Source organism: Pogoniulus pusillus, chromosome 36, assembly GCF_015220805.1.
Source record: "Pogoniulus pusillus isolate bPogPus1 chromosome 36, bPogPus1.pri, whole genome shotgun sequence".
Lineage (NCBI taxonomy): Eukaryota > Metazoa > Chordata > Aves > Piciformes > Lybiidae > Pogoniulus > Pogoniulus pusillus.
In genome coordinates, this window is record NC_087299.1 from 10,520,335 (window position 1) to 10,804,469 (window position 284,135).

Genomic DNA, 284,135 nt, shown 5'->3' on the forward strand with positions numbered 1-284,135 from the left:
ACAGTTAACGTGAAGCTAAACAGGAAATTAAACACATTCTCCCCTGCCTCTTCTCCGATGTGATACGTGCTGGCACCTTGCACAACACTGCCAAGGACTTTAAAGCGTGTGACGCCTAGGAGATCTGTGGTAACCTGGACTGCTCAAAGGTTGACTTGTTATCTGAGAAAGCTAAATCAAAGGCAGGTGTAAAGGCATCTCACCTTTGGCTAAGTGAAATGGAGTCTCTCTATGTACTGCTGATACTGCTGGCAGCTTTTATAGCTTCATTCATAGTAGCAGTTGCAGGAGCCATTCAGTCTAAGTACTTCAACTTCAGTATCCCTCCTGGAGTGAATCAACCTGGAAAGCTTCGCCTTTTCTATGCTTTTATGAGAAGTGCGTCTGCTCTGGTGAGTTACTCTGCAGTGACTTCCGACACCAACATGCTTCAGGGGTTGTTTCTGTAAGGTTATATGTGTAAATATCAGAATCCTGCTGGCTGCATTAAGGGTGAAATGAAGGCTTTCCTTTGGTTGAGGCTGACTTCAGAGGGACATTTTGGTAAAATCACCTCTGTTGGGTCTTAGACAGCTTCAGTTTGGTCTTCTCTACTACACAAGGATGAAGCCAACTTTAAGGGTTCAAGCTTTATCCGATGAGCTTCCCTAATTAAGTTTGAATCAATTATTTATTAAAAGTTAGACCGCTTTTTCATTTTTGCTCTGCAGAGAGGTGTTTTTAGGGCATTCTTGGGGCTTTCCAGTAACACCGATGGAAAGCCAGGCATGTCTTGAGCAGGTAAACCCAGAGAATCACGGGAAGTCCCAGGAGAATGACACTGGGTTGTAAGGCTAAGTGGTGGGAGGCTGGGATAAAGCTTGGTACCTCCTTTGTCTGTATCCAAAGACATTTTGCCTGCCAGAGTGCGAGTCAGACGTGTGGGCCCTGCTGCTCAGGTGCACACTGCCATGGCGGCCACACACGCCCAGGCCTGTGGCCTTAGAGGGCACAGCCATGGCTCCACCTTCTCCCATTCCAGCTTTCTGGTGAGGGTCAGATGAGATACACGAGCAGCTCTGGGTCTGGTTGAACCCCACCAGCACGAAGCCTGGGTGTCCCTCATGCCGCACAGCAGCCGGGTGACGGCGGGCGCTGAGGCTCTCCCTCACGGCAGCCTGCCCGGGGCGGTATGTGGCGGCCCCCAGGGAGGCCACTCCCTGCTCAGCCTTCGTCCTCCCACAGGGCAAGATTCTGGAAAAGCTGGGGGTGTGCAGCCAGATCACCTTCAACCGCTACCTGCAGGCCGGGAAGAAGCTGGGGCCGGATCCGCAGCTCTGGCAGGAGGATGCCCGCTTCGCCGGGGTGCCGGTGCGGGTCTACCGACCTCGGGCGCCTGCCTCCGGCCTGCGGCCGGGCGCCATCTTCTTCCACGGCGGCGGCTGGCTGTACTGCAGCATCGGTAAGGCGGCACCGGCCCTGCGCCCCGCGGCTGCCGCTCCCATCTCCCTGGCACGAAGGAGGGCTAGGATAATTCTGCCCCGACGCCAGGCGGAGGGTCTGAATGCCAGCTGAGCTTTGCCGTCACCTCCGGCCAGTTCAGCGCTCTCGGGGAGGCGGCAGGGCTGAGGGGCGAGGGGAGGGAGGGGGCTGTGGAGGGAGCGCCTGAGGGAGCTGCTGAGGGACCTGGGATTGCTCAGCCTGCGTAGAGGAGGCTGAACCGGGACCTCACTGCTCTGTGTAACGCCCCGAAAGCAGGCTGTAGCGAGCTAGAAGCTGGCCTTCTCTCCCAGATAACAGGTGATAGGAGGAGAGGAAGTTGCGCCAGGGGAGGTTTAGAGTGGGTATTTGTAAAGATTTCCTCACCAAGAGGGTGAGCAGGCAGTGGCGCTGGCTGCCCCGGGCATGGTGCCGTCACCATCCCTGGAGGTGTTGGAGGGGCGCTTGGACGCGCAGCTTGGGACATGGTCTAACAGCTGTGTACAGGGACATGTTAGGTTATGATTGGACTTGATCTTAAGGTCTTTTCCAACCAGGCAGTTTTAGGGTCTCTGTGTGGGAGGGTCAGGAAGGGCATGGCCAGGGTGGGAAAAGGAGGCTTCCAGCTTCCACTCCAGCTGGAAGCAGAGCAGGCAGCTAACACCCGCCCACCCTTCTGCAGATTCCCATGAGAAGATATGCCGGTACATTGCCAAGGGAGGCGAGCTGGTGGTTGTGTCTGTTGGGTGAGTTATGTCAGTGCTACCCTGTGGAAGACTTTTTGCTGCTTTTCACTTCTCAACACTACAGTGTTGTGCATCTTGTGGAAACACTCCTTGGGAAACCATTTCCCCAGGATCCCAGAGGGGCAGACAGCATTTCAGTGGGACAATGTGCATTTCTTCCCCACGCAATCTGTTAATGCACAGTGGGTGCAAACAGACCCTAAAGTAAGGTTCGTGGATCTCACACCACAGAGCTGTGCTGGCACCACACACACAAAAAAAGGAGTGCTTCCCAGAAGACCTTTCTTAAGTGTTTGGAATTGACTGCTTGGAAGACACTGATTCATGTTAACTTACATGTTGTTGCTCTGTTAACTTAGAGAAGTTTTCTAATGGTCAGAACCAAACTATTTTAATATGAACAGAAAAATAGGACTGCCCAGTTATTTAAATAGAAGAGAACAAGAAATTAATTTTCAAGAACCCTTAGTAAGGTGAGGTGCAAACTGCTTAAATTACTCTGCCCACAAGACAGATGCAGTGTACACCAGAAGAGTAAAAGGAAGCATTGATCAAGTTTCTATCAGTGCTGTTCTCAGAAGATTTCAGCTATACTTTGTCCTTGCAACTTCATCCTGCTGCTTGTGGTACCTTCCTGGTTGAATACCTGTTTGGTGGATAATGACAACAGCTTTTGGTTGTTTTTTTTTTCTGAAGGAAAAAGACTCCAAACACCACAGGGAAAGCCCGAATGCTGTAGGAAATGTGTATTTGGTTATGATCTTAGAGGTCTGTTCTAAGCAAAAGACTCTTATGATTCTATGATTTCCATCTCTTACTTTTGTTGTCTCTTTTTGTGCTCTAGGTACCGTCTGGCTCCTGAACACAAGTACCCTGCTGCGTATGAAGACTGTCTTAATGCTACCATACACTTCATGAGAAATACAGAACACTATGGCGTGGATCCTGCCAATGTTGTTGTCTGTGGGGACAGTGCTGGGGGAAATCTGGCAGCTGCTGTTACCCAGACTCTTGCAGGCAGATCAGACCTCCCTAAACTACGTGCTCAGATCTTGATCTATCCAGGCCTTCAGGCAGTGGACTTCGATTTGCCATCCTATCAGCAGAACCGCGGAGTTCCTCCCTTACTCCGAGAACATGTTGTCTTCTTTGCTTTGCAGTACCTAAACGGGCATACAGAAAATATGGAAGAGGTCTTAGAGGGTTCTCATATTCCTCCAGACATGAGGCTGAAATGCAGGATGTGGGTGAATCCAGATAACATCCCCAAAAAATTTAAAGTCAGAGGCTACAAGCCACATGAGCCTGCTGAATTCAAGGCTGAAGTTTATGAGACAGTGAAAAGGTTCTGCGAGCCCAGCCTGTGCCCACTGCTGGCTGAAGATACTGTTGTCCAGCAGCTGCCCGAGTCTTTCATCTTGACCTGTGAGTATGATGTGCTGAGGGATGATGGCCTGCTTTACAAGAAGAGACTGGAGGACAACGGTGTCCAGGTGACCTGGTACCACCTTGAAGATGGATTCCATGGGATCTTAAGCCTCTATGATAATTTTGGCTTCTCATTTCCATCGGGGAAGAAGGGGTTGGACAGCATTGTTGAATTTGTAAAAGGCCTGTAAACCCACTTTGCCCTCCTCATGCTTCTTTCACTGATGTCTGCATCCGGACTCCCAAACTTCAGGTAGTACTTGTCAGAAAAAATGTGATATCCTATGATGTGTTAAATAGTAATTCTGATTCATGAACTTCAGACGCTGTCTGAACACTGCCTTTGTCCTCGGTGAGACAACTGACAGTTCAGTCTTTACAGTTGTAATGTCTTTCCCTTTGCTGTGTTTCAATCCCTTTCCTTTGAAATCAGTGTCTGAATGATTCCTTGTATCTAATTACCTCATGATTCACTTCCATTCACTTCCGGGGAGCTGGACTAGATGATCTCTAGAGGTCCCTTCCAACCACTAAAATTCTGTGATTCTACATAAATAAAATCTGTGGAATGATTTGCATTAAATAACTCCTGAGTTACAGTCAGGACCTTTGTGATGTCCCTTTGATAAGCTCCAAAGCATGAGTTTTGTTTCACTCAAAAGTGCAAGTTAGTTACAGAGTGAGCTGGAGGGAAGAAATAGAGGAAAACACTGCAGAAACAGGCAGAGATCAAGGCCTCAGTGAGGATATTTAACATCTTGCAGGGGACAGTGCAGAGCCACATCTGCAAGAGCAGCAGTTAATGGGGGACATCTTGCTGGAGGCAAGGGCTGCAGTGATTTTGAAATCACCACAGCTCTACAAACTCCTACTTCATGTTGGGAATGTCCCTGTTACAGCCACTGAAGCTCAGAGCAGAAGACGCTGGTTGAGAGGGAACATTGGGGCTTTATGCAGCAAGGATCAGTGATCTGAGCTCCTAGCTTTGTATGCTGGGAGGTTTAGCTGAGAAAATATGATCCGAAATGTCTGCACGTTCTTTCAGAGTGGTTCTCCAGGACTTAAGAATTTGTGCCGTCTCCCCACGTTTTGAGTTCTCTTTAGAGGACAAAGCAGTGTATTCCTTACATGCTGCCTCATTATACCCTGCTGATGACAGCAAGGAAAAGCAGCAGCGAGTGCACTCTAACCAGGAAGATCGAGGAAAGGAAAATCTAAAGGGAAAAATAATTGTCATGCAGTCTGCCGTTCAGATGTCGCAGCGCAGCCCTGCCCTTCAGCTTGCGGCAGGCTGCCGCTATACAAAGACTCAGCCCAAGGACACCCGCATCCTCCCGGCCCCGGCAGCAGCTGCAGTAGAGGGCGGCAGCAGCTGCAGCGCCCCAGCACCGGCTCTGCGCAACCCCCGGCGCGGGCTGCGGGCGGGACGCGGCGATGGCGCTCCGGAGCGCGCTGCGGCGGCGGGCGCGGGTCACGCCGGGCCGGCCTGCGCGCAGATTACAGCGCGCCTCAAGCCGGCAGCGCGGCCTCCCCCCCGGAGCTCGCTGGCCGCCCGCACCATGACCCCGGCGGCGGCTTTGCAGAGCTGTCACAAAGGGCCCGTGACGCCAGAGGCCCGGGCCGCGGTAACGGGGCGGGCGGCCGCTGCCGGGCCCCGCCGCGGGCCGGGGGAGCCCCGCGGGGCCGCCGGGCCATGGCACTGCTGCCCGCACTGCTGCTGCTGCTGCTGCCGCTGGCAGCGCTGGCTGCGGCGCTGGCCGCCGTCTTGCTCGGACTGCCCAGCTACGACATCCCGCCCGGGGTGAACCAGCCCGCCAAGCTGCGCCTGGTCCTGGCCGTGCTGCTGGGCACGGCGGCCCTGGTGAGTCGCGCGTATCGCTTCGGGGAGCGGGGGAGCCCTTTCGGCCCGCGGCGGGTGCGGTAACAGGACTGGGCAGGGCCAGGGGCCCGGGGGACGAGGGTGGGCAGCTGCTGCTTGCCCGCGGGTTGCACGAAACGCCGGTAAGCCCCAGCCCGCGCAGCGCGGTAAAAGCGGGATCCTGGCTGCAGCTCCGCATCCTGGGCAGAACGCTGCGGGGGAGCGCCCTCGGCCGGGACGCTGTCCCTGGTCTGGTCAAACCACTTTTCCCGTTCAGAAGCAGCATGTTTGGACTTGTAGCAGGGATTGCCAAACGGCCCTGTCAATTTCAGCCGCCGGTTCGGTGCTTTGCTTGATAACTGCCCTCAGCTTGAGGCGAAGTCACCTTGCACAAGGTGCACTCCAGCCCTTCAACCGCTCCTTCTCGGTTGACATTTATGCTACAGAATCCGGTTAGGGCTGCTTTACTTAATCCCTGGACTCCTTTACAGCATTGCATAAACGGCATTAGAGCTCCCTCCCAAACTCTTCCTCTGACACTAGCTGCATCCTTTACATTTTTTAAATCCTCCGTTTCCTCCTTCAGTCCCTGAGCCACAACATCACCGTTGCTAGCACAGACCTTGCTTTCACCCTCGGTTCTTACAGCATTTACACCCTCCTGACATGCAGTGACAGAGCCACCCAGCTCTGCTGAATCCCTGGCAGGTGACAAGAAGGGAATGGATAAAGAACCCCCTTCAATGCACATGTAAAATTGGGATTTTGATTAGTAACTGACCTGTAACAGTTAATTTGTTTGATTCCATTGATTAATTTGATTCCAAACTTCTTGTCTGCTCACTTATTACAACAGCTTTAGATTCTAGCTTACAAGAGCAGTGGGAAAGGATTCTTGATTTTGCTCAGTCAATCTGTTGTGTAAAAAGTCAGTAACTAACTTGCACAACACAACTCAGCACTTAAATCTGCAAATGCACTGAGTTTTGTGGTCTGGTTCAAGGTTATTGGTCTATGGAGTAAAGGGCTACTAAATCTTTTATTGCTCTTATTGATAATTTACACTGTTATCAAATATAAGTGAAACAAGAATGAGCACAAAGGTAAGCAAGGCAATACTGACAATTAAAATGTGTATTCCAATGGCTTGTGTAAACTTTCCAATAGGGAATTAGAATGACATTGGATTTGAGTTCTGGAAATAATTACATTACAGTCTGTAGGGTGTGAGAGCTTGGCAAAATTGATTTTCCCAAACCACAGAGCTTTACTTTAACCAGATGGCAGAGAGTGCATTACTGTATGTGAAGCCCAGATATTCCAGTCTGACTCTTCAGATCCCAGCTGGCATGATGAAAGGTAGAACTTTTCCTTTTTCATAGAATCATAGAATTGCTTTGATTGAAAAGACCTTTAAGATCATTGAGTCCATCCATTCTCTTAACTTTCACAAGTCTGATACTAAACCACATCCCTCAGTGCCGCATCTCTGCAGCTTTTAAACACCTCCAGGGATGAGGATTCAACCACCTTCTTGGGGGGCCTGTTTTAGTCTTTGAGAACCCTTTCAGGGAAGAAGTTTCTTCTGTGGTCCAACTTAAATCTCCCCTGGAGCAACTTGAGGCTGTTTCCTCTCATTTGTTCAAGCTCACCTAGGGAAACATGAAACAGATGCTGCTTTCTGACTTTATCCTGGGCACCCCTACCAAGAGAACCAGCTGTGGAGTTACTGCTCCTCACTGTTTTCCATGGGTTTATCAAGGCTAAACCCAAGGACCAACCACCCTATAGAACAACCTCTGCTGTCAGAACTGAGTGTAGAGGGAGCCACCTAAGAGTATTTGGGAAATGCTTGCCTAGTCATCATCCTCCTCTGGACACCTTCTCATAGTAGATTCATATCTTACAACAGTACCGTTGGGTTTTTTTGGTAAGCTCTGTGTTTCTTTACAATTTCCCTCAGATACAGTTCCACATGAGTATGACATAACCTTGGCTAGCTCGAGACTTTGAAAGAAGCCTTAACTTCATTTACCTTCAACAGGGAAGGATTTTGGAGAAGACTGGACTTTGCAGTCAGATCACTTTTGGCCGCTATGTGAGGCAGGGACGGAAACTTGGGGAGGACCCAAAGCTCTTCATCCAGGATCTGCAGTTTAACAAAGTACCTGTGAGGGTTTATCAGCCTAAAGCTACCTCTGATGGGCGAAGGAGAGGCATCATCTTCTTTCACGGAGGAGGCTGGGTGTTTGGAAGCCTTGGTAAGATATTTGCTGGAGGAATCATAACAATGTAGACAGAACATTCTCCTCTTCTTAGAAAATGGAAAGAAGAAGAGGTTTCAGTGCATGATTTGGGAGGAGGTCTGAAGGCAAATACAGGCCTTTCTGAAATGAACCTTCCCTAGCTGCCTCAAGGATTGGGGCAATAGCAAATTGAAGGCAAGTGAAAATACTCATTCTGGTCTGAAAATACTAATAAAAGTCTTTTTTCCCCCAGATACCTATGAGAAAGTGTGCCGCTACCTCTCCAGGGAAAGCGAATCAGTCGTTGTGTCTGTTCAGTAAGTGAAGCCTGCCCAGTTCTGTTGTGCAGATTGGTGTTCCTGTGGTGCCACAGCAGAGCTGCACTGGTTTTGGAGGCGTTCTGTTTTGCAGAGGAATTTCTGTAGAATTCAGTGAAGTCCATAAAGAGACAAATATTGATAGCAGAGATTTCACATCTCTTGACTCTTCATGCCCTGATATACCTAGAAAAGCCCCAGATGGAAATACTTGGCTCTAAGAAAGTCTGTGAAAGCCAGTCAAAAACCTAGGTAAAAAAAGTCTCCCTTACGATAAACGTAGGAACATGTAATAAGATGCTTGAAGCAACTGTGATTTACAGAAGAAGAGAGAATATTACTTTACACACACAGGAAGCAGAGGCACAAAACTGTTAAATTGTCCTGTCAAGAATACATAGATTTCTGCATGACTGAGAAACATCAAGTCTTGGTCACTCTTAACCAGGAGACAGCCCTGCTTTACTGAGTCCTTGTGACTGAATACACAATTTACAGCTTATCTGCAATCACTGACTGTGGAGTGCCTGCTGAGGAGGTAATGAATATCCTGACCTAGAGGAAGACCACCCCAAAATGGTAGGGCTGGATGGACACCATTTCCTGATAATAGTGATGGCATTGCCTTCTCTTGTCTCTTTTTGTGCTCTAGGTACCGTCTGGCTCCTGAACACAAGTACCCTGCTGCGTATGAAGACTGTCTTAATGCTACCATACACTTCATGAGGAATATAGAGCACTATGGCGTGGATCCTGCCCATGTTGTTGTCTGTGGGGACAGTGCTGGGGGCAATCTAGCAGCTGCTGTTAGCCAGACCCTTGCAGGTAGATCAGACCTCCCCAAACTACGTGCTCAGATCTTGATCTACCCAGGCCTTCAGGCACTGGACTTCAATCTGCCATCTTACCATCAAAATCGAGGAGTCCCTCTCCTCTTCCGAGAACGTGCTGCTTTCTTTGCTTTGCAGTACCTAAATGGGCATGCACTGCACATGCAAGAGGTCTTGGAGGGCTCTCATATTCCTCCAGATATGAGGCTGAAGTACAGGAAGTGGGTGAGCCCAGATAACATCCCAGAGAAATTTAAGGTGAGAGGTGTGAAGCCACTGAGGTCCACTGATTTTATAGCTGAAGTTTATGAAACAGTGAAAAGGTTCTGTGAGCCCAACCTGTGCCCACTGCTGGCTGAAGATGCTGTCGTTCACCAGCTGCCCGAGTCTTTCATCTTGACCTGTGAGTACGATGTGCTGAGGGATGATGGCCTGCTTTACAAGAAGAGACTGGAGGACAATGGTGTCCGGGTGACCTGGTTCCACCTTGAAGATGGATTCCATGGGATCATAAGCCTCTATGATTATTGTGGCTTCTCATTTCCTTCAGGGAAGAGGGGATTGGACAGCGTTGTTAACTTCCTAAAAAGCTTATAGAACATTCCTTAGATTCCACGAGTCTGTTCATGCCTCAACCTAGGAAAATATCTTTTTAGGATATTTAATATCGAGATGAGTAGTCAGTCAAGGGCAGCCATTAACAATGATAAGCAAGGGTCATCAGAACCTCATTCCAGCTGTTAGTTGGAACATGGAATGCAAACCTTACACAAGCTTGTACCATGCTGCAAGCCTTTATCTTTAGCTAAGTCAATAAAGAAGAATGTTACTTTGAACAGACATCTTGGTTTGTCCTACTTAAAGTAAAACCTGTCTGGGCATGAAGAGAGACTGTGTTGTGCAGGTGTGTGGTGTGGTGGTGCAGAGGAGTACAGAACCACAGAATTGTATTGGTTGGAAGAGACCTCTAAGGTCATCAAGTCCAAGCATAGACCTAACATCTCACAGTGTTTTGAGACATTGAGTTCTGCTTTTGAACTCTGAAGGCCAGGTGACTTCAGTGGGTTAGGAGCCACTGTTCTGGTCAGCTCTGTGATGCAGCTTGGAATGTGGTTACTGGAACAGCAGTCACCATGGGGACTGGAATGACAGCTGTCATGGGGATAGGAAACACAAAGGGTCCTATGGCCCATCGGTCCCACATGTTGTCATATCTGTACAGGCAGAAGGGGAGTTCCCTTCTGCCCCAGTTTGTCCCTGAAGAACAGTTCCAACAACCAGGGAGGGTGACAAGTAGGATGTCGTCGGAAGACTGGTGGAAAATTCAGCCCAAATACTCTCCTGAAGTTCTCATTGGAAACTGGGCAGAAGACAGGAACAGGGTAAGATTAAGAGTGGGAACAGAGCGGGTCAGAAGCGTCGTGCGGGGGTCATACACCACTGCAGCCAGAAGCCAGAGAGCAGGCTTGTCTCAAAGGGGGAGTGCCCAGCACCTACATTATTCCTTCCATTAATGGTCTTCCAGGGCAGAAGCAATGCCTCTGCACGGGGCCTGTTGGTGTTCTGCACCAGCCGATTGAAAACGCTAGAGGACTTTTGCATGGCAGTTGCTTCACTCTGCTGTACAGCTTAGAGACAGCTACACAACCAGGTGTACAACTTGGAATCACAGAATCCTTGTGGTTAGGATCCACAGGTCCGTGGCCTTTAAATAACTCCAGGTATGGGGATTCAACCACTTCCCTGAGGAGTCTTTTCCAGTGTTTGAAACCCCTTTCCGTGAAGAAGTTTCTTCTAATATCCAACCTAAACCTCCCCTGGTACAGTTTGTGGCTGTTCTTGTCCTGTCTCTTGTTCCTTGTGAGAAGAGATCAACTCCCACCTGGCTCCAGCCTTCTTTCAAGAAGTTGTAGAGAGACAGGCTTCCCCTCAGCCTCCTTTTCTCCAGGCTGAACAATTCCAGGTCTCCCAGTCTCTCCCCACAAGTCATGTGCTCTAGACCTTTCACTGGCTTCATTGCCTCTCTCTGGATCTGCTCCAGCATCTCAATGTCCTTGGAGTAAGGATCCCAAAACTGAACCTAGTACTCAAGATGTGACCTCACCAGTGCTGAGTCAATCCCTGCCTTGGGCCTGCTGGTTAGGCTCTTTGTGATACAGGCCAGCATGCTGCTGGCCTTGGCCACAGAATAACACATTCCTTAATAAATTCAATAACATATAGCAAACAGGACACAAGAGAACCTTCCTTATCCCTCCCATAAGTTAATGCTTATTATTGCTTGTACCAGAGGATCCTTAATTATTTAAATGCTGGGTTGTTTGCCTGTATAAACAAAAGCAGTTTTGCTAGCAGAGCTGTTCAGTAGGCTGCGTGTCCTGCCTAAGGAGCCGAGTTTTGTCGAAACACACCAGTGAGGTGCAATATTGGAGCTGTTAGGGCAAATCCTCCTGACTCTGCTGCAATGACTTCCTTTAGATTTCCCCCCCATGGAGCAAACTGCTAGGTGCCATTGCAGAGTTTGGTCTGCTGCAGCACAAAGGGACAGGAAAAAAAGGGTTCAATTTGTCCTTTTCAGACTCTGCTTCACACCTCTGTTGAAGTTATTTAACACCAAATGATGAATGATTTTTCAAGGGCTGTACAAATCTTTTCACAACAGAGAATCAATCTATATTTTGACAGTGGTACCAGCTGACTTCACCACCTGAGAAGCGCACAGCACAGGCTTCTTCCCCAATTAGTGCTTTTTAAGAGCAGACATGAAGAAAGCAGCCTGGGCACAGAGCTGCTGCAATTGTCAGATGGCCTCAGCTATGCTCAGTGTTGTTCATCTCTCTGGTTTATGCAAGACAGGGGAAACTGGGCAGCAGCATATACAGAGGAGACTTCATTTGCCTCCCAGATCACAAACCAGACCAAGCACCAAGGAGAACCATGAAGCAAAAATGAGGGGAAAGTAAAAGGAATTTCAGAGGTGGAGCTGCGTGTGCCACCCTTCCAAACAGCAATGGATTCCAAACAAACAGCAACTAATACTGACATTATATTTTATATCCTTAAACAACTACATGTGAAAGGGATTGGGCATTTTTTAGGTCTTGAGGGTGTCAGAACCCTGGAGCAGGCTGCCCAGAGAGGTTGTGGAGTCTCCTCTTGAGAGATTCCAAACCTGCCTATGCATTTGTGACCCTGAGCTGCCTGCTCTGGGGTGACCCTGCTTTAAGCAGAGAGGTGGGACTGGATGATCCCCAGAGGTCCCTTCCAACCCCCACCAGGCTGGCATTCTGTAATAAAAGAAGGCACTGCAGCTCCATGGCTGGTCTACAGGGTCCAGAGCTCTCCCATATGTTTGATTAAAGTGGGACACATACTTCTTGGCACTCTCTGGCTGTCTCTCAGTCCCTGCCTCAGAGGGTGACCCATGCACAGGAAGAAAACCAGTTTGTTACTACCAGCAAAGACTGGGCATTGTGCCTCTAGGACATCCCGTGAGCAACAACAAGACAATCATTTTCATCAGCGTATCTCCAACTCACAGGAACAAACTCTACCTACATGAGCCCCAGATCTTTCACAACAATACTTTTCCCACAAGTATCATTTCCAAGGTGCCTCTCCACCCCCAAATACTCTTATCATTCCCTCCTGATAGACAGTTGGAAGGTGGCATGTGTAATGCTAGTGCGCAATGAACCCCTTAAGCAGCACCAGACAATCAGCTTTACATTTGCAGGCATCTTAAACGCATCTGCAAATCCCTGATGCATGTGTTGAAATCAGACTAATCAGATCCCACAACATACATATGCAGCTGCTGATTTAACTGGACATTTGTTTTGGCTGAAATGCAAATGCCCTTATTGTCAGGGATTAAAGGATAAGTAATGTAAGAGCTGACAAAACGCTGTGGTTTCACTGGTGGTACCCTCTGACTCTCAAACATGCAGAGCCATCTGCATGCTGTGGCCAAAGAGCAGGGTTTCCTGTACATCTCATTTCAGGGCCTGCCAATGCAGCACATCTTCACCCAGCATGAGGAGCCAAGAAGCAGGAATTTCGTGTCGGAGTATGAGGATGAATACAACAGGCGCTGCCTCGACCCTGTGACACCTCCTCTCCGCACGTGGAACGGACACAAGCTTTCCTGGGTTCCTCAGAAATCAGACTGCCCCATTCTTGGTAATAATAACTGGCAATAATTCTTGCCAATAATAATTGGCATTATTATTTCGATCAGATGGAATGTGGTGCAGTGGTCAGGATATAGACTTGGAGCCAGAAACAGCCAATATGTAGGCCTAGAGCCAGGAATAGTCAGTACACAGACCTAGAGCCAGGAGTCTGTGCATTGACTTACATAGACCTAAAGCCAGATGTTTCAGTGCTGAAAATAGATCTTGTGGTGACTTTTGGCTACTTTCTTACCCAGTCAGTAGCTCATTTTTCAGTCTGCTAAAGTGGAAATGTTATCCACACAACAATACTTAAGCACCACAGGAAGAAGTAAAGGATTATGTCAATGAACAGCCTTCTTTCCCCTACACAATAATGCAAGGCACCAGCTGCAAAAAAGGAGAGCTGTGGTATGCAACTCCAATTCATGTCTCTGAATTTGACATGTGCAAGCAGATTTAATATCGACCAAACAGACCAAGAAGAATCACAGCTCCTTGCATTTACACCACTGCTGCTGTCCCATCAATGTTTAACAATGACTTTCCCTTCAGCCAGAGGGTAGGTACACATGCCCTGGGAACAAAAAGATCTGTTTTGCCCTTACTGTGCTGTGAAGAGTACAGATATTTCCTATGACTACTGTGGAGTAAACAAGGACCAAAAGTTTAATTCTATAATTTGTAACATTCCATTATTTCCTGCCTCAGAACCACCCAAAAACTATGGTCTTTATGAGTACCTGATGAAGAAACGGTATGAGAAAGACGCTGGAGTGATGAAGAGTGTCTACACCATCTCCTATGAAAAGCCACCAATTTCTGCCCTCGTTACTTGTCATCAGAGACAACCAGCTAAAACTTCTGCTCTCCTTTCCAACCAGGCACATCTTCCCCAAAATATTAGTCACACCCTCGACTATGAAGGGGCTCAGAAGCATCTACAAGCCATTGTCCAACTGATGAGAAGCCAAAATGCCAGGGACACTTCTGTGTAAACTGCTTAGGGGGATCTTAAGCACTACTTAATAAAGCTTGTTGCTCACCTACGTAAGAGTGATCTGTTCCTTGCAGAAGGAATAGCAATAAGGTTATATAGGAGAGGGCTGTCAACTAGCTACAGCAATTTGCTGGGTGACATGCAGACCTGCAGGTGGCTGGCTATTTCAGAAGATATTAAATCACTGGACTCAGAATTTTCATCTGTTGGTTTCTAGCCAATGAATAGTTGCAGCAAGATAAAAACGAGCGGAGTGGGACTGAACCCGAGAGGATATAAATCTCGCTTTGACAGCTACTGCTTCATTTTTTACACAGCTTGCTCTACATTTCTTTGAAGAGAGAGCAGAAAAGAAATTTCTGTTATTCCATAATGGGTCTGAAACACCCAAGAATAAAATAAACATGTGAAGGAGCCACATACCCAAGGACAAGGTGAGCCAAGGTTTCCCTTAATGCACTAAGCAAGTGGACCTTGATTACCCTTGGCTTTACGTACTGCACGGTGCTTAATGTAGATAAGCTGCAAAGTGAACTGCATTAGCTGACCTGACATTACCAAACAGCAAACCTAGAGGAAAGAGCTGTGGGTGGCCTTTTTACTGCTGGGTAGGCCACCTTGCCCCTTCACTCCGTTGAGAAGATATCTGAATGGACTGCGTAACACAGTGCTGGCAGAAACCCAATTTTGTATTGCACTGAAGTGCAACTTCTCCACTGAAATCACGCTCAGTCCAGAGCAGATCTTTGCAGGGCTCTGCTGCTATAGGTCTGAGGCTCAACAATAAACCTGCTCTGGTGAGACCCCACCTGCAGCACTGTGTCCAGTTCTGGTACCCCCAGTAAAAGGACACTGAACTGTTGGAGCGGGTCCGGAGGCCACAAAGATCATCGGAGGGCTGAAGCACCTACCCTGTGGGAAAAAGCTAAGAAAGTTGGGACTGTTCAGCCTGGAGAAGAGAAGGGAGACACCAGAGCAGCCTTCCAGTACCTGAAGTGGGCTACAGAAGAGCTGGGGAAGGACTTTTATACAAGGGCTTGTAGTGACAGGAAGAGGGGGAATAGATTGAAGCTCGAGGAGGGTAGATTTAGACTGGAGATTAGGAAGAAATGCTGTACAAGTGAGGGTGGTGAGACACTGAAACAGGTTGCTCAGGGAGGCTGTTGATGCGCCCTCCTCGGAGGTGTTCAAGGCCAGGCTGGATGAAACCTTGAGCAACCTTCCAGTGGAGGGTGTCCCTGTCCAAAGCAGGGGGGGTGGAACTAGAAGATATTTAAGCTGTCTTCCAACCCAACCATTCTATGATAAGCTAAAGGCTTAGACTATCTGGAATTAATTCAATGCATATTCATCTCTTTGTCAGTTTTGCTCTCCCTATTAGCAGCAGTATAGTTACTTTTAGGAGCAAGGCAAAGCAGATACCTTAGCCTTGGCATTGGGAAGTCTCTGACAGTTTCTGTACAGTTTTACCTCTGTACATTTTAGTCTCTGTGATTTAGGTTTGTCTTTTCAGGGTTGGCTTTTCAACTGGACACAGAAGGATGTGTGGAGCAAGAGTGGCACCTATTGGCAAAGTGATTCTTCAGTGAGCTGTGAGCTGTGAGAAACCAGGAGGTGCACAGAGCCTCAGCTGGCTGCAGGGCTCAGAAACCAGCGCTGTTAATAGAATCTTTTAGAGGTGCAAGAGCTCTCATTAATTAGGTGGGGAATTATCTGGGTTTGGGATATTTTCTCTCCAAAGCCCCAGGGAGATGAAAGGCAATTAGAAGTAAAAATTGGAAGCAAAATAGGTGAAAGCAGTCAATGAACTGCTGGCAGCTCTTAGCACGGTGCTGCCCAACCCACATGCGCTTGGAAAGACGGCTCCAGAATGTGCTACGGAGGTGTGCTGCACGGTGCAGTGAAACCCGAGGGCTCCAGAAACCCCTAAGCCCACAAGGAGCCCATCCAGATTAAGTTAATTGTCCAAATGACTATAAAAAGTGCTTTTTTCTGTTTGCTACCCACATGCTCATATTTAAAATGAAAACTCCAGTCAGACATACACCCTAACAGCTCACAAAGCCCATCCAATATTTACAGGGCAGCCCAGAAAATTATAGAAGGCTGTCTCCATTTCACACAGCTCTGCCACTTTGCTTAACAATCTGGTCATCAGTCAGTTACAAGTATTACATACTTACGGTAACTGAAACTTTTATGGTTATCAGCTACTCTGCTTCGAAACCCAAAGCTCATAGATGGGAAGAAACGACCAGCACAGGGAATTACTGAGGTGCAGTGGTACCAGCTATGAACTGTCTATGAAACCATTAATTCCACACCCGTAAACTGACTGGGCAGAGCTCCCCAAGCACAGGTCTGCTTTGTTCAACCCTTCAGCCATTTACAAGTCAACTCCATAACTCCAGCACTCAAAGGACCCAAGCACAGCATGCTCGCTAATGGATGAAATGCATTTTGATAGAGAGCTGCTTGAGCAGAGAAAGGCACAGCTCCACAGGACGTGTCACTTGTGATTCATAGTGCCCGGCAGCAAAGCAGCTGCTTTGAACTGCTTAACCGTTTAGCTGTCCTCGCTTCAGCAATACTCAGTCTGCCTCACAGCTAGCTAGCTAGCTTTCTGGTGACGCCAGCCTCAAGCTGAACTCATGACACACAGAGTCCAGGCTTCTCCACCTCTTCATCTGAGTTCAAACACCAGCCAGAGAAAGAACAGAGAATCACAGAACTTTAGAGGCTGGAAGGGACCTCCAGAGATGATCGAGTCCAACCTCCCTGCCAAGGCAGGATCTCCTAGGGTAGTTCACACAGGAATGCATCCAGGTGGGTTTCGAAAGGCTCCAGAGAAGGAGACTCCACAACCTCTCTGGGCGGCCTGCTCCAGGGCTCTGCCACCCTCACTGTACAGAAGTATCTCCTCATGTCGAGGTGAAACATTCTGTGTTCCAAAACACAATTCCACAAGACACAATTTCAGACAGGACTGCACTGATAATCAAACTTTTCTCCCCTTTTTGTCTAGTAAAATGTAGCTGACCTAGATTATTCCAAACAGAACACCCCCCCCACCCCACCCCCACCCCATATGGCTGAACCAAAGCTGAAAGCAGAGCTGCAACCACATGGCAACACCAAGAACACCTCATTTGGACTTTCTTGCTGGCCATTTTGCTTGGGTCACAGTTTCAGGTTCTGATCCTGTGCACAGTTTATTGCCATGCAGGGGGATTTATTGTGCAGGGGTAAGTACATACACATTTTTTCCAAGCACTGTCTTGCATTTGGCAAATATGCTGAAGTAGGAACAGCAGATAAAAATAAAGGACACCCCTAACCTATCCCTCAAGTTTACAGGCAGATTCTTCTGTTTATTCGCAGTGTCTTCCTCAGGCAAACAATGTTGGTTAATCAGTTGCAATATTGCTGTGCTAGAGATCCCTTTAATAATAAATACCCATGTTGTGTCTAACACAATTTCTCCCCATCTCCAAGTACTTTCATTGAAGATAAACTCACTTAAACAGAGGTCTTTTTGCCTGTGCGTCAAGAACAAACAGAAGCATTTAAGGTGCTGACAGCTGCCATGGAAAAGAGGTGAGAAAATCTGGAATGTCATCATTAGGATATTTGCAATAACTCACAAATCCATTTACTAGTGAAGAAAAAATGCAGCCAAGTAGTGGAAATGCACAACAGGAGTGCTGGGTTCCACTACAGAGGTGTAAACGTCTCAGGAAAAGGAGATATTCATGATGGAAACAGCATAACCTTACATATGAAAAGACACAGAGCTGTTGATATAACATCTTGAACTTGCAGACCTCAGAAATCTGGATCCAGCTTGGAACTTAAGTACATCTCTATCAGGCAAGTAAATAGGTAATGTTGATCCTGAACTTTGATGTTCTAAGGCATAATTCCTTAACGTACAATGAGTACTTTGGGACTCCTGGGAATCATTATCATATGCAAATGACCACAAAAACTTGTCAGACATCCAACTTTGGGACTTTTCTGAGGAACTTTTTGCTGGTCTCAGAGCCCTTGTGGCCACTTGAGACTGGAAAGCAGGAGCACAGCAGTCTCTTTGTGGAGCAAATAGAGGTTTTGGTACAACTCCCTGTTATGAAAACGTTCTAGACAGTTGTGACTGCATGAAATCAGCCTCAGCTGAACTTTGGTGGCACTAAAGAGACAAGGTGGTAGTTAGAATTGATGCACATCTCTCAAAGCAGGCGTATTTCTTGCCTTGAAGGAGGCCGATGTCAGCCTCAATGAGCTGTATGAAGAAGAAGGGATTCGTTGGACTGAGAATCTCAGTCAGGGTTGGGACTTGGAGAAGGAACATTGATGCTGGCTGGCAAGTTCTGCACTAGCTGGGGAGCGTGGCTGTGAGCTGTGAGGTGAGGGTGGTCACAGAGACTACATGGCAGGGTCTGAGGGAGAAAGGAAAGAGGCTGTTGACAAAAGGTTGTTGGTGTGGTCAGGAGGCCCCAGAAAGTTGGAAGGTGCTTCAAAGAGCTATCCAAGGCAGTTAACTGGCAAAGCAGCTTCGCTGCTCTGGATTCAAGCAGTGCCTAGTGGGGACACAGTGGCTGCCAAGGCCTGCTCTCCAAGCCAGCACTGACTGAACAGCACCTTGAAGCAGGTGGACTGCTGGGACTGGCACTCAGCCTCAGCCTGCCCCTGCAAGAACATAAGAAAGCTTGCTCTGATGGCTGATCCACAAGGCAGACATACCTGGCACACATTTTTGGTGCTGGTGGTGAAAACATCAGACTGCCATTAGTAACTAGCCTTTGTGTAGGGTTTGTGGAGCTGAGCTGAACTGAGCAGCTCTTAAAAGGCACCATCCTAGACCCATGCTGCTGACACTCTATTTCCCCCCACAAGCCTGCACAGTCTGTACAGATTTCATTGGCAGCACACCTATGATTCACAGATTGCATCAGGTTGGAAGGGACCCTCAGAGATCATCCTGTCCAACTACCCTGCAGTCATCAGGGACACCTCCACTACAGCAGGCTGCACACATTGAATCAGATCTTGAATGTCTCCAGGGACAGGGCCTCAACCACATCTCTGGGCAACCTGTTAGTGTTCCACCACTCTCACTGTAAAGAGCCACTCTGGCAGGGAGGAAATTTTTCCTCATATCATACCTAAACCTCCCCTGATACAATTTCAGGCCATTTCCTCTCATCCTATCACCTGACACTAGAAGTGAAGCACTGCTGTCAGACAGAATGGTATTCTTCTGTCTCTAACTGTTGGGTAGCTCCTAAGATGTTTGATGTAGAGAGGAACTCTGTCCTGACAGAGGAAACAATTTTGCAGTTGTAGTGGTGAGGACATTTGCTCAGGGTATCCATCTTCATAGATGATCTGGATGAGGGCATGGAGTCAGTCATCAGCAAGTTTGCAGATGACACCAAGCTGGGGGCAGATGTGACTGGGTTGGAGGGCAGAAGGGCTCTGCAGCGGGACCTTGACCACCTGGACAGATGGGCAGAGTCCAAGGGGATGGTGTTCAATAGCTCCAAGTGCAGGGTGCTGCACTTTGGCCACAACAACCCCATGCAGAGATACAGGCTGGGGTCGGAGTGGCTGGAGAGCAGCCAGACAGAGAGGGATCTGGGGGTGCTGATTGATACCCACCTGAACATGAGCCAGCAGTGTGCCCAGGTGGCCAAGAGAGCCAGTGGCATCCTGGCCTGCATCAGGAATGGTGTGACCAGCAGGAGCAGGGAGGTCATTCTGCCCCTGTGCTCTGCACTGGTTAGACCTCACCTTGAGTCCTGTGTTCAGTTCTGGGCCCCCCAGTTTAGGAGGGACATTGAGATGCTTGAGCGTGTCCAGAGAAGGGCGACGAGGCTGGTGAGAGGCCTTGAGCACAGCCCTACGAGGAGAGGCTGAGGGAGCTGGGATTGGTTAGCCTGGAGAAGAGGAGGCTCAGGGGAGACCTTATTGCTGTCTACAACTACCTGAGGGGTGGTTGTGGCCAGGAGGAGGTTGCTCTCTTCTCTCAGGTGGCCAGCACCAGAACGAGAGGACACAGCCTCAGGCTGCACCAGGGGAAATTTAGGCTGGAGGTGAGGAGAAAGTTCTTCACTGAGAGAGTCATTGGACACTGGAATGGGCTGCCCGGGGAGGTGGTGGAGTCGCCGTCCCTGGAGCTGTTCAAGGCAAGATTGGACGTGGCACTTGGTGCCATGGTCTGGCCTTGAGCTCTGTGGTAAAGGGTTGGACTTGATGATCTGTGAGGTCTCTTCCAACCCTGATGATACTGTGATACTGTGAATCATTTTGATTGGAAAAGATCTTTGAGAGCATCAAGTCCAACCACCAACCCAGCACTGCCAGGTCCACCACTAAACCATGTGCCTCAGGGTATGGAAGGACCCAAGCTCTGTTCAACACTGACCCATAAGGAACTAGTTATATAAATCCTATACTCATTGGTTTTGGGCAATAACATTTGGCAGGAAGGAAAAAAAAATCTCTAGGCACAGTCAGCTTATAGGAAGTTGCTCTTTGCTGTCACATTCTTCAGTTCTTTCAGCTGCAACCACCCCTAAGGACACCAACCTCACTGGTTGTAAACAGAAAATACCAAGGCAGCCCCAGGCCCTGAAAGCTCCCAAATGTGGCATTGTTTAAGTGCTCTGGAGGACTAAAGCAACAAACCCAAAGGCACTCACCAAGCCAGTTCACTTTTTAAAGCACTCGGGGCTGGCTGCATAAATCTGGATGTACCTGCTTCAGGGCTGGAAACAGGTAATTGAGGCACTGCCTCCTGACATAGCTTGTGTCTAAGGAACAGTGCATTTGCACAGGAAGGTCTGGATGCCTGTCAGCTAAACATTACAAGCTGTAAACTTTCACAGCAGATGTAACACTAAACGTAGTTAGCAATCTATATAAAGAGAGCATTGCCCTGATGGCAGGCAGCCCTCCTCCTTGGCAGTGCTTGGCCTGAGAGGTGGTTAAGGATCCCTGAGGAATGCTGCTGAAGTCTCCCTTGAATTTCAGTCAACTGCATTCTGACCCTGATATCCTTTGGAGCAGCACTGAGCAGCTTCAGCTGCCGTGGAAGCTTATGGCCTTGTCCTGCTGCTTCATCTGAAGGTGGGGAATGCTCAGACCAGAGAGAAGAGTGCTTATGGAGAAGAGGCTTAGAGCTAGGCCCTGCCTAAGCTGCTCGTGTGCCTCAGCCTAGCAGCCAGCAAAGAGAGAATCTTGACTCTTAAAAATGAAGCCATTGGGAACTCCTACAGAATTCCTATGCTTGGCATATGCTGATTGCTGAGAACTGCCCAGAGTCAGCTTTCTAATTTCAGCTCTTCACTTTGAGCTATCTAGAGGAATGCTGTAACAATCCACTGGTCTGCACAGGCCTGCACTTGTCTGCTGTTCCCTCAGCTGCCTGAGCTTTGGAAGGGCTAAGTCAGCACTCTCTGGACTGCCCAGTCTCCCTCGGCATTCCTGATATCCTGTGTTAGCAGTAATTTTGCTTTAAAATAGATAGGATCACAACCCAAGTTACTGCTTTTGCAAAGCAGGTCTGGACATTCTTCACCACGTGCATCACTGCACACTGCTTGGACACTTCTTACTGCTGGTGCTTAGAAATACTGGAAGCAAATCTCCAGCCTCCTGAGTTCTTCAGGCTTCAGTACAGCAGCCTTGTGTGTACACAACCCCAGGAGAACCTCAGCAGGTCAGCGCAGAGCGACGCTTGCTCTGTCCCGGACAAGGGCACTGTAGATGTGCCGGGAAGCAGCAGGTGGCAGAATTTGCTCTGTTTAGCTCTCCCTGAGGCTGCACCATGGTGCTTTGGGTTCTCTGACATCTAACAAGCGCTAGCGAGGAGCTGGCTCTCGGCTTCTGGCCTGTGACACCTCGACCATCTGCGGGTGTTCAGTGGGTGCTGTCAGTGCAACCACAGGACTGCTGTCAGTGAGAGCTGGACAGTCCTCGGTGGCTCAGAGCCCCTCCTTAAGAGAAAGAAGCACCTCCTCTTTATTACGGGGAAGGAATTTCCACATAGAATGCACCGGGTCAGAAAGGACCTCTAAAGGTCATATAGCCCAACCCTCCCTGCAGGGGATATCCCCTGTTAGATCAGGCTCAGATTCCCCTCAAGACTGACCTTGAATGTGTCCAGTGATAGGGCTTCTATCGCCTCCCTGGGCAACCTGTTTCAGTGTTTTGCCACCCTCAGAGAAAAGAACTTCTTCCTAATGTCCAATCTAAAGCTACTCTGCTCTAGTTTCAAACTATGTCTCTTTGTCCTAATGCTGCATGCCCTTGGAAGCAGTCCCTCCCCAGCCTTCCTGTAGCCCCCTTCAGGTACTGGAAGACCACTCTGAGGTCTCCCCAGAGCCTTCTCTCTTGCAGGCTGAACAGCCCCAACTCTCTCAGCCTGTCCTTGTAGCAGAGGTGCTCCAGCCCTGGCCTTCTCTGGACCCTCTCCACCAGGTTCATGTCCTCCTTGTGTCGAGGGTGCCAGAGCTGGATACAGTACTCCAGCTGAGGTCTCACATGTTCCTTAAAGCAGTGCCATAGCTCTGCTCAAAGGACACAGCTTCCAAATGCTCCGAACGCCCTGCAGATGAAGGATGCTAATTGTTACTGTTCTTCAGTTCTACTACAGCAGAAGCGGGGCCGAAGCAGGGTCAAAAGCAAACTGCCAACACAAAAAGCAGACCCTGGCAGAGGTTAGATGGCTGACAGACAAGGTGGCAAGAGGTCTCACTCTCCTCCATGGAAGTAACCACTACCCTCACTGGGAAGTATGTGGAAGAATTAAAACTTTGACGTGAGCCAGCCCCCGATGATCTGCTGAGCTTTAGCATGAGCAGTTTGTGCAGTCATACAGGTCCCTGTGCCTTACAGGTTGGCCACTTTCACCTTTCACACTCCATGATAACATTTTTTAATTGCTCCATCCAAGAAATGTTGCTCCCAGTTTTCCAGGGAAACCAAGCCCTTTGTCAGTGGCCGCGTTACAAGGAGGCAAAGTGATTTGCCTGCAGCCAGTCAGCAGGAGAGCTGGAGACACAGCACAGGCATTTGGTTCCTTATTTCCACATTTTAAACACTTGACTAAACTTTCTCCCCATAAAACCTTAGCAGAGGCCAAACTGTTCTGCTTGATTGTTCCGACAATGTTGTCAGCCTGTGTTTACGTGATCAGTGGCAGGCAGGGTCGTTGCTCTGTACCTGTTTCCCTGATTAATGAGTCTTCCCTAGCTGGTAATTTCACAGCAACCACTTCTTTTCTATTTATAGGGACTATTTCCAAAGCCACCTCAGTCAGCAGCATTGAAATCTCACAATCAGCAAACTGCTACAGGGGAAAATATGCTCCAATTAATATTAGATGAGAAATATGCTATTTTACCACCCCCCCCACCCCCCGAGCTGCTAACGAGGAAAATGCAAAATAGCATCTTCCAGTGAACTGGTGACAGATCTGAGGTGCTAAAAGTTTAAATGTGAACGCCAGGAGAGCACTCTCAACTCCCCAGATACCAACCCCGTGAGTGGGAAAATGTCCAAAATGCCTGTGAGGTTTCAGGTGTCCTTCTGCAAAACAGAGCACTGGCACCACCGCCCTGAAACACAGGACCAGCTTGTTACCAAGCTGCAGCAAATTCCATGCTTTGCTAAGGTGGACACAGCTTTGGCTTGTGGTGCTGGTTTGGCAGTCTGGAGATCAGAGTCATCTGCTGCTGCCTCCAGCTAAGGCAGCAGGCACAGAGGCAGGCTGAATTTATGCAGAGTGCTCTAATTTTGCTCAGATTTGTTAGAGCAGAGGAGCATAGTTAGCTGCAGACAGTGAGAAATAGCAGCTTTTAAATCATGGCTTTTACAGCCATTCCTGCCATCCAAAATGGCAGGATTTGCCAGCCTCATAGCTAAAATAACATTTCTCTTTCCTTAGAAAATACTGAGTCATAGCAAACCCCCAGACATTTCAAAGGGCTCTTTTAGAGAGACCTACTACTGCCAACTATTTTTTCTTCCCTTTTGAATTGTGAAGCAGTAATTACTGCCTTAGTTTCACATGTATGAGGGGATTCCCATGTCAGGAGTACAATAAATTGCCTATATAAACTAAATATTGACATGGAGATGTACTCTACTGTCAGCCACTGTGGGACTAAGCTGAAACACCTAAGCAAGAATTTGCTGTGAAACTTGGATTTATCATCTTCACAGTCCTCACACTCTGCGGGAAACAGCACAGTAAGATACATAACACAGCAGGGATCCAGACTGTATTTCCAGGGGGGAATCAGGAATTCTACAGCATTACCTACAATGTGGTCCAAAGCAAACTGAAAACAGTGGAAAGATTTCCAACTGTCTGTAAAATATGCATGGGCAGGCTGTTAATACTTCAAACTGCAGCTCTTGGGATTATAAATAATTCTGCTTCTAAGATGAAATGATTCAGAAGAACCTCCCCTTTTCCTGTATCCACTTGTCCACTTCCAAGGTTTTGGAGACATTCTTTTCTTTTCATGGAATCACAGAACCACAGAGCGTTAGGGGTTGGAAGGGAGCTTGGAAAGTCCTTGAGTCCAACCCTCTGCCACCCAGGAAGGCATCCGGTGGGTTTTGAATGTCTCCAGACAAAAAGGCTCCACTTTTTTCTTTATAAGGCACCCACTGCCCAGGTAGAGTCTTAACCTCACCCCAAGAACGGTTACTGTTAGATTGTGGTGGCAGGCAGCGACACAGCACCACCAAGTGTCTTTTCCTCTGGCTTCAGGGGACGAGTCACACTTTGAAAGCTGGACACGCCCTGCATCCTCTCCCCAAAACACTGGGACTTTCCAGAGCTAGTCACAAGATGCTGACTGCAGTTCATCTGTGGTTAGTTACCCAAGGAAGCCCATGCTGGCACGTGGCTGGGGCTGCAAACAAGTCACTGATGCGTGCCCAGTGCTAGGAGCACAGCAAACCCCAGCCCTGGAGGCAGCTGAGCTGCAGTGCCTGGAGCTCAACTCTTTTGGTGGGTTTGCAGCTTGTGCCACAGGCAGTGCAGCTCTGTTTAGACAATTTCTTTGCACCTAAGCTGGTCACCACTGCAGCCACAGCAGTGCTATGACAGCTCACTGCAGAGACTAACAACACTCATCACCCTCCCAGTTTGTATACAGCATTATTAGCTTCAGCATTTCTCTGCTCCAAAAACTTGTAGATGACATTCTGGCCCTGCTGGAGTCAGAGGTGACCAGGGCTTTAGCCACAGTGGATTTGATTTCAGAGCATTTCAGGCCCTACAGCAAAGTGCAAACCACACTTCTGAAGAGGTCATTTAAACTCTTGGCCTCACTATGGTACAACATGCCAGAGGGAAACAAATTCTAAGCACACCAATTTCAAACCACAACCTTTGAAGAAGACAGCTGCTGCTGATGGACGTTTGGTTGGTCAGCCCAAAAACTTGTCCCAAGTTCACCTCTGACAGGTTGTGGCAACCTGCAGAGGGAAGCCATTTTGCAGCACCAGCTAAATGCATTCATCACAAAAACCTTCCAAGCCTGCACTTAAAGGATCAATTCCCTAATTTATCTGGGAAAAATAAAGCAGACTGGAATAATTCCAGACCAGCCAGCAGACACACACGACTAAAATGTGCTAAGAAGCGGAAAATTAAATGTGTTTGGGTGCTTTTGGAGACAATTTTTCCTCCTTTGCTCTTCAGAACCTCTAATACAAACATAAGGGCCTCTACCTAAACTTCAGGGGGTCTATTTTGTATCCATACTTACAAAGACCTGAGGTTTAGGTAGTTCTTCAGCTAGGGGAGGGAGAGAGAAAGAGAGATATGATTTTGCCACTCTCCTGATTTTACTCACCAGGGAAATACATTTGCTGAGCAAAGGCAGACAAGGCTAAGGAAGTAGCTTCAGTATAACCTTGAAGTATAATGAAGTGCTTCAAACACTGCTAAAATAGCAGGGACCAATATTTTTGTGTTTCTGGGGGGCGGAACATGCTTGAACTGAAACTTAACAAGGATGCTCAGGCTTTCCAGTACTCTTACTCCAAGATAAGCTGCAAGAACATTGCTTAAGAAGATAGGAAATACAATTTACTCTTATTGTAACTGATAAAAACAAGAAAAGCAATTAGAAATTTACCAGAGTTGTTATAACTCAAAACTTCATCAACAAAGTCTAGACAAAACAGTGGAATAATCATAATAATAATCACACTAATCACAAACTCTTTAGGTTGGAAAAGACCTCCAAGATCACTAAGTCCAACTATCAAGCCAACTCCACCATGCCCACTAAGTCCTGAAGTGCCATGGCCACAGGTTTCTTGAACACCTCCAGGGATGGTGACTCCACCACCTCCCTGGGCAGCCTCTTCCAGTGCCTGACCACTCTTGCAGGACATGTGTTTTTCCTAATATCCAACCTAAACCTTTCCTGGTGCAACCTGAGGCCATTTCCTCTTTTTCTATCACTATCTATTACTTGAGAGGAGAGACCAATCCCCAGCTGGCTCCAACCTCTTTTCAAGGAATTGTAGAGCACCAGAAGGTCTCCCCTCAGCCTTTTCTTCTTGCCTAAACAACTCCCATAACCTAATGAAAACTTCTGTCACCATGAAAATACTAAGGGGAACTTCTTTACTGGAAGGGTCCCAGAGAACTGGCACAGGCTCCCCAGAGAGGTTGTGGAGTCTCCTTCTCTGGAGCCTTTCAAGGCCTGTCTGGATGTGTTGCTCTGTGATCTGTGCTAGGTTGTGTGGGCCTGCTCTGGCAGGGGGGTTGGATTGGATGAGCTCTTTGGGTCCCTTCCAACCTCTGACATCCTGTGAGCCTGTAACAATTGTGAATCATTTATTGCCTGCTCCTTTTCTATTTTGTTGTTTGTGCTAGTCCAGAAACAAGTTTCGAAGGAAGGTGTTCGAGGCAGGGACAATTCATCAGCATGTCATAAAGTATCCTAGAACAGAGACAGTAATTCAGCAGGTGGGTTGCCACTGTTTTGTGTTCTGCAGAAATGCTTCCTTCGCTAGCAACTGCCATGCTTTTGTAGCCCATACATTGCCTATTTTTCTTCTTGTCAGAATTTTTTGTTGGATTGGTCCTCCTGTTAACTCGGGCACTGTAGACACAGGAGATCCTGGCCTTTGGCTGCAGTGGGGAGCCAGTTCTGCAGAGGCAGGAGACCTGTAACCTCCTACAGTGAACAATGTCAGAGAGCAAGGACAGCCTCAGGCTGATGAGTCCTTTTGAGTGACTCTAGCAAACACATGTCATTGAGCCAACAAAGAGGGAAAAAACCCTCAAGACTTTTTGCTGATAATTTTTTCTCCTCTCATTTTAGAGGAAAATAACTGTTGGCTGGGTACACTCAGCCAAATGTGCCACAAACTGTTTTAAAAAAACAGCTTAAAACAGAATGCAAAGAGCTCTCAATACTCTTTTCCAATAAGTCAGCATTACTGCAGTAAACATGGAGCCTTTCGTAACCTTGCTTCTGAAAGTCACTCTGCAATCAGATGTACTGGCATTTCATAATAGCAATTTGCCACACTGTCAGAAATAGGCTTATCATGCTGCTGTCATTGGTGTCATGTGAACATCACTCAGTATGCCGTGCCCTTCAGACCAGAGCCAGTGCTCTGAGCCAGTAGTAGAGAGAGAAAGAGGAAAAAGCCAACAAACAAGCAAATCAGGAATCAGAGCACATTAACTCTTTAAGGTCAAGCACGGTCAAGCACAGCCTCCATCTTAAGGAGGAAGCTGTAGGGCTACTGTCTGCAACGTCTGCACCTGTTTAAAATCAGTAATTTTGACAGGGTAATAGAGTTGCTTTTTTCCCCCCAGTGCACCTCAGAGCTGAGAAAGCTCTTCTGTTGTCTTTCATTCTAATTTCCAACAGCATTCTCAACACCCACAGCTCCTTAGCAGAGCTTTATTTGTTCAGCTTTTAGAAACATGTTTCAATCTTTCTCCTTTTCTGCTTTTTTTGCAGACATTTCTGGGAGGAGTTTCCTAAGTTTCTCCTGTCAAACGTCTTAGAGTTTGGAATTCACAAAGACAGCTTTATTTAGAGAAGCAATTGGTCTTTAAAAGGAGTTCTCACCTGCACTCACTCAGCTGTAACACTGCTTCTCTCCTGTTTCTCTAACAAGTGACACCTGTGCTTTTTTCCGTGGTTGTGTCAATGAATCCGGGAAAAAAGACTCATCCTATAGCTTAGATTGACCAAACCAACTTGAATGATAGACTCTGGGGTGGATTTTTGCTCTGGCAAGTGTGACAGATGGGATTGCTCTTACAGATCATCAGGAAGCCTATTTTTATTGAGTAAATAGAGAGAAAAAAAAACATTAGTCTGGTCAGTGCCATAAATTCTAGCACCAAGCATAAACTACAGGCTTAATTCTGCAGGGTCTTTGGGCTATGGATTCGGTGCATCATGCCTGAAGAGGACATATGTTGGTGGATAAAGCTTTAACCTTCATAGCTGCTCAGGATATTTCTGAACAGCATGGGAAGGGAAAGGAAGAGGAAACAGGAGTCACTAAGCCCTAAGATTGGTAATGGTTATAGGGTCTCAGGTTACATTTGTAAAGTCCTTTCCCAACTTCTTCCCCTTCCAGAACTCATACAAACAACCTGGTGATGCTGAAGTTGTTTGGATAGCTCCAGTTCTGAGCATTTTCCAGGCAGCAGCTGCTCACCACTTCACGGGCAGCTTCCTTGGCATTTCTCAAGCTGCACACTCACAATCAGTAGCTACTTCAGAAGGGGTTTGATGAAGTCCTTTGGGTGTTTCAATAATTGATTTAACAGATTACCTGAGACACCCGCAGTGGCATTTAGGTGCTCTGGAGGGGGGACACGACTGCCCTAAGAATGACTCAACAATTCAGAACAATCAGAGCAATGTGTTTCTAGTGTCCTGGTTGTACACTCGGCTTGGATCTCTCTTCCAGTAATGCTTTTTAATTTGTTTAAATTAGCCTTAAATTAGACCACTCCAGGTTTTTATTGGGAATGTCTGCTTTTCTAAGTGGCTCTGAAAAAGAGACAGTAAGAATCTTGTGAGCTTATGACTGCATCACCTGCAGTCGCTTCAGATCACACCGAGGTGCGTTCTTTCGGACCGAACCCCTCTGCAGACTGAGGGAGCTGCGGCGGTGGCAGCGCCGAGCCTCACTGCTCTGCACTCTTTCCGGAGGCACACGGCTCTGGTGTAAGGTTCTGACACGGCACAAAGAAGGAAGCCTGTCAAAGCTGCACTTGCAGCCACTTCACATAACTGTGCACCTCCACTGCTGTGGAAATGAACGGTAATGGCAGCAGCTGTGTGGGGTTTGTGCCTGCAGAGCACAGTGCCAGGGTTGCGTAAAAACTAGGTAAGACTTGAATAGTGTAGCAGACATTAATTACATCTGAACAGGTTGACTAATTATTGGTTTCTGTTGGCTGTTTGGGCAATTACACAACTCCTGAACGACTCCAGTACTTTTGTTAGCAGAACTGAGTTTTTCACACTGTTGGAGGGCACAGAAGGTGAAGTTGCAGCATCAGGACAGGCAGCTGGTCATATTCTGTGGACAATCAGCCTGAAATGCAATGCCAGGGCCTTCTGCAGAAATTATTCATAACGCCTCCCCAGGAAGGTGTACATTGCTCCCTGTCCTCTTTCACCACCCCTGCAAGTCTGCTGTCTTCCTACACTCTGCTTTGGTTGATAGAAAAATGCCTGCAACTGTGTGGTCCAGTTCCTTCTGATCCCAGGGTTACATTAATTCAGAAGACTGCCTGCCAGGAGAGAGGCCTGAGCTTGTGTCAACATGTCTTTAGAAATGCATTAACAAGTTGCTCCACATGCATAATTAATAGGGCTGAAGGAACCCTAGACTGTGAGGAAGTCTGTCCTCTGTCCCAGCACACCTCTCATGATTCTGGATACTTTCTTTCCTTTTTGCTCTTATTGCTAGAATATTGATAGTGTTCACCACATACAAACCTTGCAAATGCAGCTCTTGTAAAAGCCAATAGTATCATTATATCACATATTGCAGAGTGGCCTCAAAGTGTTTCAGCACAGCTTGATTAAAAATTAAGCCCCTGTACAGCTGCCTCAGGCAGGTAAGTAGGATCATATCCATTTTACAGATGGTTAAATGCACAATAGAAAGGTTAACTGCCTTGCCCATGGCTGCTCATTAAGTGAGCTGTGTGGCTCGGAGTGAGAACAAAGAATCAACCCCTTGGCTTGGAGCTCATGCATTCTGCAGAGAAATGGTGGGTTTCAGTTGGAAGGACCTTGAGGAAGGGACCTCAAGGATCATCCAGTTCCAACCCCCCTGCCATGGGCAGGGACACCTCACACTAGAACAGGTTGCTCAGAGCCACATCCAGCCTGGCCTTGAAAACCTCCAGGGATGAGGCTTCCACCATCTCCCTGGGCAACCTGTTCCAGTGTCTCAGCACCCACATGGTGAAGAACTTCTTCCTAACATCCTACCTAAATCTACCCACTTCTAGCTCAGACCCATTCCCCTGGTCCTATCACTACCTGACACCCTAAAAAGTCCCTCCCCAGCTTTCTCGTAACCCACTTCAGATGCTAGAAGGCCACAGTAAGGTCTCCTTAGAGCCTTCTCTTCTCCAAACAGAGTAACCCCAACTCTCAGCCTGTCTCATAGGAGAGGAGCTCCAGCCCTCTGATTATCCCTGTGGCCCTTATCTGGACACATTCCAGCACATCCATATCTTTCATCTTCTAATGGCTCACCTAGCCAAGTGAGATACATCTAAAAATGCATTTTGTGTCAACCAAAAAAACCCAATTAGCTTCACCTCAAAGGAACTGACACTGAGCTCTTTTGCTGAACTTTATAGAAAGCTTAGATCCATGACAAAGAGAAATCTGACATTTTGGAACCACAAGTTGTTTGCTGAGATGACTCAGCTGGAGACAGTATTTCACCAGTGAGTTTTTACAGGTGAACTGGCTGGTATCTGGGACCACTGTGAATGCAATTCCACCCTCAAAACCATCATCGGCAACTTCTTTATTTTCAAAGCCACAGTGTCCATGAAATATATGTGACATAGATGATATTTATCCCATACTGAGTCCAGAAGTTCCTCCTTTCTGAAAGACTGCACTGGAAGCAGTAGGCTCAGAAGACAGGAAGGACTTCTGCCTTCAGAGGTACTTTTCCAACACAACATTCTTTACAGTGAGGGTGATGAGATGCTGGAACAGGATTGCCCAAGGAGGCTGTGGATGCCTTGAGCAACTCAGAAATGGGACTCACAGTGCTTGGGCCACACCTATGTGCCAGGAAGGAAGATTTCTAAAGAAACAGAGTGTGTGGGTGCAATGTCCTGAAGACTGGAGCACAAACTCAAGCACCTTTGGAAAGCTCATTCTCAGGTCAAAGAGAGGTCAATGATCTTGCTTATGGGGACAGCCTGCAAGCGTTGCGCTGTTCAGTCTGGAGAAGAGAAGGCTACAGGGAAGCCTTAGAGCAGCCTTCCAGTACCTGAAAGGGGCTACAAGAAAGCCATGAAGGGACTTTTTACAAGAGCTTGTAATGATAGGATGAGAGGGAATGGACTGAAGCTTGAGGAGGGCAGCTTTAGACTGGAGATGAGGAAGAAATCTTCAATGAGGGTGGTGGGACACTAAAACAGGTTGCCCAGAGAGGTCATGGATGCCATGTCTCTGGAGCCGTTCAAGGCCAGGTTGGATGAGTCCTTGAGCAACTTGGCCCAGTGGGAGGTGTCTTTGCCCATGCCAGGGGAGTTGGAACTGAATGATCTTTAAGGTCTCTTCTAACCTAAACCATTCTATGAATCTATGAACACCTACAAAACCAGGTACCCAAATGCCCTGCTCTGCAGCTGTATCCAGCAATGCACTGACCAGCACACTCCTACCTGTATCTTTCACACAGGGAAATAAAAGCATCTACAGAGGTTTAACCTGAGCTGCTCTTCCTGATTTGGGGACTTTAGAAAGCATCTTCCAGGTGAGGCAAACTCAGCTGCCTGGTCCATGCTGTGCTGACAATTTAGGAAGAGAGGTTTCTGCCTCTACGGCTGCAACAGAGCCAGCCATGAAGCCACAGGAATGCATCCCTCTGATGAGTTCCTTCTGGGGTTCTGGGGTAAGGGCAGAAGGAAGACAAATCGGGCACAGCTCTGTGGAAAGCAGATTGATCTGAGTGATTAAGTCTAGTGTCCAGCTGGCAAACACAACAGCTGTTATTGTTACAGTCCTGATAGCATTTAATTCATTTAAAACCCCTCTCTTAAGGCTTTAATATCCCATCCCTTTTAAATCACTTCATCTAAAGGTGGCAGTGGGGGGGATAATCTAGTCAAGAACATGGGGAAAAAAGACAAGTCTTACATGTTACTTTATGAGACAAAGCTCCTTATTCTTTTCCATTTAAGATTGGATGTCCCTAATTTTCTAGGGCTGCAATAGAAGACAAACGAAAATCCTGGAGGCTTGACAAAGGCTCATTTTTGCTAACAGTAGGCAAGTGGAGAGCACTTTTGTAACCCCCAGATCACTTCCAGTAATGAAGCGAGTGCCCTCACTGACACTTTCCCTTTCTGAGTCATCTTGTTAAATAGAAAAAGGGACAGCTGCCATCAAAGTTTAAGAATAAAGTCTCAGAAATCTATGGTGATACAGATATGGAACAGGCAAGGACTGAACCACAGACTCATGGGATGGGCTGGGCTGGAAGGGACCACCAACATTCATCCAGCCCAGCCTCCCTGCAGACAGCAGGGACATTCTCAACTAGACCAGGTCACCCAGAGCCCTGTTGAACCTCACCTTGAATATCTCCAGGAATGGGACCTCAACCACCTGGTTCATCAGAAACCAGAAGGCTTGGAGAGGTGGAATAAGCATTGGGTTTTCCATGTAGTCTGGGCCCGAGCCTCCATCCTGCTGCTGCAAGGTCTGCGTGATCGAGGCTTACAGGAAGAGTTTGTTTTGCTGACAGTGAAATCTTAATTCCTACATCTAAGAACTGAATTGATGGACTTCAGGATGGGCAAATGGGCAGGTAACTGAATGCCAAACTCTCCTCACAGAAATGCCCAGACCATACATCCTTGGAAGCCTCCAAAGGTGTTTTGCTTGATAAAAACCTACACAGAAAGAGGTCATCAGGGAGATTTCTTCCTTTGCTGGTTTAGATTAGGCTCTCAGTGACTCAAAGTGGTAAAACACTAAGTAAATTTGATATGTCTTATTTCCTGGTGAAACTCAGTTTTGGAGCTGATTCTCTCTGTGACCATGGGCTTTAGAGAAACTCTGCTCAGGCTGAGTTTCCATGCACACAATCTAGTGAGAGGGTATGTAAAGCGCTATCTATGCACACGGTGCCAGAGTGCACTACCCTACACGTCTGCTGCATACAAACTCCCCCCAGCGATGCTGCTGGGATGAAAATGAGGTAGCAGTAATGATCCCACATCCTAAAAATATCTTCCACATCTACCTATGAGATCAGAGGTCACCTAAACCCAAAGCAAACAGTCTGGAACTCCTAGCATCTGAGAGAGTATTTTGAGAAGCATGGCAGAGCTACTTCTCCAACAGCTTAGTCCAGACAAAGCATTTGCCACTGGTGTTTGAATCAGATCATGAATCTCGTGTGCAAGACAATCTCTCCTTATACACCACAGAAGTTAAGCATTCCACACCTAGCAAATGCCTCAGGTGCCCGTGTTCAGTAGGACAGAGCTGCTGGGTCTGCAGGAAATGGGATACAACAAAACAGGAAACGCCTTTCTGATTTCTCTGCCCTCTGCACTTTAAAAAGGCTCACTGAGAAATGCCTGCCTGTCTCTGCCTCACTATATCACCGAGCAGATTCTATTCATGACCCCTCACAAGCCTGCCTAATGCCATCATTACTCCAGCCCCCTTTTACAGCCCCTGCTGAGGACATCTTCACATCTGTGTTACTGCTCTGACAAGCCTCTGTCTGCCTCAGTGCCACGGTTATTATTCTGACTGTGGGGCTCCCTGCAACCTGGCCTTCCTACTGGGCAGTCACACTGAGCTAGCTTACTCTTGCTGTATTCTGGTGGGAGGAGATGACTCACGATTTATGCTCTAAGACTACAAGGAGACACCTTGAAGTAAAACATGGCTTTGAAGTGCCAGCTTGCTTCAGAGAGCAGATGGCTGGGCTAGGCTGAGGTTAAAGACATTCATTAGAAACCCATCATCAAACTAGGACATAGATGTACAGTGATTATCAGATCAAGAGAACGCGCTTCGAATGACAACTCCTGTGTGGCTGCCTGAGCTACTGCGCCAGGCAGCAGTCAAGTTCTGGTGAGAGGGGGCAGATCCTCCCTTCACAGAGCAGAAAGCAACAGCACTGAATCCAGAAAGGATCTGGAGAAGATGTATGCCCTCTACACACAGAATGTCTGCCATCTCCCAGCAATGCTTCCTGTAATCCTAAGTAAAACCAGCGTTCACCCTCCCAGTGCAGAACCACACACTCAGGTCATAACAGACCTAATCACCACTACGAAGTCACAGAACCACAGAGTGGTAGGGGTTGGAAGAGACCTCCAGAAATTGTGTCCAACCCCCAGGCCAAAGCAGAACTGCCCAGGAGGGTGACACGGGAACATATCCAGGTGGCTTTTGAAACTCCAGAGGAGGAGACTCCACAACCTTTCTGGGCAGCCTGCTCCAGGGCTCCAGCACCTTCACAGTAAAGAAGTTTTCCCCTCACATCAAGGCGGAACTTCCCGAGTTCCAGTTTGTGATTACTGCGTCTTGTCCTGTCACAGGACACTGCTGAAAAGAGACTGGTCCCTTCTTCTTGCCCCCTACCCTTCAAATATTTATAAGCATTAACAAGATATCCTCTCAGTCTTCTCTTTTCCAGACTAAAAAGCCCAGAGAGTTTTTTTCCTTCTTTCTGTGTGAAAATATAGAGAAGAAACCCCCTGACACACACACAACTGCAGAGTTAGCATTGTCCAAGCAGTATCTTCCTTAGCTAAACCAGCATGTTGCAGAAGTAAAGTCAATGAGTCCTACCAATCTTTACCAGGCCAGGACTGGATCCCAAATATTTTAGTAGTGAAACCAGAATTGAGGTCAACATACAGCTACAGTTGTCTCTGTCAAAACACACTGCAGGTTAAACAGAAAGCAATTACTTCCTTTGATGTACTCAGGCTCATAACCCCCAAGCTACTTAGTGGTGGAAAATCTGCTCCCTAAGAAGCCAGTGTTGAAGAACTCAGCCTCCATGAAATGCTTCCTCTGACAACAGAAACCTCTCAGCCTAAAGACTCCTGTCCCCTGGAGGAACAAATTAGGTTGTTGAATCTGCAGTCATTTTCCTGCCACACAGGAGAATGTCCACGAGTTTCTGGATAAGAGGCTTTCTGCTTCCCTTGACAATCCTACACTGCAGGGTTTAGTTTGGTTGCTATACAGAACCCAAACATTCCAGACTGAATCATCTCTAAAGCAGCTTTTCTTTTCTTCTGCTTTTTGTTTCAAAGGAGGATTTTTGTTGAAGATGGGGATGATACATCTAACTCTGCACTCCCACTCCTGGAAATGTAATTAGCAACTGGATTTTGAGGCTTTCCAGCCCCAAGTTACTCCATGATAAAGTATTTCCAGGTTGTATTTATGTAACGCTCCAGTTACTCAGCGACATTTAGGACTTGCCACAGAAGAAAGCAGTGAATCCACTTACAGATCATTTCCTTGTCCCACTGAAAAGCCAAACTAGGGGTTTCTGGTTGCTTTTTTTTTTTTTTTTTTTTTTTTTTGGTTTTATTTTGCCTTTTTAAACTACAATGCAAAGGCAACTGAACTGTTCTGGACCGAGCAAAGGCCTGCATAGTGAATCAGCACTGAAAGGCAGAGGTTTCAGGTTGTAAGTTAGGACACTACAGCTCTAAAGCTGCGACTAGTGCTGATTTGTATCAAATGCTTCATAGTCCCCTGCCAGCATGCAGAACCATAGAATTGTTTCAGTTGCGAAAGACCTCTAAGATCACTGAGCCCAACCATCAGCCCAGCACCACCGTGGCCGTGAAACCACGTCCCGGAGTGCTGTACCCACGCAGCCCTCCAACACCTCCAGGGATAGGACTCCATCACCTCCCTGGTCAGCCTGTTTCATTGCCTGACTACTCATGGAGGAAAGAAATTATTCCTAATCTCCAACCCAAACCTCCCCTGGCACAATTTCAGGCCATTTCTTCTCATTCTATCACCTGATATTAAGGAGAAGAGACTAACCCCCACCTCACTATACCTCCTTTCAGGAGGCTTTAACATCACCATGTTAAAAATAATCAAAGTAACTGAAAACTAAGGTTAGCTGTGAAAATGCTACTCAGTCTCACCATGCCGCAGTTTCCTTTTGGGAAAGTACATCTGTCATCTCTCTGGTTGGCTTTATGCTTCTAAACCCATTGAATGCTAGGTTTATCCATATCTTCTGGTGCTCACAGAAGTTTTTCCTCATCTTCAGGACACTGCTGATAAGGGCATCTCTAGGTGTTTGCCCAATTGACCCAAGTTACCTTAAGGGATTTACTCTGGTAATTTCCTCCTATGACCCAAACTTCACATTTGAAGTCAGAACTTCAAAGGATAATTTAGCCCACTGCAGCCTGTAAACCAAACCTACTCCTGAGAGCAACAGTTTCTCAATTTGAGAAAAACTGGTGGGCAAGAATAGACTCAAATTGTCCAATCCAGCCAGTCATTCCCTGTTAAACAGCATGAAGACCAAACATGATTTCTACTGCAGAGACTTCCAACACTTGCCCTAACTCATGAGCAAAACCTCCACACAATCACACCAAGGCATGCCTTGGGATGTCACCTGGGCCGGGCTGCATCACGCTTAGGTTTAATGCAAAGATCCCAATGCTGCCTTTCCTGGTCAGTTCTCAAGGCTGTTTGGCTCTTGTGTCCAGCTAAGGGGAGTTTTCAAGGTGGTCTGTAACACTTGTATCTGGTACTTTGCTCAGCTCATGAGAAGTAACAAGACCACAACATTCCTGGGAAACCTGTTCCTGTGTCTCCCCATCCTCACTGTAAAGAATTTCTTCATAATCTCCAGTGTAAATCTGCTTTCCTTAAGCTTCAATCCATTTCCTCTCATCCTATCACTCCAGGCCCTTGTCCAAAGTCCCTCCCTAGCTCCCCTGCAGCCCTCTTCAGGTACTGGAAGGCTGCTCAAAGGTCTCCCCAGAGCCTTTTATTCTCCAGGTTGAACAGCTCCAGCTCCTTCAGCCTGTCCCCACAGGAAAGTACTTCAGCCCTCTGATCATCTTCATGGCTTCCTCCACACCTGCTACAGCAGTTCATGAACCAAAGTCCAAGCATTCATATTCCAGTGATGTCAGCTTGAAAGAATGACCTCAGATGCTGAAACAACTGAAACAATGCTAGCAGCACTGTCTGCTTGAACAGTTTTTACTTTCTCAGTTCTAAGTGGCAAGAGATTTTTAAAAGCTCAGCCTACTAAGTGACATAGCAGATTTCAGGTACAAATTAAAGCTTTTAAATCAGCAAAAGGTGCTTTGGCAGGAGCAGCAAACTTTGGGAACCCAACTGACACCAATTTCTGCTTTAAATAGACCACACTTCTTTGTACTTGGGTGTCACTGCTTAGCCTTTAGTCCTTACCATTAACAGAAGAAGCATCTCTGCGATCAGAACAATGCTGCTTTGAAGCAAACTGGACTCTACAGAACAGCTCTGGCCCAAGCTGTTCCCCTCATCTGCTGCTCACCTCCCTGCAAACTTTTCACTTCCCACAAAGTTAACAGTAGAAGCCTGCTCTGAAGTGTTTACTCGTAGGGTTTTTGACAACCCCCAGAAAAGCACATTATGTGCTGCTAACACAGTGTTACACAATCTCACAGGGCTTCAAGGAGCTCTGGGTAGGGTGTAAGAGCTCATGAGAACTGGAGAGACATCCTAATTCAGACGTTCTGCTGTGCAACAGGACATCTCCTGCTGTTCTGTCAGCTTAAAATTCACTACCTTTTCTTTCTCCTGCTAGTGCTTCACAGTCGTAACTGGCTGGTTGGTCAGCATAAACAGAACTCTGTTTCTCCTTATCTGCTGCTTGGTTATTGCTGGTGGTGACTTGTATTGCTGTGCCACACAAAGATTACACCAGGTCTAGGTAACACTCAAGGTATGAAGGTGTGGAAGCCAAGACACGACAGGCAAGACGACAGCAAGGTGAGAGTAGAAATCTGATTAGAAACCCATATATTTTTATTCCAAGTCTTCAGCTATCATTAGATGATGTACTTGAGATTCTTCCTAGCTATTTGCTACAATTCTGTGACAAGGCTGTATTGCTCCAGAGGACATGAAATAAATGCCACTGGTTTAGATGTTATTTCAGGCTGTTTGAAACTCAGAGTCCATGGCAGAACTTGTTCACCAAGAAATTTAGTTTCCTAATGTGTTATGTGTAGTTCTGTTTTCGCTTTGGAAAGAGTATGCAAGGATTCAGCATTTCAACATCACCTTCACCAGCACAAATCATGACAACTTACCTCCACAGTGAAGCATCTCAGCCGCCTCCAGAGGTTGGTAAACCAGGTTACACCACAAACATGGTTCTCCGAGAGGGATGATCACATTCAGAAGCTATCAAAACCCTGCTACTCTGTTCTGAGGGTAGGAGCTGAACACGAAAAAGTGCCAGCTAGCAGCCCTAGAAGCTACAGTTAAGTTACTCACGGAGCAGGTGGGCAGCACATGCTGGATCGGTGCAAGGTCCTGCATGGAGTTGCTCCCGTGGGTTTGAAAGCCAGCACAGAGGAACCTTGGCTAGGGCTGAAGGACTGTCTCAGGCTCAGCATCCCATCAGGCTTCAGCTGTTCCACTGAGGCTATCTAGAGGGGTGATAGTTACAGCAAGCTCTAGTATTGTTACACACTCTCTCCCTGCCCTCTCCACGTGCACAGGTGATGGCACATGGTTCTCACGGCTGAGAGACCATTTGGGGCCACCTCTAATAAGCAGACCAGGATAATTTCAGCTGTCAGCATCCAGCTGTTCACTCTGCATATCCGAGGTAGGCAAGCAGTATGCTCCTCCTGAGCTTCCAGAACCATCCCTTCCCAATGCATTTCTGTGCTGCTCTAAAAACCAGTCCCTTAACATTTACATCTGAGTGAGATTCGCAGCAGGACTGCCGCTGCCTGCGGAAGATGCTGGCTGGCTGAGGAGGAAAAGCCAGCTTTGGGGGATCTTTATTTTAGTGCCCGTGGACCAGAGTTTTGAAGCCATGGCATGCCCCTCCAAACAGGCTCTGTCTCAAGTACATCATGCAGATTTGCCTTCTTGCACATTTTTTGGATCCTCAGACATACCAAGCTCTAGCACTTCATCAAGGAGACATATCTGCAGGCAGTGTGACAGCTGCTTCCTGGCTCTTTGAGCCTGCAACGTTTTATTTGGGTCATGCCTAGTATCTTTCCTTCCCCTTGCAGCAGGTAAAATGTCTGCTGGTTTCTGGCAGTCAGAGATAGCACCACTAAAACAAAATCATTTTAGAAGGAACACTGCAAATGAGGACAAACTTTCTACTGCAGATTCCTGATCACCTGCAGGCAGAGCTTCCTGAGCTAGCGAGGTATTGCACAGGGAGCAACATTCAGCTCTTGGCACCACTGTAACTTCCACAGTCTTAATGGGGGTTACCTCAGCCTGAGAAGGGAGGGCAAGCTCACTGGATCCCACCCACAGGAGCATCCACAGGAACACTTCCCACGTCCACAAAGTTGGAGATGGGCTCACCTCCATGTAGAAGCAAACTGCAGTAATAATGCATCTTTCAGTTCCCTTTCTATTCGTGATGAAATATGCTGACAAAGTTTAGCAGGGTGTCATTATGGTCAGCACTACCTCACAGATTCACAGAACGGACCAGTTTCAACCCCCCCTGCCATGGGCAGGGACACCTTCCATTAGCCCAGGTTGCTCCAAGGCCTCACCCACCCTGGCCTGGAACACCTACAAGGAGGGGGTATCCACAACTTCCCTGGGCAGCCTGTTCCAGTGTCTCGCCACCCTCACTAAAGAATTTCTTGCTAGTATCCAGTCTAAATCTGCCCTCCTTAAGCTTCAATCCATTCTCTTTCATCCCGTCACTGCAAGCCCTTGACAAAAATCACTCCCCAGCTCTCCTGTAGCCCCTTCAGGTACTGGCAGGCTGCTCTAAGGTCTCCCTGGAGCCTTCTCTTCTCCAGGCTGAGCAGTCCCAGCTCTCTCAGCTTCTCCTCATAGGGGAATTTCTCCAACCCTCTGGCAACATTCCCACAGGAAAATGTTTTGCTCTGAAATGTACATAAAATAAATCCCAGCAAGAACCAAATCCAAGTTCTGTCCCATTTAGTAGCAACTGCAATTATGCAACAATCAGTATCCGTAATAGGTAACTGCTGATGTTTATAATGAACAAATGTCACTAACAGGATGAGTTCAATGTCTCTGAACTACACACCCCTTAGTAGGGCAAAACAGCCTTGAAGTTTCTTATCTGGAAAATCCATACATTGCAAACCCACTGCTGGGATGGAGTATCCAGCATGGCTGCTTCATAGACAAAGCTTTACTAAGCCTTTCTTTTCACCTTGCTCTGTTCCTTGCTGTTCTGAGGGCTGCTAGGTTCCAAACATAATCACTGCTTTCGGGACTTTACGTAGATCAGAAAGCTATAAACAACAAACAAGTCTAGGTCTTCTTTTTGAGGCACCAGAGTAGGATGAACCTGCAAGTAAGAGCAGAACTCAGTCAAAATAGTTGAGTTTGAGATGTGACCTCTGCAGAATTACTGAGCCTTACGGGAGCATGAAGCAAACCCATCAATTGTTACCAAAGGAAGAGTACTTGTTGCAATATTCACTGAGAAGTGTGGTATGACAAATCATTTTGCTGACTGCTTGCAAGTTTTGAGTCCTCACTAAAACTCACAGACCAGAAAGTGTGACCCAGTTTCTCATTCCACGACTGAACAATTTGCACAGCTCTAAATATAAAAGTGTTGATAACATATCCCTATTTGCTGCAAATCAGCTGCACCAGGCAGCATGCTGTGTACTCCCAACCACGCTGCACACCCCCACGAACGATGGGCAGATCAGGCATGGGGTTTCTCTTTCTTCCCCTCCTGTGGAAATAACCATGAAAGCCCAGAGTGCAATTACAAATATATTTGTGTTCCTTATAATCATGGCACTACACAGTGAACAGAAGGTCATTTTGTTGTCAGGATAGAGTAAGACAGCACTGATACAGAAAATCCTCTCACTGTCCTCCTTGATTCTGTTCCAGTGTGCTCTCAGAAACAATAACCTCAACAACAGTAGCATGAAGTCGTGTTGGACAAGCTGTAGAGCTCACAGAAAGAAACACTCCTGTCCCAGTTCTGACCTCAGCATGGTGCAAGCTCCATTGCAAAGTGTCAGACGATGGAGTGACTCCACTGGGGTCAATGAGGCCAGACTGCTGTGAGATCAGATTAGACCTACTGCATAGCATCTGCTTCAGCCTAACATATATAATCATTATACATAGCCCCAAATATAGTGCTGCCCCACCCCTTGCATATCTCAAAGCACTTGAAATAGATAGATAGTTCTGATGATCTTCATTTTCCAGGTAGTGAAGCTGAGGCACAGACAGACAGTGACTGGCTAAGGGTCTCCTTGCTGATGGTTGTTAGATGGGGACAACACTCAGGAGTTGGCTCCTAGTCTTGTACCCTGCCTGCTGGGCAGTATCACCCTTTGTAGCACACCCAGTGCCATTCAGTCCTGTCTGCCTCAACAATTAGCATAAGAGTCTTGGAATTGACTATAAAAGATCATTCCTATCAAGTGAGCAAGGCAATATTTGTAACCAAAGAGTGTTCTTTAAGAAATGACAGCAGTGACAGGAGTTAAATAGGTGCTACCTTTCCTCAGGTCTAATGCTTTTGCAGCAGCACACAGGCTTTGGGTCACTCATGCCCATGGTATTCTAAGCCCCTGCAGCTACTCTAGACAACAAATACACAGAGCTTTAAAAAAATATTTCCATTACAAATATTTTAAAAATAGACTTATCCTAAAAAGCTGTCCAGCACTATTCCAAAAACCTCTTGTAATAAATGTATTGGGTTTTTTTCTCTTTTTTTTATGTTGATTTTAACAAAAATATCTACTGGAAAAAGAGCTCAAGTTTTGTCAAATCTATAATACAGTCAGACACATCCCGGACCAGATTCCACTCTTGTCTACACAATTGCCAGTTTGGATCCTTGTGTTCACTTCAGTTGTGTCACTCCAGTATAATTAGGAGCAGGACATAGCCCTTAGTGTTTTCAGGTAACTAAATGGACTGCATGCTGCATCAGTTACTTGGGCCTAGCACTACAGGGAAGGGAGATCCTTTACTTCATGGCATCTAAAAATGCAAAAGAATGCTTAATTTAGTATTTGTGCCAGGACAACTTGGTGCCAGGCAGCTGCAGTGGGTGACTCAGCCCTAGAATCATATCGAGCTTATAGAAGGGACTTTTGGGGGGGGCTGAAGGATGCCTGCAACTGCTGTGATTAAATGTGGATTAATATTTCTAGAGAATGTTTGTAGAGAACAGAAATGCCAACTTCCCTATAGTGCTTTCTACAATTCTAGGAACTCTGTTCATTGCATTTTGGTACTTAGAAAATTGAGTGAGCTTAGTAGAATCTCCCATGACTTGGATCTAGGAAGGACACTGTAATAGCTTCTGTATTGTCCAGCTGAAATGCCTCCATCTAGCCAGTTCTTCTCACAGTGCATTGGGAACCAGATGTTAAGCACAGACTGGAATCTGCATCTCACCAGAGGACAATCTGGAAGCTCCGAGCTAAAGCTTTTAAGGTGCTGGAACTCTTTCTTTATGCCTTTTGCCCTTTTTCCTCCAATCTTCAATTTTAAATGCAGTGTTTGATTAAGAACAATAGGAATTAATAGGCCTGGTTGCATCAGGTTGTGTGTGTGTGCTGCAAGCTGCAGGTCCTTCCTGTGCCCATCATCAGATTAGAAGAGATCCTTACACATTGTGATTTCATTTAATTCATCTTTAAAGCTTTTTACTCTGCTTGCTTTCTGCCTAGACTTTGGCTGATGACTTAGTAATTTATGAATCAAAAAAACTTAAGTACACAGACTAAGTTCAGTCCTCACTGTCGTCTTCATCATCATCGTCATCTTTACTGGGAGCACATCTTTGGAAGCAGTGCACAAGAGTTGCTAAGAAGAAGCTTGACAGAATAGCAGCAATGGAGACTGCTACTCCAGAGAAGATGATGATAAAAAGGTCCATCAACGACAAACTAAATTTGCATTCACTAAAGCTGACCTCAGATAATTCATTCAGAAAGATTCTTCTGTTTTCCACAGGCAGGGAACACTGGATTTCATGGAGACCTGCAGAGGAGAGGAAAGGGACATAAATCAGAGGAGCACTAAGGAATTCAGACACTGAAAGGCTGAAGAGAAGCTTCAGGATTAATTGTGGGGGGTTGCACATGTTTCAGAAATAGAACAGAATCAGTCTGTAGCCAAAAGCCACTGCATGACCCCCTCAAGTGGCTCCTGGAAATTAAGAGATCTCACTTTTAGGCTTCCAGGTCAGGTATGGCTGGGACTGTGAGCTTGAGAAGTGAAAGTGGGTGTGGAACCCTGGATGCTTCTGAATCTGGAGATGTGGAAGCACTGCCCAGCTACCCCGTCTGAACAAATTCTGACTGCAGAAGAGAGTACCAGGGACACTGAAATTCCTTCCACACCTTGGTGCTTTCTACTTTTCCCCATATAGTTCCAAACCTGCAGCTGTCTTTTTCTTATGGTCAAAATGACAATGGAGGGTTAATGGATGCCTGTTTGCCTGTGACCTGCTCTCACCTTTTCCCTCTGTGTAAGGACACAAAGACCAGCAGATAGAGTCCATTATTCCCTGTGCATTACTGAATAATGCCCAGAGCTGGGTTCTTCATGGTGAAAGCAGAAGGTGAAAAGAAAATCTAAATTTCAAAACTTGTGAGAGTATGCAGTAAAAAACACAGAGCTCACTGCACCTGCCCAACTCCTCCTTCGCTCACCACAGGGGAAACCCATGTAGAAACAGCAAGATAACGAATGCAGCATCAGCAATTAGTATGGAAAGGAAGTCCTGTGCTTACAGAAAAACACTTTTACAGTGCTTTGGCAGAAAGCCTGGTCCAAGTGAATAAATACAGCACCTAAGGAGATTTTACTTCACCTGTAGCAAGCCCAAGAAAAAACAAGTCTCCACAGCAGTGTGTTTCTGTAAAACAAGCCACGAGAACAGCTGCTGTGACCTCCTGAGTCAGGATTCATGGTAAGGGGTGAGAATTTCCCCCGGGGTCATTCTGTTCTTATAGACTGGCTCAGTCACCTGTTCTCACACACAAGACATGCAGAGGACAGGGGAATGCCATTTAACTTTCAATGCTTTACCTTCACACACTTTAGCCACGTGATTAGTAATAGTTGTTATGGCTTGCTTGGTTGGGCTGGGGTTTTGCATTACTTTTGTTTGTATTCTGTAAGGCCTGTTGGATGCACTCTCTTAAAATCAAATCATCATCCAGGCTTCTTGTAAAGGGTTATCTCAAAGTCTGGTGTTTAGTGCTTGGCTGCAGCAAGAAAACCTTTGATGATAGTTATATATATATATCTCATTGCTTCCACAACACGATCAAGGAGTTGCTTCTTCATACCAAACCAAAGTGTTAATGAAGTAACAAGTGTGTTATAAATATGTAGCTTAAGTTATTTTGGTCCAGGCCAGCACAGTATCTCCAATAACTCCAGCTGTCTCAAGGACAATGTCACACACTCTGTATCCTTCTGCCACCTCCTCTGAAGCAGCAGATATACCACACAGGCAAGCTGAAATCATAAAGTCATAGAATCATAGAACGTCAGGGGCTGGAAGGGACCTCAAAAGATCATCTGATCCAGCCCCCCTGCCAGAGCAGGATCACCCAGAGCAGATCACACTGAAACACATCCAGATGGTTCTTGAGCAGTGTGCACTTGCAGCCCAGAGAGCAACCAGCGCCTGGGCTGCAGCAAGAGCAGTGTGGAGAGCAGGGAGAGGGAAGTGATCCTGCCTCTCTCTTCTGCACTGCTGAGACCCTGCCTGGAGTATTGCATCCAGTTCTGGAGCCCCTGGGACAAGAGGGATGTGGAGGTGCTGGAAGGGGTCCAGAGAAGGGCCATGAGGATAAGCAGAAGGCTGGAGCTGCTCTGAGGAGACTGAGGGAGTTGGGGCTGTTCAGTCTGGAGAGAAGGCTCCCAGGTGACCTTATCGTGGCCTTGCAGTATCTTAAGGGGGCTACAAGAAAGCTGTGGAGGGACTTTTTAGGCTGTCAGATAGTGATAGGACTGGGGGGAATGGAACAAAGCTGGAAATGGGGAGATTCAGACTGGATATTAGGGAGAAGTTCTTCGGCATGAGGGTGGTGAGACTATGGAACAGGTTGCCCAGGGAGGTGGCCAAAGCCCCACGCCTGTAGGTGTAAGGCCAGGCTGGATGAGGCCCTGAACAGCCTGATCTAGTGTGAGGTGTCCCTGCTCATGGCAGGGGGGTTGGATCTAGATGATCCTTGTGGTTCCTTCCCACCCTGCCTGAATCTATGATTCCATGATTCTATTCTATAATGAAAATGCCCACCCAGATATACACATCCAGAAAAACACCTGAAGCAATAAATGTTAGTGAGTTCCGTGCACATGTGTTCATGGCTGCCTATAGAATACAGAGGAGAGCACTCTAATGTGCTATTTCAGTTTGCTTTTATTAAGTAAAATGGATATTTGCCCTTTTGGGTGGAATTCAGCTGTTCTTTCATGTTGCAAATAGACTTGAAATGTTGAAATGTGGCATTTTATTCCTTGTATGGTATTTTGCCTCCAGCTGTAGTTCTTTTTACTCTCTTTAAACACTGCCGTGGATGTATTAGATGTATTAATAAGCAGTGAGAGAGGCATTGCCTCTGAAGAGATGTGAAATTTCATTGGAAGTAGCCTCAAGCTATTGGAACAGTAAGGCTTAAAAAAAACTGAAGCCTAGATTTAGGTCTCTAAACAAAACATTTTATGGCCAAGTGCCCTAAAGCCTCACAGACCAACATTAGAGGGTACTTAAGTTTGTCCTCGATGCCTAAATACAAAGTTTAACACTAGGTGTTCACATCTGCAAATGCTGTCCTCACATTTTCAAAGCTGTGAATGATGGAAGTACTCAAAAAAACCCTTAAGATGGAGGAAATAGAGTGAAAAGCCAGTGGCAGTCAGATAATTTACTGAGAAGGACTAGGCTATCAAATTCTGTATGTGTATGTGTGTGCATATATAGGAATAGATTTGATGCGCTCATTCCTGTGAGGAGTTTCTGCTTGAACAGAATAAAAGCTGCTGAAGTCTTAAGGCTTTTAATTCCCTTCTGAAAAAAAGGGATATTATGTTCTGTACTGGTGATGTGCCATCCTGTGCCTGATACTTAGGGAAGAACTGAAAGGCTGGGATGGACAGAACAGCCTGTCCTGTTCAGCTGAAGCTTCCTCCGCTTCGGTATTAGTACATGAAGTTAAGGCAGCCTTCTCTACACAGCAGATGAATAAATAGATTCTGATAAAGAATAAGTCAAGAGGCCTTAGAAAATGTTCAGTTAGGTCAGGAGGTCTAGAAAGCCCTTTAGTTAGGTTAGGAGGTCAAACCTGCAGGTCGGAACCTGCACCCTCCTATTGCGATGCTTTGTTTGGAAGACAATGTTCAGCATTTCCAGTGAGCCCAGGGCTGCCATAAAGGCCTGGACTACTGAAGACAGAGATTAGTTCATTTACAGACTCAGTTTACTAATAGATCTTGGGTAATGGGCACAAACTTGGACTCCAGAGGTTCCACCTAATTGTGAGGAGGAACTCCTTTAAGAGTGGTGGAGCACTGGAGCAGGCTGCCAGAGCAATGGTGGAGTCTCCATCTCTGGAGACATTTGAGACCCACCTGGACGTTTTCTTGTGTGACCTCCTCTAGCTGAGCCTGTCTTGGCAGGGGGGATAGACTGGATGATCTCCAGATGTCCTCTCCAACCCCTACCATTATGTGATTTTTCAAGTTAGGCCGGCTACCCATGCACATGCTCAGTTTAGACCTTAGCATCCAATTGCTAGAAGTCCTTCTGCTTTAACAGAGGGCAGCAGCTACTTTTCATTTTTGCAGTGGACAGTGTGGAACTTAAAGCATGCACTAAACAAAAAAGGGTGAGAAAACTCCGCTGCACCCAGGGCAGAAAGTTTAGCACCAACTATCTCTTGCAATCTCAGAAACTCAACACAGCTTTCCAACAAGGGTTTTCCAAAGATGAGTAGACAAAAAGTACAATGCAGAAGGAGGGCAAGATGACAGGAAGGAGACACTACAGTCACACTCCAAGGAATACTGAAGCTCTAATTAAAAGTAATGTTAAAAATGCATTAGTCATCAGCAAACAAGGTCACAGGCACAGCTGCCCAAAGCGTGCTCCGAGAAAGTACAAACCAGCGTCAGAGACCTCTGCAAAGCTCTCCAGTCCAGCAAGCTCGTATTGCTTTCTTATATAGATTTGATCTGAATCTAATCTCTTCAGTGAGATGAGATCCTCAGAGAGCTTCAAGAAATGGCTTTTGCAGTGCTGTGCATGACCTTACAACAGCAGCTTTCACCAAGAGATCACTCCAAAGCCACTTGTATTCAAACGCTGAAATGGAAGCGTGCACAAACCTTAGGTCTGTAGGTGATAGGCACCAGTGACAGACTTTTGCTGGATAAGCCCTGAGTTTCAAATGCTGTTTTGTTTTGCTCTGAGAGTTTTCAGGCCTTCTCCCAACCCTGAGTATAACTTCCCGTGGAAGTTTTTATTCCTGTCTTTGGAGGGAGTGAGACCAACAGAAGTCTTAACACAACTTTTCTATTTCAAATAAAAACAATCCAACACTCTCCACCTCATCATGAGAAGCCTGTGACATGAATCACTGAGCACCAGTGATTCAGGTGATTCAGGTGATTCAGGTGTAATAAGTGGTTCTTAAAAAAACACAATAAAATCCAACTTCCTTCTACAGGAGATCTTTATAAATTCTATAACTTAGCCATTTTGGCCCACAGTGAACACTCTGTCTTCCTTATAAAAAAGAACTGATATCAGTTTCCAGCTCAGCACCATTCTGCTGATCTCCACAGTTCCTTTGTCTGCTTTGCACTAATTGCTTTTTAATAAGCTAATAACCAAAAGGGGAGAAATGTGGTTTGGCTTTAGAAGTATGGTGAAAATGCTGTTGTCCAGATATCTTCACGATGAATACTGTTTGCTGTTAAAGTGCTATGTTTGACTGCAGGTAAAGGACTGAGTGCAACTGCAAAACTTTGAGTGCAGCTTCTTTAGTAAGTCTGCCTGCAAACGTGGCACACAAGAGCTTTCACTTACTGCCCCCTGAACCTTGATGTGGAAATGTAGGTTATTCGAGGAAATGCTGGGATCTGTAGAATCGTTCAAACCCCAGCTGTTTGTGGAGTGACAAGTTTGATGTGCAAAGGCAGTTCAGCTGCAAAGAGGCTTTACAGGCAGACAGGTCGGCGTGAGTTAGAACTTTACAAGCTATTTCTGGGAGTCTGCCAGAAAGAAAATGGACCTGGCTTTTGTAAAACTAATGAGTTGAAGCATGGCTTTTGTTCAGATCACCGAGTTCTCCAGAGACCTTAATTACAGAGGTAAAGAGCTTCAGGATCTGTTATTGAGATTTCAGTCCACATGGACAAAACTCTAATTTTTAAATCTCCTTAGTATTTCTGTTGCAAAAAGCAAGGACAGCTTTCACTAACATGGCATTCTGCTGGAGTGCTAAAATTAAGAGAGCAGTGGCTGGGCTTAGTAAACAGTTACCAGTTTGAGTGATTACTCTCAGACGTGCAGACAGTGCACATTGAAGTATTTTAAGTGTCATTCAAAGTGAGGAATCAAAATGAATGCCCAGAAGCTAAATCTGTTAATGTATTTCTCCCAGCCATTAATCTCCCGATTCTTGCTAATGGCTCTGAATCTTGGACTGCTATGCTTCAGTGACACTTACAAATGGCAGCCCTGGATCCTAGTCCAGCCACAGACTGGCTGGAGTGTGCTGCTTTGCCATATCCTCTCTGTCTAATCCATCCTGAAACATCCCAGGACAGTGAACAGTGTCTTCAGTCTCTCTGCAGTGCCTTTTACTGGAGATGACTGATGGAAGTTTAAGTCATTCACCCTTCCACAGTTTCCCTTCTCAGTAAATCCAGGTTACAAAGTCTGCCACCTAAAAGCTGGGGAGCTTCAATCTGTCATGAAACCCTCCTGTACTGCTAATCACAGTTTAGAAAAACAAGAGAAGGAAAACACTGTCCAACAACTTGCCTCTTCCTGCCATTTCCCATTTGAAGAGGCCAACCACTGCAAATGCTTGAGCTGCTGCAGAACTGGAAAGCAGAAGCATGTGGCCAAGACAACCAAGCTCTTTTCATGGCCCTGAAAATGGATCCCTCTCTTGTTCTTTTTCTGGATGTCCAGACACAATGCCTGCTGCCCTACTTATCTTGATGTGTTTGCTGCAAGCAGATTTCTGTCTGCTGCCTTACAGCAGCAGCCTTCGGGAGCCAAGGAGTCTGACTGCTGAATCTTCCCTGTGAGTTGCTCATCACACCCCTTCTAGGAGAAGCCAAGTGAGCATGGCTGTGGATAGTATAATCAGACAAGCGATGCTGATGTGATGAACTCCCAGTGACTATAATGCTGCAACACAACTGAAGCATTTTGTATCTATAAAATGCAATCCAAAATGACTCTAAGAATTCATTTCACACTGGCCTCCCAAAAGTTGTTTTGCAGGGCAGGTAATCATGGCCAAAAGAAAGTGTCACTGGGACAGTCTTTCCTTTTTGGCTTTTCATCACCCTCAGATCGCTCCACTTTTTCATCACCCTCAGATCAAGGTTTTGGCAGTTTATTGAAGGGGACAGGCAGTGTTTTTGTTTCAGCAGCTCAGAAGCAGCAATGAAATGCTGACCTGGCACACTTTTCTGCATACATGCATCAGATCTCACTGATAGCAATGGCTGCAAAGATAGCAGGGGACTTGCTTCTAGGAACAAATGGCAGTCATTTGCTTTGGCCATGCTGCAGGGACAGCTCTGCTTAAATCAACCATTTGAATATTTGCTCCCCTATCCTGGTCTTCCCAAATCAAATCTAACTGCAAGGTTGGAAGATCCAGATGAGTTAGTAATTTAACATCTGTTTGGGTGAAACAACTGCAGATGAGAGAAAATGCTGTGAGAAAGCATCTCTAAGCTTTTAAGGCACTGCCAATAGCCAGGGAAAACTTCAGCACCTGACATTTCCAGACAAAGTTTAGATGTGCTTTAAAATGCTGACAGGCTGGAGGAGAGAGATCATAGAATCCTAGAATGGTTTGTGTTGGAAGGGACTTTAAAAACACCTACTCCAATCCCCTGCCATGAGCAGGGACACCTTCCACTAGCTCAGGCTGCTCAAATCCCCATCCAATCTGGCTTTGAACACTTTCAAGGCATCTGCCACTTCTCTGGGCAACCTGACCCAGTGCCTCACCACCCTCATAGTGGAGATGGGCTGGGACAGACTCTCAAACTGAACAGACTCAGCCTGCATAAAGGAAAGGAGCTGGTTCATCAATAGAGATGAAAAGCATGTGGAGAGTGAGAGAATGGGCAAACACTGGGTTCAAACAGAGCAAACTTTAGTTAAAGCATGAGGCAAGGTGGGAGAAGGAGCCCATGTTTAGTTTAGAAAGAACCAAGATGAAACTTTCACTGAGGCAGGTAGGAAAATAAACCTTTTTCCTAAAATGACTTCTCCCTTAAAACAGCTCTCTTACAGCTAAGAGTATTTAGGGCAACCTAGATGAGTACATAAAGAAAAATGCTACCCAAGGTCACAAGCATAGGAAGACCTTGAGTAACTGAGTACAGACTCTGGTGATCAAGAAAGGAGGGAGAAGACTTCTGAAATGTGCAGGCTCGCTGCCAATATCTTCCTTTCCGTCTGAGTTCAAACAAACAGCTACTGGACCTCCACCTGTTCTCCAGAGCTGCTCTCCACTAGCCTCTTTTAGCTCTCTTGAGAGAGCTGTGCAGACATCTCCCCTCAGACATGGCCCAGACAGTGATTTCACAACAGGTAATACTTGCATACCCTCTGCAGCCCTTGCAAAGTGTTTGTGCTTTCTGCTAGCAGCCAGGCAGCTCAGTGGCACCAGTTAATGTCTCAGTGCTCATTGGGAGGCATGAACTGCGAGATGATCTCCTGCTAAAGCTGGATTAAGAGAGGCTTTGGGGTTGGGTGGAAATGTGGAGCAAGAAGCTGGATTCCCTATACAAGGCAGTATTAATATTTATTTCCCCCCTCCATGCTTTTCTGAAAATGACTGGCCTAGATAGCAGAATTATATCTCCTCATTTGGGAGTATTCCAGAGTAATTCTTGTTTATTACTAATACTGAAGTGGTGCTGTTTTAATGGCAAGGGCCAAAGCCAAGCTACTGAAGAGAGCTTCAAGCAGAGTACCACAACTAAATACTTCTAGAAAAGGGCTGACAACCCTAGTTGCATGAAATGGGGAGTTAACTCTCCTGTAGCAGCTTTACAGATGATCAGTGAAAGGAGAGAAAAAGCAGTTTTCCTGAGGAGCTGGCACAGAGTATTCAGCTGCTCAAAGGGCTTCTTGTAGAAAACATATTTACCCAAGAAAAAATGAAGTCTGGAATAGAACCAGCCCTGGGCTGAATGATTTTGAAAAGGCTCTTTCATGCCTGTGTAAGTTTAGCCTATAAATCAAAATTATTAGGGCTTAATTTGTAAATTTTATTTCTTAACTGGGAGGAGGGCCTGCTGCTAAGAAAAGAAAAGAAGAAAAGGCAGCCTAATTTTAATGAACTCATTTGTTGAAAGCATGCAGTTACAGTCTGACCAATATGCAGTTTGGGTCACTGCAGGCAGCACACAGACAATCTGACCAAGAACCTTCCTTCTCTCCAGGACATACAGACAAAGAAATGCATGTACTGCACTGTCAACCCCCCCAGCTTTACCTTTCTGGAGCTTAGATGCATTGTCCTGTATCCAGCTGAAAAGATTGGCAAAGTCACAGTCACAGACCCAAGGGTTGCCCTCTAAGCGTATAGTCCGCAGGGAGGGCAGCGCTTCTAGGGCTGCCACATTGAGGCTCTGTAAGTTATTGTCATTCAATTCTAACACTTGGAGCTGTTCCAGGTTCTCAAAAGCAGCCTCGTCCACATCCACCAGGTTATTGTTTCCAAGGCTCAATTTGATCAGTTTTTCTGCTGATTTGAATATCCCAGCATCAAGCTGTGTTAAATTATTGTAGCTTAAGTCTAGATACACCAGTTTGGTAGAACTGCTAAAAGTGCCCTCTTCTAAAGAGGTGAGCGAGTTGTTCCTGAAGTCCAAATAGACTAGATCTCCATAAAAGATAAAGAAATCGGCTGGGATCGCCTGAATGTTGTTATCAGCTATAAGCAGTTTCCGTACATCCAGCGGAAATGGATTAGGAACACTTGGGAGTCCTTGATCCCGGCAATCTATGGTGTGGTAGTCCATACAGCTACAGACAGCAGGGCAAAAATGACCCCCGGGTAAGAAAAGCAGGCAGACAAAGAGAGCAAGAGGCAGAAGGCAGAAAGGAAAGCATGGCAACATCGTCAAGGATTCGAGAGCTGAGAAGAGCACCACTTCTAAGAGAGAGGCATTTTGCTGAGCTGAGCAGCGGAGCCTGGTACTTGTGTGTGTGTGGTTGTATCCAGGAGATCACATATCATCACAGATCCGATAGCAGCAGCCCTGGCAGGGGGAGGGACGGGGGAGGGAGACTGAAGGGAAGAGGGAGGGAGGCAAAAGTGAGGATTTACGCTGTCGGAATATGGTAATGCTGAGCAGCAGCGGGGAAAGCAGTGATTGGGCAGGCAGGATCTTTCTGAGGGCTCCTCTGCTTTTGGGAGCTACAAGCAGCTGGGAGCCTAGGTGCACATTTGCTGTACATTCCAGCGACCGGGAAATCACACCTGGTCCTGGGATTCTGACAGCGACAGTTTATGCTTAAACTGCTCTTCAGGTACTGATGAAATCACTTACTTTCTTCACAAGATGCCCAATGCCCCGTAGGCATGAGGAGGGTCAGGGAAGTATGCTGAAGGCTCCCCAGAGAGGTTGTGGAGTCTCCTTCTCAGGAGACTTTCGAGCCCTGTCTGGATGCTTTCCTGTGTGACCTGCACTAGATAATGGTCCTGCTCTGGCAGGGGAGGTGGACTCAATGATCTCTGGAGGTCCCTTCCAACCCCTAACATCCTGTGATCCTGGCTGCCTGCTAAGTACTCTCTTCCTTTTCATTTATAAAGCAAGGAGAGAAGCAAGAAGCATAACCTACTGCAGCAACAAGGAACATGGCCCTAAAAGTGAGGGATTTGTCCCTCCTGTTCTAATAACCAAACCAGCTACTTCCTAACACAGCAACGTCTGTTGGATCCCATCAAAGTGTAAATTGTGGATCAAATCTTCAGCTCGTTAAAAGTGAACAGATTTCCTTCACTTTCACTGGGCTTCAACATTTGAAACTCAATCTGCCTGTCTCTCCCGGGACAGCAGAGATGATTTTGCAAGAAGGGTTCTGTGCTTTTCTGATATCCCCAAATCCACACCCAGAAAGGCAAGCCCTCTGCCAGCTGCAAGCTTAACTGTGACCTCCGTGCCTCCCTCTCCATGCCAGTTGTGTAAGCAGGCAGAAATGGGACTCACAGTGCTCGGGCCACACCCATGTGCCATGAGGGAAGCTTTCTGAAGAGACAAGATAGTGTTTGGGTGCAATGTGCTGAAGACTGGAGCACAAACTCAAGCACCTTTGGAAAGCTCATTCTCAGGTCAAAGAGAGGTCAATGATCTTCCTTATGAGCGTTGCACTGTTGGATCTGGGGAAGAAAGTGCTCTGGAGAGAATTTAGAGCAGACTTCCAGTGCCTGAAGGGGGCTACAGGAAAGCTGTGAAGGGACTTGCTACAAAAGCTTGTAGTCATAGGACAAGAGGGAATGGATTGAAGCTTGAGGAGGGCAGATTTAGACTGGAGATGAGGAAGAAATTCTTCACAGTGAGGGTGATGAGACACTGGCACAGGTTGCCTGGGGAGGCTGTGGATCTTCCCTCCGTGGAGGTGTTCAAGGCCAGGCTGGATGAGGACCTAGGCTAGTGGGTGGTGTCCCTGTCCATGGCAGGGCAGTTGGAAGCAGATGATCTTTAAGGTCCCTTCCAACCCAAACCATTCTATGACTCTGAATTTAAGATGCTATTTCACAACTGACTTTGGAGTATCTTTCATCCAGGATATTTTATCTATTGTCACAAGATACCTGCTTTTAAACTCAAAACCCCCCAGTTTTATCAATTCTCCTTCAGTAGACCTTCAGAAATATTGACCTGCTGAGAGGCGTCAGAGGGAGACCCAGACTGTTCTCAACAGTTTTTGCTGACAGAAAAAAAAGAGGCTATAAGCACACAAAACTCATCTGAACACAAGAAAACACTATTTTTGCTTTTTCCTTTCGTTACCATGAAGTCAGACACCAAAACAGGTTGCCCAGAACCAGTGGGTATATTCCAAACCTAACTGGAGAAAGCGCTGAGCACCTTGCTCTGACTGCTTGAGCAGTGAAACTTGAGCAGGAGAACTGGTCTAGATGCTTTCCAGAGGTCCCTTCCAAAACCAACAGCTCTGAGCTGCTGTTAGGAAGTAACACACCAGGAAGGGTTATATCTTTGAGCACCTTTCATTCTGCAGCACACTTTGTTTCTAATTCATAGGTCCTTTAGCTAAATCACCTTGAGCCAGCCTCTAGACATCTCCTAAAAGCACAAACCCTCCTCCTGCTTTCATGTCTTGAATTGCTTTTAAAACATCACCCAGAAAGAAATGGGCACTGCCACCTCTATAAATGCCCAGGGCAAAATCCAATTAACCTCCTGATTGTTTTAAATATTTCTCTCTAAATTACAGAGGAAGTGGAAGTTGGACAGGTACCTCTGAACAAACCCCCCAAACATGCACAGTAACTCTTATGGTCAGGATTTAATGAATCAGCATCCATGAGTAACTGCAACTGGCATTTCTTGTGCAGGTTTGATGCTTTTTGAGCTACTAAAGCTACCTTGCAAACATTTGCTGCTTCTCTGTTTTCCTGCCCCTATTTCAGTTAAGGTTTTAGGCCAGGGATAAAGCAGAACCGAGATGGTATCTTGTAGTAATGATAACTCAACATAGGGATATCTAACCCTCTCTTCAGTGAAAGAATCACCACACAGGACTTAGAGGTCCCTACAGCTCTTCCTACTCAGACCTTCCCCTTTTCTAGCAAATTACAGACTCAGACTCTTGACATTTTCTTTGCAGAGATGCCTCAGCATTGTTATGCCTGTTTCACAGATGGGAGACTACAGACAATAAGGCAGGATTTGTGAGAGATCCAAGAACATGTTAGTGGCAGGGGAAGGAACAGGACTCGGCTTCCCTAAAAATGCCACCAGCCCTTGCTGAAACAACCACTCTGTTCCGTAAGAAACAGTCCTTCCCTGGGCCCAGCTGCTCACCCCTGCTCCTACAGACACTGCCAGCACAGAGGAAGCAACGGTATCTTCCTGGCTCCTTCTACAGCCACATGCAGTTTGCAGCTTCTCCACAGAATCTATGGAGCTTTCCTTTTGTTAGTGAAAGGGTTGGCAGGAGATGAGGGACTGCTCCAGGCTCTGGGTATTTTGGGATAGGTGTCCTGTAGGTTTGTCGAACATCAGCTCTGCTCCTACAGCACTCAGGCAAATGGAGTTCCACTGCCAACACATAACAGCACTGAACTTCAGCTAAAAGAGCAGCTGTAGTGTCTACAATCACAGGACATCTGTCATGGTCTGACACCTTTCTCTTGCTGTCTTTGCTTTCAGAGAGTTCCTTCCTGACCTGTCTTCCCTGTTTCATTTTGTCTGTTAAGCTTTACTCGTTCCTGAGCCACTGCCTATTTCTGCAGCTCCTCTGTTTCCCTCACAGCACAGAAACTCCCTTGATTCTTTTTGAAGCTTCATTCCCTCAGCAGACATTTCAGGCAATTTTGGATAGCAGGAAGGAGATGCTGCAAAGCTTTCTGTCTTATAAGATATTAAAGCTTTACTTTAATGTTTTTATTTGCATCAGTCAGTTCACGGTAACTCCTACCACTGAATAAAGGGTTTCTCCTGCTATCTGCTAGGTGCACAGCACCCTCTTGTGCCATGCATGACAGCAGTTAGTCCACCACCACTGGGCTCTCTTCCCTCATTAGCCAGTTTTACCTCACTCCTACAGTTTACCTAGACTCTGACTTTCCCTTCTTCCACTTCCAGTGGCCTGTTAAAGAAAGCTCAGTCATTCTGTACAAGACAATAAAAGCTGTAACCCAGCTGGTGTTCTCCTGTGCTATTTTTAGAGGCATACAGTAAGCACAAGAGTAGGCAGGCTTGGGATTAAAACAAAGATCTGGCTTGCAATTCCTTTAGCTTTCTATTCAAAACACTATCATTTGAAACTTAAAACAGGGAGTGACAAGCCACATGGGTCCTAGAGTCACAGAATGGTTTGGGTTGGAAATGACCTTAAAGATCATCTAGTGCCAACCCCCCCTGCCTTGGGCAGGGACATCTTCTGCTAGATCAGGTTGTTCAAGGCCCCATCCAACCTGGCCTTGAACTTTGGTGTGCTTGCAGATGTAGTTACAGCAAGCAATAGGAAACTATATAGAGAAACCTTGCTACAAACAGCTCTGTGGCAAAATGACAGAGGTTTCATCTCCCCCTTCAAAACTTCCAGCCCTTAGAAATAATAATTTCAGTAATGGAAGACAAAAGAGCAGTCAGAGCACAGCCACATGTGAGGGACTCAGGTCCCAGCCAGTCAATCCTTAGGTACAAGAGAGCAAAACTGAGAGCTGTCCCTCCTCACTGAACGGCTAGTTGGGCATACTTTTCCACCAAGAAGTCATTCTTGCAGGCTTATGCTTCACTGAATTAAGGTCCATGCCTTGTGGGAAGCTGCTGTACCAGCTGCACACAACTGCAAAGGCTTTTCCTCTTCAGTAACATACATTAGCAGTGTGCCACGGGAGCAGTGTTCAGACCTGAGTGACTAACAGTATGTTAATTAACCAAACACTGAAACCAAGAGCTAACCTTCTCTGAACCAAAGTCCCATTTTAATTCAGAGAGTTTGGCTTTTGATATTTTTCTTTTTTTCTTTTGAGAGAAATCTTCCCCTGCTCTGCCCAGGAGTGTTCTGAGGAATGCAGCCAAGGGGCACCTGTGAACAGCTTTCCCTCTGATCTTACATCTAAGAAGGACTGAAAAGGCAAAAGAGAAAGAGGATCTGTGCCTTTGCCTTACAGCCTACGAGAGGCTAGAAACTGTGAACTGAAGCCTGCTATACACCTGCCCAGTCCCTTGCTGCTGCTGTCACTGTTGCTGTCATGCATTGCAAGGGAAATGACATCAAAATTAATCAATCTGGCAGCAGTAATGATTGAATTTGAAAACTTCAGACACTGCAGTTCAACAGCCAAATGAGACCAGCCTAAACCCATCAAAAGGCTTCCATCATCTGCCCTGGACAATGTAGCTTACACAGACATGTGGTCATTAAGTCACTGTAGACCATCTGCAGTCACTAAAAGCACTCACAAAAGACAGAACAGAATCACAGAACGTTATGGGTGGGAAGGGACCTTGAAAGATCCAGTCTAACTCCCCTGCCAGAGCAGGATCACCCAGATAGTGACAATTGTACTTACTTTTCCCCCTCAGGAATGAGCTTGTACCCAGCCACCACAGTGCAGTCAGCCTCCGTCCCTCTGCTGTTTTCAAACTGGTCCAGAACTACCACAGCTTTAAAACAAATTAAAAGCAACTGGATGTGAGAGTCCCAAGTTGCTGAACAGAGGTGTGCTCATGCATGCCCACTGCTATTCCTGCATGTAAAGCCACAAGTGAAGCTGGTCCCAGGTTTCTTCTCAAACCCTGTTTATCTGCTCAGATTCACCAAGGGGGCTGTTGAGATCTGATGACTGGGGAGACCAGAGATCTGAGATGCTTTAGAAGCCCTAAGCTTCTAAATAAATAAACAAACAAACAAATGAACAATCCAGGATTTGTAGAGGAAAATTTATGAGGCAGTGACTTCCAAGTAGCAGTTGGAGCTGAATGTAACTTTCACATCTGAAACTTGCTTCAACCTGCATTAGTTTCAAGCACTGAAGCAAAGCAGAGAATTCAAAGCCCCAGGATACCACAAAATGGAATGCAGCTCTGATGTAGAGCTAAGTACATTGGCATTTTTAACCTGTAACTGTCATTATAAATATGGCATATCTGTTTCAAAAGGCAGCAATTCACTAACTCTTGGGAGCTGATTTCCTCTGCATCACACACTCCACACTTGTTCCTTCTAGATCATCTATAGTGAACAACTCCAGAATTGTTTTGGTGGAAAAGACCCCTAAGATCATCGAGTCCAACTGCCAACCTAAGACCCCTGTGGCCATTAAACCATGTTCCAATCCCAAAGGTTTCTTGAACACCTCTGGGGATGGTGACTCCAGAAATTTTTCCTAAGCTGCAAGCTAAAGATCCCCTGGCACAATGTCAGGCCATTTCCTCTTGTCCTATCACCTGATACTAGAGAGAAGACACCAACTCCCACCTCTCTCCAACCTCCTTTCAGGGAGGTGTAGACAGCAATGAGGTCTTCCCTCAGCCTCCTCCTCTCCAGACAAAACAATCCCAGTTCCCTCAGCTACCGAACACTTCATCGAAGCACTCCCAGGCTGAACACACCACCGTGCAATCTGTCTGAGCAGAGGGTAAAGCATGACAAATGGTGAATGTTCTGGTGGGAAGGAGGCGAGTTTGTTTTTCCTATATGGAAGGAAACCCAGAAATTATCCTATCTGGGAAGCAAATCTGCATTCTCTCCATAGGAAGCAGATAGCTTTTACTTTGTGCTAATTTACTTGCCACCTTGGAAACCCTTTGGAGAGTTCTCTTTGTTCTAGTGAACTGCAAACTGCTGGACAGCAAATAAACCTGTTGACAGCTAATGTTTATCATCCCACCACATATATACTGAGTATAAACCCCCTCCAGATCGTTAGGTCTGCATGATACAGCAAAGTAAACAAAAAAAGCACACACGAAAAGCCCCAGTCCAAACCCAACCAAACCCAAAACACTCCAAGTGAAAAAATCCCAAACCAATGGCACCTCAGAGCTCCTTCCAATACCAGAAGGAATCCTCCAGGAAGGCTGCAGAGGGACTTTCCATGAGGGTGTCTAGCAATAGGACAAGGGGGAATGGTTTGAAGCTGAGGGACAGCAGAGTTAGACTGGGTCTTAGGTGTAAGTTCTTCAGTGTGAGGGTGGTGAGACTCTGGAACAGGTTGCACAGGGAGGCTGTGGATGCCTCCACCCTGGAGGTGTTCAAGACCGGCCTGGATGAGGCTTTGAGTAACCTGGGTTAGTGGGAGGTGTCCCTGCCTGTAGGTAGGGGGGCTGGAACTGGGTGATCTTTAAGGTCCCTTCCAACCCAACCCATTTTTTGAATCTGTGAAAAAGAAAGGACTTGAATTCTTTTGTGCTATTAATGGACTGAATGTCTTTTCCAGACCAGAGAAGATGGTGCACTTGTGAAGGTTTAATGCAAATTCCTATCAAATATACACCCAGCAAAACAGTTCCATTTACAGAAGCACAGCAACTTAATGGAGGGTTAAGGGCTTTTAAGGACTCCTCAGTTTGCTTTGATATGGGGATTTCACAAAGGCATTACAAGGTACCTCCCTTGGCTGTGTTACTCATTTGCTTAGTACAAGTTAGCCACAACAGCGGAAAAAATCCAATTAGATTTTCCAGATCTTTCTCCTGTTGCAGAGAAAAAACCCACCCAAGGCAGCTATTTGTGCTTGCTTCCCTTCTCCCATCTACCACACTCACCAGCGCTGCCTGCACACTCCGTGGACATAAACACGCAGGAAGCAGGCTGTGTCAGTGGGAATGCCACGCATCAGGGGAGGGACAGAAATAACAGAAGTATTCCACCCCTCTCTGTTGTGCTTTACCATAAAAACATCTCATGAAAAAGATAACTAAGTGCTTAAGAGATCAGATCATCTCAAAAGCAGGCTGGAAGCTGCTCTTTGAAGCACATCACACACATTAAATGACCTGCACCATCCCCACAGGTGTGCAGTTCTGTATTTAAGAGGTTAATTCTGAACAGATGGGCTTCTGCAAAATAATTATTCCCCAGAAAGTTATCCATCTCTGCAGTTCCACTGTAGAGCACCCTAGGATGTACAAAGGGACAATGAACAATAGATCGGGACCTGAGGCAAGACAAGGAAGGCTAAAATCTTGCACTATGGTCACATGGAAGCAGACTGACAGAATATGGGTATGCAAATGTATGGCTGTGTCCATGTCTTAATGAATGAATGCACCTGCAGTTCCTTGGTTTTGTAAAATATATCAAAGAAAGAAGTTTTAAAAAACAATCAAACCCCAAAATCTAGTGGAAATAACTGCAAGTTTGGCCCTTGCACTTGACCTGTAAAGCCCTTTCTGTAGACAGCTCTATTGTCCTTCTTAATTCTATGTTAAATCAAAATCCCATTTTAAAAGTCAAGAAGTGAGGTAGGGGTTGGTCTCTCCTCTCTAGCATCAGGTCACAGGATGAGAGGAAATGGCCTGAAGTTGTGCCAGGGGAGGTTTAGATTGAGTATTAGGATAAATTTCTTTACAGGAAGAGTGGTCAGGCATTGGAACAGGCTGCCCAGGGAGGTGGTGGAGCCTCCGTCCCTGGAGGTGATCAAGAAATGCATGAACATGGCACTTCAGGACATGGTTTAGTGGCCACAGTGTTGTTTGGCTGCTGGTTGGACTCAGTGGTCTTAGAGGTCTTTACCAACCAAATCACCTCTGTGATTCTAAATACCTAGCTCTTTTATACTCACATGAGGAACAAAGCCAAATGAAATGGTGACAAAGACCCTGAACCAAGGGGATGAAAGAACTTGCTTCTACCTTTGAAGTAGATGTTGAAATGCCTGCACGCCTTACGGTGCAGAAACGCTTGCACGATGACAAACCCCCATTGCTCTTAGCAAGCTCTTCATGCAACTGCAGCACCCACAGCGCTGTTCGCGGTAGATGGTCCTGGTCATTCACCTATCTCTCTAAAGTGATCTTTCCACCCTCTCACATTTCTCCAGCTATGCAGAAGCAGAGTGTCCCTTAGGGAAGGCAGCCTGTTCTGACTAGATGCCTTCTGACATCTCGCTTGCCTTATTAACAAGATGGGTAAAATGTCAGGTGGAGTAGTATCAGCAAGTGCAGCAGTCCCCACAAGGAGATGTCTGCAGCCTTGTGCTGCCTCTGGAGCTGCTTTCCAGAAGCTTGTTGGTAACCAGCAGGAATTGTCCCAACGCCTAGCTTTCAGAATTGCTTTAGAGTTTACCTACTGATAATGAACTGGGGGGCTTCTCTGGCTGTCAGTGATAGCAGAATGGTAGGTGTTGGAAGGGACCTCTGGAGATCATCTAGTCCAACCCCCTACCAGAGCAGGGTCACCCCAAGCAGGTTGACTTTGAATGACTCCACCACCAATCTGGGCAGCCTGATCCAGTGCTCCACCACCCTTAAATTAAAGAAGTTTTCCCTCATGTTTAGATGGAACTTCCTATGTTCATGTTTGCGCCCATTACCCCTTGTCCCGTCACTGGGCACCACTGACAAAAGATTGTCCCCATCTTCCTGACACCCTCCCCCTAAGCGTTTATGCGTATAGAGATGATCCCTGTCTTCTTTCCAGGCTAAAAAACCCCACGTCCCTCAGTCTTCCTTCACAAGAGAGATATTCCAGCCCCCTAATCATCTTTGTAGCCTTTGCTGTACCCTCTCAGGCACAATTCTCTTTACTTCTTGACCTGGAAAGCCAGCAGGAGCAGGATCTCTCCATAGCCTGCTCCCCATCTCTAGAACAGAGTTAAATCCCCCTCCCCATCACAGAGCCGGCAGGCAGACAACCTCCAGAAGGTTATTCCAGTCACACCTGGGATGGTGCACTGGCAACCAGGAGCACAGCTGCTCTTCAATGCGTCTCAGCCTACATGCTGATTCTGCGCTGCTACGTAGTTTGAAGTACTAAAACTTCAGCAGGACCCTTAGTATTTGGAGGTGGAGGTGTCTAAACACTTCTTTGCACAGTCCTAGCACCCAGGAGTTGTCCCATAGCTACCACATAGTGCTGTTGCACAAAGGTAACTCACTGCCCTTTGTCAGGAGGCCTATCTGGTTTGTGTACATAATTAATGTTTGGATGAACTTCTTAACACATCTACTTATGTGGTCTTCTATAATTTGGGGCAGCCTCATTTCAGAGATATTAAAGCTGAGAAGCATCACCAACAGAAAATACAATGCAGACTTTCTTCCCTGAGGAATGCTGGTGGAGTCCATGGCCATTAGCACTGGCAGCAGGCAGAGTGCAGTCCTCAGACACCACAAGCCCCAGGATGGCTCTACATATTTAGTTTTTTCTTTAGTAATATAAAAAGCCCCAAACCTCTCTCACAAAAAACAGAGTAAGTGAAGTCTATGAAGCCTCAGATTTGAAGAGAACTCAGAAGAAAAAGTAAGTTTGCTTCAGGCTCTTGTAAATGTTTCAGAAGTTAATGGCACAGGAGCTGAATAAGGTAAAACCATGGTTCACATCTAACACGTGGAATGTGCTCTACTCTCCATTTGCTCAGGCTATGCTGTGAGCAAAAAGATACTTTAGGGATCATGAAGTGGCTACAGATTAAAAATAGAGAAGCAAAAACATCCAACAAAATGCTGAACTAAAAACCAACACTGAAAAGGTAATTTTTACTACTAATTTTGAGGTTGGTTTTCTTTTTTGGAAGTGTTTCATTTTTTAACCAGGGATTTAATTTGTTCCTTTTTACAAGGTCTCTGATATTTCTCAGTAGGATATCACCCTCTGAACTTTCAAAAAAGTCATCTCTTTCTGGTCAGAAATGTCTTATGTAAGCATATAACAAAAAGACTTCAATTTATTCCTTGACACAGACACTTAGACACATTATTTAGTTCCTCCTGCTGAAGCCAGGCAAACGCTCGCTAAAATTATACATGTAAGACTTTATTTGTTCTTCCTGCAAATGAAGGAAAAGCAGGAAGCTAGAATTGACCAAGAAAGTTTTACCTAAGGAAGATGGCTTTAAGTTAGTAGGTGCATCAGTAATCCAATTAATTCAAAGCTACCCCAGACAGTACTAGACTAGTGACAAAGCATTTATGCAATTGTCATTGGTACGGGAATGGAATAGCTGTCAGGGCATCAACATGGCATCTGGGAAGTCCTCCTTAAAAGCTACCCACCAAGAAACAACTTGGAAGTGTTTGGAGTTACTAATAAGGACTGACTTTGATGGTGGTGGGAGAGGCACTTAGTTTAGAATTACTTTGTTATATTGCTATTGTTGGGTCCATCTAACAGGCCACACTCAAGCTGGGGACAAGCTTTAATGGCCATGGTGGTGTTAGGTCGTAGAATCATAGACTGGTTTAGGTTGGAAGGGACCTTACAGATTATCTGCTTCAACCTCCCCACCATGGGCAGGGACTCCTTTCAATTAGACTTGGTTGCTCAAGGCCTCATCCAAGGAGGAGGCATCCACAGCCTCCCTGGGCAACCTGCTCCAGTGTCCCACCACCTTCAAACTGAAGAACTTCTTCCTAAGATCCAGTCTAACCCTGCTCTCCCTCAGCTTCAAACCTTGTCCTACTGCTAGACACCGTCATGGAAAGTCTCTCTGCAGCCTTCCTGCAGGTTCACTTCAGGTTTTGGAACTCAAGGTCCCTACCTGAGTCTCCTGTTCTCCAGGATGAACGCCCCCAGCTCCCTCAGCCTATCATCATAGCAGAAGTGCTCCAGCCCTTGGATCATCTTTGTGGCCTCCTCTGGACTCACTCCAACAGGTCATGGTTGTGCTCAATGATGTTAGAGGTCTTTGCCACCCAAAACTCCCCTATGATGAATCCCAGCATTTTACTCTTATTCACACAGCATAAGGCTGCAGTGCATCAGTTTCGCTTTTCTGAAGAGGGAAGGCTGAAATTGCTGTAAGGCTTACAGGCTGTACAAGGTGTGAGACACATGGGCAAATCTCTGCTGTGCAGGATGCTGCCTTACCGGTAGTGCCTGCAGGCGATGCCACTCATTCGTATTCTTTGTATTGGACTCAGTGTACAGCTGCCTGTGCCCACAAATTCATGAATCATTGGCCTCTAACTCAGCTTCCTGCAGGGAAACCAAGAAGATATTAACATTCCAATAAAGGAAACCCCCTCTTAATTCACTACACATACTTCAAGAAATAATTTACAGAACAGAGACAGTGCTGGCACTGGAGAGGCAACTTGCAATATCTATTTCTGCTCCTGATCCAGTGTGTCACCTTGGGAAAGTCACTGCAGAGCTGGGTGCCTCAGTTTCCCCACTGCTTCATATGGAAATGACTAGAGGAAGCAAGAGGAAGGAGCGTTAAAGTTAGATGATATTCACCTCAAAAGCTTTTAGCGTTTCCATTTGAAAAGGCATGAGCTTTTAAATATTTATGTTAACAATACAATAGTGCCTTGATGTGAAGACAGATGTAGATAGCTTGGGGCTATTAAAGTGGTGAGCAGGCCTCCAGGAGAGCAGCTATCTCGTGCTTCATGACGTAGCTGATGCAAGACAGGTCTTGCAATACAAAGCAGAGCATAAAACATGTATTTCCTCATTTAAAGCATGAACTAACTTACCCCTTAGATAGGTATGCATTGCTGCATTGAAGTGCCTTCCTTTCTCTCCCTTGAGCCATGACTGACAAGCTATGGCTCACAAAAAATGATCTCCTGCAATGCTTTGAGTGATAGAAAGATAAACCTCCTCTTTATGAATTCCAGTTTCATCTCCTTCCTCTAGGTTCACCTTTTACAGACTGGGACTCTACCTCTCGACACATTCTCAAGTCATCATTTCATTTTACCCAGACACAAATGATTCACAGTTTAGTTCAGAGAATACTCAAGCCCTGAACCCTTTTTAACTATGATGAACTTTAATTGCCTCCAGAAACTTCCATGATCCCTGCCCTTGAGTTCATTTTTATTTACGGTGTGCTTTGCCCCTCAGTAGAATTCTCCGGATGGCTGCTAGGTGTTGAAGCTGGTTGCACATCAGAAGATGAGCTGTAGCTCACCACACTTCAACACGAGCCTGGGTGTCTGCTGCCCAAAGATCACTATGCCTTTTCAAGGTCACCAAACCCTTCACTGGTGCATGTATTTTCATATCCATTTGGATATGTAGCCTGGGTGAAAAAAGACATCCTGCTGCTTGACGATGCGGCCGAAGAAATGCAGCTCCAAAAGCTGACTTGTCTGGAGCACAATTTTCTGCTCGGTTTTCTCGCTGTGAGTAGCAAGGAGGCGGTGGAAGCCTGCCCTACAGGGAGCTCATTTCGAGCACTACACCTGTGAACATCTCACTCCCTCTGCTGGCTGCAGCCTCCTCTGTAGACGCTCCCTGCTCGCGTATTTCCCCATCAATCTGTCGTGTGAAATGTGTCACAGAGTCAGAAAAAGCCACTGGAGAACATCGCTCTGCACTTACTTCTTCCCCACATTCCTAAGTTTCCATCCCCGCCACCGGCCTGCTTTTCTGTCCCTATCTGTCCTCCTTCCATTTCAAACAACTATTTTGTCCCCTAGCTTTTGTTCCTCTTCGCAGCTCCTTCATGACACTGCTCATTTGCTCTTGGGAACATGCTTCGTGTACAGAGAGAAGAAACCATGCTCTTTTAGATGTGATTCCTCCCAAAAACTGGAGTTGAAATGGAACCTACCAGGGGTAGCATCTCGAATTCGTTCATGCACATGCATTTCATTCCTTCTACAAGACATACAGGCTTGCCCAAAGAGACAATTACTCATCTGCAGGCAATCTGGCTGCACCCAAACTGTGTGTGTGTGCCCTGCTCTGGCCACCTCCTTGTGAACCCAGACAGCTCCTGTCCCATGCTGACAGGCCAGAGAGCTGCTGGGGCACAGCAGGGCTGCAAACAGCACTGGCACTCTGCCGGGCTCTGCTCAGAAGGATTCCAGCATTTCCTGATGTGTTTTCAGCACCAACATGTCTCTAAAAGATGAGGACATGTAGATTCCTAATGACAGGCATTTGTGTTAGCTGTATCAAGTCACTGGAAAAGCAGTGCAAGTGTTTAAAAGTATTAAGAAACTCCTAGAACCATCCTGTAACAAATGGGACTGAGCACACAGTGAGGCTGTTTCTCCCCGCTTCTGGCTCCATTGCTGTTGCTTTCCTTATATAGCTGTTCCAGTCAAAAGAACACTTCTGACCTAAGAAAACCTACATCAACCTTATAATTTTTTGTTAAATACATGGTGGTCATCCACAGGTTTAAAAGTAGTATAGAGTGGGCATGCCATATTTAACTCTTGAGTCACTCCACTGTGTGTCACGTAGAGACAACTGCTGGCAGACGCTGGAAAGGCTTTTCTGGATCAAATATTTACTGCCAGGCATCCCAGCTCCAGTGTGTCCTCAGGAGCATGCCCACCTTCACTTCCCCTAGAGAATATCAGAGGGCTGAAGCACTTCTACAGGGACAGGCTGAAAGGGTTGGGGTTGTTCAACCTGGAGAAGAGAAGACTCTGAGCAGACCTTAGAGCAGCATTTTAGTATCTGAAAGGGACCTAAAGGAAGGCTGGGGAGGGACTGTTTAGAAGGGCCTGGGGGGATAGGATGAGGGGCAATGGTTTGAAACTGGAGCAGGGCAGAGTTAGGTTGGACATTAGAAGGAAGTTCTTTACAACAAGAGTGGTGAGATGCTGGAACAGGTTGCCCAGGGATGTGGTTAAGGCCTCACTCCTGGAGACACTCAAGATCAGACTAGATGTGGTCCTGGGCAGCCTGATCTAGCTGGAGATGTCCCTGTTGACTGCAGAGGGGTTGGGCAAGATGAGCTTTGAGCATGCCTTCCAAATCTGTGAATCTGTGAATTACTCTCCTGGGAGGAAGCTTTGAGCTTGCTCTGTTCCAGGAGTCCTTATAAATAACCAACACACACCTGCCTTTGAGAACGGCAACCTAGATTGTCCCTTCACACCAGTACTGTGCTTCAGGCAGGCAATTAAAAAAGATTATAATTCATGCTTTTGTGTTAAATAGCTCAAATCTGTTTCTAATAAGGAGCCTTAAAGTATGGCCAAACAATTTCAATTTTGAAATTACAAAAGTAGTAAATAAAGTCTCTTCAACCAACCCCAGCCTTTGAAACACCATAGAGCAATCCTGACATCTGGCAGTAACCCCACTGTGTACCCTCTCTGTCTTTCCCTCTCCCAGCCCATCTTAATGAAGTCTTTTCAGGACTGACTGGAACGACATTGTGGAGCAAAGCAGCTTGTGCAAAGAACAAACCACTTCAGATGCAACTATTCCAAGTGCAGATGCTTACTTCTTTTCCCTTAAATACACATTTATTTAGAGAATTCAGTACCTCTGGATTTCCTGGCTAGGATGGGACCTGGCTGCTTCAAGACTGTTCTCTTCATCAAGCTATTTTATAGCTGAGAGGCACCGGCTCAGAGTGCCCATTTATCAGATGAATACTTTAGGTTGCCTTCATGTAACATAGACTGGGGCACTGGTTTGTGAACCACCTGAGTTTTATATTGCCCCATCTCCAAAACCAGCTGATAATTGTTACTGTTGTTCTAGCTCAAGATCCACAGTTTCAAGCACTGGTGCAATTTTCTGATTCAATAATCTCTCCCCATCTGACAGTCAGGCTTGCTCATGCATCTGTGCATATATTTTATAGCCAGGAGCACAGATGGTCAAGGAACAGGATTTGATTTATAGCTGCTTATCTTAAAAACAGCTGCATAATGTGAAGGTTTTACTTGGTCAATACTAATACCAAACTCTTTCTGGAGGAAACATCTTACTTTTCAGACAATTAATTCTTCCTCTCTTACATCAGCTGCAAGTCTGACTTCACATCAGAAGTGGTGCCCCTGCCAGTAGAATCAAGGATAACCTTGAATGTCTTCAGGGACAAGGCCTCAACCACATCCCTGGACAACCTGTTTCAGCATGTTTCACCACTCTCACTGCGAAGAACTTCCTCCTGATGTCCAACCTAAATCTGCCTTGTTCTGGTTTCATCATTGCCCTTCATCCTATCACCAGAGGTCCTTCTAAAGAGTGCCTCCCCAGCTGCCGTGTAGGTGCCCTTCAGATATCAGAAATGCTGACTGCACTGCTTTTGACGCACCCCAGGAGGTGATCTGCAAGTGCCTGCTGAAGTGCTCAATGAAGAGGTATGATGGACCTAAACAATTGGTGAATAAAGGAAGGTAAAAGCCATTTCTTGTATTTCTGAAAAAACTTGCTAAGAACCTTTCACTTCCATGTAAATAACCCCAGAAGATGGGAGACAGTCATCCACACCCTCAATCTGAAGTGCACTATGCAGACCTGAGCACATGTTTGCACACACACACACACACACACACAGAGACAGCTTCTCTCTATTATGCACACCCATTAAAAGGCCACATAAATGTCTCATTTCTCCAGAGATGATTATCCAGAGCACCCCTCTACTGACCCACAGAGTCACACAAGTTGTCAGAGACTGTAGCACGGTGGCAGATTTCAATTTCTTGGCTTCTGCCTGACTTATTACAGAGGTCTCCAGGAATGTGCATCCTTGTGCTGCTAGAACCCCTCTTTCCCCAGAAACATCTCCAGTACAAGTGAAACCTTAGCTTACACTCCCAGCACACAGAAAGTAAACCTGTATTATCCCTTCCTACTCTTTCTCTAAAGATACATTCAGAAAATTAAAATGAAGCCTCCAATTTGACGATGCATTTTGCAAATCTGTAACTCTTTCTGTTGCCAGATTTCCTGTTTCTGTACTCTGGAGGCAGCTGTGGGCCCTGCAATATTTGGTCAGAAGCATGAAAACTGTTTTCTGCAAGCTTTATTAACTTTCAAGCCACTTCCTGTTTTCCCTTTGCAGCCATCCCCACCCATTTGGGTACTGCAGCACAGAAACCCTCGGTTCGGTCTGAGGAAATGTTCTACTACTTGCTGGAGGAGGAAACCCAGCCTGACAGCTACCATTTTTCATTACCTGCTTTCAACAAGTTAACTTTGCTTCCCTGTGAGGTAATCTGTCAGTGAATCATGCTGCACAGAATTGCCCACCTCCAGTTCTGAACCCCTCACATAAAAGATTCAGTCTTAGAAAACATAGTGTAAGTCGTAAGCAGAGAGTGGCCACAAAAGTGCTGCTGGAAGTGGAAATAGAAAGCAAATCCTATTCCTGGCTGCATTTCTCAGAACGGATGTTTAGGCAGCTTCCTTTGATATGCAACTCAAAAGTGTGCAAAGCTTCTGTGCAGTATGAGACACTGGAGCCTTGGTTTGCAGAAGGGACAGGCACGCATGGATCAGACACAGGAGCTCTGCATGCTTGGCACTCCTGGACAGCATACTGCCACCAAAAGGGCATCTAAAACAACAACAAAAAACCCAAACAAAACTCCCCAAACAAACAAAACAACAACAAAACTAACTATCAGTCCTAGTAATACATCCCCAAAAGGTTTGGACTTTATGTAATAATCCCTTGTGGATCTGAGATAGCTGGAATGAAAAGGAAAACCATCATTTTGTTGCCATCTGGGATTAAATACTAGCACACCTGGAGCTCTGCAACAGGAGTCCCTTCTCTCCAGCCTATTTACCCCAGGAGCTTTATCATTTTTGTCCTGAGTTCATTTTCTCTGTCATAGTCACACTCTGCCCTACACAGTATTCCTTACTTTCTGGACCATAGGAATGTTGACTTGCAGGGAAGGCAAATCCAGAGCTAGGTTTCTGCAGTGCAAATGTATACATATAAATGGTTTCATTCAGCAACGAAATGCAATCAATTCCAGGACAAACTGCTGAACAAATTGCCAATTCTAAAGCCACAGCAACAGCAGAGAAGAGCTATCACACAGCACTACCCTTCAGCAGACTGACCAACCCTGCCACTGCAAGCAATCACAGTCATGCCTGGACACAGAAATCAAGCTGCCCACGCTAGCTCCCCACACAACATCCACCCTAACAGCAGAGCTGGACAGAAGCAGTGGCGAAGCTGCTCCTGCTCATATTGGAGTTTCTCTCTAAAGGCCTGGTTCTAAGCCCCTTAATGACAATGGGGAGTCTTCCATTGTGCTGCTCCTGGGTTCACACTGCAGCACTGACTGCTTTGAGGGAAAGCACCATCCCACACAACTGCTGCCACTCAGGCGTAACACTTGGCAGGACAGAGTCACTGCTTTCTGCTTCCCCAGCTACATTTCATCCTTTGCTCTTGCTGAACTGAAGACAGCCTAAGCATCTTGCAAGGCTCTGCAAACAACTGGTACAGTCATACAGAGAGAACAAATGATGAAATGAAAACAGAGGGGCCTCTTGCACTCCAGACCCTTTCCACCTCCTCCCTTAAGCCACTGATTAAAACCACAGAGCTGTCTGGCAAAAGAAAAAAACCCAACTAAAAAGAGGATGACCCGTGCATTCATATCCTGGCAACCTGTGGCAACTGTCACAACATGCCCAGAACAACAAAGACCAAATTACAATGTCTCTGCCTAGACCTAAATCTCATTTTATTGCAGCATCTGGGCACACATGCAAGACCCCCATCAAGCAAAGACACACACTTACATACAGCTTTGTGCTTACCTTCTACTTTGAAAGAAACAGAGCAGATCATTAAGTGCTGCTTTAAATGCAGATGGATTGTCAAATCAGAATCATGGAACAACTCCTTTCTTTCCACAAACCCCACTGGTTTAACAGAATTATGATACAATGAACAGCAGTTTCAATCAAACTCCCTTAATTTGGTGCAGCTCAGAGGAAAAGAGCTCCCTCATATCTCTCTCTGGCTCCATAGCCTCTCCCAAAGGGTATATTGGCTTTTCTGAAAGAATGTTGTTGTTGATGTTTGAAATCACAGGGCTCAGCAATGGCTCCCAGCCTTAATCTCCTTCCTCAGCAACAAGCTGTCTCCACTAGAAGGCAAGTTCCTGTCACGGTTGTCCTGGAGGAACAATTTCATCCCAAGATGACAATTAGTAAGACAATCCTGGTTTTCTCACTAACGTGTTTTGCATCTCTTTGTTGTGCTTTGAAGGCATGACAGGAGCTGATTTTATGAAACACCTCATAGCTTATTAACTAGAGGCATTCCTCTTTGAGGAACAGGCTGCTGCAGGAGACGCTTCTCCTTACTGGGAAGAATAATCAAAATGTTAAACAGTGTTGAAGTTGCCACTGGAACTTAGACATCTCCAGATCCTAAAAGCTCAAGAACTTCAGTTCTATACCTGGGACACAGAAGTCCTTAAAAGGAAGAAGTTGAGTGAGTGGATTTTCCTTCTTTAGAGAGACTTTTGCCTAAGCCTGGGATGAGTTTGCTCATCTAAACAATCATAAAAATGAAAGGTGCTCAGAGCATCTTTGAAGAAAATGCAATGAAATCCTAAATATACCTTCCTTTTGCTCCTGAGGAGAATTTAGTAACATTAAAAAGTAATTATTTGTGCCAGTTTGTCTTTCATGGTGTGCTACTTTTTTTTTCCTTCTGAAAATACACACAAAAATCCAAGTGTTCCACTCTGATTTCTGATTTTTGTGTGTTTTGATTTTCAGAGTAAGCTTTACTAAACCTGACATAGTGCCCTAGCGAATCTCAGTGTCTTAAAAGTGGCATTTCCTAATAAGCAAGTATTTATTTACATGAATTTGGAGCAACATTTTCAAGGCAGAATGAATCCCAGATTTAGGGTGTTGAGCCTGAAGAAAAGAAGGTTCCAGAGAGATCTAATAGTAGCCTTCCAGCACTACAAAAAGGCTGCAGAGGGACTGTTTCCAAAGGCCATAGGATGAGGTTTCAAATCAGAGGAGAACAGATTTAGATTGGATGCTAGTACAAGTTCTGCACCCTGAGGGTGGTAGAACACTGCAACAGGTTGCCCAGGGAGGTGGTTGAGGCCCCATCTCTGGAGGTATTCAAGGTGAGGCTCAGCATGGCTCTCAGCAACTTGATCTAGTGGAGGATGTCCCTGATGACTGCAGGGAGTAGGTCCAGATGACCTTTGGAGGTCCCTTCTGACACAAACTGTTCTATGATTCAATGATTTGAAGATCCAAGACATGCTGAAAGTTAGTACAGGAAATGTTTCTTTCACTGTTCTTCTGCAGACAATAAGCCAATACTGCCTGCTGCTTCTTTGCACTGGCATTGAATGCTTTTACTCTTCTCTTACTGAGCTTCAATACAAAGACCACAGTTCTAGCACCACAATTTACATCTATAGCTAACAAATCCCTTTGGCATCTATCACTTATGAAAGTAAAGAGCACCCTATGGAGGGTGCTGCATTTCCCACCTTCCTCTTTACAGCACTGTATCTCTCTTATGTTCCACCTTGCTTAGCTCCTTATAGCACAAAGTGTTGTGGGATCCTTGATGATATCTCTGCCTCATTTCACTGAACAAAACAACCTAGTCAGGCTTCAGGGTTTTTTTTTGTTTGGTTCTTTGTTGTTTTACCTCCCTCAAGTCTGCCTCACGTTTCTGCAGAGGTTACCTCCTCCACAACTGTCATCAGAAAGGAATCTGTTTTATGCTGCTACGCTTCAGAGCCTGACATCCTAGCCCTGCAGGGCTTCAAGGTACAGGCACTGGGGCAGAAGCGCACCTACATCCTCCACTCAGCTCTGTGGCACACTGGTTTAGTTCATCCACATGTAAGCACTCATTGAAACTCACCATGTTCCTAAAGAGATGCAAATCAGTAGATTATTATTTGACCAAGAAAAAGATTCAGAAGAGCATTAATATAAATCATTGAACAAGTTCTGTTTCAGCCCCAGTTCCTAGCAACCGTTATTTAGTGAGAAAAAGTTTTATCTGTTACAGATGTTTTTAGAGTGTTAATCTAGACCTGCATACACACCATGCAATGCTGATGCACATTCCATAGAATTATGGAGTGGCTTAGGCTGGAAGGGACCTCAGAGATCACAGAATCATTAAAGGGACCTTGAAAGATCATCCAGAGCAGCATCACCTATACCAGATCACACAGGAACACATCCAGGTCAATGCTGAATACCTCTAGAGACTCAACAACTGCCCTGGGCAGCCTCTTCCAGTGTCCAGTCACCCTCACAGGGAAACTTTTCTTCCTTGAAAGATCATCTACTCCAAACTCCCTGCCATGGGGATCATCTACTCCAATCCCCATGCCTCTCAACTAGACTTGGCTGCTCAAGGCCTCATCCAGCCTGGCCTGGAACACCCCCAGAGGAGGCATCCACAGCCTCCTTGAGCAGCCTATACCAGAGTCTCACTACCCTCGTACTGAAAAGCTTCCTCCTAAGATCCAGTCTAACCCTGCTCTCCCTCAGCTTCAAACCATTTCCCCTTGCCCTGTCTCTACACACCCTCATGAAAAGTCTCTCTGCAGCCTTCCTGTAGGATCCCTTCAGGTACTGGAAGACAGCTCTAAGGTCCCCCCAGAGTCTTCTTGAGGCGGAACACCCCCAGCTCCCTCAGCCTGTCCACATAGAGGAGTTGTTCCAGCTCTTGGATCATCTTTGTGGGCCACAAGACTAAAGTAGCTGCTTGTACAGCACATTGTCCAGCTGAACTACTAATGTTTAGGTCTGAGAAGGAAAAATCCTCTATCCCTGCAGGGTGACGTTAGCACAACGAGGCCAGCAAGCCTGTGGGTAGCCGTGAATACTGGAACACAGCTAGGATGTCACATGAGGACACAAGAGAGAGACAGACACACAGAGAAACTCAGGCAGTATTTACTGCAGAACTAAATAACCTGCCCTAAAACTATTTCAGTATCCCTAAATGCACACTCACCACCACCACACTTAGGCAGATAAACACGGGGGCTCACTTGGGAATCAAAACCACATTAGTTCACTGCTGTAAATAACAGGAAAAATGTCCTTAGTTGTTCCTTAAATATTTTTAAAGGACAGTCTGAAGTAGGGAGAGAACTCCCTAAACACCTCACTGCCTAAACTCCCTTTCCCCCTTTGCTAACTAGAAGTCTGCTGAAAGCCACAGCAGCTCTTGTAACTTTAAACCTGGGCTGAGATGGTAACTCGGGCTCTGACCAAACAGCGCGCAGAGGGCGGGCCGGGCTCCTCTTCGAGGACCACCTTAGGCGTGTTCCCACCCCCGGCTACAGAAAGCAACGCCACTCCACTCAGCTTGCTTTAGCTGGATAGTTATCAGCTGGGAAACCTTTCCCACTGTAGGCTGCAGCAGTTAAAGGACTATTTGGAATATCAAAGTTGGGTTTTTTTTGCAGTGATTTCTTTTTGTGATCCTCAGTGTTTGCTGCCTCCCAAAAAAATTCATCAGAACTCAGTTCCATCTGGGCTCAGGACTGGAAAGCTCTTCTCTAAGCTGATCAAAGATGTTTATTAAAGTTCAATTCTTCATCTTCATCCTAGGGATCATGCCTTTCATAGCACTTGCTGAAGAAGGTAAGGAGAAACTTTGGTTAAAAATGATTTCCAGTAGTGTAGCAGTTTGTGTGCTTACTCATAGGCAATACAGTTGCTCTGTCCTGTTTGTGAAACTCTCTTGCATTCTCGAGCTACTGCTGGGCATTTACTATGGCTGTAAGCAGGAAGGAAATGCATCCAAAATTTTCAGAAGGGCTGAGTTGTGCTCCATTAGAAAAGAATGTTCTGTGTCCGTGGGGGGAAGGAGAAGGGTACAAGCAGTTAGGGAAGGCAATAATCCATCAGCAGCCCTTGGAAACACCTTCCCTTTCATTGCAATACAGGCAAAGGCGACTGCAAGCAATCATTTAGTTGTAGCTGGTGTTTAGGTGTCAAAACTCTTTATGAAAGCAACTTCTAATTTGATCTTCCCAGTCACAACTTCAGCTTTTATCCTTGGAGGCTTTACAACAGCTTGGAAGTTGAGCCCTGTGTAAGGCTTTGCTAATGCTGACTTAGCTGTAAGTGGACAGACAAGTGAGGGGACACAAACCAGGAAGAATTATGACCTAAGGCAGATTTGTGAAGTCCTATGTGAGTGCTCAGAGAAAGTTTATTTGTCAGGCTCTTTCTTTTGCGTTTTCTAAGAAAGAGACAACAGGTAAGCCAGATGTCTGCAGTCTGTTTACAGCTAAAGGAGAAGAGTCTAACCTATGAGCAGCAAATCAGGGCTAGTCTGAGCAGTACTTGATTCCACGAACATCCTGAATTCAGTCTGTGTAGTATTCGACTCGTGATGAATGAGCTGGCTGTCAGGCAGGGTGCCTGATGTATGTGCAAACAGAAAGCATGCCTGCAGAGGTGAAATACAGCTACCCTTGCTATGGAACACGTTCCAAGCACTAATGCTCTGCAAACAACCTGGAACTCAAGCCAGCAGTCTTCCAAAGCATAAATCTACTTGACTAACTTGGATCTGGGGACTGTAACTGCAACACATACTTTGATTTCAAACTGGTGACAGTCAGTGTTGCTCTGCTGGGTGTAATTGAGTTGTATCAATATGAGTGAGTATGTTGGCTTGAAGCTTCTAATGGGACTTCCTGGTGTCCTCTGTCAGAATGAGGCTGGAAGTTTGGAGTTACACTTCAAAACTGTATAGAAAGTCAAAGATGAAATGTTAGGCAAATCCCAAACGTTGCTGTCCAGGGTCACCCAGCTAGCTCACCCTTAAAAAAACCCACCAATATTAGATGTACCAAGGTTCAAAGGCATCGAGGCAAATTCACCATTTTATAGAATCAGCTTCAGCAGTTTCTAGAACACCACAACTGCAGGGGGAAGAAAAGGTCTTATCTCCTGGCTTTTGGGGAATATCTAAGCATATTCTTGCTCAAATCTGAGAGGACTCCAGCAACCATCAGGTTGAAACTCTCCTAGCCAGGAAAATGTTTAAATATTACCTACTTGCAAATTCTGTTTTCACCAGCATAGTCTGATAGCTGTATCTAGAACACAGTATGGAGTACTCCAGGCTTTCTTTGAGTTCAGCTTTTACAACTTTCTCCACACTTAGGATAACTATCAAAGGATACACCAGCAAAATATGCTCCCGATCTATAATGACCATCTCCCAAACATTTAGCATGTACAACACCACTATTTACTGATAACCATCAGCAACTACAAGTTAGAACAGACTTGAGATGACAACTTCCAGATCTAAAATAACCAAGTTCCAGGTATTTAGTATGCATATCACTGCTGTTTACTGATAACCATCAGCAATTACAAGTCAGAAGAGACTTGAAATGACAATTGCCTGTGGCAGTCTCTGCCTCCACCCGCAGCGAGGGTGGGAGAATTTTTTGCCTTCTAGGTGCAGTAGACATTTTCAGATACCTGAACCTCTGCGGTAAACAGTTTGGCCTGATGGCTTTCAAAGGGAAAAAAGTCTCCTTTTCAGATTCCAATACCTTTGATTAGGCCACAAAGAAATCTGAAGCTGCTCTTTTGTTATATTTGGGCACTCCATTTTATGGGATGAGACTGAACCAAGAAAAACAGCTTTGTTTTGATCAGGAAGAGTATTCCCAGAAAAATTATTATTGGTTCCAAATGCCTCCTTCGATTGCCAAGTAAGCTTAATTCAGATGCTGATCCTAGCTTTAAGCACAGTACTCCTTCCCTTCACAAGTTGAGCAGTTTCATTAGCATCTGCTGTCTTTAAGCCGCTGCAACCTCACAAAAGGGCCGGAGGCACAGAAACCATTTCAGGACAACTGTGAACCAGAAGCATGATTGAAAAATCGCAGTCACTAGTGACAGAAGCACAGGACTGCCAACCAACCCATGAGCAATAATTCACTGAGAGCCTACCAATCTTAAGGCACGAGTCCGAAATGCTCAAACATTCTTTGCTCAGAACAGGGAAATTACATCTAACAGCAGGAAGTTAAACATGAAGGAAGAGTTCTGCTACAATTTCTGGGGTTTTACTGCTACTCAACAGGGATATCTGGTCCCAAAGGCAGCAGCGTGGTTCCCGAAAGAAAGGATAAAGGCTCTTCTTCTTGGGAGGATTGTAAAGCAAGGCATTATACTGAGGGAAGAGAAGGGAATTAAGTTATTAATTCACTCTTTATGTGAGCTTGCAAATAAAATTAATGGCAGAAATTAGCAAAAATACAGAAAGAAGAGTTAGTAGCAAAGTGTGCATCAGCCTGTGTGGAACACATGCACATGTGCACAGCACACATTTAGGACTGAAACCCCAATTATCCTGCTTTAAAAGCAAGGGCAGCCCTCTGCGCAAACTGAGCAATGTTCAGGCTACAGCACTTCCTACCGAGTGACTGGCAGATGGCATTTTGTCTTTCTGTGGCCCTGCTCAGTGTACAAAAGCCCAGGCAAATCTTCATGCAGAGGATCAGATCCAACGAGTTGAAACAGAAGTTAGTCTTACTGTTTTCTAGGCACAGCATTAATCAATTAAAAGAAGTTTCCACACGGGTGCTTTACAGAGGCAACACATTTCCTAATCTGAAACCTTTCCCGTGGTGCCAGGATCACTGCAGAGAAGAAGAATCACCTTATTTGCTGTCACATAGCATGAACAAAATGTACCATGATTGTTTAACAAGTTGCCACACAGCACCTGAGCTCCATCAGCTGTCCCGGTGCCTCATCTCACCTGGAGGTAAATGCTAGAATAAATCTCCTTGTGCAAGTCTCAAAATGAAACAGGTTTGTGCCAGGTTGTGTTATTTCACATTTGTTTTGGAGTCAGAGTAAGCACATGGATGGGATGACTGAGATGAAAAAATGTTTATATGGCAAGAATGGAAATTGAAGCTTGCAGTCAACCATGAGGCTAAAATGTTCTGGGTTTCAGAATTAAAAAGAAAAAAGAGGACAAAAATCACAAGAAAATATTTTTTCAAAATTCTCTCCATAGAATCCTAGAATGCATCATAGGCTGGAGGGGACCTTAGAGATCATCTACTCCAACTCCCCTGCATGGACAGGGACACCTCTCAGCTAGACTCAGCTGCTTGAGGCCTCATCCAACCTTGCCTTGAAAAGCCCCAGAGCAGAGGCATCCACAATCTCCCTGTTCCAGAGTGTCACCACCCTCATACTGCAGAACTTCTTCCTGAGATCCAGTCTAATCCTGATCTCCCTCAGCTTCAAGACACCCCTCTCTGTCCTGTTTCTAGACACCCTTACAAAATATCCCTCTCCAGCCTTCCTGTAGGATCCCTTCAGGTTCTGGAAAGCAATTTGAAGGTCCCCCCAGAGTCTTCTTGAGGCTCCCTCAGCCTATCCTCATAGCAGAGGTGCTCCATGCCTTGATTTCCCCAAACTGCTGTTGCCACTTCCATGTCAAAACTAGACAGTAAGTCAGGCAACTCTAAACCCTTTTGGAAATCAAATTCTGTGACTGCTGGTAGCAAGTAAATTAAGCAACCACAGTGAACTGTCATTGTGACTCAAAAGGGAGTTGGTTTTCTACTAAAGCATGACAAAACCTTTCACCCTGCATCTGGCTGCACCATGAATGATAAATACTGCTGTGCATTGTCCCCATATACGCCTCTTGTAAACTGCTTTACTGAGGTATCAGTCTAGCTCTACATGCCCAACACTCAAAGCTTGGTTATCACCAAAAGGAGACAAACATCTCAAAACACTGAGTCTGGATTTTGCAGTGTCTTGGTAAAAGACTGGCAGAGGACAGAGAAAAAATGCTTCCTTCAGAGGAAACAGAAACTTGGCCATTTGTCTCTCAAAAGTTAGTTTTTGGATCTGTGTAACTTTACAAGCAAAGCAAATGGTCACATTTAACAGCACACAAGTGGAGCTTTCAGTAACTCAGGCTGCACAGTGACAACTGGACAGAGAGGCCAGACTCCCAGCTCCTGTAGTTCAGCAGTGTCCATTGAACCCATGCACTTACTCCTGATCTAGGACTTGCAAATGCCCTGCAAAACAAAGCAGCTGAGAACTTAGAGTGCTTTTTAACAGAGGACTAAAAAAACAGCAAAGGCAGGCTAGCCCCCAGCATGCAGGCTGCTGGGCTCCAACAGAGGCACACAGTGTTTCCTCCTTGTGCCATCTGAGGCAAGCCATACATACATGTGCACCACAGAAATTACTACTGTTTGCCCAGCTCCAGCACATGGTCTGTCTCAGTTGCACGTTTGTTTTGTTTGCTTTTTGTCTGGATGTGGTCAGGGACTACAGGATGGAACCCAAATGCTGCCAGGTTCTACTATTCATTGCAGCCCAGATCCATGCTGCAGGGAGGCAGCCTCTAAAAGGGCTTCCTCTGATTTGTGTGCACACAAACCATAGCCTTGGGTTGGATTCCTGCCACAGCAAAGCTGCCAAAGCTGTGTGGTGCACAACGTGCTGCACAGCACTTCAGAAAAAGATGCAGGACTGAGAGTGTAGGATTAGGAGCATAGGCATGCTGGGATATAGGACTGGGAGTATAGAAATGCTGGGATGTACTGAACAGACCCAGAGAGAAAAATGAGACAAATTCTCTGCTGATTTCCAACTCACTGTCTCGGAAGCCTGGCCAAAGAATTGCAAAGGAAAGAGAAACTGCTGCTGAGCACATTCTCCCATTGCTTTATGACTTCCTCATGTCCTTCCATCATTGCATTTGTTGATGACAAACACTACAACATCCAGCACAAATGCCATTAAAACGATCGATCCTTTGTGAGGGCACAGTTCAGCTGTGCACACCACTTCAGGCAGACATACACTCTTAGGAGAGCTTGAGTAGTGTGTGAGATGCTGCTATAGTTGTAAAGGGGACACACTTAATTCCAAGTGCATATTAAAATGTTTTTTTCAATGGCTATGAAACCCATCCAAGTATTAGCCAGTAATTAGTTAGTATGACAGTCAGACACGTTTGAGTGGACCTTGTGTGCTGCATTAAGGCCCTGCCAGTTTCTAGTTACAGGGTTTATCATGAATACTGCAAACAAATGAGAGAAGAAATGATCATGCAAACACTTCTGCTGGCAGATAGATGGGCTGCTAACCTTTGAAGCAGCTGTCAAAGGGCATGTGGCTACAGCCTCAGTTTTGAGAAGAGATTCATTAATTACTCTATCAGAGGTTATTCCTTAATTCCTGTCACCGGCATTGATGTATCCCAGTATTTGTACACTAATTGTCTACTTTCTGCTTCACATCCCATAAAATTTGTACTTTTCTCCTTGTCTCACCACCAATGCCAATTCTTCATCAACCGTGGAAGAACAAACAGCACTCCGATGGTGCAGCTTTAAGTGCCACTTACAGAACAATGCAAAAGATAAAGTTGCATCTTGATCACAACTCCAATCTTGCTGCCCCAAGCAAATCCTTACTGCTCAGGGAAAACGATGCAATTGCTAGTAAGACTGAGAAGAGTTGTACAGGGGCATGGGGCAGCAAATACCAATAAGAAAGGGGCTTCATCCCACGTTCATGAGGCAGCAACTCAGGTCACTGCATTTACCAGACAAGAAATCAGAGACTGACACAGCAACATTATAAAAAGCATAAATCTTAGAAGAATCTTGCAAGGAATAGTCCATAACGGAGCTTAAAGGGTTTCTTTCTTCTCAATGCCCACAGCCTTGTGGCAGATTTTATTGTGCATAAGAGAAAGCTTAGTAAGTTTCCACCTTTTCCTCTTGTGGCTTTGTTTCATAGCTGGGGTTGTGGGTCACAGCCATCTAGCAAGCATTTGATGAGCAGTTATTTTCCTCTCTACCTGCCCAGCTGAAATGATGTTCTGTTTTGCTCTTTCTGGGACTGTCCTATATATGGGCAAAGTAGAATATGGTAATATTCAGAAGGGATGTGATGTACTTCAGAAGCAGCCAAGTGGCTCTTGGCCAGTTGGCACTGTAGCTTTCAGCTCTGGCTTTGTTCCTTTGGCTAGGCCAGGCACAGCCATAAAACCATCTGTAGTGGGGTGTGGTGACCAAAGGAAATGTTTCTGAGGATTCAGCGAAACACTGTCAGCAGCAGCTCCATGGAATACCTCAGCAAAGTCACTCACACTCCAAATAAGGCTGAGCTAAAGCCTTCCTTCTGCACCATGACCAGTTTCCCACTGGCAGATACTTTCCAAAGTTCATGGCATTTTGGCATCCAGCTTCCTTCATTCCACAAAGCAAAGCTGCCAGTCTGGGTGTAAGGCAACTGCAGTGAGCCCTCAGGATTTACACAGCACATACTTGCTCCTGAACACCGTGGCAGGGCACTTCTCTGCAACCTGTGACTCCAGCAGAAGAAAATGCCAATGCTGTGGCCTCAGGCAAGCTAAGGACACAAAGAACACTGCAGGAATTTTGCAGCAGCCACAGGTACACGAATGGGAATTTCAGATCTCGTTAAGAACCTTCCACAATTTCCCCTTTCCAAGTCTGAAAGTTTTAACTGTGTGAAGAAGGTGAAAGTCCACAAAGTCTGCTATTTGTCAAAACTCAAACCATTTTGTAGCCTGGACTTGGCAGTGCTGAGCCATTTCACAACCTCAGCAACCCACACCTCTATGTCTTGTAAAACAGCATGGACTCACAGAACGGTTTGGGTCAGAAGGGACCTCCAAAGGTCATCTGGACCTACCCCCTGCAGTCAGCAGGGGCATCGTCCACTAGATCAAGTTGCTGAGCGCCATGCTGAGCCTCACCTTGAATACTTCCAGAGACGGGGCCTCAACCACCTCCCTGGGCAACCTATTGCAGCGTTCCACCACCCTCAGGGTGCAGAACTTGCTCCTACTCTACTCTAATTTCAACCATCAGTGCAGGCCTTTAGAGACAGTCTCTCTCAGCCTTCTTGTAGGCCCTCCTAGGTACCAGAAGGGTGCTTTTAGGTCTCTCTGGAGCCTAATGACCCCAAATTCTGAAACAATTATAGAAAAATAATGGAAAATTACTTCTGGAAAAAAATAAGATGAGGTAAGTTTTGGAGATGACTGTGGAGTGCATCTAAATGGAGGATGGAAGCAAATAACAGACAAATTGATACTTGAAAACTCCAGAGGTGCTGATGAGATACCTTACTGAATCCCACACTTTTGTTCCACCACCACAAATAAGAGTTTCCACTGAACCACAACCAATTCCAGTGATGAGATACTGAATTCAAATACTCCTTTTGCTCATGATCAAAGTAAGGTCCAAGTAAAGAATGTTTCCTCAGAAAGAGAGTTTTTGTATCAGGACATGGCCAAAACAGGATGGCTCACACATGGACATTCGCAGTCCTTCAAACACCACCACTTGGTCTGTAACAATTCAGGAAACACACACTGGCAAAGTCATCTCCAGACAGCTCGGAAATTCCAAGCAGAAGGGTGAATCTCCCCAGTGACCTGTCATGCTAAATTCTTTCTCTTGCTTTTCTAGAGAAGCATTCCACCAAGCAGCTATCCAGTGCAGCTGGACAGGATAAAATATTGTCTTGATATTTTGGAGAAAAATAAACTCCCATGTTGAGATCAAAGCAGCTGTTACCCTGCTGGTTAACTTTTTTAGCTGTTACTTGTAACTGAAGCTCTTTTTTTCAAGAACATGAGCAGAGTGGCAACATGCACTAGAAGTTATTTCAGCTCTTGCTGGGGGGAAATCTTTAAGCTTAGCCTTAAGCTACCTAAGGTTAGCTTAACACAACTTGAGGACTGGGTTGAGTTCTGGTTACCACAGTATAGGAAAGGCATTGATGTCCTGGAGTGTGTCCAGACAAGAGCTATGAGGCTGGGAGGCTGGCGAGGGGTTTGGAGGGTGTCATATGAGGAGCAGTGGAGGGAGCTGTTGCTGTTTAGTCTGGAGAAGAGAAAGCTAAGACAAGATCTTATTGCTCTCTACGGCTACCTGAAAGGAGGTTGAAGTGAGGCTGGTGTTGGTCTCTTCTCCCAGGTAACTAGCAATAGGATGACAAGAAATGGGCTTAAGTTGTGCCAGGGGAGGTTTAGGTTGGATATTAAGAAAAACTTCTTTACAGAAAGAGCGGTCAGACATTGGAACAGGCTGCCCAGGGAGGTGGTGGAGTCACCATGCATGGAGGTGTTCAAGAAGTGCACAGACGTGGTGCTTCAGGATGTAGGTTTGTGGTCATGGTAGCTGGGTTATGGTTGGGTTCAACTTTTGCATTTTACCTGCCAGTCTCTTATCACAGAGATGGAAACTCATTTTCTGTGAGGGCTTCCCATTTCAAAGGCTACATAAAACACAGGCTCACAACTGGTGTCTGGGCTTATTCAGACTGCTGGGAAAGAAACAAGATCTTACATAATTTTTCATCTTGAAAAATATATTTGGTTTGGAGATACCTGAAAGAAATCCTAATGAACAACAGTTTTACAACTCCCTCTCCTTTCCAACACAACCACTGTGCTTTGAATGCAACCAGAAGTTCTTCTAGTAAACTGTTACTCCATGCATAACAATGAGTCGTGAGCTCATCTTCCCCTGAGTGGGTCATGGGATGCTTAACCATGGGCTGTCTTCTAAGCAGTATTAAATTTTTAAAGACATCAGATTTAATTTTTTTTTTCTCTTCTCCTGGTGTGAGAAGGTGCAGCCTGATAGCAGCTGGGCACTTCGAACTGAAAGGCAGCCAGCTGGAACTCCGGCAGGGAGAGCTGCAGCCATTAACTCACATCTGCAGCTACGTATAGCTGCGAAGAGAAGAAGCCATCGTGCCAGCTGGAGACAGCCACAGCACCGTGAAGCAATGTTTTTATTTACAGCCTCCTCTAAGATAATATTAAGAACATATGGAGAAGCACTACTTAAGCCTGTAGCTGTTGCTACACTTGGCTCACATCAGATGAGAGCACCACACACTACAGCCACCCCCCTTACATCCCGCTTGCACTCTTTCATGGCAGCTTCTCCATTTCGGTTAAGTGTTTTTGACCTCACGATGCCCTCCTCTGACAGAGTTGTGCAGTATCAAAGCTTTCTTCCTCCAACCCCCCCCCCCCTCCAGTTTTTCTTTTAGTAGTAGTAGAGTCTGCTTAGCTACCTCCCAAGCCACCTCCAGTGCCTGTCCAGAAAAACAAACCAAGACATGCAATGCAGGGACTGCTCTCCAGCAAATACAGGACGCCAGCTCAAACACGGCGTTATGCAGAGGTAGGGCTGGGACAAGACAGAGGGACAGAAATCAGTTCAGCCTGTGTGTGTTAGGAAGGTAATAGGGGAGCCATATTATTCTAGTTTGCCTTTCCCGTTAAGGCAGCGCTGCCAAGGGTGACCCAAATCTCAGGTGAGCTGAATTACCTCCTAGGAGTATTTATCTTTCTCCATAGACTATAAAAGAAGATAAGGGCAGACATCTTATTTAGGCACCTCTACTAAGAGCCTAAAATTAGGCATGATTTATCTGGGCCACCTCCTTTTGTCACTCACTGTACAGAGGGCAAATGCACTGAAATAGATTCTTGGCACTAAGTGACGCACAGGAAATCTGCAATAGCTATCCCACAAAGAACGACTTTTATGTCTCTTTGTGACATCCACCAATTCCCTGCACCTCTGTTCTATGGCACTGTTTCCTTTCCTGCCCTCACTATCAGGTGATTCCTCAGGGCTGAAAGCTGCAGCCGTGCCACAAGCAGCTTCCCTCAATAAGCTGCTTGCTGATAGCACACAAAAGGCATTTCACTTTCTGCCTGGATTTTTTCCCTCTGGTAATTGGTGTTCTCCATCTGTGCTGATTTTGCAACTAGTGAAAGAAAGAGAGGAACTGTGTTCAGTTTCAGCTGGGATTACAAGGTAAACTGATCCATACACAACTCTCATTGTCGAGCTCTATTTATATTTCTCTCTTTACATTTAACATTTACACAGCATAATCCCAATATTGGACTTTAAAAACATTACTTTATAAGCAAAAAACAAGTATTATTATAAAGTAGTGCCTTAAAATACCCTGATATTTAGAAGGTGGCTAAGTCAACACCCCTAAAAGTCAAGCTCCATTTATTCTACCTCAGCAGGAGGTAGAATAAATGCTGCTAACCTGGGGCATTTCAGTCAAAAATGACCAAACTCTTTATTTTTACCACCTAACTTAGAAATCTGCCCTGGATTTTTCTAGACTTACCACGGATTATAAGGTGATGCTGGGGAGAGTGGCTGGTTTAATTAGCCACTATTTTAGGCCTCGTGTTGGCATGACATGAATATACTTTCTTCGTCTGTTAGTGCCTAAAGTACCACTCTCACACCCTTTTGGCACTTGAATAGAAAGCCTATCTGTGTTCAGGCTTATAACAGCATCAAATGGTAAAATCCTGTTTACCTGAGTAAACATGGAATTAGAAACCTAAGTTTAGATCACTGCTTAGCCTGTTGGCAATGGGAGAAAGGTCTCAGGCTCACAGTGTGAGGAGGGCTGAAAAATGCTTAGTTTGCTTCAAAAGTTAGTTTAATTTTCATTTGAAATCATCTTTTTGTTTTAAAAGAGGCATTTACAAAAGGAATAGAAGTTAAATGGAAATCACAGCTAACAAAAAACTACTTCCAAGTGATATATGCAGATCTGATCCAGTGATTCTATCCTGCTTCAAATTCTGACTGACACTGAGCCAAACAACCATTCCTTCTAACTTCAGTCACAGAACAAAATCCTATTTCCATGTCCCTGTATCACACAGATATTAGGAAACTGTTAGATGCTAGGAAGAAATTCTTTCCAGTGAGGGTGTTGAGACACTGGCACAGGTTGCCCAGGGAGGTTGTGGCTACTCCCTCCCTGGAGGTGTTCAAGGCCAGGTTGAATGAGGCCTTGAGCAACCTGGGCTAGTGGGAGGTGTCCCTGCCTATGGCAGAGGGCTGGAACTGGATGAGCTTTAGGGTCCCTTCCAACCCAAACCACTCCATGAATCCATGAGCATACAACCCAAGTAGGGTGAATTTAGGCATATCAAAGTCTTGCATGAGAAATGGTCTATTTGGAACTAGTCTAACAACCCAAAAACTAACTTCAAAGGCAGAGGAGATGACAATGTTTTTAGGTCACTAAATAAAAACAGGTGAAGCGAGTAGAAACAGTTAAGATTTAATAAATCCCAACAGGTCATGAAGGTTTCTTTTACATAAAGTATTCAAAGGTCTTTAAATAATTCCTGTGAGTAGTGTTTCTCTCTAAAGAGATCACTACACAGTGCTAGCCTTCTGCTGCTTACTAGTTACCACATTACAGAGGAGTCAAACTACTTGGCAGATGTTAGGATTTTAGGAAGATATTCTGGATATTAGGAAGAAATTATTTCCAGTGAGGGTAGGGAGACACTGGCACAGGTTGCCCAGGGAGGTCACGGATGCCCCCTCCCTGAAGATGTTCAAGTCCAGGCTGGAAGAGGCCCTGAGCAACCTGGGCTAGTGGGAGGTGTCCTTACCATGGCATAAGAGTTGGAACTTTAAGGCCCCTTCCAACATGAACCATTCTATGAAATTAAAAAAAGGATTAATTATTTTGTTCATAATTAACCTGTCAGCAGCTGACAGCTGTCAGCATTGGGGGCTTCCTCCAGCTCCCCTAAACATCCTCTGCTTTTTGAAGAGAACAACCGTGGCTCATCCACGTAGCCTTCAGCTGTCACTGCAGTGCTCCCAGGCAGTAACTCAGTGTCATGCTGAAAAGTATTATCTGGGTTTGAAGACATCTGGAGAAACTTTTGCCCTGGTTGCTGCAGTGCACAGAAGTTAAATGTAGTACTTGAACCGAGGAAAGAATTTTTCAGATGTTTTAGGTTTTTTTTTTGCTCAGGACAATGCTTATCATTATCTCTTTGCTTAAATTGAAACACTGCTACCTGGAATTAGCAGAACCCTCGTGCCACAGGGGACAGTATTAACAAGCAGCCTCACCTAGCTTTATAATCACGGTGATTAGAAACTCCCAAGAGATAGCACAGTGCAACACATTGTGCACAGCCACAGCTTTGTGACCCAGCAAGAAAATGAATCAAATTTATGTAAGTTTTCAACATGTTCTTAATACTGCCACTTGTCTTCACCTATCCATGGCCTTTGTGTTCTACCTTGTTCCACCTCACTTTTCATATTGATGAATTGTTTGTAAGGAACCAGCTGAAATTTCAGGGCCTGTACCAAGAGCACAGGTGACATATAAGTCTAGAATAAAAAGAGAGACCTTACTTCGTTACCTAAAGAACTTAAATTCTGGCAAGTGAGGTTTGCAGCCTTAGAGGAAGCTCTGAATAGATTTGTTTAGGAAGATTTTATGAAGTGTAGCTGCACTCAAACATTAATTGCACTTCTAAAAATAAAGGTTGCAGCTGGGAGTGAGTTGAAAGATGGGAGAAAGCTCCTGCTGATTTAGAAAATGGGAGATGCCTGAAGTGATTTATCCAAGTACATGAGCTGAGGGAGCTGGAGTTGCTCAGGATTCCGGGGCACCTTAGAGCTGTCTTCCACTACTTGAAGGGATCCTACAGGAATGCTGCAGAGGGACTTTTCGTAAGGGTGGTGTCTAGTGGTAGGACAAGAGAGAATGGTTTGAAGCTGGTTTAGACTGGATCTTAGAAAGAAGTTCTTCAGTATGAGGGTGGTGAGACACTGGAACAGGTTTCCCAGGGAGGTTGTGGATGCCCCCTCCCTGGAGGTGCTTAAGGCCAGGTTGAATGAGGTCTTGAGCAGCTGAGTCTAGTTGAGATGTGTCCCTGCCTGTGGTGAGGAGGCTGGAGTAGGTGACGTCTAAGGTCTCTTCCAGTTTAAGCCATTCTGTGATTCTGGTGCTTTAGTAGAACTCTGAAACCTGGAGGGGAATCTTATTATTAACAGAGAAATCTCTTCTTGGACAAAGAATTTAGTAGCGAACATGCTTCAAGGTTGCTCCAGGGTTAAGTGATGTGTACTTAAGCTCCTTGTGTCACAGCTTTGCACAGAAATACAGCAGAATTCAAAGTTATTCCAAAGAATTTTGCAAACCTAAGTGCACAGAGGCAGGGAGACACAGCATCAGAGAGATCTCACATTAAAATTTACATGCAAGAGCCAGGATGTGTGACAACCAGGTACAATCCCAACTCCTCTTCTAATATTTTATTCAGCAAGCTCAGCTCTAGAAGAAGAAAGTGCAACAATTGACTTCAGAGACAGAAATGACACAGAATATGAAGAATTGCCAACTGGGGTGAGTATCATTCTAAGTAAAGGTTCCTTTAGCTTATCCTGACTTCATATTTCTGCTACTGTCTTAAGGCTTAGAGTTTGAGATTTCATTGTAAGTGATAAAGAATAACCTTGAGTTGCAGCGTAAGTGATCTAACACTAATGCTTCTGATTTGCAAGCAATCAAGTTGAAAGTGACAGAGCTGAAAACATTTGTGGCAGTTGTTCTGTGCTGCACAAATGCTTCACAGCCTGCACATTCACTGCCATTCACCTCTACTGTGTCAGGAGCTCTCCATCAACTTCAGGGAAACCAAACTGACAAACTAGTGTCAAAAACTACCAAAAAGGGCAGGTCTGCAACATTCTGCAGTTCTCTCCTGCCCCTTTGTAGTCCTGTTGAGGTCATACAACATAGAGAGCCTCCAGCTGGGAAGACAAATCAGCTCAGATTGGGTTGCTTTTGGTTTTTTTGGGGTCCTTGTACACAAGTCAAAGATGACAGGTGAGCCACAGGGCACCTGCCAGGCCAAGAAATGTAAGTGCTCATTTCATACACGCTGACTGCATGTACTGAGGTTTTCTTTTTCCTCTTCCACCCCGCCCCCTAATTCTTTTAGTTGCCCACAAGACTACACACTGTAACAAATCTCTTGCAGTTTGGACAACTGATGACCACAGAAAGTGCTTTGGCACCAGCTGAAGACAGTGGTAATTCTACTGGTTATGAAGCCAACACAGAAAACGCTGATGGTAAAACCCCCCAAGTTTTCATTTCTATTTTTACATCAAAGTTTTACTGCCAGATGCTAAACAATACCTGCAAAATTTAAGTACCCAGTTTAAGGTGCTCTCAAAGGTCTCGTTGCTGATTACTGAAAGGGGAAAGTAAGACTTCTAAAATCATAGAATCATAGAATTGTTTTGGTTGGAAAAGACCTCTTAGATCATTGAGTCCAACCATCAGCCCAACACCACCATGGCCATTAAACCATGTCCCAAAATGCCATGTCCAACTGAGACATTAATCCACGGATAAATTCAGATCAAATATTTCAGTGGGGGCAGAACTTAAAGTACAGGTTGAGGAACCTGAAGGATGGGTCTTCAGAAATACTTCTTACCTTTTTTAGTTGATGGCACAATCACGGAGGAGTTTGGGTTGGAAGTGACCTTTAAAGGTCATCCAGTCCAACCCCTCTGCTAATGCAGGGGCACCCACAGCAGCTTGCCCAGGATCACAGTGGCCAGCTGGGTTTGGAATTTCTCCTGACATTCCTCCACATCCTGACTTCATAACAGATGGCCACTGACAAAAGGGATGAGTAGCTAACACCATTTCATTTGCTATGCTCTGCCAGTTCTGCCTCAAGGCTGGCAGCTATTCTCTGAAGCCTTCACTTTGTTTTCAGATGATTAGTATGAAAATCAAACAGCTCTCCAGAAAGGATCTCAAGGAACTTTTAAACTGCCAAAGAACTTTTATTGATCACAAAGGATAGTTCAGCACATACACTGAGAGCACAGCAAAATCAGTCTCAGACAATTAAACCCTGATTTCTGTCTTAATTATTATTCTTTTATACCAGGTATGTCCTTATTAATCTTAAATGTGATCACACTTAAATTTCACTAGTATATATTAGATCACAATGAGTTCCTTAATTTCTATTACTTCAGAGAAGTCTCTGCACACATTTTCTCAAACCTTTCATTTGCTCACTTGCTGTAAAGAGAAAACTGACTGCACAGCCCTCAAACCACTGTGATGCAGTTGAGAAGATTCTTCTGTGGTCCTAGCATTATTAACTAGGTTGAAAAACTCTGTACAAAGTCTAGTGAATGAAATCATTCTTCCCTTTCTGGCTTTACAGGTGGACTGAGTCAGGGACCAGAGAAACCTGAAAAAGGTAATAACCAGAAAAGACAAGGGAGAACTTAACTGCCAGGCAGTAGCCTTCTGGAAGCCACTAGCTATGCCCGTGCTATTCTCTGGGAGGAGACATGACCTGCCCCTGATCCTCCTCCTCTGATTCATTTGGTTGCTGTCTCCACAGCCACATCTTACTTGAAGCCAGTCTCTTCTCAGTGATAGCCAGCAATAGGATGAGGAGCAATAGATGTAAATTTAATCACAGGGAAATCCACCTCAACATGTGATTTATATGTTTTTTTACTGTGAGGGTGCTGGAGCCCTGGAATAGGATGCCCAGAAAGGTTGTGGAGTCTTCTTCTCCAGAGATCTTGAAAACCTGTCTGGATGCATTCCTGTGTGACCTGCCCCAAGTGGTCCTGCTTTACAGGGGTTTGGACTTGACCTCTGGAGGTCCCTTCCAACCCCTAGCATTCTATGATTCCATATCTATATACACAGAACCCTCCAGCCCAGACACATTAGCAGGCCTGCAGGCTACAAGTAAGCCTGAACTTATCAAACCTGCTTCAGAGCTCACAAGATAAAAACTTTTTTCCCCAAGAAGTGGAATGCAGCAGAGTATTGTCAGTTCTATCAGTAGCATCTTATCGATGGTCTCCATGAGGAACACACTAACATTCCTGATTTCCTCTTTCAGGTGGTCTGGAAACAATTGCACTGGTTGGAATAATTATTGGAATCATAGTTGCAGTTGGAATCCTTGCAGGAATAATAATTGCTGTTGTAAGGAAGATGTCAGGCAGGTACTCGTAAGTAAATTGCTCATCAGGCTTTTCAAACAAGCATCATCCTCTGAGCAAGGTCACAGGAATGGCTTTGGAAATGTCTAATGCTTCTCTTCTGACAAAATAACCTATTTCCATGTTAGAGAGTGCCTGCTGATTCAGCAAGAGCTGCCAGTGTGATGGGGGTGATCCAAACCCTCTGCTGTGATCCAGAAGAAACTGCCAGCTGCTTCAGTCTTGCTGTTATAATAGTAATGAGGCTTTGGTTACTTTCTCTGTGAAGCACTACAAGGGCAACTTCTGCAGAGCATAAACACTGATCTTATTACTCTGAGCATCTTTGGAAGCTGTTCTGCCACCAGTAAGATTCATTGGTGCCATGCAAATCTCAAGGGCTTTACACAGAATGGTTTAGGTTGGAAATGACCTCGGAGATCATCTACCCCAACCTCCCCACCATGGGCAGGGTTGCCTCTCAACTAGACCTTGTTCAAGGCCTCATCCAGTCCAACCCAACCTTGAACACCTACAAGGAGGAGAGATCCACAACCACTCTGGGCAATCTATACCAGAGTCTCACCACCCTTGTACTGAATAATTGCTTCCTAAGGTCCAGTCTAACCTTGCTCTCCCTCAGCTTCAAACCATTCCCCCTTGTCCTGTCTCTAGACACCCTCATGAAGAGTCTCTCTGCAGCCTTCCTGCAGGATCCATTCAGGTATTGGAAGGCAGCTCTGAGCTTCCCCTGGAGTCTTCTCTTCTCCAGGCTGAACACCCCCAGCTCCCTCAACCTATAGTCATGGCAAAGGTGCTCCAGCCCTTGGATCATTCTTGTGGCTGTCCTCTGGACTCACTCTAATAGTTCAGTTAGCAAGAAAACCACACAGTATTTAACAAATACTTTTCACCCAGCGCTAGGAGAAAGCAAACTATGAACTGGGAAGCGAAATAAAGTGGTGACTGGAAAGGCATGAAGAGGGAGGGGGAAAAATGATCACTTAACTAACATTTAACTATGAACACCAATAAAATGAGGTTTTTGTTTCACAGGCCCTGAGAATAGATGAAACAAGCAACCATGCCATTATACACCAGAAAATACAAGTGCTTCTTATTTCATACAAACTAAAGACTGTTCCTGTGCTGGTGTGAGGAAATGATCCATGGAAAATATGGTCAAAGACTTCCAGTTCTATGGGGATCTCACAGCTCTAAGGACTTCCCCCTTGCCCCAGACTACACAGTATGGAACCTTTCATAGGATTTGTTACTAACCAGGTATTTGCTAAAGGAAACAAAAAGATTATGCAGTAAGAAAAAGCCCAGCAGCAATGAGCCTTACATCTGAAATGTGATTTGCAGGTCATAGATATATACTAGCTTGATTTTTTTAAATGCTAGCAAAGATTATTTCACATGGCATTTTATGCATCCCTTCAAAACCACCTCCAGAATGTCAGTGGTTTTTTGGTTGGTTAAGTGCTTATGGCATGTTTATCTACTAGATGATGTATCAAAGGGAAGAGTTAGCTCCAGAGAGAACCAATTATTTACAAAGTCATAAAAAGTAGGATACTGGAAGCTAAACTCTCTCCACTGTTGAGACAGATTTTCTGCTCTTGATATTTATATGGCAAAATATGGTAGGCCCAGCTGGACCTGACCTACCAACCGAAGGCTTGCTCATCCAACTGCTGCACCAGGAATTTCCTGTCTATCCTGTCTGCAGGGACACACAGGGATTGAATTACACATCCTGAATTCAAGGGTGCTTGGAAAATACCCAGTTTTGATGGGTCACTTTAAGCAGTTACTCAGCACGCTCTAGAGCTGACATGTAGAAGCTTTTGAGTTGGTCTGTACCAGTTTTTTCCTTGATAAAACTGTTTTGTTTCCTGACTGTAGTTGGCTTGTTTAATGCCACGAGTTCAACACTAGACCAGAACGAGGTATAAAAGTACCTTTGGAGTCTGCAGCTTTTCTGTGGCATATTTAGTGCAGCAGCACCTGAATGCACATAGCTCAGAGCAAAGGCTTTGTATGTCAGGTGGCTGCTGTCCTCGTGCTTTCTAAACTAAGGCACTCCAGTGTTTAGTGTAGAAAAGATAATATGGTCAATAATTGCTAAGCATGTCAACTTCTCTAGATCTGCATTTCTGTTTCCTTCATGTGCCATGAATTATCCTGTCATCATGGGTTTTGGAAATAAAGATTAGTGTCAATTGTCTTATTTTACAATAGTTGCTCCTTGTTTTCTTTTACAACCTTTTAAAATGTTTTCAACTTTCCTCAAATTTCCTAAGTTTTCCTAACTTTTCTTGTCAGTGCAGCATCCACAACCAACTCATTTGACACTGATAAACCATAGAATATTAGGGGTTGGAAGGGGGCCTCCAGAGATCACCCAGTCCAACCCTTCTGCCAGAGCAGGATCACCCAGGGCAGGTCACACAGGAACATATCCAGGTGATTTTTGGAAGTCTCCAGAGAAGGAGACTCCACAGCCTCTCTGGGCAGCTTGCTCCAGCACCCTCACAGTAAAGAAATTTCTCATCACAATGAGAAGGCTTACTCTGATGTTAGGGTAAAACTTCATTCTGATCATTCAGGTACATAAACAGTTATCTTTCAAGAAAGCAAGTTTGCAGTCCTTTAGAGATGAGCACATGAGGTCCCATCCCTGAAACACAACTCACACAGACCTTAATACACTTTCCAGGTCCTGTGACTCAGGTCAGTTGAAGCCTTTTGGCTAGAAGGAGTTTAACTTCTCCCTCTAGCACCCTTCACCCCTGTACTTCTAGGTTATAGTAAAGGTGGCTAATTTACTTCAGGTATTTTCTTTCCCACTCACCCCACTGTTTTTTGACAGAGAATTAAGAGCAGGCTTCATGCATGCCTGTTCTGTTTGCTTGTGTGATGTGTATGACTTTGCATGTTAACTCATATGAAGACAGGGAGATGACAGCTTTTTCTTGCTGTGGCAAGCTAAAAGAACAGGAATTTCTGGTAGTCCAGATTTAGCAACTTCTTCTCCGCACTGGAAACTACCCTGTAAGATACACTTGCTGTCTGGCCAAATGCATGCCATATGGAACCATGAATTATTCAGCCACTGGAGGGAATAGCACAGATGTCACCAGTTTCTTCTACATCAGCTCAGTGGCTGCTAATTTGCAAATACCATGGAATGAGAAAACCATTCCTGTGCCTGTTGTTCTTCTGTGTCAGAAGTAACCAGAGCCCATTTGAAAAATGCAGAGCATTAGAGCAGACAACCCTTTTGGAGAGTTCTGAGCTTTCCTGGATCGCATGTAGAACACCAGTTGAACAGCTTGAATTCTGCTGAAGTAAACTGTTTTTCTCCTACTCCAGATCTCTCACCAAGAGTCACACATCAGCTAAGTTTTCTCGTCTTAATTGTACCTGTACATTCCACGCTCTAGTTGAAAGACAGTGTTATTAATCTCAGGTGAAATCAACCCCTAACCAAATGGTCTGTGCTCCACTGAAACATCATTTGGAGGACTTCTAGAATTGGAGGCTCAGCATTAAATATTGTGCTGTACTAAATCTGAACCTGTGAAAGCATGAAGACATTAACTTCCTTCTGATTATCACCTGGAGTGCAGGATACTCAGTGTATGGCTAAAGAAAGCAAAGGCTCAGAAAAATCAGAAGACCTCCACTGTTCTGTTAACATGAAGAAACAGCAACTGCTGCTAGTGATACATTTAATAATCTGATGATTCATGTCCCTTTGCTGCCTAGAAATCTCAACTGTAGAACATTCTATTCAGCTTCCAGCAAACCTCTAACAACAATGGCTTCTTCATGGAAAGTTGCCATATTTGTCTGTATTTATATGCTACTGAAGAATTTTTCTAACTTCAGGATATAAATGCTCTAGAAATACAGGCTAAAAACCCCTGCAGGGGCCTTTATTCCATATGCAAGCCACTGCAGAGTTCCAGGACTGAGCTTTCAACTCATTTGTATTACCCAGCTTCCCATCACTAGTTTAGGACCTCAAAGGTAGGTTGAGCACCAGCTACATGGGGGTTTTTGGTAGAATTTCTGTGGAAGCTGGGATCTTTTCTGCTTCACAAGAAGTCAAACACCACATTGTCCAAGGGCAAATAGTTCTGTAAGCTGCAGTGAAGGACCAGCACACATGCTTGCAGAATCAAAGCCCAAGGTCAGAAGGCTTCCTATGAATGAGAACACATCAGGAAACAAGAGCTCCATGCTCTCACCAGTTGGCCAGGTTTGACTTTTACTCAAAGGGAACAACATTCAATATATCAACACTTGCTTGTGACTTAAAGTCCTTACTTCTGATCACATTCATTCCTTTCTAGTTAGTAACAGTAACCTTCCCTTTTGCAGCCTGGCTTTGAGTCACCGATGTGGCTCTCTCTAACAGACAAGCAGGCACCAGGCTTCCTGTGAGAATACCAGATGTCACTGAAAAATAGCATAAACAGAGTTGTCCTGTTGTACATGTCTGTGAGGAAGATATACAGCAGGAGTGTACTATGAAAACAATGACTTGATGCATCAAATATTTATAATACTTCTAGGCATCAGTACAGCAGCCCCTACAGGAGTTCATCCAGGGCATGTCTGCCAGAAGAATGAATACAAATGGAAGCAGCAACAGGTCAGTATGAACCAGAAGAATTACGGAGCTTGAGTCACCCCCAGAGGTTTACAAAGCATACCTTTGTGGGTAAATGCCAATTAAAACATGCAGCAATTGCTTTTAAAGCTAATCACTCACTATTTTAAGAGCACTTGCACGAGCATACTGCAGGTATTTAACCACTTTTCATTAAGAAGCAAGCATGACCTGCACATGAGCACTTTCTCAAACTCAAAAGCACTGATGTGTCATCCACATCAGGACGCCAAGTGTCATCTCCAGTTCAGGAGAGCACAATACACAGATTAGGTCCCTTGCCAAGGATTACAACCGCAGGAAAGGGAAAAGCCACCAGCCCAGGAACCACTGCTCCTGTCACAACTTCATATTGTAGAATCTTGCAATTGTTTCAGTTCGAAAAGACCTAACATCAACCTAACATCACTGTGGCCATTACAACACGTCCTGTAGTGCCATGTCCACACAGTTCTTGAACACCTTCAGGCACAGTGATTTCAACTCCATGGGCAACCTATTCCAGTGCCTGACCACTCTTTCAGGAAAGAAATGTAAAGACACAGTAGTTCAAGTAAAGGGATGTTCCATTATGTTTTATGGTAACAGTATCTTTAGTATTCTTTAATAATGCAACAAAGGGCACAGTGGGGAAGAAAGCAACTTACAGAATCCACCAAGAACCCTCAGGTCTAAAGAATGCTCTCACTGGTTTTGATGAAAAACCTTCTATCCAAACCTGAAGTTTTGCGGTGTAGATGCTACCGAACCACTGCACTGGAAAGTTAAGGTCGTAACTGGCCTACACCATGCCTGAAAACAGTTACACCTCTTCACAGTCATCTGCTTAGATGAAGTATGAGATTAGTCCATCCCTTTCCAGACAGATTTTTTTAACCTGAAGTATTAACTATACTGAAGTTCTCAGCATCTAGTTTTGTTAGACACCTACTGATGGACACAGAAGCTAACAGTGGATATGTAACTCAACACTGGGTGCCATAAAGGGAACTTTGAATTACTGCTTTGTACATTTTTCACAGCTGCAGCACACAGGCATATAGGTATAAATAAACCCAGCACCACACTAGCCATGTGTCTTTGTCCAGGCCTTGTGGATTTAGGCATCAGACCAAACTCACAGCTCCCCTCACTCTGCAACAAACAGTTGGACTGCAATACAAAGGTCCACATTCAATCATGTAGCTCGTTGGGCTCTTCCAGGCTGAAGAAGTCAGCTTTTCAGACTCTGGCAAATGCTAAATTGGCAAGTGTCTTGCAGGCAAGGAGTGCTGCACGTTCCACGCATTTTCAAGGTTGTGCTTTGTTTTTCAAAGCACTGTTGGCAAGGATGATTGATTCTGAGAGTTCAAAATCAAACAGTGCCGTCCACAAGAAAAAAACTCAAATAGCCAAACAAACAAAAGAAGTGGAAAATGCAATAAGTAGGGAAAATAGAACTGCGAAACATTGCCTTCACTGAAATGTAACTTTCATTCACATTTCTGCGTTGAGCTGAAATGGCCTTGCCCCACTGTGGGGGCTGGTTGAGACGTTAAACTACAGCAGTACTCACATAAACTTGCCTCCAGGGAAAAACTTCAATACGTTTTCTTCTGACAGACCAGAAGGGTCCACAGTCAGGTACCCAGGGGCTCTGTGTCATTAGTCTGACCTTTTCCTGGTCTACTCTTCGGGTTCCCATAGAATGCTGACTCTAGAGTGTTCTCTGGGGTCTCACAGCACAAATATGTTAAGGAATCACTCAACTTGTCTCAGGCTGCTCTTGTAAAATTAGAGCATGGAACCAAGCCCGAGATGCACTCCTCCACAAACGAAATACTGCTTTAGGCAAAGATTGAGCTCACAGCAGATTTTTGCACCTCTCTTCTCATTGTTTAATCTACCTTAGCAAAATCAAAAGGGAAAGAAGGATTTCCCCCCCCCCCCCCGGTTCATCCTTCTGAAAGCATCACTGATTATAATGCATTTCTATCAAGCAAGCAAGCTTGAACCTTCTGTGCTTTATACCTACTTTAGATCTGAACTATTTTTCTTCCAAAATGGTACAGCAGCAATTGTATAAGCCAGGTTTAGCTCTCCTACCAGAAGATAATCTAGGAAGATGATGCAGCAGCAAAAGTAATTGCAACCTTATCTGCCAACAGAAGAGGAAGCACAGCAAAGAGTGATACTGACGCAATGCAACAACAATTCCAATAAAATCTGGGTAAAAATAGAAGCTCCCTCTGGTTTTTGAGGGGGAAAATGATTAAAATAATTTGTCTTATTCTTCAGAGAACCTTTTTCCTTCTCCTACACAGAACAGGAAGCTACTGATGGTTTAAGAAAATGGATTTCTCTGTACTACATAAGCCCTTTAACTTAAGAGTGTCCTCTGGTAACAACTTCAAGGCAACACTCACCAGTATGTCAGCTAAATAATTGATTAGAAGCAGATGAACTTAAATCCTTATTAAAATACTTCCTCCTTCCCTCTGGAATGACTAACCATTTTCTAACATGGCAATTTAAAATGTACTGATGTTTGTCCTAGGAAATCAGTCCTGTATGTCACATTTGAGGTGGGAAGCAACTCAATTTCCTGCTTTTATCAACCGTGGTATCCTTGAATAACACATTCCTTTAGAGTCCTGGGGATATTTTGACATTTGATTCATCCTATGTGGGAAACAGGGAAGGAATTAGCAGGTTCAGCAGGTGTACTCAAGGGAAAAGAGACGGGAATGTCAGCTCTTCCTCGTCTCCTATCTAGCATTTGGCTAAAAACCACTGGAGTTGAATAAGCAGAAATAACTGAGCATAGCATGGCACATGCTGGTTTCCTTCGTGATGGATTGTCCTCTCCTGGGCACTCAGCACTGATGCTATTTGCTGAGAAATAAGGGACAGCCATTTGCAGCACAACTGTCAATGTTTTCCTGCCTCCTACACCCAAATAAATACGCTCATACAAAGAGAATTAAGAAAGTCCACTTCTCATAACTTAGCTCTAGAAATCAGTGCTACAATAGATTTTGACTCCCAAAGCAGCCCTTAAAGATAAGTTGTATAATAAAACACAGCTTGCATTTTTAACAGGCAGACTTTAGTCTATCACTGAAGTAGTGGAACCCTCTTACAGACTGTAAGCTGCTGTATGAAGTCACCTCTGATCCAGAGCTAAACTACTGGCACTAAGATCTGTCTCTTCACAAGAGACAAAATATCAATGAGATTATGAAAACGCACACTGCTGCTAACCACAGCTCCCAGGAAGGAAAGCTCTGCCAGCAGTTTATTTAAACCTAGAAGTGCTGAGATCAAGAAACGTCCAGCTCATAATTCTGAAGTCATCCCATGAGAACAGTTTTCCTGATGGAATTTTCTAGCTCATCTTGTCACAACTAATAATTAGCTAAAATTCCACAATAAGCACACTCGATAGAATGGAAAGTAACAGAAGTATCTGAGAAGGTAAAGCAGGCTTGCATTTCCTGCAGGCAACTGAGCATGAACCATGAGAATGGCTTAAAATTTGATACACCTGGCAAGAAGCATCAGAAAGAAATGTTACAAGCAGGATACTAAAACTAAAGACTGCTCACTGCAGGCCAGTGATGCAGATGCACCCCGGCTGCACACTCCGTACGCTGTATCCTAGCACCAGCTAGTGGTGAGAATTAAAGGATTCTGACAAGGCAAATAAACCTGTCCAGAAAAGAAAAGCTTCAGGTTATCATATTGCTTCATAGCCATCAAGTCTGGTTTGGGTGGGTTTTTTAACGCTTCCAACAAAAGCAAAGTTACAGGCCAATTCCAGAGTAAGCCCGCACCATCTACACAGCACCTCAAGCAGTTTTGATTGAGCCAGATGCTAGAAGTTGGAAGAAGCAGTAGAAGAGACACCACCTTCTCCATACTCAGTGCCACTGCATCCTCAGAGACAGCTTGTCACTTCACAAGTAGCAAGTAGCCTAAAACATCACTCTTACTATCACAGAGCTTGTAGGGCTCATAATTTACCTAATGGACTGAAGACCTCTGCTGTTGTCAAATTGTGGAGAGCAGGGTTCACCTGGAGCATGTCTGTTCAGTCTTGAACTGAAGTAATCTGTCCTATAAAGTGGAGAAAAGGTCTTAGATTCCATGAGAAAAACAACAACAAAACCAGACTCGACAAAAGCTTCTTCATGAAGAATTCTTCCTGCCATGGCCCACTATGACTAGCAGACACCAGAAGTTCTGTCTCTAAGTGCCCAAGAGTCACTTTTGCAGTCACCCTGATTTTATTCACTCAGACATCCAGGTGTATAAAGAAATAGTTTGCTAGTATTTATCTCTACAGTGCACTGACAGGGACCTATGTGCACACCCAGGTCACCTGAAAGGTTCATTCATAATTTTGGAGAGCACGATAGCAGCAATTTTCAGAAAACAAAAGTTTCAAGTGCTCAGAACTTGAATCAGCTAAGCAGAGAGAGGGTAACTCTGGGGAAAGGGACCTGAAGGTCCTGGTGGGCAGAGGGATGACCATGAGCCAGTTATGTGCATTTGTGGCCAAGAACACCAATGGCGTTGGGGTGTATTAGAAGGGCTGTGGTTAGTAAGCTGAGAGAGGTTTTCCTCCCCTCTACTCTATCCTGCTGGAAAATTGTGTCCAGTTCTGGGCCACTCAGCTCAAGAAGAACCAGCCCAGAGGCAGAAAGACACTGAAGGCAGTGGAACATCTGCCTGCTGAGAACAAGCTGAGGGAGCTCCGTGGGGTTTCTTAGCTTGGAGCAGAGGAGCCTGAGGGCTGCCCTCATTCATGTTGATAAAGATGTGCAGGGCAGTATGGGGAGGACGGAGTTAGGCTCTGCTCAGTGATGTCCAGTGGGCAAGCAGGAGCAGAGGAAGTTCCACGGGAACGTAAGGAAAAAACTTTGTCACTGTGAATGTGACAGCCCTGGAGTAGGCCGCCCAGAGAGGTTGTGAAGTCTCCTTCACTGGAGACTTTCAAAGCCTGTCCCTGTGTGACCTGCCCTGGCAGGTGGCTTGGACTTGATGATCTTTTGAGGTCCCTTCCAAACCCTAACATTCTGTGATTCTGTGTGATTTTGTGGTTTGTAGGTTTCTTTGACCACCAGACAGCACAAAATGCAACCGCACTGGAACGCCACCAGGTGATAGATCTTCTCGATCTGAATGCAGGCAAAAGAGCTCATTTGCACACACACAGAGAGCCAGACCTATCTAAATTTCAAGCACAAAGAAGTGATTACATGAAAGAATCAGAAGCAAAAACTTCCAGGGAAAGAAAACTGAGTCTGACAACTAACAGAGGCAAGAAAAGAACAAAGCCTGACACAGACACCCCCCAAAAGAGCTAACTTGCTCCTGATCAGTGTAACTGAATGATGAGAAACAGCATTAGCAGCCACAGATGTGCCCTGACAAAAGTGAAGGGTATGAGAAGGAAGTGGTAGCTAGAGAACATGAGTGTTTGGGACCAGGCTGCTGTTGGAAGCTGTATGTTTGTTTTAACAATGGATGTTTCCACTACACCATCCTCACAGTTAGCCGAACTGCCACCCAGAATCCCAGAATGTTAGGGGTTGGTAGGGACCTCCAGAGATCATTGAGCCCAACCCTCCTGCCAAAGCAGGATCACTCACTCTAATCCAGTCTAAATCTCCCCTCCTCAATCTCAAAGCCATTGCCGCTCATCCGATCACTCCAAGCCCGTGTAAAAAGTCCTTTCCCACCTCTCCTATAGCCACCTTCAGATACTGGAAGGCTGCTCTAAGGTCTCCCTGAAGCCTACTTTTCTCCAGGTTGAAAGACCCCAGCTCTCACAACCTGAAAGATGATCACAAATTGATTTCAAGTCACATCATAAACAGTACAAAGATTCTACAAAGCAATTTTATTGCCTCTTCTCTACTATCTCCTGGTTTAATGAGTCCCAGGGACAGTTGAAGAGATCAGGATTACTCTTAGTTTAGTAACAAACTATTTCAAGCAATCCCAAACCTGTATTTTCCAACTGATTCATTACCACAACAACAATATCCTCCTAACAGCTTCTGCAAGCATTTCACATCCGTGCTGTTATATTGACACTGTGGCCTGTCTGTGTCCCTCATGTGCTTGTTCAGTTTCTTGCATACAGCAGAAGTTCTTCTCCTAACTTTGTCAGAACCAGGCCCACAAGCCAGCATTCGCCACAGGCATTCTCATCTCTACCCTCAGGAGATCTGGAGCATCGATAATTGGCTTGCTGTCACACATACTCATAATTAATTCACTGGTATCATGCAGTGGCTGGGTTGTGGGCAGGCAGAGCAATCCAGGATTTTGGAAGTGTTTAATAAGGTTTCTAGCAGACAGAGATGCCCTTGTCCCTCTCACATTTATGCTTTATCTCTGCCTCTGTCATCCAGAATTTTTGAAAGAAGAAGAACCTGCTGTAGGAAACAGAAACACTACACTTACAGCTCTCTACACCTCCCTGAAGGGAGGCTGGAGGCAGGTGGGAGTTGGCATGTTCTGAAGAACAAGAGATAGGACAAAAGGAAATGGCCTCAAGTTGCACCATGGGAGGTTTAGGTAGGTAATTGGACAAAACTTCTTCTCTGACAGAATTCTCAAACATTGGAACAGGCTGCCCAGGGAGGTGGTTGAAGCTCCATCCCTCAAGGTGTTTAAAAGCAGCAGAGATGTGGTGCTGAGGGACATGGTTTAGCACCAGCCATGGGAGAGCTGGAGAGTGGCAGGACTGGATGAGTTTAAAAGTCTCTTCCAACCAAAACAATCCTTAGACCCTGTCAGTATGCAAATGAGTACAAAAAGAGAACAATTTAAAACATACAGCTGTGATGCTTACAATTTGAAAGGAGTGTTTATGGTCAGAGGTGATCTCTTTAATGCACAGAGTATCTTTTTATTCTTTGAAAGGTACTGGGAAACATTTCAAGCTAAAAATTGCAAGTATGGCTAAAAGAGACTGCACCCATTTGTATAATAATGGAAATAAATGGGATACAGGTACCACAGTGCATTTAGAGCCATTGTCACTGAATAGCCTTGCTTGAAAAAGACCTTTGCCCAGCCTGGGACCAAGATCATCAAGTCCAGCCCTTAATGCAACACTCCCAGGTCACCACTAAACCATGTCCATCAGCATATCTCCATGGCTTTCAAACCCCTACAGGGATGGGAACCCTACAGCTACCCTGGCCAGCCTGTTCCAGAGCTTGGCAGCCCTTTTGGGGAAGAAATTGTTCCTTATGCTCCACTTAAACCTCCTCTGGCACAATCTTACACCATTTACCTCCCCTCCTACCACTTGTTCCATTGTAGAAGAGACCAAGCCTCACCTGACTCCAACCTCCTGTTGTAGAGAGCTGTAGAGAGCCAGAAGGTCTCCCCTCAGCCTCCTGTTCTCCAGGCTAAACAACCCCAGCTCCCTCAGCTGTTTCTCACCAGACCTGCTCTCCAGACCCATCACCAGCTTCACTGCCCTTCTCTGGACACACTTCAGCACCTCAATGTCCTCCTTGAAGAGAAGGACACAAACTGAACCCAGCACTTGAGGTGTGGCCTCACAGAGCTGAGTACAGTGATGGTCAGCCTGGAAATGTCTGTTAACATCACATACCATGGGTGTTTTGATGAAGCATTTGCTTTCCTGCATCCTTTCCCCTTGTCCCTGTTACAGTGGGTCAGAGGAATTGGGAGGTTCCCATAAACGTAAGAAAAACATGCCTCACTTTGAAGGTGCTGGGAGCAGGCTGCCCAGAGAAGCCATTTAGTGCCAAATCACTGACAGTTGAGCAAATGCCTTCAAAACACCTATGCTAAGGCCAGGACTACCAGAGCTGGTTCCAATACTGCTACAACTGTTGGCTACCCAAATCACTGATAACCCAGCAGCTCCAGACAATCTCCCGCAACCACCAGCGCAGGAAGGTTTCAAATTAAGCCTCTGAAGAACCACTACAGCCTTGACCAGGAAGGGAGAAATAGCATCAGTACTTGAGTAAAAGCCTTTGCTCCTTTCTGTTTTACATGAGTAAATATTAATTCTGTAGTAATTAAGTTACAGAACCAAGTGTTTTGCACTGACTACTGTAATTTCTTTGGACTGGCTCATTGATTTCTACCATGCTTCATTTACAGTCTCAATTCCTCTAGAATACAGAGCAAAAAAAGAAAGAGGTAAAGCAGTAGAAAGGCACTGGGCTAACTTTTTAGAGGGAGGTGTTTCAAGCTCTTCTAGAAACTTTTGCTAGAGCTGTAAGTAAATAAAAGTTATAACATGCATTGTTTGTGATACTTCTGAGAAACCTTAATCTTGAAGGCAGAAAGTTTTGTATTCTACCTTACGTGGTACCTATTTTGTTTGCTGGTTTTGTTTTCTCTATTATATGTATAAGGCTCAAATACATAAAACAGAAACCTTGTTTTTACTTTTCTTGTAGTAAGCCCCAAACTTATACAGGTGTAATTTAGCTGATAAATGCTAATACAGCTAAATTAGAATTAATTTAGCCTAATAAGTAGTTTAAACGTAGGAAGATTTGGTACTCCTGAGAGGTTTCAAAACTGATTTTGGTGTATTTAAGCATGTTTGTAAATTGTAAACACTTGCCAAGTATTCCCAGAGGGACAATCACTGTCTCCTTTCTCAGTCTGCCGTTCCTTGGTGAAGTTAAGCATGAGCAGAGGTGCTTTCCTTTCACCTGGAAGTGGATCTTTGTAGCTAGTTGGAAATAACGGTGGTTTGTTTTTAAGAGCTTTGGTTTGACAGGAGTGAGTAGCAGGGCGATTTGCTTGGCTACTCGCCTAGGAAGCCTTCCAGCATCGAGAAATGAGACTCCTCTATCCATATATCCTAGGCATACATTGTGTGTCCAGGCTTATTGGCAGCTTTAACGGTGTGAACGCAATGGATGTAAGAACAAAACGAAGAAATGCAAACCACTTCTGAACTCCAGAGCTGCATTAATCACAGAACTTGAGAGGCTGGAAGAGCCTCCAGAGATCACCGAGTCCAACCTCCCTGCCAAGGCAGGATCCCCTAGGGTAGTTCACACAGGAAAGTCTCCCATCGCCTACGTGTTTAACTCGGGAGGCTTTTTCGTGGAGAACTGCCAAATTCTCAGCGTTGCCATGTAAAAAGTAACCCTGGCCCAGGAGAATTACATGTTTTCGACAATATTACGACTAGAAAGTTCAGGTGAGAATTATTTCGCTCTTCAAAAAGCGCCGGGGCGCGCATTCCCGCCCTGCGGTACGTCCATGGAAACAGCTCCAGGGGCTGACCGTGGCGAGGGTTTTCATTCCATTTCTTGTTCCCCCTCAGGAATTGCTCAGGAATCGCAGTGAGGAGGTTGGCTCCCCAGGGAGAGCAGGATGTGTGTGCAACAAACACGAGCCTGAGCCTGCCGGGCTGCCCGCCCAGACGCACTGCCTGCTCCTCCACGGCGGCGCGGATCGCTTATGCATCACCTCCAGACATTCAAAGCATTTCCCCTAAGCCACTGACGAGTTTTGTTTCGTTTTCCGCCAGAGGCGAGAAAACCGCCTCCCTGCGGAGCTGCGTTTCTACGAAACCACGAAAAACAGACCGAAAAGAAACGAGGAAAAAGAACCTTGCTCTTCTCCACAGCTCATTGTCTGGGATGAGGGGAGGTGGCTGCAGGCCGCGGTGCGGAGGCCGGCTCCGGCAGGTGGGATGCGCTGCGGCGGGCCCCGAGAGCTGCTGAGGCGAAGGGGTGTGGTGGGTGGGGGCGGCCCCGCCGCGGAGGGGGTCCCGCGGCAGGGGGACCTGCCCGCTGGCCTCCCCCCAACGTCACTTCCGAGGCCGGAGACAAAATGGCGCCCGGATGGTGCCGGAGCTGAGGCCGCTCGGCGCCGCTCCGAGCCGGGCCGCAGGCGGCTGCGGCGGCAACAGCAGCAGCGCAGGTGAGCGGGAGGCGGCGGCGGGACCCACGGTGCTGTCCGCGGGCGCCGCTGAGCCGGAGGGCGGACCGGGGCGGGAGCGCGGTGGGCAGAGCCGGGGGCGCGGCTGGGAGGGGGCCCAGCGCGGGAGGAGGGGACCACGGCGGCGCCGATGGTGGCCCGGCCCGCGGGGGAGCCCTGTTGGGAGAGGTGCAGCTGCCCCGGGGAAGGCCGGGAGCAAGGTGGCAGCTAGGGGCGCGGTAGCCGAGGTTGCAAAATGAGTGCGCGGGGGTGCAGGTGCGAGGAGAGAGCGTGAGACTTGTGCCTTGCGGGACTGGATGCGGGAGAACATGATGGAGAGACGGACTCTGGGGAGCTGCAGCAAGGACGAGAGAGAAGGATGGCAGGGGAGGCCGTTTGAAAGAAGGGGCTCCGGCCTCCGAGCTGCTTTCTCACGGTTTTGTCTTAAGAATGCTGTCTCGGCGATGTAAGCTGGCGAAGCAGAGCGCTGTGACCTCTGCCAGCCTGGCGATGGAGACAGCTGTTGTCTTCAGAGAGTTCATAGCGCGCAGTCTTCAAAAGTTTTAGCAAGTCTTTGCTTTAAAGCTCCATGCAGATCAAGTGTCGGCCAAGCTGAGTGAGGGGGCTCGGAGAAACGCATTTCAGATGGATAACTTCACTGGAAATGGCCTTCCTAGGCCATGTCACATCCGTCAGAGCTCACCGTCCCGGGGCAGTGGTGCTGCGGGGGGGATGTGTGGGGTGAGAGGAAATTGGCATGTACAGTTTGTGTTTGAAGTGAAGTTAGCGTGTGGAACGCTGCTGATAACCATCTCATGAGCGGCAGCTGAAGCCTTCAGCGAAGTTTCTAGTGGCTTCAAATCCACATGAAGCTGCGAAATGTCTATATTGAACTAGTAAAGAGAATTTGAAGCTGCTTTTAAGTGTTGAAGAAGGAAGGGGAGTTGACGGTGGTTGCATCTGCTGATCATTCAGCAGCAAAGAGAAGCATTTTACTTGCTTTATGTTTGAGTGATCACCAGTGGACAGCTCTTGGCAGCAGCAGGACTACTTGCATTTCTGATGCCACTCCAGTACCCTGGCTGCCCTGTTGACTCTGGGCGCATTATCAGATGCAAAAGTCTTTTCCACGTGTACAAAGCAGAGGAGATGAAGAGGAAATGTATAGCTGTGTAGTGTGATGTTATCCTGGTGGTGTTTTTTGACACCTGCCACATTTCAATGAAAGTGCTGTGCATGTTAAGAATTCAGCTGTGCTCTCCTTGGTGTAGACGGAGACCTCCAGCTCTTGCAGCTATTGAGATGTGTGATGGTGCGTCAGCGATACTGCTGGCACTCTTGAAGTACATCATTAATAGGTGGAGAAAAGTGACTTCTAACAAGCAGACCTGTTGGACTCAGAGACAGCCACGAGAGCCATGTTGGTTTTTGAGCGTACAGCTTGCAGGTTTTGCTAGGACAGAAGTATCTCAACAGCCTGTCTATATTGGCATAGACCATAAAAACGAGGTCAAATTTGGCTTACACTGTAACCCTAGTTACGTTAAACAAAAGGCATATTGTCACTTTGGGTGAGATAACTGAGGTGGAGTTGCTGTGGTGAGTATGTTTGGAGATTTCTGAACTGATGCCTGTTCAGTGTAGGTATGGGCATCCAAAGAAGAGCCTTATTCTAGAGTAGCATGGAGGATGGGGGAAGGATGGTAGAGTACTTATGTCAATTGTATAACCCATCCTTATTTTTCTACTTGAAATGGAAGTAAAGCAGGAGGTCAAAGGGAACTAGTGTTCTTTTGTACAAGCTAAAATGGCTCTTGAAGTCCATTCTCCATTGCAGCGATGTCCCTATCTCACTGTTTTATCTAAAAGCCTTCATCCTTAGGGGTAAGCTGTACACTGTAAGTAGCAGATAAAAAGGAGATCTGAATATTGTTGCTTACTAGGTGACTGCTTGTGGGAAGTTCAGAGAGATTCAGAGATAAGCAGTGTGTGTTTCTGCATCGCTGTCATCCAGTTGAGAGTTTATTTGCTGCAGGACCATCAAATAAGTGTCTCAACTGGGAGGAAAAAAAAATCTAGAGTTTACAGAGCAGTATCTTGATCATCATGAGTCATCTGCTTACTGGTGGAGATTGGAGACTGCTATGGCTGTGTTTTTTATCAAGGATTTGCAAACAGCTGGAGTTCATAAACTCCTGCATGCCGACTATCTGCTTTGGGAGACCTTTTTAAAGCACTGCAGTGTGCTTGCTGTTGAACTCGTTAGCGTGTGAAAGGGCAGGTATTATCCTGAGACTTAATGACTCCCGTCACTGAAATTTGTTTTACCAGTGCTTTCATTTTCCTGCTTGTATCCTTAGCTGAAAAATATTTATTTCCCGACTCTGTCTAAAATATGCCTGTAGCCAAAAATGGGAGAAAAGAAACGAGCTAAACGAAATCTTCACGTAGCAGTAAATCAGCAATGCACTTGTCTGAAGAAAATCCTCGTTTGTGTTTGCTGCCTTGGCAAGTAGAATTTGAAATGTCCGTCTGTCTGAAGATTGGAGTGGCATTTCTGGGCGTTTGTTAGAGACAGTTTCTGTGGAATTCCTTTGCCTAGCTGCTGTTCAGTAAACTCAGGTTTCGGTTTTGTGTTGATGATTCCTTGGCTTGTTTTCCTGGTTACCTGGACAAACCTTTCTAAGCTGTAACTGTTTCTTTGGTCAGATGGCAATAAGCAAAGGCGTTTTGCTTAACGGGCAGCAGGTCATAGGTTTTGGTGCTCAGAAGATCCTTTACCCGTTTTTTTTTCTCCCTCTGTTCTTATTCTGACAGTCCGAATAAAGAGTAACTGAAAATGTCCTTGCAATTAAGTGCTCACAGATAGTGCTTCTTATTTCTATCAACTATACATTTTAATCTTCCACTTAAAATGATTTTTGTTGGCTAGCTTTGCTTTACTTAATACATCGAAAATTTGTGGATGAGAGCATTTCAGTCTTCAATGGGGGGGGGGGGGGGGAGTAAATATCCTGATGTTAAAATAAAAAAAAACAAACGACAACCCAATAAAAAGAAATCATGTGCTACAGCTGAAAACAAAGAAAAAGAGCCCAGCAGTATCCCAGCCTGAACCCCTGGTCATTAGGAAGGCAAACTGTTGAGACTTTCAAGTTTTGTTCCTGGCTCTGTAATGAACGTTTGTACTGGAGCAGTGACGTAATGCATGTCCCATTTTCAGCTTCCAAAATAGGATTGATACTCTGATGCCTTGGTTTTTTTCATTCTCTGAGCTGGAAGCAACGTTCTCTTTCCAAGTGCTTTTTGATTCTGGTCTTACTTAATTAAAACTCTGCATACAGAAATGTAAGTATGGATCTAAAATCAGCAGAGAGACTGCAGTAAAGCCGAGGAGCCTGTACTAGAAGTACCATCTGATTTAGTTTGAAAAAGATGATGTGTAGTGTGGTCTTGCATAAGATAATTCTGTTGAATTATAAATAGGCTGAGGGAGCTGGGGTCCTTCAGCCTAGACAAGAGAAGACTGGGAGGTGGGGAACTGTAGAGCTGCCTTCCAGTAGCTGAAGGGATCCTACAGGAGGGCTGGAGAGGGACTTCTTACAAGGGTGTCTGGCAAGTGGTTTTAGGCTGAGGGAGAGAAAGTTCAGACTCGATCTTAGGAAGAAGTTCTTCGGTGTGAGGGTAGAATGGGCTGCCCAGGGAGGTCATGGATGCCTTCTCCCTGGGGGTGTTCAAGGCCAGGTTGGATGAAGCCTTGAGCAGCCCAGTCTAGTTGAGAGTTTTCCCTGCCCAAGGCAGGGAAGTTTGAGCAGATGATCTCTCTGGTCCTTTCCAACCTAAGCCATTCTGTGATTCTCTTATGATCTTCAGCTTTGCAGGACTTTCAGCATTGAGCCCTTCAACCCAACACTGAATTGATTTTTACTTGTCTCAGATTGTACTTTTAATGACTGAGCAGTTATAGGGTTGAATGTTTTGCTTCTGTAAGGCAGTGCTTTAAGTCCTTACTGGCTTTGCATATCTGGAGTTCAGGGTTTGATGCTCTCCTTGTGATGCTCAGCCTTGCTGAGATGACTGCCATTTGCCACAGTGTGAGGTGCACTTCTTACAGCAGATTTTCCAGATCATTTTCTGAAGCCATAGTAGAATGAGGTGTTGTGAACAGCTAAGCCTTTGTCATTGAGGGACTTCAAGAAGAGAGATAAAAATAGCCAGCTGGGGACCATAACCACTTCAGTTGTGTGCTGCAGCCATAATGGCTCATAGTGCTGCACTGCAAAATCACATCAATAAAAGGTTTTTCCTTTTGTTTTCTTAAATATCTTCGTGTGGGTTCATTGTTGTCTTTATGTGACCACACCTATATCCAGTTTTGGGCTCCCCAGTTCAAGACAGGAATCTGCTGGAGAGAGTACAACGAGAGGATGACTGGGAGGACTTGAGCATTTCTTCTGTGAAGGAAGACTCAGAGCCCTGGGGCTGCTTAGTCTGGAGAAGAGAAGACCAAGAGGGGGGACCTTATCAGTGGCTATAAATAACCTGAGGAAGATGCCAGGCTCTTTGTGGTGATGCCAAGTAGTAGGATGGGGAGCAATGAGTGCAAGCTGGAACAGACGAAGTTTTACCTCCTCATGGTGAGATACTTCTTTGAAGTGAGGTGCTGGACCAGGCTGCCCAGAGAGGTTGTGGAGTCTCCTTCTCTGGAGGCCTGTATGTGACCTGCCCTAGGTGATCCTGCTTTGGCAGAGGGCTTGGGCTCTGATCTCTGGAGGTCCCTCCCAACCCCTGACATTCTGTGACTTGGTTTTTGTTTTGTAGCAAAGTATAGAAAACCAAGTCATTTGTTGCTAAAAATAAGTTGTTTTTCACACTTGGGAATGTTTTGATGCTTCTCCTACTATCCAAATATTTCACTTATAAATTGACATTGTGTGGGTATTGTCCCAGTGAACAACGAATAAGACCAATGGATTCTTCTGTTATTCAGGCTTCATCTCAAGTACAGAAGTTGACAGTGACTCCAGCTTTTGTTTTCCTTTCATCAGCATTTCCATGTGCTAAGGTGACTCCCAGCAGATGACCGGCAGGCTGTGGGGCAGATTTCGGAAACCATTTGCCTAAAGCATTTGTGTGAGAATGTCTGAAGCTTGAAATCATCTTTGTGAGGAGAGGCAATGAGTGAAGATGTCAAGGCTCAGGGAAGTGAAGGGTATGTGAAAGATCTGTGAGAAACAAGTGTGTGCTAAGGCCTGAGAAGCTGAGAGCTGAAGGGACGTTACTGGCGTAGCAAGATGTAATGATCTGAGAGGAGCTAGCAGTGAAACCTGGGGAATGTGCTCTGCTTGTTCGCGGTGTCTTGGTGATGGCTGCGTTGTCTGCCAGCGCTAGAGAGAACGTCAGGGCATCAGATGCTTGGGAATTATTTGCATTTGACAGATGAAACAAGTTAGAAAGCTGTAATGGTACACTCCAGGAGAAGTGCCTTCCTTCAGATGTTTCCAGGTTGTTCGGATGGAGCCTGTCCTCTCATAACTGGTCTTTGCCGGCGAACTGCGAATCCCACAGAAGCAGCTGTAAAACTGGAGCTGAAATACAGATGCTTCAGCTGTTTGTCTAGGTGCTAATGTAATATGGAAATACCGGGGCAAAAGGAGTTAACCCTGGAAGAGCTGGTTACAATAGAAATACCCTTTTCAATCAAGTTTTTCCATTTCTTGTGAATTTCTTAAGCTGTGTAGTGTCTGTATAAAGCTTGGCAGTGTTTTCACTGTTCTGCAGCATTAAGAATTCTCAGCATGTGATATAATCCTTCATATGAAATTTGTTTAGGGTGTATTTTACTCAAATGTGTCTTGAATGTTAATATTTATACAGCGTACTTAGCAATGGGCAGTTAATCCTTGTTAAAATCAGAAAACTAAGGAGAAGGGAGAAATAGATGTACCTCAGTAAAGTGCTTGAAGTCGTTAGGTACCAGTTGACCTCCAAAAAAGGGCACTGTCAGCTCTGTGTGACAGCAGGAGGGATAGTGCTTCCAGCAATAATGCTTTTTATTTCCTTTAAATGCAGGCAAAAGAGATGAGTTACTGTAGCAGACTCTCAGATACAGCATCATTCTGCCGAGCTTTGTCTGAAGCAGCGAATTGCCAAACCTGATGCTTCCTTGAACTAGGAAACACTTTGAAATTTCAGGCATTCTGTTAAGCAAGGATGCAAAAAGCTCAGTAGAGTAATAAAATACCTTAATAAAAGACAAAAGTTAAGGAGGCATTTCCTACTAGTGGAGATTCAAATGCATGCATTTCGTTAATTTGATGACTGCTTAAGGTCTTTCACTAATGCATTGATGTTAAATTCTCAGGAGATCTGACTCCTCGAGTTCTTGAGAGTACTTACTCTTGAATGAGCTACCTTGTTTTTAAAAACAGATGAAACTGTCCTACTCCAGCACGTTTCTGTTACATCTGTTACAGCACGTTTCTGTCAATTCAGACTGGGAGAAAAAGAAATTGTAGGTGAGATTATTCATTGAGAATTTGAGCTCTAATAACAAGACCATAATTTACAGCAGATTTAAATACAGTCATCTGCTTTGTGACAAGTGTTTGAGGAAGAGAACCTGCAGGTCTGCAAGTGCTTTGAATTCAGTGTCGATTTGTAGGTAGGCACATGTTACAATTGTCTGTTTTTCTTTTTAGGGCTCATGTAATCAAAGGAGTTTGTTTGTGTATCTTTTCAGAGCACAACAGGAATTCAAAATGAATCAGGTGAGTATAAATGTAAGAGTTTATCAAAATACTTAGATCCAGAACAGTTAATTATTAATAAAGAAAAGTAAATCATCCACTAAAAAATGTTCTTTAAAGTCTCTGGTGTCATTAAATTTCATAATCCTTTCCACAGTGTGTATGCTTGAAAGATTTCTTTCATGGAATTAATTTTTTTGTGTGAATTGCCTTGAGCAGCATAGAAATTTTTACTGCTGCCTCCTTTTATAAGAACACTTCTCCAGAAAAATCTGTGTTCAGAGACAGGTTGAATGGGGCCTTGCGCAAGCTGATCTAGTAGAAGAGACCCTTGCCCATGGCAGGGGGGTTGAAACTAGATTCTTTAAGGTCCCTTCTAACCTAAACCATTCTAGGATTCTGTGGCCTCTGGATGTTTCATTTTCCATTTGTGTGTCTATGTTCTCTCGTGCCCTGTCCATCATTGTTCTCCCACCCTGGATCTGATTTTAGAATTAAGATTTCTGTGTTGTGTCAAAGTCTTCATCTTTATTTGTGGGGCTGCTGCTACTGTTTATGCAGGGTTGTGATGCGTGTTTATCTTAAATACGGTGGAGATCTTGCCTCTGGAAACAGCTACCACAGCTTAGAGTCCTTCTTGATGTTTCTGGCATTCACACTGACTTTCCAGAGTGAACGGAGCTCCTATGGCTTCTTACTATTCAATTACTATTCATATTAAGTGTGTATTTGGTGTGAGCCCTGTGGTGTTTTTTCTTGCAGTGCCTTTGTAATTTCATTCACTGTTCACAAGTGGTAGTCCCAGGTCTGTATAAGAAATGTTTTTGCCTGATGCCAAATATCTTTCATTCTTCTCACATTTCTTTCATTCTGCTTATTGCTGCTTTTGGTGTGACGTCTGTGACCCTGTAACTAATTGGGCTAGTGTTCATTTGCCTTCTATGAAAAGATTGCTGGTTTTGTTGTTTCTCTCACTGAAATCTTGAAGGAGTGAGGGAAAACCTTTCCATGAATATTGGCTAAGGCCTCCTTGTAGTGAGGAGAAGGAGCATTTTAAAATGCCCTGTTGTTGGAACTAGCGTTTTTTGGTTTCTTTGGAAGATTGTCTTGGAACAGACTGTGCATTCTTGAGCTGTGTTTAAAAGGTAGACCTGCCTTGAATATGTAAAATACTGCATCAGACTATACAGAATAATTCATTTTAAAACCAAGCAAGCATGAGGTTTTGGTTGGTAGCATTTACTGCATCTCAGGCTGCGCTAAGATAGCGTAGGAAGCAGGTTGTGTGTTACCTGGATGGTGATTTTAAAATGGTACTGAATTATTGCTGCACTGGTACTGAAGCTCCCTCCCCTGTTCCCTCTGAATTTTTCAGTGATTATTTCAAACATTTTTGCTACAATCTTCAGTTTTCAAGCACTCACAGTGAAATTTTTGCAAAGGGAGTTAGCCAAGTAATCTTCCTTCTGCTTCTGACTTAACCTTTTGTGCTAGCTGTTTCTGTCAGCAGCCTTCCTGAGTCACTTCTCTTTCCTCTACTCTTCCACCTTCTCTCACGTCCCACTCACTTCAGTGATGTCTTTTCATTAGTCTTAGACCTGCTTTCACTGAGGTGCAACGCTAACTGAATGTTTTTGTCATTCATCGCATCATACAGGATGATTTTTTTTTTTCCCTTCTCACTCTGATCTTATCTGTAAACATCTTGTTGCCGGTACTCTTTCTGCTCTGCTTCAGGGCTGCTTGTAACATTACAGTCTAATTTGTGTTTGGTCCACAGCTACATCTATGTTGTAAGTGGTGTGAAAAATTTCGTAATACATTGAAAGGTACTGTGGAAGTGATTGGACTCCAAATTCAAAGCAAATAGGAAAAGAGAGTTCCAGTTAAGGCACCCCCTCAGCCCTCAGAGGATTATTCTGCACAGCTCTTAAGTCTCTTCACCCCTGATAATGCATTTTAGCAAGGTAACATTTCTGATGAACTCCTGACTAAGAAGCTTAGAAGGTGAAATAAGCTTCAAGTGGTTTTGCATTCAAAATTGCAGTTATGAAGGGAATGAAAATGCTGCTTTAGGACTTCAGTTAAATGCAGAAGTTGGCTTAGGACGTGCACCAGTACACTGTCCTTATCGAGAGGTGAATAATTTAAATGGAAAGAAGACATTTCAATGTGAGTGTTAAGCTTTGGTGGAAACGTGATTGAAATACAGTATTTCTTGATTTGGTAGCCAGACATTCCTTGGGAGCAAGTTGTGAGTGGGAAAGTACTTCAAGTGGCTGCGTTTAAATTGCGAATAAAATGAGATTGGAGCTGATTTGGCTGAATGAAACTGTTTATTTTACTGCAGAGTGCTCAGTTACTCATTATCATTCGTTTGAGGTGTGAAGTGCATTGTTATGTGCTAGGCCATGCCCAGTCTTCTGCTACTTATGAAATCCATTAATGTGACAGGTGTTGAAGGAGTCTGGGTGCTGTGCTCTAAACGTGAGCTGCTAACCTTTGATTTATGGAGGTAGATGCAAAATAAAGTCTGATTGTATATTACTCCATACAAATAAGCTGCTTAAATGGTAGGACTGCTTTAGGTAATGCTTAGGGATTACTGCCTCTGACCAGAGGGCGGAACACAGTGCTGAACACATCTGTCTAAATCAGTTGTCTGGAATTTTAAAGTTTGGTAGGTTGAAATTTAGTTGGAAGCTTGAGATTTTGAATTGCTCATCTAACTATGGTTGTAAAAAAGCCACCTGAAAACCAACATGGAAACTCCCTAACCAAATCTCCGAGTAAAAGACAACCAAGAAGACTTTTGTCAGCTCGAAACTTGAAGTGCACGATTCTGATAGCTGTCTTGTTCACTGTCTGTAATCTCCATGTCTGTGTAATGTGTTAGAAACCACAGTGAAGAGTAGACTTGGTTTCCCCCTGATGAAATCATGGGGCAGTGTACTAGAAAGATGCTGAGATTTCTTTGCTGTGCTGCGCGCAGCGTGGCTCTCGTCAGTCTGAGGCATGGCTTCTTGCCTATCACTTTAAGGCTTACAGATGTCTCAAAACCAGATTTCTTTCGTGACTGTTTTTAGCTTTGTTGGGAGAGCAAAATAAAACTTTGGTCTGCTTTGAATAGTGTGGCCGTTTGAGCTATTATAAATAAAGAACAAGAATGTTTTTTTTTTTCCCTTCACCCTGGTTTCCTCACTGTCTTGGATGGGAAGGGATTTTTGGCATTCTCTTCCTTCCATGGTTGCCAAGTTGGGGGTCTTTCTCCCCTCCAAATAGCTTTCTAGGATGTGTCTGTGCAGCTGTTAGGGCTTACCGAGGCAGCAATAGAATAACCTTGCTATGACTCCAGCTTTGTCAATTTCTGGCTGTTGCTGGCAGAGACATGTTCTGCTAACTTCACTCAGCAAGCCGCATTCTGAAACGCGGAGGAGCGATGCCATATGCAGCACCCTCGCAAAGAGTGGGTGCTAAGTAGAAAAGGTTGAGAAGCTTCATCTGTTTTGCTTTAGAGAGAAAAGCCTTCAATTTGGTAGCATATAGAGCTGGATTTAAAGAGCCAGTAAAGGTTCCTATTCTTTAAGTACTCCTTGGTAAATGCTCCGAGTAGTTGTTCTGTGTATGAAAACTACTGTTGTAGCCCTGCTTTATGCAAGACTCATTTTCAGAAATGGAGAGTTTTACTTGGACAACTGCAGGATTGCCCACGTTGTTACTTCACAGAATGTTTTAGGTTGGAAGTGGCCTCGGGGAACATCTACTTCAACACCCCCAGCCATGGACAGGAATGCCTCTTAACTGGACTCTGCTGCTCAAGGCTTCATCCAGCCTGGCCTTGAACACCACTAAAGAGTCAGCCACAGCCTCCCTGGGTAGCCTGTACCAGAGTCTCACCACCCTTATACTGAAGAACTGCTTCCTATGATCCAGTCTAAACCAGCTTCAAACCGTTCCCTTAGCCTATTGCTAGACATTCTATTTCTTACTGTAGCTCCTCCTAAAGCTTGTTCAGAGCTGAAGTATCGCTTCCTTCACATGAAAGCAGTTGCAGCTATCCCCACCATTATTTGTTTCTGACCAGCATGATCAAAGTTCACTGTCTGGGGGCAGGTCCTTTTTTGAGGGCAGTTGCAGGTGGTTTCACGCTTGCCTGTTTCTCACCCAGCACAATTCTTTCATGGCATGAGCAGATTTTATAGGGAACCAGGCATGCTTGTAGCTTTGCCTTTCTGGTAATTTTTCTCAGCTGATTCTGATTGGGTAACAAAAAGCTACCTGTTTAAAAGTCAAGTGTGAGCAGCAGCATTTACTGTTGTGTTATACAAATAACAGTATGAATAATATTATAAGCAGCCTACTAAACCTCGTGGGCTCCTTAAAATTGAGCTAATCACTTACTAGGCATTTATAAATAATTTATTAGCTTTCTATTGCCTTTCAGACTTTAAAATAAAAATACTTTAAACCTTTCTATATTAATTATAACCTGCTGGCTAAGGATTCCCAGCTGCTGATTTAGTTAGGTGTTATGATTAACATTTAAAATACTGAATGACTCTTACAACGTTATTTAAACCCCTTTATTCTCCCTAAAAGCTGCTTTTAGCTTATTGTATTTGTTGCCAGCAAACTTGACATGCAGGTACGGTAACATCAGTCCTTGGACTGAAATAGCATGTTTGTAAATAGAGCAATAGAAAGACAACCATAGAGCCAGTAGTAGCTCTGACATACTGTGAAATCCAAGCTTCAATATGTCAGCTGCTCTGCCAGTGATAGGATGAGCAGCAATGGACATAAACTCAATCACAGGAAGTTCCATCTCAAGGCGTGAAAAAACTTCTTTACTGTGTGGGAGCTCTGGAACAGGCTGCCCAGAGGGGCTGTGAGGTCTGCTTCTCTGGAAGGTTTCAAAACCCACCTGGATGTGTGGATGTGTTGCTGTGTCACTTGCCCTAGGGCATCCTGCTTTGGTGGAGGGATTGGACTTGATGATCTCTGGAGGTCCCTTCTAACCCTTAGCATTCTCTGATAAAAGCCTTGTGCACGATACTAAGCCTCCAGTATGTGCAGGGCAGGTTATCTGTAGTGATGGAATGAGACAGAACGGCTTCAAGCTTGAGGAGGGGAGATTTAAACCGGAGATGAGAAGAAATTCTTTACAGTGAGGGTGATGAGAGACTGGCACAGGTTGCCCAGGGAGGTTGTGGCTGCTCCCTCCCTGGATGTATTCAAGGTCAGGTTGGATGAAGCCTTTAGCAACCTGATCTAGTGGAAGGTGTCCCTGCCTATGGTAGGGGGTTGGAACTGGATGATATTGAAGGTCCCTTCCAACCTAAACTATTCTATGAATATATAAGGCAATGCCACAAACTATTTTTGACTTAGTTTTTTTCGGGGACTGATGAGATTGAGTAGGTCTGCAAGTTGTCATTTGAAAAGGGGAAATAAAGGCTTGCTAATGGATGTGAATTGATGCTCAGTGTCGTAGCTGATCTTGTGCCTTTGTGCTGCCATTCCAAAATCATCACTTGTGTGTTTCTAGGCAAGTTAGTCCTGTGTACCGAAGCTTTGCATCCTTCTTTAGGTATAGAGGCAGAAAGGGTTGTTGGATTTGCAACTTTGATGTGTGCATTTAAGAAATAATCGACAAAATTAGAATGGCAGGCTGCATGAGCAGGGCTGGACCCGCAGCCCGTGAGTGCTCTGGAGCTGGAATTGCCCTTTGTTTTGACACTTGTGAGTTGTCCTTACACTTTAGACTGAAATACCAGTTAGCTTTTGTTGTGAAAATGAAAAAAACTCTCCTGTTCTCCCTGTGCTCTGACTGCTATGCTGCATATTGTTTTAACCAAATCAGTGTATTTCAGCGTGGCAGTTCATTTGCCTCTTGTTACTTTAATTACCAGTAGCATTCCAGCAGTGTAATTTGGACAAATGATGTGTATCCTGAAACACTTCTAACAACTTCTCTCATCTTCTGGTTATTTGATATTCAAAAAGCATGCAGCTAATAATGATTTCTACTAAAAGCTTTCTGTGTTGCTCTTAAGTACTTCAGTCTTCCAGAAGCAATGAGAAACTATTTCTAATACAGCTGAAACTTGAAAACATTTTGTGTCTCCCTTTCAGAAAAGGTTAGATCTGAATGTTAGATTAGGTCCCTTGTAGCTGTCTGTAATTTTAAAGGGAAAATTAATCTACCTGATTTACAGTTTCAAAAATTGAGTTAGACTTTCCAGACAGGTTAGGTAAGAGCTGAGTTGTTTTCCTGACCCATGCTCCTATTTTAAGACTAGAATAGCCGTGTTGTTTACAAATGCATTGTGGAAACAGAGTAATTCTACTGCTTCAAGAGAATGCTTAAGGAACTAGTTTATCTAGTTGAGGATGCCTCTGCTTACTGCAGAGGGGGATGGACTAGACGACCTTTGGAGGTCACTTCCAACCCAAACATTCTGTGGAGTAGAGATTTTTTGAGTGATAACTCACAGACACTAACACTTTAGAGCTGTTTCTCCGAGCACTTCTGTCATTTTCTTTCTGAGGAAGCAAATCAACTTGGCAATATATTCTGTAAGTTTTGTAATTGGGGAGAACTTCAATCAGCATGGGCACAGAGGGATGTTGTCTCAAAATAATCTTCCATGTAACAGTGCCCTTACTGATCTAATGATTTGTTAAATGAAGTTTCTCATGGTATGCCTGGTCAGGAAAAAAAGTGCAGCTGGAAACTCTGCTATGGATGAGTTTTAGATTACCAAATTGAGAGGTTTCAAATACTCAGTACTAAACCTGAGCTTCTATGAAACTATATTCCAAAAGATGTAGCTATTTTTTGAGGTACAGAACCAGAGTAGTTTTCTGATCATTCATCTTCAGGTGTAATATAGTAGCGCTGTCAGGTAAGTCACAGTCAGACAGGAAAGATAAGATGCCTTGAGTTCTATTCTCCTGGTAACTCACATTTTGAATTTGTTTTTAAGGAGAGGCCAAGGAACATGAATGACCTAAGAGATACATGAAAGCCTTTTCAGTTAGATTTAATCACTGCATGCTTCTTGTAATCAAAACACATCCATTAACTAAAGCAAAAGAATATTTACAGCAACTTTAGTTGTCAGTGTTTTATGTGTATCTGTAGCATGTTCTTAGAACTCTGCATTAAAGCATAAGCAAGTGTGCTGAAAATGACAGTGAAAACTTGAATATTCTGGTAAAAAGATGCTCCTACACTAGCATGTTTAGGGAGGGGACCTTGGTTGAAATGGCACTTTGGAAATTTTCATTTCGAGTCAGGGGCTGGGAAATTCTGCTCTAATTTCAAGTCAGTAGCTCGTAGGAGTTGAGAATTTCTTGTGTTATTAATTTGTATTTACGGTTGCGATCCTTCTGGATTTTGACTTGTAGAACACAACTGAATCTGCTGTTGCTGTGGAGACCTTAGATGATGTACCTGAGCATGTGCTTAGGGGACTTCCTGAAGACGTGAGGCTCTTCCCATCGGCTGTTGACAAGACACGGCTTGGTGAGTGCTGCAGCTGTGAAAAGACAATTAAGATTTTTACACTAGCTTAGATAAATTGGAGTCAATGCCAGAGTTGGTGCTCTGCTGTGCTGGGTAGAGATGATGGCTGGGGCATTTGTCTGCAGTAATTTCTGCTGGAAAGAGCCTCTAAGTTTTTCCAGTACCTCAAGATGATTTGGAGTCAAGTTTGATGTGGGAGGACTTGCAGAGTCAGAATTGCAGTCCATGCTGAAAGCTGGTAGCTTGAGGAATGAGCCTGACAGTAATGTGTTACTGCTAGTAACAGATTATGAAATCTCTGGAGTAGGGTTAATCTTTTCCTCATATGAACCTGATCTAGCATGGTGTGAATGAGAATGGTCTGTTTAATTAGCAAATATTTGCCAGTCTGTTCTTAGTTTTTTATTGCTGTAAAATGGGAAATGCAGCTGTCCATTTTCAGTTTGGTTAAAGTTTGTCAATAAATTGGTGGGCAGGCCCACACATTTTAACCAATTCTAAATGTTTTTTCCTTTAAAATACACCATTCGATTCACAGCTTTTGTGAGGGCTTCATTTGCCTGGCATTGCTTCAGAGAAAGCAAATAGGGGTTTATGTTTAATAGCCTCAGAAAATTGTCAGGGCTGGAAGAGACCTCAAGGATCAGCCAGCTCCAACTCCCCTGCCATGGGCAGGGACAGCTCACACTAGATCAGGTTCCTCAAACCCCATCCAGCCTGGTCTTAAAAACTTTCAGGTATGGGGCTTTGACCACCTCCCTGGGCAAACTGATAGAATGATGCTACATTTCCACAGGAAAGCAGCTGAAATCTGGAACTTTACCATATAAAAACCTACATTGCTTTCATGGTTTTGTGCATATCACTATCACCTGAAGTATGAGACAAATTGAGGTAGGCTTGGCCTTCAGAGCTATAGTGGGCCATGAGAAAGAATAAAATCATGTAAATGCTTTAAACTTTTCATGACTTAAGTGAATTTTGAGGAGAGGATTGTTGGAATTCATATTAGTGAGCTTCATTTTCCTTATTGTGGTCTTAATATTGTAGAATGCTCTCCAGTCTGAGACAGACACATGTAATGATCTTAGGAAATAGGAACTGTGAATAGAAGATTTGCTTAAGTTAGATTACTTTTAACTACTGATTTGTGTGTTTTCAGGTGTCTGGGCAACAAAATCGATTTTAAAAGGCAAGAAGTTTGGACCATTTGTTGGTGACAAGAAGAAAAGATCTCAAGTTAAGAGCAACGTTTACATGTGGGAGGTAAGAAACAAATTGTGTATCACAGACTGGCAGGATTGGAAGGCACCTCAAGGATCACCTAGTTCCAACCACTCTGCCATGGGCAGGGACACCTTCCACTAGGTCAGGTTTGTCTCTAGGTCTGTATTTTGTGTCTAGCCTTTAGTTTTTAGAAATGGACATGTGAAACAACTGCCATCTATCTGCCATCACAGAGTTATTTATAGACATTTGGACTGAGCTGCCATTCTGAGTTACAAGGCTTTAAACTAGTGGCATTGTTGGAAATGGCAGGATCAATTTTCTTACATGCTGTCTGTGGGTCACTCCTCCTCTTGGGTCTGTTGCTCATAAAGCTTTGCTTTGTTGGCTCGAACCCTGTGTGATAGCCCTTCTGCAAGTAAGTGCTGTCAACTGCTCATGAAATTAGGGAAATGAGAAGGATATGGAATCCCTTAAGAAGCCACAGTGCTCCTCATTTAGCTCTTTGAGAAATAGCTTTGTTATGGGAATTGGTTTTGCTTTTGCAGCTTTTCTGTGAGTTCTCAACTGTTGCAGTATTTCTTGCGTTGCTCGTGTTTGGGTTTGCCTTAAAGCAAATACTGTCTGGACAGCTGAATAGCTCTTTAAGATCCACTGATAGTCATAAGACCTTGGATATTATGTGGCTTTCAAAATGCAGATGCATTCATCTGGGAATGAGTCCTCTCTGCAGTATCCTTAAGGAAGCTCATGACTACTTCAAGACTTCTTTAGTCTTTCCAAAGACACGGAGCAGATGACCTTGGCTAAGTGAATGGCTGAGAAGGGGAGGAATGGAGGAACTGTGGTACAGCACATTCAGAACTTGCTAGTTTACAGATTTTTAGGGTAAAGATATTGGTTGTAGTGATTGCTTCTTCTAGTTCCTGACATGGAAAACTGCACCTGCATAAAACACTGGCTGCATACACAAACCTTACTCTAGCTCCTGTAAGAGTTGATCTAGAACAGTTTTTCATAAATGAAAATTCCCATTGAGGAAAGTAATGAAGTGTTCAAGTCTCTTTGTTGCATTAGGCCAATGTTGTGCAAGCTCCACTGCATAAGCTATCTCCAGATTTGATCTGGTACAGGAACACTTAGTGAGATGGAATCAGTCAAATCAATTATTGACCTGGCAGTTGTTTGTCTCAGTGCTGGATTTTGAATGTTCTCAGTGGATGTGTCTTAATATTTTTGAGATTTGTTTTAAGGAATGATAGTTGCTGCAGAGTTTTAGAGTTTGCAGTGGAGGTGATCAGGAGAACCCATGCTAACTTTCAAAGTAGTTGTATGGTGCTTTCGTACTGGTTTGGGAATTAGGGGGTGGGGGGAAAGGCAGCTGAAATGAGGCCACGATAGTTCCACACGCTGATACTTGAAACCACTAAAGCATCTTAACCACTAGAAAATGTGGTTTGTGAAAGGCTGGTGGTATACAAGAGTGGTTAGACACACGGACCTCCAACTAGGAGACCAGCCTTTGCCATGAGAATCCCATTTGTTTTGTTAGTGAAGCCAGTCTGAAGAACAATTCAGGCTTCAAAAAGCTGATGTCTCCAGTCAGTGTTAGTAGTTTTGAGCTACCATGCTAGAGGTTTATTCTGAACGGTGAGTTTTGGGTGTCTGTATGCTTGCTATGTCGGAGGAGAGAAAGAGACTTGAACTTACTTTCATTTTCTGTGGAGAAAAGACACAGGTAGGAAAACAACAGCAAGGGACTGAAAAGTGAGGGGAAATTCTGCCTGCAGGTTCAGAATGAGTGGCACAACTGTGCTGAAGGACCTTTAGTGTTGTTTACAGGAATCACTTGAAGTCACAATGCTGTTTAGAGGAGTTTAGAGCTCCTTTCTCATCATGCAGGAGGCCTTTACACAGTGCTCTGTAAATCAGGACCTTTAACTGAACAGTAAAAAAGTCTTTTGTTTGTCCAGAAAACCCCAACATAATAAACTACAACTCCCACAGTACAACCCCTGCCTCTGCCTATAGCCTTTGTGTTATCTCTGGCCTTAGATAAGTGGTACATTGTATGGCTTTGGAATTTGCAGTGTTTTAGTGCTGTCAGCTGTCCATTTGCTTACTGCTGTTGCTGTCTCCTAGGTGTATTACCCCAACTTGGGCTGGATGTGTGTTGATGCAACTGATCCAGCCAAGGGGAACTGGCTGCGCTATATCAACTGGGCACGCTCAGGCAAGGAGCAAAATCTTTTTCCTCTGGAGATCAACAGGACCATCTACTACAAAAGTTTAAAGGTATCAGTGTCTGAAGAACCAGTTACTACTCTGTTATGTTTTATTGTTAATGCTTCCAATTGCCCTTTGTTCAGATTCTAATTTTGCTTTTTACTCTTTGCATTAACAGATTTTGAAACAGTTTATGAAATAGAATTCAAACATTGCAAATGGGCTGAGAGAGTTGGGGCTGTTCAGCCTGGAGAAAAGAAGGCTCCAGAGAGACCTCAGAGCAGCCTTTCAGTACCTGAGGGGGGCCTGGAAGAAAGCCAAGAAGGGCCTTCTTACAAGGGCTTGTAGTCATAGGGTGAGGGGGATTGGGTTTAAGCTAGAGGAGGGGGAGATACTTTACAGTGGAGGTGAGGGATTCTTTCCAGTGAAGCTAGTGAACCATGAACAGGTTGCTCAGGGAGGCTGTGGATGTCCCCTCCCTGGTGGTGTTCAAGGCAAGGTTCGATGGGGCCTTGAGCAACCTGGGCTAGTAGAAGATGTCCTTGCCATGGGAGGGGAGTTGAAACTAGATGATCGTTAAGGTCCATTCCAATCCAACCCATTATATGAATAAATTTTCTGTGCCTTGCATCACATCAGAAAGCCTGATTGTCAAGACACTTCTATAGGTTCATGAAACATTTTCCTAATTTGATACCATTCCACTTTAATTCAGGGAATAGGAGGCAGGAAAAAGGATGTATAGTTCCTGGAGCATTGTAGTTCCCAAACAAAGAAAAAAGGGATTCAACCACAAGCAATGGTAGAGTGTGCTAGTGTTGGAATACTGTGACTATGAGGTATATTTGCCAGCCAGCCAGTGACTTTTCTTCAGTGTTTATTCACTGAGGGCAGGCTTCCAGTGTGAGTTGGTAGCCAGCTTAGTTTTGTCTGGAAACTTCATCCTGAGTTAACTCTGCCATTACCCATAGCTACACTAGTTCATTAATGTAAATGTTTTGGCAGCTAAAAATTCTCTCTCACTGAACCTTTTGTGCAAAGATGTTAGTCCTGGTGAAGACCAGCATTCCCATGTTTCATATTTATTTACTGATACATAGTGCTGCACTTTGGAAAATAATTGCACTGCTAAGAGAGGCTGAGCACCACTTGCAGAATAACAAATACCTCTCCTTATCATCTGGGGTGTCTTTTTGTTTCTTTGACTGTCTTCTCTTGTGACTCGTGTTGGTCTTGCCACCGAGGAGGTGCTGCCAAGCAGCTCTTTCTACAGACTTTTACAGCAGCCTGTGAAGATCAGCTTTATTGCTTTAAAAATCTACCCGAGACTGGTTGTAGTGTGAGATTTTATTTTAGCATGTGAAGGGCTTCTTCAGAGACCTGCCATCAGCAGCCTTTATTTGCCCCTGCAGCAACCAGTTAGATGACTGTGTGCTGCAGGAGTGTGGAAATTTATGTTGGTGTCTGTGCCTTATGCTAGTTGGAGGGAGTGTTATATCAGAGATAGTGTTACCTCCAGACTGACTTTGCACAGAGGCTTGCTGCTGAACCTCGTAGAGGCCAGCATGGAAGCAGCAGCTATGAGCAGTTCTGGTCTTGGTTGTATCACAAATCAGGGCACTGGGAACTGAGCTGCTTCAGATCCATGGAGATGTTCCTGCCCTTTAGACTTAGTTCCAGAACACAGTGTGGCCATGCTCAAACTAGTTGTGCATGAGCCAGGTTGGGATGTATTAGTAATCCTGGCTTCATGCTGCTCAGAAGGAATCAAACTGTTTCCAAAAGCAAGTCAGTCCCGAGAGCATTGCATGGTTCTGCCATTTCTTGATTGTCACTGCAGCTGTGACACAGGTAACTTGGCAGGCAGTTTTAGAGGTGCCTGTGAAAAGGTCTGAGTTGCTTCACTGTGCTAAACTAAGTTACAGGGTAAAGCTTAACTTTGTTCCATATTGGGGTGATAAAGCTTGCAAGTCTGTAACAGTGTTTGCTCCAATCATTTCTGAACCGTCCATTTCAGTAGATTTGATTCTCTTCTCCCACCTATTAGAGGAGTGATGTGGAAGGAGAATTCCGACTTTGCTGATCAGTGATGATTTCTGAAGGGAAAACTTGACGTGAAATGGGACAGTTTTCGCTGCCATTAAACGTTCAGCTTGTCGACAGATCAGGTCAAGATTTAGCAGGTACCATTTTGTGTGAACCTGCACAAGTGAGCTGTTCTTAATACAAATTTTCAATAGGAAGTAGAATAGGAATATTTTAAATCCAGTATTCTATTCGTAGTCTTGGAATGGCTAATGCAATAAAAACCAAAAGAAGGCATTAAGAAAGCTTGTGTAGTGCTTTGTAAACTTACTACTTTAAGAGACAAGTTTTATAGTAACCAGGCTTTAATCAGTGCAAAGAAATTTGATTTTAAGCTGCAAGTAACCGACAGTATAGAAGTATAGAGGATATTTCAAATGTGTGGTCCCAAGGGCAAGTTACTACATTAAAGCATTTAAATCCTTGTGAGCTTCATCCACTTTGAATCATGAGTTGTTAAGATTTTCAGGAGCAAGCAGACATTCAACCTGGAGAAGAGAAGGCTCTAGGGAGACCTTAGAGCAGTCTTACAGTGCCTGGAGGAGGTTACTGGAGAGCTAGGAAGGAGTGATGGGATGAGGGAAGTGGATTGAAGTTTGAGAAGAGGAGATTTAGACTGGAGATGAGGAAGAAATTAGTGAAGGTGGTGAAACATGGGAACAGGTTATGGATGCCCCCTCCCTGGAGGGTGTTAAAGGCCAGGTTGGATGAAGGGGTTGGAACAGATGATCTTTAAGGTTGCCTTCCAACTCAAACCATTCTCTGAACCTATGAATAAATGTTGTTGTTGTATCAGCTTTTACTGTCCCATGCCCTAGAAACTGCAGGCAAAACACATACCTTGGGAAAAGAATTCCACTGCTTTGTGCTTTCTTTATGAAATACAGTTGCTTCTGTGTTGCTTTTTACTTAAAGGCTTGGTTTTGTCTCACCTTCTGTATCAGAGATTGTTGTTCTTGTGGCATTCATATCAGTTTTAGACTGACAAGACACCTTACTTACAACTGAGACAAAAGACAGCAGATAATAAATTGCATCTCAGAAGTCTTTCTCTTCCTACATACAATGTATTACAGTGTATACACTGCCCATTGCAAAACTGTAGTAAATTTACTAGCCCAGGTGTCTATCTACCCATGGTTCTTTCCTGATCTTTGTCTTAATTCCTGAATTCAGGGGAATTCCATTTGGTGATAAACAAATGTCACAGTTTTTATTTACCCCCAAAGGAGAATGAGGATGGCTGGTATCTAGGTTTTTTCCTGCTTTACCTCAAAGCATTTAAAATGCTGTCATGGATGTTTATTTTGTTTCCCAAGGTTTTCTTCAGCTTTTTGTGGGTTTCTGATTTGTAAGTTAAACAGGCTCCATTGCTAAGATAAGGAAAGTCCAAATTTGCTTGATGTAAAAGAAGCTCAAAACTACACAGAGCTTTCACTTCCCTGTTGTCTGCTGTAAATGAATAATAACAAGATAAACGCTTTAAGTGCACAAGCAAATATTTTTCTCTGCCATTTCTCTTCATCTTTACTTGACTGAGGATATTCATAGGTTGCTTTGCATATGCTTTTCCCAGGATATATGTATGAGAGTTGAGATATTTTGATGAAACAGCTTAAATTCATCATGGGTGTCCGGAAGTTCTTCCTTCTTCTCTCCAAATCATAGAGTGGTCTGGGTGGGAAGAGACCTCTGAAGGTCACCTAGTCCAACCCCGTCTGCACTCAGCAGGTCAGGTTGCCTAGAGTCCTGTTGAGCCTCACCTTGAGGGTTCCATCTCCAGGAATGGAACCCCAACTACCTCCCTGGATGGTTAAAATGAGGTCAGTGAATAGTGGTGGTCTGCACCTAGTGCAGGACTTCAGAATGGCAGAAGAAGGAAAATGGCAGTGAAAACTGTCTCAAAAAGTCTGCTAAAGCTTGGCTGTGAAACTGTCTTTAATTAAGGTGAAATGAACTTGTTTGTTTGTAATAAGAGTCTCCCTTTTACATAGTGTGAATTAAACACAAGTACTAGTGCCACAAACTGTCCACTGTGGTTACAGTTGGGGAGATAAGGCCACATCCAAAGGCACTTATTACGGTAAAATGCAATGTCTGTGGTGAAAAATAGACACTCATTTAATAAGGTCAGACAGGTCTGCACAGAGTGCATAGCAGTGCTCATACTTGTACATCAGGCTGAATTTTAGTCTGTGCTTACAGCTTCTTAGGCTATCACTTGCTAGGTTGTAATTCTTGAAAATAACAAATTTTGAAATGTAAGCCTTTTGGACAGAAAATGTTCAGATTGAGGAATGCTAAACGTTGTAGTTAGCACACCAGCAAGCATGAGGGAGTTACTCACCTAATGAGCACTTACAGAATGGATACTTTGAAACCAAACTATCCCAACCTGACACTAGCTGTCAGGTCCTTTTTTCCAGTTGTTAGATGGCATCATTGGGGAGAGCCAGCTGTGTGTCCTCTAGTATCACAGTTGTGGTGCAAGTGGCATTTGGTCAGTGTAGTATTTTTCTTGCTAGTGAGGGAGCTGGTTTTATTGTCTGGTTTTGAAGCTGCTGCATTTCATTTTAGCAAGCCCAAGGGTCAAGGGCTTAGTTTAGATTCTAGAGCTGTTACACCAAAATGAATTCATCACATTGAATGTTGTCTCCAACCATGCAGCTAACAAATTGCCTCCGTTGTTACCATCCGGTGTTTGCATTGCCTCCAGTTTTTGCCAGCTCTTTTCCCTGAGCGTGTATATTGTTTAGATGAGAAGTAGTCTGCATCAGACAGCTCCTCTTCATTGCTTGCTGCAAACCAGCTGCAAAATGGGACCATGCAAATAGGTTTAACCACAGTTTATTCTGTCGGCTCTCCAAAGCCGTGAAAGAAGCCAGACCGTGGGCTTTGCTTATGTTACAATGTAAAACGCTTAGCATAGTTGCTGGGATCTTGCATCTCTTGTTGTTCCAGTGTCTGGGGGTATGAAGATAATTATCGTCTTTATCAAGTGCTGTGAGGCATTCTGAAAAGTGCTTTAGAAGAGGCAAATGCTATCGTTCTTGATACAAAACTTCCCGTTGGGTTCAGACTTGAAATAATAGTGTAGAGCTACCTTTTGCTGTGATGCAATGACTCTGAAAGTAGTGCGTTACCGCCACAAACCCAGTGTGGCTCAAGGCCTCATTCAACCTGACTTTGAACACCTCCAGGGAGGTGGCATTTATGGCTCCCTAGCAGCCTGTTCTGTGTCTCACCATGCTGACTGTAAAGACTGTCTTCATAATACGCAGGTTATATCTCCTCTCCTCGGCTTCAATCCATTTTCCCTCCCCAGCTTTCTTGTAGCCCCCTTCAGATACTGAAGGCTGCTCTAAGGTCTCCCCAGAGCTGCCTCTTCTCCATGACTGCTAGTCTGAAAACCTGGGGGACTTACTGGCTTAAGTATTAACATTTTAGGATATTGATCAATACCAGTTTGTCTGGTTATTTCTCAGCTTGATAGTGAGGAAGAGAGCAACAATTGCAGTGATGCTTGCTCGGCTAATGTGGTCTTTCCTGTGAATTTTGGGAGTGGATAAAAACAAAATTGTAAGTAATGGATTAGGAATGGCCTCCAAGTTGTCATTGTTGTGATTAAGTGGATGTGTTAAAGATAGTGATTAGTTATTTTCCTCTATTTCCTTGAACTTACCGTGATATAGCTTAAGATTTTGCTCCAAATCCCAACTTTAGCAGGTGACTGAGCAGTTTATTTAATACTTTGTTAGGTGCATTTAGCTGGAGGAATGCTGATAGCTCCCTGAAAAAGAGTTAAACTGTAGTAAGTGTGAATATTTGTTCTCCATAGACACATTTATATTCTCTAATATATTGATAGACATATAAACAAATCATATAATATATTACAATACCTGTAAACTGTAGGTAGCACTAGTGCTGAACACCTGGGATTGACTGCTGTGAGCTCACTGTGGGCATTTAAATCAACGTCCCGGTTCGCGGCAAATCGGTATTGGAGGTGTTCCCGCGCATTGTTTCACGTCTGTTTAAGGACTGTGTAATTAAGGACCGGGGCCCGCCGGAGAAGGCCATTTTCTCGGTGCTGAGCTCCCCTCGCTGCGGGCGGCCAGAGGCCGGGGATCGCGGGGCTGCCGCTGGCCGAGCGCGGCGGAGCGGGGGAAGCTCGGGCAGTGCGCAACCTCCGGCCGCCAGGGGGCGCGGGCGACGGCGCCCTTGGCGCGCCGCGGGCTGCAGAGGCCACGGCCGTCGGCGCCGCCGCGGCCTCTCCCCCGCCCTGCGGCCCGCCGCCAACAAGCCGCCGCCTGATTGGCCCCGCGCCTCTCTCTTCTCTCTCGGCAGCCAATCGCGCCCGGCGAGGAGCTGTTGGTGTGGTACAATGGGGAGGACGACCCGGAGATAGCCGCCGCTATTGAGGAAGAGCGAGCCAGCGCCCGGAGCCGCCGGCACTCCCCGAAAGCCAGGAAAGGTAGGGCCCTCCCGCCGCGCCGCGCCGAGCCGCGGCCCTCCGCACTGCGCCGCGCCCGCGCCCCGCGGCCCTCGGCCATGGCGGCAGCGGAGGGGGCGACCCGCAAACTTTTGCCGGCTAGGCGACGACGGCGGCCGCCGTGACCTTCCCGCGCCGCCGCCTCCGGAGCCAGAGGGAGGGAGGGAGAGAGGGAGGGGCGGCCGAAGGAGGAGGCCGAGGGGCGAAACATGGAAGTTGTGATGTCTGCCGGCCCGCCTGGGAAAGTTGGCCGGGGCGGTGTGAGAGGCGCGGGGCTGCTCTCTACAAGCGGGAGCTGCGCGGCGAGGGAAAATGTCTCCGCAGGGAGCTGGGCAGCGCCGCTGCGGCCGGGGGGCTCTGCGGGGCTGGACTTCGGGATGGGAATGCCCTTTGCGCAACAGCGTGCAAGGTTGTGTCAGCCTGCCGAAAACTATCAACTTTGTGTGGGTGGGGAGGCTGCTAAAATTACTGCAGGCAGAGAGAACAAGTGAAGTGTGCCCGAGGAACGAGCTCAGCTACGAGCGAGGAGTGGCGGTTGTTTTTCTTCACTGTAGCCGAGCGCTGCTGCATACAGAAAACTGGGGCTTTGTGATTTTCGGTAGGCTTCAATTCCTTGTTATCTTCAGGGCAGTGGGGATCTTGTTGCCTGTAAAATTCAGCTGGCAGCGTGAAAGCCTACTTTTGGCGGATTTTGTAAGAGGGGGAAAGATGTGAGAGGCGTTTCGTGGGGGTTTAGACGCATTAGTCTTTGTGCAAATATGTGTGTCAAACCTGGCATACATTATGTTTTCCGTGGCTAATCCAACAGCAATGTATTTTACAGTGCATGTGCCTCCACGCACGGCCTTATATAACTGACATTTTGCCTACTGTTTTAGGCCAAAATCACAATAGCAGCTATTGCTTACAGAGAGTAAGTGTAAAAAGGAAGTATTTACTGTTGTACCACAAATGTATTGATTCCTCTTGTATGTGAATATATGGCTTTTAGAATCCTCTGAAGGTTGCTGATGAACCGAAAAAGGAAAGGAGATAGTATTTTAAATGCCATGATTGCAAAAGAATTTTCAAACTTCGCATTTAGGGCCTGATCTTCATGCAGTTAACTGTAACTCACATTGGGAGCAAGGTTAGATGTTTAGGAGAACAGTTTCAGAATGGTGGAGAGGTCTGTGAGAAAAGTGCTGCAGCACAGTTGGTTGAACAGTAATTTGTAGGTTAAGCTAATACAAACTGAAATTCAAGCACTGTTTTTTTTCTTTTTTAAACTTTGCTTCCCCGTAGTGAATAGCATATTTAATACTTACAGAAATAACTCTTGGTAAATTAAAGGCCATGTTATGCTTTTTCCTAAACGTGTATAATCTTAGCAAGTAGAATTTGTGTGCCTGTGATTTACCTGAAAGGCTAGAAAAACAGCTTGAAAGAATTTGATTAGATTATAAATCAGAAAAGCCAGACAGAATAATTTCTAAGGTAATTTTCCATGGCATGGCAGCTTTATTTGCATTCATGAAGTTTATAGGTAAAAATAGCATAAAATAATTTGCTGCTTCTTGGGTTTTGGTTTTATGCTGTTTTGTAGGTTTAAAGTGTTGGGAGATTTTACAGATTTCAGACTGTCATATTTAGGAACAATGTGTATTGCCCCTCATTTTATAAACAAACTCTGAGCTGAGGCTGACAAATACTTAAAAAATCCAGCCCACAAACCAGCAGGAACCAACCCCAAGTGCAGTATTGATGATACATTTTAGACTAACCAAAAATTACCTATCTGCACACTTATGGTCTTGTATAATGAATCAGAAACCCCAAGTTTTTAGTATTTAGTTGCCCTGAAATGTTTGGATTACAGTTTGATGCTGTGAAAGATGAGGCAGTTCACAGTATGTGCTTTGTTCTTGTTTAATACATGTAGTTTGAGACTGTATAGTTCTATTTTTAGGAGGTGGCATTGGAATTGTTTTTACTCCTTTTCATCTACTCTCAATTATTTCAGTATTTGTGGTAACATCTGCTAGTATTTGCAATTCACAGGCAATTTCCTTACAAGAAGCATAGTATTTTCGCTGCTGATTTGATGTCAGTAGCTGCAGTTAGGCTTCCAAAATGGTTTCTGCTGCTGTACCTTCTTTTTGGAGTTGAGGCTTTTTTTGAAGATCAAGATTGTGAGGAGCATGATTTAAAAGTGATTAAAAAATTATTACAACTCCTATGATAAAAGAGGAGTAGGAAGAGAAAGATCTTGTGACTTCACTTTACGCATGTGAAAAATAGACTGTATAAAGAAACCTTTTGGATTAAATATGAGTTTAAGGAGCTTGTTAGAGTAGCTTGCCTAAAGAGATCAGTTATTTATTTATTTTTCTTCCTAAACTTTGTTTTGGCCTGTGTTGCAGGTTGTCATCTTACACATTGAGGAGAAAATAGAACTCAGTAAGAGCTGCCAAGTTTGAGCAACTGTGAATGAGTGTGTCCTTTAGAAACACATTTTCCAGAAAAGTAAACTGGCAGCTTAGTACCTTAGAAATGACTGGGCAAGACAGTGTTTGAGAAGTGTATTGTGATTCAGTTATTCAAAGCATGCAGCTATTAAATAGCTTGTAATTAGCCTGTGTTCAGTAAAGCAAACATACTTCTGAATTTTTAATGCGTTTTGGGCTTTGTCCTTGGGACAGTAAAGATATCTATAATTTGACATACAGTCTTGGTTCTGCAGTGTGCTTAATGAACACTATATCAAAAAGAAAGTGACTGTTTCACAGGTCTTTGATGTGTTTTGCCCAATCAATCAAGGCTTTTATTAGTGTAAAACTTCATATTCCTCTCACACTGTCTATTCAGATTGTATTACCCTAAGAGCTAGACCCTAATATATCTCTAAAATTGAGATGACATTTAACAATCAGTAGCTGACAGAGTCAGAATAGACAAAAAGTACAGCACAAACTGTTTTCCTTGACCTTGATATGACCTCTCTTTGCAAGTGATTATGGACACAAGGTTCATAATCTCCTTTAGAGCATATTTAGGATGGCACCTGGCATTCTCCTTGTGTCCCGGCTTCTGTTTGCTGAAGGTTATGCCTCAGTCATTTCTCACAACTTGCTTGTTCTCTACTTGTACAACTTCTTCAGCAGTTCAGTCTTTTCTGTACTTTTGTTCTTGTAGTCTGCGTCCAAAGCACTCTATCTCCCAGGTGTCAATGTTCAGTTAGTTGCTGCCTGGCTTTCATATCTGGAGTAGATATTTTCCATCTTCTACCATACACAACCTTTTAGGAAGCCTTGATCTCCCTGTCTGAGATAGGGGTGTTGGAACTAGATATCTTGAAGGTATCTTCCAGCCCAAATCATTCTAGGATTATATGGCAGCTCAAAAATCTCTTCTTGGAGGAAGAAAGATTCTGATGTTACACAGAAAGAAGGTTTGCTCTGCTACATGCTTGTGACTAATATAATTTTAAACCCCCTTTTTTAGAGGGGATTGAGAAGATGGTAATGTTTTACTTCCCCCGTGCTTATGTCTGTCTCTGGGGTAGTACTTCCATGCTGTGCTGTTAGCTGTATTTGTCTTAGCTGAATTCCACTTAGTACTTTATCCAAGTAACAAAATCCAGTAGCATAATTGATACTGTTGTCTGGACTGAGTGCTGCATCTGCTGCTTTTGTATCTTCTCTCTACAAAGTCAGACTGTCAAGGGGTGGGTGAAAAGTCTGTCATTTATTTAACCAAAAGCACATGCTGCAGAATGCAACTTGAGTGGAAACCTGTCATGAGACCAAACGACCTCCTGAGAATCCCAGCTCTGTCACCTCTTAAAACAGAGTTCTCTGTTGCAGGCAGAACACCTGAATAGGGTTCACTTCTGTCTTGGAGAGCCTCTGGTGATTATTCTAGTACAGTTCTAAAGTCTCAAACCACTGCCAGTAAATCTTTTGTGACTTTAGCACCCTGAATGGCTCTGTTACTGTCAGACTGCTGCTGGTTGTGGGGGTTCTTACAGATTTTGGGGAGAGCATGAGCTCTATGCTAACTCCTAGGAAATAATAGTGCCCCAGGTACAATGTGAGATGAAGATGGGTGAACTATGAATCAACTACCATCTGTTAGAAATAATTCTGATGCCTTGGTTTATATCTGCCTGAAAGCAAAGTGCAACCATTTCTAAATAAATGCTATGGTAATACATTACACTGGATTTTCTTGGGTCTGTAAGCATGACTTCTGCTGCAGAGATGGGAAATGGAAGGACGAAATAAGCAGGTTAAATTTTGTGGTAGTAGAAATGCTTAGCCTATGAAAGCATTAACAAAAAACCTTTCTCAGTTCCAAATTAGCTGTGCTTGAGGGTCATATAAATATGCATCCTGTTTACAAAAGGTAGGCCTTGGATTGCCATCTGGATGTCATCACAAATGGAAATCATGGGCAAGTGATTGCCAGGTTCTTAAGTTATGTGAATTTATTAGACTTGTTCTTGAAATACATTGAAAAAAAGAGATGTTGAGGTGCTGGAATGTGTCCAGAGAAGGGCAGCAAGGCTGGGGAGGGGGCTGGAACACAAATCCTGTGAGGAGAGGCTGAGGGACTTGGAGGTGTGCAGCCTGCAGAAGAGGAGGCTCAGGGCAGACCTCATTGCTGTCTGCAACTACCTGAAGGGAGGCTGTGGCCAGGTGGGATTGGTCTCTGCTGCCAAGCAAGCAGCAACAGAACAAGGGGACAGAGTCTCAAGTTGTGCCAGGGCATGTCTAGGTTGGATGTTAGGAGGAAGTTGTTGTCAGAGAGAGTGATTGGCATTGGAATGGGCTGCCCAGGGAGTTACTGTCCTTGAAGGTGTTCAAGCAAAGCCTGGCTGGAGCGCTAAATGCCATGGTCTAGTTAATTGGCTAGGTCTGGGTGCTAGGTTGGGCTGGATGATCTCGAAGGTCTCTTCCAACCTTGTTGATTCTATGCTTCTAAGTTTATTTCCATAGAGAAAAGAGCTTGTGAGAAGAAGTGGTTGACTATCAATTGAAATGTAGCTTACAGAAGGATGATAAAAGTTCTGTAAGTTGTGTGTTTGTGACAAGGATAACATGAACTGATTTTCTTATCTAAGTTCTGTTTCCAGTGGATTTAATGGTAAACTGTGAGGAACTTGGGGCTTCAAAATTTCTTAGCTGATGGCTGGGATAAAACATGGGGAAGATGAAGGTCAACAAAATCATCTGGAACAAAACCTTAAAAAGAGATTGACTTTGCAGTTCTCTTTCCTGACAAGAATTGTGTGTGTAACTCCAGTTAAATGTTGCACTTGGGATGTCAAAGGATCTGTGTGTCTGTGGCAGCCTCTATCTGGTGAATATCTAGTACATTACACAGAATGGTAGTGGTTGGAAGGAACCTCTGGAAATCATCTATTTCAGGGCTTCTAACCGGTGGAAATTTTCTTCTTTGCCTCATTAAAGGACCTCTTTAAATAGGGACTTGTGTAGCTTTAAATTCTCATCTACGCTTGTGCAGCAGCACCCCCAGTTCCTGAGATAGCTGCTGCTGCTCTGAGCTTTCCTGAGCAGCGGAGTGATTCATTCCAGCCTTGCTCCTGCCTACGGGTTTAAGAATAGAAGGTAAGCCTTCATTTCAGAGGTGAAATGAAATAAAATAAATCTATATTTTAAAAAACAGATATAGTTCAGTACTGAATTTCATGACTTGACCCCTTAAACTCCATATTGCCATGTATAAACCTCTGGAAATAGGAGGCCTTAGCACATTCAGCTGTTTTCTATGTTATTAAGAAACGTCAGTATTTCTGCTTCAGTCAGGTTGTATCATATTTATGTGAACGTTGGGAAACTTGTTTACTCACCTGCTGTAATTAGAAGGTAGGGGCAGGCCGCGAGGTCTGGTTCTGCTTCAGAAGCCTTGGCTATGCTGTTGTGTATACACTCCCCTGCCAAGCCTCCTGTTTCCATGGCTGGTAATGGCAATCCACAGGTGCTTTTGGTGTGCTCTGGGCAGTTAGGACTGTCGCTGCTATCAGGATGTCACAGTAGGTATTTCTTCGGGTAGTGGGATTAGTCATTATTGTGTTTGGGGTACAGGGGCCCTCAGCTTTGTCTGTATAAGTGTCAGCCTGGTGATGCCAGTAAGAAAGCAAAGCTTCTTATGAGAAGAATTTAGTGAAGGGTTTGAAGGTAGACAGGAAGACAGTGTAAGAACTTGGTGCTGCTTATCAGATCTTTGTTAAAACAAGTGCTACAAGCACCTTACATGCTCTGTTACTTTAGCTCTCTTTCTTTGTCCTTAACGATATGGCCTGCATGATGGTAGGCATGTTTCTAGCTACTAACTTATTTCTGATTAGAGCAGATGTATTTGTCTAATATAAGAATGTTTTTCTTGGGTTATACACATTCTAAAATGTGTATTTTTCTTTATACTTTTGCCTTTTCATCCACTCGTGCTTAGACTCTTTCCAAGTTTAAAAAAAATATATCTAGGCCACAATTGCAGCATTTCCAAGCAGATTTGCTAATGCTGTCTTCAGTTATGTAGCCTACAGTGGGAAGTACAATAAGGTACCAGTCAGCTTTCCAGTATTAATCAATTCTTTTCTACTGATAAGAGTTAGCTTTGAAGCTGTGAGTGACCTGGAAGAAAAGCAGCTTGATATCCCAAAATTAAGTCAGTGTTTTGAAATGGTTCTCTTCCTTTTTAAAAAAATATTTCTTTAATTTTCCTGAAAACAAGTTAAAAGCTACTAGGCTTCTTTTGGAATGTTACTTAGAGGAATATTTTGTGTTGGGATTTTGCAAAACTTCTGTAGCATGTTCTATTCTGAGCTGTTTAAGTGCTTCTGTGTAGAAGATTCAGAGAAAATGTGGTGGTGGTTGTTAAGAGAAAGAGCTTTGAGATAAATAGATCTGGAGTTTGTTTCAAAATAGGAAGAGGATAAATTCAGGAGGGAGATTAATGCTGGCAGAATAGAAACTGGTCTCCACAGTGAAACAAGTACTTTTTTTGTTCCCTTAAGTGATTGTGTTATGATTTAGAATTGTCCTGTTGCTTGTACAAGAAAACTCAAAGATTTACTGACTGCATTACCTCTATCAAAGTTCTTGAGTTTGCAGCTGCAAAGAGCTCTGGGTGACTTAGATTCACATGAATAATGTTGAAGTCTTTTGCTTTACCTCAGGTTAAGTCAGGGATTTACCAGACACTTCTGTTTATGGTTTCCGTACCCTCCTGTGCATTCTGCTACTTAATTTTTATAATTGAAGCCTCTGGCTTTTCTGGTGAGTACAAGGGAAGGGCAATGATTTCAGTGTATTCTTATTTATCTCTAGATGAACTATGCCTCAATTTAGTGGAGGCTCTTAAGTTCCGGTAATGAATCTTTCATACCTCTTAATTTTTACTGCCTTTCTCTATATGTTTTCTTTTTACGCTTCATCTCTTCACAACCGTTTGAACAATATTACTCATTTTGGTTCTGTATCATTAACTTTACTGAACTTTTTTCTCAGTGCTTGTTTTTATTACAAGTTGCCATTATTTTCTTCAGCCATTTATTTCACTTGACTTGTTTACAGGGAACATCTTATTTTGAGGATTTGTCTACAGAAACTCTGTGTAATTTATTATGCAGTGGTAAACATGCACATCTAAGTGTGTGTGCACAGAGCTTTGATAGCTGGTTGGTTGTGGTAGGAGATGCAGACTCTATTTGTGTGTGTGACTGAGAGCTGTGTGCTTTAGTCGAGATCTTCTCTATCAGGTGGTTCGTGGTTGTAGAGTCCCTCTGAAGGTTCATGTCACTGGATTACAGAAGGTCACAGTGGTTTTGCATTCCACTTCTTGACTAGTGAGTACCTTTTCCAAACAAAAAGGAAAAACGGTTGTGAGGTCAGTGTATTTATTTCTTTTTAAATCTCAAACAGTCACATTTATTTGGTCGTTCCTGCCAAAGGCTTTACGCAGACTGACAGCAGTGACTTTGTTCTGAGTAGTTCTCACTGGCCTACACTTGCTGTGTCAAGTTCCTCAAGGAAACGTTAGAGCAGGCTAAGTTTTTACTCTGGTTTAACAGTTATTTCAATAAGACTCACTGGTATTTCAACACTCGTAGCTAAGAAATTAGATATCTGGTCATCAAATATTTGCTTACCTTTTATGCACTTCTCTCCCTGGACTAAGCAAGCATGATACTTAACTTTTATCACAAGTTCATCCAAGTCACTTGGGATGGAACTTTCAGAAGCACTTAGGATCATACCAGAGTTGCTGTCAAGAGTTAATTTTGGTGTCACACTTCCTATCAGTGTTCTGCAAGAGCATGTCATAGCCTATGATTAATGCTCTAGAACTTCAAAGAGGCAGTATTATTTAATGTGGTGATGGACATCAAGTTACTCTAGTGAGAGTATTGTAATAGCTGAAGATCAATCATCTTGATTGGTACTCCTGAAAAATGCTATGCAAATGGGTACTCAGGGCTCACATGAGTCTAGGTGATTATGGATCTTGTTTTATGTGGCCACCTGTAAGGAAAGCTGGACTGGTGAATGGGAAAGGCTGGATGTGTTTGGCTCGTTCATACAAATTCTGGCAAATTTTCTTGTACATCACCATTATTCAGAGCCAGGTCCAATGCAAACTTCCTTATGTTGCTGCCAGTAAAAGTGGAGATTGACGTTTCTGGATAGTAAACAATGGTGTAAAGCAGGTCAGCTGCAGTGACAGCTGAGCTCTCTTCAGTGTTTGCACCAGACTGCTGAAGTGCACACCTTTGCCATAGTCACACTCTTCAAAGGGAATACATATGTGATACTGCTGCCAAACCAGAGCTGCCTTGGGCTCTTACTGAGAGTAGGTCATACCAAGTTTCAGTGATTTCAATTTAAAAATGGCCTTTCCTGCAAAGTGTTTTGTTTCAGGTGGAGAGCAGACCTTTTCCTTTTGGATCTTAGGGACTCTTGGCAGGGATTGCCCAAGCCAAGTGGACTTTGTGTCGAAGCTTTGGTCGTAGCTACCAAATCCTTAACTGTTAAGTGTCAGCCTCCAGTCTCTCCACTCTCATAGACCAGGGTGATGTTTTTTCTGGATCCTTGCCTATGAATGTAAACATCCAAGTTGCTTCACAGTGACGTTTTATCTTTTCTGTTTTAGCTGACATTTTATCCTATGAAATGGTGTGCAATGAAACGAGCTATGGGCAAAAGGCTTCAACTTGAAAGTCTAATTTGATCTGAACAGGTTAGTCTTGAATGTAGCAGTTAACTGAGCAGAAGACCAGTAGGTTTGCGGTGACCATGGGATTTGTTTTTGCTTTATTTGAAAAGTGGAGGATGTTGCCATTCCCTGTGGTGAATTTACAAGCCTGTTGACCTTTCTTGTGCTCACAGAACGAGCAGATACCAGTTTGCTGTTGTGTGGTTTTGGGCAAACTATGTATTTAGTAACTTCTGAAGTCGGTTCTGTCGAGTGCTGACTGTTGCTGTTGTCCTGTAGCACTCTTTGACACCTTGAGAAACACACTGGTAGGGTAGATGAAGCATTGCAGTTCCTTTGAAAATACGATTGAATAGATCTTCTGTTATCAGAGAAGACTGGGAAACATTTCTCTGTAAAAAGATTAGTGGGCTGCAGCTGTAATGAATGAAACATTTGGTCTCACAGGGAAAGCTGAGCAGGTCTGTCACAGTTAAACATGGTTTGGGGGCTGTATTGTACACTGAAATAATGAGTTTACGTTGTCTGCTTTTACTCTGTTAGAAAGGACCTGCAGTGATATGCTGCCACATGACCTTGGATTGTTGCTCAGAAGTTGGAAGGAGATGAGTTCAAATTTAACAGAAGCAGAGTAGCAGATTTTAATGCCTACAAGTGTGTTGTGACCCATAGCTGCTTACTAACAATTAAAGATGTTCCCTGTTAGGTTGGAGACCCAGTAATAATTTTAACGTGGACTAATGGAAAGAAGTTGGGTGTTTCCTGTGGGAGGTGGTTCATTCAATTTTTGTCATCTCTGCTGAAGTGGTTAATCATGTTGTTTCCCTTACCTTATGCAGACAGAGTGCATGGCCTTTGATAGATGCTGGTTTTACCTCATGGTTCTTAGTGTCTGAGCACAAGGCTCAGGGAAATAAATAATGTTGTGCTTGCAGGAAGCAATAGACTTGGGGACTGTGCAAAAAAGAGAAATACTGTGGAAGGTGAGCTTGCACTGCATGCCAGAACTGGCAAGTAAGGGAGTGTGTGCTATGGGAAACAATACTGATTGTTTTCCAAAGTGGTTTTTCCTTTTGGAAATGCAGAATGTGAATCTACTGCAAGTCTATTGGATTGCTGCTCCTAAGATTAAAAAATAGACTTGCACCATCCAAAACGTGCTGCATATGTTCTACCCTATTGAATCCTCCAGGGTAAAGATTACCTCTACAAGTTGTAGTGAATTAAAAGAGGAGAAGGTTAAAGGAAGGAAAACGGCAAACGTGTGCTAAGAAGGGGGTGAAATGCATCTTGAAACAGAAGGGGATGATTTTACTGAGAATAGTTGGGAGAAAAAAAACAGAGTATGGCATGTAGGTATGGTAAAAGAAAGGATTTGCTTGGGTAAAAATTAATAACAAAGGACGATTCTGAATTAATGTGAGTAAAAAGTTGTGTGTGACCTTGTAGCTATTCTAAGGGGTTTAATTTTACACATGGAAGATCTAATCTAGTGGTAGCAGCCCTGACCAGATCCTGCATCTGTGAGAGGCTTTGCTCTTGTTCCTTCAGTGCTGGAGACTCCTGTTACAGTAATCCCAGCACTCTGGTTATGTACAAAGGCGGTCCTGTTTCCTGGGAATTGCAGCCCTTGTACAGCTGCATTCTCCAAGTAAAGCCATATCCCATGTTTGGATAAACTCTACAGTTCTGCTCTTCTACCCAACTGCAGTTTTTCAGGAGTTTTGTTTGGCATAGTGGAGCAGAGTTGCTCTTATTAGCATGACACCACTTTTACCAGCAGAGTGTGGAGGGCATTAGCTTTTGGGTCTAGATGTGAAATTCACAGTCCCTTCTACTGTTAATTCTTAGTTTTAAAAATATCACTTATTACTATGACCAGTATTGAACTGGAACTTACCTACCTTGTCAAACAGCAGAATAAAATAGCAGGTAAAGTCCTAAATAGTTACCTTTAACTTAGCTAAAACCCCAGATGTTTTTGCGCTAACCCTCTCAGGTGTTTATTGACCCACATAGGCCACAAGAAGTATTTAGGTTGTTTATTACAGATAAAAGCAAACTGATGTAATAGTGGGCATTTTAAACTCTGTGATAATAGTGGTCCTGTGAGGTCTTGCATTTGGATTATCTTGCAAACAATGCTGTCAGGATACATGTTGTTTATTAATTATCTGAGTGTAGCTTCATTTGAGGGTCAGAAAAAAGGATTTCAAGCTGATCCAGAGTGAATGTAGAAGCAACACATTCTGGATTCAAGTAAATACTTGTATTTGTTAAAATGGAGATGTAAATTTTATCTCATTCTGTGTATTTAACTACAAAATTTGGATGCGCTATTTTTAGCTGACTTGTACGTAAAAGTCAACTAAATATAGAGAACACCAAGGAAGTGCTGGAAAATCTGAGTGCCAGCTGTTATTTCTTTTGCTGCTGCTTTTGTTTTAATAGTTAGCAAAAGGAAAGCTAATGGAGTACAACTGCAGAAAAGAATGTTTATTGTAATTTCTGTAATGGGCTGGCTGTGTCACTGGTGTCTGGGCTTAGCTATCAAGTAACTTGGTAGGAATTTGTAGTGAATGATGGGAGGTTGTGTTATTATGGAGGACAGGAGGCAGAAATACACCACAATGTTGAGAGATTGAGAAATTCTAGAGCAGGTCTGATTGCATGTTTGGCTGCTCTGCTGCTGTAGTTTTAGATACATTGGCATGAGGGCAGAAATAACATTTTTAAATCCTGATAAGATAAAAGCTCTATTGGATTATTTACACTTAATTGTTTAATCACAGCCCTTGTGTGGGTTAAAATTGCATAGAATTAAACCCCGTGGATGTTTGTTTGCCACACTTTGTTAGGTGACATTCTGTACTTCTTAAGTCATTAGGGATGAGTAAATCTTGTAGCCCATAACTGAAGACTTCCTATGATTTAGGCTGTGTGTGAAGACATCTGAGATGTGCTGATGTGGATGCCATATCATTGTGAACGGTGTAGAGCTGTCTTTCATGCATGATGGAATCCTACAGGAAGGCTGGTCTGGGACTTCTCAAAGGGCTTCTAAAGACAGGACAAAGTGGGATAGTTTGAAGTGGAGGGAGAGTAGGTTTAGGCTGGATTTTAGGAAGAAGCTCTTCAGTGAGATGCTGGAGCAGGTTGTGGACAACTCTTTCCTAGAGGATTTCGAGGCTAGGTTGGATGAGGCCTTGAGTAATGAAGTGCAGTTGAGAGGTGTCCCTGCCTGTGGCAGAAGGGTTGGAGCAGATGATCTCTGAGGTCCTTTTCAAGTGAAACTATTCTATGATACTTGTTGCAGAGGGTGATGGTACATAATTTGCAACCGTTCATGAAGGAGACTGGAGAATATTCCTGTCTTAATTTTTGTGGGCTGCTGTAATACCACCCAGCTAAGGCAGGCTCCCTGCTTGTAGGGTTTTTCAGCCTAAATGCATTTTTTTATCTGCTTACTTGGATTTTGTGAATAGCTTCAGCAAAATTGTTCTAGGCTCATGTGGAACTCTGTAGTGGCAGTATATTCCCTCTTGCAGAGTGTTGCATCATTTCTTTGTGTTGGCATGCCATACCCTATGATGCCATGCTAGTATTTCTTGTACTGATTACTAGATAATTTAAAGATATAGTAACATGATCTTCAGGGCTGTTGTTGAAGGGGAGGCTCTGTCAACCATTTGCAGAAATTGGTGTTTTAAATAGCTCAGCCTAGAATTTTCTTGTTTTCCATGGCAACAAATTCATCTGTATGCAAATGTCACGTTAACAGTAAATGCATTGCTCTGTTTCTTTCTGCAAAATGGGTGTTTTGGTGCCTAGCACAAACGTTTAAATACACATATGCAGTTTGGGCTGTGGACATTTGTCTTCAGGTTTACAGAAGTATCTTCCCAAGATGAGACTATATTGCTACATTTGTGATCTGACTGGAAAAGACAGCAACTAAAATGCTGGTATTTATACCTGTGATGATGGTTCATGTGTAGCAGTATCAACTGAGGCAGCTTGGTATTGACAGAATCACTGTGAAGTTTGACTTCCATGGTTAGTCTTTGCCTCTTTCTCCTGCTTCTATCCTGCAAACTTGGAAATGGCCTGTAAAGGAAAAGAGATGCAAGTTCTGCTGGGAAAAAAAAGAGCTAAGTACTTTGCTCACTACACTTGCTTTTATTGTTGATAGCAGCCATTTATCTCTGCTGCTGCTCTTTGTGGTCCTCAGACAGCACTTGCAGTACTGGTCATTGAGTCTGGAATTAGAGCCAGGAAGAACAGCTTATCTAAAACAATGGGACAGGCAGCTCCTCTTCGTAGTCCTTGCTTCTGTAGCTTCTGCTTTGAAATATCCCTCCTGGAGACCTCTCCTACCACTTGACTCCTGTGACCCAGTTACAGGACAGAGGCTGCGTGCACTATTTCGGCTTCTCCTCCCAGCCTGTGGTGGAAGGAGGTGGAGAGATGAAGGCAGCCCAGGGTAGTCAGCCGCTGGTATTTCAGTGAGTTCAGGTGCGATGTCCTGCTGAACTTTTGTCACAAGCACGGTGGTGGGGTTGTGCTGAGCACAAGGCCTGACAGGTGATGTGAGGTTCCAGCTGTGGGAGGAAGCAATCCAGCAGAGAATGGTGAGGCCAACATAGGCTCGGAGTCCACTTTTGTAGTAGAGGGGAAGGACTTTGCTTGTAAATAACTTCCAAGATGTTTTTCCAAATTTTTCCAAAGTACATAGCTACATATATTATCCTCTCCAACTTTAACATTAATTGATGTATTAGTTTTGCACAGACTGAGACAGAACTAAGATCTTCTGTAGCTCTGTGTTACTCGCATGATCCTCAGAAATTAAAATCCCTGCCAAACAGTTTCTGTTAATGTTGCATTTGCTTAACAGTACCTGAAATGGTGCTGACATAAGCTAGTTGTACCTGGTAACTTCCTAATGATATTGCAAGAAAAATGCCCCACCAATTATTATAATGATGGATCGAGGGGAACAGGGTAACAATGGAACTTGAACGGTGTCTTTTTCTGCACGTTGTCAGGCATCCTTGACAGCATTGCTGCAATATGTCTCATAATGACACTGTGCATGTTGCCATTCAGCTTTAACTGACATCCCCTTTAATGAGGTGTTTGTTCCAAAAAATTGAGCTGTGGCTTGACTTTCACCCTTAGAATTGCTGGGATATGAATTAAAGGTGTGCTGCTTTAGCATTTTTCATATTTTACTTTTTTTTTACTAGTTGGTTGTAGAAAGATCTAAGCTTGAAAATGGAGGAGTGGGTTAATGTTGTCATAGTCCTGTATTTTTGGCTCAGAGATGGGTACCTTCCTGCATAGAGGAGGGAATGTATCATAAGGTGTTTGAACGGGTTTCAAGCGTGTGTGTGCGCACACCAGGTGAGGTGCTGTGTTGGAACGTGCTCCTAGTACAGCATTCTTAGCAATAACAGAAAAGCTTTTCTTTGTGGCTTGTGTCACGTCAGTATATGAGAAGAGATGTACAGCCAAAGCTGTTCTATGGCAGCGCTTGGCTATCTGACCCTCAGAGTCCGGGGAGGCATCCTGTTGGGCTCTGTAGCCAGTTTTCATGCCCAATACAAGAGCAGTTTTCCCCAAAGCTTTTTGGTAGGCAGTGGTTTCATGTTTTGTTTGTTTTCAAGTTGGAAGCTTTTGAGTTCAAAAGACTTCTCCCCTTTCCAGGTGAACGATGTATTTATGTGTTCAGAGACACACTTCAGAGTTTTTGGCTCTACTTGCTCTCACCGAGTTTCAGAGCAGTATTTAAAAGCAACTAGTTAAAAGGAATTTGGCTATGTTTTTGTATTAACAGTAATATTTTGTGAGAAATATTGGAAGTTGGTGTCATAATAATTAAGTAACTTTGTTTTACTGAAACAGAGTTGTTGAAGTTTCTTCTTTCATGGTTTTTAGTCTTTTCTATTCCTAGGCTGGTATCTACTAGCTTTGTGGCCTACCCCTTCTGTTTTAAGTCTCACTCTCTCCAGAAATCGCAGTGTATTGAAATAACATCACCTATCCTAGATCACTTAGAACTTTGAAATGATTGAATTACAATGGGCTGTCAGATGGCAGATGCTGTCAGTCAAATACTCTGACACAGTAATGATGGAAGCTTAGGTCTGCAGTGTTTAACCTTCAGCCCCTCTTAGAAATGAATGTACAGCCCTGTACTATACCCTTTGAATTTGGGCTGTTCGCTTAGATCTTTAAATAAAGGACTTCCAGAACCTTGTGGCTTTGAGGTCAAGTTTTCAGCACATTTCTGTTGACTCCATGATTGTACAAATGATCCTCATATACCTTTGTTTGGGTATATAGGAGGCATATCCTACGTCAGCCTTCCTGAAGTGTTAAGGCTTCTTGGTTGTTTTCAGCGACTAAAAAACTCTTTAGCATGCAGGTATGTTGTTACTGTTTTTAGCCAAGAAGTTTACAGTTTGGCTTTTCTGTCTGAGCAGGTTCTGATAGATAATAATAAAGGCTTTCTGAACAAGATTTCACTGTGTAATGAACCACGGCTAATGGTAGAACAAAAAAAATAAAGAATCCAAGTGGAGATACTTAACTGCTGATAGAAGACGATGTGTTAAAGGAACAGCCTGAATATTCACATCTTCATCATGGATATTTTTAATTCAATACCTTTTTTTGGTCCTTAGTTCCTTTAGGGCTTAATCAATTCCATTTATTAAATACATAAAGTCTGCAACATTTTCATGCTGTGACAGTTACAGTTGGCAAGATTCATAGTCATCATTTCAGTGTCTCTGCGCTTTTTTCATGCTCCTCCAGCTAACACAACTTGAGGTTTAACTTTCTGGAGTGATTTATGTTGCTATTTTGGTTATGACTTTTTGTGTGTGTGCAAAAGGCATTCCTTCTTTCTAGCCTGTCTTCCAGAACAAACAGCTTGGCAGATTTTTACAGATGCCTGGAGGTTTAAGGAATTTACTTTGAAAAGCATGACATCTGTCAGTACTCTGGATACAGGAATTCTGGTGCCCAGCAAACTTCCTTGAACTGAAAACTCAATTTGCCTCAATATTGTAGAGTTTGTGAATAAGAATAATGCAGGGATGGTCATGCACTTGTCTTCCGCTGAATTTTCCTGAAGGATCTTTTAGTTTGTGTATGCACTTAATCTTTATTTCATTCTCTCCAATACCAAAATACTGGTTTATTATTTTCAATAGAAGAAAAAAAACAAACGAGTATAGCAGCTACAGTGTGGGATTGATGCAAACTTTCACTACTCTGAACCAGTCCAAAAGGTATCTGACTAGGGAGCTTACATCATTACACTGTATTTTACATCGTGAAACCACATGATGATCACTGTCAGTCTGTCCTTTTTGCCTTGAGACATGCCTTTTTGAGATGGCTGCACTCCTCTGTGCTCTAAAAATATCTGTCAAGGGTCTCTGAGGTAGCTTCTCCATTATTCTCCAGGAGATGAGATTTGGGCAGGTGTCTGTGGTACTTTGAAGTCACAGCACAAATGAAGTATAGAGCAGATCAATTACTGGGCTGCAATTAGCTGTTGACTCCAGATTTTAAAGGAATAGTGGAAACTCCTGACAGTCATTATTTTCTCTTATTAACTCAAGGTTTTGGGAAGTCAGATCTTTCATAATTCTTACAATTGATTAAAACAGTTTTTGAGATGAGATATGAATGTCCTTTTTACTTTACAATCTCAACTCTGAACATGTTTGGCACTGGACTTAAAGGTTATTAAAGGTAATAGCATCTTGTACAATTTGGCAATATTTAATTACAGAACTCAGCTCCAAGTGAATGGAAAGCCTGTGTTTAATTCCCTCCTGGCATCTGAATGAATATATTTGTCCCATCCCACTAGAGATTTTACAGTGGTTTTACAGTTCTCATTGGTATTTTGTTTGACAGCAAAAATAGGAGTAGAGGTCATAGGTTGTTTTGAGATGTCATTTTTTAATCAATAAAATTAACAATAAGCAAAGAAATACTATTTGTCTCTTGAATTCTTGCTTATTTGTCAACTGAAGCCCTCTGAGATAAGAGGGACTGTAGTATAAGTAGTACCGGTTACCTAGACAGTAGCAGCAGCATGAGATCTTCTGTCCATATGTGTGTGCTAAATGTTACATGGATACTGTAAAAGTTTAAAGGCAGCTAATGCTTGTGCTGAGCTATCTATAACAGAAGCGAGGGAAAGGGGAGAAAAAAGGAGCTACATTTAAGAACTATTTTTCAAGACAAATTGATGCATTCTTCTTTTGTCACTATAGACAAGTCCCATCTGTTTCTTTCATTTTCCTTCATATCTTTCTTTTGCAATTCTTCTGGTGCAGACACACATATATTAAGTTCTGCCCTTCATTTATTCCTTTGTCATTGTTTCCATTTCACTTTCCCTGTGTTTCATTCCTGTATCTTTCTTATTTAGACCAAGTGGAGAATCCAGCTGGCAGTAGCAGCCATGTAGGACCCTTCAGGAACCTGATGGTAAGTGCACGTGTGTACTTATACTCAGGTTTCCACCAGGTTCTGTACGGAGGCAATTTACCTCTCCTGGAGGCTTCTCTTAGCACATGACCTCTTAAACTGTCAGAAAATGAAGGACAGACTTTTGTATCAGGAGTAAGAATTTTCCACTGCAGAAAGAAATTATTCAAATCTTTCAGGTTTCATGGATTTTAAAGTTTGAGAACTCCTGGAGGAAAGTCTATCAAAAGCTGTCTATAGAATGATTTTGGGTGGGAAGGGAATGGCTTCAAAAGTTCCTGCACTCCAGATAAGTGAAAGGTAGGAGAACATCAGTGAAGTGTCATTGTCTTCCTGGTCATCTGCTGCTGAAATTCAGGACTGTGGAATGAAGCATCTGGGAAAGTCATTGCCACACTTAAGTGTAGGGGACTCAAGCTGCAATGTAGAAAATGAGCAAACTAAAGCTGGTGTCAGAAATTGATCTGGTGCATCTAAAATTATGCAGGCAAGCAGTTTCGCTCACTAAGTAAGGGCAAGTAGGTGCTAGATGAATCTTCTCTTTTAGTATGTTTATACGTGCAGGCCAAGAGCGTGGAACATTTCCAGCTGTGGTAGTGAGCAGGTTGCATCATGAACAGGTTGCATCTTTTTTTTTTTCTTCCAAGTGGTACAACAGAACTTTCAGATGATCTTTCCGTCAGTAGCATAAGGAAGTCTGTGACTCAAGTAGGTTAATTCTGTATACAAATCCTGCTATTACAGTGATTTCCCAAATTGTAATTGGATTTGAGGTATGTAAATTTTCTGTCTTAGAAGTGCCCAGTACTTTGGAAAACCTGAATCACAGAGTCGCAGAGAATCTTCGGTTGGAAGAGACCTTCAGGATCATCTGTTCCAATCTTTCACCCGACCTGTGTGTGCTTTAGCTCTTAGAGTGGTTTTTGTTGTTTCCACATCCTTTACCTCACACAAGATAACTCTGATCTTATGTGAAAGAATTTGGTCTTAGTTTGAAGGCTTTTGCGATAACCTGTCATTATCCTGAAATTCATTGCTGCTGTAGAATTGCCCTGTGACTTCATCTGCAGTGCCATCCTGTGCTGCACCATACAGTAAAATACTGTCTCTAACCCTAGCCAGGTTTGGAAGGGGGCTGCGAATCGGTCTGTTCCTCCTTCCGTCCGGTCTGTTCCTCCTTCCGTCCGGTCTGTTCCTCCTTCCGTCCGGTCTGTTCCTCCTTCCGTCCGGTCTGTTCCTCCTTCCGTCCGGTCTGTTCCTCCTTCCGTCCGGTCTGTTCCTCCTTCCGTCCGGTCTCACCTGTAGGAGTGGGAGATGACTCTAGATTTCAGTCGTTTCATTTGTGATAGTCTTCAAATGGTAAGCCATCTGCAGAAAAGTTGATAGCTTGTAAAGGAGTCTAGCAGTTAAACAAGCTTTGTTACATCACTCCTAAAGTGCATCGTGATGCAGATTTGCTTCCTTAGGCATAGATCAGCATTTTAATCTAAGTCTTTTTCCCTAGAATGGGAGCTGTTTGGTTGTGCTACTGTAGGTTCCAAGAGCAATTTGAGGTGACTTGCCAGAATTTTTTGGAAACTTCTTTAAGATCCTTTATACTCAGATCTTGGTACAACTATTTGTACCTTGGTGCAAACATTAAAGGTGCAGATCATAAATTATGTTCAAGTTGGACATTCAGTAGCCTGTCTCAGGCAAGGATGTGCTTAAACTCATTGTGCTTGCTTGAACACTAAAGATATGCTGAATTTTCTTGCACTTCACAGCTGCTTGGGATAAAATGCAGTAGAATACTGTCAAATAAAGCAGTGTTGCTTCATTATGGCAAGTTTAGACAGAGGGTTTGTTAGAGTAATTGAGAAGATCCTGAGAACTGCTTATTCAAGCCTGTGTGTGTATTTTGTAAGGTGACAAAAATTCATTTTGAGTGACTTGTGTGTTTCAGACCAAAAGCTGTTAAAATTGATATAAGAAAGTATCAAAAATATGTATCTCATTACATGAAACTGAAACACCCTGGAGTGTGGGGAAGACCCTGTGAAATCTGAGATCCTTGAGAGGAAATACTGAGAATTATTTGGAGGAGAATGTTAACTGAACCCAAAGGTTTCCTTTTTAAGCTGACCTGTCTGATCCGTTCTGTTGGAGGTGGTGTGGGTGTGTACTTGGAAGAGTTCAGTTTGAATAGAGAAACTTAATTTTTTTAAAAGGCATTTCAGTTTCCTGGCTCAAGATGGGAAAGCTGTTTTTGAGGAAAAAAGGAACTTGTTGACAGGATTGTGAGTTAGAAGAATGTGCTTCTAAATAAGAAATGGATTTAGGGTTATGATGCCCACTTTTGAATAGAAGGGAAACTCAGTATGTGAAAAAGCAACATTTTATGTGTTGGAGGGGGCAAAGGAATTTGGGTTGCTGCTGATGTTTGCAGTGTCTTTATGTCTTGCATCACTGATCAGGTCTTTGCATAGTGCCAGTTGGAAGCTGTCACTAGTGCTGTTCCCCAGGGATCAGTGCTGGGCACAGTCCTGTTCAATTGAGGGGGTTTTGAGTTCATCATCAGTAAGTTTGCACATGATACTAAGCTAGGAGAAGATGTTGATCTGTTGGGGGGTAGGAGAGGGACCTTGCCAGGCTGAATAGGTGGGCAGAGGCCAATGGGATGAGATTTAACAAGGCCAAGTGCAGAGTTCTACACTTTGGCCACAACAACCACAAGCAGCACTACAGGCTGGGGACATAGTGGCTGAGAGCAGCCAAGCAGAGAGGGCCCTGGGGGTGCTGGTAGAGAGGAGCTGAAGCTGAGGCAGCAGTGTGCCCAGGTGGGCAGCAGAGCCAGTGGCATCCTGGGCTGGCTCAGGAGCAGTGTGGCCAGCAGGACAAGGGAGGTTCTTCTGCCCCTGTGCTCAGCACTGCTCAGGCCACAGCTTGAGTGCTGTGTCCAGTTCTGGGCTCCTCCATTTAAAAAAGATGTTGAGGTGCTGGAAGGTGTCCAGAGAAGGGCAGCAAGGCTGGGGAGAGGCCTGGAACACAAATCCTGTGAGGAGAGGCTGAGGGAGCTGGGGGTGTGGAGCCTGGAGAAGAGGAGGCTCAGGGCAGACCTCATAGCTGTCTGCAGCTCCCTGAAGGGACATTGTAGCCAGGTGGGGTTGGTCCCTTCCACCAGGCAAGCAGCAACAGAACAAGGGGACAGAGTGTCAAGTTGTGCCAGGGCAGGTCTAGGCTGGATGTTAGGAGGAAGTTGTTGTCAGAGAGAGTGATTGGCATTGGAATGGGCTGCCCAGGGAGGTGGTGGAGTCACTGTCCCTGGAGGTGTTGAAGCAGAGCCTGGATGGGGTACTTAGTGCTGTGGTCTGGTTGACTGGATGGGGCTGGGTGCTAGGTTGGAGTGGATGAGCTTGGAGGTCTCTTCCAATCTGGTCGATTCTGTGATTTTGCCCTAATGTTGTGTTTATCTGCCTGTGCAACTAACACATGCTGCTTACTTTTGCTGACAGAAGGCACTGTGTGTCAGTGGGCATACAAGTACCTTTAGCTTTTGCTCTTCCCTGGTCCTGTCTAGTTGGTTTTACTGCCTTTGCCTTGTTGGTCAAGATCATGCTGCGTTTAGTCTTCTCATGTTGCTACTTCATACTTCATTGCATTACTTACAACTCTCTTCAAGTCACTGTTCAGAACATCCATATAAGTAGAGAAGCCTCACTGAGTTTCTCCTTCCTAAGGTGTTAGTTAAATTTAAAGAGTAATAATATATGAAGAAATGTTGTGTTGTGCATGCATTATGTGAGGTATGATGATTTAACTGTCTTATGAGGGTGCTGGGGTCGCTATCGTGTGAGCTGGTTAACTCTGGACAACTCCTGAAGTGTTTTGGAGTTTTAGAAGCTTTTCATTTCTTCTAGGGACCACTGCTTTACCTGAATGCTGTCATTTTTACTAAGCTGTCATTTGTACTCTTCAGGGAAGCAGTTTCTCCAGAAATAATTGCATTCTACAGCTGGATGGTTGAATTCTGCCACTCAGTTATGAAAAGTAAAAATTACTGAATATGATTGTTTTTTTCCTCCCCAGGAAAGAAAAAGACTCAGGAAGGTAAAAACAAGGGAAAGAAGGCAGCTGATACAAAACAGAAAAAGGCTGATTTGGATTCTACTTCTGCAGATATGAGGGATTCTAAAGAGGGTAAGTTATCACCTTCTTTTTATTTTCCTTCTGACTATTTTCTTTCCATCAAAGGATACTTTCTGTCGCGTTTAAATATGTTATGTCAGTGTGGCGAAGTGAGCGTGTCTGTGTCATTTGCCCACACTTCGTTGTTAGGAAGGAGCCTGGACATCAGATGTATGTCATTAGACAGGCAACTCTTGACAGCAAGAAAAAACAATGTGTTGTAAACTTTAGACACAAATCCAAACAGCTTAGAACAGTAGAGCAGAACAAAGTGCTTGTTCTAAAAAGGACTGCCTTTGAAGCTTAATTATGCAGCCATTAGTTACTGCAGTTTAACAATTTGGTGTCACAGGGGGAAAATACAGTATGAATGCAGTGACCTGCTAAGCTTGCTCTTTGTCCTACAGATTATCCACAAAGGTGGTTCCACAAGTTGGCTTTTTTGATGCAGTATTTATTAACATGCCTGGAAGATATTTTAGATGGTTATTTTTTGGGTCTGTTTTAAAAGAACGTGGATCTTGCCACATGCTTAAAGCTCTGTATAAGTACTGATTACTTTCAAGCTGCTTTCCCTGAACTTCTTTTGACCTCTAACTTTTCCACTCTGCTGTCACAGTATCACAGTATCCCCAAGGTTGGAAGAGACCTCATAGATCATCAAGTCCAGCCCTTTACCACAGAGCTCAAGGCTAGACCATGGCACCAAGTGCCACGTCCAATCCTGCCTAAACAGCTCCAGGGATGGCGGAGCTTCTGCTTGCACAACACATGCACCCTTGTCACAGGCAGCCTATGCCCCAGCTGGAGAATGGGGAGGGACTTTTGGTCCATACATGTAGTTGCTTTCACAACATTGTATGAATTTCCAGCAGTTAGATCCACTACTGGAGAAAATATGTGGCAGCAGATTGGTAAGAGGAGCCTGCAGAGGTGTGATTAAAGGATCCTCCACACCACTGGATGAGATGCATACAATGCAGGCTCTGATTCAGAAGTGTAGGAGAGAGCCATTCAGGCAATGGCTAATAGAAAATTGATACAAAAAGTGGAAAGTACCGTGCCAGACAGAAGGTGCACCTTGCTGTGTACTTACACTGTGTATCTGTGGGTAAGATCCAAAATTTGCCTGAGCTTTATGCATTGTAGTACTTTGCTGGTGCCTGTTTTGCTGTGAAAAAAGTTAGTGAAAGCTTTTTGGAGGATTCTTGAAATGTCCTGAAGTCTACCTTGAAATGTTCTGGTACTCTTTGGGCCATTTTGGATTTCTTTGGACCACTGTGTTCAATCCAAAAGTTTGATTTTGCTGACACTCCAGAACGGAGATGCCTGAATACAGTTTTTCTCTCTGTACTGAATCACAACAGCAGGAACTGGTGGCACAGTGCTGGGCTGTGAATGTTGGATAGAAGGAAGATGTAGAATTCTTGGAAGTGTTGAGTAAAAATGTCTCCTTTTTTTTTCCCCCCTATTTTATATATCAGGTCATAAAGAGGAAGATGAAACACCCTCTGCTTCTACTGTGCTCTCTGTGGAGCAAACAGCTGTGATTCAGGAGATGGTAAATCAGGAGGTACTTCCAAAGCTGATGATCCCCAGTCCTGCCAGTGAACCACAAACAGTGACTGAAGACAAGCAAGAAGAAATAATAAACTGTGCATCAGATGATTTAGATGATGATGAAGAGGAGGATGATGAAGAGGAAGAAGAAGAGGAGGAAATAGAAGATACCAGTATGCCTAAAGAAAATGCTGAAATGCCTTTGGTGTGTGAAGAGAAGTTAGAGTCTGTGGAAGAGCAAAAGAGTCTGTCGGAAGAATCTCCAGAAAGCTCTCCAAAGAAAAAGCTTGTTGTGAAAATTCCTAAAGCTAGAGGTGAATCCAATGGTGATGTTCAGGAAACATTCATGTTTCCCTGTCAGCACTGTGAGAGGAAGTTTACAACCAAGCAAGGCCTGGAACGCCATATGCACATCCATATATCTACTATCAACCATGCTTTCAAGTGTCGGTACTGTGGAAAAGCCTTTGGCACTCAAATCAACAGGCGAAGGCACGAGCGACGCCACGAGTCGGGACTGAAAAGGAAACCCTTCCTAACACTAACATCTTCACAACACTTGGATAACGTTAGTGATAACCAAATCATTGTGGATGATGGTCTTAAGGACGACCTGAACACTTCAAGTCTAGTGCAAGACTCTGTTGTCTTGGATTCAGAGAAGGTTTCCCAAGAATTGTCCAACGCCACTTTTGCTGAGGAAAATAAGGAGCCAAAAGAATTGCATCCATGCAAATACTGCAAAAAGGTTTTTGGAACTCACACCAACATGAGGAGGCACCAGCGCAGGGTGCATGAGCGCCATCTTATTCCCAAAGGGGTCAGAAGAAAAGGATTCTTTGCTGAAGAGCCACCTCTTCAGGTGGAGCAGGCCCCAGCAGTCCAGAGCGTGTACATAGCAAGCACAGAGATAGAAGAGGAAGGGGAAGTAGATGATGTCTACATCATGGATATTTCCAGCAATATCTCTGAAAATTTAAATTATTACATTGATGGCAAAATTCAGTCCAACAGCAGCACCAGCAACTGTGATGTGATTCAGATGGAGTCCAACTCGGCAGACCTGTATGGGCTGAATTGTATCATCAGTCCAGTCACGGTGGAGATATCCCCAAACATAAAGGTCACACAGACGCACGTGAGCGAGCCTCCTAAGGAGCCCTCCAGCAGTGGGAGCAGTGAATCTAAAAAGAGGAGAACTGCCAGCCCTCCTCTGGTACCAAAAATAAAAACTGAAATAGACCCAGAACCTGTAACTCCTGCTGCTTCTTTACATCTCCCGCTCAGCATTTCAACGGAAAGCTTGCCTTTTCAGAAAGAGAAAGGTGTTTACTTGTCATCAAAATTGAAACAGCTTCTTCAGACGCAGGACAGTAAGAAGATAACTCCATCAACCGAAATCCCTAAACTGGGACCTTCTGTTACAGCATCGCCCATTTTGCCCCCAGCATCAGGCAGATTTAAAAGGAGGACCAGCTCTCCACCCAGTTCTCCACAGCACAGCCCAGTACTTCGAGACTTTGTCAAATCAGGTGAGGGAAAAACTGTGTGGAATGATAATATCCGGAGTTCAAAAATGCCAAAGTTAGAAAGCCACAGCAGCTCACCTGCTTGGAGCCTGACTGGACGGGAGGAGAAGGAGGCTCTGAGCCCCCATGGCTTTGAAGACTACAAAATGTCAAAAGAATGGACAGCAGCTCCAGCTTTTGGCAGTGTCTGCAACCAGCAGCCGCTGGATTTATCCAGTGGTGTGAAGCAAAGGTCTGATGTTAAAACCAAGAATCAAGTTCCCTGGGAATCCGTTCTAGATCTAAGTGTGCATAGGAAGCCTGGCAGTGATGCTGAAATTAGGGAATGTAAAGAAAATTCTGTACAGCCAACCTGTAGTGGTGGTAAAAAGAAGAAACCAACCACATGCATGTTACAGAAGGTCCTCCTCAATGAGTATAACGGCATGGATGCAGCCGCCGACGGCACACTCGGCGAAAACACAAGCGAGAGCTCGAGCAAAGCCCTGGAGCCTCAGGCAGAACCTGATGTGGATCCCAGCCTGTCTGCATCATCTTCTGTTGACACTCAGCCCCTCAGCTCCTCTGCTTCCCCTGTGCCACAGGCATCTGCTGTCCCTCCCGTGTGCCAGTTGCCTCCTTTGTTAACACCAACCAATCCTCCTTCCCCGCCGCCCTGCCCGCCTGTGCTATCAGTTGCTACATCACCGCCTCCCCTCCTTCCACCAATGCCCTTACCAACTCCAGATGTCTCTGCCAGCGCAACTAACACTTCGTCCTGTCCATCGCCACTTTCGAACACTACTACCCAGTCCCCTCTACCAGTTCTTTCACCTACAGTTTCTCCTTCTCCATCTCCTGCTCCTTCTGTTGAACCTCTGATTTCTGCTGCTTCACCTGGTCCTCCCACACTCTCTTCCTCATCGTCATCCTCCTCTTCCTCTTTCTCCTCCTCTTCATCTTCATCATCCCCCTCTCCACCTCCTCTCTCTATAGTTTCTTCTGTTGTTTCCTCTGCTGATAATCTTGAGAATACTCTCCCGATGATAAAACAGGAAGAGCCTGAAACTGAACAACAGAAGGTGAGAGAAGCTCCTCATACTTCAAGTGAATCAGGAGGAGCGGTGCAGGAAACATTCAATAAAAGCTTTGTGTGCAATGTCTGCGAATCACCTTTTCTTTCCATTAAAGACCTAACCAAGCATTTATCCATTCATGCTGAAGAATGGCCCTTCAAATGTGAATTCTGTGTACAGCTTTTTAGGGATAAAACTGACTTGTCAGAACATCGCTTCCTGCTTCACGGAGTAGGAAATATCTTTGTTTGCTCGGTCTGTAAAAAGGAGTTTGCTTTCTTGTGCAATTTGCAGCAGCATCAGCGAGATCTCCATCCAGACAAAGAGTGCACACATCATGAGTTTGAGAGCGGGACTTTGAGGCCCCAGAATTTTACTGACCCCAGTAAGGCGAACGCGGAGCACATGCAGAGCCTGCCGGAGGATTCTTTGGAACCTTCTAAAGAGGAGGAAGATGATGATCTAAATGATTCCTCTGAGGAGCTTTATACTACTATAAAAATAATGGCTTCTGGAGTGAAATCTAAAGATCCAGATGTTCGTATGGGCCTCAACCAACACTACCCGAGCTTTAAACCACCTCCGTTTCAGTATCACCATCGTAATCCCATGGGCATCGGAGTTACTGCCACAAACTTCACTACCCACAATATTCCACAGACTTTTACCACTGCCATTCGATGCACAAAGTGCGGGAAGAGTGTGGATAACATGCCCGAGTTACACAAACACATCCTGGCCTGTGCATCTGCCAGTGATAAAAAGAGATACACCCCCAAAAAAAATCCAGTGCCACTGAAACAGACAGTGCAGCCTAAGAATGGCATGGTGGTTCTAGCTGGCCCTGGAAAGAATGCCTTCAGACGAATGGGTCAGCCTAAAAGACTGAATTTTAATGTTGAGATTAGCAAAATGTCCTCAAATAAACTGAAAATAAGTGCATTGAAAAAGAAAAACCAGCTTGTCCAGAAAGCTATCTTGCAAAAAAAGAAATCTGCCCAGCAGAAGGCAGAACTGAAAAATCAGCCATCGGAGTCAGACTCTCACATCTGCCCCTACTGTAACAGAGAGTTTACTTACATTGGGAGTTTGAACAAGCACGCCTCTTACAGCTGTCCCAAAAAGCCCATCTCTCCCTCCTCTAAAAAGAACTCCAAAAAAGCTGCAAGCTCTTCCCCTGCAAGCAGTGAAAAAAGCAGCAACCAGCGCAGGCGAACAGCAGATGCAGAAATCAAAATGCAGAGCATGCAGCCTCACTTGGGCAAGACCAGAGCGCGAACCTCAGGACCTGCACAAATCCAGCTCCCCTCTGCCTCCTTCAGATCTAAACAAAATGTCAAATTTGGACCTTCCATGCGATCCAAAAAGCCAAACTCTTCATCACTGAGGAACTCTAGTCCTGTCAGGGTGTCCAAAATGGCCCACATTGACGGGAAAAAAGCTAAGGTGGTGGCTAAGAACAGTTCCGCTGGGATCTCCAGCAAAGCCTCCCGGAAGCTACACGTCAGGATACAAAGGAATAGTAAAGCTGTTTTGCCAAGCAAGTCTGCTGTGGCAAGCAAGAAAAAGGCAGACAGGTTTGCTGTGAAGTCCAGAGAGAGGATTGGAGGACCTATCACACGGAGCCTCCAGCAGGCAGCAAATGCAGAGGCAGCAGAAAACAAAAGAGATGAAAGCAGTGCAAAGCAAGAACTGAAAGACTTCAGGTAAGCATTTAATTTGAGGTTGAAACGACACAGGAGCACGTTGCTTGCTGCTTTGCCAGATTTCTTGGCCTTTTATTTTGAATTTCTCATACTTAAATAAAAGAGAAGGTTGTATTTCCTAAACAGTGGTTTAGCAGCTGGGTCATGCTGAGTATGATGTACATACTTGATGCATTTTGTCATGTTGTCATGAAATAATCCAATTTGTATAGAGAATGTCATGAACTAGAACCTGAATTGAAAACTCCTGGGGGGGAGGGAACAAACAAAAACCACCAAACCGCAAAATCACTGTCAGTACCTGAGTGCAAATAAAGTTCCTGCCATGAAACTTAATCTTGGAGACACTGGCCTTGTATTTGATATCCAGCATTGATGGTGGCCTGGGATCATTCTGGATTTAGTTTATGGAGGGGCTGCTAAACTGAAAATTACTGGGATTTTTTTTTTTCTTTTTGACTTAATAAAACAACTTCTATTGCTGGGCTTTAGTAATAATAATTAAGAAAACATTCTCTGCATATCATAGAAAGAAAAAAACCAAACCCATGACCAAATACTTCAATAATGTATGTGCATACTGAGTCAGATGATGAAATATTTCCTATAAGGGCAATAGACCTGTAAGAAAAGTTCCATGAACGTGTAAATTTGTAAGAAGTATCACGCTGTTATGTTTCAGTATAAATGAATTTTATAATTGAAGTTCTATTTCTTTTTGAGAAGAAGCATTTTAATCACAAAGGGTAAATACTTCAATAAATAAAGAAAAGTCTTAATTGATGTGCCTGAGTCCCGATTTACATCTTCATGTAGCCTCCTAATCCAAAGCATCTTGTGCAGAGTGGTTCTAAGTTTTATTAGCATGCTCCTGCCCTCTTCGTTCTTGCACAGGGGTTGCTGATCTGCCGAGTAACTTCCACAAAGCTCCTCGAGTTCTTTTGGGTTTGGTAATTGCGGTGCCTGGCTGTGATCAACACCAAATTTAGGGCTAAAGGGAGGATGTTTTTATTGAAGTAGCTGTTAGTGGAGGAAGGAAATGGCAGCCGCCTTCAGAACAAGGATCATCAAGTATCAAAATTCAGACTGTTAGCAGCTCCTCTGTCCTATGGTGAGGACCTCCTAGTTGAAAGCTTTCAAGTAAAGGTTCGGAAGAATTAGTTCAAAGTGCCAGAGGGGAATTTGACTTAGAATAGTCAATACCCAAATTAGGATGTGTTGAAGGAGAAAAGTGTTCCTGGAGCTTGGAGACTAATGGTGTAAAAAATACCTTTGAGGAACAAGTGGTGTCTACCAGGCCTGTTCTCTTGGGCCAGAAACATTTTTGTGTTTCTTAATTCTCATCAGCTGCTCTCTTGGTGTAGTGTGAAATGTCTTACATGATGCCAGCAGAGATCAGTAGCATTTCAAGCCAGAATGACACATCTTTCCATCTAAATTAATCACTGGACCTTAAGCAAAATAAACAGAGTGCTTGGAAATCTGTGCATATGGCAGTTGTTTCGTAGCACTTGGGGTAGAGAACAACTGACCTGGGGGTAAGATTTCCGTGACTGTCTGCAGTATTGTTAGTTGACTTTGGCAGCTTGCATTCTTTCCTGGTGTAATAAATAGCTATGGTAGGAGAAGTCTTGCCTTTTGTTTCTGAAATAATGCTCATAAGTCAAGATTTGGGCAGCTTTCTGTTATCTCTCAAGTACTTGGTAGGAAGAGGTTTTTTGCCTTTGTACACTAATGTCAGCACAGGCTAAAGTGTTCTATAGGGTTGAGTCACCTCCTCCAGCGAGGTCAAAGAATGTTGGCACTGGTTGGTTGGTTGGTTGTTTTCCCAAGGAATCTTAATTCCTAGTATTTTTCATGTAGTATTTGTCTCCAGATCAGTTCCTCACCTGTCAGTTTCTGTGTAAACATAGTCCATTCACAAAGGGATTTTGTCATTTATATTCAGTTTTTGTTTTCTATTTTCTAGGAATCTGCTGTAAAAACAAACCCAAACAAAAATCCCTTAATGACATGGTAGAGCTGTTGCATGCTCAACTTAGGATAAGCACTACGGCAATGGATGTGAAATCCACCAAGCTTGCGAAACCCACTGAAGCTGACTCACACTCATAAAACTGCCTGCAGGCTTCTTGCTAATACTCCGTGTCAGGCCCAGATTTTCTTATTTCATGCCTGAGACGTGCTGGGCCACAGGACGATTCAGATAAAAGAGAGGGGTACTACTCAAAACCAACCCCACAGCAAGCCATCAAAAGAAAGAGTGGTGTTAACTATACCAAATCTTTTGCTCGTGTGTCTGCTTACCTCCTGGTTTTGTCCATAAGCGTCCGGAGTCGCAGCCAGGTGGTTCAGTAGTGTTCTTGGCAAAGCAGCTTCCTTGATTCTGTCAATGATTCAGTGTAGATTCAGGGACAACAAATGTTGCACTTGAAAGTATTTGTGTCATGTACGACATCTCTTAAGAGCCTTTTGTCTAAATGAATGAGTAGAGGCCAACCTAGCACGACCCAGTTTCCTTTTCTTCTCCCTTTCTCCTCACTTTGAGGCTTTTAGATGTCCAGTGTACAAGGGGAAAAAGCCTGATTTGGATGTTCTATGGATTCCCCCCCCCTGTTTCCTATTTATACATGAATGAAACTTTCTGTAGCAATGAAATCCTGATAGCAGTTTCTAAATACCATATATATAATGAATGCAGTCTATCTTTTTATCGATGAGCCTAGACCAGGACTCCATGCCTGTATATTTTGAAAGTTAAATATCTAATTCCTCTGAAAGGGTTGTACACCTCTTCTCTAATAACTTAAGGCAGGAAAAGTGGTTTGGTTCTGTTGTTGATAACAGCTTTTGATCCTGGAATTACCTTTGTCATGTGTTCATAGTCTCAAGATCAGTGACAAGAATTGATGAGAAGTGACTACGTTTCTTTATACAGCCACCCCCCTTTTTTTTTGTTTGTTTCTTGTTTGTTCTTGACTTTAAGAAAAGTAATCTACCTCTTAAAATTTGTAGTTTAATACTTGTCTGGTGAATTTGTGCCACTTTTGCTCTCACTATCATTCCCATTTTGTTACATTTCTGTTATGGGGACTTTCTGTTGAAATACTGTATAAAGCGTTTGTAGCAAGTTTAAAAGAACCAACAAAGCAACACAACCCAACCAAATAAAATATTTAAAATTATTTAAATTGCTTTGGACACTTCAGTTGTGTTATAAATGACTTACCTGGGAGGTTCATTTCTCTTTTGGTCTCTCTCTTTTTTCTTTTTTTTCGAGGGGGTGGGTGGAGGTTGTTCATCTTGGAGCACGTTCCTATGTGAAAAGTTTGCTGTTAGCTATATTGTTTCTTCTCCTGGAGAGTAATAGAAAGAGTATTCTGATGAAAACATTAAAAACTACACTTTGACATAAACCTGGGGTTGTCATTTGCTTTGGAACCTTGTAGCCTCTCTGAAGAGTCTGTAAACGCAGGTAAGCAACTTGAGGCTTTTTCTTCCTCCAGCAGGTGATGCCTGGGGCTAGTTGTAGCTGTGCTGAAGAGTCTCTGTGGTGGTGCAGATCCTTAATGACCAACTAGATGGAACCAGCACGTTTTATATAACTAACCAATAAACCAGCTATCCTAAGGCCTTGTGGGAAACTTGCCTTCTGTATGGAAACCAGCCATGTCTAGAAGGAATTAAGGGTGCTTGCATCCTTCACTTGTCCACACCTGCTTCTCTGAAACAAATCTGTACCTGTCCCAGTTTTTTGGGTTTTAATTGTGGACACAGTTAATAAATATGAACTCTTTTCATGCAAATTCATACATTCTTAGAACAATTCAGGTTGGAAGGGGTACCTTTCACTACAGCAGGTTGCTCAAGACCTCATCCAGCCTAGCCTTGAACACCCCCAAGGGAGGAGGCATCCACAGCCTGCCTGGGCAGCCTGTTCTCATCTCTCCCCATCCTCACTATGAAGAATTTCTTCTACCCTCCATTGTAAATCTCCCTTCTTCCAGTTCAAAGCCATTGCCCCTTGTGCTGTCACTCCTGCCCCTTGTCAAAAGTCCCTCCCCAGGTCTCCTGTAGCCCTCTTCAGGTACTGGAAGGCTACTCTAAGGTCTCCTTGGAGCCTTTTCTTCAGGCTGAATGGCATCAAGTCTCCCAGCCTGTTCCCACAGGGGAGGTTCTCCATCCTTCTGATCATCTTCATGGCCTCCTCTGGACCTTCTCCAGCAGTTCCATGTCCCTTTTACGCTGGGAGCACTGGAACTGAATGCCATACTCCAGGTGGGGTCTCCCAAGAACATAGTAGAGGGGAAGAATCACTCCTTGCATCCTGCTGGTCACACTTCCTTTGATGCTTCCTAGGATTCTCCAGAGGGCCTTTCCAGCCCCTTAGCATGCTGTGATTTTCAGAGATAGCTGCAGCGAACAAGTAAGCTGACTTCTTCCCTCGGTCCTTGCCATTGCTGCAGGAGTCCTGTTGCCATTGTCTTTGCCGTTTCTCTGCTGCGATACTCTCATGCCCTAAGGCAGTTGTCACACTGAGGTGTTGGCAGGCCTGGTACAGTCGTTTCTCAAGTGCTGGGTGAGGGAGAGCTGTGTTCCACCAGGAGAGGTGTTCGGCAAGGAGGACACGCGCGTTCCTAAGCAGGCGACTCGCCACAGATAGGAGATGCACTCACTTTGATGGTCCCCGTTGCGTCTTACCTGCATAATTGGCTTTCTGTGGCGTTTATAGCTGCCTCTTTAGGGTGTGAACGCGGCAATGGAGCGGTAACGATGCCAGCACAGCGCTGACGCTGCAGCGCATGCAGAGAGGCGATGGCAGCAGTTGCACTTGTCCTGGCCGCAGAGGGGCTGACACGCGGGGCAGAGCAAGCGCGGTGTCGCTTTAGTAACGCCAGCAGTGCTGAAGCGTGGGCGGCACATCTAGCACGTTGCCTTTGCCTTCCCGTTATCTGGCTTGCTAGAGGGAGTTAAAACCCAGCTTCTATCAGAGAGTATCTTCAGTGTGTTCACTTCTAGGCCTTAAAACCGGCCCAGGGGGTGCAGCCAGCCCCTGCACACAGTGTTCCCTACCCTGCTGCCTCTGTGGTTGCTTTAGGTTCACGTATTTCTAGTGCTGTGTCTCGGCAGCATTTTGTGTTGGCAACTTTTCTGCGTTAGTTCCTGATGATTTTCTGTAGAGAGATGTCACAGAAAACCAGATCCCAGCAAGGGTCATCAGGGTCTGGAGCACTTATGCTATGAGGACAGGTTGAGCGAGCTGGGATTGTTCAGCCTGGAGAAGAGAAGGCTCTGGGGAGACCTTACAATGGCCTTGCAGTACCTGAAGGGGCTACAAGAAGGTTGGAGAGGGACTGTTTCCTGCAGTGATAGGATGAGGATCAATGGTTTGAAATTAGGGAAGAGGAGATTCAGATTGGATGTTAGGAACAAGTTCTGCATCATGAGGGTAGTGGAGCACTGGAACAGGTTGCCCAGGGAGATGGTTGAGCCTCCATCACTGGAAATAGTCAGGCTCCCCAATGCTCTGGGCATCCTGATCTAGCAGAGGCTGTCCCTGCTGTCTGCAGGGGGCTGGACTAGATGGCCTTTGGAGGTCCCTCCAACCCAAACCATTCTATGATTCTAAGTTACTGTGTGAATTTTTAATGTTAAATATAGAAGTTCATAGCACTCCACTTAGGGTTGTGACATTCCAAAGTTATGGGGCCAACTCCAGCTTTTATTGGAGGCCATTTCAGCTAGGAAGCTGAGTTGCAAATGACACATGGCTTGTGAATGACCTTAAAAGGAGAACTTGGGGGAACCTCACAAACACATTCTAGCTTTGGTCTACTAATGTGTGAGCTGCGTGAGCCCCATGATAGTCTCCTTCTGTTCGTGGTGGATATGAGCTAAAGGATAGATTCTGAACAAGTGCATGCTGGTGTGCAGCCAAGCTGTTGTGCTAAGTGAATTATAAGTGGAGATAAACTGCTTCACTGAACTGGTAAAGAAATAGAAACTCCTGGGACTGGGATGAACCTTCGTAGTATTTTGGGGTCACCCTGGTGAGGACTCATTTGGAGTACTGTGTCCAATTCTGGGCTCCCCAGATCATCTGGATAGGGTACAGTGAAGAGGTACAAAATGATCAGAGGACTAGAACATCTCTGTTTTGAAGAAAGGCTGAGGGACTTGGGGCTTTTTAGCCTGGAGAAGAGAAGACAGGGAGGGATTTTGTCAGTGCTTATAAATACTTCGAGGATGAGTGTCAGAAGGATGGGGCAAGTGATGCCCAAGAAGGAACTGCAAAGTGTCCAGTGTTGCACAAAATCACTTCCAGAACTCGGAGGGGAGCGGGAGGAATTGCAGCCCTGTCTCCAGACCACAGACTCTTCAGGTGCTAGCTATTAAGCCTCTTGGGAGGAAGCCTTACTGCTGTTGAGTCACCTCTGACTGCTCCTTCCCACGCCTACTTCATGGTTTTCATTCTCATTTTGCTGATCCTGCACATTTGCTTCTCTTAGGAAGTCTTCAAAACTGCTTTCGGTAGAGGCTGGTGTGCAAGAGTGGTCTTGGGAAAAGGGCCCTGAAGACTGCTGCCTGTGGCTTTCTTCTTTCAGACGCAAGGCAGTACACCACTGAAACTCGAGGGGAGGCTTGAGCAGGTCTCAAGTTGGAGAGAGGCTTTTGAAGAGCTAGGTGGCTGCTTCATTTTCCTAATTTATTCAAAGCCTGAGTGGTTTGTGGAGCACAGTGCACAGTAATCAGCAACGTGCCCTTTGTTTGTGTATCTCGCTGCTTGTTTCTTTGTAAGACTTTCATGTTTCACAAGCCAGACAGGGTCTGAGTCATGGTTTGGATGACAACGCTCCCAGAGACTGCCAAAGGCTTGTGAGAAACAGCTTTGATTATTCGGTGGGTGATGTTCCACTTTTCAGAAGGACAGGCTCAGCATTCAGGCCGGATGGTGCAGGGGGTGTGCACCGCACCACCTGCCTGGAGGTGTGCTGCCTTTCACAGCATCTCCACTGCTCCTAGTGCCCTGGTTGAGTCAAAAAGAGTAACAAATCTATGTGGGCTTGTGTCAGCAGAGCTTGTCTCAGTTCCTTCTGCACCTTAGGCAGTGCTGTGCAGCAAAGTTAGATGTCTACATAAATGCAAGGAGTAAATGCAAGGAGCTTTGCTGAAAACTCCAGGGCTGTATTCCCCATTCTTCACGGGCAATGTTTCCACTCCTCCAAGGAGGGAGCATCCACAACCTGCCTGGGCACTCTCTTCCATCCTCAGTGCTGAACGTCTTTGCAGTGGCTGCTGCAGATCACTGGTTGCTTTGGAAGATCTTGTGTTTAAGTAAAATGAAACTGATACGTGAATTTTAGGCAGTCCCCCAGGTGAGCTGTAGGCATGAGGTGAGAAATTTTCAGCAGTTCTCAGTGTCAGTTTGGTGTCCATCACTGGAGGGAATAGTGGTCTGAAGCAGGAGGAAAACTTAACCCTGAAGGGACTTGGACTCTAGAGGAGATGTGTGAAACAAACCAGTTTAGAGTTGCTGCTCTCAAGGTACTAAGTTCTTTGAACCAGTGTGGCTGGAAAGAGCTGCAAGATGTCTTCTTGAGAGCTGAGAATGCAAAGGATCTCAGCAGCAGGTTTTTCCAGTTTTTGTTCATGAAAGGCCTGACCATAACCCATAATATTCATGTTATGTCCCTTGGCACTGCATGACCACCAGATAAGGTCCTGGTGTGTTCCAGCTTTTTCACCCCTCTGGTGAATAGACACTTCCAAGTCTCCAAGCAGCACATTGTGAGCCTTCATCTCTGCTGCTCTGCTGCTCCCCCGTTTTCTCCTACGCAGAGGCATAACTGAGACACATCCTCCTCAACCAACTTCTACCCACAGCCCTTTCTGTCCTGCTAAATGTTTGTCTCACTGAACAGCAAAAGAGCAGAAGTTTGTTCTGTAACTGGTGGTTGGTGTTTTTCCAAGCCCTTGTTTGGTGTATTTACTTTCCCATTAAGCCATGTGCTGGTGCAAGAGAGCACATGCCAGCAGGTTAGCAGTGTGCTGCTTTAGTTCTCCCTGAGAGCAGGAAGCCCAGAAATCTCATTTATCCACACCCTGACCCCTCCTTGCTTGCCTTCTGGCCTGTGAAATTCCCTGGCCTAATGCTCAAAGACAGGAATTTAGGCTTAAACATCCACACTTCGTTTTTTTGGTGGCAGGCAGGCAGTTGTTTCAGAAGCCAGATTAGATTTTGTCCAAGGGTGGGGAATGCTTTCGATAGAATCTGTCCCTGACATGTCCTAGAATGGCTTTGAATGGAAGAGGCCTTAGTGATAATCTGCTCCAACCCTTCTGTCATAGGCAGGGACACCTCTCAACTGGACTTGGTTGCTCAAGGCCTCATCCAGTCTGGCCTTGACCGCCCCCAGAGGAGGCATCCACAGCCTCCCTGGGCAACCTATTCCAGTCTCACCACCCTCATACTGAAGAGATTCTTCCTAAGGTCCAGTCTAACCCTGCTCTCCTTCAGCTTCAAACCATTCCCCCTTGTCCTGTCTCTACACACCCTCATGAAAAGTCTCTCTGCAGCCTTCTGCCGTGGAGATGTGGTGCTGAGTGCCATGGTTTAGCAGTGATCTGGCAGTGCTGGGTTAATGGCTGGGGCTTGATGATCTTACAGGTCTTTTCCAGCTGAAGCAATTCCACAATTCTATCATTCTTTAGGATTCAGGAGACAGTTTAACTTGGGGAATTTCTGCCTTTGTTGTTGCCTCTGCTTTCAGAAAGCAGATTTTCTGGGTGACCTTGGCAAATCACTTTCCTTCTGATCCTCTTCCTGAGGAACAAGGATTATGGCAGTGACTGGCAGCACAGGACATTTGCAGACCCAAGGATGGAAGACTAACACCTGGGATTTAGGTTTTTTTCTCGTGAGGAGGCTCACCACATGGAGTCATTAGGACTGTGCTTTCAACTGAGAAAGATTTAGGCCCTCTGTAGATGTAGCACGTTTCACTTTTGGGATAGCTTTAATTCATCTGCAGCACTGCAATTCCCAACACTGCTTATTTAAAAGTCCAGATTTGAACATCCTGGTTGACAGCAAACTCACTCTGGAAAACTGCTTCCAACTGCCTCTCAGGAGGCTTCTGTGTTCTTCTCCTTGCGTGCATGGGAGGTTTTCTGATGCTTTTTCCTTTTATGCCTTTTTTTTCCCCTTTCCCAAGTAAGGACTGTTTCTCAACAAGGAGGTTTGTGTGGGTGGGAGGGAGCGAGCATGGGGCGAGCTGTGCCAGTGGTGCTGTGGGGCTGGGGTACAGCTCCTCGCCCCTTCCCATTGCTTGGCTGCTTTGGCAAGCTGAGAATTCCTCTTCTGCCTGGCTCCGGTTACCCGAGCACTGGTGATGGTGGAAGCAGGTGCAAAGTGACAGTTGCTATAAATAGCAATCCCAATAACTATTTCTGCATGGGATGGCAGGGGGAGGAGTGCAGCTCCCTTCCCCCTCTGGGATTCACTTGCCTTGCAGACCCAGGGCATTGCTCCTCAAACAGCCAGCCAGCCCTGTGTGCCTTCAGACAGGATCTTTAAAATCAGTTATCAAACCAGTTTGATATTGGTCCAGGGAAGGGTGTGGATTTCCTGACTGCTTTGGTGGAGCAAACACCACACCACCACTCTCACTGTGTTGCTGCGTGGTCCTGATGCAGGACTGACTGGGAGCAGAATGGAAAGGGACAGAAGGAACTCCAATGAGAACTTGATTTCAGCATCTGCCAAGACAAAAGAATCCCTTTGGGTCTTCTTTGTCTAATCCTCAACTTCTTAACAACAGCAGCAATACAACAGTCAGCATCAATATATCATTATTATATCAATCTCCCCGGTATCAGGTGGTAGAACGTGAGGAAATGGCCTGAAATTGTGCCAGGAGAGGTTTAGGTTGGATGTGAGGAACAATTTCTTTGCTGCAAGAGTGGTCAGGGATTGGAAGAGGCTGCCCAGGGAGGTGCTGGAGTCACCATCCCTGGACATGTTCAAAAACTGTGTGACCATGGCACTTTGGGACATGGTTTAATTCACAGATTCCTAGAATGGTTTAGGTTAGAAGAGACCTTCAAGATAATTTAATTCCAACCTTGTTGCTGTAGGCAGGGACAGCTTCCACTAGACCAGGTTGCTCAAGGCCTTGGACTATGCTTGGACTATGAAGCAAGGGTCATGGTGGTGTTGGACTGATAGCTGGACTTGATGATCTTAGAGGTCTTTTCCAGCCCAAACAATTCCCTGATTCTATGATTATTGGATGGTTAATTCTTCACTCTTATTATTGCATGCTCAATGCTATTAGTATATCACTACTGTATCAATATAGTAATATTGTGTCAACATCAATGTTGTACCAATAGCTATGAAAATAGATCAATAATAGATTACAGTAGTGATCTGTTATCTTTAAAGTTAGATGAAATGGGGTGTGCCCTGTGCCTTGGTGATTGTTTCTGGGGAAGGAGGAGAAGGGGGGACTTTGAGATCGTGTGGTCAGAGTCCATAGGGCACTTTGTCTCCTTGGATTGGAGGCTTTTGGGGTCTGTAGGTTCTCCACGGGGTCCAGCAGCAGCTCCTTGCACGCAGCAGCACACAGATGTCACAGACCATGGAAGAGCTTTTACAAGTCATCATCCATTTTCCACCAGTAGGGATTACTTAAATGGAAACACTAGGAATAAAAAGAAGCTAAAATCTCTCCCTGCTTGTTACAGTAATGAAGTGAAGCCAGACAAACCAAACCTATTTTGCATACCGTGCTGTTTCCCTTGGTAACAGCCCTTATATGGGGCCACACAATCTGGCTTTTGTTGACTTTCTCAGTGCCACTTTTTGATTCTTACACATGGCAGAGGGGGGTTGGAACTCAATGATCTTTAAGGCCCCTTCCAACCCAACCCATTCTAGCTGAATGCTTCAGTATGAAGTTCACAAAGGCCAGAGAGTAGGATTTGCATAGAACAATAGCAAAACTTTGGCAGATGATTTTGAGCCACAAACTTTAATTTGGAAGTAATTGACTTGCTTGCTTTTCAAAACTGGTGTGGTTTAGTTTTGCTGTTGCAGAGGAAACTTCTGCACTTCTTAGTGCCTGACTCACAGCTGCGCTTGTGCTACGAAAATCAATGGGCGAGGACAAACAAGAACCCAGATCTCCTGTAAAAGGCAGAGATTGAACTCTACAAATGAATATGGGGAAAAACAACCCAAGCTTTTCAATGTTCTTAGATGTGTTGTCATGTAGTAAAGTTCTACTTCACAAATTGTTCCTTTGGAAGAACATAAGTGCTTGGCTCTGGTTAGACCTTAGAAGAACTTGCATCTACAGATAGGGATTGAAATACTGCAGGTATGGTGGTGCAGAGCTGGGGGGGTAGCAGACATGCACCTGCCTGCACCAACTAGGTGCAAGTATGTGCAGGAGAGCTGAAGATACTGAACTGAAAAACAAGTAGGGGAGTTTCATTTTTTGTGTGTATCTTCTAGTGTAAGGAAGTTGAGCTTGGCTGTGCATTTGAACTGAGATTACATGGTTAGAATGAGGCATTGACCCACAGAATGCATCGGGTTGGAAGAGACCCTCAAAGGCCATCTTGTCCCAGCTCCCTTCTGCCTGAAGGGACACTTCCAGCTAGACCAGGTTGCTCAGGACTCTGTCATGCTTGGCCTTGAATATCTCCAGGGATGGGGCCTCCACTGTATCTCTAGGCAAGCTGTTCCAGTGTGCCACCCCCGCTACTCTCATTGTAAAGAACTCTTCTGAGTGTGAGATACAAACTGGAACACAGAAGGTTTCACCTCAACATGAGGAGAAACTTCTTCACAGTGAGGGTGACAGAGCCCTGGAACAGGCTGCTCAGGGGGGCTGTGGAGTCTCCTTCTCTGAAGGCTCTCAAAATCTGCCTGGGTGCATTCCTGTGTGGACTCCTGTGTGATCCTGCTTTTGGCAGGGTGCTTGGACTGGATGATCTCTGGAGGCCCCTTCCAACCTCTAACATTCTGTGGTTCTGTGATGAGCATGAGCTTTCCTACCTCCCTTGCTTTGACTTCTGCACTTAGGCTTCTTGAAATCACAGCTGGCAGGGATGTTAATCTCCAACTTTCTCTTTCTCTTTGGGATGCTTGGAGTCCCTTTAAACTTTGATGTGAAATAGCGTCTGCAATAGAGGCCCTGTGCAGTGCTCGCTGTGGTGTCACTGTCGTGTCTGTGATGCTTTACTGGCAAAAGTGTCCTGCAGACCTTGGGAAGAATGAGCAGATCTGGTGGTATGCCTCTGGGAAATAAAATTCCTTTTCCTTAAATCTCTGGTTTAAAGCCTGCTATTGACTGTCGTGGGAAAACAGACTGTGACTCTTTTAGTGCTTCACAAAACTGTGGATCTGGCTGTCCCGGTTGGAGGGTCTCTAACTGGAACACTGGGTGGGAGGCTGGATGCAGCTTCCAGCTGACATTGTCTACTTGCTGCATAAACTAAGAGGGTCACTTAAGAGCAAGGCACAAACTCCTCTTGCTTTCAGAAGTGTCTCTCACTATCTGCAGTGGGGGTGGAGCATAGAGTTTTGACTGCAGAGCTCACTAGAGCGTCTCCAGGGCCCAGAGCATGTCTCTGCTATGTCCCCTGACACGTCTGTGAGGACAGCCTACAAGAGCTGGGGCTCTGCAGCCTGGAGAAGAGAAGGCTTCCAGGAGACCTTGGAGTGGCCTTTCAGTATCTGAAGGGAGCTACAGGAGGGCTGGGGAGGGACTATTGACAAGGTCTGATAGTGACAAGATGAAGAGGAATGGGTTTGAACTGGCAGAGGGGAGATTGAAACTGGATGTTAGGGAGAAGTTCTTTGGAGTGAGGATGGTGAGACACTGGCACAGGTTGCCCAGGGAGGTTGTGGCTGCTCCCTCCCTGGAGGTGTTCAGGGCCAGGTTGGATGAGGCCTTGAGCGACCTGTTCTAGTAGGAGGTGTCCCTGCCGACGGTGGGGAGTTGGAACTGGCTGAGCTTTGAGGTCCCTTCCAACCTAACCCGTTCTGTGACTCTGTGCCTGAACAGGCTGCCCAAGGAGGAGGTGGAGTCACCATCTCTGGAGGTCTTGGCACCTGGGGACTTGGGGGAGATGTGTTAATGATGTGCTTCGATGATCTCGGAGGTCTCTTCCAGCCTCAGTGACTGCGTTCCTGTGATTGTGTGTTTGTGTTGCTGCTGCTGCTGCACACACTTGCAGGCTCCGCGTGGCCTCTAGATGTCCCTCCTCCCCCTCCTCCTCCTCACCTACCGCCAGCACCAAGCATTGCAAAAGATCCACCTGCAGCGCCGCTGCCTTCTGCGTGCCCCTCCAGAGCAGGTACAGCCAGGAAGGGTGCACGCAGCTCCCCTCGCTTGTGCGTCTGCGGGCAGGGAGTGCAGACCCTTCAGAGCTATTATCTGAGCCTCGCAAAGCCTGCGGTGTCCTTGCTCTTGTAACTGGTCCCTCGTAAGAAGGCAGGGGGGAAGGGGGAGAGTTATCTTAAGCACTGGAATGGACTGCCCAGGGAGGTGGTGGAGTCATCACCCCTGGAGGCCTTTGAGGAAAGATTGGCTGTGGCACTCGGGGACATGCTTTAGCTGATGTCGTGGTGTTAGGTTATAGGCGATTTAATGGTCCTTGGGCCACAGTTCTGTCCAAATGAGGGCTTTGCAACCCTCCACCACAGAAGGGGAGCCTCTCAGTTAAACCAAGCTCAAGGGACAGGGTCTTCTCTAGTGATGTGCACTGGCATACTCCACATCGAAAGGAGTTGTTAGGGCAGAGTCAGCTTTTTAGCCCCCTGGAAGATATAAGGAGAGATTGGTTTTGTTTATGAGCTTTCAAGCCCCAAGATGTTGCTCCTCTGGATCTTGTGGGGAGCTGGAGATGCTGGTGATTTTTGTAAGGATGGTGTTTGTCCCCGTCTTAGGAGTGGCCTTTGTATCTGATCGCAGTGGGCAAAATGCTCTGACACCTGTTAGGCCGAATGGGTAAAAGCTGAGCAAATATTTACTCTGGCCAAAGAAAGTGTGCATGGGAATGGATGGAGTTGCAGATGTCCCTGCTCACTCAAAGAGGCTGGACCAGATGAGCTTTACAGGTCTCTTCCAACCCAGTGTGTTCTATGACTCCATGCTATTATATCTGGCTGCTTCTGCTGAATGCCAGAAGCTCAGGGATCAGTATCACAGTGCAAACGGCAGTGCCACAACAAACAGAAGCATGAGCTGGGGTTCGTGGTGAGATGAAGCTCCACGGGCTTGGGTAAATTAATGACCTGGTCTAGTGTTATTGGTGACGCTGAATTGTGTCTCCTTCTCCTTCATTTCCTCACCTGTAACAGGCAGGTAATCGCCTCCTTTAGGCTGATGTAGTAACTGGGGAACACTGGACCGACACATGTGAAGCTAAAGGTGAGAGCGAGTGCCAGCAAAAGCAAGATGCTACAGCCTGAAAGTTAGTCTTGGTTAAATATGTTCCCAAAATGACATCTAGGGAAAAGTTGATAAAGTTCTCAAATTTACTACCTCCTGAATATGGGAGTGGTTGCTGATGAAACATTTAACGTCCCTAACTGTGCAGGATAGAGCATCTAGTCATGGGAACCCCAGCCCAAAGCTGGATCATGGGCATCTGCCCTGCAAAGCACTCGCTGAGTGATGCGCCCTGCTTTCCGCTCACTGTACAGGGCAGTTACTCTCAAGCTGACTGCCTAAATGCATCTCTCTGTATTTTCAGGTACTAGCAATTTGTGTTTGGAAAAGCTGAGGTGAAGTAACCCTCAAGCACTGACCTCTTCTGCTCCTCCTCAGACAAGGAGGGAGTGGCTCCTCAGCAGATGCCAGCTCCACAACCATCTGTATTTTCAGTGATCCTGTGGAGAGGGAATCCAGCAACGACAGGCTGCAGAAACACCCAGGCCAGCTGGTAACACACAGTGCAAAGAGGTCTCTTACCTCTTGCTCCAAAATGGTGACAATCACTCACAGATACATCCTCTGGCAGGGATGTGCCTCTGGCCCCTGCAGCTTTCACCTCAGAGGAGAAGGAGTCCTCCTGTCCAGACAGGTTTTTGCAGAATCCCTGCTAAGGTAGTGCCTGGTTGGGGGATTTTTCAAGGAGGTGAAGGGGATTGATTGCTCTATTTCCCCTTATTTCAGTCAAGTATTCCTCTCCTTGCCTTTGCACTCTTCACAGATAGGCACACATCTGTGTTTGCCTATGGGAGTGAAGAAAAAAAACAAGTCTATAGACAATACTCCTTTGCACCAGCCTGGGCAAGTCAAAACAAGGGTCGATTCTATATGCATCATCATGTACATATTAATATATATGGATGAAATGACTGAAGCCAGTTTGGTTTTCCTAGTTCTGATGGGAATCTAGTGGTTAAAAACGGAAGCAAATCTTTAAGTGAGAAACACTGGTTCTGGTCACAGTGAAAATGTTTTGGCTACACGGGGTTTGAGTTGGGAAGGAAAAATCTTTGGCATCTTGCATTATGTAGCTACAGATTCTTTGGATAACCTCCTGCTGGAGGCTTTCTAAGTGCAGTTGCGGTTTAGGGGAAGGCTCAGGTGCTGAGGACTAGATGAGCCTTAAAAAGGTACTTTCCCTGCCATGTTGGAAATGATACTTTCAGTTCAAGACTGTGAAACCATTGAGACAAAGGCTTTATGGGCAGAGCTGAGACCATGCTGGCTGCTCTGTCCCTTGCCTAGAGTGGATTTGGCCCCTCTTGAGCCTTTTGCTAGCAATAATTTCCTCTTGAAATATGTGATGTATAAGTTCCAACCAAAGGCTGAAATGTTTCACAGCAGCCTTGGAAGTCAGAGATTCTCATTATTCATGAAAAGCAGCCAGAAGTGAGTACCCAGATCTGCTGGCAGCTTGGCAAACCCTGGCCACAGCACGGAGCCCACGTTTCCTGGCCTTCCCTGGGTCTCAAGGTGCTGGTGTGCACACACAGCTCTCATCACTCTGGATCACTTCAGGTTTCCATTGTCTTTGCTTTTTCTTTCCATAGTACCACAGAATGCATGGGGGTGGAAGAGACTCTGAAAAGCCATCTTGTCCAACCACCATGCAGTGACCACCTTCAGCTAGAGCAGGCTGCCCAGGGCCACATCCAGTCTGATCTTTAATGTCTCCAGGGATGGAGCCTCAACCACATCCCTGGGCAACCTGTTTCTGTATTTCACCACTCCCCTTGTGCAGAGCTTCCTCCTAATGTGCAACACAAATCTGCCTCGCTCCAGTTTCAAGCCATTGTCCCTCGTCCTATCCCCAGAGGCCCTTCCAAACAGTCCCTCCACAGCCTGCCTGTAGGTCCCCTTCAGATATTGAAATGTAGCTCTAAGGTCTTCCTGGAGCCTTCTCTTCTCCAGGCTGAGCCAGCCCAATTCTTTCAGCCTGTCCCCATAGGAGACCCTGGGTCATTTGAGGATTTAACAGCCAGTTCTCCACAGACCCCCTCAACTACCAACCACAGTAATTAAATGAAGTGCAAAGCTTCTGGCAGGGCTGCTGCTGAGGTTTTAGTGCCTTTAAGGCACACCAGTGAGGTTATGAGAGGTCACTTGTGTGCAATTTAGTTTTGCTGCCTTTTGGTCATTGTTTTGGGATTTTTTTAATTGTTTGGGGTTTTTTGGGGTGGTATTACCTACAATAACTGCCAAACTCAAGGAGAGAAAAGTGTAAATTGTTGTGATATATGAAGATTGGTTTGTTGTTTGTTGAGTTTTTCCCCCCAGAGTTTTGCTTTTTCACAGAAAGCTGTAAATATGCATTTACATTTTTTGAGACATGTCTTTATGTCCCTGGCTGTAAGTGCTCTGTTTTTAAGGTTTTGTAACATGTCTTGCTCAACCAAGAGACCACAGCTCATGGCTTTATATTGTGCTGCTCTATTGGAAGGGTCCATTGTGGTCTAGGCTGTGGCAGGGACAAGAAATGTTTGCACCAAACCTTTCATCATTTTCCCTCAGATAACAAGTGCAGGATTTTGGTGAGTGGAGGGGAGGGGGTTGGGAAGAAAAGAATCACTTCCAAATGGTGTCATTTCTCCAGAATGAGGAGGACATTTTTCTCACAGTAAGGTCAGAGATGTATGCCACTTCTTTTCCTTGCCCCACAGGCAGAATTTCACTGTTGTGCAGCAAATCCCTAACCTCCCCTGCGCCTGCTGCTAAACATCGGATTTTGTCCCTGACTAACATCACAAATTCCCATGAAAATTTGAGGAGAGGGTGGGGAAGCATCTCAGAGTTTGTGTGTAGGAATTTGTGAGGCTGACACCAGTAGCTCTGCAGTGCTGTCATGACAGTCTGATGGAAAATAAACTGTGTGGAGATGTGTTTCCTGGCTGGTGCTTGGGTACTGAACGCTGCCCTGCAAGACTGAAGCTCTGTTGTCTGCCTGCCACGTAAAGGGTGACAATAAATTGATGTGGCAGACTGCAGCGTGGAGGTGGTTGTTGTTCTGTCAGCAAAGGAGGGCTGCAAAATGGAGCTGCAGTGTTCCCTAGGGTGCAAAGCTGTGTGCTGGAAAAGAATAGGGGTGCTGGTCAACAGCTGGATGAAGATGAGCCAGGATGTGCCCAGGTGGCCAAGAAGGCCACCAGCATCCTGGCTTGGATCAGCAACAGTGTGGCCAACAGGACCAGGCAGTCATTGTCCCCCTGCACTCAGCACTGGTGATGCCACACCTTGAGTCTTGGGTTCAGTTTTGGGCTCCTCACTACAAGAAGGATATTAAGGGGCTGCAGCAGGTCCAGAGAAGGGCAACAAAGCTGGGGAAGGGTCTGGAGAACAGTGCTGGGGAGGAGCAGCTGAGGGAGTTAGGGGTGTTTAGTCTGGAAACAGGCTGAGGGGAGAGCTGGCTCTCTACATCTCCCTGGAAGGAGGCCGGAGCGCAGTGAGGGTTGGTCTCTTCTCCCAAGGAACAAGTGACAGGACAAGAGGAAATGGCCTCAAGCTGCACTAGGGGAGGTTTAGGTTGGAGATTAGAAGAAACTTTTTTCTCGAAAGGTTCTCAAAGACTGGAAAAGGCTGCCCGGGGAGGCGTTTAAAAGAGATGTGGTGCTGAAGGATGTGGTTCAGCACCAGACTTGGGAGACTTAGAGAATGGTTGGACTTGATGATCTTAAAAGCGGTTTTCCCCCCTAAACGATTCTGTAAATGGTTTGGGGTTTTGCTGGTGGGTGACAGGAAAGGAGGAAGGGCTGGCCATGTCACCTTGATCTGTCAAGCTCCATGCATGTGAACAGTAATTAGTGCAGCCTGAGCTCTCCTGACAGCGTCGGACTCTGGGTCTGTGTGCTTGGGTGAGCAGCACAGAGGCTCTTTGCTGAATTGTTGCAGCACCTTGGAAGCAACACAAAGAGAATGACCTTCAAGGGCTGCTGTCCTCTGTTGGAAGGTGGAAGTCTGACGGGGCATGCAATGGGAGGGGTTTCAGAGTCATAGAGTTGTGTTGGTTGGAAAAGACCTCTAGGATCATCAAGTCCAGCCATTGGCCTACCACCACCAAGGTCATGAAACCTAAATTGTGCTAACTTAAGTCTAAAATTTGCTTCCTAGGAATGGTCCTGGTTTCATTCATCTCTGATAGAGAATATGCTCCAACACCACACCTTGAGGAGAGTTTTGTACTTTGCCCAGGGCACTTTTGTAAGGGAACTGCTCAGGATCAGACTGCAGGCCTTCATCACTGGAGCAAGAGCAGATCCAACAAACAGCTTTGCAACAGCTGAAATGTAGGTATTAAAATTCATTTTGCACGGGCTAAAAATGGCTCTTTTGCCCCAGAAAATCTGAAGGCTCCTCATGCATTATAAATCTGACCTGCTAGTAAAAATTCAGTTGTCACCATGGCAGGTCACAGCCTTGCCTGCAGCAGCCTCACAGTCAGCCAAGCTCCCCTGGCAGTCTTGTAGCCAGCCTGATTTTTATTAAAGGACTTTCAGTGCCACTCTGAGTTCTGAGTGATCAGATTTTACTGAACTACCTTTCTCTCCCTGCATGAGAGTCTTCTGAAATACTCTTCAGCTGAACAGCTACCTGCTTGCATTCATTTGTCTGAGCTGTCACATGAAGCAGCACTAATGACTCCCTTTTGTAAGAGCTGTGGCTTTTGGGGGGAGAAGACTACCTTCAGAAACAGCTAAGGAGAAGAACTTGTTCATAACGAAGCTCCTGCTTTAGTTCTGTTGCCTGTACCACTGTGTGTATTGTGCTGCTTGCAGCTACCCAGAGGCTGAAGGGTGCAGGCAACACAGACCAGAATCACTGAGGCTGAAAAAGACCTCTAAGATCATTGAGTCCAACCACCAACCCAACACCAGCATGCCCACTAAACCACGTCCCACAGTGCCATGTCTACACGTTTCTTGAACACCTCCAGGGCGGATGACTCCACCACCTCCCTGGTGGTGGAGTCACACACCTCTCTGTGCTGCTGCTGGTAGCAGAATCCCCTCACAGGACTCTTGGGTAGGAAATCCAGTTGGGCTGCTTCTGATGGCAGTGCCAGTTGTAAACAGTCCTTCAAAGCTGTAGAAGGTACAGAGTATTGTGAATCCTCAAGGAAGAAACACCTTAGTGGATGTGGAGGACACGTCACTCCTGAGATCCCCGACAGCTTGTCAGCTCATGGGAAATGTGGAAGAGCAGCAGAAAGAGACATGTCCATCAAGCACTGAGTAACATTCTCCTGGAGTCTGAGCAACGGAGCCTTTCTCCTGAGGGTCGTCGGCACACATCAAGCCAAGGTCACTGCTCAGAGACTGTTGTGGCTGATGGTTTGCAGCAAGCCGGGTGAGAGGAACAGCCAAGCTCCCAGCCTGCTGCCCTCAGGGCACCCGCGGCGCACAGAAATAGCGCTGTGTCTTTTGATGCAAGAGACATTGCTCTGGGTTTAAGGATGAGCCGGCCTGGGAAGCTGACGGAGAAGCTCGTTCTGGCCTACTAATCGTGAACAATCGTCGCTTATTCTCCAGTGAGGAAGGGGAGGGGGGCAGACAGGTGCGTGGGGGGAGCAGGGAATTTCAAGCTGTGCTGCATTTGTTTTATGGCTTGCTTTGCAGCTGCCTTGGAAGAAGAGGCAGTTGTTAAAGCTTAGACTGCTCCAGAAATACTAGCTTAGCTGTGAGACGCTTATGCAAATAACTCCTCCCCTTCCACTCGGCTAAATTTTGGGTCACCTTGACTTCGGCACAGCTCCACAGCATTGCTTTTCTTTCTGTTACGTTGGGGCTTTTGTCCTTGCTTTGCCAGTGTCATGCAAAGGCCGGGGCAAGAGGCTGTTCTCTCCAGGTTCACCTGCTCCTCACCCCGCCAGCTGAAGCTGTTTGAGGAGCACCACTGCGCCAGAAAATCTCTGCTATAAACATGCTGCTCATTAGTCACCTACAGATTTCCTCTCTTACACAGGACATCTTCCTACAGCCAGAGTGCTCAACTGACAGACTCTCTGAATGCTGGGCTCTCACTCAGGTGCCATGGTTAAGGCTTACCTGAGGTGTAGTGACGTAGTAATTCATCTGAATTTAATCCTGAGATGTGAAATAAACAATTTCCTGTCCTGCTCTGTCCTGGCCGACGATGTCTGCATCCTAGTTCAGCTTCTCCTTGTTCCTAGCACTGACTGATTAGGGTCTTTCCAGAGTTGGTATTTCTTCTCTATGAGCATTTTTATACTTTAATTGAGGCTTCCATTTGATAAAGTACCCAAAGAATTCTCTGAGTCTTTCAGAGTAGGAATTTTCCTCTCAGCATCACTCACATCATTTCTTTCTGTGACATGTAGGATGAGAGGAAATGGCCTCAAGTTGCACCAGGCGAGGTTTAGGCTGGGCATGAGGAAAAATTTCTTTCCTGAAATCTTGGTCAGGCATTGGAACAGGCTGCCCAGGGAGGTGGTGGAGATGTTCAAGGAACTTGTGGGCATAGCGCTTTAGGACGTGGTTTAGTGGCGCTGGGTTGGCAGTGCGACTCAGTGATCTCAGAGGTCTTTCCCAACTCTGATGAGTCTGTGATGCAAAATTTTACTCTTTCCAAAGAGTAAGACCCTGACTAAATTAAATTCTCTTTCAGCCGAGAACTGGTGGAGATACCATCTGAAGGGAGGGAGGGAGGGAGAAATGTTGCTGCCAAACCTTGAGTGCATTGCTTCAGAGCCATCCTAAGATCTCTAAACCAGTCCACTCTGCTGGCATGATACAGGCATCATAGTTCCATAAACATTCCAGATCTGATCTCAGCAGTGCTGTCTGCAAAGGGGTAATCAGGGGGCTGGGACAACTCTCCTATGAGGACAGGCTGAGGAGCTGGGATTGTTCAGCCTGGAGAAGAGAAAGCTCCAGGGAGACCTAATAGTAGCCTTCCAGTACCTGAAAGGTCTACAAGAAGGCTGCAGTGGGACTGTTTGCAAAGGCCTGCAGGGGCAGGATAAGGAACAGTGGTTTGAAATTAGAGAAAAGCAGATTTAGATTGGGTGTTAGGAACAAGTTCTGCACCAGGAGGATGGTGGAACACTGGAACAGGTTGCCCAGGGAGATTGTTGAGGCCCTGTCCAGGGAGGTATTCAAGGTGAGGCTCAAGAAGGCTCTGGGCAAGCTGATCTAGTGGAGGTGTCCCTGCTGACTGCAGGAGTCTGGACTGGATGACCTTCTGAGGTCCCTTTCAACCCAGACCATTCCATGGTTCGTGTTCTGTGACCCCATCCATATTTCCTCAAGCATCTGGCCAAGGATTTTGCCAGCCCTCCTTCTGACAGCAGAAGCCGTGCTGGAAGCAAGTGCAGAAACCCTTATTTGTTCTTTCTTTACAGAGTCTCTGCCTTGTAACAGTGACAGGCTGACTTCTGACACATGATAAATGAGTTCTGCCTTGTTACCACGTGTTGCTGATGCCATCTCATTGAGGATAACATCTGAATTTGTCTGTAATCTTTCCTCAGTCCTCCTCCACTCTAGAAGCTTTTCCTGTGAGAAGGCTGCAGGGAATAACTCCCATTTCTTGCACAGGGTATTTCTGGAGATGTTAAACACCACTGTGATGAAACGCCTGCTCTCTTGGTATAGAGTTCAACCCAGTTTCCTTCCCTTTCATACCTACTCACGTGGCACATTGTGGTCTGCTCACTCAGATAATTAGATGTGGAAGAGAATCAGATCTCCATTAAGCCAGCACTTACCAAGGTTCTGTCCTGATGTGACCTGCTTCTGTGCTGCTGTCACTGTGGACTGGCTGCTGGAGGTGCACAAAGCTACCCCTTTTGCCTTTCAGGACCTTTGAACTCTCTGTCAGATCAACTGATCATCAGTGTGGAGCAAATCATAGAATCATCATAGAATCACAGAATTCTTTCGGTTAGAAAAGACCTTTAAGATCATCCAGTCTGACCATTCTTTAACTCTACCAAGTCTGAGGCTAAACCATGGCCCTCAGCACCACATCTCTGTGGCTTAAACGCCTCCAGAGATGAGGATTCAACCAGCTCCCTAGGCAGCCTGTTCCAGAACCTTCTCAGTGAAGATGTTTCCTCTGATGTCCAACCTAAACATCCCTTGGGGCAAGGTGAGTTTGTTTGTTCTTGTTCTACCACTTGTTACATGGAAGAAGAGACCAATCTCCACCTGTCTCCAACCTCCTTTCAGGGAGCTGTAGGGAGCCAGAAGGTCTCCCCTCAGCCTCCTCTCCTCCAGGATGAACAACCCCAGCTCCCTCAGCTGCTCCTACCCAGCCCTGTTCTCCAGACCCTTCCCCAGCTTCATTGCCCTTCTCTGGACATGCTCCAGCACCTCAATGTCCTTCTTGGAGTGAGGGGCCCAAAACTGAACCCAGGATTCACAATGTGGCCTCACCAGTGCTGAGTACAGGGAGACAATCCCTGGCCTGGCCCTGCATGTCACGTCCTCACAAAATGACATGGGGGGACACTTGCCAGCACAGACATTACTTGTTCCAGACCGAGTGATGTGGTATCATCCAGACCAAGTGATGAAGGTATCACAGATGGACTTCCCCTAGCATTTGGTGATTTGATGGCCCAGCTGTGGTGTTATTAGGCTGCATGTTTTACTGCATCAGAAGAAATGTCCTGTTTGCCTCCATAGTGAATTCCTTTGCCAAGCAGAAATGTTACATTCTTAGGAAGCTGATGTGAACCTGGGGCAGGACAGGGCTCTCAGAGAAGAGATGCCACACAGCAGACTGGTAGATCTGAGATGAAGTCTAGTGTGGTGTTACTTGCATGAGTTTGTCCTTTGCAAAGGAAGCAAGTGTCCTTTGAAAGGGCTTCTTCTCTCCTCTGCTTGGTAATCAAAAGACACACAAGACCAAAAGTGCCCTTAGGTAAGGCTTCAGCTGTGCTAGAGCTCACAGGAAGCAAGCACAGATAAGAGTGAATGTGCATTTGGAGAGAAGGCTCTCAGAGACTGGAGCTTTCAGAGCCGCTGATTGCTAATGACTGCTCAGAACTCCCATGAAGAAAGCCAAGGTCCATGGGAGCTAACTGCCCACGAGAACTCGATCTGAGCTGGTCACAGCCACTGGGCATCGTTCCTGTTCCTTTTCGGTGGTCACAGGGCAGCTCTCAGAGCCCTGTACTGAGGAGATCCCTTTGCTGTGTCAGGATTTCCCAGCACCAGGCTGCCAGACAGATGACTCTGGTCTGGCAGCCCTGAGGGCACTGACAGAGAACGGTGGTTTGAGAAGGGCTGGCAGAGGTAAGCGAGTTTCCTAGGTGGGTTTTTTTGCCAGTGAAAGTCTTCGGAGAATGCTGCAATTGTTTCTATGTCTCATTAAGCTTAAAGGAAGCTGAAACGTTCCAGTTCAACACAGAGCTTAGAAGAGCAGAAGCTCCCAGTGACTAACAGGTAAGGATTGCCCCTCTCCCTTTCACCCTCCTCCCGCACTGCCAGGGCAGCACATGGCTCCTTCACTGCCTGCAAGCACAGCATTTCTAACACTGAGCCCCAGTGTCAGGTCAAGTTATTCCTGACCCCAGTATTTTAGCTTTTCACCTGAAAAAAAGCTCTGAACCAACTTCTCTGGGTTATCAGTAGTTACTCTCTGTGAGGGGTCAGACACTGTATTGATGGAGTCAGCAGTGACACCTGCAGAAGGGGGTGACATTAAGGAACCTTGGACATGTTAAATAAACCTTGGGTTGTTGTGGTGAGCACAGAAGTCCAGAAGAGGAATTCTGGCACTGGATCCTGCACAGGACTGGGCACAGGAATGCAGCCATCAGCTGAGGGAGTGACACTCAGGGGAGCTGCTGTGAAGTAAGTGGAAAATCATAGACTGGTTTGGGTGGGAATGCACCTTTAAAGGTGACCTCCTCCAACCGCCTGCAGTCAGCAGGGACATGCCCAACCAGGGCAGGCTGCTCAGAGCCCCAAACAGCCTGACCTGGAACGGTTCCAGGGATCAGGCACCTCCCACTGCTCTGCACAGCCTGGGCCAGGGTCTCACCACCTTTGGCATAAAAAAAATTCTTCCTTCTCTCCAATTTCAATCTTCCTCTTTTGGTTTCCAACCATCGGTCCTTGTCACAAAAGGCCCTGCTCAGAAGTCTGTCCCCAGTGTTCTTATCAGCCCCTTTAAGTATTGAAAGGGCACAAGGTCTCCCTAAAGCTTTTTCTCCTCCGGACCGAGCAACACCAACACATCACAGAAAAATTTCTGTGCCCCGCAGAGGGTCATTTCTGAGGAGCAAAACGCAACTGAGCTAAGCTGGAGCAATCCTTGGCCTGCTGTGAAGGTCAGATGCAGCTCTGCTCCTGCCCATCTGCCCCCAGCACCTCGGTGGCTAGATGCTGGTCAGTGCTGGTCAGACCCGCAGCTCCCTAGCCGTGGCGGCGCAGCGGGCTCGTTTTCTTGCCTGCTGTTTTTTAGGGACAAGTGCTGCCTCGCTCTCGTGGCTGCAGGCTGGGGACAGTGGTGTTCAATGAAGCGTGGCACCCCGCGTGTTGTGTAAGCTCCGCAGCCTGCTCGCTGCGCGCCGCGGGGAGCCCAGCAGCGCCTGCCGAGCGGGAGCCGGCGGCCACCGGCCCTGCCGCAGCGCTCCCGGGATCGAGCGCTCCCCGCTGCAGCTCGGCGCCGCGGAGCTCTCTTCCACCCACGGTACCCATCCGCCAGCTGCGGTCCCAAGCCCCTGCAGAACACAGATTCGCTCAGGCTCTGGGGTGGTTCGTTGCCTTTCAGGACCTTTCAGTGTGCTCTCCTATGGCGTGACGGAGCTGAAGGGGCAGGAAAGTGCCGGAGGTGTTCCGCAGCACCGAGAGCCCCGAACTTCGCAGCGCCGGAGGGCTTTGTTAGAGAGCTAGGGGGAGAGACTCGCAGGTAGCTTCTTGTCTAGTTTATTTGTTTTTAAATGATGTTTTAATGTTCCACCACTGGATGCAGCCGCTTGGTGGATCTTGCAGAGAAGCTGCCAAGCAGCTCTGGAGGGTTTCCCGATGCATCCTCGGGAGCTGGATACGGTGGTGCTGGAGGAAGAACTGACGCAGGCTTTTGCCGACTTTTGTTTAGTTTAGCACATGATTTTGTAGGCCCCAAGTGCGGTCGGGCTGTGCCCAGATGCCAGCTAGCTGCGGGCAGAGGGGCGAGCTCAGGGGGAGCAGCGCGGTCAGGAAGAGAACAGCCAGGGCAAGCAATATCTGCCTGCTAAAGAAGACATGCAGGCCAAATGGCTCCGTTATTGCCTGCCTTCAGAGACGATCAAGTGAAATGTCTGCTGCCTTGAGGCACAATACACAGGCAAAGGTGCCTCTGTTGTGTCTGCTCGGACCGTGCCCTGCTGTGCCAGTCCGGAGCCCCCGGGAGCGGAGGACAGAGAGGACTCCCCCCCTGCAGGAGTGAGAGTGAGGACACTGCAGGCTGGTTGGAAGCTTAAAGAGAACTTGTCCTTACAAGAGCACATGTACGAAAAGGCTCAGGTAGAAAAGCACACAGCCCATTGGGCCCAAACTGGCCCTCCAGAGCCCTCCGCCCCTGCCGCCCTCAGCCGGCCGAGGGCAGGCCGCAGCTGCCCGCCCGGGGGCGCAGCAGGCCCCTGCAGGCCGCATGACGCAGCTCAGTTTTCTGCCGGCCAGGAGCGTCCCCAGGAGCCAGGAGGTAAGGAATGCGCTGCTCCCGGCGAGAAGGGAGGGGAGGAAAGGCAGGGAGCGGGACGGGAGGGCATCAGGCAGGCACTGCCTTTGAAGCTAAGATACCAGAAGACAGAGTAGAGTAACAACACTACTCGTCCTGAGACGAGCAGGGCCATGCCACTGGCATGGGCCTCTGTCCCTATGGTTTTGTTAAGGGAGACCAAGGGTCTCTCAAACTACCACACCTGCCATAGCTGATCTGAGCCTAAGCCCATTAAAATCATAAAATCATTGAATAGTTTGGGCTGGCATCTTGGCCTCTGCCAGGAGCAGTGTGCCCAGCAGGACCAGGGAAGTCCTTCTGCCCCTGTGCTCAGCACTGCTCAGGCCACACCTTGAGTGCTGTGTCCAGTTCTGGGCCCCTCCATTCAAGAGAGATGTTGAGGTGCTGGAAGGTGCCCAGAGCAGGGCAGCAAGGCTGGGGAGGGGCCTGGAGCACAGCCCTGTGAGGAGAGGCTGAGAGAGCTGGGGGTGTGCAGCCTGCAGCAGAGGAGGCTCAGGGCAGAGCTCATTGCTGTCTGCAGCTCCTTGAAGGGAGGCTGTAGCCAGGTGGGGTTGGGCTCTGCTGCCAGGCACCCAGCAACAGAACAAGAGGACACAGCCTTCAGCTGCAGCAGGGCAGGTTCAGGCTGGATGTTAGGAGGAAGTTCTTAATAGAAAGAGAGATTGGCACTGGAGTGGGTTGCCCAGGGAGGTGGTGGGGTCACCATCCCTGGAGGTGTTTAAAAGGAGGCTGGATGAGGTACTTAGTGCCATGGTTTGGTTAATTAGCAGGGTTAGGTGACAGGTTGGACTCGATGATATCGAAGGTCTTTTACAGCCTGGGTAATTTCGTGATTCTGTGGAAGGCATTGCCCTGACCAAGGTGCAGGACATTGCACTTGGCCTTGTTGAACCTCATGAGGTTCAGCTGGCTGAGGTTGAGGCTGAACCTCTCCAGGCCTCTCTGGGTGGATCTCATCCCTCAGCTGTGTCAGTCACAGCACTCAGCATGGTGCCATATGCAAACTTGCTGCGTGTGTCTCGATCCCACTGTCCGTGTCACTGATGAAGACATTCCTGATAGGAATCATGAGCAATCTCATGGAAGGTGACAGCTTTCACAGTCCAGAACCAATTTTACAGCTGTTAAAGTACCAAATCTACCAGCAGGAGAAGGAGTAAATACAATAAAGTGATAAAGCTGGGATTTGATGGGCAGCACTGGCTTCCGGCTGAGTGTCCACCCCAGGCACTGATACTGCTGGAGGAGCTTTGCTCCTTGCAGCACAAACCAGGAGGTTTCAATTACATGCTGATGAAATCTCTCCAGGTGTCCCTGATCAGATCAGTTTGCCTCGGCTGGCTACATAAAGGGACCAGGAACATCAATCACTCTGCTTCAGCTGGCTTTTGGGCCACCTGTAGCTGGCTTGTTTGCTCAACCTTGGGCTTTCTCAAGTTGAATCAGGGGAGGTTCAGGCTGGACATGAAAAGAAACTTCTTCACTGAAAGGGTTTTCAAACACTAGAACACCCCAGGGTGGGTGGTTGGATCCCCATCGCTGGAAGGGTTTAAAAGCCACAGGGATGTGGTGGCTGAAGGATGTGCTTTAGTATCGGGCTTGGCAGAGTTGGAGAATGGTTCAACTCAATGATCTTAAAGGGCTTTTCCAAGCAAAACAATCCTGTGATTATTGTGCTGCTATCATCTGGCAGGTTTATACTTCCTCCTGGGTCCTGGTGGGTGTTTTCCAAGCTGTGAGGTAACCTTTCTCCCCAAAAAAGATGACTCACAGAGGACAAAATCAAGCAGAGCTCCTGGAGTCAGCATCCTGGGCCTTGGCAGAGGGATTATTTTCAGATGAAGATGAATCAGCTGTGTCAGACTTGCCCGGCAGTTAACTCTTGGCCCTTCTTCCGTGCAGCCACCCTCGTCTGGTGCTCAGACTGGAGGAGCTGCAGCAGCTGCGGCCCTAGGGCACACAGAGCCCCGGGCACCACCCGGCAGCTTCGGGTCCTAGCTCTCGCTGTCTTTCCCCCCCTTTTCCCTGGGGCAGCTCGGGAAGCAGGAGTGAGTGGGTTAAGGCGGGCGGCTGGGTGCTGCCTGACTGAGTTTGCACTTCCCGGTGCCTCCAGAAGAGCTCCGGGAGCAGCCCTGCTGCAGGGCCGGGCAGGGGGGGCGGCCACTGCAGCAGGGCCGGGATGTCGCTGAGCGGCGGCTCCAGTCTCCTCCCCCTCGGCTGCTCGGCTGGAGGAAGGGGACGCAGGGCTCCGGGCAGGCGCTAACCCGCGACGGGGGCTCATGCCGGGAGCTGGCCGAGCCCCGGGGCTGCTGCCCGCCTGTGCCGGGGAGGCGGGAGCCGTGCAGCCCCCGAGCAGCGGGCACTGGCTGGGAGCCTCCTCTGAGCTGCCGAGGTGAAGCTCGGGCTCCAAACCCCGCAGAGAGGAAGGGACCTGCCTGGCGCTTCAGCATCTCCGGGTGTCCTCAGCTGCTGCTGGCGACTGGGCTGGAAGGACGGAGGGTCAGCATCCGTTGTGTCGCCATCCCGGCGGGCCAGCATCGCAGCGGAGCAGTATCCCAACAGATAGGCATCCCTGGACCAGCATCCCAACCGTGCCTGGTACCTCGCAGAGATAAAACTCCCAGTGTTTCCTCGAGAGATGATGCGTCCAAGCTGATGGACAAGGTAGCTGCTGGCTTGGTACATCTCAGTTCCAGAAGAGGTTTCTGGCGTTGCTGTAACTATGGCAGATACCTCAGAAGGGGTCAGTCTTCATTGGACTATGCCATTTCATGCCTGAGGCCTCCACGCCTGCCTAGGACAGACCATAAAACTCTTGGAAGAGGCAGAGACAGGTTTTAATGAGAACACTGATGACACCCATCTGAAAACATGCCTGCTGTGACTCTCCCCTGAAAAGAGAGGAAGGAGCATCCTCTGGATTTGGGAAGAGGCACCGTTGCTCAGTGGAAGTCTCCTGCCTGCTGAGGATCTGGGGGGAACAGGAGACTTCTCGCAGCTGCTGAGCTCTGCCCCATGACTAACACAAAGGACCCGGAGAGAGCTATGGACCCCCCTCCAGTGACCTCCAGCTCTGCGGCTGGCTCCGTCACCTTCTCGCAAGTTTTCGGTCAGCAGTGCCAGCTGATGGAAGCAGGTAAGAGGGCAACACACTTGGGTACAGCATCCCACCTCCTGCTCTGCAGTGTCCTTAATCTCTTCCCTCCCCTGTCCTGTTCCCCAAGATCTTCCCAAACCCAAGTGTTTTCCATAGGGAAGCTGGAGTGACCCCTGTGGGGTTTGCACTTGCTTCAACTTCTCCCAAAAGTGGTTTTAAGAGATGTATGCTCAAGCAGTTAAAAATCTGGGGCAAGGGTTGGGGTGAGTGTGTGAGTTTGGGTTAATGTGACTTAACCAAGCTGCTCTTGTCCTGGTGGTGGAAGTTCCTATTTACGTTTAGATGAGTACACAACCTGGACAGCGATTTTCCCAGTTTCAGGATGATGATGTTCATCCTGAAAGTTGTTTTGGAAGGTGACTCTTGCAGTACAGAGCATCTCTGGGTGTGCAGATCTCTGTTTTGGTGTTATATGAAGGACAAAGTGCTTCATGCTTGCCTTTTGCTTTTTCTGGCTGTTTATGTTGCTGTAAGACTTGGAAACCCTATCCCTTTTCCCAGCTGTTTTCATGCACTGATGATGTCTCTACAGAGGGGCCTGGCTACCTGCTGCCTGTGCCTTGTGGGTACCAAGGGGGGACAGTTTTGTTTTGCTTCTTGCTTTTCTTGCTCTGTACGCACACATTGAAGCTCTGCTTCATTAGATGCCCCAGAGCTCTGCACTAGCATCCTCCTTCATACCTGACTTCCCAAGCCTGATCGATTGAGATGATGAATTTCAGACCCGTAGCTCTCTTCTCCTATCCCTGCTTGCAGGTAGCTCAGAGAATGAATCTGTTTGTTTACTTGGGGCCATGGAGAGAGCCTGGGTTTCTGCCATGATCCCATAAGAACACTTGCTCTGAATTTCTAGCTCTGTTTCTACTTGGACCTGCTGGTATTTATTTATTAGTTTGTGATGGAGAAGATACTTGCTGAGAGATAAGCACCAAGGTGTCCCAGCCTCTCTCTTTCTCTCCTCTTTTCTCTCTCTTCTCCCCAGCCAATTCTGGCAGTAATGATGCTTGGATTATAGTGCTTCTGTTTATATGGCAGGATCCAAAATACTATGTACTGGGGTTTTGCTGCAGGTCTCTGGGTGGCTTCTCTTGTACCTCTTCTGCTGTTTTCAGAGGTTGAGGATGACTTGTTAGCTGATGGGTACTCAGTTAATCAGGTGTGATCATGCTGCTGCCTCCAAGGAAACGGCAGGCAGATTTTCATGAGGGTTTGGTGTTCATCTCTGCTATTGTATGGCTTGGCATCAGTCCAAAGGCTGTCCCCATTATGTCACATGAAAGAGATGTGTGAGAAAGCCCTGGTCCTGACTGAGATTTGGTCTGCTTTTCAAATGACTAAGATCATCCAAGTGGGAAAATGTAGGGGGTGATTTCAGTTTGCTTTTCCTTTCCCTTTGGTAGAGGGAAATGCCAGAGAGGAAGCCTGTGAATGCAGGGCTTTGGAATCCCACCTCAGTAACTCAGCCATAAGGTTTTCTTCCTTCTGATGGATCATTTTTGGTAGGGTTTCTAAGTGTCTGGTGCAGCTCAATGTGAGGATGGATGCCAGGAACATCACTGATGTTCAAAGCAAATGAGGAGGCTGTGTGTGGGTGTGACTTACATTTGTGTGAGCTTTACATTTTTATGGCAGTAACACACCTGAGAGCTGTGCGTTTGTGGGTATCATAGAATGCTCTCAACTGGAAGGGATCTCTAGAGGTCATCTAGTCCACCCACTCTGCAGTCAGCAGGGACATCCCCAATTACATCATGTTGCTCAGAGCCCCGTCAAGCTTGGCCCTGAACGTTTCCAGGGATGGGGCTTCCACCACCTCCCTTGGCAACCCATTGCAGTATTCCACCACACTCAGCGTAAAGACCTTCTTCCTAATGTCCAACCTAAATCTGCCCTGCTTTAGTTTATATCTGTGTATATCTTTACATAGAATGATCTGGGTTGGAAGGGGCCTCCAAAGGTCATCCAGTCCAACCTCTCTGCAGTCAGCAGGGGCATCCTCAACTAGATCAGATTGCCCTGGGCCCTGTTGAATATCACTTTGAATATCTCCAGGAATGGGGCCTCATCTGCCCCCCTTGGCAAGCCATTGCAGTGTCCCACTACCCTCATGGTGCAGAACTGGTTCCTCACATCCAATCTAAATCTGCTCTTCTCCAGTTTCAAACCTTTGCCCTATCAGATGGTGCTCTCTTGCACATGTGTCCCTCTCTCCTGCTGCTGCTCTTCAGTTACTTGCTGATAAACAAATAGTGAATGTCTTGAAGGTAACTTTTCTCCTGCAGCTGCATATCCTTCTGTTTGATGGAAGACTTGAAAAGTTTTCTGTGAAGCTGATCCTGCATAATTGGCTGATTATTCATGCATAGTTTATGTTAATTTGCATAATCCCCTAGGGTGTAAAATGGTAATCACAATGTTAGCCTAAGAAGTGCCTTGTTACATGGGAGCTGGAGCCCTGCTCCAAAGCTGCTTTGCCCTTTGCACAAGTACTTGATCTTCCCCTGCCCTCTGCAGCACTGTTTGCTAGTCCATTCCATAGGATGCTCTTTGGATAACTAATTGCTATCCTCCCCCTCTGCCCTGCTGTGCTGTTGCTGCTCATCTTACCAAGTTTACTCTGCCTCAGTGCATTTATTTGCTGGCATGTGCTCCTTGCATTCACCTGGGTTTTTTATTTGCACTGAGCACAGGAGAAGACAAAGCTCCTGTTACCCAAGGCAGTAAATCCTTGCTGCCACAGGCATTAAATTCACCTGATGCCTGAAAGATTTGCCAGTGTCACCTGGGGACATGGTCTCCTTTCAGGAGAGTGTTACTTCAAAAGAGGGGTTGTAATTCCTACTTAGAACTGCTCAGAGATAAGGCTTTCTTTCCGTGGGCAAGCCATGCAGGTTGGGTGGGGTTTCACCTGATCCAACTTACCTACAAGATTGGTGGCTTCCACAAGCAGTAACTCGGAAGAGGCTGCCTTCATAACTCAGTCCTAAATCTTCCTGATCTCCTCTGAAATTCCTGTCCACCAGGCAATGCTGGAGGATCTTTCTTGTTTCAGGGTGGCATTTGTAGCTGGCACAGACTCATGCTATAAATCTTGCTAATGCCAAATGAAAGGCTCCAGATATTTTCCATTTGTCAGCTTCTGAATTAAAAGAAAAGGCAAAAAAGGTCTAAAAGACTTATGACTGGCACTACCAAACATAAAAATGAGTGACATTAAGATTGTGAAAGGTATTTCCCCTGTGCTTTCACATCAAACATCAAATACATGGAGTGAGGAGAGCTGTGGGCTTGAAGAATGAGGCTTGGCTGAGGAACTGCTTGCTTTATATGAGCAAACTCCAAGCAACATTCATAGAGTCACAGAATAGTTTATGTTGGAAGGGACCTTAAAGATCCTCTAGGTCCAGCCACCTGCCCTGGGCAGGGACATCTTCCATTAGAGCAGGTTGCTCGAGGCCTCATGCAACCTGGCCTTGAACAGTGCCAGGGAGGGGGCATCCATGACCTCCCTGGGCAACCTCTTCTGGTGTCTCCTCACATTAACCAGTATAATGCAGTTTTCTGGCTGCACCACCATGTATGACTCTAACTCAGAGGTCCATTAGATGAATTGTTATTTCCCATTAATTCTTTGGCTCACAGATGCTGCTGATCTGTTAGGCTCCCCCCCTTTTTGAAAAAGTATATTGCAAATTCATTTTTCATTGGCTATAAAATAAGCAACTGGTTCATAATGTAGATGTGGCACTTTGGCACATGCTTTAGTGGGCAGAGTGGTGCTGGGTTGGTAGTTGGATGTTGATGATCTGGACCAGTGAGTTGGAGCATGTCCAGAGGAGGTCACAAAGTTGATCAGAGGGCTGGAGCATCTCCCCTGTGGGGACAGGCTGGCAGAGTTGGGGCTGTTCAGCATGGAGAAGGCTCCAGGGAGAACTTAAAACAGCCTTGCAGCCTGGGAAAGGACTTCTTACAAGGGCTTGTGGTGGTAGGATGAGGGCAATGGCTTTAAGCTTGAGGAGGGGAGATTTAGACTGGAGATTAGGGAGAAATTGCTTACAGTGAGGGTGGTGAGACAATGGAATAGGTTGCCCAGGGAGGTTGTGGATGCCCCCTGCCTGGAAGCATTCAGGAAACAGTCCCTCCGCAGCCTTCTTGTAGCCCCCTTCAGGTACTGGAAAGCTGCTCTTAGGTCTCCCTGGAGCCTTCTCCAGGCTGAACAACCCAACCTCCTCAGCCTCTCCATGTAAGAGAGGTGCTCCCGCCCCTTGACCATTTCCGACCTTCCCAAAACCTGTTAATGGAGCCCGTCAGGAGCTCTGGGAGCTGAGTCCCCCTCTTTATTTTCTGCCAGATGTGTGAGGTGAAGGACGACTTAATGGGTTTGCATCAAAGCTGTGATCTGTTCCAGTCCTGTCTTTGCTTAACACTTCAGTGAGCTCAGACTCCAGCTGTGAGCAAACCTTTTGTGGCAGCTCTTCTTCCTCCTCTGGACAAGGAGAGGAAAGAGTCAGCCTAAAATTTGCTTGGCTTGGCTTGGTTGGTTTGAGAGCAGAGGGAATGAGGGCTGGAAGCGCACTCCTTGGCACTTAGCACATTGGGTTTCCTACATGCATTAGGCAGCAGTGAATTTTTCATGGTAACAAGTAGTTTCGTTTGGTCTCCCAAGAGGTGATGTATGGCAGCAAGACTGTTTCCAAAGCTGATTGCAGCATCTTGTTTAGTCTGCCTCAGGTTAGGTGTGGGCCTGAGCAGGTTTCCTACTTTGGGGGAAAATAGGGTCAAAAAACCACAACAGCTCTCTCTGATGTCTGTGTCAGTGATCTGGTGAGGGGTTCGAGTGCTCCCTCTGAGTTTTCAGGTGACACTAAACTGGGTGGGAGTACTGATCTGCTCGGTGAGGAGGAAGGCTCTGCAGAGAGATCTGGCCAGGCTGAATGAATGGGCTGAGGTCAGGTGAGGTTCATGAAATCATCGGACTTGGAAGGCACCTCGAGGTCATCCAGTTCCAGCCCTCCTGCCATGGGCAGGGACACTTTCCACTAGATCAGGTTGCTCAGAGCCACATCCAGCCTGGCCTTAAAAACCTCCAGGGATGAGGCTTCCACCACCTCCCTGGGCAACCTGTTCCAGGGTCTCACCAGCCTCACGGTGAAGAACTTCTTCCTAACATCCAATCTGAATCTACCCATGTCTAGCTTGGATCAATTGTCCCCAGTCCTACCACTGCCCAATATCCCAAAAAGTCCCTCTCCAGCTTTTTTGTAGGCCCCTTTCAGATACTGGAAGGCCACAGTAAGATATTCTCAAAGGCTTCTCTTCTCCAGACTGAACAACCCCAACTCTTTCAGCCTGTCCTCATAGGAGAGAAGCTCCAGCCCTCTGGTCATCCTCATGGCCCTTCTCTGGACATGTTCCAGCACCTCCAGATTTTTCTTGTGATAGGGGTTTCAGAACTGGACACAGTACTCTAGGTGGGGTCTCACGAGGGGTTCAATAAGGCCAAGTGCCAGGTCCTGCCCTTGGGTCACAACAGCTGCATGAACACTTCAGGCTGGGAGCAGAGTGGTTGGAAATTGTCCAGCAGCAGAGGACCTGAGGGTAATGTTTAACAGCAGATGAAGATGAACCAGGGTGTGCCCAGTTGACCAAAAAGTTCAACACTATCCTGGCTTGGATCAGGAATGGTGTGGCCAGCAGGAGCAGGGAAATGATTGTCCCCCTGTATTTGGTACTGATGAGGCTGCACCTTGAGTCCTGGATTCAGTTTTGGGACGCTCACTGCTTTAAATCTGCCTGACCATGAAGGTTTCTGCTGCCTTGGAGTGGAGCTATTACACAGGTTTATGTGCTGGAATTGGAGGAGGCTTCAGCAGCTTGAAAGCAACTGATGTTGAAAATCTCTGTGCTCATTGTTATAGAGTTCGAGGAGGTGTGGGTGACATCCCTGCCAGCTTCTCATGCCAAAGCAAACCTTTGCTTTTCTGAGAGGACAAGAGAAGTATCACAAACAAACTGCTCTGGAGTTTTGTCTTTTTGGGGGAAATGGGATAGTCTGATTCACTCTGGGACCAACTCCAGCACTAGGAGGAAAAGTCATTTACCTCTTCCCAGAAAAGCAGTAAGGAGAAATCCTCCTTGACAGATGATGTGCTCCTGCCTGAGCTGAATAAAGGGCCACAGAAATGAGATGGGAAGATCACTTATTATTGTTCTTTCCCATCCAATGGAATGAACTGTTCCTAAGGATAAAAAAAAAAGTGACATTTATCTCTTATTCACTTTGTCAGGTAGTGCTGTGCTCCCCAGGAGGAAAACAGCAACCAAGCTCTTGTGGATGAGGTTCTCTTGGTTTTTATTACCTTACAATCAGACAAATATTGTGCTGGTGCTACTTACTCAAGAAGCTGACCCAAAGGTGCTGCACAGGGCTCCAAAGGGCAGCAGGACAAGAGAAAATGGCTGGCTCATACTCTAGAAATACTGATGTGAAGTGCTTGAGGAATCAATGGAGACCATATTTCAGTGAGCAAAATGGGGTATGGCAGACTGGAGGGGTTGTTATCTTTGAGCGCTTTTGCTGGTTTGGTTATTTTCGGCTTGAGAAGCTCATGGGAATTGTGGTGTATGGCTGGGATGATGGCTCAGGGGTCTCCTACAGCAGATGTTAGGTGTTTCTCATGTCCTGAGTGCAATGGATTGTACCTGCCTGGGAGAGGGGAGAAAACCAGTCTTTTCTTAAACCAGGAATGTGGGGTGTCTGGCTGTTAATGGAGTGGGAAATGCTGGACTTAACCTGCAGCTGCCCCCACATTTCCAGAGGTGGATCTGCTGCTATGCTGCCCACAGCAGCACTCTGCTCTCCTGGCATCTGATCAAACAGGTAGCTGAAGCTCCCATGGGGAGGTGACTTCTCTGTCACTTCTGCTCCAAGGAGTATTCCTTGTGCTGGGTAGACATGGTTGAGCTGCTCCAGAGCAGCACAGAACAGCATGGGAGGGAGGAGGAACCAGTGACTGTGGGCACACCAGTAACCGTAGAGCTGTGTGTATGTACCTATATGTACACATAAAACACAGAGCAGGAGGGGTTTGTTCTTCAGACTGGGAGGAAAAGCTCTTCCATAATGTGAGGACAACAGAACAGGGCAGGGGGAAAGGAAAGAAGCATTGAAAATATTTATTTTTGCCTAAATTAAGTATAAATTGTTCTCTGTCATCTTGATAGAGAGACTCAATTACTACAGCATCTGTGTAGTAACCACTTGCCAGCTGATTAACTCCTGATTAAATTATGGGTAGTGTTCATCTGCACTCTTAACAGACAGATTTGGTTTTGTCAAGTAACAGCCACGAATAACAAAGTGTGAGGATATAATAATGCCTTCAAATGGGAAAGAAACCATCTCTTTTTTTCAACACCACCAAAATAATGGACTGAAAACTTGAGTGTGATTATATTTGCAGCTACAAACTCCAATTAGTTTCCCCTTCTTTCTTTGGAGGTCTTTCTAATGGCCATGAGTGGTTAAAAAGGCAGAGGAGAAGAAAGGCATGGGCAAGGTGTTTGCTTTGACTGTGGCTTTATGCTGTTTCATGGAAGGTGGGGATTTTTTGGTCTTGCTAGCTGAGAGCTAAGTAGATGTTTTCAAGGTGCCTAAGTCACAATATGGTTTAATGGAAGTATTTTATTAGAGTACATTCAGATAACCAGCATCTTAGCTGGGAAATCAGCTGAGGTGTTGCCTCTGTGCTTTATCATCCTGGTTAATGCAAGGGCTCTTGTGATGAGCCTTTCCAAAACAAAATATTGCTACAAAGCAAATGGCATTCTGGCTTTGAAGGAAATAAAATACATCAAGTTGTAGAGATGGGAAAAGGGCATTTGGATGCCATTGGTTTTGGGAATTAAAGTGTTGTGTCACTAAACCTCTGTGTAAGGAGAAAACAGGTTGGGATAGAGAAAGTGATGGCTTTTCTGTCTGGGGGAACATGAGCCAGTGTGTGCCCAGGTGGCTAGGAAGGCCCCCAGCATCCTGGCTTGGATCAGCAGGAGTGTGGCCAGGAGGACCAGGGAAACAATTCCCCCCTCTCCACAGCACTGGTGAGAGCACACTGTGAATAGTGGGTTCAGTTTGAGGCCCCTCACTCCAAGAAAGACATTGAGAGGGTGGAGCAGGTCCAGAGAATGGTTAACAAACCTGGGTAAGGATCTGGAGAACAGGGTTGGTGAGGAGCAGCTGAGGGACCTTTGTTACCCTCCTCTGGACCTGCTTCAGCACCTCAATGTCCTTCTTGGACTGAGGGGCCCTAAACTGAACCCGGTGCTCAAGGTGCAGCCTCAGCAGTAGTGCTGGTGGTCACACTGTTCATGATCCAAGCAGGATGCTGGTGGCCTTCTTGGCCACCTGGGCACATGCTGGCTCATCTTCAGTTGGCTGAACAGACTCAGAGCTTTGTGGGGCAGGTGCAATGTGAGGCAGGGCACCTCAGTTCCCTTACATGAACTGGCAGTGCTCTGGCTCTGGCAGCACAGAGCTTTGGGGAGGTGAATTTGCTCTCTTTGTGCTTTTTCTTCAGCTGCTGCAGGCAGAGCTCAGAGCACCTATAGCTAGCTCAGGTATCTACATGCAGATTTGCACTCCACCTGAATTGCAGTCTGCCTGCAAAGTCACCTCCTAATTTAGAGGTAGCAAAGTCTTTCCAGGTGTTTCCTGGACATATTCCTTCCAGGAACTGTTAACAAGGTTTTCAGCTTTGCTGGCTACTGTGTTAGCAGGTTGCCAAAGAAATTGTCTTGTTTTCCCTGCTGTGTTAAAGATCCCCACCACAATGCACTTGAAGGGCTCTGTTTAGCCTGGGAGGGTTCCAGTGATGTGTCAAACAACAGATTAAACCAAAAATGTATTTTTTATGGTTGCAAAGAAATTTGGCTTCCTTCCTCCTCTTTCTTTCACCTGCTGGTAGGCAATGATGGCAAAGGACTCATTAAAAAAAACCAGAACTATCTTTGACTTGGTGATCCAGAACTGGCCAGGCTGGAGAGCTGGGCAGAGGTGAGCCTCATGAAGTTCAAAAAGGGCAAGTGCAGGGTCGGGCACCTAGAGAGGAATAACTTCCTGCACCAGTACAAATGAGGAGTGACCTGATGGGAAGCAGCTCTGTGGAGAAGGACCTGGGAGTGCAGGGGGGAAAAAAGTTTCCCATGAGCCAGAAATGTGCCCTTGAGGCCATGAAGGCAAATGGTGTCCTGGGGTGCATGAAGAAGAGTGTGGCCAGCAGTCAAGAGAGGTTCTCCTCCCTCTCTGCTCTGTCCTAGTGATGCTACACCTGGAGCACTCAATCCAGTTTTGACCTCTCCAGTTCTAGAAAGAGGGAACTACTGGAGAGAGTCCAGTGGATGTTGTGAAGATGCTGAGGGGCCTGGAGCAAAGGCTGAGAGTCCTGAGACTGTTGAGCCTTCAGAAGAGCAGCCTGAGAGGGGATCTCCTCAGTGTTCAGCAAGAACTAAAGAGTATGGGGCAAGAGAATGGGGCTGGGCTGTGCTCAGTGGCAGCACAAGGAGCAATGGGCACAAAACAGAACTCAGGAGATTCCATCTAAAGATGAGGAGAAACTTGTTTAGTGTGAGGGTGTTGGAGGCCTGGAGCAGGCTGCCCAGAGAGGTTGTGGACTCTCCTCTGGAGAGATTCCAACCCCCCCCATGGCCATTGTGATCCTGGGCTGGGTGCCCTGCTTTAGCAGGAGGGTTGGACTAGATGATCTCCAGAGGTCTCTTCCAACCCCTCCCATGCTGGGATTCTATGACTCAAAAAATCTCCCTCAGCAGCCCAGCCCCTCTCTCAGACGCCCCGCGGTCTGTTCACGGCTGTGTCCGTACCCATCGCTCGGGTGATTTCGGTGCTCCGGCAAAGCTGGTGGGTTTTAAATTCCAGGGCCTCTACGCAGTGGTGCTGACACCCGGTGGTGGCTGTGCTGGTGGTTTCTCCTGCAGTGTTGCGCGGAGGAGCTCCTCCAGCAGCCGAAGCACAGATCCTCATTTCCTAGCAAGTGCTTCTTTTTAAGTAAAAGAAGTTTGGGGCAAAATACATTCTGTGTTTCTTTGAGTGCATTCTGAGAAGTAGCACAAATCTTCTTACAGAACCGTTCACTTTGCTTTTTAACTTCCCTGTGCCTTCAGCTTGGGGAGTGAGTTTCCTATCACAGAGCTGGGAGTGGTTGGTTTTCCCTGGGCTTATCTCTCAGTTTACTGTGTATTTGTCAATATGCTGATAACACACTGACCTGGAAAGCAGCGAGCCTGCATCACACATTCCTCTGGATCTGAGTCAGGCTACTGGTATGGGCAGCTGGTTGCTTTAAAAAAAGTAGGGAAAATAGGTTTTGGAGCTTTGATTTGTGTTTCTAAATGCTCTCTAAAAATAGATGCAATTTCAGAACTGAAAGCTGAGATTTGTTTTCCCCTCTGCTTTCTCCCCTCCAGAGCCAGGGCTTTAGTAAATAATGTGGTGAGCACAGTAAATACATCAAGAGTTGTAAATGTCAGCTACCTGAATTGATAAGCTGGGATTTGTTTTCTGTAAACAGCAAAATGCTGCTTTTGCAGGTAGGAAAAAAGAATTTAAAGCAAAGTTTTTCTCTTCAAAGGCAAACCCAGTCTGGACTAGGAGAGTAATTTGGCACTCACAATTGGTTAAATTGGATTAACTGCTGTATGGATTTATACATTTGTAGGAACTCCAGAAGAGTCATTTCACAAGCAAGATCTTCCTTCCTTCCTTCCTTCCTTCCTTCCTTCCTTCCTTCCTTCCTTCCTTCCTTCCTTCCTTCCTTCCTTCCTTCCTTCCTTCCTTCCTTCCTTCCTTCCTTCCTTCCTTCCTTCCTTCCTTCCTTCCTTCCTTCCTAAGTTCTGCATTTTAAGTTACAATTTGCTATTCCCTGGAATTGTAGGTGGCTGAAATGAGAGGCATCAATCAGAAGGGGCTTTCTGCATTTTATTATCTCTCATTTCTACCATTTCATCTCACTTGTTCACCTTGCAGAAAAAACAAGCACGATAGACTCATAGAATCACAGGATGCACTGGGTTGGAAGGCAGCTCTGGAGCTCATCTAGTCCAACCCCCCCTGCAATAAGCAGGGACATCCCCAATTCGATCAGGTTGCCCAGAGCCCCATAGAGCCTGAACTTGAATGTCTCTAGGGATGGGGCATCCACCACCTCCCTGAGCAACTTGTTCCAGTGTTTCACCACCCTCATAGTAAAAATGCCCATCCTTGGTGGCCAAATCCACTCAGGAAAGTTTAAAATGGAAATGAGATTCTCATGAATCATAGAATCATCCAGGCTGGAATGGACTGCTGAGGTCATCCAGTCCAGCCGTGTAACTGCATGAACCTAATTGCAGCTAATGCTAATTACCTGATAGATCTCAAGCACTCCACTGCATTCCAGTTGCATTCAGACCTCTGATACTTTGAATAGTGCCTGCAATTAAGCATAGATTTATGTTTCTCCGTGTGAAAACACCAGTGCAGGCTGGAGCTGCTGCTTTGCTTTCCAAGCAGAGCAGGTTTTTTAAGTCTTGTGGGGTTTTTGCTTTGTTTTAGGTTTCTCCTTTTCCCCCCTTTCTTTTCCCTCCTTTTCCCCTATTCTCTTTTTAGCTTTTACAACCCATCTGGCCCCAGTTACCTGGGCATGCCCCAGTGCTGTCTGAATGGGCCCCAGGAAAGCTATGGTTTCACCATGGAGAGTGGGATTTTGTTATGCTTGACTTGCATTGAGCTCGATAATGTTTCGCTTGAGGTTTGCTGCTTTTCTTGCTGATTGAATTAGGGAACAGTGGCTGAAGATTGATGCTTCCCCCCTCCCCCCCCCCTTTCCCTTGGGAAGTGCATTTTGTACTGAGTTTGAAATGATTAATGAGAGAGTGTGGTTGTAATCATTTCTTTGCAGAAGCAGAGTAGAAATTGTTAGGCTTTGATAGTCCTGCTTGTGATCTTGAAGTGGGATTGTTGGTGTCCAGGCTTGTCTGTTATCTTTCCCTTTGCTGGGTGTTTGCTCCAGCTGCCAGCCCATGGCAGAATCTCTTCTTGCAATGTGAGGACAGGGCCAGGAGGTTAATGATGAAGAGTATTTCCTCAGGGCTCTGCTGCCCTCATCTATAGGCTTTGGGAATCTTAAATGTACAAATATCCTCATCTGGCTAATGCTGCTTTCACCTAACTTTGCACCGGTTTCTGGTTTACACAGTGCTTGGGAAGAGGCCAGGAGAGGGAGGCAGAGTACGTTGCAAAGCAGAGCTGCTTTCCAGTCAGATGGGCGTTTGTCTGAGCTTCTGTATGTAACATTTGTTCCGCACCCCCCCAACCTCAGGAGAGGGAGCAGCACTGGGGCTTTCCTGTGCTCCCCAAAGCACCAAGCCATTGCTGATCTCTTGCTGCTGGCCCTATGAGCTTATGGCTTCTCCTTACTTTACTGTATCAAGGGAAGATGCTCTGTAGTCCAGGTTAGTAGTAGTAGTAGTATCATCAGGGTTGGAAGAGACCTCACAGATCATCAAGTCCAACCCTTTACCACAGAGCTGTGGGTGCACCTGTGGGTAAGCAAGCTGGGACTCTTCTCTAATTTATCCATCACATCAGTTAAATAAAATGCCAAAATACACTTGTCTGAGGAGCTTTGAGTAGTAAAACCTTCCTTTCTGATTTGGAGGTCAGAATAAGGTATTTCTGAGCTCATTGAACAGAGTCATAGAATCATTTTCCTTCAGAAAGACCTTAAAGATCATTGGGTCCAACCATTGTTTAGCTCTGGTGCTAAACCATGTTCCTCAACATCACACCTCTGTGACTTTTAAACACCTCTAGGGATGGAGACTCAATCTCCCTCTTCCAGTGCTTGATAATCCTTCAGTGGAGAAGTTTGTTCTAAAGTCCAACCTAAAAAAAAAAGAGAGCAGGTCTCACGAGGAGCAGCTGAGGGAACTGAGGTTGTTTAGTCTGGGTAGGAGGAGGATTAGGGGAGACCTTGTTCTCTACAGCTCCCTGAGAGGAGATTGGAGTGAGGTAGGATCAATCTCTTCTTCCAAGTAGCAAGAGAAAGGATGAGAGGGAGTGGCCTCAAGTTGTGCCTGGGGAGGTTTAAGTTGGACACAAAGAGTTATTTCTTTCTTGCAAGAGTGGTCAGGCACTGGAACAGGCCGTGTAGGGAGGTGGTGGAGTCCCCATCCCAGAGGCTGTTAGAAAAAATGGGTAGATTTTGTGACCTGGTTTAGTGGGCACAGTGGTGTTGAGTTGATAGTTGGACCTGATGATCTTAGAGGCCTTGTCCAACCGTAATGATTCCAGGAGTCTGAACCTCCCCTGTAGCAATCTGGGGCCATTCTCTGCCACCCTATAAAGTATTTCTGGGGTTGCTATTTTAGGTTGGAAATGGAGCAAGTTTTCTCTGAAGGTTGGGGAGCATTTATGTAAAAATGGCCACTGTAATTCTGGTTCTGTCTCCAAATTTATCTACTTCTAGTACAGCAGAAGTATCTGTGCTACTAGAGATACTTCTGTTATCAGATCCTGCTGCAGCCAAGCTAATAGGTTAGCTACTAAAGGAAAAAGGAGTTCAGAAGAAGACAGAAGGACTTTCTTTTTTCTTTCTGATACTAAACCTTGAAAAATAACCAAACTAATTTCTTTCTGTATTTACCATGTAATCCTTCAGATCTGGTGTTTGTGTGTAGGAGGCTTTTATGTACTTTACACAATGTTTTGAGATCAGTGGAAATGAAAAGCTGTATCGTTACCCTCTAGCCTTTTATCTTGCTGTGATAGCATCGCTGGGGGATGCAGCAGTGGGGTAGAGAGACCTCCACGCAGTAGATAATCAGAGCCATTAGAGAAGACAACGATGACCTAAAATCAGCAGTGTTTTTTGCAGTAAAACATTGGTGTCTGTGTTAATCTGCTGCTGAAATGATGCAGCCAGAAAGCAGCAATACTCATGGAGTACTGTGTCCAGGTCTGGGCTCCTAAGCCTGAGACAGGGAGCTACTGGAAAGAGTTCCACAGAGGCCACAGGGGTGAGCAAGGGAATGGAGCATTGATGTAGGAGAACAGGCTGAGGGACTTGGGAGTGTTTTGTCTGGAGAAGAATGTGAGCCAGCAGTGTGCCCAGGCAGCCAGGAGAGCCAATGGCAGGAGCAGTGTGGCCAGCAGGATGAGGGAGATTATTCTGCCCCTGTGCTCAGCACTGCTCAGGCCACACCTTGAGTGCCTTGTCCAGTTCTGGGCTCTTCAATTCAAGAGAGATGTTGAGGTGCTGGAAGGTGCTCAGAGAAGGACAGCAAGGCTGGGGAGGGGCCTGGAGCACAGCCCTGGGCAGCCCTGTGAGGAGAGGCCGAGGGAGCTGGGGGTGTACAGCCTGGAGGAGAGGAGGCTTAGGGCAGACCTCATTGCTGTCTACAGCTCCCTGAAGGGAGGCTGTAGCCAGGTGGGGTTGGGCTCTGCTGCCAGGCAAGCAGCAACCAAACAAGGGCACACAGCCTCAAGCTGTGCCAGGGCAGGTTCAGGCTGGCTGTGAGGAGGAAGTTGTTGTCAGAGAGAGTGATTGGCATTGGAATGGGCTGCCCAGGGTGGTGGTGGAGTGGCCATGGCTTGAGGTGTTGAAGCAGAGCCTGGCTGGGGCACTTAGTGCCACGGTCTGGTTGACTGGATATGGCTGGGTGATAGACTGGACTGGATGAGCTTGGAGGTCTCTTCCAACCTGCTTGATTCTGTGCTTCTGTGAGGGCTAAGGGGAGACCTTTTCAATGCTTACAAATACCTTAAGAGTGGGTGCCAAGAAAATGGCACCAGTTTCTTTTCACTGGGCTGCCCAGTAAGGTTGTGGAGCCTCCTTCTCTGGAGACATTTGTGTGGACATGTTCCTGTGTAGCCTGCCCTAGGTGATCCTGTTCTAGCAAGAGGATTGGACTGGGTGATCTCTGGAGGTCCATCTCTGGAGGTCCCTTCCAACCTTTACCATTATATGATGCTATGGTAGGACCCTCAAGTAAAATTAATTGCTACATGTTCCAGTAAAATCCTGTATATATTCAAAGGATGGAAGGATGGGTGCTACTGAATGGGCTTGAAGTGCACAGTGCAAATCACAGATTCACAGAGTCATTAAGATTGGAGAAGAGAAGAGGAGGCCAAAGGGAAACCATCTGGTTCTCTACAACTCTGTGAAGGGAGGCTGGAGCCAGGTGGGGGTTGGGCTCTCTTTCTAGTATAAAGTGGTAACAGAGAAGAAACAGCTTTGAGCTGCACCAGGGGAAGTTTAGGGTGGATATTAGGAAAAGTTTCCTTACAGAAGGAGTGGTCAGGCATTGGCACAGGCTGCCCAGGGAGGTGGTGGAGTCACTACCCCTGGAATTGTTCAAGAAACCTGTGGACATGGCACTTGGACCCTAATTTTATGGCTATGGTGGTGTTAGGTTGGTGGTTGGACTTCATGGTCTTAGAAGTGATTCTGTGACGTCTAAGATCATCAAGTCCAGCTGTAAGTCAACCTTAATCACAAATTAGCTATCACTGCTAATTTTGAATGTGTTGGTAAATAATTAACAACCAAATGCAGCACAAGGCCAAGAAGCTCCTTTTAAAAGCCCAGCTTGAGCTGGTGGTATTTAAAGGAGGAGAAGGAAAGGACCAGATTTAGGCCACAAGTGGAATTTCAGAAATGAAGCAGCAGTTTTACCCAGGAGCCAAATGCCCAGGAAGTGTTTCCTTGGCTCTGTTTGTCATTATCCCTGCTCCAGGAGCAGCAGCTGAGCGAGTAGGGTCTGTAACTGCATGGGGAACCTTGGCAGGTCAATATTCTCCTGGCTGAGCATCACATCCACTTACTGCTGGGAAAAGGGGGAAGGAAATGGCTCTGTCTCCCACCCCTGAGAAAGGTCAGAGCATCGATTCATCTCCAGTTGTCTGAAAGCAACTGGAAGTACAATGCAAGTTTGGCACTTCAGGGTTTGTTTAGTTCCACTTTAAAGTGGGTTTGGGAGGAGACAAAGCACTAGGAATTCTTGTGCCATCACTTGATTTTGCCAAAGCCTCTGGGATTAAAATCCAAGTGTGGCTGCCTTAAGTTCTGGTGGAGAATTCAGTGGGGATGCTTTTTGCATCATCTGCTGGCTGTGGTTTTATGGGTGAAACAAGGGGAATTCTCTCTAGAAAAGTTTCCTGTCCTTGTATTAAATTTAATCTACCTGCAGCACCTTCCAAGAACAACAGTCAGTGGCTTCAGTGCAGTTTGTTTGGAGAAGTGCTGGGAAATTTGCAGACACGCCTGAGGGTGCTTGTGGTTGTGCCTTGGAAATCAGTTAGCATGCAGTTTAACATATTCAGAGCTGGGGCTGTTCAGTCTGGAGAAGAGAGGGCTCCAGGGAGACCTTACAGCAGCCTTCCAGTACCTGAAGGGGGCTACAGGAGAGCTGAGGAGGGACTTCTGACAAGGGCTGGGAGTGACAGGATGAGAGGGAATGCATTGAAGCTTGAGAAGGGCAGATTGAGACTGGAGAAGAGGGAGAAAGTCTTTCCACTGAGGGTGGTGAGACACTGGAGCAGATTGCCCAGGGAGGTTGTGGATGTCCCCTCCCTGGAGATGCTGAAGGTCAGGGTAGATGGGACCTTGAGCAACCTGTGTCCTGTCTGTGGCAGGGGGGTTGGAACTAGATGTGGTTCCTTCCAAACCACACTGTTCTCTGCTGAGTCCTTTATCAATACTCCTCTTGATAGTCTCAGACAAGTGAGGTGTTTTCCAAGTATTTCAGAGAAAAAGGGAGGTTTCTGCCTTGTGTTACCTCTGCCTTGGTGTGCCTCACTGCCCTGTAGGCAAAGTAGGGGTGGTTTTATCATCCCAGCTTCCACATTGGTAACCAGGCTTGTGCTTTTGTGTGTATTTACTCTTGTAGTAACTCTGAGTCATTTAAAGGGAAAGAAGAAGGTGGCAGTAGCACTGCATGTGATACATATGGAATCTTTTTGTTGGGTGAATGTTGCTCCTGTCACATCCTCCTCCCCAGTGTCAGAATCTCAAGAATGTGCATTTATGTTCTGCATTTTGGGACCAGTGTGCCCAGAAGGCAGCAGCTCTTGCTGCTATGGTCTGCCTGGAGCTGACTGATCCAGGCTTGGGATTGTTCTGGGGGTCCTTGTTTGACAGAGATTTGAGCCTAAACCCACTGTGAGCTTTGCTGCATTGATGGAGGGATTGCCCTCCTGAGGTTTGCCATCCAAGGAGCAGCTCTGCTCATTAATAAACCCCTCAGTGCTTGCTCTCCTGTTAATTAATGTTATGCTACTGATGAATGAGAAATGAGGCAATGCAACGAGTTCTTACTTAAACCCAGCACTGGGTTTAAATACAGACTGCTTGAATTTCACCAGCTGTTGTGTCAGCAACCCCCCATGTCAGATAAATACTGTGGAAAAGCTTGTCCTGCTGCTCACTAAGTTCTGATGTGGGTTTTTTCAGAGGTGAGGAGTGATTTAGTTTCTCTTATCTTATGGTTAGTCTTTGTAAAAAGTCCACTTATGGTAAACAGATGAGAAGAAGTCTTTCAAAGAACCATTAATGTTGGAAAAGACCTTAAAGATCATCAAGTCAACCATCAACCTAACATCACCATGCCCTTGAAACCATGTCCCAGAGTGCCATGTCTATATGTTTTTGAACACTTCCAGGGTTGCTGACTCCACCACCTCCCTGGGCATCCTCTTCCAGTGCCTGACCACTCTTGCAGAAAATAAGTTGCTCCTAGCATAACCCTGAGCCTCCCCTGGTGCAACCTGGGGCTCTTTCCTCTCTTGCTGCTTGGTACTGTCAGGATGATCTGTTATCAAGCATAGGTGAAGCTGTTAAAACAGAAAACAAACCCATCCATATTTTTCTAGGTTTGCTTTCCACTGGTATGTGGAAGTGTCCAGCAGGAGTAAGGAAGGGATGGTGCCTCTGTACTTGGCCACAGCTTGAGTACTGGGGTCAGTTCTGGGTGCCACAGTATAGGAAAGATGTTGATGTCCTAGAGCATGTCCAGAGAAGAGCTATGAGGCTGGTGAGGAGTTTGGAGGGCATCATACAAGGAGCAGCTGAGGGAGCTGTTGCTGTTTATTCTGGAGAAGAGAAAGCTAAGAGGAGATCTTACTGCTGTCTACAAGTACCTGAAAGGAGGCTGGTGTTGGTCTCTTCTCCCAAGTAATCGGCAATAGGATGAGAAGAAATGGACTTAAGTTGTGCCAAGAGAGGTTTATGTTGGACATTAGGAACAATAACCTTACTGGAAGAATGGTCAGGCATTAGAGCAGGCTGCCCAGGGAGGTGATGGAGTCACCACCTCTGGGAGTGTTTAAGAAGCCGGTAGATGTGTCCCTTCAGGGTATAGTTTAGTGGACATGGTAGCTGGGTTATGGTTGAACTCAAAGATGGTAAAGGTCTTCTCCAGCCTTAATGATTCTGATTCTATGATTTATGCATTCTGAAGTGAAGTGGCCTGAAAACTCAAGGAATGGATGAGTGTCTAAAAGATAAATGGCAGCAGGCAAAACTTGACAGGAGAGGTTTTCAGACACATGTTAAGGTTGTAGAATGAGCTAGAGATGAGCTGCATTGTCACGAAATGCAAATGCTCTCAGGTTTGTACAGTACTCACAGGGGTGAAGTGCTCCTTTGGTGACAGCAGTGCTGCCACAGTGACGCTGATATTGTAGCAGTTTTCCAAGTGATAAAATAAAAGTAATTTATTCTGTCTTTACAGGGGCTTGGGTTGGTTTGTTTGGTTTTTTTTCCTGTAATATGGAATGAACGGCTTCATCCCCTCCAGTTTAGGGTTTAGTCTTCTTCACTCTAAACGATGTTGATTTTAGAGTATATTTTCCTCACCTTTTTGTTGCTTTGTTGTTTGTTTGGTTTGGGGTTTTTTTTAAGAGTCATTTTCTGAACTTGACAAAAAGATTTAAATTTTAATGCATCTGACAACATAAAAGCCAAGTTTTAAGAAATCTTATAATGGTAATTACATTCCTCTGCTGGAAGCTAAGGTGCATATTACATGGGAAAAGGCTTTCCCTGGCTGGGCAGCCAGTATTGAGGGACAGTGGGGAGAAGTGACGAGCAAGACTTTGGTGTAAGGTAATTTCAGTATGTTTGAAGGACTTGAGACCAGGAAATGCCTTCTAGTAATTTTTGCTATTCCCCCTTACTTCTAGTGATGAGGAATCTCTCCCAGAGATGTTTCATTGAGGCCTAACTTAGCTCAGAAAAGTGCTTGAGCTGCTGTAACTCCTGATCCTGGTGTATACATTATGCATAACATCAAAAATCAGACTTGGCAGAACGAGTGCAAAGTTTGAAAAGCTCTGGGGACTCTGAAATTTGGATGTGGTTAGCAAAGAATCACCCAAACCCATATTTTTAGAAACCATTTCCTAAGCATTTCCCTAGGGGTGGTGCAGTTCAGGAAAAATAAATTCATCAAACAACTTCTGTTGCACAAAGTGTTTGAAATAAGACGACCTGGGGGAAGACCTGGAGAGGTCCCAGAACAGATACAGATCCACCGACTGAGGATGAAAGTTCTCTTTAGAACAGCTGAAAATGGGTTATAGAAAGGCAGAGAAGGGAGGAGGTGGAAGGGAGAAGGTACTTATTTGGTAGTCCTGGGGGAGAAATTGGAATGGTTCCAGCACTGCAAACTGGAAAGAGAAATAGATGAGGATTAATTGTTGTCCACTTCCATTCTTCCTTGTGCATGAGAGGCAGGGGCAGACTGAGGTGTTCCCAGACTTCCAGCATGGTGGAATTTGGAAGGCATCCCGAGAGTTCATCTAGTCCAAACCACCTTCTAAAGCAGGAACATTCACAGCAAGCTGTCCAGGACCACAATATCCAGGCAGTTTTGGAATTTCTCCAGAGAAGGAGGCTCCACAGCCTCTCTGTGGAACCTACTCCAGGGCTCCAGCACCCTCACAGCAAAGAATTTTTTCCTTATGTTCAGGTGGAGCCTCCTGGGTTTCAGTTTGTGCTTTTCACCCATTGTCCTGTTGCTGGCCATCACTAAAAGGAGTTTGCCTCGATCCTCTTGTCGCCTGTAGGCCCTTTAGCTATTGATGAACATTAAGATCCCCTCAGTCTGCTCTTCTGCAGGCCGAACAGCCCCAGGTCTGTCAGCCTCTCATCATCACAAAGAGGCTCCAGAGGTGATAACGATGCAGGAATAATTACAATGACAAAACATCTGCCTGCCAGTGAATGAATTTCTTATCCCTAGTTTTAACTCCCATGTATCTAATTAAAGCAGAGCTGAGCTTGGGGGATAGAAGTCAAGAAGATGAATGGTTGGACCTTACTGAGTTAAGAAGGAAGAAGAATAAAATTGACACAGCTTGTGTATGAATACAGTACCCAACAGACAGGCTCTGTTTCACAGATGATGATAGATTCTGTTTCATAGATGATGTGAAAGGGAGTTGACTTTGAAGGGCAGCAGGACAACACCATGCCTGTTTGTTACCCTCAGTGAAGAGTGTGGATGTGATTAGGGAGTGGGCCTTCAGCACAGAAGAAACTTACTTCCCCACCTTAACTGGATAAAAATCTGGGTTCAGAGCACGGCTGCAGTAAATATTCAATTATTTATAGGAAAGGAAGGAATGGCTGAGAATAGCTCACTGTGGCTGATGGACCTGCAGGGCATGAGAGAAGGAGGGAGAAAGATCTGCACTTTGGTTTGGAGCAGCAAACTGAACTGGATTTTCCCTTACTTAGGACTGTCTTTAGAAACTGTCCTGTTACTACCTGCATACAATTAATGCAACAACAGCAACCTGGGAAGGCAAGATGAAAGCACTTTGGCCACATGGGCTAACTTCTGAAGCCATCCTGCTGCTCAGTGCCCAATCTATAAGATGACACACAAAGAGCATAGGTATCTGCCAGAGGCTTTAGGAAACAGAATCTACATTGAATCACAGAATTGTCTGGCTTGGAAAAGACCTTTAAGATCATTGAGTCCAACCCTTCTCTAACTCTCCCGAGCCTAGTGCTAAACCATGCCACTCAGCACCACATCTCTGCATCTTTTAAGCACCTCCAGAGATGGGGATTCAACCACCACCCTGGGCAGCCTGTTTCAGCCCTTGTGAACCCTTTCAATGAAGAAGCTTCTACTAATACCCAACCCAAACCTCCCCATGTGCAACTTGATACCATTTCCTCAATGCAGCCTTCTCTGAAAAATGCCAGTGATGATAATCTGTGAGCTCATGTACCAGGATTCCTCATCATTGGACATGACTTACTGACATCCAGAAACAGTTACAGCAATGACTGACAGCTTTTTGCTGCCCTTTTTTTCTTATTAGTGAAGCCATTTTAAGAAGAGCTTTTGAACCTCAACACAAGGCATCATCCGGGCTTGAAGCCGGCATAAAGGCATCCCTGTGTGTAGGAGGATGGGATGCTAAAATCTGCTCTGGCTGAGCTGCAGAGAGCTCACGTGTGGGCTGTGACATAGACACCAGCACTGATGTGCTGCAGTGCTGAGTTGTTTTTGCAATTACCCACATTAGCACCTGCAATTTCCAGATTTAGCTCCAGTTTGGCTGCAGTGCTCTCTCCCAGCTCAGAGGAACAGAATGTGTCCTCCTGTCTGTTCTTAATTTCTTCCATTTCATCTCAATATTTTGAATCCTGTTGGTGCAGCCCTCACCACTCTGGCAGATTAAGAAACTAAACCACATCATCCTAAGTATGTTTGCCTTGTTTCTAACAAATATGTTGCTATGGGAACTTGATGTTGCTTTAGCTGCTGCACCAGATGCACAAACTAGCTGTCCCTAGATTGCTGGATTGTGTTTTGTTTTTTCTTCCCACCCCCCAGATAAATTAATTGTATTTAAATTAAACATATGAAGTTATTCCATGTCAATTAATCTAATGTTGAGCTGGGTATTTGCAGAGTTCCTCTCTTCCTACTCACGTCACGTTAATTAACTCCTCCAGATACCATGGCCCTTCACACGGAGCCGCAGTCTGCTTCCATCTCTCTGCAGTTCCAACGCTCACAGCCTGCATGGGAAGTAATCAGTGTCCAAAATAATTGCTTTTCACAAGCTTGCAGTCAGCTGTCTTGTCAGATATTTAAGCTGTAATGAAACAGTTTCGGTTTCCAGGCAAAAAAATATTCAGCTGCAATGTGCTGTAATTGCAGGTGGAGAGCAAAGCTGATAATGGAGCTGTTTTTATTTAGCACATCATGTTTTCATTTGCTGCTGCTCTTTGGAGGCATTTCCTCAGACATCATGATTTGCCCTCCGTGTTTCTGCTGGAGGAGGAGGTGGCTTAAGTCCTGTCCCATCCCCTATGTTATCACTGCTTTGCATTAAGGCAGTAAAAGGTGGAGAAGAATTCACGTGTGGCGCAGAGTGGGTGAAGAGCATCCTTTGGCAGACAGATCACACACATTCACACCATGGTTTGAGTTGGAAGGGGCCTGTAGAAAGCATCTAGTCCGAGTCCCTGCTAAAGCAGGTTGCACAGGAACACATCCAGGTGTGTTTAGAGTATCTCCAGAGGGCATTCCACAACCTCCCTGGACAGCCTGCTCCAGGGGTCTGTCACCATCGAAGTAAAGAGGTTTGTCCTCATGGTCAGATGTTCCGGTTTATGCTCATTGTCTTGTCACTGGACACCACTGGGAAGAATCCGTCATCATCGTCCTGCCCTCCACCCTTTAGCTTCTGTTGAGCTTGGAGAAGATCCCTCCTCAGGCTGCTCTTTTCCAGGCAAAACAGCCCCAGGTCTGTCTCAGCCTCTCCTTATAAGAGAGATGCTGATAGAGGATTGGGATTGCTCTGTGCTATGCTTGTGTGCATTCAGCCAGCAATGAGCTGTGGAAATACATAAATTCAAGCTGGTTACTTAAAAAGTCTATGAACAAGATTATCCAAGAGTCACTTCCAAATCCAAATTCTCTGAGAGCTCATCAGCAAAGCTGAGACTTGCAGCATGCAATAGCTAGCTTTCTCCTAAAACTCAAGAGTCCTTGGAGCAGAACATTTTGCTGTGGGTGCATGTGCCCAGCACAAGCCGGAAGAGAGACAGAGAGGAAAAGATGGTGAACATATGCAGCAGACTTAAGCGTTTTATACACACCTTCCTGATCTGTGGTCATAAAAGGGCTGATAAATGAGTAGCCCACAGGGAAACCTTATTTACAAAGCAGGCAACAGGAATATTAGCCTTGTTTAGCCCATCTGCTTTCTACATGGTGGGGAACTGCACAGTCCCTGCAGTAAAGCAGCAGTGGGTAACACGCTGAGCTCCAAACTCTGTCCATTTGCATGTGTCTGAGACCTCTTCAGCTGCTCTGACTGCTTTCTGCAGTGAAAAGCAGGTTCGTAATCAAGGGAGGGAGCTTTCTTTGTCTCCTCCATTGGGTAACACAATCGTGGGGAGTACAGCAGGAGAGAACTGGGATTTTATAGAGGGAGGGGCTGCACGAAATGGAGTTTAGGCTGGTTTTGAGAAGGAATGTAGGGAGGTGTTTCCCTTTTCTCTAGGATCTGAACTTGTAGCCTTCGTGTCTCCGGCCGTCTCCCCACAGAGTAACAGCAGCTGAGGTCCAACCTGGGGCACTTCGTGTTTCTGTTTTTTTATTTTTGAGTTGCACATTGCAAGAGCATGGGAAAGCATCAGGCTGAAATGGACCATCAAGAATCATCTTGTCCACCCCCTTGCAGTGAGCAGGGACATCTCTAACTATATAACATCTCTCAGTGTCAGGAAATGCTGCCTTGCATCTGCAGTATGAAATTGCTGTGCCTCAGACGTCGCTGGGAGAGAGGCTGATTGCTTTGCTGCAGGATGTCATCTACAACCCCACATTCCACATAAACTTGCTCTGTTCTTGTCTGGTTGTTCTTTCTCACTGCTTCTCTTTGACTTAGACTTTGGTAGGCTTTGGGGGCTCAGCTTGTCACTGCAACTGCTGTGACCCCACATTTAAATCAGATCCTACACTTCCCAAAGTGTTCATCAGGAAGGTTAGCAGCAGTTCTGGATGAAGCTGTAGTTGCTTGGATTTTAATGCACACCCCTTTATCTGCACCTGTTCAGGTAAAAGCCGGAGCAGCCCAATGAGAAGGGGTGAAAGAGCTGATTGCCACAGTGCTGAATTTTGTTTCTGACCTGCCTTTTCCAAGTGTGTTTCACTTTGTAAATTACTTTGCTTGATCCAGGCTAGTGCAATCCTTGCCATTTTTCACTGCACGCACGCAGCCCAAAACATCTGACTGCTCTCAGTGGCAACAGCTTCATTGCCAAACTTCCCCAGGCACCTTTTGAAGCTTTATTTGTTTATTTACTCTTTTGATGGGAAGAAAATCCATCCACTGTGGTGAGTTGTTGTTGTGCTGTGGAGTCTGAATTTTATATTGAACTGTAAGCCCAAGGGAACGATCTCCAACCAACTTTCTGGAGAACACCAACATTCCCATTTTGTTCCTTGCCAACCATGAAATAAATAAGTTAGGAGGAATACCTGGAGTGAATCTTGGGGGTTACATTGATGCCAAACAGGAAGGCTCTCTTGCTTAGGTGGAGCTTCTTCAATTACTTGACTGAATTATTAGATACATGAAGAACACCCATTTAAATGTAAATCTATTCTCCTTCTCTAAGAGATAAATGTGCTTGGCCTTGAATTTGTGAGCAGAATACATCACTTTGATAGACTAACTGGAACTGAATAAAGCCCCAGACAGTAGAGCAAGGGAAGGATGCACATGGCTTTACAGTGAATGGAACAGAGGAGACCATCAGTTAGTTAATTAACTTCAGTTTCAATTTTAGTGAACTTTCTCTGGTGCTTATTTGAACATCCAGATGCTTGCGAATGTTTTTATTTTTTATTCCCCCCCTCAACAACAAACATGTAATAAATTATGAAAAAGGGGGTACCCATCTCCTGTGTCTTAGAAATAGTATTTGCTCTGCAGGAGCATCAGTGTGCTGGTCCAGAGATGGCTCTGTGCTGCATGGGAGGAGATGTGTGGTCAATTGTGTGCCTAGGTAGCCAGGAGAGCCGATGGCATCCTGGCCTGGCTCAGGACCAGTGTGGCCAATAGGACAAGGGAGGTTATTCTGCCCCTGCACTCAGCACTGCTCAGGACACACCTTGAGTCCTGTGTCCAGTTCTGGGCTCCTCAATTCAAGAGAGATGTTGAGGTGCTGGAAGGTGCCCAGAGAAGGGTAGCAAGGCTGGGAAGGGGCCTGGAGCACAGCCCTGTGAGGAGAGGCTGAGGGAGCTGGGGGTGTGCAGCCTGCAGCAGAGGAGGCTCAGGGAAGAGCTCATTGCTGTCTACAACTACCTGAAGGGAGGCTGTAGCCAGGTGGGGTTGGGCTCTGCTACCAGGCAGCCAGCAACAGAGCAAGGGCAGGTTCAGGCTGGATGTTAGGAGGAAGTTGTTGTCAGAGAGAGTGATTGGCATTGGAATGGGCTGCCCAGGGAGGTGGTGGAGTTCCCATCCCTGGAGGTGTTGAAGCAGAGCCTGTCTGGGGTACTTAGTGCCATGGTCTGGTTGATTGGATAGGACTGGGTGATAAACTGGACTGGATGAGCTTGGAGGTCTCTTCCAACCTGGTTGATGCTATGATTTGATTCTATGTGTGGTCCAAAACCTTAAAGAGGGGGGAAATCCCAGACTGGGTGTCATGGCACATTCCTGTGCATAGAAGGCAAGTGAAGGATAAGAGCAAAGTCCTGCACTTGGGAAGGAACAATAAACTGCACCAGGACAGGCAAAAGTGATCTGCTGGAAAGCAGCCCTGTGGAGAGGGACCTGGGAGTGCTGGTGGGCAAGAAGCTATCCATGGGACAGCAATGGCCAAGAAGGCCAGTGGGATCCTGGGGGCATTAAGAGGAGTGTGGCCAGCACATTGAGGGAGGTTCTCCTCCCACACTACTCTGCCCTGCTGAGATCTCGCCTGGAATATTGCCTTCAGTTTTGGGCATCCCTAGTTCAGGAGGGACAGGGGTCTGCCAGAGAGAGTCCACAGGAAGGCTGTGAAGATGATGAAGGGGCTGGAGCGCCACCCTGTGAGGAGAGGCTGAGTGACCTGGGGCTGTTTGGTCTGGTGAAGAGAAGACTGAGAGGGGAATCTAATCAATGTTTATAAGCATCTAAGGGCTGAGGGTCAAGAGGGAGGAGACAGACTGCTCACTTGCTCCCTGGGATAGAACAAGGGGTAATGGTTATAAAGTACACCACAGGAAGTTCCACCTCAACATCAGGAGGAACTTCTTTACTGTAAGGGTGCCTGAGCCCTGGAACAAGCTCCCCAGAGAGGCTGTGGAGTCTCCTCTGGAGATTTTCCAGACCAGTCTGGATGCATTCCTGTGTGACCTGCACTAGATTCTGTGGTCCTGCTCTGGTAAAGGGGTTGGGCTCAATGATCTCTGAAGGTCCCTTCCAACCCCTAACATTCTGTGGTCCTGTGTTCAGAGTTGGATGTTCACTAAAGATGCGTGGTCTGAGGAAGCTCTGCTTCCCAAATTCCTCTTGACCAGGACTGCTTGGGCTAAATCAGATTTCTGCTCTGTGTTGCTCTTTGGGTGACTGTGCTGTCAAGAATAGAGGAGTTGAAAGGACAGAGCCCTACAAGCCTCAAGTTGTCCAAGGTAACTCTTCCTGCAGGGGTTACCTTTTCTTCAATTCCAGAATCCCAGCATGGTGGGAGTAGGAAGGGACCTTTGCTCGTCAGAGAGGTGCTCCAGCCTCCTCATCAGCTTTGCTGGACACTCTCCAGTTGTTCCCTGTCTCTCTTGAACTGGAGAGGCCACAGCTAGACACAGTGCTGTAGATGCAGCCTCACTAAGGCAGAGTAGAGGGGGAGGAGGCCTTCCCTGGAACTACTGACCACACTCTCCTTCATGCATCATTTGCCCTCTTGACTGCAAGAGCACATTGCTGGCCTGTGGGTGACTTTTTATCTCCCAGCACTCCCAGGTCCTTCTTCACAAAACTGCTTTCCAGCTGGTCAACCCTTCCCCTGCACTGCTGCAGAGGTTTCTTCCTCCCTGGCTGCAGGACTTTACACTTGCCCTTGTTGAACTTCGTGAGGTTCCTCTGCCCAGCTCTGCAGCCTGACCAGCTCAGTCCAAATGCTCAAGTGTTCGTCAGGAGCTGGCTGTGCTTCCCAAGGCCAAGGGAAGCTGCCTGTTCGTGGCAGGAAAACTCTGGCAGAAGCTTTCTCTGGAAAAGCAGAGCCCACTGATTCTTCCGATCGCACTGCTTCCAGAGCAGGGCTGAAGGAAGCCCCAGGGAGCTGCGCTGCCTGGCCACGGCTGCCAGAGGAGTATCCTAGAGGACAGTGGTGGTGTGAGACAGCTCGCTTCGCCTCGGGCTGGGTTTGGGAGCTGGCTAAGCTCTCCAGCAGGAGCAGAGCTAAGCAGATTTCAGGGCTTGCAGAATCCCCCCCAGCAGCAAAGCTGGAATCAGCCCATCCCGCGTTAACCAAGCGGCGCTCGGACTTGTGCCTGAGGAATTGTCCCGCGGGCGAAGTCCTGGGCTGAGATGTGGGAGAGCTGCCTGCAGGGGCAGACTCCCACCCCTCCCACCACCCCAAAGCAAAGGCAGATGTTTTCCTCTTGCTGACTTTCCAGAACTACCCCTGCCAAGGGCTGTCTGTGTACAAATCATTTGTTCCCTCTCGTGTCCAGATTCCATTTCTTTGCAGTGCAGCTCCTGTGCTCTTGGCTTTCATTTCCTCAGAAACAGCTCTGGAAGAGGAACCATCTTTTGTGTTTTACCCAGCAAAGCAAAGCTGTGTTCTCACAAACAGCTGCAAAAGTACAGGCAGGAACCAGGGGAACAAGAAGTTTTCTGTGTTCTTTATCTTGGAGTTACTTGTATTATAATTACAGATGCAGCTGCATTTGTTAAAGGAGGAATTTCAATATTCCTCCTGTTATGGGATGCTTAATTCTGTCCTCCTATTTCAGGACAAGTTTCATGAGAAGTGGCTGAGGGAACTGGGATTGTTTAGCCTACAGAAGAGAAGGCTAAGGGGAGACCTCGTTGCTGTCTACTGCTCCTTGAAAGGAGGTTGGAGGGAGGTGTGGTTGGTCTCTTCTCCCTAGTATCAGGTGATAGAAGGAGACGGAAATGGCCTGAAATTCTGCCAAGGGAGGTTGGACATTAGGAACAATTTCTTTACTGCAAGAGTGGTCAGGAATTGGAACAGGCTGACCAGGGAGGTGGTAGAATCACCAAGCCTGGAAGTATTCAAGAAACCTGTGGCCATAGCACTTTGGGACATGGTTTAGTGGCCATGGTGGTGTTAGATGATGGTTGGACTCGATGATCGTAGAGATCTTTCCCAACCCAAACAATTCTGTGTTGCTATGGCTATGGGATGGTCAATTATTTTCTCCTACTGTTGCATGCTTAGTGCTATTACTTCTTTCAAATGTCCCAGACATCTGTAGAATGAGACAGATTTAACATCTAGTAGTAATAACAGAACAAATGCATCTGCTAACCCTGGATCCTCTTAGCTCCTGCTTGCTGTAGCTGTCATTAGCAGCTAAAGGCAGCAGGCACCTATGTGTTACGAGATGAGGCCCATCCTGTTGCTGCTTTCGTTACCTGTGTGAGAAGTGAGAGGGTAATGAAACTACCCATCTGGGGAGCATATTTTCAGGCATTATGGGGGCCAGGTTTGGTAGTGCTGGCTGCATTAAAGATGGTCTGGGAAAAAGATAATGCAAAATATGTTATAGACAGATCTATGGCTATTGGCCTGGGTAGTGCGAAGAGCTTTCTGGTTGTGCTCTGTGTGAGGAGTCCTGAATGGACCCGAGTTCAAAGTCTTTTTGCAATGAACTGCTTTGTGTGGTTTTGGGTGTTTTGTTTTGGGTGGTTTTTTTTTTTTTTTTTTGAGGGGGGTATTTATCCTTTGTTTATTCACAGGTTCATAGCATGCCTTGAGTTGGAAAGCACTTCAAAGATCATCTAGTTCCAACCCCCTCTGCCATGGACAGGGACACCTCCCACTAGACCAGGTTGCTCAAAGCCTCATCCAGCCTGGTCTTATACACTCTCAGGGATGAGACATCCACAACTTCTCTGGACAACCTGTTCCAGTGTCTCACCACCCTTGTAGTAAAGAATTTATTCCTAATGTACAGTCTAAATCTACCCTGCTTGAGTTTCAAACCTCATCCTATCACTGCAGGCCTTTATGAAGAGTCCCTCTCCAGTTTTCCTGTAGCCCCTTCAGGGTTTGGAAGGCTGCTCTGAGATCTTCCTGGAGCCCCAACTCCCTCAGCCTGTCCTCACAGGAGAGGTGCTCCAGCCCTCTGATCATCTTTGTGTCCTCCTCTGAACCATCCCCAAAAGATCCGTGTCCATTTCTTGTTGTAGGTCCCAGAGCTGGAAGCAGTGCACCAGTTGAGGTTTCAGGTTTGGTGTCTCACTGCCTCCAGCACTTGAAACCAGTTATGAAAGCTGCAAGATGGGAGCTGGAGGAGCAGAACCCCAGCTTGCAGACGCATCATGAAAGGGACAAGCTGTCTGAAATATCCCTGCAAAACCTGGCAGTTGGTTTTGGAAACTGCCTGGTGCTGCTTTTATTACTTGTAAATGCCAAGGAAGAAATTAAATTGCATTTCGTACTGTATCCCTCAACCCAGGGAAGTTTCTCTTGGTGTCTCTGGAGGAGAGAGCTTTGCTTAATCCTTTTAAAATTGGTGAGAGTGCTCCAGGCCCCTCTGTTATTCGAGCCCTCTTTGTCCTTGGGTCTTCTCTGTGCTTCTCTGTAGATGGGGGAGGTGGTTGATTTTACTGACAGTTGATTGGAATTGCTGTGATGCTCTTAAACAGCTCCTGCATCACAGGGTGCTCTGTGCAAGCACCAGAACTTGTCCCACGTCCTTCTTGGCCAGGAGGGTATGGGGCAGCACTCTGATGCTTCTTGGGTCACTGGGAAAACAAAGATCTATAGTCAAATTTCTACTCACCAATTCTAATACCCAGGCCAGAAATTCACCTTTATTTTCAGATCTAATACAACCAGACACCTGCTTCTGCATCTCAGATGTGGCTGGGTTGGGTCTGGGTTGATTCTTTTTGATTGTTTGTAAGCTCATTTTTTGAGTTGTTTGTAATCCAGACTTGATCTTGGCTCTGTGAACTACACATTCTCAAAGCTGTTTCCATACATTTCTGATTTACTTGTTTGACAGAATTAAAAATCACAGGTCTGGAGATATAATGGGGACACTGGGATGGAGGATGCTGTTTTCTTTGAGGTTGAGATATAAAAGAGCCTTCTGTGGGCAAAGCTGTGTCTGGCAGACAGAAAATGGGACAGTTAACTTGATGAGGATTTATGTCTGTTGGGTTTCCCTGTCTTTATATACTGCCTACCGAGGAATCTGAGTTATTAGAGCTGGATGACTGATGTACCTCTGCAGACCACGGAGTGACCCTCAGCCTTGTCTAAGCTTTGAAAGCCTTAGCTTCATTTATTTAGATTTTCTTTCTCTGGCTGTAAAACTGGGCAGAAAAAGAAGAGTTTAGGACTCACCTGAGAAGGTGAGTGAAGAGCAGCAGCCCTCAGAGGTGATAGGGTTGTTGTGAAGATGGTATTTCTACAAGTAAAACTTAGCCAGCGGGTTGTGTTTTCTGGAACTCTGCTAGAATTAGAGCTTTAAACACTCATCTGCCAGTTTTGGATGCTGCCTGCTCCACACCTTGCCTTTTGGTAATTACTTCTCAATATTTGATCTTAAATTAATGATGTGGAAGCTAAATATTTTCTCAATATGAGCTGCTGCCATAAGAGATCCCTTGAATATCCAAGGTACGGTGCTAATGAGCTGTGCATCACCTGCATCATTACTGCTTCTCCCAGTGCTGAGAGCCAGGGGGAGAGACTTAGAATAGTGGTGGACTTGCTTCCTCTGCTCTGTGTAAGCTCTCAGATCTGCCCAAGGTTTGGGGTTTGAAAGACATAAAAAAGAATGGGCCTTCTGCATCCTCCTTGTTCTAGTCTCCAACCAGTAAATACTGTACCTAAGGGATGGTGTCTGCTAGGTTTGCAGTGTCCCAGGAGCTGGAGCAGTGCTTCTGTTTTCTCCAGCAGTTACCATGGAGTGCAGGAGGTTAGACGGGACTTCTAAAGGTCATTTGGTCCAACCCCACTGCAGTAAGCCGGAGCATCAGGTTGCTTGGAGCCCCACCAAGCCTCCACCAACTCCCTGGGCAACCTGTTCCAGTGTTCCACCACCCTCAGAGTGAAGAATTTCTTCCTAATTTCCAAGCTGAATGTGCCCTGCTCTAGTTTTGAGCCACTGCCTCTTGCCCTGGTGCTGCATGCCCTTGGACACAGTCCCTCCTCAGCTTCCTTGTAAACCCCTTCTGGTACTAGAAGGCTGCTATAATGTCTCTTCTCCAGAGCCTTCTCATCTCCAGGCTCTTCTCCATCTACAGAAAGAAAAATCTCAGTGTCTTTGTAGAAGAGGTGCTCCAGCTCTCTGATCATTTTGGTGATCCTCCTCTGGACCCTCTCCAGCAGGTCTGTGTCCTTGTGTTGAGGGCCCCATAGACAGACACAGCACTCCAGGTGAGGTCTCACCAGCGGGGCAGAGCAGAGGTAGAATCACCTCTCTGGGTCTGCTGGCCACGCTTCTTCTGGTGCAGCCCAGGCTGCCATTGTCCTTCTGGCCTGCAAGTGTTCATTGCTGGCTCATGTCCAGCCTTTTGTCCACAGGTACCCCAAAGTCCTTTTCTGCAGGGTTACTTTGTCATATCCTCCCCCAGCCTGTACTGAGAATTGGGACTGTGCCACCCATCTTCAGGATCTTGCCCTTGCCTTTGTTCAGCTTCATGAGGTTCACTGGGCCCACTTATCCAGCTTGTCCAGGTCCTTCTGGATGATATACTGTCCCTTTGGCATATCTCAGCTTGGTGTCATCTGCACTGGTTAGACCCCACCTGCAGTGCTGCATCCAGTTCTGGATCCCCTACTACAAGAGGGATACGGAGGTGCTGGAAGGAGTCCAGAGAAAGGTCACAAGGATGAGCAGAGGGTTGGAGCTGCTCTGCTACGAGGAGATACTGAGGCTGTTGGGGCTATTCAGTCTAGAGAGGAGAAGACTCCCAGATGACCTTATCGTGGCCTTTCAATATCTTAAGGGGGCTACAAGAAAGCTGGGGAGGGACTTTTTAGGCTGTCAGGTAGTGATAGGACTGGGGGGAATGGAACAAAGCTGGAAATGGGGAGAGTCAGATTGGATGTTAGGAAGAAGTTGTTCAGCATGAGGGTGGTGAGAGCCTGGAATGGGTTCCCCAGGGAGATGGTGGAAGCCTCATTCCTGGAGGTGTTTAAGGCCAGGCTGGATGAGGCTCTGGCCAGCCTGCTCTAGTGTGAGGTGTCCCTGCCCATGGCAGGGGTGTTGGAACTGGATGATCCTTGTGGTCCTTTCTAACCCTGACTGATTCTATGATTCTTTGATATCTCCTGATATCTCAGGACAGTGCCCTCCAAACTTTTTTTTTAAATGCAGTTTTAAACTTGCAGCATCAGAGTGGGCACAAAGTGGTGGAAGAAATGAGTTAATCCATCCCTTGTTTGCGCTTAGGTCTCAAGACTTTGGCTCAGCTCCTCACTGTAGAGCGATGCTCTACCAGGTTGATGATTGCCAGTTAAGCAACCCCAAGACACCCTGTGAGGCTAATAACAGCCTGTAAGTAATAGCAGGGATCAGTTTGCCAGGTCAAAAACTGTTTGTCATCAGGAACTGTGGCATTATGGGATGCTTTTGGGTGCATCTCGTCTTCACGATGTCTCCTAGACACAGTGAACTGTGAGCTTACTCAAAGTGGTGTTAAGATTTCATTTTTAATGGGCTAAGTAAACTGACCAGCAGAAAGCCTCAGAGGTCACCTGTAGATTAGGCTTGTACCAGTTAATCCTGGTTTACAGGTGGATGCCAGCAAAATGCTGAGTTAAAATGGTCTTTGTGTCAGGATGGTTTGATTCTCTCCCATGCCTCGTCAGTTTAAACTTCTCAGCACAAATGCATCACTGTGATAAGAAGCAGCTGGGGCCCAACATTTTTCAAGGGATAAAAGGTATTTAAATGGGCACAATAATGTCCAAATGTGTAATGAAGATCCTCATCACATACAAATAAATTTGAGGCCACTCAATCTGGGAAGGACATTGAGGTGCAGAAGCAGAGTGGCTAGGATTTTGGTCAACAGCTGGCTGAAGATGAGCCAGAGTGTGCTCAGGGGGGCAAGAGGGCAAACAGCATCCTGCTGTGGATCAGCAACACTGTGGCCCACAGGACCAGGGCAGGCTTCTCCTCTACTTGACACTGGTGAAGCGACAGTTTTGAGGCATGCAGTCTAAGAAGGACATTGAGGGGCTGAAGCAGGTCGAGAGAAAGGCAAGGAAGCTGGTGAAGGGTCTGGAGAACAGGGCTGGTGAGGAGCAACTGAGGGAACTGGGGGTGTTCAGCCTGGAGAAAAGGAGGCTGAGGGGAGATCCTGTGGCTCTCTACAACTCCCTGAAAGGAGGTTGTAAGCAGGTGGGGGTTGATCTCTTCTCCCAAGGAACGAGTGATAGGATGAGAGGAAATGGCCTCAAGTTGCCCAAGGGGTGGTTTAGGTTGGACCTTAGGAGAAATTTCTTCACTGAAAGACTTCCCAAAGACTGGGACAGGCTGCCCAGGGAGGTGATTGAATCCCTATTCCTGAAGGTGTTTAAGGAGCAGAGATGTGTCCACGCACACTTGCTGGAGTTAAACCATTTTGTGATCTTAAAGATCTTTTCCAACCAACCCCATTTTTTGCTTCTACACACAATTGTTTTATTGTGCAGACTTGGAGCTTTAATAGAACTAAAAATGCAGCTGGATTCAAGTCCAAGGTAAAGTAATCCCCCTCTGTGGTTCTGCTGATTGCAGTTTTAAATTCCACACAAGCATATGTGGGTAAAGGCCTCTTGCTAAGCACTGTGATGCCAAAACCTGCCATCTGTAATGAGATGCTCATCTGGTTTGGCTCTATAACTTGTACCCTTATTTTATTGAGCAGTGAGACTCTTAATAGATATTTCTTACATCTCCAATGGTTTAATTTGGCTGCCAGGCAGAAAAATACCAATGTTGTATGGATTAAACAAGCAAAGTCATTGGAGGAGGCAGAGCTTTGGGGAAATGAATGTGCCACAGGATGTGAGGCAGGAGCAGGGTGGGAGCTTGGGAAGATGTCCTGGAAGACTTGAAGTATGAATGGATGGTGTGAGGTGGGTGTGTGAGTGGTGATGAGGCGACCAGCCACAGCAAACCCTTTCTTCTGGTGGTGTGCCAACTCGTTAGCATTCTTCTGCCCTGAGAACAGTGTCTCAGCCAAGTGTGGGTTGGTGCTATGAGATTGCTTGCACACCAGGTGAGTTAATGATATATGGTTGTAATTATGCAGATATAGAAGAATTCAGAAGATGATGTCATGTCTTAGGCAGGGAACCAATATTATTTATCTCTTACACAGGAAGAGAGAGAGATGGGTTTAAGGTACAGATCTGTAAATAAAAGCCCTCTGACTCCTGGAACCACCATCTGGAACCACAGAATCATTAAGGTTGGAAAAGACCTCTAAGATTATCAAGTCCAACTGTTAGCCCAGCACCACCATGGCCACTGAGCTATGCCCCAGAGTGCCATGGCCACATGTTTTGATTAACCTTTCCAGGGATGATGACTCCACCACCTCTCTGGCAGCCTGTTCCAATGCCTGACCACTCTTGCTGTCAAAAACTTGTTCCTAATATCCAACCTAAACCTCCCCAGATGCACCTTGAGGCTATTTCCTGTTGTCCTATCACTTGTTATCTGGGAGAAGAGACCAACACCCACCTATCTCCAACCTTCTTTCAGGGAGTTGTGGAGAGCAGTAAGTTCCATACAGTTACCTCTTTTCCACCACTGTTGGCCATGGATTTCTTTGAGCTGCATGTTGGGTTTAATTTCCAATCTATAGATTTGAACTGAAAATCTGTGTGGCTGAAGATGAAAGGATTCTTCAAGCAGGATGCATCCAGCAGACATTATTTCTGTTCTAGGAGATCACACCCTGGAAGTGGCATGCTGCCTGTCAGCCGTGAGCCAAATGAGAAGTCAAAGCTGGTTTAGTTCTCAGTGGGTCTGTATGGATTCTCCTAATTAGCTAATAACTGTCTGAAGGTTTGGAGACCTTCTGCTGACTGTGAACTCCCTGGAGGCTGGCTGTGAAGGTGTGGGTTTATTTCTGTGGAATGGTGGAGCTGATCCCACTGGGGAAATCCCTGAAACTTGTAAAACAGAGCGAAGTAAACTGCATAATTATTTGCTATGATACATTTTCATGCCTCACACAGAGAGAGGCTGTTAGGCTATGCAGCTCCCTTCTTCTTTTCTTCTGTTTTGTTTTTTCCATCTGTAGCTCTTATGACTTTCATAGACTCATAGAATGGTTTAGGTTGGAAGGGACCTCAAAGATCATCTACTTCCAACCCACCACCATAGGCAGGGACCCACACCTCTGTGAAAATTCATGGTGGCTGGAGAATTTCTCATCTCGCAAGCAAAGTGAGTGTCTGGAAAGGAGCAGACAATTAAGCTGCACGGTGCTGTGCTCTAAGTGACAGAGAATAAATCACAGCCTGTGGAATACGGCATTTTAATGCACTGCCTAACCCGGCTGCGGCAGTGCGGCCCCTGCCGTGGCATGGCAATGGAGCCACTCTCCAAGGGGGGCAAGGGGAGGTCACACTCTAGCTATAAAAAGGTGTCAGGCCTTTGGTATGCTGTTTGCAAAAAGTGAAGAAACAAGTTTCTGGGCATCTGCTTGCTCTCTCACTTTTGGAGGAGGTATTCTAATCACAGACTGGCTTCAGTTGGAAAGGACTCCTAGGGTGATCGAGTCCAAGCCTTGACTTAACACCATGGCCATTAAACCATGTCTCAAAGTGGCATGTCTGTGCTGAGGAACTTCGAGTGACTTTCTTACTGCTTTTTGATAAATGGAATTCATGGGAGGAGCCTGAGAACTTCCATTGGCAGAAATGTTTGTGAGAAGAATGAAGTGAAAGCAGGGCTGGGGACAAAGCACAGAGTAAGCTCGCTGCCCTTTGCAGGGAAAGCATTAGTTCAGCAGTGTGCTTGGGCACTAAAAGAACAGAGCCAAAAAACCCACCCTTCTGAGTAGGAATGGATGTCACAGCCACACACAAGGCTAGCCTCACAGTTTCCACCAAAAATAACACAAGAATGTGTGGCAAAGTAGCAGCACAAACTCTCCCCAAACTTTAATTTTTAATCCAGTTGTTCTTTTACAGTTAGCAACCTACATTAGGGCATAATAAAGGAGGAGGGAGCTGCCTGGAGTAGTGCACGCTGATGTGTGCATTTTGAGGTGATTCCCAGCTGAGTTCCACTGCTCCTCTTGTGGGTCTGATCCCCTGATGAACCCAACTTGAACGTGGAGGAGACTTCCCCTAGGAGGTGCTGGGCAATTGGGCACTGGGGGGGACCTGCCCTTGCATTTCTCTTTGCATCCATAAACTGCTGTGAAGCTGGCTGCTTTGTCAAGAAGGTGCTCATCTCTTTGTCAATTCCTGCTGTTTCTCCATCCCCTCTGAGCTTTTCTCTCTGCCTGAAGTGTTTGACAGTTTTGCTTCTTTTACTTCCAAGGGGTCAAGTGTGTACAAGAGGATGAATCAAAGGGAAGAGAGGAAAAAAAAATACCAAAATACCTATCTCCAAAAGCTCAACAATGTAGAAAGAAAGATGCGACATTGCCTAGGACTGGCAGTGCTTTTACCTTCCAGCAAATGAATTCTTTACAAGTGGCAGGGAGATGAAGGAGATTGTTCCTGATCTATCACTCCAAAGGCCAGAGCATCCTCTGCAGAAAGAGAACCCGACAGGCTCTGACCTCTGGAGCAGCTTCAATCTACTGCAGGCTCAGACAAAAATATCTCCAGAAGCACCCAGCACTGTACAAATAATTTAAAGGAGAAACACAGCTCTTTGAGCTACTCTTCCTTTGTGCTGGGGACAGTTTGTGTAGTTAAACGTGGGATGATTTAGTCCTATTGGCTCCAGACTGATGGTGAAGATTAGTGCACTGATCCCCGAGCAGCAAAGATTACATTTGTGACTCAGGAGAGCAGTGGTGTGGGTGCTTTGCATGCACTGATTTAGTGTTTGCTCCGGGTAGATTAATGACCTCTAAATGCTATAGACAGAGGAATGTCCTTTTGCTGTCCGGCCTGTAGGCAGGCTTCAACACCTGCACAGTCTGTCTGTTTAACACCTTTAGCAGTGAGCTGGGTAAGTGGATGGAGTGCAGCCTCAGTACATTTGCAGAGGACATCGAGCTGGGAGGACATTTCAGCTGAAGAAAAAAGAAAATCATAGAATCATAGAATCAGTCAGTGTTGGAAGGAACCACAAGGATCTTCTGGATCCAACCCCCCTGCCATGGGCAAGGACACCTTACACTAGATCAGGCTGTCTAAAGCCTCGTCCAGCCTGGCATTAACACCTCCCTGGGCAACCCATTCCAGGGTCTCACCACCCTCACAGTGAAGAACTTCTTCCTAACATCCAGTCTGAATCTACCCAGACTGCTGGGGGGCAGGAAGGATCTGCAGAGGGGTCTGGACAGACTGGATAGATGGACTGTGGCCAGTGGGGGGATATTCAGCAAGGTCAAGTGTCAAGTGCTGCACATGGGCCACAAAAACCCCATGCAATGTTAACTTGCTTGGCTTGAGGCAGAGTGGTTGGAAAACTACTTGGTAGAGAAGGACCTGGGGGAGTTGATTGATGGCTGACTGAACATGAGCCAGAAATGTGCTCGGGTGGCCAAGAAGGCCAATGGAATGCTGGCATCAGGAAGTGTGGTCAGTAGGTCTAGGGATGTGATTGCTTCCCTCTTCTCATCATTGGTGAAGCCACATCTCAAGTACTGGGTTCAGTCTTGGACACTCACTCCAAAAGGAACACTGAGGTACTGGAGCATGTCCAGAGAAGGGCAACCAAGCTGCTGAAGAGCCTTGAGCACAAGTCTTGTGAAGAACAGCAGAGGGTTGTTTAGTCTTCAGAGCAGAAGGCTGAGGGGAGATCTCATTGTCCTCTACAACTCCCTGAAAGGATATTGGAGTTAGGTGGGGATCAGGCTTTTGTTGCATGCGATAAGTGACATGACAAGAAGAAATGGCCTCAAGTTGTGCCAGGGGAGATTCAGGTTGGCCAGTAAGAAAAAAATCTTCCCAAAAATCTTCCCAGAAAGTGTTCTCAGGCACTGGAACAGGCTGGCTGAGGGAGGTGGTGGCGTCACCATCCCTGGAGATATTTGAATGATCAGGAATGTGGTGCTGAGGGACGTGGTTTGGTGGTAGTAGCTTTGCAGTGGTGGTGGGATTGTGAGCTCTAGGTGAGTGGTTGGACTTGGTGGTCTCAAAGATCTCATCCAACCTCAACAGTTCTATGATTTCATCACAAGTCCCAGGTATGGCTGAAGCCAGGGACCACCTGATAAACCCCTCCACAGCACCCTCTTCCCTAGCTGGATTTCCAACAGAAATCTTGCCCTCACGTTTGGAAAACAGCAGCAGAGCCTGAAGTGTGATTACTGAAGGTTTGCTGATCTCTGGTCTTAGCAGGTCCTCTTCGTGTCTCTGTTCTGGTACAAACCTGAGTGCTGCCCTTCAGTTTCCAGCTTGAACTAGGTTCAGAAGCTGAGTTCCACCTGCACTCACTTTCACCACAGCTTAATGACCAAAATGTAGAGTTATGAAAAGACACACACCCCACACCCCCCTCATGGAGCCTCGCATGAGTAATTTGTACGTGTGTGCGCATCACTCGTCGCACACAGCATCCCACATTTGGGACTTGGCAGTTGAAGGTCATCCCTTGGCCTGTCCCAATGTTAATTCCAACATGAATTTCTCTCTCTCTCTCTTTTTTTCCCCCTCAGGTTGGCAGCCCTTGATTTAAAATGAAAATGCTTCTAATTCTCTTTAATTTCCTATGTATAAAAATGCATTAATGATAAGGCCATTTCATGCTATTTGAGCTTCCTTGACCTTGAAAGGTGTAGCAGATAGTTGGAGTTTTATTTTTGTGAAATTAGAATGGAATATTCCACACCTTACAACCCTGCTGCACATTCTGGAAAACCATAACACAAATACTCAAACCTCTGGAATTGTACCAGTTTTACACCAGGAGAGGGATTCTACCTGCTGTGTCTTTCCAGCTCAGCAACACTTGGTGTAACTCATTCAGCCATGTGAGAATTGATGCATCCACAGTGAGACCAATTCACTGAAAGTACCAGAAACTGGTTATACTGAGTGGAAAAACCTAATTTTGTCTAAACCCATTGTAGTGCTTTTGATGAATTCATGGCTCCTCCTGCTTGGATTTTTTTGTCGCCCCCCATCATTTGAGGCAACTTCAGAAGATGTGGTTGGAAGTAGAAGGAAGCCACATTGTCAGATTTCCAGCCTTTTTCTTTTTCATCTCCTGGTTATTATTTTGCCCCCTCAAAGGAAAGAATGTCAGATGCTTGTGTCACGGGAAAAGCTGTGTGTAGGAGTAACCAAAGGAAGAGAGGCTGGAGGCTTTCTCCAGAGCAGAGCAATCTCATTGTTCACTCCTTATCACCAGCAAGCCATGGCCATGGCGAACGGGGCTGGGTTAACTGAGTAACTAATTCCTCTGTCTGAAACTCTGTGTCATCTCTGCCTGTGATTAGGGAAGGGCAGAGATCAAAGGATTTGCCTCTCAGAGCTGCTTGTCTGCTTTATTTCTTAAGGTTATCGTGACAGCATCATCCTCCTGTGTGTGCTCAGGGCTGTTGTAAAGCTCTCGCAACCCCTGCTTTCCGTCCGGGATGGTCAGAAGTAGGTCCTGGCATATCTGTGCTTTGTGTGAAGCCAAAACCCGCCCCTCGGCCGTGAAGGAGGCGGCAAACCTGTGGCTCTCTAGTTCTAAACTGTGTGGATGGGATGTTTTCTCCTCTTTGCTGCCCATTCCAAGTCACCGAATCTTTAAGGCTGGAAAAGACCTCTGAGATCGTCGAGTCCAACCGTTGCACTAACACCACCGTGGCCACTAAGTGCTATGTCTACACGTTTCTTGTGCCCCTCTGGGGATGAAAACTCCACCAGCAACCTGGGCAGCCTGTTCCCATGCCTGACCACACTTTCAGTACAGGATTTTCTCCTGTAAAGCGTTTCCATTTCAGTGAAGAACTTCCATTATGCGCCAGGCACACACATCGCTTGTCAAATCAGCATCATTAACCTTTGCTTTTCCTACTTGTTCTCAAACCATTCTGAGACCTCCGTGAGGTCAGTCAGAGATATGAACTCAGATTCCATTCTGAATAGCTTCACATTCCCTCTCTGTGCTCATTTGCACTGATCAGTCTCTTCCCTGCCGTCTCTGTGTGAGTCACTCCCTGCTTCACCACTTCTCTTCTGGAGTTTGCATAGCTTGGGTGATATTATGACCCAATTTGGGTAATTTGTCCTCATAATGATTCATTTATCATTATCCAGAACCCGCTTCAGCAAAACACTTCAACAGTGCTTTAAGATGCTGTACTTCGGAAGAATTGAAAGAAGCATTTGCTTGAACGGTCTGGAGGTGGGGAAAAGCTGAGTGCTAATCATGCTGTTCCCCTACCGATGCTGCTGACAAACGTTCCTGCTCCAACGGCAGAGTCACAATCGGAGATAAATACAAGTGATAAGCAGGAATCAAATAACAGCAGCACGTCTCTCCCGATTAGATCTGACATGCTGCTAACATCAATCTTCCAGAAGCTTTTTAGCACTGACGCAGATTTCTTCCTGCTGGAATCTGGCTTTAAATTAGAGCAGCTGCCCAGACTGTACCAAAAGATATGTTTCGATTCAAAGACAATGATTTGCTAGAGAATGAGTGAGGCACCCAGGGCATTAGGTGGAGATTTTAAAAGCACTCTTAATTGTTTCTTTTGCAACCAAATGCAGGTGAAATATTAAGTAGGATTGACTCAGTCTGAATGCTGCTCCATATAGAATCATAGAATCAGTCAGGGTTAGAAAGGACCACAAGGATCATCCAGTTCCAACTCCCCTGCCATGGGCAGGGACACCTCACACTAGAGCAGGCTGGCCAGAGCCTCATCCAGCCTGGCCTTAAACACCTCCAGGAATGAGGCTTCCACCACCTCCCTCATGCTGAACAACTTCTTCCTAACATCCAATCTGACTCTCCCCATTTCCAGCTTTGTTCCATTCCCCCCAGTCCTATCACTACCTGACAGCCTAAAAAGTCCCTCCCCAGCTTTCTTGTAGCCCCCTTAAGATATTGAAAGGCCACGATAAGGTCACCTGGGAGTCTTCTCCTCTCTAGACTGAATAGCCCCAACAGCCTCAGTATCTCCTCGTAGCAGAGCAGCTCCAACCCTCTGCTCATCCTTGTGACCTTTCTCTGGACTCCTTCCAGCACCTCCTTATCCCTCTTGTAAACATGGGGAATAGTGCTGCAGCACATGCACACATGTGAAAGGCCAATGAAAAATTCTACCTGGCTCCAAGCAAAGTTCTATGATTCTCATGGTGTCTCTAAAAATCTCCTATACATGTTTATCTGAACCACATATTGGATATCAAATGTTGGTTCTTGATTGTGGTTCCACAAAGCGAAGTGCTGGATGCTGCACTTGCATCACAACAACCCCGTGAGTGCTCCAGGCTTGAGGCAGTGGCTGGAAATGGCCCAGGGGAAAAGGTCCTGGGGGTGTTGGTCAGATGAGCCAGAGTGTGCTCAGGGAGGCAAGAGGGCCAACAGCAGCACTGTGGCCAGCAGGACCAGGGCAGGCTTCTCCTCTACTTGACACTGGTGAAGCAACAGTTTTGGAGCATGCAGTCTAAGAAGGACATTGAGGAGCTGAAGCAGGTCGAGAGAAAGGCAAGGAAGCTGGTGAAGGGTCTGGAGGACAGGGCTGGTGAGGAGCAACTGAGGGAACTGGGGGTGTTGAGCCTGGAGAAAAGGAGGCTGAGGGGAGACCTTGTAGCCTGGTGGGGGTTGATCTTCCAAGAAACAAATGATAGAACAAAAGGAAATGTTTACAAGTTGCCCCAGGGGAGGCTTAGGTTGGACAAGAGGAACAGTTTCTTCCCCAAAAGGCTTCACAAAGGCTGCTCAGGGCAGTGGCTGAATCCCCATCCGTGGAGATGTGGTGCTGAGGTCGTGTTTTACTGGTGACCTGGCAGTGCTGGGTTAACTATTGGACTCGATGATCTTAAAGGTCTTTTCCAACCCAAATACTCTGTGATTCTAACTAGGCTAGGGAAAATTTCAACGTGTTTCCAAGCTGGCTCTGACTACCAGTAAATACTTGGTTCAATTTGCATTTGCAAGAAAATGCTCTCATTCAAACCACAGCCCAGCGTGAGCTGGGGTGCAGTTTGTGGTTTCAGGACAAGATTTTTACACCTTATTAGCTCTGCAGTAAAGGGAAAATACTTAAAAAGGTATTAAGGAAAGAAAAAAAAAACACAAACCACCATGTCATTAAGAACATATACTAGAGATGCTAATGAACAGAAAGATAATAGCGTACCAACAGCTTCAGACTCTCTCCTTTTCCAAGGAAAACTTTAGCCTCACATTTGTCTTTCATCTCGGTGTGGAAATGCACACTAATGAAGGCTCTTTGCAGGACAGGAGCTACTGGAACGTTTAAGATGTGGTTAAAAAACATCCTTATGTGTGTGGTTGCTTCTTTATCTTGTTGAACATGCAAACAAGGGCCATTAGATAGATCAGCAAAAGAAGGTTGCTCTTCTTTGGCTGTGGGAAAAGGCAAAAAATAGAGGTTTGGTTGTGGTCTTACTCATCTTTCTGAGGAGGAAAGGCTGAGGGACCTGGGACTGGAGAGAGAAGACCCAGAGGAGATGTTATGAATGCTTACTAATATCTGAAGGGTGGCTGTCAAGAAGAAGAGGCAGTCTCATCTCAGTGGCATCCATAGGACGAGGGGCAGTGGACACAAACTGGAACCCAGGAAGTTCCATCTCAGCATGAGGGAAAAGCTTTGCTGTGAAGGTGCTGGAGCCCTGGAGCAGGTTGCCCAGAGAGGTTGTGGAGTCTCCTTCTCTGGAGGCTTTCAAAGCCCCTCTGGACCTGTTCCTCTGTGACCTGCCCTGGCTGATGCTGCTTTGGGAGGGCAGTTGGACTAAATGACCTTTGAGGGTCCCTTCCAACCCCTACCACTCTATCATTCTATGGTGGGAGTGCTGTGACCTGTCACACCAGGAGAAGGTGTCTGATGTTCTGATCACAAACTTTCGCAAGGCTAAGGAGCAGTTCTGGGGCAGGGAGGATGGTTTTGCATTTCATTAGCCTAGTCTCAGCTGAGTTTAATAGTGAAAACATGATAAACCTGATGTTCTTCTCATTAAAGAGACCTGTATCTGTTCTCCTCTAGCTCAGAGTGTGCTATCTGCTGTTATTATTAGAGAGTTTATAATTTTGATTCCTCATGCAAATCACTGGATTGGGAAGATACATAGCTGAGGATCGTGTTAGGTGAATTCCACAGACCCAAACTGACACCTGAATGTGCCTTAGGCAGATGGTGGTGTAGATTGTGCAGGCAAATTGCTTCTTGATCATGGCTACTTCTCTTCTGTGTATTATTTCATAGATCTCAATCTCCCCTTTATTCTTGTCAGAGTATTGTTGTGAAGTGTCGTTCTGAAGCTACTTACTCCAAAATGAATGCAGCAAAATGAATTCAAACCACAGCAGACCTACATTTATCAGGTGGGTTTGTTTGCCTCAATATAAAGGCAGTGCCTGTGTGTAACTCAGCCCGAGGACAACATCAGAGGCAGGATCCCCATCTGTCTAAGAGGAAGAGCAAGGGCTGGTTGCTGAAAATGTGTGCAGATGGACAGGCTAAACTGGGCTGAACTCTTCAAGTGAGGGAGCTTCCCATGCATTGACATGGCCTGGGAGGTTACTTACCTTGCAACTTTCTCACTTTAACTACATGATAACTGATGAGAACTAAATCACAGAATGGTAGGGTTTGGAAGGGACCTCCGGAGATCAAGTCCAACCTCCTATCAGCAAAAGGGCTGTTTGAAAGAGAAACTAGAACCATGGAATCATCAATGCCTGATGAGGAGAGGCTGAGGGACCTGGGGCTGTTTATTCTGGAGAAGAGTGAGTTATAAATGTTTATAACTGTCTGAGGGCTGGGGGTCAAGAGGGGGGGACAGGCTCTGATCACTGCTCCCTGGGATTAGGACAAGGAGCAATGGATGGAAGCTGCAGCACAGCAGGTTCCAGCTCAACACAAGGGGGAACTTCTTTCCTATAAGGGTCCCAGAGCACTGGCACAGGCTGCCCAGAGAGGCTGTGGAGTCTCCTCTGGAGCCTTTTAAGGCCTGTCTGTATGTGTTCCTGTGTGCCCTGAGCTGAACTGTATGGTCCTGCTCTGGCAGGGGGGTTGGATTTGATGATCTCTTTAGGTCCTTCCCAACCTCTGACATCCTGTGAGCCTGTGATCAAGGTTGGCAAACATCTCTAAGATCAAGTCCAACTGTCAACCTTATGGCACCATGGACATTAAATCATGTCCCAGAGTGCCACATCCTCATGTTTTTTAAAGCCCTCCCGGGATGGTGACTCCACCACCTCTCTGGGCAGCCTGTTCCAACGCCTGACCACTCTTGCAGGAAAGGAATTGTTCCTAACGTCCAACTTGAACCTCCCCTGGCACAACTTGAGACCATTTCCTTGTGCTATCACTCATTACCTGGGAGAAGAGACTGACCCCCACCTGGCTCCAGCCTCCTCTCAGGGAGCAGTAGAGAGCAAGAAGGTGTCCCCTCAGCCTCCTTTTCTGCAGGCTGAGCACCCCAAGGCCAGTTGTAGGCTGAATAGGCTGCGACAACGTGGAGTTTAAATGCTGCACACACGAACCCAGGTGTGGTTTTACTCCACGCGTAAGCACTGTGCTGCCAGCTCCACGCCTGCGCTGCCGTGCTTCAAGCAGCATGCCTCTCCCACCCCTCTGAAGCTCTCTTCAGCTCACCTCTGAAACGTATTTCAAACCCCCACACTCATTCTCACCTTGGTGTTTTCAATCTGTGCTCAGCTCCATTTAAGATGCGGCTCTCTATAACTGTAGCTACTGAAGCCACTGCATGTTTGCAGCAGCTGGGCTCTGAGGAAATAGAGCTACTTAGGGGTGAAATAAAGCCACAGCTGCTGTCAGCTGCAGTCGCAATGGAAACATTGCAAGGAGTGGGTGAAAAGGAAGAGGAGGAGCCTCCTGGCCACCTTGCCTGGTCTCGTTGTCGTTGTCGGGTCTGCTGTGCCAGCAGTAAATCAGGAACGATGCTGCTGCAATGAGTCAACAGAGTCCCACAAACATGAAGTGCTTTGCAAGGGGAAAAATAAACCTCTGTAATATGTGAATCACTTCTTGCCCTGTGATTGTCTCCCTCTGCTTTTTGCTGGTGTTTTATGAGCTGCTTTCCAGTTGCTGCCATGGCCACAGCAATCCTCTTGCAGAGTTACCAGAGCAATTTCTACAGCTGAGGAAAGGTGCACCAGGGCAGCTCATCCTCACCTAATCATGAGCCAGCTACAGGTCCAACACCTCAGTGATGTCCAAAGAGTCCTCCTCAAAATGCAAGTCGTTTCTGTCTTTGCTCCCCAGTGGCTGCTCTTCATTTCCCCCTGGCAAGCTGACCGAACAGAGCAGACGCTTTAGCTCACACTGCCCATAAGTGGCTGAAGATTTTTTTTCCTAGCTCGGGGTTTACTCACAGAGGAATTTGGAGTTAATGGACCTATATGTGATGCTGTTGCTAAGAAACCCTGGCTTGCTTCTGTAATGTCCTTTTGCAGTTTGGCGAGGGCTCCCGCTTGGAAGCACTCCTGGTTCACAGTGTGCTTTGCTTGCAGCTTGCCCAGCGGTGCCCACGGCAGGACGAAATGGGGAGCCAGTGTCCTTTATTTCCTGACTGCTTTGCTTCCTGGAGCCGTGACCCTCCTGCCTGCCCTTTGCAGGTGCCTTCAGCCCTTGCTCTATTTCCTGCCTGCCCCCGACTGTGCTGCAGCTTCCCAGGGCCATGAGCATGTTGCTGGTCTTGCACATCTTGTAGCTAGGAGATGTCATAACCCAGCTAGAGACAGAAGGACGATTTAAAAACATAACACATCCTTTTTACACTGGTAATATGCACCTTTCTTGTTGCCATGGCAAACCTGGAAAGAAGAACAGAGACAGCTCTTCAGGTGAAGGAATGCTGCCTGGACAGGGAGGGAGAATATAGGTTTGGGGTTGTTTTCTTTTCAGGGAGATGAAGAAATCATAGAATCAGAGAATGGTTTGAGTGGGAAGGGAACTTCCGAGGTTATCAAGTCCAATACCCATGCAGTCAGCAGGGACATCTGCAACTGGAGAAGGTTGCTCAGAGCCCAAACCAACCTGTCCTGAAATAGTTCCAGGGATGGGGCATCTCCCTCCTCCCTGGGCAGTGTCTCACCACCCTCAGTGTGAAAAATGTCTTTGTTCTATCTAGTCTAAATCCATGAAAATGAAACCAGTGGCCTGTGCTGCAGGATTTTCCTTGAGCCATTACCACCTCTCATGAGAGAGCCCAGGAAACCTGCACTGAGTCCTTCTAGGCGTCATGAAGGGATGGGTGTTGTCCAGGCTTTGTTTTGAATGTTCTGTCTGACACCAGGCAAGCAACTGAGTTCCTCTTTCTTTCCCCTTCCATCCATGATTTCTGATATGTGGGTGGAAGAGCAATGTTGGAAGCTGGAGAGGAGGAGGGAGTTTCAACTGACCAGCGATTTTGTTATGCCAGGATTTCCCAGCTCTTTGGCATTCCCCACACTGGCAGAGCAGCCCCTCTGGTATCTGAGCTCACAGCCCTTTGGCCCCCAGCCATTGCTGGCTCAATCCTTGTCAGGTTGGTCTTCTGAGAGTCTTGAAATCACTGCAAAAAGCAATTCAGAGGCTGTATTACACCAGCATAGACACGAATGAAGTCCACCAGAGATCTTAGGGATACTCTGGTGAGAGCAGAGGTGATCTCCATGCAGCTGGGGAGGTTGGTTCTTGTTTGCTAAAGTCCAAGCATATGATCATAGAATCACAGAATGGTTTGGGTTGGTAGAGACCTTCATAGGCCACCTAGTCCAAACCCCTGCAGTAAGCAGGGACATCCTCAGCTAGACCAGATTGCCCAGAGCCCTGTTGAGCCTGGAAATCTCCAAGAATGGGGCCCCAACCACCTCTCTGGGCAACCTGATCCACAGTGCTCAGTCATCCTCAGAGTAAAGAATCTGTTCCTAATATCCAGTCTAAATCTTCTCTGCTCTAGTTTGAAACCATTGCCCTCATCCTGTCCCTGCAGGCATTTGCAAACAGTCTTTCTCCATCCCTCTTGTAGCCCCCTTCAGGTACTGGCAGACTGCTATTAGGTCTCCCTGGAACCTCCTCTTCTCCAGGGTGAACACCCCCAGCTCCCTCAGCCTGTCCTCGTAGCAGTACAGGCTCCAACCCTCTGATCATTTTCATGGCTTCCTCTGAACCTGCTCCATCAGGTCCATGTCCTTCCTATGTTGAGAGCTCCAGAGCTGGATGCAGTACTGCAGGTGAGGGCTCACCAGAGCAAAGTGGCAGAATCACCCCTCTGGCTCTGCTGACAATGCATCTTTTGATGCAGCCCAGGATGTGATTGGCCTTCTGTGCTGCAAGCTCACATTGTCTGCTCATGTCCAGCTTCTTCTCCGTCATCACCCCCAAGTCCTTTTCTGCAGGGCTACTTTCTATCACCTCCTCCCCCAGTCTATACTGATAGTGAGGATAGTTCCAGCCCAGGTGCAGAACACAATATTTTACATTGCTGTGGAACTCCAAGAGCTTTGGTGCTGATCTCACTCTGACTTGATAACAAATAGAATGAATAAGCTTCTTGCCCTGCATAGTCTTAGCTCACCCACTGGACCTCCTAAATATGACACCAGAATTAGTTTATGTAGCTGTGTTATCATTTCCCTCTCTTCCTATCTTTTTTGGTTGTAATTAATAGGGACACTTTCTGTCAGTCAAGTGTTAAAATGAAATGCTCTCCCTTTATCCATCAAAGTGCTGCTGCCAAAGAGGATGGTTGTTGCCCTGAGCAGCTGCCAGGGGAGAGCACAGGCATGGGCTGGTAAATGAATTTTAGATAGTGTAGTTTAGGCATGTTTGGGAGCCTCAGGAAGCTGAAAAGTTCTTAGAAACTTGAGGTCGTTTTCAGTGGTAGCCAAAATAGGTTCTACATGGGGGGTAGATGGGCTGGCAGGGCAGGGTGATCATGACACTGTGAGGTTCAGATAGTGCTACCCACAGGCCTGTTCACTGAGGAGCTCAGATTGATTTTGCAGGTGATACCCAATTTAATTAGGATGTGTCTACTTTCTACTCTGCCCTACTGAGGCCACATCTGGAGTCCCTTGTCTAGTTCTGGGCTCTCCAGGTCAAGAAGAACAGGAAACTGTTTGAGAGGGTCCAGCAAGGGGCTCTGAAGAGGGTTAGTGAACTAGAACATTCCTCTTATGAAGAAAGGCTGAGGGACTTGTGGTTTTTCAGTTTGGAGAAGAGAAGACTGAGGAGAGATCTTCTCAATGCTTATCAATATTTCAAGGGTGGGTGTCAGGAGGATGGGGACAGTCTTTGGTCAGTGGTGCCCAGTGACAGGACAAGAGGTAGCAGGTACAAACTTGAACACAGGAAGATCCATCTAAACGTGAGGAGGAACTTCTTTAATGTGAGAGTGGTAGGGCACAGGAACAGGCTGCCCAGAGAGGTGGTGGAGTCTGCATCTCTGGAGTCGTTCAGAACTCCCCTGGATGCCATGCTCTGGCAGGAGGGTAGGACTCTGGATGATCTTCAGAGGTCCCCTCCAGATTCTAGTGTTGTGTGATTCTCTGCCTACACAGAGCACGTTCGTAGCTCAGGCAGCAAGTAAATGTCCTTTCAGGTCTCTTGTTTTGAGGCCTCCCAACCCATCAAGGACAGAACACCCAGAATTGCTGCCCTCCTTAACATGCATCTTTAGAGGTATTTAAGCTCCATCCTCAAAAGCAAGTTAGGTACCAAAATGCCACAAAGACTCAGGAGCCAAAGAGCCGTGGGCGTATTTGAAAATGAAATAAGTCTCTGAGTCACTTCAGGGCTTTCAGAGGCTTTAATCGAACCCTTTTCTGTTTACCTAATGTTCTGTGTTACAGAGGAGCAAGGGAAGCATGTTGATTTCCCTCCTGCTCTGCTGCTGCTCTGCGTTTACCTGCTTCACACACCACTGGGGGCTGGCAATGATCTCATCTCTCCAAGGGCCTGGCTGCCATCCGAGCTTCTTGCTTGGACTTGGCACAGGAATGTGGCCAATGGAAAATCCCAGTCCTTCCAAGCATGGCTTGCAAAATGCTGCTGCCCAGTCTCATACTGGTGACAGTTATTCCTCTTGCCCTTTATTAAAGCTTAATTTCATTGCCTTGCCAAACAATCTTGCCACAAAGGCTAGAGATGAAAGTGAGGAAAGGAGGTTGACACAATATATGTTATCCCTGCCTCCAGGCTTTGTTGTTTCTTTTCCTGCTTTCCAGTTGCTGAAATAAATGCCACCAGCAAATGTTTGCAAATGCAGGGTGAGTAATTTAGCTCTAAAATGTGAGGTTTGCCACAAAGTCAAGGTTCAAAGCTAAATTACAAAGCCAAACAAAGGTGGCATTGTCTTCTGCGGGGAGGGAAAACTGGAATTCCCACTGATCATCGACAAGAATGCACTCAGACTCTTCTGCCAGGCTTTGCCACCTGAGGAGAGTGATGGGGGCGCTCCCTCCCTACTGAAAGCCCCACTGGTTGCAATGGAGGTAGAAGCACCTTGGGCAGAAATATCCAGAAAACTTACTGTATTAAAAAAATAATGATTCCAACTGAGACAAGCATTTGCACACTCTGTAATTAGCAGTGAAAGCTCTGCTTGCTCTTATTTGATTTTTTTGTGTGCTGGAGATGTCATCATTTTGACAAATTATGCTGGGGTAGGATGAAAACAACATTGCTGAGAAGAAATGGGAAGTGCCCATGAAATTCTGCTCGAATGCCAACCTGAGCACAGGAGGAGGATCTGCTTAAACATCACCAAGAGTTGTGTGTTTCCTGAGTGAAGCCTCCCAGCTGAAATGCCTTTCAGAATTGTTCTGGTTCCTGTGAAAAAAGCTTTTCCTAGGAAGAAAAAAAATACAACCTAACAACCCCATGAAGACTTTGACACATTACCCACCATCCCTTTTTAACAGAATCACAGAATGGTGGGGGCTGGAAAGGACCCCTGCAGATTGAGTCCAACTCCCCTGCCAAAGCAAGATCACCTAGGGCAGGTCACAGAGGAAGGTACTCAGCTCTCCAGAGAAGAAGACTCCACAACCTCTCTGGGCAGCCTGTTCCAGGGCTCCGCCACCTTCTCAGCAAAGACTTTTTCGTTTGTGTTGTGGGAGAGCTTCTTGTGTTTCAGTTTGTGTCCATTGCTCCTTGTTCTTTCACTGAGCACCAGTGAAAAAAAGTCTGGTCCATCTTCTTGACATGCACCCTTAAGGAACTTGTAAGTGCTGAGAAGATCTCCTCTCAGGCTGCTCTTCTCCAGACTCAACAGCCCATGGGCTCTCAGCCTTTTCTCCTCACAGAGATGCTCCAGGCCCTTTATCCTCCCCATAGATTTTAGGACTCATCGGGGCAAAAGAGAGAGGAGACCAAGCTGTTCATAGAACCCTAGAATGGTAGGGGTTGGGAGGGCACCTCTGGAGATCACCCAGTCCAAGCCTCCTGCCAAAGCAGTGTCACCCAAGGCAGGTCACACAGGGATGCATCCAGGTGAGCCTTGAAAATGTCCAGAGAAGGAGACTCCACAACCTCTCTGGGCAGCCTGCTCCAGGGCTCAGGCACCCTTAAAGAGATTTTTGTCCTCATGGTGAGGTGGAACTTCCTGGGCACCAGTGAAAAGAGCCTGGCTCCTTCTTCCTGCTCCCCACCCCCCAGGTATTCATAGACATGGATAAGATCTCCTCTCAGTCTTCTCTTTCCCAGGCTAAACAGCCTCAGGTCTCTCAGCCTTCCCTCATCAGACAGATGTTCCAGTTCCTCCATCATCCTCATAGCCCCCACTGGACACTCTCCAGTAGTTCCCTGTCCCTCTTGAACTGGGGAGCCTAGAACTGGACACAGTACTCCAGCTGTGGCCTAAGTAGAGCAGAGCAGAGGACAGAGTAGATGCATCTGAACCCCACCTGAACCTTGTGTTCTCTCCATCATCATGTCAGAAGTTATTAAAAGAAAATCCTTGTCAGGTAAGATGAGAAAAGCCAAACTGTCTGGGCAGCTGCTTGGGAGTCATCCTTAGTCCACTTTCAAGTCCACAGGACCTTCAGGTGCCCTCACTTCGGCTTTTATAAAAGATGATGAATTTCATCATCTTTAAAGAGAATTTTATTCTTTTTCAAGTCAACTACATTTCTAATTTTGAGGGACAAGGAACTGTGCAGTTTTTAAAGATGCCGAATGTCACCATTTTTAAAGACAATTGATTTTATTCTTTTTAAAGACAATGTTTTTTTTTCTTTTCAAGGACAGTGGCATTCACTCTTTTTAAAAGACAGTGAGTGTTGTGCTTTTCAAAGATGACCACAGTTATTATTTTTAGGGGCAAGGAAATGTTCAATTTTTAAAGACATTGAAATTTGCAGTTTTTAAGGACAGTGAAATTTGCAATTTCTAGAGACAATGAATTTTATTCTTTCTAAAGGCCATACATTTTAATATTTTAAAAGAGGGCAAAATGACGTTTTCAGGGAACATAGTCCTTTAATTTTTTCCTGCTTGGGAAGGCAAAATCACTGTGCTGAAGGAATAGAAACGTAAAACGTGATCTAAAACTGCTGCTTGAGTTACTTCTTACTTAACGTCAAGCTGGAAGCTGTGAATATAGACATAGTGGAGCACAGGATAATATTCTTCACAAAAAATCCTCTCTTGCGGTGTTTTATGGACACAGTCAGCAGAAATAAGAAGTTTAAATACTGGTCTGAAAAACAACCTGCTTGATTTTAGGAGTTTATTCAGTTTTATGCCCATAGAAACATACTGGAGAAGGAAGTTGAATGAGAAATAAATTGAACGAGGAGCTCTTTGCTCCGAAGATGTAGTTGTGTCAGGGTTATTAAATGCTGACTATAGGCTCCTCTTAACTTTGATGGCAGGGATTTATTCCTAGGCACTTACTTTTATTCTACACAAATAGGATTGGTGATATGCAGCGTAATGGCTTAATGGGTACAAGCCAGAATTGGCCAGTAATGGACCCAGCAATGTCACAACTACAAATAAGCTGAGAGTACCCATGACAGGGTACAGCCACAGATGACGTTCTCCCAGGAGTGGAATGCTTGAAATGACTGGGGGGGAAAAAAGGGTCTGGATCGTCTCAGTCCACAAAATGAGTTAACAGCTCAGTGTGCACCTCGTGGCATATGGAGCTTGGATGAGGAGGAAGCAAAGAACAGGCAGGGACTGTCAGGGCATGGCTCTGCTGGCAGCATTGCTGCAGATGCAGCTAACACCTGGCCTGGTCCTCAGTGCAGCAGGGACCAAATCTGCCCCTCCCAGGCTCTCTGAGACAGCTGCTTTTGTGCCAGCGCTTGATAAAACTTGACCCTCTGATCGCTGCGCTCAGCTGAGGTTTAGCAACCTGTGTGCCTCCAGTGTTTGAATTTTAGCTCTTCATAATGCTCCACCAAACACAGGGGCTTTGAAAGAGAGATGTGCTGAGCCCAGCGTTTTGCTGATGTCACATCTTAGGCTTTTTAAGCAGCAGAGCTGCTCAAGGAAAGCAGCTCCAAAGGAACCTTAAACGCCTGCTTTAAGAGCATCGTCCAGCCTGTCCTTCAGCGTTGAGCAGCAAATGCAGACACACTCAAGGAGCGATTTGCAGTTGCCAGTTTTTGTGGCTTCTTGGCAAGTCTCATAATTGTTGACATTTTTCTTATGTGACAAATCTGCTGGATTTGGGGGTTTCTTTTTTTTTCCTTTTGAGTTTTTCACATTTCTGGGTAATAGAAGCATGAGCTTAAGGATGCGGAACAAAGACCTCAAGAGCTGAACAAGCCGAGTGTGGCTTCGTTGTTGTACCCTTAGAATGCGAGCCTCAGGATTTCTGGTGACCTCCTCTGGTTGTTGCTACCCCAGCAGATTGACAAGACGATCTTAATTAAAATCACAGAATGCATTGGGTTGGAAGGCACCTTTAAAGGGCATCTAGTCCAGCCTTCCTGCAGACAGCAGGGACATCCCCAGCTGGGTCAGGTTGCTCAGAGCCCCGTCAGACCCGGTACCTTGAGTGCCTCCAGAGATGAGGCCTCCACCACCTCTCTGGGCGACCTTTTCCAGTCTCAGTGCTCACAGCATGATGCAATTCTGCTTCACACCCTTCCACAAATCAAACTTAGCTGCCTCCTGACAGTTTCATCCAAAGCCTGTGATTTGCTGAATTCCCACCTTTGACACTGAGGAGTCAGAGCATCCTGTTTGCACCAGGAGCTATTTGTCAAAGCAGAATAGTTCCTCATTTGTAGTTAAATAGCAGGGGAAAGCCAAGTGAGTCCCTCACCAGCGGTGGCATCTTGCCTTTGCGGTCGATGATGTTTGTCCATGGGCTACAGAATTGGGATTTACAGCTGGGAAGCTGAAGCACCCAAGATCCCAGAGCCAGTTTGGGACAAAGTAGGAACTGGTCCTCCTGTCTCCCATCCAAAGCATAGTTACACCATAACTCTGCCCATATGCAAGCACAGATGGGTGTTAGTTGCTCCCTGTGGAGAAGGACCTGGGAGTGCTGGTGGACAAGAAGCAATGAGCCCCTGTGGCCAAGAAGGCCAGTGGGATCCTGGGACCATTAAGAGGAGTGTGGCCAGAACATCAAGGGCGGTTCTCCTCCCACTCTACTCTGCCCTGCTGAGACCTCACCTGGAATATTGCCTTCAATTCTGGGCTCCCCATTTCTCTCCCTGGAGAGAGTCCAAGGGAAAGCTACGAAGATGATGAAGGGGCTGCAGCGCTGCCCTGTGAGGAGAGGCTGAGTGACCTGGGGCTGTTTGGTCTGGTGAAGAGAAGACTGAGAGGGGATCTAATCAATATATAAGGGCTGGAGGTCAAAAAGAAGGGGACTGACTCTGCTCACTTGCTCCCCGTGATAGGACAAGGAGTAATGGATATAAACTACACCACAGGAAGTTCCACCTCAACATCAGGAGGAACTTCTTTACTATAAGGGTGCCTGAGCCCTGGAACAAGCTCCCCAGAGAGGCTGTGGAGTCTTCTCTGGAGATTTTCCAGACCAGTCTGGATGCATTCCTGTGTGACCTGCACTAGATTCTGTGGTCCTGCTCTGGTAGGGAGGTTGGGCTTGATGATCTCTAGAGATCCCTTCCAACCCCTAAGGTCGTGTGAGGTCAGCTCAGAGCAGCTGGATATCTGGCCCAGGCTGGCTTTGTGTTGGGATTTCTGGTGTTCACTTCCTCCCTGTCTAAACAGAGTAGCTATTGTTTGTGAAACACAATAGTTGCACGATTAGCTGAAGAGAGGACAACTGAAGGACTGCCCAACAGAAACAAGAAAGCAGCAGCTGTAGAGCTGGGTGCGACCATGCCCTGGGCTGTCCTTGGCAAAGGTTTTTGGGTTGTTGGCAAGATTCAATGGAGTTTCTCTGGCAGAAGTTGGATTTACTGGTCTGGCAACATGCCTCCCCCGTTTCTCCTAGCTTGACATTGTTCCTGGCCTGGCATTTTGTGGCTCTCTGGGGAACGAAACATTAAATATTTCTGTAAGCAACAATAGTGCAGCCATTGAGGTTGGAGTCCAGATTGCTGCAGGAGTTGTGGGCTCTTCTGAAGGAGCAGGACCCAGCACTGGATGCTTTGTTCTGTGCTCTGACTCAGTCTCCACATTGTAAGCATGCACATGGCAGAGGAATTTATTTCCCTTTGGGGCTTTTCTTTTACAGTGATTGGTAGGCAGGAATTTAGAGGTGGGATCACTCCTTCGTGGATACTCTTGTCCCTCCAGCAAGACTCTTACCCAAAGGGAGGTAGGATTTGGTCTCTTCTCACAAATAATAAATGACAGGGCAAGAGGAATGGCCTCAAGTTTCACCAGGGGAGAAATAGGTTGGATATTAAGAACAATTTCTTTACAGAAAGAGTGGTCAGGCACTAGCACAGGCTGCCCAGGGAGGTGGTGGAGTCACCACCCCTGGAGGTGTTCAGAAAGCCTGTGGACGTGGCACTTTGGGACATGGTCTAATGGCCGTGGTTGTGTTAGGTTGTTGATTGTTGATCTTAGAGGTCTTTTCCAGCCATAATGATTTTATGTTTTTATGTTTATTTTCTGAGTGCCCCTGGCAGTACTTTAGCTAAACTCTGAGCCCTGTAATTGTTAGCATTTTGGCCAAGCTCTGGTTAGCTTCAGCTCACTGCTGTGAGGCATTGGCTGTGATTTAGGGATGAGGAAACTGAGGCAGAGGAGGAAAGTCCTTTAACATATCCAGAAAGACACAGCAAAATACAACAGCTTTTCTTTCCCTGCTCAGCACAGGCCTGCCTTGGATACAGAATCTCGAGAGATTTTGAGCAGCAGTCTGGCTCAGAGACTCCCATCCTTTTCCTGTCATCTCCTAAATGATGGAATTTGTTTCCCTGCTGCTCCTGAAAGGAGTTTGTTGGTGGGGTTGGTCTCTTCTCCCAGGCACTCAGGGACAGAACAAGAGGACACAGTCTCAAACTGCACCAAGGCAGGTTCAGGCTGGATGTTAGGAAGAAGTTCTTCATAGAAAGAGAGATTGGCATTGGAATGGGCTGCCTGGGGAGGTGGTAGAGTCGCCGTCCCTGGAGGTGTTTAAGAAGAGGCTGCATGAGGCACTTAGTGCCATGGTTTGTTTGATTAAAAGGGTTTAGTGATAGGCTGGACTGGATCATAGAGGTCTCTTCCACCCTGTTGAATTCTGTGATTCTGTGAACTCAAAACATGTGCATGTTTTTGAGGACAATTTACAATTGCTGTTTTAACTGAGACAGTTAAAAATTCGACTTTGAAAGTAGCTTCTGCGGCATTAAAAAACCCACCCAGCCCAGCCACCAGAAAGTGCCCATGAAAGACTTTGATTATTAAAGAGCTGCCACAGCTTCGTGGAGCTCCACTCCTTTGTGCCATTTTTCGTTCCCAAAAAGGTCGAATTTCCAAGGAGAAAAGAATTAACTGAACACCAACCACAAAAATGACCATCTTCCTTTTGGAGCATGTTTTCCTCTGCAGCTAGATGGCCATTTATTGGTCTGGTGGCCTTCTTTTTGCATCTGGAAAGCTCTGGATGCAGCTCTTTGCCAGTTCCACACAGAACATTTGCAGCCCAAAGAGGCCAGCTCGTTAGTAGTTACTGTAATGAGTTCTTCGCAGTGTTTTGCTGAAAGGTGATTGAGCCCCTAAGGCAGGCACCAGATATCTTTTCTTCAGCTAGTGGTCTGGTAAATTATTCCTGCCAGGGGGCTCATTGGAGGCCTTCTCTGAAACAAGTTAAAGACCACAACGGACAGGAAAAGCTGTTGGCCTCTTCTTACCAGCAACAGGAGGAAATATTTATGGAGTGTTTCCAATCTAGATGTTCCTCGTGTTTCTGTGGAAGATAGAAGAGCCAGGGAGAGCCAGGAAGTACTGGAGAAAGTCCAGGGGAGGTTGCAGGGGTGATCACAGGAGTGGAACTCTGAGGGGAGGAAAGGCTGAGACACCTGAGGCTGTTGAGCCTGGAGAAGGCTGAGAGATCTGCTTAGTGTTTGCAAATGCCTTACATGTGCGTGTCAAGAAGGTGCCAGACTCTTTTCCCTGGTGCCCAGTGACTGCACGAGGGGCAATGGGCACAGACTGGCACACAGGAAGTTCTCAGCATGAGGAGAGACTTCTTTGCTGTAAGGGTGCTGGAGCCCTGGAGTAGGATGCCCTGGAGAGGTTGTGGAGCCTCCTTCTCTGAAGAGATTCGAGACTCACCTGGATGTGACCCACCCTAGTTGACCTTGCTTTGGCAGGGGTGTTGGACTATGATCTCTGATCTCCAGAGGTCCTTTCCAACCCCCATCATGGTGGAATTCTATGATTCTCTTATTCTGTGTCAGATTGTGTCCTGGAAACAGCCACTGGCACAAGTGAATGGATGGGGCAGACGCTGCAAGGTTATCTGGGGCTGCAATGACACAGGACAGCTTGAGTAAAGGAGAAGGAGCTCTGTTTGCTTGGAGCTACTGCCTTGTGATCCTCAGAGTCATAGACTTTGCAGGACAGCTTCTCATCTTGTTGGAGTGAAAGGTGATAAACCTTGTTGGGGTTGTACAGCCTGGCAAAGAGAAGGCTCTGGGGAGACCTTCTGGTTGCCTTTCGGGACCTAAAGGGGCTGATAAGGAAGATATGTGTGGGCCTTTTAGCAGGGCTTGTTGTGACAGGACAAGGTTTGAAACTGGAGGAGGGAGATTGAGCCCAGAGAAAAGGAAGAAATGTTCTACCTGGGAGTGGTCACACACTGGCTCTGGTTGCCCAGAGACGTGGTAGATGCCCCATCACAAACTGGTTTGGGTTGGGAGGGACCTTTAAGTGTCATCTAGGGAGATCTGCAGCTAGAGCAGGTTGCTCAGAGCCCCAAACAACCTGATCTGGCTTGGTTCCGGGGATGGAAAGGCGTGCTGGGTGCTTCAGAAGCCACAGGTGCTCCTGAAACCCGTGGCTGGCTGGTGCAATGGTGCCGGTAAAATGGGGAGAGCTCAGAGAAGAAAGGCCTGAAGTGCACTGAGTATTTATTTCCCCTTCCCTCTCTGCAAAAACAACACTCATAGATGTTAGTCAAGAAGCTGTTTGGTAATACTAAGTGATAATGAATTGCACAGTTTGCCCACACACACCATTGCCTTTTGCTGGAGTCAGACAGACTCATTAGCAGGGGAAGTTTCCCTGGCAGCCTGCAGTTCTGAAGCTGGGATGGAGTTTTCAAAGGATCTGAGCATGCAGTGTGGCTTTTTGGCTTTATTCTCCACAGGAGCACATCTCCAGTCATGGTGGCAAGTGCTGATTGCTTACAGAGAAGTCTGACTTCAACATCTTCTCTAATTTGCACAGCAGAGTCAGCTGATGAGCCCAGAAATCCACATGCCTCATCCCTTGATAAAATTATCTTAGTGTCCATCCTCTTTCATTTAGTCACTCCTGCTAGCAAGAATTAATTTTAGACTCTGCTGGCTTTTGTCAGTAGATCTCAGGACATATTGGCTGCAGTTTATTTTATTTGTGCTCATCTGGGCAGTAGCTGGAGTGTACCAAATAGGGTCGCTGGAACAACTTTATTGCTTCAGCCTCTTCCTTGGAGTAGTCTTTGGCATGAGTGTGTATATATATATATATATATATATATATATAAAAAATCATCCCCCCAACCCCCAGTCTCTGGCAGAAAGCAATTTCCTTTCTCCCCTGCACATCCTTCAGGCTCTGGTGATTTATACCCTGAAGCACTCTGCAAAAACCCCAACAAAAAGCACTTTGTTGAACCCACTCTTGCTTCTGGGGGTGGCAAAATGGCCCTCACCTGAAAATCTCCCAAACTCCAACGGGGCAGATCATTGCTGCTAGCAGCAGTGAAAAACATCGTGTCCGAAAGAGGTAATTTTCTCTCTTCTCATAGGTGATGTCAGAGCACTAATGGAGGATTGGCATGGTTTCTTTGCCTCCTGAAGTTGTTCCTTGCAGGGAGGGAAATGGTGAAATTTGAATGGTAGCAGCTGAGAGGCCAACAAGGCTTTTATAGCTGTTACTTTTACTTAGCTGGTTGTCTCCCTTGCAGCATTACCCACGCTATCAACCTGAAGCCAAGGGAAAATCTTTGTCTTTCTTGTGTCTTTCTTCCTTTTTAGGGGATCAAGAAGCTTCTTTAATCTGAGCTGAACATCCCTGTGTTTATATCTGAGCTCCATAATAATCAAAACAAACAACCACAAGTCTTACATCTTCAGAGAGACATGGCTGGATTTAGGTGGAGTGTTGCTCAGCAGCGGCCTCAAAGTTGCACCAGGGGAAGCTGAGGTTGGATATTAGGAACAAGTTATTTCCTGAAAGGGTGGTCAGGGATTGGAACAGGTTGCCCAGGGTGGTGGTGTAGTCACCATCCCTGGAGGTGGTCAAAAAACCTGTGAACATGGCACTCTGGGACATTGTTTAGTGGCCATGGTGGTGTTGGGTTGATGGTCAGACTTGATGATCTTAGAAGTCTTTTGCAGCCTTTATGATTCTGTGACTTCCAAACATGTCTGCAGGGAAGATTTGTTTTGCTATGCGGAGTTTAAAGCATAGCATGAGGGCAGATGCTTATAAAAATCAGTGTGAGTCAAACACTGCTCTGCTTTTTCCTGTTCTGACTGGAAAAAACATTTCTTCTGATTTCTCTGGCATCTCTCTCAACCTAGAGAATTACAAATGAGAGAAGCATTTGTCCCCCTCCCGAGCTTAGTGTGCCGCACATTGCTCAAACTCTAAGCTTCCCAAAGGCTAAGAGAAGATACACCAAGAGAATCCAAAGCTATTCAGATAAGGAGGTTGGAGTAACTTAGGACAATGGAATTTTGTTTGTTTTCAGTGAGTTTAAAACCATAAAGCCTGGGAGAACGGTTCACAAACCAGTTTCTGGTCACAGTCAGTGTAAATCTGGATGGAAGCCATTAGCTGGAGGAGGAGAACTTGGGTGTACGTTCATGTTGCTAGAAGCAGATGTGAGCTTATGACTCAAGCCAAACTTCTGCAGTATGAAAAAATTGATCTGCCCTCAATTCTTCCCTGGCCAGAAAGGATGAAGTGAGTCAATACTGATGTGTTAGTGCTGGGAGGATGGCTTTCAGGACTGGTGTGTCTGATGGAGATGCTTGTGCAACCTAGGAGCGATCAGCAAATCAAACTGCTGCTGCCTGTATGCAGCCCTGTACCTGCTGCTGTCTATGAGTCTATGAGTCTGTGAGTCTCCTACAGCTCCCCGGGGCTTTTGGGTGTGAGTTGGTGTGAGAACATCTGATTATAGAGTGATTGCTTCATGGAAAATCACAGAGTCACAGAATGTCAGTGGCTAGAAGGCACCTCAAAAGCTCACCCAGTCCAACCTCGTGCAGGATCACCTGCACCATATCACACAGGAATGCATCCAGGCAGGTTTTGAATATCTCCAAAGAAGATTCCACAACCACCCTGGGCAGCCTGTTCCAGTGTTGTCACCCTCACAGGGAAAAATTTCCTCCTCATGTTTCTATGGAACCTTCTGTGCCTCAACTTCCACCCACTGCCCCTTGTCCTGTCATTGGGCATGACTGAGCAGAGCCTGGCTCCAGCCTGCTGACACTCACCTTTACATCTGTATAAACATGAATGATGTCACCTCTCAGTGTCCTCCTCTCCAAACCACAGCGCTGTCCCTCAGGCTCTCCTCGGAAGGGAGATGCTCCACTCCATTAGTTTCTTGGCTCTGTGCTGGACTCTCTCAAGCAGTGCCCTGTCCTTTGAATTCGGGGGCCCAGAGCTGGACACGGTATTCCAGATGCAGCCTCAGGAGCTACATGTAGGTTCCCCTGCACCTATGTGCCATGGTGCTTCCCAAACCCAGTGTCTGCAGCAGAGCACTGACCTGAGACACCTGCTCCATGCCCATTTGACATGGAGCTGTGCATGGGCAGTGCACGGACCTCACCAAACGGCTGGCACGCCCGTGCTGCAGTGTTAGGTGGGTGTTTGCAGTCTGTGGACACCCCCAGACTCTGCTCTGCCTGCTGCTCTGCCGATGAGTCATGCCTCTGCAGTCTGAGCGAGGTCGGGTGGTGGATTTGCTGGCAGGGAGGCTCCGTCTGTGGCTCTGGGTCTTGCTGGATGAAAGGTGAGGGGAAGGATTTGTGGTGCAGGTGGCTTTTGTCTTCCTGTTATCAGCAGGTTTTGCTCTGGAGAGCAGCACTGAAATGTTTTGGCCGCGGGCAGTGGTTCTTAAGACTCCTTCATCTCCTTATTCTGTTCAGCTGCAAATGAAGCATTGACACGCTGGAGGAACAGACCCAGCCCTTGCAGGGTGGTTGGGAACAGCTCTTGATCTTGGCCAGTTTAACCTCTGAGAAGCAAAGCGAGGAAGAAATACATTGGTAAATCGCGGGGGTGGAATGTGAGAGGAAAATGCAGCTTTAGGGGTGTGGATCGTAAGGGCCGTGGTGCAGAGGAAGGGTGGTGTGAGGTGCACCAAGCCCTCACATCTCTCTCTGGCCATGGTCAGGATGCAGTGATGTGGAGGAAGGCTCAGGTTTCAGTACAATCACAGAATCACAGCATAGCAGTGATCAGAACGGCTTGGAAGGGACCTCTGGAAAACCAACCATCCACAAACACGTTTGCCTAGATCAGGTTGCCCAGGAGCATGTCCAAGAAGGTTTTGAATGTCTCCAGAGATGGATTCTGTCACTCCTGCATGTTGGAGACATACCTCTTCTTTGCTACAGACCCTTTTGTCTAGGGAAGATTTGCTCTGTAATGAGTACTTCTGGCTAATCTTTGCTGCTTGGAATTTTGTGGAAGGGACCTTAGAGCTCATCTACTCCAACCTCCCCTTCAAACTTGTAATGGGTCTCTTCTCCCAACTAAGAAGTGATAGGGTGAGAGGAAATGGCCTCTACCTACACCATGGGAGGTTTAGGTTGGATATTAGAAGAAACTTTTTCACTGGAAGGATTCACAAAACCTGGAACAGGTTTCCCAGGGACATGGTGGAGTAACCTTTGCTTGAAGGGTTCTTGAACACTGAAACAGGCTCCCCAGGGAGGTGGTGGAGACACCGTCCCTGGAGGTGTTCCAAAAGCACGTGGACATGACACTTGTTTAGGCTGGGGGAGGCTGGGGGGAGACCCTTCCACTCTCCACCTGAGAGGAGGTTGCATTGAGATGGTGTTGGTCTCTTTGCTCAAGTAACAAGCTGCAGAGGAGAGGAAATGGACTCAAGTTGTGCCAGGAGGAGGTTTAGGTTTGACATGAGGAACAATTTCTTTGTTGAAAGAGTGGTCAGGCATTGGAACAGGTTGCCCAGGGAGGTGGTGGAGTCCCCATCCCTGGAGGTGGTCAAGAAATGTGTGAACATGGCACTCTGGGGCATGGTTTAGGGGGCATGGTGGTGTTGGGTTGATGGTTGGATTTGGTGGTCTGAGAGGCCTTTTCCAGCCCTGCTGATTCTATGACTGCATGGGTTAAAAGCAGACTGCTTTGCAGACTTTTCAGCTTTTTGCTGGGCTGAAACACATTTTGCCATTAACTGCTGTGTTACAGCTGCTGTAAAATGCAGCGTCCTAATGGCTCTGCTATAGCTGGGGGAGGGCTGTGGTGATTCCTGATGTGCATGGCTGGGAGCAGGATCCCACAAGCAGTACCTGCAGTTTGACCCTATAAAGGAGAACTTAAAAGATAAACGGTATTTGAAGTCCTGATCATAGTGAGGCAAGAAAATGAGCAGTATTTTAGCTGCTGGTCTTGCTCTCTCCTACCCTAGCTACTAAAAGGCTGCTTTTTCCACCTTCTGCCCTTCACGTCGGCTGAAGTTCTGGGTCCTAGCATATCTCAGGGAGCAGGTCTCTGAGCTTGGGAGTCAAGAGTTGTTTTTTATTCACTCTAGCAATGACCTGTTGTTTGACCATGGTCAGGCTGATTTCTTCATGCCCATATAGCCTTGCTGGTTAGGTTTGCCAGATCCTAGGAGATGAGGCTCCTGGTCCCTTTCCTAACAGAAAGGATCTCCAGTTTCCACTGAATTTTATGAATGCTGATATGGGAAAACTTTATGGAAAGTGAGATTTGAAAGCAACTACACTTCTGTTTTGGAATGTCTCAGTGCATCTTGTCCCCATCAATATAGTTTATGCTGGGATGTGATCTTAAATCTTGTGTGAGCTACCTACAGATCATGGAACCATACAACTGTTTGGGTTGGAAAAGATCTTTGAGATCATCAAGTCCAACCATCAGCCTGACCCCACCATGGCCATCAAACCACGTCCCTGAGTGCCCTGTCCACGTGTTCAAACACCTCCAGAGATGGAGATTCCACCACCTCCCTGGGCAGCCTGTTCCAATGCCTGACCACTCTTGGGGGAAAGAAATTGTCCAAACTAAATGTCCCCTGGCACAATTTCAGAACGTTTCCTGTGCTTCTATCACCTGACTCTAGGGAGAGGAGACCAACCTCCACCTCACTCCAACTTCCTTTCAGGGAGATGTAGACAGCCAGAAAGTCTCCTCTCGGCCTTCTCTTCTCCAGGCTCAACATTCCCAGTTCCCTCAGCTGCTCCTCATTAGCCCTGTTCTCCAGACCCTTTACCAGCTTGGCTGCCCTCCTCTGGATATGCTTCAGCACCTCAGTGTAGTGTGTGTACCTATTGATTACGTGTAATTATTGATCCTCATAGCAAGAACTCAGTTGCTTTCCTAACCCACATGCCCACTGCAGCATGCATTTACTCTTAAAAATGCAACACTGGTGCTGCCAAGCCTTGTCAGAGGGAGAGCTGACTGGATGTGGATTGACTGGGGGAGCAGCGAGACTGCGGTGGTGGAATCTGCCTCATATCTGGAGGAAAGGCAAAATTAACTCTGTAGAGATAATGTAGGCTGCATTGTCCTGTTGCTGTTGCTGGGTTTCTTCATCAGTATTTGGTTTTAGCGTAGCCTACTGGTCTATAGGATGCCTTTGCTGGTTCTCCCAGCAGAGAGGCCAAGGAGGGTAATAGGGACCAATTTCTAGATACTCCTTTCCAAAGGAAGGAGCATTCCATAGCCCATCTCCAACTGAGAAAAGAAGGCTCAGGGAAGACCTTAGAGCAGCCTTCCAGTACCTGAAAGAAGCCTACAAGAAAGCTGAGAAGGGACTTTTATGAGGGCTTGTCGTGATAGGGTGAGAAGGAATGGATTTGGGCTTCAGAAGGGTAGATTTAGACTGGTGATTAGGAAGAAATTCTTCCAAGTGAGAGTGGTGAGACACTGGAATAAGCTGCCCAGGGAGGCTGTGGATGCCTCCTCCTTGGAGGTGTTCAAGGCCAGGTTGGATGAGGCTTTGATCAGTCTAGTCTAGTGGAAGGTGTCCCTGCCAGCGCTAGGGTGCTTGGAACTGGATGACCTCTGAAGTCTCTTCCAACCCACACCATTGTGTGACTCTCTGAGAAGAGTGTCAGCACCTCCAGCATGGTTTCATGGCTGTGTTCTTTTCCCTCTCTGCCTTCACAGCGGTGGAGTCACTGCATTCCTTGAACGACCAGATCTCCCATTTTATTGTCAGCAAGTCCAAAGCCCTGGATGAGGAGGAAGAGGCCTTTTTGCCCAGCGAGAAGGAATCTCTGAGGAATGCCATGATGCTGATGCGGCACCTCCTGATGGATGCACAGGTAGGAAATCAATAAACTGCCATCTGTCAGGGCACAAGGAAGGCAGATTGTGCAGACCCAGGAGCAAGGTATTGCTTGGATGTGTGGTTCTAGTGGTGGTTTTAGGCCCTGATCCTTCCTTAAAACTGATTTTGGTTTCTGAAAGGCATGGTTGTGGGAAGGATGTCTCAGCATGTGGAGTGTGCAGCTGGCTGGTGGGGCTTGGAGCTCACACTGAGGGGTGAAAATCACTCTGAAGGTTCTGAATTGAATCACAGAATCACAGAATCACCCAGGTTGGAAAAGACCTCTATGATCATTGAGTCCAACCTGTCACCTAACCCTTCTAATTAACTAAACCATGGCACCAAGTGCCTCATGCAGCCTCCTCTTAAACACCTCCAGGAATGGTGACTCCACCACCTCCCTGGGCAGCCCATTCCAATGCCAATCACTTTCTCTAGCAAGAACTCCCTCCTAACATCCAGCCTGAACCTGCCCTGGCTCAGCTTGAGGCTGTGTCCTCTTGTTCTGTCCCTGGGTGTCTGGGAGAAGAGCCCATCTGGCCACAGCCTCCCTTCAGGGAGCTGTAGACAGCAATGAGGTCTGCCCTGAGCCTCCTCTTCTGCAGGCTGCACACCCCCAGCTCCCTCAGCCTCTCCTCACAGGGCTGTGCCCCAGGCCCCTTAGCCTTGGTGCTCTTCTCTGGACATGTTCAAGTACCTCAACAGCTTTCTTAAATAAAGAGGCCTAGAACTGGACACAGGACTCAAGGTGTGGCCTGACTGGCACTGAGTACAGGCAATGGAGCAGCGCATCCAGCACTGAGCCTAGAGAAAGAAAAATCACTTTGCCAATGAGCATTTGCACCCAGTGCTGGTTTTAGAAGCACCAGACACAGAGCTGAGCCGTGGGTGTCCCTCAAGAAACCCGCAGGCACCAAAACCTGTCCCAGGTGATGGATCTGGGTGTCCCAGGATCTTGTAGTGTTGTTATTCCATTCTGGTTTCCAGTATCACAGCTTGTTAAGCCAGTGCCTGGCTGATATGGCTGTCTTTCCCTCCCTGCCTCTTGTCCCCTCACTTCTCTCTCTGGCGGAGCACATCCCTTCTCCTGGCATGGTCTGTGCGGGGCAGAGGGCTCCTGGCTGGCAGGGAACCACCAGCTGCATCACACGGCCTACGGAGCCCTTGTCGACCCAAGGCCACAGAATCGCAGCAGCATGCAGCTTGGCAGAGCCCCTCAGGAGCACCAACTCCCACCTAGAACCCTACTCTGCAAGAGTCACCTTAAACCATAGCCCTAAGCACCACAGCCACACCACCCTTTAACACACCCAGGCTGGGTGACTCCAGCACCTCCCTGGGCAGCTCATCCCAGTCCCTGACCACTCTCTCCCTGAAAAACTTTTTCCTGATGTCCAATCTAAACCAGAGGCAGAGGAAGTTTCATTTAAACACGAGGAGGAATTTTTTCCCTGTGAGGGTGACAGAGCCCTGGAAGAGGCTGCCTAGGCAGGTTGAGGAGTCTCCCTCTCTGGAGATATGCAAGGCCCACCTGGACGTGTTCCTGTGTGATCTGGTACAGGAAATCCTGCTCTGGCAGGGGGTTGGACTGGACGAGCTTTGGACATCCCTTCCAGCCCCCGGCACTCTGTGATTCTGTGATTCTAAACCTGCCCAGTCTCAGCTTGAAGCCATTCCCCCTTGTTCTGTCTCCCATTACCTGTGAGAAGAGACCAGCAGCAGCCTTTCCGCAATGTCCCTTCAGGTAGTTGTAGGCAGCAGGTGGGGAGGGGGATGCAGTCATGGCCCACTCTGCGGCCGGAGGGTTCCGGAAGGGTCTAGCCCGGCAGGCTGGGCTGGTGGCTGCGTGCGTCCTGGGTGCCGCTGCCTGCGAGCGTGGCTGAACAGGAGCTCTCCTCGCGTGCCCCGCCGGAGTGCTGAGCTTCCGTCCTTACTCTCTCAAAGGAGCAAGAGTCACTCCTCTCATCCAGTGCTGGGCTGCTCGTGGCCTCAGACCACAACAGGTTCAGCCGTGCCCTAAGATGCCAGCTGAGGGTCGTGAGCCGATGTGCAGATGCTTCTTTGTGCCTTGGCTGCCCCCACATAAAATCTCTGCCTCTGCAGGTTCTCAGCCTCACACTGTGCTTCCTGCAGCCTGGAGAGCTCCCCTCTGAAACAGTGCATTTACCTTTTCATATTCCTGTTGTTTGTAAAGCCTGGATGGAAAATGGCAGCTCGCTGCAGAGGGTTGTTTGAAAGCAGAAGGCCAGTGGTGTCCTGGGGTGCATCAGGAAGAGTGTGGCCACCAGGTTGTGGGAGGACCTCCTCCTCCTTTGCTCTGCCTTGATGCCAACACAGCTGGAGTACTGTGTCCAGTTCTAGGCTCCCCAGTTCAAGAGGGACAGGGAACTACTGGAGAGAGTCCAGTGGGGGCTATGAGGATGATGGAGGAACTGGAACATCTGTCTGATGAGGGAAGGCTGAGAGACCCGAGGCTGTTTAGCCTGGGAAAGAGGAGACTGAGAGGAGATCTTATCCATGTCTATGAATACCTGGGGGGTGGGGAGCAGGAAGAAGGAGCCAGGCTCTTTTCACTGGTGCCCAGTGGTATGACAAGGGGCAGTAGACACAAACTGGAACCCAGGAAGTTCCACCTCACCATGAGGACAAAAATCTCTTTAAGGGTGCCTGAGCCCTGGAGCAGGCTGCCCAGAGAGGTTGTGGAGTCTCCTTCTCTGGACATTTTCAAGGCTCATCTGGATGCATCCCTGTGTGACCTGCCTTGGGTGACACTGCTTTGGCAGGAGGCTTGGACTGGGTGATCTCCAGAGGTGCCCTCCCAACCCCTACCATTCTAGGGTTCTATGAACAGCTTGGTCTCCTCTCTCTTTTGCCCCGATGAGTCCTAAAATCTGTCAAAGCAGATCTGAGGCTATCCCAAGCACTTCGGAGATCTCCAGGGTTGAGGATCCCACAAACCATGCTCCGCACTTGGACGTCTCCCAGGGTTTTTTCCTGTAGTGCCCATCAGCTTTTGTTGCAAGCCTAACGAGAAAATAAGAGAGGAGGAAATTATTCTTGTAAGGGGAGGAAAGTGTTCCTGTAAGGATTACCAAACTAATCTTCTTGAGAGCCTTTCCTGATTGCTATCCCGTGCTGAACCTTGGTTGCTGTTGCAAGTACCAACATGGCTCGAAGCTGATAGTACTGCTCAGTGCCCACTGCTCCGTTGACCAGCTGGGCCCTGGAGCCCAGGTTCCTGTGACTTGCTGCCAGCATGTTACAAGCTGCATCTTTTGTGGTTTATTCCCATATTCTCCCATGTGGAGTCTGGTGGTTGTCTATCTGCTCCTCTCACTTCCAAAACCTTTGGTCCTAATTACTTTGGCAGTGGGGATCTTGTTGCATGAGAGGAGTGGTTGGGAAACATAGAATCATTAAGGTGGTCAAAGAGCTCTAAGATCATCAAGGCCAAACATTGACTGAACACCATCATGCCCACTAAACTATAAATTAATCAAATCATAGAATGGTTTAGGTTGGAAGGGACCTCAAAGCTCATCCAGTTCCAACCCCCTGCCATAGGCAGGGACACCTCCCACTAGAACAGGTCGCTCAAGGCCTCATCCAACCTGGCCTTGAACACCTCCAGGGAGGGAGCAGCCACAGCCTTTCTGGGCAACCTGTGCCAGTGTCTCACCACCCTCACTGGGAAGAACCCTTCCCTAACATCCAGTCTAAATTTCCTCTCCTGTCAGTTCAAACCCATTCCTCCTCATCCTGTCATTACCAGACCTTGTCAATAGTCCCTCCCCAGCCCTCCTGGAGCCCCCTGCAGACCCTGCAAGGCCACTCCAAGGTCTCCTGGAAGCCTTCTCTTCTCCAGGCTGCAGAGCCCCAACTCTCTCAGCCTGTCCTCCGAGCAGAGCTGCTGCAGCCCTCTCAGCATCTTCATGGCCTCCTCTGCACTGGCTCCAGCAGTTCCATGTCCTGCTTGTGTTGGGGGCTCCAGAACTGCCCTCAGGACTGCAGGTGGGGTCTGAGGAGAGCAGAGACAAGGGGCAGAATCCCCTCCCTTGCCCTGCTGCCCACACTGCCCTTGCTGCAGCCCAGCAGACAGTTGCTGTCTGGGCTGCACTCACACTGCTGGCTCATGCTGAGCTTTTCACCAACCCTGTCCCCAACTGCCATGTCTACACATTTCATGACCGCTTCCTGGGGTGGTGATTCCACCACCTCCACAGGAAGCCTGACCCTTCTTGTTCCTCATGTCAAACCTAAACCTTCCTTGGCACAACCTGAAGACATTTCCCCATGCCCTATCACTAGTTACCTGAGTGAGGAGACCACCACTCACCTCACTACAGTCTCTTTTCAGGGGGTTGTAGAGTGAGGTCTTTCTCAGCCTCCTCCAGACTAAACAATCCCTGCTGTTAGTGAAGTGCATTGTATGCTGGGTATTTTGGCTTGGCTTTGGAGGGCCTGGAGTGCAGAGCTAGAAGATCACTCCAGCTGTGTGCAGGATTTGCTATCAGGGTGGTGTTAGTGTCACTTCAGTGCATCTTTAGCCAGGTCACCTCCACTTACCCCAGGGCAACAGAGGGAACACTGCGGCAACCTCATGGAGAACATGAAGGGCTTGGCTGCACGTTTGGATGTGCAAATACCTCTGGTGGGAATACCTCTGGGGAGTCAGGCACAGGAAGAGGAATGCTTACAGGCATCTGCGTTTTGCAGATTAGAATAAACATGGGGGGGAAAGGTGCCTGTTATAATCCCCTTGTGCAGGAGCTCTTTTTTTAGCACCTGAGAATTGCTTTACTACTTAGCAGCTGTCCTGAATGCATATTAAGCAGTGCCTCTGATAGACCAAGTGATTAAGGAAATGCTAATAACAATAGAGAAATGTCAAGTGCTCCTGCATCCTCACGATGCACCTGGATCTCTTCCCAGAAAGGACAGGATAGTTTTGTTTTATTTTATTTTTCCTGGGATTTTCTGGCTGGAGGAATGACAAAGTGGGAAGTGGTAGTGAGGAGTAAGGAGATGACCACATCATGTACAAAAAAGAAGAACCAAAAATCAAAATAAAAACAACCCAAACAATAAGATAAATCCTCTGAGGACTCCAGTAAAATCTAAAACTGAATCCTCTGAGGAATGGAAGAAATGGGAGCCTGGCAGCAAGCTACCTAAAGAGGACTATCAGTGTGTGCATGTAAAGTGTGTATTAACCCTGCCTGCAGAGTGCCCTGTGGCTCTAATTGCACAGGAGGAAAAAATATCACCAATGGAATTATTTCCCTTTCCTTACCTGATTTCATTTCTTCCCAGCTAGTGTTTTTATGGGAAATGGAGCCCTGCAGCTCTAAACAAGATTGGCTGTGCAAGGCTCTGTACAAAGATAACCTGAAATCCAGAGCTTGGCCCTTTTATTCCCTTTCCTCTTCTCTTGGTGTGGAGCTGATCTGGCTGGTGGATGATTTGAGGAGAGCACATCCAGCTGGAGATTGTGTGTTGAAATTAGCTGGACTGGTAGCCCACCAGAAGTGAGGGAGTAATGAGAGGGCATGGCCAATGGGCATTTCCCATCTCTCTGCTCTGAAGACACAGCCTGTGGGGGTGGTGTCTGATGCCTGCAACATTTCTGGCGTGAAGAGAAGCAGTACAGCTTTCAGTGCCTCTGCCTGGACACCAGCGGCTTCGGGAGACACGTCCGAAGCAAAAGCTTCAGACCCGCCTGGGATCTGGCTTTGATCTCGAGTTGGGTTTTTTTTGTTGGCTTAAGATGAGTCACACAACCACTCAAGCAGAGCTTTCCACTTTGGAATATGCTGTGAGTGCTTTTGGAGCAGGCTGGGCTGGGGACCATGTGCCTGTGAAGGTGCAGGGTCCCTACTCTCAGCAGTGTGTCACTGAGAGGACAAAACAAGAAGGATGCCTCTTGGTGCAGAGAGAGGGGCCGTGGCACACGGGCACTGGGGACTTGGCTCAAGGTTTCACAGCTACAGCTTTTGAGTCAGACTCTGAACTCCCTGCTCCTGAGCCTCAGCCCAGGTCCTTCATCAGACCATGTGTATATTTCTCACTTGGCAGTGTGGTCTTGGGCAAGCTGCTCTGGGTGCCTCTGCTCTAGCAGGGGTTGGGACTCGATGATCTCCAGAGGTCCCTTCTAACCCTCACAGGAATTCCATGGGCTTCTAGGAAGAACCTCTTTCCCCCACCTGATTTGTGGGTGCACTCTGCTTTTCACTGCTTTCCATGCCTCTCTTTTTGCAATAGTGATCACAGAATAGAGAAACAGAATGACTAAGGTTGGAAAAGGACCTCTAAGATCATCAAGTCCAACTGTCAACCCAACACCACCATGCCCACTGAACCATGTCCTGAAGTGCCATGTCAATGTTACTTCTGCACACTTCCAGAAATGGGGACTCCACCACCTCTCTGGGCAGCCCGTTCCAGTGCCTGACCACTCTTTCAGTAAAGAAGTTGTTCCTAATATCCAGCTTAAGCCTCCCCTGGTGCAACCTGACCCCTTTTCCTCTTGTCCTAACACTTGATACTAGGGAGAAGCAACCAAGTATGACATACGAACAACTGTGACAGTGTGGCTGTATAGGGAGAGATTTGCTTTGCTGGAAATCACTTGCTGGTAAACACAGAAAAGAGAAAAATCTATTAAACAGGGTAAAAGAATCCTCCCATCTTCCATATGTACTAGGGCTTTCTCCATGGAGAATGCAACCTTGCGTATCTTCCTGGATGTGTCACTGCTGTTATCTGAGGGAACATTGGCAGGGTGGTGCTTCGAAAGCAGCATGGCCAGCAGATGGAGAGAGAAGATTCTGCCACTCTGCTGTGCTGAGACCTCACCTGCAGTGCTGTGCCCAGCTATGGGGTCTCCAACACAAGGACATACACCTGAAGGAAAGGGTCCAGAAGAGGGCTACAAAAATGATCAGAGGACTGGAGCACCTCTCCTGCAAAGACAGGCCGAGAGAGTTGAGGCTGTTTAGCCTGGAGAAGAGAAAGCCCCATGGAGACCTGCTGCTTAAAGGGGGCCTACAAGAAAGCTGGGGAGGGACTGGTTTCCAAGTGCATGCAACACTAGGACAAGGGACAGTGGTTTGAAACTAAAGCAGGGTGGATTTAGATTGGAGAACAGGAAGAAGTTCTTTACTCTGAGGGTGGCAGAACACAGATTGCCCAGGGAGGTTGTGGATGCCCCCTCATTGGAGACATTCAAGGTCAGGCTTGATAGAGCTTTGAGCAACTTGATATAGTTGGGGATGTCCCTGCTTACTGTAGGGGTGTTGAACTAGATGACCTTTAGAGGTCCCTTCCAACCCAGTGCTGTCTATGATTCTGTGATTTTGTGAGTGTGGTCGTGGTGCTGGGAGCTGCAGAGCAGGCCAAGATGTGGCTGCTGCTCTGTCAGCCCCATCAGAAGTATTAAAGTGCAGGCGGGGAGAGGTAATAAGCTGTGAGGAGTCTCTCAGCAATAGGCTGTCAGCTCAAATTCTGCCCAGGGAAGACAGTGATTTAATGAAAGTCATTACAGTCTGCAGGGATCTCTTGACCCCAGTGGTCTCCATCCACTACACAGCCTGGATAGCATTTCCTCATCATGAGAGTGCCTTGTTGGAGGCATTGCTCAGTGACCCACACACTGACCAAGCCCTGGAAAAGGAGGTCACCCTCCCTCTGAATGAGGGTTAGACATTTGCACCCAGATTGCTCATTTCTTGTCTTTGTTTCAGCTTGGCGGCAGCTTCCTGAAGTCAGGCCAAAGGTCTAAAGGCATCACAGTCACCTAAACAGCACTTAGCAAGTCATCATCTGCACAGCAGCACTGAAACGGGGGTGGTGGTAGGGGAGAAATCCAAGAGGAAATTGCAAGAGCATTTATATGAGCTGAAAGGTGCACTTCGATAATGTGGGTGCAGGGAAGCAGAGGGGAAGAAAAGGTGTTTTTATTCTCTATGACACGTCCCACCCTCCACATAGTATAGGAGAGAAGAAACAATTCCAGTCCTGCCAGACAGTCCCTTGCAAGATGCTGTCGCAGGGAAATGGCAGCCTGGGGTAGATTGTCAGCCTTGTCAGTCGTTTTTGACGGCCCCGTTTTGCTGGGGAAGGATGTTTGCTCTGTGCATGCAGTTTATAATCCTCAGAGGTGGGATTTCAGAGCCTGGCTCTGGCTTTCTTTTTTTTTTACCTCAGACGTTTCCCTAAGCAGGATTTATTGCTTCTGAGACACACGTGCCGTGAATCCATGATGCCTTCAAACTTTCAATCTCTCCCCTCCCTGCCCCAGCTTTGCCTAAACTGCATTTTGGTTTGGTTTACTTCATTTTCTGTGTCTAATTGCCATTGTGAGAGACTGAAGTGGTGTAGAGCAGAAGGTGCATAATATCTGAGGACTGAGTCATATATATGCAGCAGTTTGCTTAAGCAATTTGTTTAATGAGTTGGAAAAGGGCATTTGGGCACCAGCATCAGCTCTGCACTATGGAGGCCACACTTGGAGTATTGTGTCCAGTTCTGCATTCCCCAGTTCGAGAGGGACAAGGAACTACTGGAGAGAGCCCAACAGAGGCTATGAGAGAAAATAAGGGAATAGAACATCTCTGTGAAGGGGAAAGGCTGAGAGCCCTGGGACTGTATAGCTTGGGGAAGAGAAGCCTGAGAGGGAATCTTCTCAATTTTCAGCAATAGCTGAAGGGTGGAAGTCATGAGGATGGGGATTGACCTCTTTTTAGTGGTGAATCACAGAATGGTAATGGTTGGAAGTGACCGTTGGAGATTATCCAGTCCGACCCCCCTGCTAAAGCAGGGCACACACAGCAGCTTGCCCACAGTCACACCACCCAGGGGGGTCTGGAATCTCTTCAGACAAGGAGACTCCAGAACCTCTCTGGGCAGCCTGCTTCATGGATCCCACACCCTCATACCAAAAAGTTTCTCCTTAAAGCCCTCCTAGGTTCCAGTTTGTGCTCATTGCCACTTGTCCTGTCACTGGGCACCAACGGAAACAGCACAGCCCCATCCTCATGACCCGCACCCTTTAGCTGTTGCTGAGCACTGATCAGATCCCCTCTCAGGCTGTCCTTCTCCAGGCTAAACAGCCCCAGGTCTATTCTGTTCTATCCTGTCCCATCCTATTCAACTCCAGTCTTTTTCTCACCCAGAAAAAAAAAAAAAGAGCTCTTTTTCACTACAATCTTTCCTTCAGCAGCTTCTGTTGCCTACCCCAGGCAGGCTGTTACTGAGACAGCTGATAATAGCTGCAGAACTAGAAGCAGAGCAGTGCTATTTCATCAGCTGACCTTTAAAAAGGATCTTATTTTCTGTGGAGGTCTGTTATACAAACCCAGCCATGTTGTTACAATATTTTGCTTGTTAGTTCCACACTTCCCACCATCTGCTCTTCAGACTTTCAGCAGACTGAGCTTCAGGAGCGAAACCTCAGGACCTTCATTTTCACACCAGTGGGTCCTACCAGTGTCAACAGGAAGGAAAGGGAAGGATTTGCTCTTTGTTTCAATACGTTTACATAATTTAAAATAAGATCTTTACTCTGGGGGTGGTGGAACACCGCAGCAGGTTGCCCAGGGAGGTGCTGGAGGCCCCATCCCTGGGGTCAGGCTTGGTGGGGCTCTGAGCAACCTGATGTAGTTTAGGGATGTTACTGCTTACTGCAGGGGTGGGTTGAACTGGATGGTCTCTTCCAACCAAGTGCATTCTGAGTTCTGAAATCATCCTCACCACACCAATGCATTCCAGATGAGGCAGAAATAGCTGTGATGCTAATTCCCTGATATTGAATACTGTCAGAATGCAGCTGTAAATTGGTGTTCATGCATTTGTCAGTGTTCAGTGAGCGGATTTGGCTTGGAAAAAAAGCTTGGGTTCAAACCAGGATGTATTAGGGGAAAGCCTGAAAAACAAACTTACTCTACACATTGTACTTTTTTTGTTTAGCCTTAATCTTGTCACCCCAATTCTGTAGAAAACCTCCTTAGCCACTTCCAAGCCAGCAGCACATCTTCTAATGATGGTCTAGTCTGAAAGGCAGCACAAAAGGTTCTCTCTCTGTTAAAGAAGGAGAAGATAAAAGGCAGCACCCAGCAAGCTTTTCCAGCGACCGTGTTGTGTCTAATGACATCATTAGCATGTGTTCCACAAGCCTCACTTGCTGCCTCGGTCCCTAAACGTGTAGCTGCCAACCTGCTCCCTCTCTTCATGTTCAGGGAGAGGGAAAATTGATTTGTGGACTGCCTCTATGAGTTCAATTTATTGAGAGAATGATGTGCTGTATAATGAGGGGAGATCAAAGATACCCTTAAAATAGGCATGCTGGAACATGCAGGCTGTAGCAGCACAGCGCTGCACATCGTTAGTTACCCTCAAATGATGGGGCTTGGTGGGAGCTGTGATGCTCCTGTCTGTCATACCTTGGGCTCACTGATTGTTCATCACCTGCTTTGAGCTGCCTGTAATTTATTGATTCATACAGGGTGGGGGAGTGGGGGTTAGGCTGACACCAAACTGGACAGGAGTCTTGATCTGCTTAAAGGTAGGAAGGTTCTGCAGAAGGACCTGGCCAGACTGGATTAATGGGCCAAGGTCAGTTGTATGAGGTCCAACAAGGCCAAGTGCTGGATCCTGCAACTGGGTCACAACAGCCCCATGAGTGCTCCAGGTGTGGGGCAGAGTGGCTGGAAACTGCCTGGCAGAAAAGCACCTGAGGGTGTGGGTAGACAGTGGCCAAACATGAGTGAGCAATGTGCCCAGATGGCCAACAAGGCCAACAGCATCCTTGCTGGCTTGTATCAGAAATGCTGTGGCCAGCAAGACCAGGGAAGTCCTTTTCCCTCTGAACTCAGCACTGGTGAGGCCACCCCCAGACTACTGGGTTCAGTTTTGGACACTGGAGTGGGTCCAGAGAGGGCAATGAAAGCTGGTAAAAGGTCTGGAGAGCAGGGCTGGTGAAGGAGCAGCTGAGGGAACTGGGGTTGTTGAGCCTGGAGAAAAGGAAGATGAGGGGAACCCTTCTGGCTCTGCTTTAGCTTATCCTGTTGTAATTCCAGCTTTTGCCCTGTCTGTCCTTGACCCCATGTTCCGCACTGGAGTGGCTCCGAGGATGAGTCTTAGTGTTCAGCTGACATGGGGGGAGCAGGTTTGTCTGATGCTTTCCTCTGTCTGACACCAACCCCTGTGAGCAGCTTGGTGCTTGGGTGCCAAGTGAGAATCGGTGTTGCTGTCTGGTTTTCAGCGTTGCTGCCTGACAGAGTTGTCATCTGAGGGTCACCATGGTCATTTAGCTACAACTATACCCTGGCCAGCCTCCTCTCCTGTTCTCCCCTGGGACTGAATAGAAAAAGACATCCTGAATGTGTTAAGTCCTTATCCCTACAAAACATGACTGTCTGCATCATCAAGAGAATCTCAATGCAGCTGGTTCCTCACGCACGGATGCTTGTTCTTGCTGAGGCTCCTGCCATCCTTCCCATCGCTGTGTTGCATCTTAATTTGCTCGTTGCCTGCACAGTGCAGAGGGTGTTGCAGTTCTTGATGTGCTTTGCTTTGCTGCTGTAGAGCTGTGCTGGGGGCAGTGCAAAAAAACAGAAACCAGAACCCCAAAAAACAACTAAACAAAAAAAGCAATTTCTAAGCTGGGGAGAAGACAGACACTGTCCGGCAGCTGAGTGGTGGAATGAGGTGGGTAGGGTGACCTTAAAGGATCTGATTCTGGGAATGAAGTGGGACTTAGAAGAGGGAAGAAGACTTTGTCGTGGTGGGAGACAAACCTGACCTGGGACCATGTGAAGAGTGGATTTTCTTGCTCGCCATTGTTGCAGTAATGTATTTACATCACTAAGTAGCAGTACTGAAAACGTGAGACTTGCCAGCCACAAAGCTGCTGAAGGGTCTAAGCTGGGGAAGGTCCTAGAGTACATGTCTGATGAGGAGTGGGTGAGGGAGCTGGGATTGTTTAGTCCTAAGAGAAGAGGAGAATGGGGCAAGAATTTCTGGCTCTCTACAACTCCCAGAGAGAAGGCTGGAGGCAGGTGGAGGTCTGTCTCTTCTCTCAAGTAACTAGTGGTAGGACAAAAAGGAATGTCCCCAACTTGTCCCAGAGGAGGTTTAAGTTGGATGTTAGGAACAATTTCTTTACTGAAAGAGCAGTCAGGCATTGGCACAGGCTGCCCAGGATGATGCTGGAGTCGCCATCCCTGGAGGTGTTCAAGAAACCTGTGGTCATGGCACTTTGAGATGTGGTTTAGTGAACATGGTGGTGTTGGACTTGATGCTCTTACAGGTCTTTTCCAACTTTAATAATTCTGTGGTTCTAAGTCCTGTAAGACAGGACCTGATAGTAATGCACTGGTACAAGGTGGCTCAGCACAGTTACATTGGGTTGGCTCTGATTTTGTTCTCCCTCTCTTTTTATTTTGCTCTGTCTCTCTTTTTTAATTTCACTGTCCTTTGTCTCTGGGAATGGTCATTACTCTGATCTACGTTTGATTTTGTGATTCCAAGCTCAGAAATGCTTTCAATATTTGCAAGCCTGCAAAAGCAAAAGACTCAAAAAAGATAACCCCCTCACTTGTACAAACGGGAGAGCACAACCTCATGTTTAAAGGGTGCAGGAGTGAGAATCTCCTATCAGGTCTGATGTTCATTTAGTTGCTTGTAAATGAGTATTGACTTTGATGTGTTCATTATGATGTGGAAGTCAGCCAGAAAGAATGGCCATGCCAGTGGAGAGGTTGAAGTTGGATGGTGCATAGCAACAGTTCAGCACTGTGCTTCTGCGAGGGAGAAATACATCCGTGGATATATAAAGCTCTGGAGAAAACAAGATAGGTAACTTCCTCTAAGTCAGAGGAGAACTGAGACTGACTGAAAGAGAAACTGCTTAAAGAAAGGGAGCTCTCTGCAAGGGTTCTCTGCAGGCAGCAGATACTGCAACTTGAGCCCACAGCCAGGTAACTCCAATTTCTCTGACTCCTGCACCACAGAGTACCCTCACCCCTCTGAACAGGTGGTCCAGGACAGTGCACTTCAAGTGCAGAGTCCAGTCGAATGCCAAAAGAAAAGAAGATGACAATTCTGAGCCACTTAAAACATGATCTGTATTGATCAGTGAGTGAGGGGTGGGGGTGGGTGTAAGAGCTCTGCATGCTTTAATTAGAGTTCAGGAGAGATAAACCAAAGTGTCTTCATAAATGCATGAGAAGCAATTACAGGAGACCAGAGTGTATCTGCTGTGGCAGTTTATCAGCAGTGCAGATTTCCAGTTAATAAGAGACGATAACGCCAACTGTGCAGCCAACAAACGAAACAGCAAATCCCTCTTAGCTTCACTCTGCACCCAGGAGGCATTTTCTGCGTGAGCCAAGGACATGAAGACTTGGGGAAATGTTGTTTTCTTCCCTCCACATATTTTCTTCTGCCTGCAGAGTCTCTTGCTCTATTTCTAATTAACAAACAAGTGAAAAAAAAAACCCAAACCCACTAAGCCCCCAAAGCGTGCTGCGTCAGTGCTGTGCCACTGCCATAAGCCATTGGGAAAGCCCAGCAGCTCCATCACCAAGCAATTACTTCTCCTGAGTCAGCTGCAAGCTTTCCCTCCAACCTGTGTGAGCTCGGAGGTCATCAAAGTCGAGCCCAGCTGGGAGGTGGGAGCCAGCCAAGCTTTACATTTGTATTTCTGTCTTGCCAAGCCTAATACATATTTAATGGCTATGTGAGAGACAGAGAGAGAGTGAGCCAGAGAGCACGTTTGTCTTCTTTGTCCATGTACCAGCAGTTGCTCTAAGTGCTTGCTTCCTAAAAATTAAGCCATTTCTCAGAATTCATGCCTGAGATGCTGGGTAGAGAGCTAGTTTTCAAGCAAAAAGCATTTTGGTTTTGAAAGCAAATTCAAAGGGAGGAGCTGGGTTGTGGAAGTCAATACTGGGCTGCTATTCCCACCAAAGAGAGACAAAACTATTCAAAGCAGCCCTGCAAGTTAACCCTGCAGCAGATCTTGTCCAGATGTTGTAATCCTTGATACTTTAACTCCTTCTAGGCTGTAGGCTAAGCTGCTTTCTGGTGCAAATATCCACGTTAGATTTCATTTGTGTACAGCTTTAGCTCTGGACTCCAATTTTCCAAGCAAGGAGGTGGATTTGGTGGTCCGAAGACCCCATCACCATTTTTGATCTGCACTCCCTGTTGGGAAAAAAACTGTCTTATATCTATTGTGTAAATGTACAGGATGTAATTTAATTCCCAACTTCCTCATTTATCAGTGAGCTGGGAATAATATTTGCCTACTTCACAGCAATTGTGTGAGGCTCTTCATTAATTAATGTGTAAAAGCTTGGAGATCCTTAGGATGAGAATCCCTTTTAAAGATGCTGTTAATAATAAATACCAAGTAATGCACCTTGGTACCTCTTAGCAATAATTGGTGCCATCGTTTCTGTCCAACTCTTCCATGAATTAAAAGGCTTTGGAGTGGGACTGGAACCACAAGTGGGATTGGGACCAATTAACATCTAATCACATGTCAGTTTTTATATCTTTGACTCTCCTGGCATGCGACTCCAGGGAGAATCTCCATGGATTTTATTGGTGCAGTGTCAGAATTCAGCCCCGGCTGTGTTTGTGTGGTAATTGCTGGATAGTCTGAGTTCTTTTGGTGATTTGGTTGCTTAGTGATTAAGCTGAAAGCAAAACTATGCTGGTTTGATATTAACATAAAGGGAATCGGCAGCGCTCCCTCAGTTAAATGTTGTGTGGAAAGTGGCATTAGAAGCAAACCAAGATTATTTATTTATTATGTTTGCTCTTTTACTGTTTGAGTTGAATTCACTTTGTGGTTGTTGTTGTTGTTGAAATGCTCATAGTTTTGGACCTGTTCTTTCTGCTTAACCTCCACTCTGGTGTGCAGAGACTGGCTGTTGTGCAGAATCCAGTAATTTGCTGCTCAGTCACCCAGCTCCAACTTCTGTTAGATTTACTCTCCCAAATGTGGAAGCCTTGGACATAGATTTCATGTGAATAAAGAGCTCACAACAAGAAATGACCAGATCTTCCAAAGATATCACTGGTCAGTGAAAGGGGAAAGCACCAAACGCTGGGGTGACACATGGGATGGAGCCAAGGGAAAGGTCCATGTGAAGTAGAACTGGATTGATGCCAAAGAAAGTTGGTGCCAAATAAGGTGAGAGTTTGCAGCAAACCATTTCCCCCCTCATCAGCAACCTTGGCACCCCCTCAAACTCATTACTGAGGATGCACTGTGCTGCACGAAGTGCTCTGCGAACTTTGCTGGTGCCACATGGGGGAGATATTGAAGAAGAGCTGTATCTCTCCACTCCACACGCTGACTATTGCAGGATAGAGGTGTTTAGGAGCCTGATTCCTTTCAAGTTCCCCCTCTTACACCGTTTAAATATTCCATATAAAAGGAGTCTGTGGCAAGCCGTCTAAAAAATGATCCCTCTTGACCTGAGAGCACATCCACCCTCCTCCAGTTGCTGAAGGTGCTTTTGTAAGCGAGAGCACGAAGTGACCAAGCAAGGTAGAACTGATGAGTGATGTGGGCAGAGGGCTGAGGCTCTTCTTGCTGGGGCAGTGCTGCGTTTTAACGTCAGGGCAGCTCTCACAGTCCTGCCTGGAGAGCTGGGATTGAGGAGGCAGGGTTTGGAGGGGCAAAGGGAGGCTGGCTGGTGTGAGGGGCAGTTAGCAGGATGTCTTGCTGCTGTCCTCCAATATGCAAAAAGCAACGACCCAGGAAAGTGGCTTGTGGTTTACTCAGCCCCATCTTCCTTGTTTCTTCTGAAAGCAAGAGTTCTCACCTCCCCTCTGGATGAGTGGCTAAGGCTTATTTATGCATGAGAAATCACCATAGAAATGGCTACAGGGAAAGAGAAGATATGTGGAGGCTGAAAAAGTAAGATTTTCTTTCTGAAATATCTTTCCAGTATCCAATTTTATTATTTCCTCCCTGCAATGCAATATTCTAGCAGCTAGGTGAACAGGTTGAGGCAAGGACATTTGTAAAGGGAGAGGGCTGTGAGCACAGGGGTGGGTTGCCTGGGGAAAGTCAGGAGATCCTGATTTTTTAGCTTAAAATTAAAAAAGGAGAGAGAGAGAAACTAAAAGCTGCAGATGCACAGCACATTCCCCCCCCCAATCTGGGAGTGAGGTCCCCTTTGAAACATGCTTCAGCTGACTTCAGGGGAGCTTTGGCTCCCCTGCCAAGCACAGCCTTCCCTTTCTAGCCACAGACTGCCAGAGGCCTTTCTTTATTTCTTTTATCCCCTCCCCCTGTCTTTCCACATAGAGGAATTCAAAATCACTGCATGATGTGTGCCCCAATTAATATTCCCCAATTGTTTCCGTTTCCCTTCCAAATGATGTCAGGCTCCATTACTGTTGGCAGGATGGCACCAAGAGGAATGTCTGCTCTTCTCAACTACGTTCTCTCTCATTCTTGGGCTCACTGCAATCCTCCCCTCGTTCCTTGCTTACTCCTTTTCTATCCATCTGGTTTCGTCTCACTTTGCTCAAATAAAATAATGCAAACTGTCTTCATCTATTACTGCTCACTTTGTAGGTTATTAATAATGAAGGCAGTGTAATTAGGCTGCAGAATGCACAGTGAGCACAACATTAAGATGTCCTTAACTAACATCTGTGCCTGAAGCTCCGCTTATATTGGCACAAGCCACCAAGATTTCACATGAAAACAGTATTTGTGCCTGGCATTGCTGTTAGAGAATACAGTGGCTTCATTTTTCACTGGCTGCCTGTTAAAAGAAAGCATGAAATTCATGGCGATGAATGCTGAGCTCTATTTCAGTCATGTTTAAGGCACAGATCCTGCTCTCAGTGCCTCAGCTCTTGATGCTTTGCTAAAAACTTCTTTCTTTGCCACCCTCAGCCACTGAGCTGATGGATGCAGTGGGCAGAAACTCCTCTCTAAGAGGTATTTCATCTCTTCTGCTGTCTGCAGTCCTCTTTTCCATGGCAAAGCTCTGTGACCCCCATCCTTGTGCAGCTAACACAGCTGTCTGCAGGGAGGTCAGGAAGGAACAAGGTGCTTTCATCGGTGTGATCTGCTGGTTTGATCCTCTGCCCCTGCAGTCCTGGGGAGTGACCTGTGACATGTCAGATCTCTTGAACCAGGGGCATCAGAGATGTCTCTGTTTTGACTTGTTCCCAGGCAGGTGACAGGAGGTCTTGCCATTAACGCCTGTCTAGTGCTGCAAGGACAACAATGTTGCAGAGCCAGCAACAGTGTGCCCCATCCCTCCCTCTTTTATGTCTCCAGTTTGCTGGCAGGGGACCGAAAAGGGACCTTTCGAAGCAGAGGGATATTTCGCAGGGCAGGTGTGACTTTTGACAAGGGCTTGCAGTGACAGGATGAAGGGCAGTGGTTTGAAGCTAGAGCAGGGTAGATTTATACTGGAGAGTAGGAAGGAATTCTTTACAATGAGGGTGGTGAGACACTGGAGCACGTTGCCCAAGGAGACTGTGGATACTCACTGGAACTGTTCAAGGCCAGACTGGATGAGGCCTTGAGCAACCTGGGCTAGTGAAAGGTGTCTCTGCCAATGGCAGAGAGTTGAAACCAGATGATCTTCAAGGTCCCTTCCAACCCAGCCCATCGTATGAATCAATGGTGTAGTGACAACCTGACAATGCTGCGTCAATGATCTTAAAGGTCTCTTCCACCCTAAGGGATTGTATGATTCTGCGCACCCTTAATCATCTCTAGTGCAGACCTGAGAGGAGGATCAAGCTGTTACCACCCAAAACACAGGTGGAAAACCATCACAGCCTCCTAGAGTAGCAAAACCACAAGCACTTTGGTAGCAGGTACTGTAGCTGGAGCTTCCTGTGTGTGTTCACAGCTGAAATGAAAACTGAGTGAAGGCTTTAAAGGGTTTTTAAGAGTGTTTACAGTAACGAGCAGCTTAGAACAGCCCTGCTCTCCCCACTCATCTTGTTAGCATGAGCCTTCCTGTCGAATCCAGAGCCGTTAGCCGACCCGCATCTCCTGCTGTGCTAACATTGCTCCTCGCATCAGTGATGACTCTGCACAAACACCAAAAGAAACCAGTCCTCCAGCTGTGCCAACGTAGCAGCTCCTCCGAAACCAGGGGAAAATGCAGCGTGTGCAGAAGGGGGAGGAGAGGGAGGGGGTCGATAGTGCCAGGGGTTTTACTGTGGCACGTTTGAGAGCAGAGCACATGATGAAGAGTGAATAAAGACCTTATAAACAGACTTGGCAGCGACTCCTCTAAATCTTTCAAGGTATGAGTTTCTTATTTTAGTTGATTTACTGGCCTGACAAAGGAGCAATCATCGTTAATCAAAATAACTCCTACTCTGTGTAGGAAAGCTGAAGATGAAGGTCATGGAAAGAGATGATAAACTAGCCTGGGGTGTTCCGTGGTTGGAGTTTATTAAGGAAGCTCATTCCAGAGGAGAAGCGGATTTGTTTGTTTTATTTTTCTTTAGCAAGTGCTGATGATTTTTAAGATGGATTCTTTGTAGAGGAGGAAGGTATGTGTCTAGAGCACATTCACAGATGTGATCCCCTTAAGCATGCATGGAGAGGAGATTTCCTGGCTGCTTTAGCAGGAGAGGTGCTGTATTGGAAAGCATCTGGTACTCTCCTGGAGGCAGGAAGCGAAGGAAAGATCTGGGTAGGATACACAGGAGTTGAGAAGCGATAGGAGGCTGAGGGTGCCAAAGCACATCTTCTGGGTAAGCTTCAGGTGCGTAAGGAATTCCTCTCTTGTGCATCAGGGAGATTGCTTTCTCATGCCTAAGCCCCTTTCTATTTCAGGAAGCCGCATCCTTTGTCTTCAGGTGGTGCAGTGTCTCACCCTAGCCCATATCGTGAGCGACTCCAGAGAAAGCCACCAAGATGCTCAGAGGGCTGCAGCAACTCTGCTATGAGGACAGGCTGAGGCAGTTGGGGCTCTGGAGTCTGGAGAAGAGAAGACTTCCAGGAGACCTTGGAGTGGCCTTCCAGTACCTGAAGGGGTATACAGGAGAGCTGGGGAGAGACTATTGACAAGGTCTGGTAGTGACAGGATGAGGAGGAATGGGTTTGAACTGACAGAGGGGAGACTGAAACTGGATGTTAGGAAGTTCTTTTCCAGTGAGAGTGGTGAGACACTGGCACAGGTTGCCCAGGTAGCCCAGGGAGGCTGTGGATGCTCCCTCCCTGGAGGTGTTCAAGACCAGGTTGGATGAGGCCTTGAGCGACCTGTTCTAGTGGGAGGTGTCCCTGCCTATGGCAGGGGGTTGGGACTGAATGATCTTTGAGGTCCCTTCCAACCTAAACCATTCTATGATTCTATATACTGTCCCACCAAGAGGAGCACTGGTAGACACCTTACTCAGCAGTTTGCTGGTGGCTGAGCCCCAAAGAAGGCAAAGCTGAACAGGCAGAAGCCCAAGAAACCTTCAGAATGCTTCTGCTAATAGATCCTAACAAGTTCCATGTTTTGCCTTGAGAACTCACTCGTGTTGCTCAAGTGTTATCTGCATTCTGTCTAGGGGTAACATCTAAATTCAACCCAAAGCAATTACCCAAAGCAATAGGAACTGCCAGTAGACAACATCAATGAGTGTTTGGGTGCCAGAATTACCAATAGCTCTCTTGCCAGTAGCATTGAATGTCAAGAAACTAAGCTGAGAACTGTATTCCACTTGGATAATGTCAAGTGTGACCTTAGCAAAGATGAAAGGACACCAAGTCCCTTAGAAGCCTTATTTAAAACTGAAGGTTGAGGTTTATTTTCTACTCCCTGCTCTTCCTGTCCTGTGGACACATTTGATGAGCTTCCACCTTTTCATTTAAAAGCTTCCAGGAGGCATGTGGAATTTCTGAAGAACGTGCTCATACTTTTTTTCCCCTTTTCTTCTGTTTGCATAATCAGTAACACAAACGCTCCTGGGGACAGCAAACAGAAGATCAGCTCCCAACTATCAGGTACCAGTCCAACGTGATGAAAGCTATAGTTACAGTATGAATAGCACACACACCTATGTCAGTTCATGAGTTAAATCCTATTTCCAAGAGATCTCTTGCAGCAACCTGCTAAAAAGAACCTATTTTCTGCTCAGAGGCAGCACTGAACCCACAGAATGAAAGGGGGATAATTAAAGGCTTCTCAAATCCCAAACGTGCTGGCAGCTGCAGGTCTGTTCAGGAAGCAGCTCTGAGACCCCCATGTGTCCCTCCTTCAAGGGTGGAAACCCATTAGATGACACTTGTGGAGAACAAACCTGGAGGGGGAACAGCTTCTCTGCCCAGGATAAATATGTGGAAGAAACCCACTGGGAATAATGCAAAAACCCCCAACCCTCCGTGGTAGCAGGTGGCAGCACTTCTTTTCACTCTGCAGAATACGTATTTAGAGAGAAAATGGAGAGGAGGAGCCAATTAGGGGGATTACTGAGCTTCAAGAGGCAGGTGCTTGCATTCCAGCTGGGAAACTGCTGCTTCCTCTTAGCTAAATGCAAGGTGCTTCGGAGACAGCAGGGCCTTTGGCCACCAGGTTTGGTTGATTATAGCAAGAGAGGATAAAAGGGGGTAAGACTCACTGGTAGCTGCTGTCTCGATGAACAAAGAGCCTTTAAAGCAGTACTAAAGTCCATAACAATGGAATTTTCAGAGCTGAGCAATTATGGGTGTTCATCGTGGAAGCCATAGAGAGAAACCAGAGTGTCCTGGGTGGTCTTTTGAATGGTGGGGAGTGGGGAGATGGTGCTAGCTGGCATCTGCATGATACTGCTTTGGGATGAACAGGGTAATGGAGCTATGGCCATACATTCCTGCCTGAAATGAGCAGACCTGTGGGTTAGCACCAAAGAAGAGGCTAAACCAGAGATCGTTTAGCTCGCCTGGATGTAGCGCTCGCTCGATGCGAGCCGTGTGTGTCTCCTGGCTGCAGAGCAGATGGTCTTTATCAGCTCGGCGCTGGGAGCCAGAGACGCAGCCAGCCCCGGGAGGGCACGGTGCCCATCTCCTGCAGCAAGAGCAGATTTCGCAGGGCTCCTCAGCAGCCTGGCCTGGAGAGCGAAGGAGGAAGCTCTGCAGCGCTGCAAAGCTGTGCTCGGCTTGTCTCGGTCACAGTGCGGAGCCTGCCGCGGGGAGGAGGGGCAGGTGTGCACGACGGCAGCGTCCCCGGGAAATGGGAGCCGCAGTCAGGGGAAATCGCTCTCAGCGGCTCCAGGGAGGTGATTGTGGCCCTGTGCTGGGCACTGCTGAGGCCACACCGTGAATACTGTGTTCAGTTTTGGGGCCCTCACTCTGAGAAGTGTGTCCAGAGAAGGGTAACAAAGCTGGCAAAGGGTCTGGAGAGCAGGACTGATGAGGAGCAGCTGAGTCAGCTGGGGGTGTTTAGCCTGGAGAAGAGGAGGCTGAGGGGAGACCTCATTGCTCTCTACAGCTCCCTGAGAGGACGTTGGAGCCAGGTGGGGCTTAGTCTCTTCGCTGGAGTAACTAGCAATAGGACGAGAAGAAAAGGCCTCAGGCTGTGCCAGAAGAGGTCTAAGTTGGATATTAGAAACAGTTTCCTCCCTGCAGGAGTGGTCAGGCATGGAACAGGCTGCTCAGGGAGGTGGTGGAGTGCCCATCCCTGGAGGTGCTGGAAATCTGTGAACTCTTGCTCTTGCTATGTGAGGCACGGGGGCAGGTTGCCCAGAGCAGCTGTGGATGCTGTATCCTCGGAGGTGTTCAAGAGCAGGTTGGATGAGGCCTTGAGCTACCTGGGCTAGTGGAAGGTGTCAGGGGGTTTAGGACCAGGTGATTCTCCAGATCCCTTCCAGCCCAAACCATTCTAGGATTCTATGGTTACCATCTTATAACCACTCAAGTTATTACAGGTGAGGAGTGTGGGCCCTGAAGGAAGCTGTGGCCGTTTGAGCTGATCCTCTAGCTCAGACATAGGGGAGAGATGAACATTCCAGGGATAGGCCACATGAATGGCAACAATAGATAAATTAATATAATTTCATTGGAGCATCAAGAACTTAATGTCTAGAAGCACAGTTTCTTCTCCCCCTTCTCCCGCTGGCTTCTGCTGCTGCAGCTTCGCCTATCTTCCCCGGCTGCTGTTTTAGCTACTGCTGCTTCTGCTGCTTCGCCGCCGCTTGACCCCTCCCCCATCTCCCTTAAGGTTATTGTATTGGTTTTTTTCCCTTCCCTCCTTCTCTAGTTATTATCTCTCTTTACATTGTGATACTATAAGAAAATACAATTTCATCTTTCCCTGACTTTCAGAAAAACACATCTCCAACCTTTGTTAGCACAGCTTTTACCGAGTCCCAGACCATCTTAGCAAAGAATGAGCACGCCTGGTAGTGCACCATAGCTGTAAAACACTGCTGAACCGACAGAGTCAGAATTGAGGCAATAATAGGCCAGAATATATCAAACAACTTCAATGTGTTGGTGGCACAGGTTCGAGTCCTGGCCAATGCACATAAGAAGGAGAGAAGTCTCCATTTGGAAAAAAGCGCCAAGAATTTTCTTCCCGGGGGAGGGATCAACTTGTCAACTCCTTGGCTTTCTGTTTGCTGAACGGCCTCTGTAACAGGGACTGAACCAGCAAAGCCTCTGAGCAGGAGCTGCATTGGAAAGAAAGCTCCTGGCTACATCAAGAGCAATAATGAAGGTTTTAAACAACACTTTGCTCTGCAGGTGTCACAACAAAGAGGGCAGCCAGAAGGCAGCCTGATTTCTGGCACAGGCGGGTTGTGAAGGACTTGGTTGTACTACAGCGTTCGGCTGCCTGGGGCAAAGGAGGTTAACTGCAAATGCCAGGCTAGAAACCTGAGCAACGTGCTCCTCGTGGAAACAAGGGACACAAATGATGCATTTGTAAACAAAAGCACCAAAATTAGGGGGCAGCTGGAGGTGTTTGTGGAAGATTCAAGGCTGAGGAACTGGCTGGAAAGGCTTCTGTGGGTTTCTGAAGTTCTCATAAGAAATCAAGTCGAGAGCTGGGATGAAATAGCCCAGAGAGGAGAGTGAGTTGTGAAAATGCTGTAATTAGCCTCTGACAGAGCAATTAAAATGTGACAAGCGAAGCCAGTCTCTGGCAGCAGACTGAAGCTTATGGAAGTGGACAGGGCTCCAAATGTGAGTATCATAGTGAATCCAAAATACCTTAGGCGGGGAAAAGCGCCCGAGGCACAAGCCTGAGTGGTGGCTCCCCACGGAGCCATGCTTGACTTTCCTAAACGCAGAGAAACAAGGAATTGCCTCGTCCTTATGTCTTTCCTTAGGGACTTTGTGGTTTTCACAAGTGGTATGAGGTAGAAGGGACCTCTGCAGATCATCCAGTGACCAGCAGGACAGGTCACTGGATGGGATTCTGCCCCTCTGCTCTGCTGAGACCCTACCTGCAGCAGTGCCTTCAGCTCTGGGGCCCCCAACACAAGAAGGACCTAGAGCCACTGGAGAGGCTTCAGAGAAGGACACAAAGATAATCAGAGGGCTGGTGAATATCCTCTGTGGGGACAGGCTGAGAGACTTGGGGTTGTTCAGCATGGAGAAGAAAAGGCTCCGGGGAGACCTTAGAGCAGCCTTCTGGTACCTGAAGGGGCTACAGGAGAGCTGGGGAGGGACTTCCAACAAGCACTTGGAGTGACAGGGTGAGAGAAAAAGGATTGAAGGAGGAGGCAGATTGAGACTGGAGATTAGGAAGAAATTCTTGAGATTGAGGGTGGGGAGACACTGGCACAGGTAGCCCATGGAAGCTATGGATGGCCCCTCCCTGGAGGTGTTCAAGGGCAGGCTGGATGGAACCTTGAGCAGCCTGGGCTGGCGGGAGGTGTCTGTGCACATGGCAGGGGTGTTGGAACTGGATGATCCTTAAGGTCTCTTCCAATCCAAACCATTCTGTGATTCAAAATCCATTGCTATCTGAAGGTGGATGATGTTCTGGTCTCTGCATCCAGTATGTCGCTGTTTGCTGCTATTTGAACTAAGATGAACTCTCATGAAAGAGAAATGGCTCTGCTTGTCTCTTGCCTCTCAGATGTGATGAGAACAGCATGCATAAAATCACAGAATCATCTGGGTAGGAAGGGACCTCTAGGATCATCCAGTTCCACCCCCTCTGCCAGTGTAGATCAGGTTGCTCAGAACCACATCCAGCCTGGCCTTAAACACCTCTAGGGGTGTAGCTTCCACCACCTTCCTGGGCAACCTCTTCCAGTGTCTCAGTTCCCTCAGGGTGAAGACGTTCTTCCTAATGTCTGTTCTAAATCTCCCCTCCTCTAGCTGGTCCAGTCACTACCTGACACCCTAAAATGTCCCTCCCCAGCTCTATTGTAGGCCCACTTGAGTTACTGGAAGGCCACAATAAGATGTCCTCAGAGCCTTCTCTTCTCCAGACTGAGCAGCCCGAACTCTCGCAGCCTGGTTTCCTAGGAGAGGTGCATGTATGTGCTGTGCTACCTTACCCCTGTGGCTGAGACTCACCAAACAGATAAGTTATGGAAATAGGGAAATAAAAAAAAAACAAAAACAAAACCCCCAAACAAACCAACAAAAGCCAAACCCAAAACCCACCTCTCCTCACGGCAGTAGTGCAGCGATCTGCAGGCACCGTGTGTGCAGCTTGACTGCACAAATGGACTTAATCGTTTGCACAGAATCTGTTTTGCTTCTTCACACTGTAACAGCACTGATCTGATTACTTTTTCTTCCTTTCTTTTTTGCCTTTTTTCTCTCCCTTTGCTGTAGCTGACAAAATGCATCTCATTGGTGTTTGAATAATGAATGCTGTAGTGTTCGGCTTTGATCCGGCGCCATGCCAGGGAAATGCTGTGCTGCCCAATCTGCTGCAAACCAGCATTTTCTAGTGCATTATTCTTTATTCCAAGGCTGTAGTATGGAAAACCCTGCAGTGCGTTGGCTAATGTGGCTTCTTCTCTGTCTTCATCGCAGCAGTTGGCTCTTCCCTAACCTAGGAGAGCTACAAATCCCATTAGTTTAAAAGCCTGAATCTCCTTCTGCTTGCAAACTCCAAATGTTTGGCTGTGAGATGGAGCTGCAAAGTCTGGTTGTAATTGGGGGTGGTTTAAAACTCACTGGAGCAGGGAAGCCCCATGAGGTGGGAAGTCAGAGGGAACTTAAACAAGCTTCACACAGTGGAGTTTGTGATTCAGCTTCCCACTCAGATTGGAGACTACTTGGATCTCTGCAGGGGAGCTCATCAGGACTGTCCTGGCACTCAGAGGATGTATCTGTGATGGGCTGGACTGGTTTACCTGGGAAGTCACTTCATTACTTCTCCACAGACCTGCTGACCAAAAAAAAACCTTTATGTTTTCATGGGTTGGCAAAGCCCTCTAAGGTCATCCAGTCCAACATCAACCCAACACCACCATCCCCACTAAACTGTTTCCCAGAGCGCCGTGTCCATGCAGCTTTTGAACTCCTCCAGGCTTGGTGACTCCACCACCTCCCTGGGCAGCCTATTCCAATGCCTGACTGCTCTGGCAGTGAAATTGCGGTTCCTAATGTCCAACCCCTGGTACAGCTTGAGGCCGCTTCCTGTTGTCCTATCACTTGTTCCCTGGGAGAAGAGGCCGATCCCTACCTGGCTCCAGCCTCCTTTCAGGGAGTTCTAGAAAGCCAGAAGGTCTCCTCTCAATCTCCTTTTCTCCAGACTGAACACTCCCAGCTCCTTCAGCTGCTCCTCACCACATCTGTTCTCCAGACCCTTCATCAGCCCCATTGCCCTTCTCTGGGTCCCCTCCAGCACCTCAATGTCTTTCTTGCAGTGAGAGGAGGAAATATTGAGATATGACATCATGTCCTTGGTTTTAAGTCCAGAAAACACTCAGAAGGTAGAGGAAAGGCAGGTGGGTGAAGTTATTCCAAGCAGTTCTTGGTACCTTTTCAAAGTCTCCTTTCCATCTGGGTTGCTCTTTCTGATAAGCTCTGCAGGCAGCCTGATGTGACAGGATAAAATGCAGCAAGCAGCAAGATTAGTCTCCCTTATCCAATTGAAAATGATGTCTTCTCTGCAGATCTCTCTGTCTTCACATAATCCTAGATGCTGCTGCCAGCAGTGGAGAAGCTTCCTTCTAGGGGCTGCTCTTTCAGTCCCAAAGGCTTTGGGCTGGAGAGACAGTTTGGGAACTCCTTGGTATCTCCAATTCCCATGAGCTACCTTAATTGCTTGTCACTGAGCACCTGTGAAAATCTTTGCCTCCTTTGCAGCTCTGAAGATGTGGATAAAGAAATAATTGAGTCTGAAGCTCATGGACCTGTTCTCAGTTCTTCTGCTGTGGGCAGGAGAAGCTTTGTGGAAGGCATTGGTGTGACACCAATATGAGAGCAGATGGAAATGAGAGGAAGATGAAGGCCTTTGCAAGGCAAACTGTGGTGTCCAGCCACAGAATCCCAGCATGGTAAGGGTTGGAAGGAACCTCTGGAGAGCATCTAGTCCAACCTCCCAGCCAAAGCAGGATCATCTAAGGCAAGTTGCTCAAAACTGTGCCCAGGCAGGTTTTGAAAAGGCTCCAGAGAAGGGGACTCCACAACCTCTCTGGACAGCCTGCTCCAGGCTTCCAACACCCTCAAAGCAAAGACATTTTTACTTAAGTTCAAGTCAAACCTTCTGGGTTCATGCCTGTTGCCACTTGTCCTATTGCTGTGCCCCCCTGAGTAGAGTCTGGCCCCACCCTCTTGCCCCCTACCCTTGCCAAGCATTGCGCAGATCCCCTCTGGGGCTGCTTTTCTGCAAGCTCAACAGCCCCAGGGCTCTCAGCCTTTGCTCCTCACAGAGATGCTCCAGGCCCCTCAGCGTCCTCATGGCCTTACAAAGCTAAGCCTGGCAGTGTGTGATGGCTTTGTTGGTACAGGGCACAGTCAAAAATCAAAGGGCTAATTGGATGTGCTCATCATCCCCACCTCCACTCACCACTGTTCTTCACGTTGTGATCAAAATGAGGTGTGCTGTACTGAACAGAGAGTTCAGCTTCTAATTCCAACCCAGGAGTTCTAATTAGGAAAGTAAAGGTTAATTCTGATAATGAGTTGAGCAGGCATGCCTGACTTCCATTTTTCTTTTTCTCCTCGATGGCTAAGAGCAGTGAACAGCTTGTTCCTGAATAAACGGACGTGCTTGGCTGTGCTTCCTGCGCTGTGTTCACAAGATGCTCTCCCTCCTGCAGGGTGTTGGAGGGTTCTGGTTCCTTTGGTTTACAGAGAAGGTTTTTGGCCTGTTGTTATTAACAGTGCACTGAAATGTTTGCTCTGCTCCCAAACTTACAGCTAGTAGCCCCTGAAGACTGCTGGGACCCAATAAGGAGACATGACCCAACCTAAAATAGAGAAGCACTTGGGAGTGAAAAGCTGGACATGAGCCAGCACCCAGTGCTCGCAGCCCCAGCTGTGTCCTGGGCTGATCCCCATCAGCATGGGCAGCAGGGGCAGGGAGGGGATTCTGCCCCTCTGCTGGGCTCTGCTCAGACTCTCCCTGCAGTGCTAGGGCAGTTCTGGAGTCCTCAGCACAGACAGGGACCTGTTGGAGTGGAGCTAGAGGAAGCCACAACAAAGATGGCTGGGATGGAAGCCCTCTGCTGTGAGGCCAGGCTGGGAGAGTTGGGCCTGTACAACCTGGAGAAGAGGAGGTTCTGGGGAGACCTTTTGGTGGCCTTTCAGTACCTAAAAAGGTCAATCAGAAAGCTGGGAAGACTTTTGATCAGGGCCTGTTGTGACAGCACAAGGGGTGATGGTTTGAAACAAGAAGAGGGAGGATTCAGATTGAAGAGAAGGAAGACATTTCATGCACTAAGGATGATGAGACTCTGGTCTAGGTTGCCCAGAGAGGTGGGAGGTGGTCCATCCCTGCAACCATTCCAGGTCAGGTTGTATGGGGCTCTGAGCTACCCGTTCTGGTTGCAGATGCCCCTGCTGACTGCAGGTGGGTTGGTCTGGTTGGAGCTTGCAAGGTCCCTTCCGACCCAAAGCAGTCTGTGATTTCATTCTATGAAAAACAGCCTGGGAGCAGGTGGTGGAACCCTGTTGCCACTTTAAGCAAACCCCCATTAGGCAGATTTCCCTCCAGTGACTTGTGTGAGCAGGTAGCTGCAGCAGAGAGGGAATATTCTGGGTGTTACATATGTTGTGTAATGGATAAAACTTCTCTTCAGGTTTCTTCTCAGAGCCTAATCATGAATATGTTGAGAGGACTAATGGGTGATGACAAAAGAGGTTGTTTGCTGTGTTAAAAGACCATCAAACAGCATCTCTGAAATCAAGCAGAGGGAGAGGGCAGGCAGTGGAGTTTCATTACTGTAAATCTGATGGCTTTTGTGATGCCAGGATAAAAGGAGGAAGAAATTAAGCAAGAAACCTTCAGCGACTTCGGGGAAAAAAAACCCAAACCCCAAGAAAAGCCCAAATCAAAGGGAGGCCACAAGGCAGAGAGAAGCTGCTGCTGGCTCTCCCAGGCCATGCCCAGGAAGAGCAGTGGAGAACATTAATGCTAAAAGCCACTATGGATGGGACAGCAACTCTCAGAGAAAGGGTCATAAAAGCAAAGAGCACTTCTGGGTAATTTTATGTGCTAAAATATGGATAAAATAGAGGTAAAAATCCCCAAAGCATTCATAGTCACCCAAGGAGATGGACAAGTGAGCAGGACTGAGGCAGGGTAAGTTGTGAAGGCTGATGTCTGGCAAGAAATGGGGAAGTTCTACTTAGCCTTTGGTAGTGGTTTAGCAGGGGATAATTTCTGAGTGGAAAACACATTAGAAGCTTCACTTCTGCAATCTCCTGATGAACATTGCTCAACTTAAGCTTCTTGGTCATCTTCTTTCTGGTACTAAAGGGATCGTAATCACTTCACAGCCTCCACTGATGGCTTTTGGTTCCCGTTGTGACTGGCTAAAAGTTCACAGAATTGATAGAATTTCTGCTCTTGGTTTCCAGTGGTTCCAGCATGCATCTCCCAGGTCCTTGTCTTCCATCATTTAATTACTCAGTTAACCTCATTGCTCTCTGCATCCACTTAAAACGTTGCAGTGAGGTGGCGGTTGGTCTCTTCTCCCTAGTATCAGGTGATAGAATAAGATTAAATGGCCTGAAAATGTGCCAGGGAAGGTTTAGGTTGGACATGTGAAATACTTTCTTTGCTGCAAGAGTGGTCAGGCACTGGAACAGGCTGCCCAGGGAGGTGGTGGAGTTCCAGTCCCTGGAGGTGTCCAAGAGACATGAGGATATGGCACTCTGGGACATGGTTTCAAGGCCATGATGGTGTTGGGTTGGTGGTTGGACTGGGTGATCTTAGAGGGCTCTTCCATCCCAAACAATGCTATGATTCTACAACTCCTATGTGTGTCTTCTACAGAGCAGTTAGGTGGGGAAGCTTCCCTTATTTTCTCCCTCTTGCCAGAGGGATTCGCTTTAGCACCCCAACTGTTAATTTTTAAAGGCATTCTTGAGTCCAGCAACTTAAAGCAAATCTAAATCAAGCAAACTAAATAGGAATGGGATCTCTTCTACGGATTTAGAGGTGGCAAACTGACATATCAGGGGGTCATGTGTTCATCTGTCAATGTGTAATGTAGTTAGACAAGATAGTTGGGCAGACCAAGTTTTCACGAAGGGCTGGAAAATGTATTAACTTTCCTTCATTAGCTCTGGTGGCACTGTGCTGTCACTGGGGGAGGGTGGGAGCTGCAGGACTCGGCCTGGATTTAGGATCAAGGCAAGTTTTCCTATGGGGAATACATATCCAGCTTGCTTTCTGGACATCCCAGGCTCAGCTTGCAGGAGAAGCTGTGCTTGTTTTGCTTCACGTGCTGGTTGAGCAGGGGTCAGTAGCTGAAATGGTGAGGACAACTGTAGGTGTGAGCCCAGGAATATCTCTGAGCTTAGCACTATACAAAAATGCCATTGGAATGTAAGCAGCAAGAACTGAGCAGAATTGGGAAATCTGAACTCTGCTTCCACTTTTTGATATTCTTTCTTTATAAGAAAGGTTATGAGTGGTTGATTTGGCTGTGTGAGCTTAATGGTTGGCTTTGATGATCTGAGAGGTCTTTACCAACCTAATTATTCTATGGTTTTACGAAGGACGTTGTAGAAGCTCAACAACATTGAGGTTCCACAGTGCCAAGTGCCGGGTCCTATACTCGGGTCACAACAACCCCCTGCAGTGCTCCAGGCAGTTGGAACAGAGTGGCTGGAAACTGTGCAGCAGAGGAAGACCTGGAGGGGGTGTGCAGCAGCCAGGTGAAGATAACTTGTTGTGGATCCAGGTGGTTATGCACCTGGCCAACAGCATTCTGGCCTGCATCAGCAATGGCGTGGCCAGCAGAACCAGGACAGGGATTGGCCCCCTGCATTCAGCACTGGTGAGGCCACACCACTAACACTGGGTTCAGTTGTGGACTCTCTCGCTACAAGAAGGACACTGAGGGGCTGGAACATGTCCAGAGGAGGGCAATGATGCTGGGGAAGGGTCTGGAGACCAGGGATGGTGAGTAGCAGCTGGAGGAACTGTGTTCAGCCTGGAAAAGAGGAGGCTGAGGTGAGACCTGGTTCTCTACAAATCCCTGAAAGGAGGTTGATGCCAGGGTGGGATTGGTCTCTTCTCCCAAGGGACCAGTCATAGGATAAGAGGAAATGGCCTGAAGTTGCAACAGGGCAGGTTTGAGTTGGACATAAGGAATATTTTTTTCCCAAATCAAAGCCTGGACCAGGCTACCCAGGGCGGTGGTGGTGTCTCCATCCCTGGAGGGGTTCCAAAGCTGTGGAGAGTGGTGCTGAGGGACATGGTTTAGTGGTGACCTGACAGTGTTGGGTTAAGGGTTGGACTCGATGATGACTTGGTGTTTTCCAACCTCAACAGTTCTATGGTTCTGTGATCCAAACAGGATCACAAGCAACAAGAAACCGTAGAGAACGGAACACAGATCTGGAGTGCACTTTGAACTGTCCTTGCAGTTGTTTGTGTACCTTCCAGATGTTCATGACTTTATGGATACTTCTATTTTTAACAGCTGGTGCATTTCAGGTACTGAGTCTGAAATAATCAGTCTATACAGGAAGGAGGAAGGAAGGAAGGAAGGAAGGAAGGAAGGAAGGAAGGAAGGAAGGAAGGAAGGAAGGAAGGAAGGAAGGAAGGAAGGAAGGAAGGAAGGAAGGAAGGAAGGAAGGAAGGAAGGAAGGAGGAGCAAGCGAGTGAGCGAGCGAGCAAAATTAAAGTCCTGCAGGAGGAAGGTTTAGAATGATTACCCCCCAATTAAAAATCATCCTTCAGCAGTCAGTGATCAAGTGTTGCACATTGTGCTGACAGTGTCCTGCAGCAGTACGGCTGACTGAGGCTCCCCAATCTTTCTATTCTCCCTTCTGTGCGTGAAGTCTCGTGGCAGTAATCAACTGGCTGCATTCAGGGGAAATTGTCTCTTTGTGCTTTAAAGTGGAAAGACTCCGCCAGGTAACTGTATATTGCATCCAGCTGGACCCTTCTTGAGTGCATTCAGTGTCTGGAGAATGGAGCAAATAGCAAAAAAAAAGGAAGAGGAAAGCGAAGAGCAATGGTCTTGAGCTGATGTAGGACCCTAATGCAGCAAAGCCTGGCCAGCTGTCCTCGCTGTCAGGCTTGATGAAGGGGTTGTGAACCCAGAAGCTTTGTCTCCCTCTTTGCACTCACACCAGTGTTTCTGATGAAAGACATTAATTCAGGTTGAAACTTTGTTTCTTATCTCAGAAATCCATTGCCAAGGTCTGCACTGCCACTGCTTTACAGCCACAGAGTGGTGGGGGTTGGAAGCAACCTCTGGAGATCTTCTAGTACAACCCCCCTGCTAACACAGGTACATCTCTTGGAGCAGGTTGTGTCCAAATGGGCTTGGAGTTTCTGCAGAGAAGAAGACTCCACAACCTCTCTGAGCAGCCTGCTCCAGGCCTCCAGCACCCTCACATCAAACAAGTTTCTCCTCCTCTTCAGATGGAATCTCCTGGGTTCCAGATTGTGCCCACTGCCCCTTGTACTGTCACTGGCACCACTGACAAGAGTCTGGCCCCACTCTCTTGCCCTCCAGCCTTTAGCTCTTGC

General features: G+C 46.3%; 7 protein-coding genes and 1 long non-coding RNA gene across 18 annotated transcripts in view; 6 read left to right on the forward strand and 2 right to left on the reverse strand.

Annotated features, from left to right (window-relative positions):
* The first annotated feature begins 218 nt into the window (after nucleotides 1-218).
* On the forward strand, nucleotides 219-4,224 carry LOC135190634 (arylacetamide deacetylase-like 4). The gene is made up of 4 exons (XM_064172211.1): nucleotides 219-392; nucleotides 1,225-1,441; nucleotides 2,141-2,204; nucleotides 3,049-4,224. Exons 1-4 carry the CDS (start codon nucleotides 219-221, stop codon nucleotides 3,821-3,823), a joined length of 1,230 nt encoding a protein of 409 aa, XP_064028281.1. The 3' UTR covers nucleotides 3,824-4,224.
* LRRC38 (leucine rich repeat containing 38) lies at nucleotides 3,285-105,914 on the reverse strand. 6 transcript variants are annotated; one of them, XR_010308580.1, is made up of 6 exons: nucleotides 105,612-105,914; nucleotides 100,000-100,092; nucleotides 64,552-64,659; nucleotides 58,091-58,184; nucleotides 43,510-43,577; nucleotides 40,522-40,893 (listed from the first exon to the last, which is right to left on the reverse strand). XR_010308580.1 is itself a non-coding variant. In XM_064172197.1 (3 exons), the coding sequence occupies exons 1-3, from the start codon at nucleotides 52,938-52,940 to the stop codon at nucleotides 40,804-40,806; spliced, it is 786 nt and encodes a 261-aa protein (XP_064028267.1). In that variant the 5' UTR covers nucleotides 52,941-53,031; the 3' UTR covers nucleotides 40,516-40,803. The 6 variants fall into 6 exon arrangements, 2 of the variants coding, with proteins under 2 accessions (XP_064028267.1, XP_064028266.1); XR_010308579.1 differs by lacking the exons at nucleotides 58,091-58,184; nucleotides 64,552-64,659; nucleotides 100,000-100,092; nucleotides 105,612-105,914 and adding exons at nucleotides 3,285-3,367; nucleotides 38,859-39,013; nucleotides 52,313-53,031 and having other exon boundaries at nucleotides 40,756-40,893; XR_010308581.1 differs by lacking the exon at nucleotides 58,091-58,184 and having other exon boundaries at nucleotides 40,521-40,893.
* On the forward strand, nucleotides 5,277-9,723 carry LOC135190544 (arylacetamide deacetylase-like 4). Its single transcript, XM_064171992.1, has 4 exons — nucleotides 5,277-5,493; nucleotides 7,535-7,751; nucleotides 7,990-8,053; nucleotides 8,706-9,723. Exons 1-4 carry the CDS (start codon nucleotides 5,326-5,328, stop codon nucleotides 9,478-9,480), a joined length of 1,224 nt encoding a protein of 407 aa, XP_064028062.1. The 5' UTR covers nucleotides 5,277-5,325; the 3' UTR covers nucleotides 9,481-9,723.
* On the forward strand, nucleotides 10,182-14,056 carry CFAP107 (cilia and flagella associated protein 107). Its single transcript, XM_064171768.1, has 3 exons — nucleotides 10,182-10,265; nucleotides 12,888-13,065; nucleotides 13,770-14,056. Exons 1-3 carry the CDS (start codon nucleotides 10,182-10,184, stop codon nucleotides 14,054-14,056), a joined length of 549 nt encoding a protein of 182 aa, XP_064027838.1.
* PDPN (podoplanin) lies at nucleotides 74,741-93,551 on the forward strand. Of its 4 annotated transcripts, none has more exons than XM_064172205.1 (6): nucleotides 74,741-75,024; nucleotides 88,592-88,674; nucleotides 89,273-89,405; nucleotides 90,527-90,562; nucleotides 91,226-91,337; nucleotides 92,364-93,551. In XM_064172205.1, the coding sequence occupies exons 1-6, from the start codon at nucleotides 74,955-74,957 to the stop codon at nucleotides 92,368-92,370; spliced, it is 441 nt and encodes a 146-aa protein (XP_064028275.1). In that variant the 5' UTR covers nucleotides 74,741-74,954; the 3' UTR covers nucleotides 92,371-93,551. The 4 variants fall into 4 exon arrangements, with proteins under 4 accessions (XP_064028275.1, XP_064028278.1, XP_064028279.1 ...); XM_064172208.1 differs by having other exon boundaries at nucleotides 91,226-91,331; XM_064172209.1 differs by having other exon boundaries at nucleotides 89,312-89,405.
* Nucleotides 105,327-162,004, forward strand: PRDM2 (PR/SET domain 2). Of its 3 annotated transcripts, none has more exons than XM_064172195.1 (9): nucleotides 105,327-105,689; nucleotides 112,623-112,691; nucleotides 120,084-120,201; nucleotides 121,364-121,467; nucleotides 123,571-123,723; nucleotides 130,090-130,216; nucleotides 152,039-152,149; nucleotides 153,622-157,987; nucleotides 161,497-162,004. In XM_064172195.1, the coding sequence occupies exons 1-9, from the start codon at nucleotides 105,642-105,644 to the stop codon at nucleotides 161,498-161,500; spliced, it is 5,100 nt and encodes a 1,699-aa protein (XP_064028265.1). In that variant the 5' UTR covers nucleotides 105,327-105,641; the 3' UTR covers nucleotides 161,501-162,004. The 3 variants fall into 3 exon arrangements, with proteins under 3 accessions (XP_064028265.1, XP_064028263.1, XP_064028262.1); XM_064172193.1 differs by having other exon boundaries at nucleotides 161,494-162,003; XM_064172192.1 differs by lacking the exon at nucleotides 161,497-162,004 and adding an exon at nucleotides 159,957-161,172.
* Nucleotides 162,005-185,652: 23,648 nt separating this feature from the next.
* KAZN (kazrin, periplakin interacting protein) overlaps nucleotides 185,653-284,135 on the forward strand; it is a 265,843-nt gene continuing 167,360 nt past the window's right edge. Inside the window, exons 1-2 of the mRNA XM_064172329.1 lie at nucleotides 185,653-187,321; nucleotides 251,874-252,031. Coding sequence (XP_064028399.1) covers nucleotides 187,201-187,321; nucleotides 251,874-252,031 — 279 coding nt within the window. The 5' untranslated portion in view covers nucleotides 185,653-187,200. The remainder of the gene's footprint in view (nucleotides 187,322-251,873; nucleotides 252,032-284,135) is intronic.
* Nucleotides 271,635-273,125, reverse strand: LOC135190510 (uncharacterized). Its single transcript, XR_010308552.1, has 2 exons — nucleotides 272,086-273,125; nucleotides 271,635-271,993 (listed from the first exon to the last, which is right to left on the reverse strand). It is a non-coding gene; the product is annotated as an uncharacterized LOC135190510 (long non-coding RNA).

What these genes read in the sequence shown, in the direction of transcription:
- LOC135190634 (XM_064172211.1), top strand. Translation starts at nt 219, where the DNA reads ATGGAGTCTCTCTATGTACTGCTGATACTGCTGGCAGCTTTTATAGCT. An exon ending in TGAGAAGTGCGTCTGCTCTG is followed by an intron (nt 393 to 1,224) that starts GTGAGTTACTCT and finishes GTCCTCCCACAG; the next exon opens with GGCAAGATTCTGGAAAAGCT. An exon ending in CTGGTGGTTGTGTCTGTTGG is followed by an intron (nt 2,205 to 3,048) that starts GTGAGTTATGTC and finishes TTTGTGCTCTAG; the next exon opens with GTACCGTCTGGCTCCTGAAC.
- LOC135190544 (XM_064171992.1), top strand. Translation starts at nt 5,326, where the DNA reads ATGGCACTGCTGCCCGCACTGCTGCTGCTGCTGCTGCCGCTGGCAGCG. An exon ending in CTGGGTGTTTGGAAGCCTTG is followed by an intron (nt 7,752 to 7,989) that starts GTAAGATATTTG and finishes TTTTTCCCCCAG; the next exon opens with ATACCTATGAGAAAGTGTGC. An exon ending in TCAGTCGTTGTGTCTGTTCA is followed by an intron (nt 8,054 to 8,705) that starts GTAAGTGAAGCC and finishes TTTGTGCTCTAG; the next exon opens with GTACCGTCTGGCTCCTGAAC.
- CFAP107 (XM_064171768.1), top strand. Translation starts at nt 10,182, where the DNA reads ATGTCGTCGGAAGACTGGTGGAAAATTCAGCCCAAATACTCTCCTGAA. An exon ending in GGGCAGAAGACAGGAACAGG is followed by an intron (nt 10,266 to 12,887) that starts GTAAGATTAAGA and finishes ATCTCATTTCAG; the next exon opens with GGCCTGCCAATGCAGCACAT. An exon ending in ATCAGACTGCCCCATTCTTG is followed by an intron (nt 13,066 to 13,769) that starts GTAATAATAACT and finishes TTCCTGCCTCAG; the next exon opens with AACCACCCAAAAACTATGGT.
- LRRC38 (XM_064172196.1), bottom strand. Translation starts at nt 52,940, where the DNA reads ATGTTGCCATGCTTTCCTTTCTGCCTTCTGCCTCTTGCTCTCTTTGTC. An exon ending in TGCATCTAAGCTCCAGAAAG is followed by an intron (nt 43,578 to 52,312) that starts GTAAAGCTGGGG and finishes TCTCCTCTGCAG; the next exon opens with GTCTCCATGAAATCCAGTGT.
- PDPN (XM_064172205.1), top strand. Translation starts at nt 74,955, where the DNA reads ATGTTTATTAAAGTTCAATTCTTCATCTTCATCCTAGGGATCATGCCT. An exon ending in CAACACAGAAAACGCTGATG is followed by an intron (nt 89,406 to 90,526) that starts GTAAAACCCCCC and finishes CTGGCTTTACAG; the next exon opens with GTGGACTGAGTCAGGGACCA. An exon ending in ACCAGAGAAACCTGAAAAAG is followed by an intron (nt 90,563 to 91,225) that starts GTAATAACCAGA and finishes TTCCTCTTTCAG; the next exon opens with GTGGTCTGGAAACAATTGCA.
- PRDM2 (XM_064172192.1), top strand. Translation starts at nt 105,642, where the DNA reads ATGAGGGGAGGTGGCTGCAGGCCGCGGTGCGGAGGCCGGCTCCGGCAG. An exon ending in GCAACGTTTACATGTGGGAG is followed by an intron (nt 121,468 to 123,570) that starts GTAAGAAACAAA and finishes GCTGTCTCCTAG; the next exon opens with GTGTATTACCCCAACTTGGG. An exon ending in TATGAGGGATTCTAAAGAGG is followed by an intron (nt 152,150 to 153,621) that starts GTAAGTTATCAC and finishes TTTATATATCAG; the next exon opens with GTCATAAAGAGGAAGATGAA.